This window comes from Carettochelys insculpta, chromosome 22 (assembly GCF_033958435.1).
Source record: "Carettochelys insculpta isolate YL-2023 chromosome 22, ASM3395843v1, whole genome shotgun sequence".
NCBI lineage: Eukaryota > Metazoa > Chordata > Testudines > Carettochelyidae > Carettochelys > Carettochelys insculpta.
Genome location: NC_134158.1, coordinates 10,619,038 through 10,878,805, shown reverse-complemented (window position 1 = coordinate 10,878,805; position 259,768 = coordinate 10,619,038). Strand labels below are relative to the sequence as shown.

General features: G+C 69.8%; 19 protein-coding genes and 1 long non-coding RNA gene across 45 annotated transcripts in view; 7 read left to right on the top strand and 13 right to left on the bottom strand.

Moving 5' to 3' along the window:
• Positions 1-4,266: 4,266 nt before the first annotated feature.
• On the bottom strand, positions 4,267-15,640 carry LOC142025119 (class I histocompatibility antigen, F10 alpha chain-like). 3 transcript variants are annotated; one of them, XM_075017638.1, is made up of 8 exons: positions 14,676-15,432; positions 8,645-8,914; positions 6,796-7,071; positions 5,654-5,932; positions 5,259-5,372; positions 4,985-5,026; positions 4,848-4,886; positions 4,267-4,536 (listed from the first exon to the last, which is right to left on the bottom strand). In XM_075017638.1, exons 1-7 carry the CDS (start codon positions 15,415-15,417, stop codon positions 4,861-4,863), a joined length of 1,749 nt encoding a protein of 582 aa, XP_074873739.1. In that variant the 5' UTR covers positions 15,418-15,432; the 3' UTR covers positions 4,267-4,536; positions 4,848-4,860. The 3 variants fall into 3 exon arrangements, with proteins under 3 accessions (XP_074873739.1, XP_074873741.1, XP_074873740.1); XM_075017640.1 differs by lacking the exon at positions 14,676-15,432 and adding an exon at positions 9,216-9,603; XM_075017639.1 differs by lacking the exon at positions 5,654-5,932 and having other exon boundaries at positions 14,676-15,640.
• A 10,572-nt stretch (positions 15,641-26,212) lies between these two features.
• TNXB (tenascin XB) lies at positions 26,213-80,406 on the top strand. Of its 11 annotated transcripts, none has more exons than XM_075017609.1 (45): positions 26,213-26,651; positions 29,958-30,401; positions 30,747-31,130; positions 33,427-33,539; positions 33,791-33,944; positions 35,239-35,514; positions 36,969-37,655; positions 38,433-38,765; positions 39,356-39,646; positions 40,019-40,300; positions 41,101-41,394; positions 43,039-43,332; positions 43,882-44,169; positions 45,173-45,466; positions 46,342-46,635; positions 47,656-47,949; positions 49,054-49,347; positions 50,452-50,745; positions 51,980-52,273; positions 53,099-53,392; positions 54,426-54,719; positions 56,095-56,388; positions 58,333-58,623; positions 59,817-60,122; positions 60,667-60,960; positions 61,905-62,198; positions 63,131-63,421; positions 64,460-64,753; positions 66,105-66,398; positions 67,351-67,644; positions 71,185-71,478; positions 71,796-72,089; positions 72,481-72,780; positions 73,390-73,686; positions 74,373-74,495; positions 74,871-75,014; positions 75,476-75,595; positions 76,673-76,816; positions 76,926-77,056; positions 77,153-77,285; positions 77,460-77,611; positions 77,682-77,778; positions 79,050-79,211; positions 79,543-79,706; positions 79,909-80,406. In XM_075017609.1, exons 2-45 carry the CDS (start codon positions 29,969-29,971, stop codon positions 79,987-79,989), a joined length of 11,469 nt encoding a protein of 3,822 aa, XP_074873710.1. In that variant the 5' UTR covers positions 26,213-26,651; positions 29,958-29,968; the 3' UTR covers positions 79,990-80,406. The 11 variants fall into 11 exon arrangements, with proteins under 11 accessions (XP_074873710.1, XP_074873700.1, XP_074873701.1 ...); XM_075017599.1 differs by having other exon boundaries at positions 79,050-79,267; positions 79,326-79,706; XM_075017600.1 differs by having other exon boundaries at positions 58,330-58,623.
• Positions 78,271-79,039, bottom strand: LOC142025174 (uncharacterized). Of its 2 annotated transcripts, XR_012648598.1 has the most exons (3): positions 78,906-79,039; positions 78,785-78,874; positions 78,271-78,753 (listed from the first exon to the last, which is right to left on the bottom strand). It is a non-coding gene; the product is annotated as an uncharacterized LOC142025174 (long non-coding RNA). The 2 variants fall into 2 exon arrangements; XR_012648597.1 differs by having other exon boundaries at positions 78,785-78,913.
• Positions 80,407-80,552: 146 nt separating the features above from the next.
• CYP21A2 (cytochrome P450 family 21 subfamily A member 2) lies at positions 80,553-94,501 on the bottom strand. Of its 2 annotated transcripts, XM_075017644.1 has the most exons (10): positions 94,196-94,501; positions 93,327-93,416; positions 87,973-88,127; positions 87,361-87,456; positions 87,043-87,150; positions 82,881-82,967; positions 82,294-82,479; positions 81,894-82,063; positions 81,070-81,173; positions 80,553-80,985 (listed from the first exon to the last, which is right to left on the bottom strand). In XM_075017644.1, exons 1-10 carry the CDS (start codon positions 94,428-94,430, stop codon positions 80,732-80,734), a joined length of 1,485 nt encoding a protein of 494 aa, XP_074873745.1. In that variant the 5' UTR covers positions 94,431-94,501; the 3' UTR covers positions 80,553-80,731. The 2 variants fall into 2 exon arrangements, with proteins under 2 accessions (XP_074873745.1, XP_074873746.1); XM_075017645.1 differs by lacking the exon at positions 87,361-87,456.
• Positions 94,502-98,044: 3,543 nt separating this feature from the next.
• On the bottom strand, positions 98,045-100,230 carry CENPA (centromere protein A). 2 transcript variants are annotated; one of them, XM_075017715.1, is made up of 5 exons: positions 99,960-100,230; positions 99,758-99,872; positions 99,115-99,218; positions 98,808-98,885; positions 98,045-98,465 (listed from the first exon to the last, which is right to left on the bottom strand). In XM_075017715.1, the coding sequence occupies exons 2-5, from the start codon at positions 99,858-99,860 to the stop codon at positions 98,331-98,333; spliced, it is 420 nt and encodes a 139-aa protein (XP_074873816.1). In that variant the 5' UTR covers positions 99,861-99,872; positions 99,960-100,230; the 3' UTR covers positions 98,045-98,330. The 2 variants fall into 2 exon arrangements, with proteins under 2 accessions (XP_074873816.1, XP_074873817.1); XM_075017716.1 differs by having other exon boundaries at positions 100,072-100,230.
• Positions 100,231-101,217: 987 nt separating this feature from the next.
• On the bottom strand, positions 101,218-103,643 carry LOC142025143 (proteasome subunit beta type-10-like). Its single transcript, XM_075017686.1, has 8 exons — positions 103,483-103,643; positions 103,029-103,122; positions 102,818-102,915; positions 102,241-102,381; positions 101,988-102,103; positions 101,848-101,906; positions 101,564-101,715; positions 101,218-101,422 (listed from the first exon to the last, which is right to left on the bottom strand). The coding sequence occupies exons 1-8, from the start codon at positions 103,542-103,544 to the stop codon at positions 101,311-101,313; spliced, it is 834 nt and encodes a 277-aa protein (XP_074873787.1). The 5' UTR covers positions 103,545-103,643; the 3' UTR covers positions 101,218-101,310.
• Positions 103,644-104,630: 987 nt separating this feature from the next.
• LOC142025109 (complement C4-like) lies at positions 104,631-134,518 on the bottom strand. The gene is made up of 41 exons (XM_075017612.1): positions 134,374-134,518; positions 133,032-133,218; positions 132,325-132,511; positions 130,784-130,854; positions 130,249-130,337; positions 129,431-129,513; positions 129,158-129,254; positions 128,871-128,976; positions 128,060-128,183; positions 127,739-127,854; positions 127,174-127,341; positions 126,840-127,037; positions 125,738-125,920; positions 125,498-125,653; positions 125,038-125,164; positions 124,564-124,635; positions 124,062-124,271; positions 123,313-123,424; positions 123,089-123,159; positions 121,233-121,372; positions 120,370-120,582; positions 120,232-120,283; positions 119,990-120,079; positions 118,072-118,275; positions 116,025-116,100; positions 115,588-115,744; positions 114,840-114,962; positions 114,529-114,700; positions 111,621-111,835; positions 110,500-110,658; positions 110,303-110,362; positions 109,613-109,706; positions 109,199-109,358; positions 107,011-107,101; positions 106,666-106,740; positions 106,471-106,573; positions 106,311-106,400; positions 106,120-106,212; positions 105,369-105,452; positions 105,150-105,285; positions 104,631-104,988 (listed from the first exon to the last, which is right to left on the bottom strand). Exons 1-41 carry the CDS (start codon positions 134,436-134,438, stop codon positions 104,847-104,849), a joined length of 5,151 nt encoding a protein of 1,716 aa, XP_074873713.1. The 5' UTR covers positions 134,439-134,518; the 3' UTR covers positions 104,631-104,846.
• Positions 134,519-139,824: 5,306 nt separating this feature from the next.
• Positions 139,825-143,404, top strand: EGFL8 (EGF like domain multiple 8). The gene is made up of 8 exons (XM_075017684.1): positions 139,825-139,913; positions 140,174-140,296; positions 140,612-140,734; positions 141,296-141,408; positions 141,487-141,582; positions 142,242-142,483; positions 142,794-142,956; positions 143,275-143,404. Exons 2-8 carry the CDS (start codon positions 140,214-140,216, stop codon positions 143,322-143,324), a joined length of 870 nt encoding a protein of 289 aa, XP_074873785.1. The 5' UTR covers positions 139,825-139,913; positions 140,174-140,213; the 3' UTR covers positions 143,325-143,404.
• Positions 143,405-144,880: 1,476 nt separating this feature from the next.
• Positions 144,881-152,794, bottom strand: AGPAT1 (1-acylglycerol-3-phosphate O-acyltransferase 1). The gene is made up of 7 exons (XM_075017678.1): positions 152,694-152,794; positions 149,971-150,159; positions 149,732-149,865; positions 147,335-147,510; positions 146,997-147,092; positions 146,464-146,536; positions 144,881-146,274 (listed from the first exon to the last, which is right to left on the bottom strand). Exons 2-7 carry the CDS (start codon positions 150,153-150,155, stop codon positions 146,033-146,035), a joined length of 906 nt encoding a protein of 301 aa, XP_074873779.1. The 5' UTR covers positions 150,156-150,159; positions 152,694-152,794; the 3' UTR covers positions 144,881-146,032.
• A 3,049-nt stretch (positions 152,795-155,843) lies between these two features.
• On the top strand, positions 155,844-158,101 carry RNF5 (ring finger protein 5). 2 transcript variants are annotated; one of them, XM_075017709.1, is made up of 6 exons: positions 155,874-156,056; positions 156,496-156,514; positions 156,663-156,775; positions 156,960-157,014; positions 157,313-157,421; positions 157,812-158,101. In XM_075017709.1, exons 1-6 carry the CDS (start codon positions 155,920-155,922, stop codon positions 157,901-157,903), a joined length of 525 nt encoding a protein of 174 aa, XP_074873810.1. In that variant the 5' UTR covers positions 155,874-155,919; the 3' UTR covers positions 157,904-158,101. The 2 variants fall into 2 exon arrangements, with proteins under 2 accessions (XP_074873809.1, XP_074873810.1); XM_075017708.1 differs by lacking the exon at positions 157,313-157,421 and having other exon boundaries at positions 155,844-156,056.
• A 3,593-nt stretch (positions 158,102-161,694) lies between these two features.
• GPSM3 (G protein signaling modulator 3) lies at positions 161,695-163,820 on the top strand. The gene is made up of 5 exons (XM_075017695.1): positions 161,695-161,806; positions 161,980-162,174; positions 162,767-162,944; positions 163,164-163,351; positions 163,433-163,820. The coding sequence occupies exons 2-5, from the start codon at positions 161,983-161,985 to the stop codon at positions 163,622-163,624; spliced, it is 750 nt and encodes a 249-aa protein (XP_074873796.1). The 5' UTR covers positions 161,695-161,806; positions 161,980-161,982; the 3' UTR covers positions 163,625-163,820.
• A 951-nt stretch (positions 163,821-164,771) lies between these two features.
• On the bottom strand, positions 164,772-173,817 carry ATF6B (activating transcription factor 6 beta). The gene is made up of 16 exons (XM_075017633.1): positions 173,699-173,817; positions 172,818-172,894; positions 172,621-172,702; positions 172,338-172,420; positions 172,122-172,263; positions 171,710-171,886; positions 171,378-171,565; positions 170,063-170,248; positions 168,865-168,956; positions 168,060-168,221; positions 167,872-167,979; positions 167,542-167,629; positions 167,349-167,419; positions 167,143-167,245; positions 166,932-167,016; positions 164,772-166,060 (listed from the first exon to the last, which is right to left on the bottom strand). Exons 1-16 carry the CDS (start codon positions 173,781-173,783, stop codon positions 165,807-165,809), a joined length of 1,983 nt encoding a protein of 660 aa, XP_074873734.1. The 5' UTR covers positions 173,784-173,817; the 3' UTR covers positions 164,772-165,806.
• A 2,718-nt stretch (positions 173,818-176,535) lies between these two features.
• On the top strand, positions 176,536-178,058 carry FKBPL (FKBP prolyl isomerase like). The gene has a single exon (XM_075017675.1). It carries the CDS (start codon positions 176,557-176,559, stop codon positions 177,532-177,534), a length of 978 nt encoding a protein of 325 aa, XP_074873776.1. The 5' UTR covers positions 176,536-176,556; the 3' UTR covers positions 177,535-178,058.
• A 1,587-nt stretch (positions 178,059-179,645) lies between these two features.
• Positions 179,646-186,972, bottom strand: PRRT1 (proline rich transmembrane protein 1). Of its 2 annotated transcripts, none has more exons than XM_075017680.1 (4): positions 186,954-186,972; positions 180,769-181,193; positions 180,430-180,612; positions 179,646-179,953 (listed from the first exon to the last, which is right to left on the bottom strand). In XM_075017680.1, exons 1-4 carry the CDS (start codon positions 186,970-186,972, stop codon positions 179,777-179,779), a joined length of 804 nt encoding a protein of 267 aa, XP_074873781.1. In that variant the 3' UTR covers positions 179,646-179,776. The 2 variants fall into 2 exon arrangements, with proteins under 2 accessions (XP_074873781.1, XP_074873780.1); XM_075017679.1 differs by lacking the exon at positions 186,954-186,972 and adding an exon at positions 185,219-185,351.
• Positions 186,973-188,006: 1,034 nt separating this feature from the next.
• LOC142025118 (carnitine O-acetyltransferase-like) lies at positions 188,007-199,634 on the bottom strand. 3 transcript variants are annotated; one of them, XM_075017635.1, is made up of 14 exons: positions 199,563-199,634; positions 195,265-195,489; positions 194,903-195,021; positions 194,457-194,510; positions 194,165-194,330; positions 193,804-193,978; positions 192,814-192,992; positions 192,161-192,261; positions 191,524-191,643; positions 191,121-191,243; positions 190,916-191,051; positions 190,475-190,537; positions 190,133-190,270; positions 188,007-188,971 (listed from the first exon to the last, which is right to left on the bottom strand). In XM_075017635.1, exons 1-14 carry the CDS (start codon positions 199,626-199,628, stop codon positions 188,735-188,737), a joined length of 1,902 nt encoding a protein of 633 aa, XP_074873736.1. In that variant the 5' UTR covers positions 199,629-199,634; the 3' UTR covers positions 188,007-188,734. The 3 variants fall into 3 exon arrangements, with proteins under 3 accessions (XP_074873736.1, XP_074873738.1, XP_074873737.1); XM_075017637.1 differs by lacking the exon at positions 199,563-199,634 and adding an exon at positions 197,741-198,523; XM_075017636.1 differs by lacking the exon at positions 199,563-199,634 and adding an exon at positions 195,811-196,193.
• Positions 199,635-201,202: 1,568 nt separating this feature from the next.
• On the top strand, positions 201,203-208,837 carry PPT2 (palmitoyl-protein thioesterase 2). Of its 3 annotated transcripts, none has more exons than XM_075017683.1 (9): positions 201,203-201,413; positions 204,858-205,047; positions 205,796-205,949; positions 206,166-206,261; positions 206,722-206,829; positions 206,910-206,993; positions 207,170-207,254; positions 207,441-207,495; positions 208,324-208,837. In XM_075017683.1, the coding sequence occupies exons 2-9, from the start codon at positions 204,883-204,885 to the stop codon at positions 208,465-208,467; spliced, it is 891 nt and encodes a 296-aa protein (XP_074873784.1). In that variant the 5' UTR covers positions 201,203-201,413; positions 204,858-204,882; the 3' UTR covers positions 208,468-208,837. The 3 variants fall into 3 exon arrangements, with proteins under 3 accessions (XP_074873784.1, XP_074873783.1, XP_074873782.1); XM_075017682.1 differs by lacking the exon at positions 201,203-201,413 and adding an exon at positions 203,196-203,272; XM_075017681.1 differs by lacking the exon at positions 201,203-201,413 and adding an exon at positions 204,367-204,416.
• A 936-nt stretch (positions 208,838-209,773) lies between these two features.
• Positions 209,774-221,794, bottom strand: SLC44A4 (solute carrier family 44 member 4). Of its 2 annotated transcripts, XR_012648595.1 has the most exons (21): positions 221,539-221,794; positions 221,372-221,445; positions 221,024-221,103; positions 220,824-220,939; positions 219,718-219,846; positions 219,564-219,624; positions 218,801-218,906; positions 217,858-217,941; positions 217,635-217,747; positions 217,256-217,378; positions 216,883-216,982; positions 216,542-216,634; positions 214,829-214,931; positions 214,403-214,662; positions 213,796-213,890; positions 212,736-212,839; positions 212,499-212,572; positions 212,001-212,166; positions 211,833-211,917; positions 210,743-211,395; positions 209,774-210,662 (listed from the first exon to the last, which is right to left on the bottom strand). XR_012648595.1 is itself a non-coding variant. In XM_075017634.1 (20 exons), exons 3-20 carry the CDS (start codon positions 221,025-221,027, stop codon positions 211,286-211,288), a joined length of 1,926 nt encoding a protein of 641 aa, XP_074873735.1. In that variant the 5' UTR covers positions 221,028-221,103; positions 221,372-221,445; positions 221,539-221,794; the 3' UTR covers positions 209,774-211,285. The 2 variants fall into 2 exon arrangements, 1 of the variants encoding a protein (XP_074873735.1); XM_075017634.1 differs by having other exon boundaries at positions 209,774-211,395.
• A 2,374-nt stretch (positions 221,795-224,168) lies between these two features.
• EHMT2 (euchromatic histone lysine methyltransferase 2) lies at positions 224,169-238,118 on the bottom strand. Of its 4 annotated transcripts, XM_075017621.1 has the most exons (27): positions 238,095-238,118; positions 237,803-237,845; positions 237,077-237,147; positions 235,929-236,001; positions 235,539-235,636; positions 235,251-235,418; positions 234,769-234,906; positions 234,561-234,672; positions 234,378-234,476; positions 234,006-234,151; positions 233,422-233,565; positions 232,569-232,792; positions 232,290-232,475; positions 231,216-231,298; positions 231,016-231,122; positions 230,807-230,929; positions 230,613-230,714; positions 230,022-230,126; positions 229,416-229,570; positions 228,431-228,598; positions 227,810-227,954; positions 227,293-227,370; positions 226,881-226,996; positions 226,054-226,140; positions 225,886-225,964; positions 224,801-224,976; positions 224,169-224,646 (listed from the first exon to the last, which is right to left on the bottom strand). In XM_075017621.1, the coding sequence occupies exons 1-27, from the start codon at positions 238,101-238,103 to the stop codon at positions 224,466-224,468; spliced, it is 3,216 nt and encodes a 1,071-aa protein (XP_074873722.1). In that variant the 5' UTR covers positions 238,104-238,118; the 3' UTR covers positions 224,169-224,465. The 4 variants fall into 4 exon arrangements, with proteins under 4 accessions (XP_074873722.1, XP_074873720.1, XP_074873721.1 ...); XM_075017619.1 differs by lacking the exons at positions 237,077-237,147; positions 237,803-237,845; positions 238,095-238,118 and adding exons at positions 236,431-236,660; positions 236,887-237,015 and having other exon boundaries at positions 235,929-236,079; XM_075017620.1 differs by lacking the exons at positions 237,077-237,147; positions 237,803-237,845; positions 238,095-238,118 and adding exons at positions 236,431-236,660; positions 236,887-237,015.
• A 1,477-nt stretch (positions 238,119-239,595) lies between these two features.
• LOC142025124 (zinc finger and BTB domain-containing protein 12-like) lies at positions 239,596-242,215 on the bottom strand. The gene is given in 4 exon segments (XM_075017650.1): positions 239,596-240,915; positions 240,917-240,985; positions 240,988-241,672; positions 242,103-242,215. Coding segments are annotated over 3 exon segments (1,275 nt in total). The 5' UTR covers positions 241,621-241,672; positions 242,103-242,215; the 3' UTR covers positions 239,596-240,342.
• A 756-nt stretch (positions 242,216-242,971) lies between these two features.
• LOC142024699 (transmembrane protease serine 9-like) overlaps positions 242,972-259,768 on the top strand; it is a 28,083-nt gene continuing 11,286 nt past the window's right edge. The window contains 19 exon segments of the mRNA XM_075016852.1: positions 242,972-243,087; positions 243,245-243,484; positions 244,353-244,538; positions 244,711-244,884; positions 245,388-245,486; positions 245,642-245,775; positions 246,364-246,505; positions 247,037-247,183; positions 247,275-247,364; positions 248,644-248,784; positions 248,938-249,029; positions 249,132-249,243; positions 250,157-250,304; positions 250,387-250,460; positions 251,123-251,214; positions 251,952-252,090; positions 253,085-253,134; positions 253,386-253,564; positions 253,611-253,759. Of these exon segments, the coding sequence (XP_074872953.1) occupies positions 243,048-243,087; positions 243,245-243,484; positions 244,353-244,538; positions 244,711-244,884; positions 245,388-245,486; positions 245,642-245,775; positions 246,364-246,505; positions 247,037-247,183; positions 247,275-247,364; positions 248,644-248,784; positions 248,938-249,029; positions 249,132-249,243; positions 250,157-250,304; positions 250,387-250,460; positions 251,123-251,214; positions 251,952-252,090; positions 253,085-253,134; positions 253,386-253,564; positions 253,611-253,759 (2,428 nt within the window). The 5' untranslated portion in view covers positions 242,972-243,047.

The following is a 259,768-nucleotide window of genomic DNA, read 5'->3' as shown; positions in this document are numbered from 1 at the left end:
GCAGGTGGTGCAGCCGCTGGCGGGCGTCTGCCATCCCCAGCCGGCCCCCCCGCCGCCAGCGCCGCCCGGCTGTTCCCACGGAACTGGGGCTCGCCAGCGCCCCTGGGAAAACCTCTGCGGCCGGCGGTGGCGTCTGCGCTGGAGCCCCGGCGGGACGGCTGTAGCACCACATGCGCCGAGTGCAGCCCGGCTGAGCCCCCCGGCGTGGGAACGCGGCTCCCTTCAACCACAGGCCCTCGCCGCACTGGCTGCAGCTGCACGAGCACCCACGCAGCTGGGCTGGGCTCTCTCGGGCTCCTTCCCCTCTCCCGGCGCGGCCCCCGTGGGGCCAGGAGCAGAAGAGGCCCAGGCTGGGGGCAGCACCCCCATAGCTCGCGGACAGGCCTGGCCTTCCAGGGCCGCCCCTCCCTCCCTTCGCGGCTGGCGGGCCCAGCCCCACGCCAGGCAGGCACCAGCCGCCACCGCCCTGGAAGGATGGCCTGCCAGCCACTGCCCGCGGCACAGCCCCCGTGCCGGCCCCTCGCAGAGCCATGCGTCCGGCCCGGGTGGCACAGGGGTTCCCGCCGCGCGCCCAGCCTGGGCCTGGCTGGAGAGGGAGCCCGGCTCTGCCCCACCCCACTCAGAAGCAGTGGGTCCGGCCCAGCAAAGCACATCACCCCCTAATGGAAGTGTCAGGGTTTAAGGTGGGCCAGGCTGGGCTGGTGGGGGAGGGGTTGTGATGCTACAGGTGCACCAACCCGCCCCCCCCCAGCCCCCCGCCCCCAGCCAGGCTGTGCTGTGGCCCTGCTGCTACACAACCCCGTTCTCTCTGGTGGCTGGGAGGTGCGTCGGGTGGGGGGCAGGGCCTGGGGTCCCCCCACACTGTAACAACGTGGGCGTGTGCACGTGTTGATGTGGTATGTGTGGGTGTGTTCACACGTGTGTGGATGTGAAGAGCGTGGGGGGTGTGCACACAAGTGCATGTGCACGTGTTGGTGTGGTATTTGTGGGTGTGTTCACACGTGTGTGGATGTGAAGAGCATGGGGTGTGTGCGCACAAGTGCATGTGCACGTGTTGATGTGGTATGTGTGGGTGTGTTCACACGTGTGTGGATGTGAAGAGCGTGGGGGGGTGCGCACAAGTGCATGTGCACGTGTTGGTGTGGTATGTGTGGGTGTGTTCACACGTGTGTGGATGTGAAGAGCATGGGGGGTGCGCACAAGTGCATGTGCACGTGTTGGTGTGGGTGTGTTCACACGTGTGTGGATGTGAAGAGCATGGGGGGGTGTGCACAAGTGCATGTCCACGTGTTGATGTGGTATGTGTGGGTGTGTTCACACGTGTGTGGATGTGAAGAGCATGGGGGGGTGTGCGCACAAGTGCATGTGCATGTGTTGATGTGGGTGTGTTCACACGTGTGAATGTGAAGAGCGTGTGTGTGCATGTGCGCACAAGTGCATGTGCACGTGTTGATGTCGTATGTGTGGGTGTGTTCACACGTGTGTGGACGTGAAGAGTGGGGGGTGCACACAAGTGTATGTGTGCATGTGTCATGCAGGGCAGTGTGTGCACAGGTGTGTGTGGACGTGAAGAGCGTGCACGTGTGCGTGTGCACAAGTGCGTTTGCGCACAAGTGTGTGTGCAGAGTTGTGCGTGCACACGGGTTTGCATTCCCTCTGTCTTCCCAGGGCTGTGTGACACCCGCGTTGTGCAGCCGGGGCAGAGCTGGGCTTACCCCCCTCCCCCCGCTGCACTTCCCCTGCTCAGGATTGGGCTCAGAATCGGGGCCAGCAGGGGAGGGCCTGGGGGGTGGGATGGGGTTGGCCCTCCTGGGTCAGCTCCAACCTGCTCACCCACAGGCACCTACACACGGGCCAGCGGCCCTACCCCTGCGCCAAGTGCGAGCACCGCTTCCCCACAGCTCCCACCTGGCACTGGGAGGGCAATGGGGGCTGGTGGTTAGAGCAGGGGCTGAGAGCCAGGACTCCTGGGTTCTCCCTGGCGCTGGGAGGGCAGTGGGGGCTGGTGGTCAGAGCAGGGCTGGGAGCCAGGACTCCTGGGTTCTCCCTGGCGCTGGGAGGGCAGTGGGGGCTGGTGGTTAGAGCAGGGGCTGGGAGCCAGGACTCCTGGGTTCTCCCCGGAGCTGGGAGGGCAGTGGGGGCTGGTGGTTAGAGCAGGGGCTGGGAGCCAGGACTCCTGGGTTCTCCCTGGTGCTGGGAGGGCAGTGGGGGCTGGTGGTTAGAGCAGGGGCTGGGAGCCAGGACTCCTGGGTTCTCCCTGGTGCTGGGAGGGCAGTGGGGGCTGGTGGTCAGAGCAGGGGCTGGGAGCCAGGACTCCTGGGTTCTCCCCGGAGCTGGGAGGGCAGTGGGGGCTGGTGGTCAGAGCAGGGGCTGGGAGCCAGGACTCCTGGGTTCTCCCTGGCTCGGAGAGGGGCTCTCATAGGCAGAACATGGTCCAGGTGGCAGGTGCCTTCTCCACTGGGGTGTCTTGGCCTCTCTCGGCCCATAGAGGGCGCCCCGGGCCTTGGAACGGCGCTGGGGCCTGGGAACCCCCAGCCAGGCCTGGGAAGGCAGGACCAGCTCCCGGTGCCCCTAAAAATGCCTGACCCCCCCTCAAGCCCTGCCGGTGCCCCCCTGCCCCCCCCAGTCCTGCCGGTGCCCCTTGCTCCTGTCCCCCAGCCCTGCCAGTCCCCCCCACTCCCACCCGCAGCCCCTACCCCCCCAGCCCTGCCGGTGCCCCCCTGCCCCCCCCAGCCCTGCCAGTGCCCCTTGCTCCTGTCCCCCAGCCCTGCCGGTGCCCACCTACCACCCTGCAGCCCCTGCCCCCCCCCAGCCCTGCCGGTGCCCCCCTGCCCCCCCCAGTCCTGCCGGTGCCCCTTGCTCCTGTCCCCCAGCCCTGCCAGTCCCCCCAACTCCCACCTGCAGCCCCTGCCCCCCAGCCCTGCCGGTGCCCACCTACCACCCTGCAGCCCCTGCCCCCCCAGCCCTGCCGGTGCCCCTAATAATTCCTGCCTCCCCCCAGCCCTTGTTAAGAACGGGGCAGGGCCAGGCTGGCTCAGGGGTGGGGTGTTAAGAACGGGGCAGGGCCAGGCTGGCTCAGGGGGTGGGGTGTTAAGAACGGGGCAGGGCCAGGCTGGCTCAGGGGTGGGGTGTTAAGAACGGGGCAGGGCCAGGCTGGCTCAGGGGGTGGGGTGTTAAGAACGGGGCAGGGCCAGGCTGGCTCAGGGGTGGGGTGTTAAGAATGGGGCAGGGCCAGGCTGGCTCAGGGGGTGGGGTGTTAAGAACGGGGCAGGGCCAGGCTGGCTCAGGGGGGCAGCAGAGACTGGGGCAGGGCCAGGCTGGCTCAGGGGTGGGGTGTTAAGAACGAGGCAGGGCCAGGCTGGCTCAGGGGGTGGGGTGTTAAGAACGGGGCAGCGCCAGGCTGGCTCAGGGGGTGGGGTGTTAAGAACGGGGCAGGGCCAGGCTGGCTCAGGGGGTGGGGTGTTAAGAACGGGGCAGCGCCAGGCTGGCTCAGGGGGTGGGGTGTTAAGAACGGGGCAGGGCCAGGCTGGCTCAGGGGGGCAGCAGAGACTGGGGCAGGGCCAGGCTGGCTCAGGGGGTGGGGTGTTAAGAACGGGGCAGCGCCAGGCTGGCTCAGGGGGTGGGGTGTTAAGAACGGGGCAGCGCCAGGCTGGCTCAGGGGTGGGGTGTTAAGAACGGGGCAGGGCCAGGCTGGCTCAGGGGTGGGGTGTTAAGAACGGGGCAGGGCCAGGCTGGCTCAGGGGTGGGGTGTTAAGAACGGGGCAGCGCCAGGCTGGCTCAGGGGGTGGGGTGTTAAGAACGGGGCAGCGCCAGGCTGGCTCAGGGGGTGGGGTGTTAAGAACGGGGCAGCGCCAGGCTGGCTCAGGGGTGGGGTGTTAAGAACGAGGCAGGGCCAGGCTGGCTCAGGGGTGGGGTGTTAAGAACGGGGCAGGGCCAGGCTGGCTCAGGGGGTGGGGTGTTAAGAACGGGGCAGGGCCAGGCTGGCTCAGGGGGTGGGGTGTTAAGAACGGGGCAGCGCCAGGCTGGCTCAGGGGTGGGGTGTTAAGAACGGGGCAGGGCCAGGCTGGCTCAGGGGGTGGGGTGTTAAGAACGGGGCAGCGCCAGGCTGGCTCAAGGGGGTGGGGTGTTAAGAACGGGGCAGCGCCAGGCTGGCTCAGGGGTGGGGTGTTAAGAACGGGGCAGGGCCAGGCTGGCTCAGGGGGTGGGGTGTTAAGAACGGGGCAGGGCCAGGCTGGCTCAAGGGGGCAGCAGGGCACAGGACAGGGAGACAATGAGAAACGATTCTTTATTGTCCATATTGCAGGTCTGCCCCGGGCGCTCGGTGCTGTACATCCAGTGGGGCCAGGGCAGCGCCCTCCGACCTCACCTCCTCCACCGCTTCCCTTCCTGCCCCGTCCGGAGTGGGGCGCAGGAGCAGAACTGGGCAGCAATCAGAGCCCCAGCTCCCTGTCCGGGTCCCTCCTAGTGCCACCTCCAGCCCCGGGCATGACCTGCTCTGGCTGCTCGGAACCCAGGCGTCCGGGTGGGAAATCTGGCCTGTGGGGGGAGAGAAGAGCTGGGGGGGACGTGGAAATGTTGGCAAAGGGCTTGGCTGGGTATGGCGGGTCCCCAAGACAGAGCCCACGGCGGGGCAGGTGTGCGGTGCACGGGGTGGCTGATGGCGGGGAGGGCCTGATGTGACCATGCAGGGGGATCTCTGCCTTGATCAGAAACCCGCTGGTGTGGAGCTGGCTGTGGTGAGCGGTTGGGGGCTGGGGGAGCCGAGGGGCTGTGATGGGGACAGGGGGTGGGGGGGCAGAGGTGGCAGTGGGGGGTAAGGTGGGGGGACTGTGAGGGGGGGCACTTACCTGACCCACTGGATCAGCTGCCTTCAGGCTCCTCATTCTCTGGCAGAGAGGGCAGAAGTTAGCCAGTGCCCCGGCAAGGGGGCAGGGAGGGGGGCAGGCCAGCAGAGCCCGGGGTGGGGGGCACACGGGTCTCTCACCTGTGATCAGGTCCAGCCTGGAGCACCTGAGTGGGCGGCGAGCTGCAGGACACAAGGAGCGTGGGGTGTGATGAGCTGTGTCCGTTCTCAGGGAATCAGACCATGCCAGCTCGGACCGTGTCCAGCCAGGACCCACCACCCCCAGAGATGGGGGTCCCAGCCTCCACCTCCCCATAATGCGAGGCCACCGTCCCTAAGAGCAGCCGCCCCCAGGCCCTGCTGGAGGCTGAAGTCAGATCCCCCCTTCTCTGCCGCCCACTCAATAACCTCTTACCTCGCCTCCCCCACAGCAGCAGCGCCCCGGCACCGGCCAGGCCTCCCAGCGCCCCCAGAGTTGCCCCGGCCACAACCCCGGGGGAGACGCCCTCGGCACTCGGGGTCTCGGGGGCTGGGAGAGAGCCAAGGGGAGAACGGTTAGTGGGGGGGGGCATGGGCACGGGGGGGCAGCCTGGTGGGGGAGGAGTGGAGGGGGGATGGGGTGGCCTGGTGGAGGAGGGGTGGAATGGGGGGCAGCCTGGTGGAGGAGGGGTGGAATCGGGGGAGGACGGCTTGGTGGGGGAGGGGTGGAGTGGGGGCTGGGGGAACTTGGGGGCGGGCTTAGCCAGGCACCATGGGGAGGGGAGGGGAGGGGAGGGGGTACTTTTAGTGGGGGACACGGGGGGCTCTTACCCCACAGGGCCTCCAGCGGCGCGTCCAGGTCCCCGTGGGTGGCCCGGCAGCGCACCCCCCCGGCCTGGCCCTCAGGCAGCAGCAGGCGGCTGCGGCGCTGGTAGGTCCCAGCCCCGCTGGGCAGCGCCGGCCCCACCTCTGCCTCCACCAGCACCGCCGCCCCCCGCAGCCAGGTCACCGCCACATCCGCCGTGGGGAAGCCCCCGGCCTGGCACCACAGCGCCAGCCAGCCCTGGCGCCCGGGCATTGGCCGCGACCACACCTGCACCTGGGGGGGGGCTGCGGGGCGGCAGGGTGATCAGACACGGCCTGACGTCGGGTCACCAGCCCTGCCCGGGGGTCCCCCCCTCACCTGGGATCTCCCAGACCCACAGCGGGGGTCGCCCAGCCCTGCCCGGGGTCCCCACCTCTCCTGGGATCTCCCAGCCCCACATCGGGGGTCGCCCAGCCCTGCCCGGGGTCCCCACCTCTCCTGGGATCTCCCAGCCCCACATCGGGGGTCGCCCAGCCCTGCCCGGGGGTCCCCCCCCACCTGGGATCTCCCAGCCCCACAGCGGGGATCGCCAGCCCTGCCCGGGGGTCCCCACCTCTCCTGGGATCTCCCAGCCCCACAGCGGGGGTCGCCCAGCCCTGCCCGGGGTCCTCACCTCTCCTGGGATCTCCCAGACCCACATCGGCGGTCGCCCAGCCCTGCCCAGGGGTCCCCCCCCACCTGGGATCTCCCAGACCCACATCGGGGGTCGCCAGCCCTGCCCAGGGGTCCCCCCCCACCTGGGATCTCCCAGCCCCACAGCGGGGGTCGCCCAGCCCTGCCTGGAGGTCACCCCCCACCTGGGATCTCCCAGCCCCACAGCGGGAGTCGCCCAGCCCTGCCTGGAGGTCACCCTGCCCCACATCTGGCAGTCACCCCAATCCCTCTCTGGGGGTCATCCCTTGCCCCTTCCTTGGGGGTCATCCAGCCCCAATCTGTGAGGTGACCGGACCCCCGGGCCCCCCCCCCCATACTTGCGCTGCAGACCCCTGGGCGCTCCCCCCCGTACCTGCGCTGCGGACCCCCGGGCGCCCCCCTGTACCTGCGCTGCGGACCCCCAGGTACCCCCGTACCTGAGCTGCGGACCCCCGGGCACCCCCCCTCCCCGTACCTGCGCTGCGGACCCAGGCGCGCCGGCTGCGGAGGAAACGGCCCAGCCACTCCACGCAGGTGTCCCCCAGGTAGCTGTGCAGCTGCCGGGCGAACTCGGGCTGGGCATCCCAGCGGCGCCCGGTGGCCTCGGCCCAGGGCGCAGCCGCCAGCCAGCGCCGGTTCCCGCCGTCGAACACCACGAAGTCCTCCCCGTCGTAGCCCAGCTGGTACCAGCCGCGCACCAGCCCCCCGGGCTCCAGCTCGCAGCCCAGCGACCACTGCAGCGTGTGCCGGCCTGGGACGGAGCCGGGGGTCAGCGTGGGTGGCTGGCGGCCCCAGGGGGCTGGGAGCGTGGGGCTCCGGGGACAGGGGGCCGTCATGGGAGAGGGGGAGATGGGGGTGGGGAGGAGTGGGGTGAGGCGCTCAAGGGGCACAGGTGGCTCGGGGCGGGGGGGGCTGGGCACTGGAATCCTGGGGTCCCCCGGCATGAGGGGGCAGGAGGGTGTCGTCCCCCCAGCACGCGTGAACCCTTGGAACTCCTCGCTGCAGGAGGTGGGGCCCCGGACTCCGATCAGACCCATTCATGGCGCTTGGTTGGTCGGGGGCTGCTGGCTGGGCAGGTGGACGGCAGTGAGGGGCTCCGAGTTGGGGGGCAGTGGGACACTGGGCGGGGGGCTCCAGGCCGGGGGGCAGAGTGCTGGGGGCACTGGGGAAGCTCCGGGCAGGGCACTGGTGGGGCTCCAGGCTGGGAGACAGGGCACTGGGGGAGCTCTGGGCAGAGCGTTGGGGGTCAGGTGCTGGGGGGGCTCCGGGCAGGGCGCTGGGGGTCGGGTGCTGGGGGTCTCCAGGCAGAGCGTTGGGGGTCGGGTGCTGAGGGGGCTCCGGGCAGGGCGCTGGGGGCTCCAGGGCGCGGGGGGTCGGGTGCTGGGGGCCTGCAGGCAGGGTGCAGGGGGGGCTCTGGGCAGGGCGTTGGGGGCTCCAGGGTGCTGGGGGGGCTCCGGGCAGGGCACTGGGGGTCGGGTGCTGGGGGGGCTCTGGGTAGGGCGCTGGGGGTCGGGTGCTGGGGGGGGTTCTGGGCAGGGCGCTGGGGGGGCTCCGGGCAGGGCGCTGGGGGTCGGGTGCTGGGGGGGGGGTTCTGGGCAAGGCACTGGGGGTCGGGCGCTGGGGGACTGCAGGCAGGGTGCAGGGGGGGCTCCGGGCAGGGCGCTGGGGGTCGGGTGCTGGGGGCGCTCTGGGTAGGGCGCTGGGGGTCGGGTGCTGGGGGGCTCCAGGCAGGGCGCTGGGGGTCGGGTGCTGGGGGGGGGTTCTGGGCAGGGCGCTGAGGGTCGGGCGCTGGGGGGCTCCAGGCAGGGCGCTGGGGGGGCTCCGGGCAGGGCGCTGGGGGTCGGCTGCTGGGGGGGGGTTCTGGGCAGGGCACTGAGGGTCGGGCGCTGGGGGGCTCCAGGCAGGGCGCTGGGGGGGCTCCGGGCAGGGCGCTGGGGGTCGGGCGCTGGGGGGCTCCAGGCAGGGCGCTGGGGGTCGGCTGCTGGGGGAGGGGTTCTGGGCAGGGCACTGAGGGTCGGGCGCTGGGGGGCTCCACGCAGGGCGCTGGGGGTCGGGTGCTGGGGGCGCTCCGGGCAGGGCGCTGGGGGTCGGGTGCTGGGGGCGCTCTGGGTAGGGCGCTGGGGGTCGGGTGCTGGGGGGCTCCAGGCAGGGCGCTGGGGGTCGGGTGCTGGGGGGGCTCCGGGCAGGGCGCTGGGGGTCGGGTGCTGGGGGGGCTCCGGGCAGGGCGCTGGGGGTCGGCTGCTGGGGGGGGGTTCTGGGCAGGGCACTGAGGGTCGGGCGCTGGGGGCTCCAGGGCGCCGGGGGTCGGGCACCGGGGGTCTCACCCTGGGTCTGGTTGGTTCTCTGTTTGAGGGTCTCCACGTTGCGGCGGAACCAGTCCTCCTTGGCGGCGCGTGAGGCCCCCCCCCGGCGCCAGTACTCGGGGTCCAGCCCCGCCCCCACCCAGGGCTGGGCCGGCACCTTGGCGCGGGTGGTGCGGTTGTAGCCGTCGAGGGGGGCCCCGTCCAGCAGCCCGGCCGCCCCGAACTCCAGCAGCCCCCCGGCGTCGTAGGTGCCCACGTAGTGGTAGGCCAGGCGGTGGGGCACAGCGGGGCCTGCGGCAGGAGGGGCTGAGCTCAGAGGGTCCCCACCACGCTGTGACCCCCACTGCCCCCCTGGCACTGCCCCATACAGCCCCCCAGCCTCCCACCTCCTCTGGCCCCGCCCTCACCCCCCCAGTCCAGCCCCCCACCCCCCACCTCCTCTGGCCCCGCCCCCACCGCCCCATACAGCCCCCGCCCCACCCCCTTCCTGTGTCCCCCGCCACCCGGGGTCCCCCTTGGCACAGCCCCCGGCTCCAGCCCTGGAGGGGGGTCCGGTCCGGTCCGGTCCGGTCCTTCCCCCACCCCGACCCACCTGGCTCGGCCACACCGGGGAGCGGCCCCAGCGCCAGCCACAGCAGCAGCAGGTGTTCGCGGGGTCCCATCCCCCTGCAGCGCCCAGGGACCCAGGCGTCCGGGAGCCCGGCCGGGGGGGGGTCCGGAGCGGGGTTCCGCCCAGCGGCGCCCGGAAAGTGAAAATGAAAGTGCGAGAGGCGGGGGAGGGACTTGGCGGCTGCCCGGGGCCGGGCCGGCCCTGCCCGTCTGTCTGTCTGTGTGTCCGTCCGTCCGTCCGTCCCCCGGCCCTGCCCGTCTGTCTGTCTGTCTGTATGTCCGTCCGTCCCCCGCGGCCCTGCCCGTCTGTCTGTCTGTCCGTCCGTCCCCCGGCCCTGCCCGTCTGTCTGTCTGTCTGTCTGTCCGTCCGTCCCCCGCGGCACTGCCCGTCTGTCTGTCTGTGTGTCCGTCCGTCCGTCCCCCGCGGCACTGCCCGTCTGTCTGTCTGTGTGTCCGTCCGTCCGTCCCCCGGCCCTGCCCCTCTGTCTGTCTGTCTGTCTGTCCGTCCGTCCGTCCCCCGCGGCACTGCCCGTCTGTCTGTCTGTCCGTCCGTCCCCCGCGGCACTGCCCGTCTGTCTGTCTGTGTGTCCGTCCGTCCGTCCCCCGCGGCACTGCCCGTCTGTCTGTCTGTGTGTCCGTCCGTCCGTCCCCCGGCCCTGCCCCTCTGTCTGTCTGTCTGTCTGTCCGTCCGTCCGTCCGTCCCCCGGCCCTGCCCATCTGTCTGTCCGTCCGTCCGTCCGTCCCCCGGCCCTGCCCATCTGTCTGTCTGTCTGTCTGTCCGTCCGTCCGTCCCCCGGCCCTGCCGTCTGTCTGTCTGTCTGTCTGTCCGTCCGTCCCCCGGCCCTGCCCGTCTGTCTGTCTGTCTGTCCGTCCGTCCCCCGGCCCTGCCCATCTGTCTGTCTGTCTGTCTGTCCGTCCGTCCCCCGCGGCACTGCCCATCTGTCTGTCTGTCTGTCCGTCCGTCCGTCCCCCGGCCCTGCCCATCTGTCTGTCTGTCTGTCTGTCCGCCACCGCCCGCGGCACTGCCCGTCTGTCTCTGTGTCTATCTGTCCGTCCGTCCCCCGGCCCTGCCCATCTGTCTGTCTGTCTGTCCGTCCCCCGGCCCTGCCCATCTGTCTGTCTGTCTGTCTGTCTGTCCGCCACCGCCCGCGGCACTGCCCGTCTGTCTGTCTGTTCACCCCCCCCCCCCCCCCGGCACTGCCCGTCTGTCTGTCTGTTCACGCCCCTCCCCCCCGGCACTGGCCGTCTGTCTGTCTGTCTGTCCGCCCCGCCCCCCCGGCCCTGCCCATCTGTCTGTCTGTCTGTCTGTCCGTCCGTCCCCCGGCCCTGCCCGTCTGTCTGTCTGTCTGTCCGTCCGTCCCCCGGCCCTGCCCATCTGTCTGTCTGTCTGTCTGTCCGTCCGTCCCCCGCGGCACTGCCCATCTGTCTGTCTGTCTGTCCGTCCGTCCGTCCCCCGGCCCTGCCCATCTGTCTGTCTGTCTGTCTGTCCGCCACCGCCCGCGGCACTGCCCGTCTGTCTCTGTGTCTGTCTGTCCGTCCGTCCCCCGGCCCTGCCCATCTGTCTGTCTGTCTGTCCGTCCCCCGGCCCTGCCCATCTGTCTGTCTGTCTGTCCGCCACCGCCCGCGGCACTGCCCGTCTGTCTGTCTGTTCACCCCCCCCCCCCCGGCACTGCCCGTCTGTCTGTCTGTTCACGCCCCTCCCCCCCGGCACTGGCCGTCTGTCTGTCTGTCTGTCCGCCCCGCCCCCCCGGCCCTGCCCATCTGTCTGTCTGTCTGTCTGTCCGTCCGTCCCCCGGCCCTGCCCGTCTGTCTGTCTGTCCGCCACCCCCCACGACACTGCCCGTCTGTCTGTGTGTCTGTCTGTCCGTCCATCCCCCGGCCCTGCCCATCTGTCTGTCTGTCTGTCCATCCCCCGGCCCTGCCCATCTGTCTGTCTGTCTGTCTGTCCGCCACCGCCCGCGGCACTGCCCGTCTGTCTCTGTGTCTGTCTGTCTGTCCGTCCCCCGGCCCTGCCCATCTGTCTGTCTGTCTGTCTGTCCGCCACCGCCCGCGGCACTGCCCGTCTGTCTGTGTGTCTGTCTGTCCGTCCGTCCCCCGGCCCTGCACGTCTGTCTATCTGTCCGCCCCCCGCCCCGGCACTGGCCGTCTGTCTGTCTGTCTGTCTGTCCGCCCCGCCCCCCTGGCCCTGCCCATCTGTCTGTCTGTCTGTCTGTCCGTCCGTCCCCCGGCCCTGCCCATCTGTCTGTCTGTCTGTCTGTCCGTCCGTCCCCCGCGGCACTGCCCGTCTGTCTGCCCCCCCAGCCCTGCCCGTCTGTCTGTCCGTCCGTCCCCCGGCACTGCCCGTCTGTCTATCTGTCCGCCCCCCGCCCCGGCACTGCCCGTCTGTCTGTCTGTCTGTCTGTCCGTCCCCCCCCCGGCACTGCCCGTCTGTCTGTCTGTCTGTCTGTTGGCCCCCCGCCCCGGCACTGGCCGTCTGTCTGTCTCTCTGTCCGTCCGTCCGTCCGTCCCCCCCGGCCCTGCCCGTCTCTCTGTCTGTCTGTCCGTCCGCCCCCCCGCCCCCGGCCCTGCCTGTCTGTCTGTCTGTCCGTCCCCCCGGCCCTGCGCATCTGTCTGTCTGTCCGTCCGTCCGTCCCCGGCCCTGCACGTCTGTCTGTCTGTCTGTCCGCCCCCTCCGGCCCTGCCCGTCTGTCTGCCCCCCCCCCGGCCCCGCCCATCTGTCTGTCTGTCCGTCCATCCGTCTGCCCACCCCTGCTTGTCAGTCCGTCTGTCTGTCCGCCTCCATGCGCTGTCTGTCCGCCCCGTAGTCCGGCCCCCCCCAGGCCTGCCCGGCCCTGTCTGTCCTCCCCGACAGCCTGCTCAGTGCCCCCCGCCTGCTTAGGGCTCTGCTGTGGGGAGGGGCAGCGGGGAGTGCGCCCCTAGCAGGAGGGCTGCCCCCAGGAGGTGCTGTGGGGCAGTGTGTGGGGCAGGGCTGGCCCCAGGAGGCGATGTGGGGCAGTGCGTGGGGCGGGGCTGCCCCCAGGAGGTGCTGTGGGGCAGTGCGTGGGGTGGGGGCTGCCCCCAGGAGGCGATGTGGGGCAGTGCGTGGGGCGGGGCTGGCCCCAGGAGGTGCTGTGGGGCAGTGCCGTGGGGCGGGGCTGGCCCCAGGCAGTGCTGTGGGGCAGTGCATGGGGCAGGGCTGGCCCCAGGAGGTGCCGTGGGGCAGTGTGTGGGGCAGGGCTGGCCCCAGGAGGTGCTGTGGGGCAGTGCCGTAGGGCGGGGCTGGCCCCAGGCAGTGCTGTGGGGCAGTGCATGGGGCAGGGCTGGCCCCAGGAGGTGCCGTGGGGCAGTGTGTGGGGCAGGGCTGGCCCCAGGAGGCGATGTGGGGCAGTGCGTGGGGCGGGGCTGCCCCCAGGAGGTGCTGTGGGGCAGTGTGTGGGGTGGGGGCTGCCCCCAGGAGGCGCTGTGGGGCAGTGCGTGGGGCGGGGCTGGCCCCAGGAGGCGCTGGGGGGCAGGGCTGCCCCCAGGAGGCACTGGGGGGCAGTGCGTGGGGCGGGGCTGCCCCCAGGAGGCACTGGGGGGCAGTACATGGGGCGGGGCTGCCCCCAGGCAGTGCTGTGGGGCAATGTGTGGGGCGGGGGCTGCCCCCCAGGAGGCGCTGTGGGGCAGTGCGTGGGGTGGGGTGACTCAGCAGCCGGCGGGAGCTGAGGATGAGCTCAGGGCTGGAGGCGTCAGCGGGCTGTGAACTTTTGCAGCTGGAGGAGGATGGATCCCAGATGTGGGCCGGGCCGGGCCGGGCTTGGGGGCGGGACCAGCCAGTACCCTGGCTCTCCCCCGGCTGCTCCTGCGACCCACCAGCAAGCCCCCAGACCAGACTCCTGGGTTCTCCCCGGTGCTGGGAGGGCAGTGGGGGCTGGTGGTTAGAGCAGGGGCTGGGAGCCAGGACTCCTGGGTTCTCCCTGGCACTGGGAGGGCAGTGGGGGCTGATGGTTAGTGCCTGGCAGGTGGGGGGAGTGAAGCCAGGACTCCTGGGTTCTCCCTGGTGCTGGGAGGGCAGTGGGGGCTGGTGGTTAGAGCAGGGGTGGGAGCCAGGACTCCTGGGTTCTCCCCGGCACTGGGGGGCCAGTGGGGGCTGGTGGTTAGAGCAGGAGCTGGGTGCCAGGACTCCTGGGTTCTCCCTGGCGCTGGGAGGGCAGTGGGGGCTGATGGTTAGTGCCTGGCAGGTGTGGGGAGTGGAGCCAGGACTCCTGGGCTCTCCCCGGCTCTAGGAGGGCAGTGGGGGCTGGTGGTTAGAGCAGGGGCTGGGAGCCAGGGTTCCTGGGTTCTCCCTGGCGCTAGGAGGGCAGTGGGGGCTGGTGGTTAGTGCCTGGCAGGTGGGGGGAGCAGAGCCAGGACTCCTGGGTTCTCGTGGGGTGTTAGTGCCCCTGCGCCGCCCCGCCGTCGGCTCTGGGTACGCAGGCATTGGAGGGAGCTCACGTCCGCTCCACGCCCCACATTCTTTAGCTGGGGAGGGAGAAAGAGCCAGACAGGGGGGAACCTCCGGGGCCCTTCCAGCTGCCCTGCCCTACCCATCAGCTCAGCACCTGCCAGGCCTGGCCAGACGCCCCCACCCGGGTCAGGTCCGGCACTGAGTCACGGCCCACTCAGCCGTCACCCAGCAACCGCCGCCCCACCCAGCTCCCCACAGCCCCCAAGCTAACCCGCCGGAGCCCCTCTCTCTGCCAGCCGTGGGGGACCCAGGAGTCCTGCCCCTCCCCCACCACTGCCCTGCCTGAGCTCGGGAGGAAACCCAGGAGTCCTGGCTCCCAATCCCCCCACGTCCCAGCCTTGCTGGCCAGGGAAGAACCCAGGCGTCCTAGCGGCAGAGCCCAGGCTGGGGCTTGATTCAGAGCCAGCGAGATTCTTCTGTGTCGTTAGAGGAACAACATGAAGGGAGGGAGGGAGGGAGGCCGTGGGCTGTGAGCCAAGCGTGAGTCACCCCCCCATGTCCGTCCGTCCGTCGTCCAGCGCCTGTCCGGCAGCCAGGCCTCCCGCAGGCCCCCGGCGCAGGACAGCCTGTGCTTGCAGCCTGCCCCACGGCAGCTCAGGACAGGCCCTGGTGGGAGTCAACTTCGCCCCCAGTGAGCCCTGCCCCAGGGTCTGTCGCCTCTAGGGAGCACCGCTGACCCCCCAGGGCAGGGCCTGGCTGGTCAGGGGGCAGGGAGTGGGGCAGGGCCTGGCTGTGTGGGGATCCAGGCCGGTCCCCTGACCACAGCAGCTCTGCCCCCCGTGTGCCGACGGAGGGATGGACAGACCCCCACTGACGGGGTGGGGCTCCAGCATTGCCGGGCGAGGGAGCGGTGAGCCCCAGACCCGCTCTCCTGGCCACTCCCCACAGACGGGGACGGGGGTGTCTGTGAGCCCCATGGGCCCCTCAGGCCGGAGCTCCCCCCCAAACCATGGGGGGCTGGCTGGGCCCAGACCCCACCGTTGGCCTCCACCTTCCCACAGTGCCACCACCGGGTCAGGTCCAGGCCGCCCATCACCCGGCTGCCACGTCCCCTCTGAGCCTCAGGGCTGGCCTCTGGCCTGGCTGGGCTGGTGTCCGTCTGTCCGTCCTCCGGGCTGGCCTCTGGCCTGGCTGCCCGTCCATCTGGCCCTCCGTCCACCAAGCTGCTGGGCTGGTGTCTGTCTGTCCGTCCTCCGGGCTGGCCTCTGGCCTGGCTGCCCGTCCATCTGGCCCTCCGTCCACCAAGCTGCTGGGCTGGTGTCCGTCTGTCCGTCCTCCGGGCTGGCCTCTGGCCTGGCTGCCCGTCCATCTGGCCCTCCGTCCACCAAGCTGCTGGGCTGGTGTCCGTCTGTCCGTCCTCCGGGCTGGCCTCCGGCCTGGCTGCCCGTCCATCCAGCCCTCCGTCCTCCAAGCTGCTGGACTGGTGTCCGTCTGTCCGTCCTCCGGGCTGGCCTCCGGCCTGGCTGCCCGTCCATCCGGCCCTCTGTCCTCCAAGCTGCTGGGCTGGTGTCCGTCTGTCCGTCCTCCGGGCTGGCCTCTGGCCTGTCCGTTTTTCTGTCCACCTCTCCCCTCTCCAGCTCACCTGGGCTGGCTTCTTTCCACCAGTCTTTCCGTCTGTGCTCCAACCCACCTGGGCTGGCCTCTGTCTCCCTGTCTGTCCTTCCGTCCGTCCATCCCGCTCGGGCTTCCTTCCTTCCTTCCCTTCCCCCCGTCTGTCCATTCCGCACTCCCTGGCCGGGTGTCCCACTTCCTTCCTGCCTTGGCGGCTCGGCCTGGCTTGCTGCTTGTTTTCTCCCAGTCCCGTCCCCTGGGGGTGAGCTCACCTTCTCGGCGATGACTAACCCAGGCGCCCGGCACGGCACCCCCACCCCCCGGGAGCCGCCAGTGGAAACTCTGAGCCCCCGGCCCCCGAGCCAGGAGCCGGCTACCGTCGCTCCCGCTGCCAGGGCCCCGCGCCACCCGGGTCAGCCAGCGCCTGGGTGGGACGGCCTGTTCCCAGCCTGTTTGTGCGCGCTCCCCGGCAGCGGGGACAGGGGCTGCGGGCTGGCAGGGAGGGGCACCGGCGGGGCCGGAAGGGACTGCAGGTCTGAAAGGAGGGACACCGGCAGAGGGGGGGCTGTGTGCTGGCTCGGGGGTGCCCCAGCCCCTCACGCCCCGGCCGCTCCCTCCACCCCCCGCCGGCCCGCTTGCCTCATCACTTTGCTATGGCATCTGGATGCTCCAACATCTGGAGCCGCAATGCAGATGTTTGGTTGCTCCAGCGACCGCCGTCCGAGGGGTAAACAAGTGCGGAAACTTTCCTTCCGTCCCGAGCCCCTTCCGGGCCCCGCCAGGAGCCGGACGCCTGGGTTCCCCTGCTCAGGGAGGGGAGCGGGCTCTAGTGGGTAGAGCAGGGTGCTGGGCTGTCTTGGCCCTGGGGCCGGCTGTGGCCTCAGCTGCGTTGCCCAGGCTGGCATCCCATCGCTGAGGACCCGGCAGGCAGCGCATGGGCATGCGGCTCCCTGGCCTGTGCCAACGCTCCCGGGGCAGCTGGAGGCAGAAGGCGTTTTCCAAACCAAGACCCTGGGAGGTGACTCAGGCACTGGCCATGCCACACCGTGCAGCCGGGCCTGGCAGAGCGGCCAGCCCTGCCTCGGTTTCCCCAGCCGCAGCCAGGGAGCACAGCAGCTCTAGTGAGACGTGGGGCTTCTCCCCTGATCCCCGCTCCAAACTGGCCCGTCCAGGGGCCTAGCTGAGCCCTGAACCACCAGGGCTGGTTAGGTCCTGGGGTCAGAGTCGTCTGGGTCGTCTTCTGCTTTCATTGCCTGAGCACTAGACTGTTGGGGCCCAAAAGCCCCATGTCTGGGAGGGGAGGGCAGTGGGTGCTGGTGGTTAGAGCAGGGGCTGAGAGCCAGGACTCCTGGGTTCTCCCTGGTGCTGGGAGGGCAGTGGGGGCTGGTGGTCAGAGCAGGGGCTGGGAGCCAGGACTCCTGGGTTCTCCCTGGTGCTGGGAGGGCAGTGGGGGCTGGTGGTCAGAGCAGGGGCTGGGAGCCAGGACTCCTGGGTTCTCCCTGGCGCTGGGAGGGCAGTGGGGGCTGGTGGTCAGAGCAGTGCTGGGAGCCAGGACTCCTGGGTTCTCCCTGGTGCTGGGAGGGCAGTGGGGGCTGGTGGTTAGAGCAGGGGCTGGGAGCCAGGACTCCTGGGTTCTCCCCGGAGCTGGGAGGGCAGCGGGGGCTGGTGGTTAGAGCAGGGGCTGAGAGCCAGGACTCCTGGGTTCTCCCCGGAGCTGGGAGGGCAGCGGGGGCTGGTGGTTAGAGCAGGGGCTGGGAGCCAGGACTCCTGGGTTCTCCCTGATGCTGGGAGGGCAGTGGGGGCTGGTGGTCAGAGCAGGGGCTGGGAGCCAGGACTCCTGGGTTCTCCCTGGTGCTGGGAGGGCAGTGGGGGCTGGTGGTCAGAGCAGGGGCTGGGAGCCAGGACTCCTGGGTTCTCCCTGGTGCTGGGAGGGCAGTGGGGGCTGGTGGTCAGAGCAGGGGCTGGGAGCCAGGACTCCTGGGTTCTCCCTGGCTCGGAGAGGGGCTCTCATAGGCAGAACATGGTCCAGGTGGCAGGTGCCTTCTCCACTGGGGTGTCTTGGCCTCTCTCGGCCCATAGAGGGCGCCCCGGGCCTTGGAACGGCGCTGGGGCCTGGGAACCCCCAGCCAGGCCTGGGAAGGCAGGACCAGCTCCCGGTGCCCCTAAAAATGCCTGACCCCCCCTCAAGCCCTGCCGGTGCCCCCCTGCCCCCCCCCAGTCCTGCCAGTGCCCCTTGCTCCTGTCCCCCAGCCCTGCCAGTCCCCCCAACTCCCACCTGCAGCCCCTGCCCCCCCCAGCCCTGCCGGTGCCCCCCTGCCCCCCCCAGTCCTGCCGGTGCCCCTTGCTCCTGTCCCCCAGCCCTGCCAGTCCCCCCAACTCCCACCTGCAGCCCCTGCCCCCCCCCAGCCCTGCCGGTGCCCCCCTGCCCCCCCCAGTCCTGCCGGTGCCCCTTGCTCCTGTCCCCCAGCCCTGCCAGTCCCCCCAACTCCCACCCGCAGCCCCTGCCCCCTAGTCCTGCTGGTTCCCCCCACTCCCACCCGCAGCCCTGCCCCCTAGTCCTGCTGGTTCCCCCCACTCCCACCACAGCCCCTGCCCCCCAGCCCTGCCGGTCCCCCCCCACTCCCACCACAGCCCTGCCCCCCAGCCCTGCCGGTCCCCCCCACTCCCACCCGCAGCCCTGCCCCCTAGTCCTGCTGGTTCCCCCCACTCCCACCACAGCCCCTGCCCCCCAGCCCTGCCGGTCCCCCCCCACTCCCACCACAGCCCTGCCCCCCAGCCCTGCCGGTCCCCCCCACTCCCACCCGCAGCCCTGCCCCCTAGTCCTGCTGGTTCCCCCCACTCCCACCACAGCCCCTGCCCCCCAGCCCTGCCGGTCCCCCCCACTCCCACCCGCAGCCCTGCCCCCTAGTCCTGCTGGTTCCCCCCACTCCCACCACAGCCCCTGCCCCCCAGCCCTGCCGGTCCCCCCCCACTCCCACCACAGCCCTGCCCCCTAGTCCTGCTGGTTCCCCCCACTCTCATCCCCAGCCCTGCCGGTGCCCCTAATTCCTGCCCCCCAGCCCTGCCGGTCCCCCCCACTCCCACCCGCAGCCCTGCCCCCTAGTCCTGCTGGTTCCCCCCACTCCCACCACAGCCCCTGCCCCCCAGCCCTGCCGGTCCCCCCCACTCCCACCCGCAGCCCTGCCCCCTAGTCCTGCTGGTTCCCCCCACTCCCACCACAGCCCCTGCCCCCCAGCCCTGCCGGTCCCCCCCCACTCCCACCACAGCCCTGCCCCCTAGTCCTGCTGGTTCCCCCCACTCTCATCCCCAGCCCTGCCGGTGCCCCTAATTCCTGCCTCCCAGGCCTGCTGGTGCCCCCCGGTGTCCCCCTCTCCTGCCCTGCAGCCCCGGCCCCCCACGCTGCCGATGCAGTGACCGAGCCTCGCGATTCTCACACTCTCCTGCCCCCGGGGGCTCCTTGGCCCGTTTCTAGCCATGAGCTCAGCCCAGCTGGACCTGAAGTGGGGGGGGCTGTGACTTTCCTTCCCTGCCCCCCACTGCTGCGATGAAGCTGCAGCTCTTCCCCCTCAGAGCTGCCATGTCGAGTCACTCCCTTATCTTCGACCCCACCCCGGCCCTGGGGCTGCCGCTGCCTGGGGGGCTCATGGCCCAGGACCGGCTGGGGGGGTGACCAAGTGGCCTGCAAACAGGGGCCCAGCGACAGCCTCCCCATTGGGGAGCACATAGGGCTGAGGAGGGCCCCAGGGAGCTGTTATGGGAGGGGCTGGAGGCTGCCCCTGGGGCAGGCGAGACCTCAGGTGCGGCTGGAACGGGGGCTGCAGAGGGGGCAGCCGGCACCCCTGGGACCCACGGGGGCTGAGGTCAGCAGTGCGGCTGGGCTGGCTGGAGATTGGGGCAGGGGGGCAGCCCCCCAGGGAGCAGGATGCTGGGGGCAGAGTGCGGGACTCCCCGAGAGCCCGGGGGCTGGGGGGTGCTGCCGGGTGGGGGAGGGCCTGCCCTGTGAAGGGGCCCCCCCAGAAGGGCTGGTACCCAAGGGAGCCCGGGGGCTGGGGGGTGCTGCCGGGTGGGGGAGGGCCTGCCCTGTGAAGGGGCCCCCCCAGAAGGGCTGGTACCCAAGGGAGCCCGGGGGCTGGGGGGTGCTGCCGGGTGGGGGAGCGCCTGCCCTGTGAAGGGGCCCCCCCAGAAGGGCTGGCACCCAAGGGAGCCCGGGGGCTGGGGGGTGCTGCCGGGTGGGGGAGGGCCTGCCCTGTGAAGGGGCCCCCCCAGAAGGGCTGGCACCCAAGGGAGCCCGGGGGCTGGGGGGTGCTGCCGGGTGGGGGAGGGCCTGCCCTGTGAAGGGGCCCCCCCAGAAGGGCTGGTACCCAAGGGAGCCCGGGGGCTGGGGGGTGCTGCCGGGTGGGGGAGCGCCTGCCCTGTGAAGGGGCCCCCCCAGAAGGGCTGGCACCCAAGGGAGCCCGGGGGCTGGGGGGTGCTGCCGGGTGGGGGAGGGCCTGCCCTGTGAAGGGGCCCCCCCAGAAGGGCTGGCACCCAAGGGAGCCCGGGGGCTGGGGGGTGCTGCCGGGTGGGGGAGGGCCTGCCCTGTGAAGGGGCCCCCCCAGAAGGGCTGGCACCCAAGGGAGTCCTGGGGGCTGGGGAGGGGGACACAAGGGTCTCACACTCCTTCAGTGCCCCCCGCCCAGCCCAGCCCTGCTGTGCCTGGCCCCACGCCAGCCCAGCGCACAGAGCACCTTGTGTCTGCCGGCCCAGCCCCGCCTGGCCAAAGCAAACGCCATGGTGGGAGCCCTGGCACTGCCGCTGCCACAGCCTCACTGGAGCCTTTCAGCCCCAGCGGGGAGGGGAGTCGGTCCCCACCCCACCCCAACCCTGGCGCCGCATTGCGGCTGCCTCTGGGGTGGGGCAGGGCAGAGCAGCCCCTCAGCCTCCTGCGGGAGCTCTGCTCCCTGCAGACCAGCCCTGGGCTCCCCCTGCCCTGCCGGTGCCCCTCCAGCCTGACACAGCCCCTGCCCAGCCCAGCCCTGCCGGTGCCCCTCCAGCCTGACACAGCCCCTGCCCAGCCCTGCCGGTGCCCCTCCAGCCTAACACACAGCCCCTGCCCTGCCCAGCCCTGCCGGTGCCCCTCCAGCCTGACACAGCCCCTGCCCTGCCCAGCCCTGCCGGTGCCCCTCCAGCCTGACACAGCCCCTGCCCAGCCCAGCCTTGCCGGTGCCCCTCCAGCCTGACACACAGCCCCTGCCCTGCCCAGCCCTGCCGGTGCCCCTCCAGCCTGACACAGCCCCTGCCCTGCCCAGCCCTGCCGGTGCCCCTCCAGCCTGACACAGCCCCTGCCCTGCCCAGCCCTGCCGGTGCCCCTCCAGCCTAACACAGCCCCTGCCCTGCCCAGCCCTGCCGGTGCCCCTCCAGCCTAACACACAGCCCCTGCCCTGCCCAGCCCGGCCGGTGCCCCTCCAGCCTGACACAGCCCCTGCCCAGCCCTGCCGGTGCCCCTCCAGCCTGACACAGCCCCTGCCCTGCCCAGCCCTGCCGGTGCCCCTCCAGCCTGACACACAGCCCCTGCCCTGCCCTGCCGGTGCCCCTCCAGCCTAACACACAGCCCCTGCCCAGCCCTGCCGGTGCCCCTCCAGCCTGACACACAGCCCCTGCCCTGCCCAGCCCTGCCGGTGCCCCTCCAGCCTAACACACAGCCCCTGCCCTGCCCAGCCCTGCCGGTGCCCCTCCAGCCTGACACAGCCCCTGCCCTGCCCAGCCCTGCCGGTGCCCCTCCAGCCTGACACAGCCCCTGCCCTGCCCAGCCCTGCCGGTGCCCCTCCAGCCTGACACAGCCCCTGCCCTGCCCAGCCCTGCCGGTGCCCCTCCAGCCTGACACACAGCCCCTGCCCTGCCCAGCCCTGCCGGTGCCCCTCCAGCCTGACACAGCCCCTGCCCTGCCCAGCCCTGCCGGTGCCCCTCCAGCCTGACACAGCCCCTGCCCTGCCCAGCCCTGCCGGTGCCCCTCCAGCCTAACACAGCCCCTGCCCTGCCCAGCCCTGCCGGTGCCCCTCCAGCCTGACACAGCCCCTGCCCTGCCCAGCCCTGCCGGTGCCCCTCCAGCCTAACACAGCCCCTGCCCTGCCCAGCCCTGCCGGTGCCCCTCCAGCCTGACACACAGCCCCTGCCCTGCCCAGCCCTGCCGGTGCCCCTCCAGCCTGACACAGCCCCTGCCCAGCCCAGCCCTGCCGGTGCCCCTCCAGCCTGACACACAGCCCCTGCCCTGCCCAGCCCTGCCGGTGCCCCTCCAGCCTGACACAGCCCCTGCCCTGCCCAGCCCTGCCGGTGCCCCTCCAGCCTAACACAGCCCCTGCCCTGCCCAGCCCTGCCGGTGCCCCTCCAGCCTGACACAGCCCCTGCCCAGCCCTGCCGGTGCCCCTCCAGCCTGACACAGCCCCTGCCCTGCCCAGCCCTGCCGGTGCCCCTCCAGCCTGACACAGCCCCTGCCCTGCCCAGCCCTGCCGGTGCCCCTCCAGCCTGACACACAGCCCCTGCCCAGCCCTGCCGGTGCCCCTCCAGCCTGACACAGCCCCTGCCCTGCCCTGCCCAGCCCTGCCGGTGCCCCTCCAGCCTGACACAGCCCCTGCCCTGCCCAGCCCTGCCGGTGCCCCTCCAGCCTGACACACAGCCCCTGCCCTGCCCAGCCCTGCCGGTGCCCCTCCAGCCTAACACAGCCCCTGCCCAGCCCAGCCCTGCCGGTGCCCCTCCAGCCTAACACACAGCCCCTGCCCTGCCCAGCCCTGCCGGTGCCCCTCCAGCCTGACACAGCCCCTGCCCTGCCCAGCCCTGCCGGTGCCCCTCCAGCCTGACACAGCCCCTGCCCTGCCCAGCCCTGCCGGTGCCCCTCCAGCCTGACACACAGCCCCTGCCCTGCCCAGCCCTGCCGGTGCCCCTCCAGCCTAACACACAGCCCCTGCCCTGCCCAGCCCTGCCGGTGCCCCTCCAGCCTGACACAGCCCCTGCCCTGCCCAGCCCTGCCGGTGCCCCTCCAGCCTGACACAGCCCCTGCCCTGCCCAGCCCTGCCGGTGCCCCTCCAGCCTGACACACAGCCCCTGCCCAGCCCAGCCCTGCCGGTGCCCCTCCAGCCTGACACACAGCCCCTGCCCTGCCCAGCCCTGCCGGTGCCCCTCCAGCCTGACACAGCCCCTGCCCTGCCCAGCCCTGCCGGTGCCCCTCCAGCCTGACACAGCCCCTGCCCTGCCCAGCCCTGCCGGTGCCCCTCCAGCCTAACACAGCCCCTGCCCTGCCCAGCCCTGCCGGTGCCCCTCCAGCCTGACACAGCCCCTGCCCTGCCCAGCCCTGCCGGTGCCCCTCCAGCCTAACACAGCCCCTGCCCTGCCCAGCCCTGCCGGTGCCCCTCCAGCCTGACACACAGCCCCTGCCCTGCCCAGCCCTGCCGGTGCCCCTCCAGCCTGACACAGCCCCTGCCCAGCCCAGCCCTGCCGGTGCCCCTCCAGCCTGACACACAGCCCCTGCCCTGCCCAGCCCTGCCGGTGCCCCTCCAGCCTGACACAGCCCCTGCCCTGCCCAGCCCTGCCGGTGCCCCTCCAGCCTAACACAGCCCCTGCCCTGCCCAGCCCTGCCGGTGCCCCTCCAGCCTGACACAGCCCCTGCCCAGCCCTGCCGGTGCCCCTCCAGCCTGACACAGCCCCTGCCCTGCCCAGCCCTGCCGGTGCCCCTCCAGCCTGACACAGCCCCTGCCCTGCCCAGCCCTGCCGGTGCCCCTCCAGCCTGACACACAGCCCCTGCCCAGCCCTGCCGGTGCCCCTCCAGCCTGACACAGCCCCTGCCCTGCCCTGCCCAGCCCTGCCGGTGCCCCTCCAGCCTGACACAGCCCCTGCCCTGCCCAGCCCTGCCGGTGCCCCTCCAGCCTGACACACAGCCCCTGCCCTGCCCAGCCCTGCCGGTGCCCCTCCAGCCTAACACAGCCCCTGCCCAGCCCAGCCCTGCCGGTGCCCCTCCAGCCTAACACACAGCCCCTGCCCTGCCCAGCCCTGCCGGTGCCCCTCCAGCCTGACACAGCCCCTGCCCTGCCCAGCCCTGCCGGTGCCCCTCCAGCCTGACACAGCCCCTGCCCTGCCCAGCCCTGCCGGTGCCCCTCCAGCCTGACACACAGCCCCTGCCCTGCCCAGCCCTGCCGGTGCCCCTCCAGCCTGACACACAGCCCCTGCCCTGCCCAGCCCTGCCGGTGCCCCTCCAGCCTGACACAGCCCCTGCCCTGCCCAGCCCTGCCGGTGCCCCTCCAGCCTGACACAGCCCCTGCCCTGCCCAGCCCTGCCGGTGCCCCTCCAGCCTAACACACAGCCCCTGCCCTGCCCAGCCCTGCCGGTGCCCCTCCAGCCTGACACAGCCCCTGCCCTGCCCAGCCCTGCCGGTGCCCCTCCAGCCTGACACACAGCCCCTGCCCAGCCCAGCCCTGCCGGTGCCCCTCCAGCCTGACACAGCCCCTGCCCTGCCCAGCCCTGCCCAGCCCTGCCGGTGCCCCTCCAGCCTGACACAGCCCCTGCCCTGCCCAGCCCTGCCGGTGCCCCTCCAGCCTAACACAGCCCCTGCCCTGCCCAGCCCTGCCGGTGCCCCTCCAGCCTGACACACAGCCCCTGCCCTGCCCAGCCCTGCCGGTGCCCCTCCAGCCTGACACAGCCCCTGCCCAGCCCAGCCCTGCCGGTGCCCCTCCAGCCTGACACACAGCCCCTGCCCTGCCCAGCCCTGCCGGTGCCCCTCCAGCCTGACACACAGCCCCTGCCCTGCCCAGCCCTGCCGGTGCCCCTCCAGCCTAACACACAGCCCCTGCCCTGCCCAGCCCTGCCGGTGCCCCTCCAGCCTGACACACAGCCCCTGCCCAGCCCTGCCGGTGCCCCTCCAGCCTGACACACAGCCCCTGCCCAGCCCTGCCGGTGCCCCTCCAGCCTGACACAGCCCCTGCCCTGCCCAGCCCTGCCGGTGCCCCTCCAGCCTAACACACAGCCCTGCCCTGCCCAGCCCTGCCGGTGCCCCTCCAGCCTGACACACAGCCCCTGCCCTGCCCAGCCTTGCCGGTGCCCCTCCAGCCTGACACACAGCCCCTGCCCTGCCCAGCCCTGCCGGTGCCCCTCCAGCCTGACACAGCCCCTGCCCTGCCCAGCCCTGCCGGTGCCCCTCCAGCCTGACACAGCCCCTGCCCTGCCCAGCCCTGCCGGTGCCCCTCCAGCCTAACACACAGCCCCTGCCCTGCCCAGCCCTGCCGGTGCCCCTCACTCCTGAGCCGCAGCCCCCGCCAGCCCTGCTGTGATGCAGTGAGGTGTGTGTGTGATGGGGTTCGGGGTCCCCAGGCTCTGCCCCTGTCCGCAGGCAGGAGTGACTCTCACTGGCAGGAGAGCAGCGGGTTTATGAGCCGACAGGACGCAGCGTCGTACAGAGGGGTCAGTGCAGCCGGCAGAGACAGCCAGTCCCATCCATGCTGGGGAGAGGAGGCCCCGAGGGGCCCCAGAGCCGGGGCCTGGCCCCCTCCTTTGTCTCTCTCTCTCCCAGCCCAGACTCACTGCTCCCAACTCCCAGTTCCAATTCAAACCCCTCAGGCTCCACCTCCCCCTTTGTCTGCAGCCCAGAGGTGTCACCTGGGCACCAGGTTACCCCCAGCAGGAGCCCCACATCTTCTGTGAGCCCAGCCCCCACATGCGTCTCCCCTACATCACAGAATGACTCCCCTGCTTCGGTGGCTAAGCAGCCCCAGGCGGGTGCCTCAGTTTCCCCAGGCGCAGTGCCAGTGCATGGCGGCGAGGCGGACGTTGCTGTGATGACGTCTCACCCGTAGGCAATGGCCCTTTGAGGTCTTTGTAACCTGGGCAGCCAGGTGACCCCTTCCTTCCCCGGCACAGAGCAGAGGCGGCCAGGACCTGGAGCTGGGCTGGGGGTGGGGCAGGCTGAGCTGGCTGGGGAGGGCGGAAGTGGACCAGGGACTCACTCCGGGACCCCTCTGGGCCCCTCTCCCCCAGCTGGGCTGTGCTGAACAGTCTGTTCTGTGAGATGTCCCTGGCGCTCCATAACCACCCCCATTCTCCCTGGTGGCTGGGAGTTGCATCCAACTCCAGATGGGGGGCAGGGCCAGGGGACCCTCCACCCCCTGGCACCAGCCCTGCCCCCCACCCTGCCAGTGCCCTCTGACTGCTGCACTGTGGTGGGCCACAGAGGGTCTGTATTAATGAGGCTGGGGGGGGTCCTGGCCTGGTCTGTTTTCTAGTGGCCACAACTCCCAGGACCCTCTGCGGGAGGGAATAGGACAGAACTGCCTGGCTCGGGGGGCAGGGCCCAGCTGGCTTGTGGGGGGCAGGGAATGGGGCAGGACTGCCTGGCTCAGGGTAGGCAGGACTGGCTGGCGCAGGGGGCAGGGAATGGGGCGGGACTAGCTGGCTCGGGGGGCAGGGAATGGGGCAGAACTGGCTGGCGCGGGGGGCAGGGAATGGGGCAGGGCTCAGCTGGCTTATGGGGGGCAGGGCCTGGTTGGCTGGGGGGACAGGGCCTGGCTGGCTCAGGGGGCAGGGAATGGGGCAGGACTGGCTGGCTCCGGGGGCAGGGAATGGGGCAGGACTGGCTGGCTCGGGGGGCAGGGAATGGGGCAGGACTGGCTGGCTTGTGGGGGGCAGGGCCTGGCCCCTCCCGGGGGTGCCGGCTCCTGCCAGTGGAGGACGTTTGCTGGGTCTCAGGGCAGCTGGTAGGACCCGACCCCGCTCCCCATGGTGGCCCGGTGCAGAGAAGCAGGGGGCGCGGGGCGGGGCTGTAGCCCCCCAGGTGCGCTGGTGCCTTGCGGAGGGGGGGGCTCTGGGCAGGGTCCCTCTCTGGGGGGGCTCCCGGGGGGCGGGGCAGGCTCGGGCGGACGGACCGGCCCGGCCATGACATCACCCCCCGGGCCCCCCCGCGCTGGGCCGAGGGACGAACCGTGTGTATGAAAGTGGGAGCGGGACAGTCCGGCCGCACCCGCCGCCCCGTCCGCCCCCGGGGCGCCGCAGAGCCTGGAGCTCAGCGCAGAGTCCCCGCAGAGGAGAGCCCAGATCCGACAGCCCCGAGCACAGCGCAGATTCCGCGCAGCCCAGAGCCCGGAGCGCCGCGCAGATTCCGCTTATCCCCAGCCCTGAGCGCAGCGCAGAGCCCGGATCCTACAGCCCGGAGCGCCGCGCAAATTCCGCTCATCCGCAGTCCGGAGGTCCGCGCAGAGTCCGGAGCGCAGATTCGGCGCATCCCCAGTCCGGAGCGCAGCGCAGAGTCCGGAGCGCAAATTCCGCGCATCCCCAGTCCGGAGTCCCGCGCAGAGTCCCGAGCGCAGATTCCGCGCAGGGCAGAGCTTGGAGCGCGCAGCCCCCGGCCCAGAGCAGCCACCGCCCCCTGCAGCCGCTCCCGGCTCCCAGGTAGGGCCCGCGCCCCAGGGGCCGGCAGCGAGGGGGCAGCAGGCTGGGCTGGGCGGGGCGCGTGGGGGGCAGGTGGCTGCCCCGGGACTGACCCTAGCTGCCCCTCCCCCACTCCTGGCGCTGCCCCTGCCCGCCCCCAGTCCAGCGCCCCCGGCTCCCCACAGCCCCCGAGGACCCTCCCCCTGCGGCCGGGTGACCCCTGCCCAGCCCAGCCCGGCCCGGCCCATGTGCGGGCTGGGAACACTGGGCTGCGGGGGTCAGGAGGGAGCCCAAGAGGGCGGGTTCGTGGGTCCCACAGATGGGCAGAAACCTGGAAGGATGCGGGAGGCCAAAGCCATGGGGGTCTGGTGGGCAGAGGCCAGGCGCCCCTGGAGGGGACAGGCCCTGCCCCATTCCCTGCCCCACAGCCAGCCAGGTCCTGCCCCATTCCCCACCCCGCAGCCAGCCAGGCCCTGCCCCATTCCCTGCCCCACAGCCAGCCAGGTCCTGCCGCGGGCTGGGGGAAGCCAGTACCCTAGACGGGCTAGGACCTGCCCCATTCCCTGCCCCACAGCCAGCCAGGCCCTGCCCCATTCCCTGCCCCACAGCCAGCCAGGTCCTGCCCCATTCCCCGCCCCGCAGCCAGCCAGGTTCTGCCCCATTCCCTGCCCCACAGCCAGCCAGCTCCTGCCCCATTCCCTGCCCCACAGCCAGCCAGGTTCTGCCCCATTCCTTGCCCCACAGCCAGCCAGGTCCTGCCCCATTCCTCACCCCACAGCCAGCCAGGTCCTGCTCCAGGCTGGGGGAAGCCAGTACCCTAGACGGGCTAGGACCTGCCCCATTCCCTGCCCCACAGCCAGCCAGGTCCTGCCCCATTCCCCACCCCGCAGCCAGCCAGGCCCTGCCCCATTCCCTGCCCCACAGCCAGCCAGGCCCTGCTCCAGGCTGGGGGAAGCCAGCACCCTAGACGGGCTAGGACCTGCCCCATTCCCCGCCCCGCAGCCAGCCAGGCCCTGCCCCATTCCCTGCCCCACAGCCAGCCAGGTCCTGCCCCGGCCAGGGGGAGCCAGCACCCTGGAGGGGACCGGCCCTGGAGCAGGTCACCCTCAGCTGCCTCTGGCTCCAGCGTTGGGTGGGACCCTTATCGCCTTGCACAAGAATTTGAGCAGCTGTCAGCAGCCTGCGGGGATGGAGCCAGGACGGGCTCGGCCCTCGCTGCGATCTTCTGGGGGAGCGGCCTGGCCCGCACCCCCGCTCGGCTCCCCGTGGCCTCGGGGGTTGGGGGGGTGGGAGTGAGGAACCGCTGTGGGCAGGGGTCAGGCACCGACAGTGCAGGGCCCCCCGCCCCAGGTTGGGAGAGGGGCAGGGCTGGTATTCCCAGCACAGCAGCCCCCTAGAGTCCCCCGGGGCAGTGGAAGCTAGTGGTTAGAGTGGGAGGGGGTCTGGGAGCCCGGACTCCTGGGTTCTGTTCCAGGTCCTGGCAGGGAAGTGGGGTCTAGTGGTTGCGGGGTGAGGAGAGCTGGGAGCCCAGATGCCTGGGTTTTACTCCTGGTCCTGGCAGGGAAGTGGGGTCTAGTGGTTTAGCTGGGAGCCTGGACTCCTGGGTTCTGTTCCAGCCCCTAGCAGGGAAGTGTGGTCTAGTGGTTGAGGTGGGAGCCTGGACGCCTGGGTTCTATTCCTAACAGGGAAGTGGAGTCCAGTGGTTACAGCAGGGGTCTGGGAGCCTGGACAGCTGGGTTTTACTCCTGGTCCTGGCAGGGAAGTGGGGTCCAGTGGTTGAGCTGGGAGCCTGGACACCTGGGTTTTACTCCTGGTCCTGGCAGGGAAGTGGGGTCCAGTGGTTTAGCTGGGGAGCTGGGAGCCCGGATGCCTGGGTTCTATTCCTGGCCCTAGCAGGGAAGTGGGGTCCAGTGGTTTAGCCGGGGAGCTGGGACCCCGGACGCCTGGGTTTTACTCCTGGTCCTGGCAGGGAAGTGGGGTCCAGTGGTTTAGCTGGGGAGATGGGAGCCCGGACGCCTGGGTTCTCCCTATGCCGGGCGGCCACAGGAAGACCATGTGTGGCGCGAGGCCCGGGGGCTCCGTGGGAGGCCATGTAGCAGGGAAACCGCAGCTGTGCAAACGCGAAGCCACGGGGGTTTGGCCTGGGCTCAGGAACACCTCTGCCACGCCGAGCCCTGGCCCGGACACAAGGGTCCCACTGAGGGAGGGAAACTGAGGCATGGGACAGCGGCAGAAAAGAGGAGTGCGGGCTCCCACTGCCCCAGGGTGATGGCCCCTCTCCTGGGGGTCGCTGGGGGGCTGGCCATATGGGGGCAGACAAGAAGGTGGGGCCATTTCTCCATGTGGGGGTCCCTGGGCTGGGGTGAGGGGAGGGGGAGATGCTGCTCCTGGGCCTGTCACTCCACTGCCTCCCAAACTCCCCCCACCTGCCCCCAGCGCTGCCCACCACCCCCCCAGAAAGGCATCACCTGGTTGCCTAGGTTACAGAGCGCCCCGTGGTGTAGGCCCGGTGCTGGGGTGAGTCAGGCTGGGTGTGTGTGAGGGGCAGAGCAGCTCCCAGGGCTAAGGACGACCCCTGGGCTGGCAGGTAACACCTCTGCCCCGAGCACAGAGCAGGGAGGAGCCGAGCTGGGTTGGAATCGGGGGCGGCAGTTAGAAGCTGGGGGAGAGGGAGCTGGAAGGCGCCAGCCTGGCGAGGGGGAAGCTGCACCCCAGAGGGGCCCCCCTCGGGCTCCTCTCCCCAGGACGGGTTGCAATGACTGTCTCTGCCAGCTGCACTGACCCCTCTGTGCTGAGCTGGGCTCTGTCGCCTCATCAACCTCTTGTGCTACCTGCTGGGTGAGAGTCACTCCTGCCTGTGGCCGGGGGCAGAGCTTGAGGACCCCTGAACTCCATCACAGGCCCCTCCCTACAGAACACTGAGGTGGGGCCTGGGGAAACTGAGGCACCCCGGGGTTCCTGCAGCACAGGCGGAGACAGATGACTAAAGCGGGGGTCTCCCCCACTCCCAGCTGCGCTCGGCTCCAGCTGCGTTTGTGTAGCAGGAGGCCAGAGCAGTTGCTCTGGCGGGAGCAGCCCTGGCCATGGCCTCCCCACCCCCACCCCCGGGGCACTGGGGGCCCTGCTTCCCCCAAGCCTGGGTCAGGGGCTGGGATATGGGGGTCAGAGCCAGGGGCTGGCACATAGCAGCAGAGGGGTTACTGGGGTCTGTGGGGTGATCTCTGGGGGGCAGTGGGCTGCAGGGGGGGTCTCTGGAAGTCCAGGGAGGGATTTGGGGTCCTTGGGGGTCTCCGTGGCCTCCATCTCTAACTTCCTGACCCCCCACAGGTCCCTGCCCCATGGGGCCCTGGCTGCTGCTGTCGCTGCTGCTGCTGCTGGTGCAGGGGGCACCTCCTTCCCCCAGCATGGGGCTCCCGCCCCCCCACTCCCGCCGGGCTGCGGCCCCCGCCAACACCACCGTCTTCTCGCACATCTACAGCATCCGCCGGGCGCCCCAGGGCGCAAGGCCCCCCCAGGAAGCGCTGGCCCCCCGCGGCCAGCAGCAGCCCCACCTCTATGAGCACACACTGGCAGGCGAGGACCAGGTCGTCTTCACCCACCGCATCAACCTGCCGGCCCCAGCCTGCGACTGCGAGGGGGGGGGCGATGGTGCTGCCCTGCGGGAGGCCCTGAGCCGGCTGCGGGCGCTGGAGGCCCAGGTCCAGGTGCTGCGGGAGCAGTGTGGGGCCAAGGGCTGCTGCCCCCTCGCCGCCTCCACCCAGGCCAGCACAGGTCAGACGGGGACAGCGGCGGGGGCGGAGGCACTGGGGGGGAGATGGGGAGGGCAGAGCAGGAAGGGGATTGGGCCCAGCGGAGGGAGGGAGCCAGGGTGTGAAAAGGGGGTGGAGCCAGTAGGGGGGCGGGGCCATACGAAGGGTAGAGGTGGAGCCCATGGGGGGGGACAACAGAGAGGCGGGGCGTGAGAAAAGGGTGGAGCCAGGAAGATGTGGGGCGGGGGAGGCGTGGTCTTGGCAGAAGGCGGGGCCAGGGCCCGCTGGCGGCACCCGAGGGGGGGCGGGGGCTGCTGCTGCCGCCGCCGCCGCCGCCGGGGCTCAGCCCCTCCCCCTCCCGCCGCAGGCCCGACGGACACCCCGCGCCTCTGCAGCCGCCGCGGCACCTTCCACGCGTCCAACTGCAGCTGCGTGTGCGAGCCGGGCTGGGGCGGCCCCACGTGCGCCGAGCCGCGGTGCCCGGGCGGCTGCGGGGGCCGCGGCCAGTGCGAGGGCGGCCGCTGCGTCTGCCCCCCCGGCTGGGCCGGCGCCCGCTGCCAGACGCCCGTCTGCCCGGACGACTGCAACGACCAGGGCCGCTGCGTGGCGGGGCGCTGCGCCTGCTTCCCCGGCTACGCGGGGCCGGCCTGCGAGCGGCCCCTCTGCCCCGGCGACTGCGGCGGGCGCGGGGAGTGCCGGGACGGCCGGTGCCACTGCCGGCCGGGCTACGCCGGCCCCGCCTGCACCGTAGGTACGGCCGCCCGCCCCGCCCCGCCCCGCCCCTCCTGCCCGGTCCGGTCCCGCCCCCTCCTGCCCCGTCCCGGTCCTGCCCCGCCTGCACCGTAGGTACGGCCCCCGCCCCGCCCCGCCCCGCCCCCCCCCCCCCCTCCTGCCCGGTCCCGTCCCGTCCGGTCCTGCCCCCTCCTGCCCCGCCCCGCCTGCACCGTAGGTACGGCCCCCGCCCCGCCCCGCCCCGCCCCGCCCCCTCCTGCCCGGTCCTGTCCCGTCCGGTCCTGCCCCCTCCTGCCCCGTAGGTACGGCCCCCGCCCCGCCCCGCCCCGCCCCCTCCTGCCCGGTCCCGCCCCGTCCGGTCCGGTCCTGCCCCCTCCTGCCCCGCCCCGCCCCGCGGTGCCCGGTCAACTACCTACAATGCCCTGGGCTGCCCTGCCCAGTCCCACCCCCCAACCACAGCCCCCCGTGGTGCCCGTCCCTGCGGCTGGCCCCCGGCTGGGCCCCCCGGCTGGGCTCCCCGGCTGGGGCGGCTGCGGGCAGGGAGCTGAAGGGCCTGTGTGCTGCCCCGCCTGCTCCTGCCCCACCGCCCGGGGGCTGCCCCGAGGCTCCCCTGGCCGGGACCTCCCGTCCCCGGGCACGGAGCCCCCGGTCCCCGGCCGCCAAGTCAGCCCTGGCAGCGCCTCCGGGGCGGCTTCCGCTGTGGAATCGGCTCCATTCATGCGGCCGGGGCCGGGATCTGAGCCGCCTTGTTCCCCGTGTTTGCTCTGCGCACCGCGCCGCCCAGACGCGCATCGAGGCCCTACCTGCCCGCGTGGCCGGGAGCCGGACGGGGGGGGCCTCTCCCTCCATGGGCGGCTGGGGGGAGCAGGGCTTGGAACATGGGGCCTTGTGCAGGGAGCGTCCCCCAGGCGGGGCTCTGGGACACGGGGGGCGGCTAGGAACGTTCCCTGCTGGGGGCGCTTTTCCTGGGGTGGGGGTGGGACTCTTCCCTACCACAGGTGCTGTCCCTGGGGGGGCCTGGGACTCGGGGGTGCAGTTCCCAGGGTGGGGGCTGGCTGGGACATGGAACCTTTCCCTGCTGGGGGCGCTGTCCTGGGGAGGGGGCGGCTGGGACTGGGGGGTGCAGTTCCCAGGGCGGGGGCGCTGTCCTGGGGAGGGGGCGGCTGGGACTAGGGGGTGCAGTTCCCAGGGCGGGGGCGCTGTCCTGGGGAGGGGGCAGCTGGGACTGGGGGGTGCAGTTCCCGGGGCGGGGGCGCTGTCCTGGGGAGGGGGCGGCTGGGACTGGGGGGTGCAGTTCCCGGGGCGGGGGCGCTGTCCTGGGGAGGGGGCGGCTGGGACTGGGGGGTGCAGTTCCCGGGGCGGGGGCGCTGTCCTGGGGAGGGGGCGGCTGGGACTGGGGGGTGCAGTTCCCGGGGCGGGGGCGCTGCCCTGGGGAGGGGGCGGCTGGGACTGGGGGGTGCAGTTCCCGGGGCGGGGGCGCTGTCCTGGGGAGGGGGCGGCTGGGACTGGGGGGTGCAGTTCCCGGGGCGGGGGCGCTGTCCTGGGGAGGGGGCGGCTGGGACTGGGGGGTGCAGTTCCCGGGGCGGGGGCGCTGTCCTGGGGAGGGGGCGGCTGGGACTGGGGGGTGCAGTTCCCGGGGCGGGGGCGCTGTCCTGGGGAGGGGGCGGCTGGGACTGGGGGGTGCAGTTCCCGGGGCGGGGGCGCTGTCCTGGGGAGGGGGCGGCTGGGACTGGGGGGTGCAGTTCCCGGGGCGGGGGCGCTGCCCTGGGGAGGGGGCGGCTGGGACTGGGGGGTGCCGTTCCCAGGGCAGGGGCGCTGTCCTGGGGAGGGGGTGGCTGGGACTGGGGTTGCCGTTCCCAGGGCAGGGGCGCTGTCCTGGGGAGGGGGCGGCTGGGACTGGGGGGTGCAGTTCCCAGGGCGGGGGCGCTGCCCTGGGGAGGGGGCGGCTGGGACTGGGGGGTGCCATTCCCAGGGCAGGGGCGCTGTCCTGGGGAGGGGGCGGCTGGGACTGGGGGGTGCAGTTCCCGGGGCGGGGGCGCTGCCCTGGGGAGGGGGCGGCTGGGACTGGGGGGTGCAGTTCCCGGGGCGGGGGCGCTGTCCTGGGGAGGGGGCGGCTGGGACTGGGGGGTGCAGTTCCCGGGGTGGGGGCGCTGTCCTGGGGAGGGGGCGGCTGGGGCTGGGGGGTACAGTTCCCAGGGTGGGGGCGCTGCCCTGGGGAGGGGGCGGCTGGGACTGGGGGGTGCCATTCCCATGGCAGGGGCGCTGTCCTGGGGGGTTGGCTGGGGCTTGGAGAACTCACCCCCCACCCCCCGCAGAGATCCCGGCCATGGTGCTGCGTGTGGGCCACCGGGACGAAAGCTCCTTCCGCCTGCAGTGGAACCCACCCAAGAGCCGCGTGGACGGATACGAAATTCGCCTGGTTCCCACGGTAAAGCGGGATCGGGGGGTGCCGGGCGTCCGCGTCCCTGTCGCAGGGGTCAGAGCTGTGCCTGGGGGCAGGGGCGCTCAGCGGGGCAGGACAGCGCGTTGCCCTGCGCCCCAGCCCGGCTCACCGCAGTTAGGCAGGGGCACTGCAGGGACGTGTATGGGTGGGGTGCAGGGTCCCTCTCACCCATCTGAGCCCAGCGCTGCCAGGGCTGGGGCCCGGCCCCCACCTTGACCCACTTTCCCTCTCCCCAGGATGACCCCCAGGGCACCGTGACCCTGCAGCTCCCCAGCTCAGCCACATCCTTCGAGCGCTCGGGGCTGGGCCCAGGCCAGCAGTTCAGTGTCACCGTGCGGGCCCAGCGAGACCAGCACCTGGGGCCCCCTGCCACCCAGAGCGTCCGCACCAGTATGTGGGGCTGGGAGGGGTGGCCATGAGGGGCGGGGGCTGGGGGGCTGTGAGGGGCGCCGGGGGAGGTGGCGGAAGGTGGGCATGTGGGGTGGGGGCTAGGGAGCTGTGAGGGGTGCCGGGGGAGGTGGCGGAGGGCAGCCGTGTGGGGTGGGGGCTAGGGAGCTGTGAGGGGTGCCGGGGGAGGTGGCGGAGGGCAGCCGTGTGGGGTGGGGGCTAGGGAGCTGTGAGGGGTGCCGGGGGAGGTGGCAGAGGGCAGCCGTGTGGGGCGGGGGCTAAGGGGCCATGAGGGGCGCTGGGGGAGGTGGCGGAGGGCAGCTGTGTGGGGCACCAGGGGAGGTGGTGGAGGGCAGCCGTGTGGGGCGGGGGCTAAGGGGCCATGAGGGGCGCTGGGGGAGGTGGCGGAGGGCAGCTGTGTGGGGCACCAGGGGAGGTGGTGGAGGGCAGCCGTGTGGGGCGGGGGCTAAGGGGCCATGAGGGGCGCTGGGGGAGGTGGCGGAGGGCAGCTGTGTGGGGCGGGGGCTAAGGGGTTGTGTGGGGCACCAGGGGAGGTGGCGCAGGGCGGCTGTGTGGGGCACCAGGGGAGGTGGCAGAGGGCAGCCGTGTGGGGCGGGGGCTAAGGGGCCGTGTGGGGCACCAGGGGAGGTGGCGGAGGGCAGCCGTGTGGGGCGGGGGCTAAGGGGCTGTGTGGGGCGCCGGGGGAGGTGGCAGAGGGCAGCCGTGTGGGGCGGGGGCTAAGGGGCTGTGTGGGGCGCCGGGGGAGGTGGCGGAGGGCAGCCGTGTGGGGCGGGGGCTAAGGGGCCGTGTGGGGCACCAGGGGAGGTGGCGGAGGGCAGCCGTGTGGGGCGGGGGCTAAGGGGCTGTGTGGGGCGCCGGGGATGGTGGCGCAGGGCGGCTGTGTGGGGCACCAGGGGAGGTGGCGCAGGGCGGCTGTGTGGGGCACCAGGGGAGGTGGCAGAGGGCAGCCGTGTGGGGCGGGGGCTAAGGGGCTGTGTGGGGCGCCGGGGGAGGTGGCGGAGGGCAGCCGTGTGGGGCGGGGGCTAAGGGGCTGTGTGGGGCGCCAGGGGAGGTGGCAGAGGGCAGCCGTGTGGGGCGGGGGCTAAGGGGCTGTGTGGGGCGCCGGGGGAGGTGGCGGAGGGCAGCCGTGTGGGGCGGGGGCTAAGGGGCCGTGTGGGGTACCAGGGGAGGTGGCGGAGGGCAGCCGTGTGGGGCGGGGGCTAAGGGGCTGTGTGGGGCGCCGGGGAGGTGGCGCAGGACGGCCACAGGGGCTCTGATTCCTCTCCCCCCACCCCAGGGATGGACGCGCCCCGCAGCCTGCGCCCCACGGGGGCCACAGCCACCTCGCTGAGCCTGCGCTGGGAGCCCCCAGCCGCCCGGCCCGACGGCTACACCCTGCGCTACGGCCCGGCAGGGCAGGACAGCGCCAAGGCCCCCACCCAGCTGGCCCTGCCCCCTGACAGCTCCACCGTCACCCTGAGCGGCCTGCGCAGCGCCACCCGCTACACCCTCACCCTGACCGCCCACTGGGGCACCGAGCAGAGCCCCCCCGCCAGCGCCAGCGCCAGCACCGGTGGGTACCACGGGGGAGGGGTGTGGGAAGGACGGGGGAGGGGAGGACATTGCATGAAGCAGGAAAATCAGCGCAGACCGGAGGGGGCAGCGGTACCGAGGGGTGAGAGTGTCGGTCCGTCCAACCGCCCGTCTGTCCGTCCGTCCCGCCATCCACCTACACGTCTGTCTGTCCGTCCAACTGCCCATCTGTCTGTTCTTCCATCCATTCATCCCTCCCTCCGTCCGTTCCCTCTGTCCATCCCTCCATCCATCCAGACATCCACCCACCTGTCTGTCCATCCATCCATCCATCCATCCATCCACCCACCCGTCTGTCTGTCCTTCTATCCATCTGTCCCTTCCTCCGTCTGTCCATTCCCTCTGTCCATCTCTCCCTCCGTCCATCCATCCATCCATCCCTCCATATGTCCAGCCATCCACCTATCCATCTGTCTGTCCTTCCATCCATCCGTCCCTTCCTCCGTCCGTCTGTCCATTCCCTCCATCCATACCCCCATCTGTCCAGCCATCCACCCACCTGTCTGTCCATCCAACCGTCCACTCACCCGTCTGTCCATCCATCCATCCAACCCACCTGTCTTGTCTGTCCATTCATTCCTCCAGCCAGCCACCCACCCACCTGCCTGTCTGTCCATCCATCCACCCATACACTCACTCGTCCGTCTGTCTGTCTGTCCATCCAACCACCCAGCCATCCATCCATCCATTCTTCTACCCGTTGGTCTGTCCATCTGTCTGACCGACCATTCAGCCATTCACGCATCCATCTGTCCATCCATCCATGCACCTACTGATCCAGCCAGCCAACCACCCACCCATCTGTCCGTCCCTCCATCGTACCACCCACCTGTCCATCCCTCTGTCTGGGTCGGGTGTCCGTGGTCCAGCCCTCCGTCCGTGTGTCTGGAAGGGAGGTGGGCGTTTCTCTCCTCTCCCCTGCAGTGCTGCCCAGAGGCAGGGCTCCCCGGAGCTCCCCCCGCTCACTACCGTCTGTCTGTCCATTTAGGTTCCACAGGTCATGGTGCTGGGCGGCCACGAGCCCATCGGAATAACCCTGTTCTCTCCCTTCTCTTCTCCGCAGCCAGCTCGTGGGCCCCAGCTGGGGAACACAGGGACCAGCTTCCCCTGGCCCAGGGCAGGGCCTGGATGGCCCATGGGGCAGGGAATGGGGCAGGGCCTGTCCTCTCCAGGGGCACCAGCTTCCCCCTGGCCCAGGGCAGGGTCTGGCTGGCACAGGGGGCGGGGAATGGGGCAGGGCCTGTCCCTGCTGTGGGGGCGCTGGTCCTGCTCCAGCCCAGGGCAGGGCCTGGCTGGCACAGGGGGCGGGGAATGGGGCAGGCCTGTCCCTTCTGGGGGGGCGCCGGTCCTGCAGCCCAGGGCAGGGCCTGGCTGGCTGGAGGTGGGGGGCAGGGAATAGGTTCCCGTAATCACCCCCATCTTTGCTCCTGGCAGCACCGATGCCCACCCTGCCCCCGCCCAGACAGCCACTCCCGGCACCCGCGCGGCCCCCTGCGCCCCATCTCCGTCCGCCCGGCCCCGTGGGGCAGCCGGCTCCCTGGCCCGCCGCAGCCAACGCCTCCTCGCTGCCCAGCCAGCGCTTCCTGCAGACCCTGCCGGCCCAGCTGTCCCAGTACAACGGGACCCTGCTGCAGCGGCTGGAGAGCTACCTGCGGGCCACCGGCTACCCGCTGCGCGGCAACCAGACCGTCCCCGGCGTGGCCTGGGCCATCTTCCTCTACCTCACGCGCCGCAAGTCCCTGGAGGAGCAGCAGACGGTCTACCAGCGGCTGGGCGAGGTCGGGCCCACGGGCCCCCCCGGCCGGCTCATCGGGGCTGCCAGCGGTGCCTTCGCGGAGGGCTCAGGCGCCCGGCCCCAGGGCCACGCCAAGCCGGAGCTGGCAGCGCGCTCGCCCGACGCTCTGCTGCTCTCGCTGGCCGGCGTGCGCGGCCTCTCGGAGCGCGTGGTGGTGCGCTACTGGCGGGCGGGCGACGGCGGTGGCGCGGGGGAGCTGGTGCTGCCCGGGGATGCGGCCACGGTCCGGCTGCAGGGCCTGGCCCCCGGCACGGCCTACCGGGTGGAGATCCACGGGCTGCTGCAGGGGCGGCTCTCCAAGTCCTACTCCCTTCTCTTCTCTACAGGTAGCGCTGGGGCGGGGGCTCTGCTGGGGGGTCCCGGCTCGCTAACCCCACCGGCACCCGCCACGCGCCCTGGCTGCTCACCGACGCCACCCGCTGGTGCTAACCCCTCTTCTCACCCGCCCGCCCCTCGTTAACCCACCTTTCGTCTGCAGCTCTCGGCTTCCTCCTCCACAGGTCTCCCCCCACCAACGCCGCGGGGCACGGCCCAGGGCCCGTCCGCTCCGAGGGGCGCTGGCTCCCACCCCACCCCGCCCAGGGCAGGGCCAGGCTGGCTCCTGGGGCAGGAAATGGGGCAGGGCCAGGCTGGCATGGGGCTGGGCTGGCTCAGGGGGTCAGGAAATGGGGCAGGGCCTGGCTGGCTCATGAGGGCGGGGCCTGGCTGGCATGGGGCTGGGCTGGCTCAGGGGGTCAGGTAATGGGGCAGGGCCTGGCTGGCTCATGAGGGCGGGGCCTGGCTGGCATGGGGCTGGGCTGGCTCAGGGGGTCAGGAAATGGGGCAGGGCCTGGCTGGCTCATGAGGGCGGGGCCTGGCTGGCATGGGGCTGGGCTGGCTCAGGGGGTCAGGTAATGGGGCAGGGCCTGGCTGGCTCAGGGGGGCGGGGCCTGGCTGGCATAGGGCTGGGCTGGCTCAGGGGGTCAGGAAATGGGGCAGGGCCTGGCTGGCTCAGGGGGGCGGGGCCTGGCTGGCATAGGGCTGGGCTGGCTCAGGGAGTAAGGAAATGGGGCAGGGACCTCTCCCCTCCAGTGGCACCCTGTGACCTTCTTCTGCTTCCCCAGCTCCGGAGGCATCCAGCAGCGAGCAGCCCCCGGCGCCTCCCCAGCCCAGCCCCTCCGCCCCCACCTCACCCCTGGGGGACCTGGCCGTGTCCGACGTCTCCCCCAGCAGGTTCCTGGTCAGCTGGATGGCCACACCCGGCACCTTCCAGCACTTCCTGCTGCAGTACCGTAAACCTGGCTCCCCAGCGCCCCCCCAGCAGACCCAGGTGCCCGGGGGGCAGAGAAGCGTGGCCATCACGCAGCTGAGCCCTGGCACCGAGTACGAGGTGGAGCTGCGAGGGGTGGCTCCCGACGGGACCGTCTCGGGGCCGCTCACCACCAGCGTGTCAACAGGTAACACCCTAGCCTCATGCCTCCATCCTGGCTCTCGGCCTCCTGCTCTAACCACCAGCCCCCACTGCCCTCCCAGAGCCAGGAGAACCCAGGAGTCCTGGCTCTCGGCCCCCTGCTCTAACCACCAGCCCCCACTGCCCTCCCAGCGCCGGGGAGAACCCAGGAGTCCTGGCTCCCAGCCCCTGCTCTAACCACCAGCCCCCACTGCCCTCCCAGCGCCGGGGAGAACCCAGGAGTCCTGGCTCCCAGCCCCTGCTCTAACCACCAGCCCCCACTGCCCTCCCAGCGCCGGGGAGAGCCCAGGAGTCCTGGCTCTCGGCCCCCTGCTCTAACCACCAGCCCCCACTGCCCTCCCAGCGCCGGGGAGAACCCAGGAGTCCTGGCTCCCAGCCCCTGCTCTAACCACCAGCCCCCACTGCCTTCCCAGCCCCCAGAGAACCCAGGAGTCCTGGCTCCCAGTCCCTGCTCTGACCACCAGCCCCCACTGCCCTCCCAGCGCCAGGGAGAACCCAGGAGTCCTGGCTCCCAGCCTCCTGCTCCCTTTCCTTCCCGGCGAGCCCCTGGCCACCGTCTCTCTCTCTCTCTGGCAGTGCCCCTGGCCGAGGGCCCGGCCGCAGTCGAGCTGGGGGGCCTGGGGGTCCGGAACGTGACCAGCGAGGGCTTTGGGCTGCAGTGGAGGGCGCGGAAGGGCCTGTTTCAGTCCTTCCTGCTGCGCTACGAGGAGGCGGCCGGGCGCGCGGGGCCCCAGGAGGTGGAGATGCCGGCGGAGCAGCGGGCGGCCCACGTCCAGGGGCTGCAACCAGCCACCGAGTACAACGTCACGCTCTACGGGGTGCACCGCGGCCAGCTGTCCCCCCCGCTCAGGGCCTCCGTCCGCACAGGTACCTGCCCGCCGAGCCCTGCCCGTGTCCGTCACTGAAAGGGTCTGAGCGAAGCTGCGCCCCACTTCCTCGCTTTCCGCACGGCGCTGCCGCCTCTCGCCGGAGCCCAGCTCCCTCCAGGGGGAGCCGGGTCCCCGTCACCGGCTGCTTCTAACTCTGCAGCCGGCCAGGCACGTTAGCCAACCGGACGCAGGCATTTTGTATCAGCTGCAAATGCCGCCCCTCGCTGCTTCCCCGTCCGCCAAGCAACGTGCAATGTGGGGCATCACCAGGGGCTTCCCACCCCCCGGCAAGGCATCTCCAGGGCCCCCAGCCCAACCTCCAGGCCCCTCCCTGAGCCAGAACTGATGGGGCTGTTCCGGCCTCTTCCAGCCCCAGCAGAACCCACCGCCCAGCCCAGCCTGGGGGAGCTCTCGGCCTCCGACGTCACTGACTCCTCCATCCGGCTCTCCTGGTCCGTCCCGGCCGGGGACTTCGACTCCTTCCTCCTGCAGTACAAGGACACGGAGGGCAAACCCCACGCGCTGCCCGTGGCCGGGGGATCCCGCACAGTGACCGTCACCAGCCTGGCGCCTTCCCGCAGATACAAGTTCAACCTGTACGGCGTGTCCGGCCGCAAGCGCCTGGGGCCCGTCTCCGCCGACGCCGTCACAGGTGCACACCAAGACCTGTGGGAGCAACAAGGCTTTGCATGTTCACAGCAGACCAGCCGTGGCCGGGCGGCCCAGGACCCCTCCTGTCAGGGGTTCTGGGGTCCCCAGGCAGTGCACCCTGTCTGCAGGCAGGAGTGACTCGCGCACACACACCCCGCACTCCGTCACACCGCCCGTTGCGCGAGTCCAGTCTCTGCCAAGCCATGTGCTCGTTGGGCCGCTCACGGGAAAGGCCGTTCCGTGCAGTCAGGAGTCTCCTTCGTCTCTTGTCAGTTGAGGTTTCCCTGGTGAGCCCTCGCTAGCCCCTGCGAGGTGCGCCAGCCACACCCTTTGTGGGCATTATCCCACGCTCAGGCCTAGTGCCAAGCCCCCCGACTGCATCCATAACAGTACCCCGCTGGCCAGTGACACCTCGCTAGCCCCTGCGAGGTGCCCCAGCCACACCCTTTGTGGGCATTATCCCAGGCTCAGGCCTAGCGCCAAGCCCCCCGACTGCATCCATAACAGTACCCCGCTGGCCAGTGACACCTCGCTAGCCCCTGCGAGGTGCGCCAGCCACACCCTTTGTGGGCATTATCCCAGGCTCAGGCTCAGGGCCAGCGCCAAGCCCCCCGACTGCACCCATAACAGTACCCCGCTGGCCAGTGACGCCTCGCTAGCCATGCTGGGTGCGAGAGTAGCTGGAAACGTAGAGCAATGGTTGCAATGGTGATTGAGCTGATTGCATTCTGATGAAGTAACGTCACGTCTCCTGAGCTGCCCCCACCCCAGCCGCGCTCTTCACCCCACTCTCTGTTCCAGCCGCAGCCCCACCTAAGGAGGGACCCACCGCCCAGCCCAGCCTGGGGGAGCTCTCGGCCTCTGATGTCACCGACTCCTCCATCCAGCTCTCCTGGACTGTCCCGGCCGGGGACTTCGACTCCTTCCTCCTGCAGTACAAGGACGCGGAGGGCAAACCCCAGGCGCTGCCCGTGGCCGGGGGATCCCGCACGGTGACCGTCACCAGCCTGGCGCCTTCCCGCAGATACAAGTTCAACCTGTACGGCGTGTCCGGCCGCAAGCGCCTGGGGCCCGTCTCCGCCGACACTGTTACAGGTCAGTGGCTGCTCCTGGGCGCCGGCCCCTTCCCCTCCTGCCCCCTTTGCTCCGCAGTGTCAAAGCTCCAGAAAAATCCCGGGAAGATACTTTCACACATCCAGCATCTCCAGCCAGTCTGCCAGCCCTTGGGTGGCTAGAGGGAGCTGTGTGTGTGGGGAGGGAGGGAGGGACGGATGGACAGGTCGGTGAATGGCTGCCTGTGGGGTGGCGAGGCAGGGACAGATGGTTGGGATGGTAATGCATGGACAGTTGAATGGGTAGCTGTAGGGCTGGACAGGTGGGTGGGGAGATGTGTAGGGGATGGATGGACAGACAGGTGGGTGTGCGTGGAGATGGATGGAAGGACAGACGGGGGAGGGAAAATGTACGTGGTCGTGGATGAGTGCATAGAAGTGTTAGTGGATGCACTGGGGATGCGGGTGTGGTGGGTCTGTGTGTCACAGAGGGTGGGGGGCTCCTGCTGGGGTAACCTGGTGCCCAGGTGACACCTCTGGGCTGCAGACAAAGGAGGAGGTGGAGCCTGAGGGGTTTGAATTGGAATTGGGAGGTGGGAGCAGTGAGTCTGGGCTGTGAGAGAGAGAGACAAAGGAGGGGGCCAGGCCCCGGCTCCGGGGGCCCCTCGGGGCCTCCTTTCCCCAGCATGGAGGGAACTGGCTGTCTCTGCCGGCTGCGCTGACCCCTCTGTACGACGCTGTGTCCTGTCGGCTAATAAACCCGCTGTTCTCCTGCCAGTGAGAGTCACTCCTGCCTGGGAACGGTGCAGAGCCTGGGGACCCCGAGCCCCGTCCCAGGGGGGTGGATGGATCGAGGGGTGTGTGTGGAGAAAGATGAGGGACAGGTGTTTATGGGGGAGGATGGAAGGAGTGAGGGAACTGTGGGTGCATCGGGGATGGAGCAATAGACAGACTGTTGGTCAGGGATGTGCGGTGATGGCCGGACTGACAGCTGCACGTGGGACGGATGGACGGAGGGACGGACGGACGGAGGGAGGGATGGACGGACGGCTATCTGTGCGCATGCATAAATGGGCACAGTGGTGCCTGTGTACGACGTTGGATGGAGGGAGGGGCAGGTGGGACTCGCTGGTGCCAATGGAAATCTTCCCATTAACGTTGGGGGGCTTTGACCCTCCCTTTCTACCCCTTCCCGCCCCCCCGCAGCCCAGCTCAGCTCTCACCTGGGGTCGTGCCGGGTGGGATGGGCTGGGCTGGGCTGGGCTGCGCCCGCATGGGGGCGATGGCCGTGGGGAGCCCAGCTCAGCTCTCACCCAGGGTCATGCCGGGCGGGCTGGGCTGGGCTGGGCTGAGCCCGCATGGGGGCGATGGCCATGGGGAGCCCAGCTCAGCTCTCACCCAGGGTCATGCCGGGCAGGCCGGGCGGGCTGGGCTGACCCCGCACGGGGGCGATGGCCGTGGGGAGCCCAGGAACGTGGGATCTTTTTGCAGACCCCATGCGTCTGTCCGCAGCTCTCCTTCCCAGCATCTGGATCTGGCTGTGTCCGGGGCTACTCCTTGGGGCTCCCTGTACTCTCCCCCGCTGCTCCCCTTGGCAGGTCCCCTCTGGCTGGGAATAACCCAGCCCCACAAACACCCCAGAGAGTCGCCCCTCACCCCAGCTGCACCCTTCCCCCACCCGTTCTAGCCTCTGCATCGCGGCAGCAGGAACCCACCACCCAGCCCAGCCTGGGGGAGCTCTCGGCCTCCGACGTCACCGACTCCTCCGTCCGCCTCTCCTGGACCGTCCCGGCCGGGGACTTCGACTCCTTCCTCCTGCAGTACAAGGACGCAGAGGGCAAACCCCAGGCGCTGCCCGTGGCCGGGGGATCCCGCACGGTGACCGTCACCAGCCTGGCGCCTTCCCGCAGATACAAGTTCAACCTGTACGGCGTGTCCGGCCGCAAGCGCCTGGGGCCCGTCTCCGCTGACGCCGTCACAGGTCAGCGGCTGCTCCCGGGCACCGGCCCCTTCCCCTCCCGCCCCCTTTGCTTTGCAGTGTGGCCAAGACACCAGCCCCCAGGCTGGGACCCCTCCTGGAAGGCACTTCCCAGGCTCCAGGGCCGGGGCGGGGGGTGTGTTCTTTGAGGCCTGGATAGAGGAGTGTGGGTGGGGGCTGGTTTTGTGATGGGGCTGAGCGGCTGGTTGGGGGAGCAAGTGGCAGGAGAGGGGTTCGGGGGGACTTCTGGCCTGGGGTGGTGGGTGTGTGTTGGGGGCGCCCAGGGCGGCAGGCGCCGCTGGCTCGGCAGTGGCAGAAGGAAGGGGGTGGAGAGCGCTTGTCTGGCAAAGGGTGTCGGGGGGCGTGTGCGGCTACGCGAGTCCATGGTCACGGGCATGGAAGGATGCACCAGCGATGGGCCAGAGAACACGTGGGTGGATGAGAATCGACAGCTGCCGGCTTCTTCCATGCGTTGGTGGGTGCTCAGCCCCTGCTCACCTCAGGCACCCCAGCCAGCTGCACCCCCAGCCCCTCCCTCCATTGCAACCGCAGCCCCACGGCAGCAGGAACCCACCGCCCAGCCCAGCCTGGGGGAGCTCTCGGCCTCCGACGTCACCGACTCCTCCGTCCGCCTCTCCTGGACCGTCCCGGCCGGGGACTTCGACTCCTTCCTCCTGCAGTACAAGGACGCGGAGGGCAAACCCCAGGCGCTGCCCGTGGCCGGGGGATCCCGCACGGTGACCGTCACCAGCCTGGCGCCTTCCCGCAGATACAAGTTCAACCTGTACGGCGTGTCCGGCCGCAAGCGCCTGGGGCCCGTCTCCGCCGACGCCGTCACAGGTCAGCGGCAGCTCCCAGGGCTCTGGTCCCTTTTCTTTCATTGCCCCTTGTCCTGAGCAGGGTGGTGGGGATAGTGGCCACTGGGCTGGGAACCACCCAAAAAAAAAGACTTCAAAGCCACCAGCCTGCGTAAAATTATGTGTTAATCTAGGTCTAGGGGGAAGAGAGGGGACGGACGGCTGGAGGGAAGGGCGGGAATGTGGGTGGGTTCATATATGGATGGATGTGTGATGGAAAGACAGATGGATGAGTGGGTGTCTATAGAGGTGGACAGATGGATGGACGGTGAGTGGGCTGGTGAGCAGGTGCATACGGGGATGACGGATGGCTGGGAGGATGGACAGATGGATGGACGGTGAGTGGGCTGGGGAGCAGGTGCATACGGGGATGACGGATGGCTGGGAGGATGGACAGATGGACGAACGGTGAGTGGGCTGGGGAGCAGGTGCATACGGGGATGACAGATGGCTGGGAGGATGGACAGATGGACGGATGGTGACAGGGCTGGTGAGCGGGGCCGTACAGGGACGGCTGTTGGGAGTACGTTGGCCGGGACACCTGGCGCAGTGTTGGGGATGGAGGGATGGCTGTAGTGACGGACAGGTGGCAGTGGGGACCTCTCCATGCATGTTGGTGTCTTGGGTTCGCCCCCTTTGCTCTCTCACATGTTCTCCCGTCCCAGCTCAGCTCTTACCCAGTTTGTGCCGGGTGCTCTGAGCCGACCCCTCCATGGAGGCGGGATGGGCACAGGGAACCCAGGAATGCAGGAGTCCATTTGCAGAAATGCCCCATCCGTCTGTCTGTCCCCAGCTCTCCTTCCTTCCAGCAGGATCTTGCTGTGTCCTGGGGCTGAGCTCTGGGGCTCTCTGCCGGGGCCCCCCTCGGGCGCCCTCAACTAAGTTTCTCTGCGGGTCACCACTGACTGGGAATAACTCAGTCCCCCCAAGCACTCGGTGACCTTCCCCTCATCCACCCCATCTGCACCCCTCTCTCCCTCTTCCAGCTGCGGAGCCAGGGAAGGAGGAACCCACCACCCAGCCCAGCGTGGGGGAGCTCTCGGCCTCCGACATCACCCACGACTCCGCCCGGCTCTCCTGGACCGTGGAGGAGGGGACCTTCAACTCCTTCCTCCTGCAGTACAAGGACGCAGAAGGAAAACCCCAGGAGCTGCCTATGGATGGGGGATCCCGCACGGTGACCGTCACCAGCCTGGCGCCTTCCCGCAGATACAAGTTCAACCTGTACGGCGTGTCCGGCCGCAAGCGCCTGGGGCCCGTCTCCACCGACGCCGTCACAGGTCAGCGGCTGCTCCCAGGGCACCGGCCCCTTTCCTGTCATTGTCCCTTGTGCTGTGCAGGGTGGTGGGGATAGTGGCCACAGGGCTGGGAACCACCCGAAAAAAGACTTTCAAGCCACCAGCCTCCATTAGACAATGAGTCGTTTCAGGTCTATAGAGAAGAGAGTGGATGGACAGATGGATGGATGGAAGGAAGGGTGGGAAGGTGTGGAGTGCATGTACGTATGGATGGGTGGTGGAAAGCCAGATGGATGAGCGGGTGCTTACAGAGATGGACAGATGGACGAACGGTGAGTGGGCTGGTGAGCAGGTGCATCCGGGGATGACGGATGGCTGGGAGGATGGACAGATGGATGGACGGTGAGTGGGCTGGTGAGCGGGGCCGTACAGGGACGGCTGTTGGGAGTACGTTGGCTGGGACACCTGGCGCAGTGTTTGGGGATGGAGGGATGGCTGTAGTGACGGACGGGTGGCAGTGGGGACCTCGCCAAGCATGTTGGTGTCTTGGGTTCGCCCACTTTGCTCTCTCGCATGTTCTCCCGTCCCAGCTCAGCTCTCACCCAGTTTGTGCCGGGTGCTCTGAGCCGACCCCTCCACAGAGGCGAGATGGCCATAGGGTACCCAGAAATGCAGGAATCCATTAGCAGACATGCCCCGTCCATCTGTCTGTCCCCAGCTCTCCTTCCTACCAGCAGGATCTGGCTGTGTCCTGGGGCTGATCTCTGGGGCTCTCTGCCCCCCACCCCCCGGCCTCTGCAACTAAGTTTCTCTGCAGATCCCCAGTGGCTGTGAATAACTCAGCCCCTGCAAAGCACCCGGTGAGCTCCTCACCCCACACCTCGTCTGCACCCCTCACCCCTCTCTCCCTGTTCTAGCTGCGGAGCCAAGGAAAGAGGAACCCACCACCCAGCCCAGCCTGGGGGAGCTCTCGGCCTCCGACATCACCCATGACTACGCCCGGCTCTCCTGGACCGTGGAGGAGGGGACCTTCGACTCCTTCCTCCTGCAGTACAAGGACGCGGAGGGCAAACCCCAGGCGCTGCCCGTGGACGGGGGATCCCGCACGGTGACCGTCACCAGCCTGGCGCCTTCCCGCAGATACAAGTTCAACCTGTACGGCATGTCCGGCCGCAAGCGCCTGGGGCCCGTCTCTGCCGACGCCGTCACAGGTCAGCGGCTGTTCCCGGGTACCGGCCCCTTTCCTGTCATTGCCCCTTGTGCTGAGCAGGGTGGTGGGGATAGTGGCCTCTGGGCTAGAAACCACCCTAAAGAAAGACTTAAAAGCCACCAGCCTACGTAAAATTATGTTTCAATCCAGGTCTGGGGGAAGAGAAGGGATGGATGGGTGGAAGGAAGGGCGGGAAGGTGGGTGGTTCATATATGGATGGATGAGTGATGGAAAGCCAGATGGATGAGCGGGAGCTTACGGAGATGGATGGATGGCTGGGAGAAAGGAGATATGGACAGATGGTGGGTGGACTGGTGAGCAGGTGCATACAGGGATGAACAGATGGCTGGGAGGATGGACAGATGGATGGACGGTGATTGGGCTGGTGAGCAGGTGCATCCGGGGATGACGGATGGCTGGGAGGATGGACAGATGGACGGACGGTGAGTGGGCTGGGGAGCAGGTGCATCCAGGGATGACGGATGGCTGGGAGGATGGACAGATGGATGGACGGTGAGTGGGCTGGTGACCGGGGCTGTACAGGGACGGCTGCTGGGAGTACGTTGGCTGGGACACCTGGCGCAGTGTTGGGGATGGAGGGATGGCTGCAGTGATGGACGGGTGGCAGTGGGGACCTCTCCATGCATGTTGGTGTCTTGGGTTCGCCCCCTTTACTCTCTCGCGTGTTCTCAGGTCCCAGCTCAGCTCTCACCCAGTTTGTGCCAGGTGCTCTGAGCCGACCCCTCCACGGAGGCGGGATGGGCACAGGGAACCCAGGAATGCAGGAGTCCATTAGCAGACATGCCCCGTCCATCTGTCTGTCCCCAGCTCTTCTTCCTAGCAGCAGGATCTGGCTGTGTCCTGGGGCTGAACTCTGGGGCTCTCTGCACCCCCTGGCCCTCGCAACTAACTTTCTCTGCAGGTGACCACTGACTGGGAATAACTCATTCCCCCCAAGCATCCGGTGACCTTCCCCTCATCCACCCCGTCTGCACCCCTCACCCCTCTCTCCCTCTTCCAGCTGTGGAGCCAAGGAAAGAGGAACCCACCACCCAGCCCAGCCTGGGGGAGCTCTCGGCCTCCAACATCACACATGACTCCGCCCGGCTCTCCTGGACCGTGGAGGAGGGGACCTTCGACTCCTTCCTCCTGCAGTACAAGGACGCGGAGGGCAAACCCCAGGCGCTGCCCGTGGACGGGGGATCCCACACGGTGACCATCACCAACCTGGCGCCTTCCCGCAGATACAAGTTCAACCTGTACGGCGTGTCCGGCCGCAAGCGCCTGGGGCCCGTCTCCACCGACGCCGTCACAGGTCAGCGGCTGCTCCCAGGGCACCGGCCCCTTTCCTGTCATTGTCCCTTGTGCTGTGCAGGGTGGTGGGGATAATGGCCATTTGGGCTGAGACCCACTCAAAAAAAGACTTCAAAGCCACCAGCCTCTGTAAAATTTTACATCAGTCCAAGTCGAGAGAAAGGAGGGGATGGACGGAGGGACGGACAGCTGGAAGGAAGGGCAGGAAGGTGGGTGGGTTCATATATGGGTGGATGTGTGATGGAAAAACAGATGGATAAGTGGGTGCTTACAGAGATGGATGGATGGCTGGGAGGATGGGGAGATGGACGGACGGTGGGTGGACTGGTCAGTGGGTGCATACAGGTATCAACGGATGGCTGGGAGGATGGAAAGATGGATGGACAGCAGATGGCTGGGTGAGCAGGGGCCTAGAGATATGGCAGATAGCTGGGAGGATGGACAGATGGATGGATGGTGAGTGGGCTGGTGAGCAGGTGCATACGGGGATGACAGATGGCTGGGAGGATGGACAGATGGACGGACGGTGACTGGGCTGGGGAGCAGGTGCATACGGGGATGACGGATGGCTGGGAGGATGGACAGATGGACGGACGGTGACTGGGCTGGTGACCGGGGCTGTACAGGGACGGCTGCTGGGCGTACGTTGGCCGGGACACCTGGCGCAGTGTTTGGGGATGGAGGGATGGATGTAGTGACGGACAGGTGGCAGTGGGGACCTCCCCATACATGTTGGTGTCTTGGGTTCGCCCCCTTTACTCTCTCGCGTGTTCTCAGGTCCCAGCTCAGCTCTCACCCAGTTTGTGCCAGGTGCTCTGAGCCGACCCCTCCACGGAGGCGGGATGGGCACAGGGAACCCAGGAATGCAGGAGTCCATTAGCAGACATGCCCCGTCCATCTGTCTGTCCCCAGCTCTTCTTCCTAGCAGCAGGATCTGGCTGTGTCCTGGGGCTGAACTCTGGGGCTCTCTGCACCCCCTGGCCCTCGCAACTAACTTTCTCTGCAGGTGACCACTGACTGGGAATAACTCATTCCCCCCAAGCATCCGGTGACCTTCCCCTCATCCACCCCGTCTGCACCCCTCACCCCTCTCTCCCTCTTCCAGCTGTGGAGCCAAGGAAAGAGGAACCCACCACCCAGCCCAGCCTGGGGGAGCTCTCGGCCTCCAACATCACACATGACTCCGCCCGGCTCTCCTGGACCGTGGAGGAGGGGACCTTCGACTCCTTCCTCCTGCAGTACAAGGACGCGGAGGGCAAACCCCAGGCGCTGCCCGTGGACGGGGGATCCCACACGGTGACCATCACCAACCTGGCGCCTTCCCGCAGATACAAGTTCAACCTGTACGGCGTGTCCGGCCGCAAGCGCCTGGGGCCCGTCTCCACCGACGCCGTCACAGGTCAGCGGCTGCTCCCAGGGCACCGGCCCCTTTCCTGTCATTGTCCCTTGTGCTGTGCAGGGTGGTGGGGATAATGGCCATTTGGGCTGAGACCCACTCAAAAAAAGACTTCAAAGCCACCAGCCTCTGTAAAATTATACATCAGTCCAAGTCGAGAGAAAGGAGGGGATGGACGGAGGGACGGACAGCTGGAAGGAAGGGCAGGAAGGTGGGTGGGTTCATATATGGGTGGATGTGTGATGGAAAAACAGATGGATAAGTGGGTGCTTACAGAGATGGATGGATGGCTGGGAGGATGGGGAGATGGACGGACGGTGGGTGGACTGGTCAGTGGGTGCATACAGGTATCAACGGATGGCTGGGAGGATGGAAAGATGGATGGACAGCAGATGGCTGGGTGAGCAGGGGCCTAGAGATATGGCAGATAGCTGGGAGGATGGACAGATGGATGGATGGTGAGTGGGCTGGTGAGCAGGTGCATACGGGGATGACAGATGGCTGGGAGGATGGACAGATGGACGGACGGTGACTGGGCTGGGGAGCAGGTGCATACGGGGATGACGGATGGCTGGGAGGATGGACAGATGGACGGACGGTGACTGGGCTGGTGACCGGGGCTGTACAGGGACGGCTGCTGGGCGTACGTTGGCCGGGACACCTGGCGCAGTGTTTGGGGATGGAGGGATGGATGTAGTGACGGACAGGTGGCAGTGGGGACCTCCCCATACATGTTGGTGTCTTGGGTTCGCCCCCTTTGCTCTCTCGCGTGTTCTCAGGTCCCAGCTCAGCTCTTACCCAGTTTGTGCTGGGTGCTCTGAGCCGACCCCTCCACGGAGGCGGGGTGGGCACAGGGAACCCAGGAATGCAGGAGTCCATTAGCAGACATGCCCCGTCCATCTGTCTCTCCCCAGCTCTTCTTCCTTCCAGCAGGATCTGGCTGTGTCCTGGGGCTGAACTCTGGGGCTCTCTGCACCCCCTGGCCCTCGCAACTAACTTTCTCTGCAGGTGACCACTGACTGGGAATAACTCATTCCCCCCAAGCATCCGGTGACCTTCCCCTCATCCACCCCGTCTGCACCCCTCACCCCTCTCTCCCTCTTCCAGCTGTGGAGCCAAGGAAAGAGGAACCCACCACCCAGCCCAGCCTGGGGGAGCTCTCGGTCTCCAACATCACCCACGACTCCGCCCGGCTCTCCTGGACCGTGGAGGAGGGGACCTTCGACTCCTTCCTCCTGCAGTACAAGGACGCAGAAGGCAAACCCCAGGCGCTGCCCGTGGATGGGGGATCCCGCACGGGGACCGTCACCAGCCTGGCGCCTTCCCGCAGATACAAGTTCAACCTGTACGGCGTGTCCGGCCGCAAGCGCCTGGGGCCCGTCTCCACCGACGCCGTCACAGGTCAGCGGCTGCTCCCAGGGCACCGGCCCCTTTCCTGTCATTGCCCCTTGTGCTGTGCAGGGTGGTGGGGATAGTGGCCACTGGGCTAGAAACCACCCGAAAGAAAGACTTAAAAGCCACCAGCCTGCGTAAAATTATGTTTCAATCCAGGTCTGGGGGAAGAGAAGGGATGGACGGGTGGAAGGAAGGGCGGGAAGGTGGGTGGTTCATATATGGATGGATGGGTGATGGAAAGCCAGATGGATGAGCGGGAGCTTACAGAGATGGATGGATGGCTGGGAGAAAGGAGATATGGACAGATGGTGGGTGGACTGGTGAGCAGGTGCATACAGGGATGAACAGATGGCTGGGAGGATGGGGAGATGGACGGACGGTGGGTGGACTGGTCAGTGGGTGCATACAGGTATCAACGGATGGCTGGGAGGATGGAAAGATGGATGGACAGCAGATGGCTGGGTGAGCAGGGGCCTAGAGATATGGCAGATAGCTGGGAGGATGGACAGATGGATGGACGGTGAGTGGGCTGGTGAGCAGGTGCATACGGGGATGACAGATGGCTGGGAGGATGGACAGATGGATGGACGGTGAGTGGGCTGGTGAGCAGGTGCATACAGGGATGACGGATGGCTGGGAGGATGGACAGATGGACGGACGGTGAGTGGGCTGGTGAGCAGGTGCATACGGGGATGAACAGATGGCTGGGAGGATGGACAGATGGACGGACGGTGAGTGGGCTGCTGAACGGGGCTGTACAGGGATGGCTGCTGGGAGTACGTTGGCCGGGACACCTGGCGCAGTGTTTGGGGATGGAGGGATGGATGTAGTGACGCACAGGTGGCAGTGGGGACCTCTCCATTCATGTTGGTGTCTTCGGTTCGCCCCCTTTGCGCTCTCACATGTTCTCCTGTCCTAGCTCAGCTCTCACCCAGTTTGTGCTGGGTGGTCTGAGCCGACCCCTCCTCGGAAGCGGGATGGGCACAGGGAACCCAGGAATGCAGGAGTCTATTAGCAGACATGGCCCATCCGTCTGTCTGTCCCCAGCTCTCCTTCCTACCAGCAGGATCTGGCTGTGTCCTGGGGCTGAGCTCTGGGGCTCTCTGCACCCCCCGGCCTCTACAACTAAGTTTTCTACAGATCCCCACAGGCTGTGAATAACTCAGCCCCCCTCAAAGCACCCGTTGAGCCGTCCCCCCACACCCCGTCTGCACCCCTCACCCCTCTCTCCCTGTTCCAGCTTCGGAGCCAAGGAAGGAGGAACCCACCACCCAGCCCAGCCTGGGGGAGCTCTCGGCCTCCGACGTCACCCACGACTCCACTCGGCTCTCCTGGACCGTGGAGGAGGGGACCTTCGACTCCTTCCTCCTGCAGTACAAGGACGCGGAGGGCAAACCCCAGGCGCTGCCCGTGGCCGGGGGATCCCGCACGGTGACTGTCACCAGCCTGGCGCCTTCCCGCAGATACAAGTTCAACCTGTACGGTGTGTCCGGCCGCAAGCGCCTGGGGCCCGTCTCCACCGACGCTGTTACAGGTCAGCGGCTGCTTCCTGGGCACCGGCCCCTTTCCTGTCATTGTCCCTTGTGCTGTGCAGGGTGGTGGGGATAGTGGCCACTGGGCTGGGAACCAACCGAAAAAAGACTTTCAAGCCACCAGCCTCCATTAGACTATGAGTCGTTTCAGGTCTATAGAGAAGAGAGTGGATGGACAGATGGATGGATGGAAGGAAGGGTGGGAAGGTGTGGAGTGCATGTACGTATGGATGGGTGGTGGAAAGCCAGATGGATGAGCGGGTGCTTACAGAGATGGAAGGATGGCTGGGAGGATGGACAGATGGACGGACGGTGAGTGGGCTGGTGAGCGGGGCCGTACAGGGACGGCTGTTGGGCGTACGTTGGCCGGGACACCTGGCGCAGTGTTTGGGGATGGAGGGATGGCTGTAGTGACAGACGGGTGGCAGTGGGGACCTCGCCAAGCATGTTGGTGTCTTGGGTTCACCCACTTTGCTCTCTCGCATGTTCTCCCGTCCCAGCTCAGCTCTTACCCAGTTTGTGCCGGGTGCTCTGAGCCGACCCCTCCACAGAGGCGAGATGGCCATAGGGTACCCAGAAATGCAGGAATCCATTAACAGACATGCCCCGTCCACCTGTCTGTCCCCAGCTCTCCTTCGTACCAGCAGGATCTGGCTGTGTCCTGGGGCTGATCTCTGGGGCTCTCTGCCCCCCACCCCCCGGCCTCTGCAACTAAGTTTCTCAGCAGATCCCCAGTGGCTGTGAATAACTCAGCCCCTGCAAAGCACCCGGTGAGCTCCTCACCCCACACCTCGTCTGCACCCCTCACCCCTCTCTCCCTGTTCCAGCTGCGGAGCCAAGGAAGGAGGAACCCACCACGCAGCCCAGCCTGGGGGGGCTCTCTGCCTCCAACATCACCCACGACTCTGCCCGGCTCTCCTGGACCGTGGAGGAAGGGACCTTCGACTCCTTCCTCCTGCAGTACAAGGACGCAGAGGGCAAACCCCAGGCGCTGCCTGTTGACGGGGGATCCCGCACGGTGACCGTCACCAGCCTGGCGCCTTCCCGCAGATACAAATTCAACCTGTACAGTGTGTCCGGCCGCAAGCGCCTGGGGCCCGTCTCCACCGACGCCGTCACAGGTCAGCGGCTGCTTCCTGGGCACCGGCCCCTTTCCTGTCATTGTCCCTTGTGCTGTGCAGGGTGGTGGGGATAATGGCCATTTGGGCTGAGACCCACTCAAAAAAAGACTTCAAAGCTGTTCGCCTCTGTAAAATTATACATCAGTCCAAGTCTAGAGAAAGGAGGGGATGGACGGAGGGACGGACGGCTGGAAGGAAGGGCAGGAAGGTGGGTGGGTTCATATATGGGTGGATGTGTGATGGAAAAACAGATGGATAAGTGGGTGCTTACAGAGATGGATGGATGGCTGGGAGGATGGGGAGATGGACGGACGGTGGGTGGACTGGTCAGCGGGTGCATACAGGTATCAACGGATGGCTGGGAGGATGGAAAGATGGACGGACAGCAGATGGCTGGGTGAGCAGGTGCCTAGAGATATGGCAGATAGCTGGGAGGATAGACAGATGGACGAACGGTGAGTGGGCTGGTGAGCAGGTGCATACGGGGATGACGGATGGCTGGGAGGATGGACAGATGGACGGACGGTGACTGGGCTGGTGACCGGGGCTGTACAGGGACGGCTGCTGGGTGTACGTTGGCTGGGACACCTGGCGCAGTGTTGGGGATGGAGGGATGGCTGTAGTGACGGACGGGTGGCAGTGGGGACCTCGCCAAGCATGTTGGTGTCTTGGGTTCGCCCCCTTTGGTCTCTCACATGTTCTCAGGTCCCAGCTCAGCTCTCACCCACTTTGTGCCGGGTGCTCTGAGCCGACCCCTCCTCGGAAGCGGGATGGGCACAGGGAACCCAGGAATGCAGAAGTCTATTAGCAGACATGCCCCGTCCTTCTGTCTGTCCCCAGCTCTCCTTCCTACCAGCAGGATCTGGCTGTGTCCTGGGGCTGATCTCTGGGGCTCTCTGCACCCCCTGGCCTCTACAACGAAGTTTTCTGCAGATCCCCACAGGCTGTGAATAACTCAGCCCCCCGCAGAGCAGCCGTTGAGCCGTCCCCCCACACCCCGTCTGCACCCCTCACCCCTCTCTCCCTGTTCCAGCTGCGGAGCCAAGGAAAGAGGAACCCACCACCCAGCCCAGCCTGGGGGAGCTCTCGGCCTCCGACATCACCCACGACTCCGCCCGGCTCTCCTGGACCGTGGAGGAGGGGACCTTCGACTCCTTCCTCCTGCAGTACAAGGACGCGGAGGGCAAACCCCAGGCGCTGCCCGTTGACGGGGGATCCCGCACGGTGACCGTCACCAGCCTGGCGCCTTCCCGCAGATACAAGTTCAACCTGTACGGCGTGTCCGGCCGCAAGCGCCTGGGGCCCGTCTCCGCCGACACCGTCACAGGTCAGCGCCAACTCCCAGGGTGCTGGTCCCTTTCCTGTCATTGCCCCTTGTGCTGTGCAGGGTGGTGGGGATAGTGGCCACAGGGCTGGGAACCACCCAAAAGAAAGACTTCAAAGCCACCAGCCTCCATTAGACTATGAGTCATTCCAGGTCTTGAGAGAAGAGAGGGAGGGGATGGACAGATAGAGGGAGGGAAGGAAGGGCGGGAAGGTGGGTGGTTCATATATGGATGGATGGGTGATGGAAAGCCAGATGGATGAGCGGGTGCCTACAGAGATGGAAGGATGGCTGGGAGGATGGACAGATGGCAAATGGATGGTGAGCGGATGCCTAGAGAGATGGCAGATGGCTGGGAGGATAGAAAGATGGGTGGTGTGATGGGGTTCAGGGGCCCCATGCGCTGCACCCTGGCCGCAGGCAGGAGTGACTCTCACCCAGCAGGTAGAACAGGAGGTTTATGAGGCGGCAGAGCCCAGCTCAGCACAGAGGGGTCAGTGCAGCCGGCAGAGACAGTCATTGCAACCCGTCCTGGGGAGAGGAGCCCGAGGGGGGCCCCTCTGGGGTGTAGCTTCCCCCCGTGCCAGGCTGGCGCCTTCCAGCTCCCTCTTCCCCAGCTTCTAACTGCTGCCCCCGACTCTAACCCAGCTCGGCTCCTCCCTCCTCTTTGTTCAGGGCTGAGGTGTTACCTGCCAGCCCAGGGGTCATCCTTAGCGGCTGGGAGCTGCTGCTTGTGTCTCACATCCAGCCTGAGTCTCACACATGCAACCCCCCCACACTCCATCACAGATGGATGGTGGGTGGGCTGGTGAGCAGGTGTATATAGGGGTGGACGGATGGTTGGGAGGATGGACAGCTGGACGGACGGTGACTGGGCTGGTGAGCGGGACCGTACGGGGACAGCTGCTGGGCATACATTGGCTGGGACACCTGGCGCAGTGTTTGGGGATGGAGGGATGGCTGTAGTGACGGACGGGTGGCAGTGGGGACCTCGCCAAGCATGTTGGTGTCTTGGGTTCGCCCCCTTTGCTCTCTCGCGTGTTCTACCGTCCCAGCTCAGCTCTCACCCAGTTTGTGCCAGGTGCTCTGAGCCGACCCCTCCATGGAGGCAGGATGGCCATAGGGTACCCAGAAATGCAGGAGTCCATTAGCAGACATGCCCTGTCCGTCTGTCTGTCCCCAGCTCTCCTTCCTACCAGCAGGATCTGGCTGTGTCCTGGGGCTGAACTCTGGGGCTCTCTGCACCCCCCGTCTACTGCAACTAAGTTTCTGGGCAGGTCACCACTGGCTAGAAATAACTCAACCCCGCCCCAAGCACCCCATGAGCTGCCCTTCACCCACCCCATCTGCACCCCTCACCCCTCTCTCCCTCTTCCAGCTGCGGAGCCAAGGAAGGAGGAACCCACCACCCAGCCCAGCCTGGGGGAGCTCTCAGCCTCCGACATCACCCACGACTCCGCCCGGCTGTCCTGGACCGTGGAGGAGGGGACCTTCGACTCCTTCCTCCTGCAGTACAAGGACGCGGAGGGCAAACCCCAGGCGCTGCCCGTGGCCGGGGGATCCCGCACGGTGACCGTCACCAGCCTGGCGCCTTCCCGCAGATACAAGTTCAACCTGTACGGCGTGTCCGGCCGCAAGCGCCTGGGGCCCGTCTCCGCCGACGCCGTCACAGGTCAGCGGCTGCTCCCTGGGCACCGGCCCCTTCCCCTCCTGCCCCCTTTGCTTTGCAGCGCTATGGGGACAGGTGCCGCTAGCTGGGACCTGCATGGGAAAATACATCCTAAATGCCAACCTCCCCCAGCCTCCTACTGGGCACTGAGCAGAGAGAGGAGTGAATGGAGGTGGAAGGGGGGCTCAACAGAGAGGCAGACGTGTCCGTGTGCGCGAAGCAAACGGCCTGGAAAGAGAGAGGGCGGGGAGAATGGATGAATGCACCGATGGGTGAATGGCTGGCCATGGCCATGGCCATCGGCTGGGATGGACGGAGGGATGTGTAGGGATGGCTGGAGAAGCAGATGTGTGAATGTCTGTGGGGATTGATGCCTGGTCGGACGGAGGGACGCACAGAGGGGTGTCTGTGGGGATTGATGCCTGGTCGGACGGAGGGACACACAGAGGGGTGTCTGTGGGGATTGATGCCTGGTCGGACGGAGGGACGCGCAGAGGGGTGTCTGTGGGGATTGATGCCTGGTCGGCCGGAGGGACGCGCAGAGGGGTGTCTGTGGGGATTGATGCCTGGTCGGACGGAGGGACGCGCAGAGGGGTGTCTGTGGGGATTGATGCCTGGTCGGACGGAGGGGCGCGCAGAGGGGTGTCTGTGGGGATTGATGCCTGGTCGGACGGAGGGGCGCGCAGAGGGGTGTCTGTGGGGATTGATGCCTGGTCGGACGGAGGGACGCGCAGAGGGGTGTCTGTGGGGATTGATGCCTGGTCGGACGGAGGGGCGCGCAGAGGGGTGTCTGTGGGGATTGATGCCTGGTCGGACGGAGGGGCGCGCAGAGGGGTGTCTGTGGGGATTGATGCCTGGTCGGACGGAGGGGCGCGCAGAGGGGTGTCTGTGGGGATTGATGCCTGGTCGGACGGAGGGGCGCGCAGAGGGGTGTCTGTGGGGATTGATGCCTGGTCGGACGGAGGGGCGCGCAGAGGGGTGTCTGTGGGGATTGATGCCTGGTCGGACGGAGGGGCGCGCAGAGGGGTGTCTGTGGGGATTGATGCCTGGTCGGACGGAGGGGCGCGCAGAGGGGTGTCTGTGGGGATTGATGCCTGGTCGGACGGAGGGGCACGCAGAGGGGTGTCTGTTGGGATTGATGCCTGGTCGGACGGAGGGACGCACAGAGGGGTGTCTGTGGGGATTGATGCCTGGTCGGACGGAGGGGCGCACAGAGGGGTGTCTGTGGGGGTGGCTGGCAGAGCGGGTGGCTGGAGGACTGGCCGTGCGCCCCTCAGCAGGGGGTGGGTTTTCGTTGGTGAATGGAGCAGTAGCTGTCTGTCCGTGGCTCTGGCTGGCTCGACAGCTGAATGAGTGCATATGGGGCGGGCGGGCGGGCGGGCAGGGCAGATGAATGGATGCGTCTAGGGACGGCTCGGGATTGTGAAGCTGGTGGCAGGATTGGACAGAGCGAGCTGTGAGCTCTGGGCGACGCTGCGGCCAGCCAGCTGCGACGGGGACCGGAGGCCAGAGACCGGGACTGGCTGGGCGGGCAGCTGCGTATGAGCTGGTGGTACAGGCCTGTCTGGGGCTGTCCGGGTGCCAGTGGGGATCTTTCTGTGGATGTCTGTGGCTTTGATTCACCCGCTTCTCTCTCCTTTTCTTCTCCCTCCCTCCACCTCCTCCACCCCAGGGAGGTGGGGTGGCCGTGGGGAACCCCAGGATCTGGGATCTTCTATGTAGACATTTCCATCTGTCTGTCAGTCTGTCCCCACCCCCCCACCTTCTCAGTAGCACAGTCCAGCTGTGTCCTGGGGCTGCTCCCAGGGGCTTCCTGCACCCCCTGTGCCCCACTAACCCTCTCTGCAGGTCCCCTCTGGCTGGGCATCACCCGGTCCCCCCATGGACCCGGAGAGCCGCCCCCCCATCCCGACTGTGGCTCTCACCCTCCTCTCTCTGTTCCAGCAGCGGTGCGGCGAGAGCAGGAACCCACCGCCCAGCCCAGCCTGGGGGAGCTCTCGGCCTCCAACGTCACCGACTCCTCCATCCGCCTCTCCTGGACCGTCCCGGCCGGGGACTTCGACTCCTTTCTCCTGCAGTACAAGGACGCAGAGGGCAAACCCCAGGCGCTGCCCGTGGCCGGGGGATCCCGCACGGTGACCGTCACCAGCCTGGTGCCTTCCCGCAGATACAAGTTCAACCTGTACGGCGTGTACGGCCGCAAGCGCCTGGGGCCCGTCTCCGCCGACGCCGTCACAGGTCAGCGGCTGCTCCCGGGCGCCGGCCCCTTCCCATCTCTCTCTTGTCCCTGAAGCTCAGTAGTGGTGCTGGCCATGGGGAAGACGCCTCGTTCTGCTGTTCCAGCTGCTGCTCGTTGTCTCACTTCATCACTTGGGAGTTTGGGGGCCCCAGAGCCTGTTTCCAGCCCGATTCCTTTGTCCCTCTTGTCTGAGTCTCCCCCGTCCCTTGCTTGGCCTGCTCATGGCCCGGCGTAGGCTGCTGCTACATGACTGTGTGTTCCTTGGTGCATCTCCCACCCGGAGCCACGCCTCCATTTGTCCGTCTGTCCGTCTGGCTGTCCAGCCATCCATTCCCCTCACGTAGCCACACCTTCATTGGTCCACACATCCATCCCCTGCATGGAACCACACCCCTATTGGCCCGTCCGTCTGTCCCTCCATCCATCCATCCACCCGTCCGTCCATCCATCCCCCACATGGAGCCACACCCCTATTGGCCCGTCCATCTGTCTCTCCATCCATCCACCCGTCTGTCCATCCATCCCCCACATGGAACCACACCCCTATTGGCCTGTCCGTCTATCCCTCCATCCATCCATCCACCCGTCCGTCCATCCATCCCCCGCATGGAGCCACACCCCCATTGGCCTGTCCGTCTGTCCCTCCATCCACCCGTCCGTCCATCCATCCCCGCATGGAGCCACACCCCCATTGGCCTGTCCGTCTGTCCCTCCATCCACCCGTCCATCCGTCCGTCCATCCCCCGCATGGAGCCACACCCCCATTGGCCTGTCCGTCTGTCCCTCCATCCATCCACCCGTCCATCCATCCCCCGCGTGGAGCCACACCCCCATTGGCCTGTCCGTCTGTCCCTCCATCCATCCACCCATCCATCCATCCCTCGCGTGGAGCCACACCTCTGTCGGTTGATCCCTGGGTCTATCTCTCCGTCCAACCATTCACGCCCTGCTTGTAGCCACCCCAGTGTTAGTCCAGCCTTTCAGCCCCCTACCCACGATACCCTGTGGGTTGCCAGCCCCATCTCTGCTGTGTGCTCCCTTGTGGCCCCTCCCAGCCTGCAGTTAACCCTTCGCTCCTGAGGGGTCACTGGGTACAGGGGGGTTGGGGGCTCACGTGGCTCCCCCGGCTCTCTCTGGGTTTGTTCCTGGAGGGACTCAGCAAGTGGCCGCCCTCCCTGCATCTCCGTTCCAGCCGCGGCGCCGCAGGAGGAGGGGACGGGGACGGGGACGGGGACGCGGCTGCGCCTGGGGCAGCTCTCAGCCGACAAGATTGCCCACGACTCCCTTGACCTCTCCTGGGGCGTGGAGGAGGGGACCTTCGACTCCTTCATCCTCCAGTACCGGGACGCGGACGGCACCGCCCAGGCGCTGCCCGTGGCCGGCGTCCTGCGCTCCCTCCACCTCCACGACCTGGCGCCCACCCGCCGGTACAAGTTCAACCTCTACGGCGTGTCCGGCCGCAAGCGCCTCGGGCCCGTTTCTGCCGAGGCCGTCACAGGTCAGCGCTGGCCCCTAGGCGCCTCGCTCCCCCTGGCTGCTCTGATTGCCGCTCGCCGCGCCAGCCTGGCCTCCTCCTTCCCGGCCTCCAGCGCCTAGTTCTCTCCCTCCTCCCGGTGCCCGTCTCTGCCGCCAGCCCTCCACCACGCCGGGCTGGGCCCCTGCTGCTGTCCGTGTCCTCCTCAGCCCGGCCTCTGCTTCCGGCTGGCTGGTTCCTCTCTTCTGGCCGCCCCGTTTCGTCCTCTCTGGGCCTGGCCTGTGGGACTCGGTGCATTTGCCCCTTCCCAGGGCCTGTCTGCTCCTCCATCCTCCTCCTCTGCTGCCTCTGGCCACTCACGCCAGCTTCCCCCGTCCTTCCCTCCCCGCTGCTACTTCAGCGGCTACCCGCCCTTCGTCCCATCCCGTCCCACAGTCCTCCTTGTCCCCCCACCTCAGCTGACCTCCCTCACCCCACTGCCAGGAGTCTCTCTGCTCCTTTCCCTGCTGCTGTTTACTGGTATTCCAGACAGAGACCCACCTGCCATCACCCCCTCTCTCTGTTCCAGCCGCAGCACCCCAGGAGGAGGAACCCACCGCCCAGCCCAGCGTGGGGGAGCTCTCGGCCTCCGACATCACCCACGACTCCGCCCGGCTCTCCTGGACCGTGGAGGAGGGGACCTTCGACTCCTTCCTCCTGCAGTACAAGGACGCGGAAGGAAAACCCCAGGAGCTGCCTATGGATGGGGGATCCCGCACGGTGACCGTCACCAGCCTGGCGCCTTCCTGCAGATACAAGTTCAACCTGTACGGCGTGTCTGGCCGCAAGCGCCTGGGGCCCGTCTCCACCGACGCCGTCACAGGTCAGCGGCTGCTCCCTGGGCACTGGCCCCTTTCCTGTCATTGTCCTTGTTCTGTGCAGGGTGGTGGGGATAGTGGCCACTGGGCTAGAAACCACCCGAAAAAAGACTTTCAAGCCACCAGCCTCCATTAGACTATGAGTCATTTCAGGTCTATAGAGAAGAGAGTGGATGGACAGATGGATGGATGGAAGGAAGGGTGGGAAGGTGTGGAGTGCATGTACGTATGGATGGGTGGTGGAAAGCCAGATGGATGAGCGGGTGCTTACAGAGATGGACAGATGGACGGACGGTGAGTGGGCTGGTGAGCAGGTGCATACAGGGATGACGGATGGCTGGGAGGATGGACAGATGGACGAACGGTGAGTGGGCTGGTGAGCAGGTGCATACGGGGATGACGGATGGCTGGGAGGATGGACAGATGGACGGACGGTGAGTGGGCTGGTGAGCGGGGCCGTACAGGGACGGCTGCTGGGCGTACGTTGGCTGGGACACCTGGCGCAGTGTTTGGGGATGGAGGGATGGCTGTAGTGACGGACGGGTGGCAGTGGGGACCTCGCCAAGCATGTTGGTGTCTTGGGTTCGCCCCCTTTGCTCTCTCGCTTGTTCTCCCGTCCCAGCTCAGCTCTCACCCAGTTTGTGCCGGGTGCTCTGAGCCGACCCCTCCACAGAGGCGAGATGGCCATAGGGTACCCAGAAATGCAGGAATCCATTAGCAGACGGGCCCCGTCCATCTGTCTGTCCCCAGCTCTCCTTCCTACCAGCAGGATCTGGCTGTGTCCTGGGGCTGAGCTCTGGGGCTCTGTGCCCCCCACCCCCCGGCCTCTGCAACTAAGTTTCTCTGCAGATCCCCAGTGGCTGTGAATAACTCAGCCCCTGCAAAGCACCCGGTGAGCTCCTCACCCCACACCCCGTCTGCACCCCTCACCCCTCTCTCCCTGTTCTAGCTGCGGAGCCAAGGAAGGAGGAAACCACCACCCAGCCCAGACTAGGGGAGCTCTCGGCCTCCGACACCACCCACGACTCCGCCCGGCTCTCCTGGACCGTGGAGGAGGGGACCTTCGACTCCTTCCTCCTGCAGTACAAGGACGCGGAGGGCAAACCCCAGGCGCTGCCCGTGGACGGGGGATCCCGCACGGTGACCGTCACCAGCCTGGCGCCTTCCCGCAGATACAAGTTCAACCTGTACGGCGTGTCCGGCCGCAAGCGCCTGGGGCCCGTCTCCACCGACGCCGTCACAGGTCAGCGGCTGCTCCCGGGTACTGGCCCCTTCCCCTCCTGCCCCCTTTGCTCCGCAGTGTGACAGGGACAGCAGCCAATGGGCAAGATTCATCCCAGGAAGATGCATCTGAGCCTCAGGCATCCCTGGGCCTGACAACTGCTTATTCACAAGAGGGAGTACGGGGTGGCGGTGTCTGGTGGGCATGTGTGGATGACAGGATGGAGTCGAGTGGATGGAGGGTGCATGAGGGGGTGGATGGATGGATGGATGGGGTGTGTGGATGGATGGACAGAGGGACGGCAGGGGCGTGAGGGCGGACGGCTGGCTGGCATATGTGGACTGATGGACGGTGGACGCATGAGGACAGACAGACATCCACGTTGGGAATGGGACGGGAGCTCAGATGGCTGGAGGGAAGGACGGATGGGCCCAGAAGGTGGGGGCCGCGTGCAGGAGGAAGGGACGGACGGAGGGTGCGCAGACGGCGACGGATGGACATTGAACGTGCTGGCAGGCTGTTGGATATGAAGAACACATAATGGGCCTGCCTGGGAGTCATTCCGTGGAAGCTGGGGGCTTTGGTTCACCCCCTTCTCTAGCTCTCGTTTGTTCTTCCTTCTCAGTCTCTCCTCCTGTCCCAGCTCAGCTCTCACCCAGGTTTGTGCCAGTCCCGAGGGGCCGACCCCGCCACAGAGCTGGCATTGCCCAAGGGGAGCAGGCAACGCAGGAGCCTCTTTCAAAAGTGCCTCGTCTGTCTCTCTGTCCCACACTGTCCTTCCCGGCAGCAGGCTCCAGCTGTGTCCTGGGGCTGGTCCCTGGGGCTCCCTGCACTGTCTGCTGCACATCCCCTCTGCAGATCCCCTCTGGCTGGGAACAACCTGGCCCCACAAGGACCCAGCGAGCCACCCATCAGCCCAGCTGCACCCCCTCACCCCTCTCTCTCTGTTCCAGCTGGGGAGCCAAAGGAGGAACCCACCGCCCAGCCCAGACTAGGGGAGCTCTCGGCCTCCAACACCACCCATGACTCTGCCCGGCTCTCCTGGACCGTGGAGGAGGGGACCTTCGACTCCTTCCTCCTGCAGTACAAGGACGCGGAGGGCAAACCCCAGGCGCTGCCCGTGGCCGGGGGATCCCGCACGGTGACCGTCACCAGCCTGGCGCCTTCCCGCAGATACAAGTTCAACCTGTACGGCGTGTCCGGCCGCAAGCGCCTCGGGCCCGTCTCTGCCGACACCGTCACAGGTCAGCGGCTGTTCCTGGGCACCGGCCCCTTCCCCTCCTGCCCCCTTTGCTCTGCAGTGAAGTGGGAAAAACTGTCTGCTAGACATAATCCTCCTGGGAGGGCAGTTCCCAGATCCAGTCACTACGAGTCATCTGCCAACCACTCAACCCACAGAGGCCCATGGATGGGTCAGTGGATGTGGCGCGGACTGCAGGAATGAGTGGATGTGTGTGGAATCAATGAGTGAATGAAATTTTTTCAATGAATGAATGAATTTTTTTGCAATGACAATTCTTTTAATGAATGGATTTTGCGATGAATGAATGAGTGACTTTTTTCAATGAATTCTTATAGTGAATGATTTTTTAATGAATGAATGAATTTCCAAATAAGTCAATGAATGAAATTTTTTCAATGGTTGAGTTTTCCAATGAATGAATGAATGGAGATGCGGTTGATAGAGCTCCATGAATGGGTGAGGATTGGGGGGATGGGTAGAGAGCAATGGGAAAGGACAAGGGTCTGGACAATTAATGGAGGGTGACGGTCGTGGATGGACAGAGATGAAATGGGTGTGTAGGAGGATGTGTAGATAGCTGGAAGGAAGGCTGCTTATGAGGTGGGCTGGAGAAATGGTTGGGGGTGTCTGGGTGCCACTGGGGATCCTTCCATTGATGGTGAGCTTCGTTCACTTCTTCTCTTTCTCCCTCAGTTGTTCTCACTTCTCTCTCTCCTCCTACCCCAGCTCAGCTCGCATGTTTGTCCCGGTCGTGCTGGAACAATCCCCCCAAGAGTGGGGCTGGCCTGGGGGAACGTGCGAATGTGAGGTCCTTCTAAAGACATGCCCAGTCCATCTGTCTGTCCCCACGTCGTCTTCCCAGCTCAAGGATACAGTTGTGTCCTGGGGCCGGTCCCTGGGGCTCCCTGAACGCTCCACCCCCGCCCCCACGGCCAGTGCTCTCTGCAGGTCCCCTCTGCCGAGGGACAGCCCGGCCCACCAAGGAACCAGTGAGCTGCCTCCCACCCCGGCTGCGCGCTTCACCCCCTCTCTGTTCCAGCCGCAGCCCCACGGGAGCAGGAACCCACCGCCCAGCCCAGCCTGGGGGAGCTCTCGGCCTCCGACGTCACCCACGACTCCATCCGGCTCTCCTGGACCGTGGAGGAGGGGACCTTCGACTCCTTCCTCCTGCAGTACAAGGACGCGGAGGGCAAACCCCAGGCGCTGCCCGTTGACGGGGGATCCCGCACGGTGACCGTCACCAGCCTGGCGCCTTCCCGCAGATACAAGTTCAACCTGTACGGCGTGTCCGGCCGCAAGCGCCTGGGGCCCGTCTCCACCGACGCCGTCACAGGTCAGCGGCTGCTCCCGGGTACCGGCCCCTTCCCCTCCTGCCCCCTTTGCTTCGCAGCGCTATGGGGACAGGCGCCGCTAGCTGGGACCTGCATGGGAAGACACTTCTGTAAAATGACGGGGTTTCTGTGTACAGCTGAGGGAACCAACAAAGGGAATATTTGCTTAGATCCAGGCCACTTACAGCCCAGGCTGGGATTTCCTTCTCACTAAGGCAAATCCAACCAGCCACAAAAGCATCTCTGCCAGCCCAGCCAGCCAGAAGCCACACAAGCAAACCCACAGACTTTCCAGCTGTCTCCAAAGGCCACACCAACAGCCCCCTACTCCGGTGAGGGCTCTTCAAACCTATTTCACCAACTCCCCGCAGATTCCTCTGGGTCCCAAAGGGTCCCGACCAATCCCAGGTCGATATATACTTGGACGTGACCCAAAGCCCCACCCCAGGCCAATCCTTCAGAATCTAAAAGCTAAAGTTTTATAAACAAGGAAAATAGGGGGTAAGAGGGAAAACTTGTTAAAGCGACACTCTACCTACATCAGTCACAGCTGCCGGTGCAGCCCGCGGTGGTCTGTGCTGATTCTTGAAAGTCTTTCAAAGTCCAGCCCTTAAGGGGTGTGATTCCGTAGGTGCTGGAGCCTTGAACTCTGGAACCAAGAGGGGCTTTGCCAGGGTCATCTCATGGTTTTCCGTGAGGAGGGGAAAATCCCTTTCTTCTTCCCCTAGGCCCTCGAGGCCCCGGCTCATCTGAGCCAGGCAAGCCAGGGTGGCCACGGGCCATTGGTCGCTGGTTTTGCCAGGCCGGCCCCGTCCATTTACATGGCTGCTGGAGTGGGCGCCTGGGCGTCGAATCGTCTCCTCAGCCCAGGTCTCCTGGCCAGCGGGCTGCCTTCCGTGGACACGTCCCACGTTCCTGAGACGTGGGTTCGGCGTCTGAGCCTTTGTTTTCAGTCCGTCGCCCGGCTGGGACGGGGATCCCACCTCCCGTTGTGCCAGGCCCAACCAGCCAACGTTTCTAACACAGCGTCAGAGCCAATCTCTGGAGCCGCCCGCTCACACGGCCCAGACACCTGCGTACCCTAGACAGACTCAGGGCATCCCCAGCTTTCCGTAGCCCCCCGGGACCCCCGTCCCCCAGCACAGGACTTGCTGCCCCTGTGTACAAAGGTGACAGATACTTTCCACATTCCATTTAAAAATTCCTGGGCCGGTCCCTGGGGCTCCCTGAACGCACCACCCCGGCCCCCAGTGCTCTCTGCAGGTCCCCTCTGCCTAGGCACAGCCCGGCCCACCAAGGAACCAGTGAGCTGCCTCCCACCCCGGCCGCGCGCTTCACCCCCCTCTGTTCCAGCCGCAGCCCCACGGCAGCAGGAACCCACCGCCCAGCCCAGCTTGGGGGAGCTCTCGGCCTCCGACGTCACCGACTCCTCCATCCGGCTCTCCTGGTCCGTCCTGGCCGGGGACTTCGACTCCTTCCTCCTGCAGTACAAGGACGCGGAGGGCAAACCCCAGGCGCTGCCCGTGGCCGGGGGATCCCGCACGGTGACCGTCACCAGCCTGGCGCCTTCCCGCAGATACAAGTTCAACCTGTACGGCGTGTCCGGCCACAAGCGCCTGGGGCCCGTCTCCGCCGACGCCGTCACAGGTCAGCGGCTGCTCCCGGGTACCGGCCCCTTCCCCTCCTGCCCCCTTTGCTCCGCAGTGGGAGGAAGCAGCAGCCATTAAGCTGGACCTTCCTAGGATACAACCCCGCCAGCTCATGTGCCGGCCGTTCAGCAGAAGCCGAGTCTGGCAGGCGGCCAGGTGCGTGGGTCCAGCAGATGGAAAACACAGGCTGCAGCTGTGTGCGGGGTTGGGACGGACGGACAGGCAGGGCTCAGGTGGACACACGGACGGCTGGACAGGGATTGGGCTGGGTGACGGGCAGGCGGACGGGGAGGCAGCCGGCTGGAGCGGTGACTGGTGGCAGGTGGGGATGGCTGGGTTTTATATCCTGGGCTGGGTGGTTTGGGGTTTGTGTCCTTGGGGGAGCCGGTGGCCAGGCGGCAGTGCCGGGGCTGCAGCTGGCAGCACGGAGGGAGGGGGCCAGGTGTGTGTGTGTGTGGACGCTGCTGGTGGGCCGGCTGTGCTGGGCGCTGGCTGGGGGCCAGTGGGGATCATTCCCCTCACATTGGTGTATCCCAGGTTTGTTTTCCCTCCGGCCCAGCCCAGCCTCTTACCTACATTCCTATAGGGCAACCCCCCCTGGCCAAGGAGATTAACCCTTTTACTCCCAGGCTGCTGGCGAACCCTCACGATCATGACACCAGCGCGGCCCAGCACTCACCGGGCTGGGCTTGTGCCGGGCACTCTGGGCTGACCTTCCCTACGGAGGTGGCTGGCTGCAGGGAGCCCAGGATGTGGGCTTCTCTTTGCAGACGTTTCCTGTCCCTCTGTCTGTCCGCAGCTGTGTCCTGGGGCCGGTCCCTGGGGCTCCCTGCACCCCCCTCAGCTAATCCTCTCTGCGGGGCCCCTCTGGCTGGGAATAATTTGCTCCCCCCAGCACTCAGTGAGCTGCCCCCACCCCAGCCACACCCCACACCCCCTCTCTGTTCCAGCCACGGCACTGCGGAAGGAGGAACCCACCGCCCAGCCCAGCCTTGGGGAGCTCTCGGCCTCCGACGTCACCGACTCCTCCGTCCGGCTCTCCTGGACCGTGGAGGAGGGGACCTTCGACTCCTTTCTCCTGCAGTACAAGGACGCGGAGGGCAAACCCCAGGCGCTGCCCGTGGCCGGGGGATCCCGCACGGTGACCGTCACCAGCCTGGCGCCTTCCCGCAGATACAAGTTCAACCTGTACGGCGTGTCCGGCCGCAAGCGCCTCGGGCCCGTCTCCGCCGACGCCGTCACAGGTCAGTGGCTGCTCCCGGGTACCGGCTCCTTCCCCTCCCGCCCCCTTTACTTCGCAGTGGGTGGGAACAGCAGCCGCCAGCTGGCGCCTTCCTGGTAAGATGGGTCCCAGACTCTGACCTCCCCGACCGCTCTGCAGCCCATTCAGCAGCCACAGCGCTGGGATGGGCCGGGTGGGTAGGTGTGGCTGGAGCCGGCTGGAGGAATAGCAGGATGGCTGGCAGTGCGGATGGGAAGGGATGGACCGAGGCTGGGTAGCCGGTCGCCAGCTAGCTGTCAATGGCGATGGATTTTGTTGGCTCGTGATGAGGATGGTCACGGCCAGACGGCTGAATGGACGCGGATGAGGCTAGGTGGGTAAATGGGTGTGACGGACGGACAGACGGACAGATGGCTGAATGGACGCAGATGAGGCCAGGTGAATACCTGGGTGTGACGGCCGGACAGATGGACAGACAGCTGAATGTACGCGGATGAGGCCAGGTGGATACCTGGGTGTGACGGCTGGACAGATGGACAGACGGCCGGACAGATGGCTGAATGGACGCGGATGAGGCCAGGTGCATACCTGGGTGTGACAGACAGACAGACGGCCGGACAGACAGCTGAATGGATGTGGATGAGGCCAGGTGGATACCTGGGTGTGACGGCTGGACAGATGGACAGACAGTCGGACAGATGGCTGAATGGACGCGGATGAGGCCAGGTGGATACCTGGGTGTGACGGCTGGACAGATGGACAGACGGCCGGACAGATGGCTGAATGGACGCGGATGAGGCCAGGTGAATACCTGGGTGTGACGGCCGGACAGACGGCTGAATGGACGCGGATGAGGCCAGGTGAATACCTGGGTGTGACGGCCGGACAGACGGCTGAATGGACGCGGATGAGGCCAGGTGAATACCTGGGTGTGACGGCCGGACAGACGGCTGAATGGACGCGGATGAGGCCAGGTGGATACCTGGGTGTGACGGCCGGACAGACGGCTGAATGGACGCGGATGAGGCCAGGTGGATACCTGGGTGTGACGGCCGGACAGACGGCTGAATGGACGTGGATGAGGCCAGGTGAATACCTGGGTGTGACGGCCGGACAGACGGCTGAATGGACGCGGATGAGGCCAGGTGGATACCTGGGTGTGACGGCTGGACAGATGGACAGACGGCCGGACAGATGGCTGAATGGACGCGGATGAGGCCAGGTGAATACCTGGGTGTGACGGCCGGACAGACGGCTGAATGGACGCGGATGAGGCCAGGTGGATACCTGGGTGTGACGGCTGGACAGACAGCTGAATGGACGCGGATGAGGCCAGGTGGATACCTGGGTGTGACGGCTGGACAGATGGACAGACGGCCGGACAGATGGCTGAATGGACGCGGATGAGGCCAGGTGAATACCTGGGTGTGACGGCCGGACAGACGGCTGAATGGACGTGGATGAGGCCAGGTGGATACCTGGGTGTGACGGCCGGACAGACGGCTGAATGGACGTGGATGAGGCCAGGTGGATACCTGGGTGTGACGGCCGGACAGACGGCTGAATGGACGCGGATGAGGCCAGGTGGATACCTGGGTGTGACGGCCGGACAGACGGCTGAATGGACGCGGATGAGGCCAGGTGGATACCTGGGTGTGACGGCCGGACAGACGGCTGAATGGACGCGGATGAGGCCAGGTGGATACCTGGGTGTGACGGCCGGACAGACGGCTGAATGGACGCGGATGAGGCCAGGTGGATACCTGGGTGTGACGGTCGGGTGGGTGGGTAACCAGCAGCCTGGCCGAGGATGGCCGGGGTGGATGGTCCCGTGTTCCTAGCAGGGTTTCCAGCCGGCGTCCAGGAGCCATGGGGACGTCGCGCAGAGTCCAGGGGCCCTTGGACACCAGCCCCTCGTGGTGGCAGAAAGAGCGCGTGCCCCACACCCGAGCAACGCTCATGGGCGCCCCTGGAGCTGCAGTCTCGTCCCGCAGCCGGGGCGCCGCCGTGCGCTGGGCCTGACCTCCCGTCGGCGGAGCTCTCACCCGCGTTTGACTCTTGCCCACCCGAGAACGGGCAGGCGGCGGCACACGGGAAGGGCGAGAAAATGATCGACACCGGCTGGTGCTTCCCCAGGCCGGTGGGGGGGCGAGGGGGCCGCTCAGTCACAGGCTCACGCGGGACCTGGCCACGGCCTTGCACGCTGGCGCCCGGGGTGACATCTGTGCAGCTCCATCAACACGTCTCCGCTTGGCCGGGGCTCCCCACAAGCGCGGCCCCAGGTCCAGCCAGCCAGGCCCCTCCCGCCTCTGGCCAGCTCCCGGGCAAGAAGAGGCCTCGCCTGGCTGCCCGGGTTAGGGGCCAGGGAGGCCCATTGCGTACGTGTGAGGTCGTCCCAGGGAAGCCCCCCGGCCGCTGCGCACTGAGGCACCCGCCTGGTGTCACTACAGGCCACCAGGGAACACACGTGACCCAACCGGGGCAGTGGACCCCCCCCGCCACGTTCTCGACGCAGGCACAGAGCGCTGGGGACCAGGACAAGGGGCCCGAGACCTCCCGTCATGATCTGCTTGGGCGGCACTTCGGACCCCGCGCCCCCGGCTGGCGGGAGAGGCCACTGCCGCTCGGGAGCCGTTTCACACGCGTCCTCCCCTGCACCCCTGAGCACCAGCCCCGCGGCCGAGGCGCTGCCGGGCCCCAGTGCGTGTGGGCGCAAAGGGGAGCTCCTGGCCGTGGTCCCCCAAAACATCATTCGCACGGCGCCCGCTGGAAAAGCAGCAGCGGGGCCGTGCGGTCTCCGGAGCTCTGACCTGGAGACTCTGGCTCTTGGCCACAAGAGGCGAGTACGAAACCCGCCCGACGGGCCAGCGAGGGCGCTGGGCGGGAGCCTCCGCCCCAGTTCCCAAAGCCGGGTCCCCGGCAGGCAGTAGCGGGGCGCTGGCCCCACAGCCACCTCTGCTTGCTGGCGTGCTGTGGCGGACGGTGCAGCAGCTCGGTCTGGCCCCCCGAGGAGGCTGCTCGCGTGCCCTGGGAAGGGGCTGGGCACAGCCGGCTCTTCAAACCACTGCAGTGCGGGTTCGCCACCAGGCCACGCTCACAGACTGCACAGTTGCCGCTCGCGGGTGGGAAAACCTCTGAGCCAGGTTTTGCCAGCACCAAACTGCTGAGCCCGACGGCTGAGTGGGGCTGGGAGCAGCTCTCCCGTCACAAGGGGCTGGCTAGGTGCTCTCACCGCCTCAGCCAGGGCCGTGGGGCTCACAGGAGGGGAGGTGCAGCTCACCAAAGTTTACGCCCAAATCCAGTCGACGGCCTCGGGGTTGATTTGGCTGACAGAGGCCAACAGGCTGCTCCGGGGACCCTGCGGACTAACACGCTGACTAGGTCAGGAGCTTCAGTGGGGACGAGCTGGGGAAGTGGGGTGCAGAGCTGGTCCCTGGGGCTCCCTGCACCCGCCCCCAATCCCCTCTACAGAGCCCCTCTGGCTGGGAGTAGCCAGCCCCACAAGGACCTGATGAGTCGCCCCCCAGCCCAGCTGCACCCCTCACCCCCATCTCTGTTCCAGCCACAGCCCCACGGCAGCAGGAACCCACCGCCCAGCCCAGCCTGGGGGAGCTCTCGGCCTCCGACGTCACTGACTCCTCCATCCGGCTCTCCTGGTCCGTCCCGGCCGGGGACTTCGACTCCTTCCTCCTGCAGTACAAGGACGCGGAGGGCAAACCCCAGGCGCTGCCCGTGGCCGGGGGATCCCGCACGGTGACCGTCACCAGCCTGGCGCCTTCCCGCAGATACAAGTTCAACCTGTACGGCGTGTCCGGCCGCAAGCGCCTGGGGCCCGTCTCCGCCGACGCCGTCACAGGTCAGCGGGTGCCTGGGGAGGGTCCCAGCCAGCTCCGTCTCTTCCACCCACTCCAGCCTTCCCCAGGCCCCGCGGGGCTGTGCTGTCGCCCGACGCAGGCGGCCGCGTCTCTGCCCCGGCCCCGGGGAACTCAGGGCTAAAGGGTCTTGCCTCTGCCGGTCTCTGGTTCCCTCTTCCCGCCCTGCCCCGGGGCCGCCGGCCACACGACTCAGAGGTGACACTGCCCGAGCCTGCGCCCGGCGCTGGGAGATGGGGAGCTGCCTCCCGGTCCCCCGCAGGCACTTACCAGCCCTTTGCCCTCCCCGTCTCGCTTCCAGCCGCAGCGCCCCGGGAGGAGCCGACAGGGACGCAGCTGCGCCTGGGGGGGCTCTCGGCCTCCGACGCCACCCACGACTCCGTCGACCTCTCCTGGACCGTGGAGGAGGGGACCTTCGACTCCTTCCTCCTGCAGTACAAGGACGCGGACGGCAACGCCCAGGTGCTGCCCGTGGACGGGGGATCCCGCACGGTGACCGTCACCAGCCTGGCGCCTTCCCGCAGATACAAGTTCAGCCTGTACGGCGTGTCCGGCCGCAAGCGCCTGGGGCCCGTCTCCGCCGACGCCGTCACAGGTCAGCGCCGGGGACCCTCCCCCCACCTGGGAGGTGCAGGACGGGCTGGAAAAGCCCCTCTCATGTCCCCGGGGCCGGGCCAGGTGTCGGGAAATGCCGAGTGACCTGCCGGAACAGCCGGGAAACGAGCCCCTCTGTCGTGCCCCTCCAGTTCCCGCAGCCTCCCCGTGCCCCGGCTCCCTCCTGCTGCTGCCCCCAGCACGCTGTGCTCCCCGTCTCCCGGGCACGGCTCGCCAGGGGAGCTGGGCCACCGCCCGCCTGGGCACAGCGCACCAGGGACGCCGCGTCCAGCGCTGCGGCTCTGCTCTGCCGGCCGGACGCTGCCCTGCTCCGGCCAGTGTTCTGCGCCTCCCGTCCCACGGCCGGGGCTGAGCCGCTCGCGTCTCCCCAGGCCCGACGCAGGAGCCGGAGGCGGAGGGAGGGGCCACGCAGCCCTGGCTGGGGGAGCTCAGCGTCTCCGAGGTCACCAAGGACTCCGTCCGGCTCTCCTGGACCGTCCCGGCCGGGGACTTCGAGTCCTTCCTCCTGCAGTACCGGGACGCGGAGGGCAAACCCCAGGCGCTGCCCGTGGCCGGGGGGTCCCGCTCCCTCGTCGTCTCTGACCTGCTCCCCTCCCACAAGTACAACTTCAACCTGTACGGCCTGTCCGGCCGCCGGCGCCTCGGGCCCGTCTCCACCGACGCCGTCACAGGTCAACGCCAGGCCCGTCCCTGTCCCCGTCCTGCCAGGGCCCAGCTGGGAGCCCGGACGCCTGGGTTCTCTCCCAGCTCGTGGCAGCTGGGGGGTTATGGGCGGGCTGGGAGCCCGGACGCCTGGGTTCTCTCCCACTTCTTGAGGGCTGGGGGGTTATGGGGGGGCTGGGCACCCGGACTCCTGAGTTCTCTCCCACCTCGTGGGGGCTGGGGAATTATGGGGGCTGGGCACCCGGACTCCTGGGTTCTCTCCCAGCTCGTGGCAGCTGGGGAGTTATGGAGTGGGCTGGGAGCCCGGATGCCTGGGTTCTCTCCCACTTCGTGAGGGCTGGGGGGTTATGGGGGGGCTGGGCACCCGGACTCCTGAGTTCTCTCCCACCTCATGGGGGCTGGGAGGATATGGGGGGGGCTGGGACTCCTGGGTGCCCCCCTGGTCCTGCCCCCCTCCATTTCTTCACTCCCCTATGGCCCCACTGCTCCATGCCAAACCCCGCGGGGTCCGCCCGGCTCTTGGCCAGGTGCATGATGGGACAGACTTAGCCCCCTGCCCCCAGGGACAATTAACCCCGTCCTGGCCTGGCCGGCGCTCACACCCCTCTCCCCTGCAGCCTTCCCCGAAGCCTCCAGCCTGCGGCTGGTGCGCCTCGGCCCGCTGCTGGTCTCCGAGGTGACGCCGACCTCGCTGCGGCTGAGCTGGGACGTGTCCCCGGGCGACTTCGACGCCTTCCTCCTGCGGTACCAGGTGGGGGCGGCGCCGGCCCAGGAGCTGCAGGTGCCGGGGGCCCAGCACTCGGCTGTGCTGCGGGGGCTGCAGCCAGGCACCGAGTACGGCCTGGCACTGGCGGGTCTGCGGCAGGGCCAGGAGGTGGCCGACGTCCGCGGGGTGGCGCAGACCAGCAGCCTCGGTAGGGACCCCCGGTGTCCGGACCTGGGACCCCCTGAGTGTGGGCCCTGGGCGTGGTGACCCTGGCACGGCGCCCCCCTGCTTGCCCCCCGCACCCCTCCTCCTTGCATGGCACCCTGGCACGGCGCCCCCCTGCTTGCCCCCCGCACCCCTCCTCCTTGCGTGGCACCCTGGCACGGCGCCCCCCTGCTTGCCCCCCGCACCCCTTCTCCTTGCGTGGCACCCCGGCACGGCGCCCCCCTGCTTGCCCCCCCGCACCCCTCCTCCTTGCATGGCACCCTGGCACGGCACCCCCCTGCTTGCCCCCCGCACCCCTCCTCCTTGTGTGGCACCCCGGCACGGCGCCCCCCTGCTTGCCCCCCGCACCCCTCCTCCTTGTGTGGCGCCCCCTGCTGTCCCTTCCCTGGCACGGCGCTTCCCTCCATCCTTGATGCGAGGGGAGGTTTCAGGGCTGGGGCTGGGTGGGTCGAATCCAGCCCCTCTCAGGCCAGGGCCAAGCTCCCTGGGAAGCATGAGCCGGCTGTGGGGGTGGGAGGGAGAGGCCAGCTGGCCAGGGCAGTGCCTGTGGCTGGCTGACCCCCAGAGCGGTGGTGGGTCGCTGTTGGGGGGGGACAGAGTCGGTGGTGCCCCTGGGAAGAGGCTCTGCTGGAGTGGGTGTGGGATCCCCTGACCCCCCCATCTCCCCAGAGCTCGAGAGCCCCCAAGACCTGCGCTTCAGCGACGTGCGCCAGACCTCAGTGGGGGTCACCTGGGGGCCCCCCCCCACCCGCGTCGACCGCTACAAGGTGTCCTTTCAGCTGACCGACGGGGGTGAGTGGCCCACGGTGCCCCACGGTGCCTGCCCCCCGCCCCATGGAACACCACACAGACCCCCAGAGCCCCCGCTGCCCCATCGCCCCACGGCCCCCCACACTGAGCTCCCAGTGACCCCCTTGTATACTGCTGCCCCCCAGCACCCCCTCAGAGAGCCCAAGCTGCTCCCCCAGAGCCCTGTGGCACCCCAGGGCTCCCCCTGCTGACCTCCAGTGCTCACAGGACCCCCCAACACCTCACAGCATCTGGGAATGCCCCCTGCGGAACCCCCCAAGCAGCCTATAGCCCAGGCCCCTGCCCCACACCCACTGCACAGGAGCCCCAGCTCCGCTCCACCCCCTGCCACTCACTGGCTGACCCACATGTCCCCAGGGGAGCCACAGAGCCAACTGGTGAGGGGCGCCCAGCTGCAGACGACACTGGAGGGGCTGAGCCCCGGGGCCAGCTACGAGGTCAGCGTCATGGCCGTGCGCGGCTTCGAGGAAAGCGAGCCCCTGGTGGGCTACGTCACCACAGGTAAGGCTGGACACTGGGGTCCCCCCACCCCGCCCCAGGACCAGCACCCGACGCCGGGGTCCCCCCACCCCGCTCCAGGGCCAGCACCGGATGCCGGGGTCCCGCCACCCCGCCCTAGGGCCTGCACCCGATGCCGGGGTCCCCTCCCCCGCCCCAGGGCCAGCACCGGACGCCGGGGTCCCCCCACCCCACCCCAGGACCAGCACCCGACGCCGGGGTCCCCCCACCCCACCCCAGGGCCAGCAGTGGATGCCGGGGTCCCCTCCCCCGCCCCAGGGCCAGCACTGGATATCGGGGTCCCCCTCCCCTGCCCCACGGCCAGCACCTTTGTCCCTTCTCCTGAAATCCAAGGTTCCCTCCACTGCCCTGGACGCCGGGGTCCCCTCCCTTCCCTACACCCAGGGCAAGTGCCCCCCGCCGCTGGCTGGCTGCCCCCCTCACGCGCTGTGCTCTCTCCACAGTCCCCAACGGCCCCTCGGACCTGCGCGCCGTGGACATCACCGACACCTCGGCCCTGCTACGCTGGCGCCCACCCCGCGGCCCTGCACACAGCTACGAGCTGAGCTACCGGCCCCCCCAAGGCGAGCACCACCCCTGGTCCTCCCGCTGGCTGGGCCGGGGCACCGGCGCTGGGGCTCTGTTCTGGCCTGGTCCAGGCACCGGCCAACCCCCGCCCCTGTCATGCTGGGAACCTGGGACACTGAGTGCCCCCCCTGCAACCCTCCGTCACACTGGGAACCCCTGGGACACTGAGTGCCCCCCCTGCAACCCTCCGTCACACTGGGAACCCCTGGGACACTGAGTGCCCCCCCTGCAACCCTCCGTCACACTGGGAACCCCTGGGACACTGAGTGCTCCCCCTGCAACCCTCCTGCGACCCCCCATCACACTGGGAACCCCTGGGACACTGAGTGCCCCCCCCCGCAACCCTGCGACCCCCCGTCACACTGGGAACCCCTGGGACACTGAGTGCCCCCCCCGCAACCCTCTGTCACACTGGGAACCCCTGGGACACTGAGTGCCCCCCTGCGACCCCCCATCACACTGGGAAACCCTGGGACACTGAGTGCCCCCCCGCAACCCTGCGAACCCCTGGGACACTGAGTGCCCCCCTGCAACCCCCCGTCACACTGGGAACCCCTGGGACACTGAGTGACCCCCCTGCAACCCTCCTGCGACCCCCCATCACACTGGGAAACCCTGGGACACTGAGTGCCCCCCTGCAACCCCCCTGCGACCCCCCGTCACACTGGGAACCCCTGGGACACTGAGTGCCCCCCCCCCCGCAACCCTGCAACCCCCCGTCACACTGGGAACCCCTGGGACACTGAGTGCCCCCCCTGCAACCCTCCGTCACACTGGGAACCCCTGGGACACTGAGTGCCCCCCCTGCAACCCTCCTGCGACCCCCCATCACACTGGGAACCCCGGGACACTGACTGCCCCCCCCCGCGACCCCCCGTCACACTGGGAACCCGAGTGCCCCCCCCCCTGCAACCCCCCGTCACACTGGGAACCCCTGGGACACTGAGCACCCCCCCCCCCCCCGCACGCAAACCCGTTTCTCAAGCACGGCCATGTGACAAGGGCTGGAAACACCCCCATGGGGTGACTGGGGGCCCCCATCCCCCACCCTGAGCCCACACCTCTGCTCCCAGGCCCGGCAGTGACACTGCAGCTCCCAGGGGACCGGGCCGAGCACCCCCTGTCCGGGCTGCAGCGGGACACCGAGTACCTGGTCAGCCTCCGCGCAGTGCGGGCCGGGGATCACAGCTCCCCAGCCAGCGCCACCTTCAGCACCGGTACGGCTGCGGGGGGTGTTACAGGGCGTGCGTGGGGGGGCAGTGGATGCGGGGCGGGGGGGGGGGCTGTCAGGGGCGGTGTCACCACTTCAGTCTCCCCCGCCCCCAGGACTGGACGCCCCCCGGGACCTGCGAGCCAGCGAAGTCGCCCCCCGCAGCGCCCGGCTCTCCTGGACCCCCCCGCGCGCCCCCCCGGCTGGCTACCTGCTGAGCTACGAGACCCCCTCCGGCCACGCGCAGGTACCAGGGACCCTCAGCCCCTTCCCCTCCCCCCAGCTCTGCCCCCGTAGCCCCTCCCCCAGCTCTGCCCCCCCCCTCACTCCCTGTCCCCCCCAGGCGATCCACCTGGGCTCTGACGCCGCCTCCTACCTGCTCAGCAACCTGACCCCCTCCAGCCGCTACCAGGTCCGGCTACAGGCCATGCGGGGGGGCCAGCCGAGCACCCCCCTCGCCACCTCCTTCAACACTGGTGAGCCGCCCACGCCGGGGGTGGGGCTGGAAGCCCGGACGCCTGGGTTCTCTCCCCAGCTCTTGCGGGGGGCGGGATGGGAACCCGGACGCCTGGGTTCTCTCCCCAGCTCTTGGGGGGGGGGGCGGGTTGGGAACCCGGACGCCTGGGTTCCACTGGCTTCTCTCCCCACAGTGTGGCTGCGCTATCCTTTCCCCCGGGACTGCACGGAGGAGCAGCTGAACGGGCCGGGCCCCTCCGGGGAGGTGACCATCTACCTGGGGGGTGACCGGCAGCGCCCCCTGCGCGTGTACTGCGACATGGAGACGGACGGGGGCGGCTGGCTGGTGAGTGGGGGGCACTGGGGGGGGGGCGGCTCTGTGCATCTGTCTCTGACCCCCGCTGCCCCCCCGCCAGGTCTTCCAGCGCCGCATGGACGGCGAGACGGATTTCTGGCGCGACTGGCAGGACTACGCCCGCGGCTTCGGCAACCTGTCCCGGGAGTTCTGGCTGGGTGAGTGACAGAGAACCCCGGCGTCCGGGGCTGTCCGGGGTCCCCCAGGCGCTGCCCCTGTCCCCAGGCAGGAGTGACGCTCACTGGCAGGAGAACAGCGGGTTTATGAGCCGACAGGACACAGCGTCGTACAGAGGGGTCAGTGCAGCCGGCAGAGACAGCCAGTCCCATCCACGCTGGGGAGAGGAGGCCCCGAGGGGTCCCCAGAGCCGGGGCCTGGCCCCCTCCTTTGTCTCTCTCTCTCCCAGCCCAGACTCACTGCTCCCAACTCCCAGTTCCAATTCAAACCCCTCAGGCTCCACCTCCCCCTTTGTCTGCAGCCCAGAGGTGTCACCTGGGCACCAGGTTACCCCAGCAGGAACCCCACACCCTCTGTGTGTGACACACACACACACGTACCCTGCACTACAGCACACGCAGCCAGGGAGGGGACCCCGGCGTCCAGGGTCCTCCAAGCTCTGCCCCCCGGCCGCAGGCAGGAGTGACTCTCACTGGCAGGAGAACAGCGGCGGGTTTATTAGCCGACAGGACGCAGCATCATACAGAGAAGTCAGTGCAGCCGGCAGAGACAGCCAGTCCCATCCATGTTGGAGGGGACCCCGGCGCCCGGGGCTGTCCGGGAACACCCCGCTGGGGAGGGGACCCCGGCGCTGTCCGGGAACACCCAGCTGGGGAGGGGACCCCGGCGCCCGGGGCTGTCCGGGAACACCCAGCTGGGGAGGGGACCCCGGCGCTGTCCGGGAACACCCAGCTGGGGAGGGGACCCCGGCGCCCGGGGCTGTCCGGGAACACCCAGCTGGGGAGGGGACCCCGGCGCTGTCCGGGAACACCCCGCTGGGGAGGGGACCCCGGCGCCCGGGGCTGTCCGGGAACACCCAGCTGGGGAGGGGACCCCGGCGCTGTCCGGGAACACCCAGCTGGGGAGGGGACCCCGGCGCTGTCCGGGAACACCCCGCTGGGGAGGGGACCCCGGCGCTGTCCGGGAACACCCAGCTGGGGAGGGGACCCCAGCGCTGTCCGGGAACACCCAGCTGGGGAGGGGACCCCGGCGCCCGGGGCTGTCCGGGAACACCCCGCTGGGGAGGGGACCCCGGCGCTGTCCGGGAACACCCAGCTGGGGAGGGGACCCCAGCGCTGTCCGGGAACACCCCGCTGGGGAGGGGACCCCGGCGCCCGGGGCTGTCCGGGAACACCCCGCTGGGGAGGGGACCCCGGCGCCCGGGGCTGTCTGGGTACCCAGCTGGGGAGAGAACCCGGCGTCCTGCCCCCAGGGAATGACGCGCTGCACCAGCTGACGGCGGCGGAGGAGCAGGAGCTGAGGGTGGACTTGCGGGCGGGTGCTGAGGCTGTGTACGCCCAGTACCAGCGGTTCCGGGTGGACTCCCCCACTGAGTACTACCGCCTGCACCTGGAGGGCTACCGCGGCACGGCCGGTGAGGGGCGCCGTGCAGCGCGAGGGGCCGGGCCGGGATACGTGGGGAGGAGCCAGGTCGGGTGCAGTGGGTGGGAGGGGCTGGGCCGGGCTGGGATACAGGGGGAGGAGCCAGGTCGGGTGCAGTGGGAGGGGCCGGGCCAGGATACAGTGGGAGGAGCCAGGTTGGGTGCAGTGGGAGGGGCCAGGCTGGGATACAGGGGGAGGAGCCAGGTCAGGTACAGGGGGAGGGGCTGGGCTGGGCTGGGATACAGTGGGAGGGGCCGGGCCGGGATACAGAGGGGGGGGGGGGGTCAGGCAGGGGCCGCCGCCCCTCACTCGCTGCCCCGCAGGAGACGCTCTGAGCTACCACTCGGGCAGCGCCTTCTCCACGCGGGACCGGGACCCGAACCGGCGGCTGACGCCCTGTGCCGTGTCCTACCACGGGGCCTGGTGGTACCACAACTGCCACTACGCCAACCTCAACGGGCTCTACGGCAGCCGCCGCGACCACCAGGTACGGCCGGATGCCTGGGTCCTCTCGGGGCGGTGAGGGAGGGGCCGGGAGCCGGACGCCGGGGTTGTCCCACCCCCAGGGCGGAAATTAACACCCCCCCCCCCCAGGGCGTGGCAAGTCCCCGCCGAGCCGGGCGCTGCCATAGACTCACGGGGGTCGGGGGGCCCCACCACACACTCTCACCCCGGCTCTGGCCCCCCAGGGCGTGAACTGGTTTAACTGGAAAGGCTTCGAGTTCTCCATCCCCTTCACGGAGATGAAGCTGCGGCCGCGGCAGCGCTGAGCCGGACGGACAGACGGACGAGGGAGGGCGAGCGAGCCAGGCCGCAGCACCGCCGGGTGCCACCAGAGGGAGCCAGGGCCTCACAAGGGGCCCCCACGCACCCCCACCCCGCAGAGGGCCTTCCACTGCTAAATCACCTCCCCCCAGCTCATCCCCCACCCGGGGGGGGTGTCGAGACACCAGGATGCCCCCCCCATGCAGCTGGTGGCAGGGACAGGTGGAACCCAGGAGTCCGGACCCCCAGCTACTCCCCTCTGGGGCAGGCGGGGACCCTGGCTGAGCGCCAGCCCCAGCCGGACCCAAAGCACCTTTAGCCACTGAGCAGCAGCACCGGAGCCGGAGGCCGCGGGGGGGCAGAGTTAAGGGGCGCTCGGGCGAGCAGCGTAGTTTGTACATTAATAAAACAGCTGAAAAGGTTACTGAAATCCCAGCCCCTGAGCCCGTTCGGGGGGCAGGGGGGGCGATTGGGGGTGGCCTTCCCTGGCCGCCAGGATAGATTCCGCCCCAGCTGAGGGGCAGCGCGTCCCTGCTGGCAACGCCCGTTGCTCTGGGGGGTGCACAGCCTTTTCGACCCCGCTGGGGAGCAGGGCGGGATGGGCCGAGGCTGCTCCCAGGGCCTGCGCCACCCGGACCCCGAACCGCGCCAGGGGGGTGCAGCCCCCCCAAGTCACCGGCGCTCTGCCGAGCGGGCGGGGGCCCCAATCTCCGCCGGGCCCAGGCTGGTTCTGTGCCCGGGGGGGAGTCACAGCGGGGGCGCCCGGGGCAGCAGGCGGACGCGGAAGGGCCGGCAGCGCATCACCACGCCATAGAGGCCTTGCAGGGGCGGGAGGGCGCCGGGCGTGGGCGGCTCCATGCGGAACTCACGCAGCAGGTGCCCCAGGAAGACGAAGAGCTCGGCACGGGCCAGGGTCTCCCCCAGGCAGGCCCGGGCCCCACAGCTGAAGGGCAGCAGCTGGCGCTGGGCCAGCCAGGGTTTCTCCGCCTCCAGGAACCGCTCTGCGGGAAAGAGCTCAGTGGGACCCAGGCGTCCGGGCCCCCCCAACATGCCAGCTGGGGACCCAGGCGTCCGGGCAGCCGTACCTGGGCGGAACTCCAGCGGGTGGCTCCAGACGGCTTCGTCATGGTGGGCGGCGAAGAGATTGGGGATCAAGATGGTGCCCTTGGGGATGGCCATGCCCAGGAGGCTGTGGAGATGGGGAGGGGTAAGACAGAGATGCGGGGTGGCGCCAGGGGGCAGGGCAGGACCATACCTGGTGTCCTGCCTGGCACCGTGGGCAGGGCAGGGGGCGCCATAGGGCAGGGCGATCCCATGGGGCGCCATCGGGTGCAGGCACAGGGTGATACCTGATGTCCTGCATGGTGCCGTGGGGCAGGGCGAGGGGTGCTGTGGGGCAGGGCAGGACCATACCTGGTGTCCCACGTGGTGCTGTGGGGCAGGGCGAGGGGCATCGTGGGGTGAGGGGTGCTGTGGGGCAGGGCAGGACCATACCTGGTGTCCTGCCTGGCACCGTGGGCAGGGGGCGCATGGCGAGGGGCTGCCATAGGGCAGGGCAGGGGCATATCTCGTGTCCCATGTGGCGCTGTGGGACGCCATCGGGCACCGGGCGATACCTAGTGTCCCGCGTGGCGCTGTGGGGCAGGGCAAGGGCAATACCTGGTGTCCCGCGTGGCGCTGTGGGGCAGGGCGAGGGCGATACCTGGTGTTCCGCGTGGCGCTGTGGGGCAGGGCGATACCTAGTGTCCCGGGTGGCACTGTGGGGCAGGGCGAGGGGCGCGTGGGGCAGGGCAGGGCGATACCTAGTGTCCCGGGTGGCGCTGTGGGGCAGGGCGAGGGGCGCGTGGGGCAGGGCGAGGGCGATACCTAGTGTCCCGCGTGGCGCTGTGGGGCAGGGCGAGGGCGATACCTGGTGTCCCGCGTGGCGCTGTGGGGCAGGGCGAGGGGCGCCGTGGGGCGCAGACGCAGGGTCTCGTTGATGGTGGCACTCAGCAGGGGCAATCGATCCCGGTCCCCATAGGTGGGGGGCTGCTGGGGACCCAGCACCCGCTGCAGCTCCTCGTAGATCCTGTCCTGCACCTGTGGGGCACCCCAGGCACTGACCCACAGAGCCCCTGTGCTCCATGGGGAGGGACCAGCCTCCCTGCTGCCCAGCTGGAGAAACTGAGGCACACGGTGATTGGGCTCAGGTCACCCACAGAGACCCCTCAAACTCTCCCCATGACACCAGCCGCCCCACGCCCTGGGGGCCAGAGAAGCAGGGCAGGCGGGGGGTGAGGAGCGCTGAGGTGTTGGGGTTCGGGGCTCACCTCGGGGTAGTGCAGGAGGAAGGCCACGGCCCAGGTGAGCAGGGCAGCGGTGGTCTCGGTGCCCCCTACGAAGAGGTCGACTATCGCCATGTGAACCTGCTCTGGGGCGAGGTCCCCCCTGGCCTCCTGCTGCTTCCCCAGCAGGTGAGCCACAATGTCCGGGGCCCCCTCGGGGTGCAGCAACTCCTGGGAGTGGAGAGAAAGGAGGATGGGGGCCCCACGACCCCCTCCAGTGCTCAGCACCCCCCGCCCAACCCGCTGACCCCGGTGAGCCTCTCCCCCGCCACACCCTGCGCCCCACGGTACCCGGTGACCCCCAACTCCCCACCCCGCCTGCCCCGCACCCCACGGTACCCAGTGACCCCCAACTCCCCACCCCGGCTGCCCCGTGCCCCACAACACCCAGTGACCCCCAACTCCCTACCCCCGCTGCCCCGCACCCCAACACCCAGTGACCCCCCACCTCACCCCCCCATATTCCACAATCTCTGCCCTGTATCTTGCCCCTGCACTCTGACCATGCCCCAAATCCCCACACTCGCACCCCTCCCCCCGAGCCCCCCAACACCCCACAGTGGGGCTCCCACCTGGTGCTTCTGGATCTGAGCCCGGACAAAGTCGTCTCGAAACCGCACGTGCTGGAGCAGCCGCCTGAGGGCCCTGTTGGGGAACAGCTGTGGGGGGGCGAGAGTCGGGGGGAGAGCCCAGCCCTCCTGCCCCCCCAGCCCTCCCCCCTCCATAGCCCCTGCCGCCCCCCCCACTCCCGCAGCCCTACCCCCTCCTGCCCCCCCAGCCCTCCCCCCTCCATAGCCCCTGCCGCCCCCCCCCCCGCAGCCCTACCCCCTCCTGCCCCCCCAGCCCTCCCCCTCCATAGCCCCTGCCGCCCCCCCCCCCGCAGCCCTACCCCCTCCTGCCCCCCCAGCCCTCCCCCTCCATAGCCCCTGCCGCCCCCCCCACTCCCGCAGCCCTACCCCCTGCTGGCCCCCCCCAGCCCTCCCCCTCCATAGCCCCTGCCGCCCCCCCCCCCGCAGCCCTACCCCCTCCTGCCCCCCCAGCCCTCCCCCTCCATAGCCCCTGCCGCCCCCCCCACTCCCGCAGCCCTACCCCCTGCTGGCCCCCCCCAGCCCTCCCCCTCCATAGCCCCTGCCGCCCCCCCCACTCCCGCAGCCCTACCCCCTGCTGCCCCCCCCAGCCCTCCTCCCTCCATAGCCCCTGCCGCCCCCCCCACTCCCGCAGCCCTACCCCCTCCTGCCCCCCCAGCCCTCCCCCTCCATAGCCCCTGCCGCCCCCCCACTCCCGCAGCCCTACCCCCTGCTGGCCCCCCCAGCCCTCCTCCCTGCGATAGCCCCTGCCGCCCCCCCCCACTCCCGCAGCCCTACCCCCTGCTGGCCCCCCCAGCCCTCCCCCTCCATAGCCCCTGCCGCCCCCCCCACTCCCGCAACCCTACCCCCTCCTGCCCCCCCAGCCCTCCCCCTCCATAGCCCCTGCCGCCCCCCCCACTCCCGCAGCCCTACCCCCTGCTGGCCCCCCCAGCCCTCCTCCCTCCATAGCCCCTGCCGCCCCCCCCACTCCCGCAGCCCTACCCCCTGCTGGCCCCCCCAGCCCTCCTCCTCCATAGCCCCTGCCGCCCCCCCCACTCCCGCAGCCCTACCCCCTCCTGCCCCCCCAGCCCTCCTCCCTGCGATAGCCCCTGCCGCCCCCCCCACTCCCGCAGCCCTACCCCCTCCTGCCCCCCCAGCCCTCCCCCTCCATAGCCCCTGCCGCCCCCCCCACTCCCGCAGCCCTACCCCCTCCTGCCCCCCCAAGCCCTCCTCCCTGCGATAGCCCCTGCCGCCCCCCCCACTCCCGCAGCCCTACCCCCTCCTGCCCCCCCAGCCCTCCCCCCTCCATAGCCCCTGCCGCCCCCCCCACTCCCGCAGCCCTACCCCCTCCTGCCCCCCCAAGCCCTCCTCCCTGCGATAGCCCCTGCCGCCCCCCCCACTCCCGCAGCCCTACCCCCTCCTGCCCCCCCAGCCCTCCCCCCTCCATAGCCCCTGCCGCCCCCCCCACTCCCGCAGCCCTACCCCCTCCTGCCCCCCCAGCCCTCCCCCCTCCATAGCCCCTGCCGCCCCCCCCACTCCCGCAGCCCTACCCCCTCCTGCCCCCCCAGCCCTCCTCCCTGCGATAGCCCCTGCCGCCCCCCCCACTCCCGCAGCCCTACCCCCTCCTGCCCCCCCAGCCCTCCTCCCTCCATAGCCCCTGCCGCCCCCCCCTCCCGCAGCCCTACCCCCTGCTGGCCCCCCAGCCCTCCTCCCTCCATAGCCCCTGCCGCCCCCCCCACTCCCGCAGCCCTACCCCCTCCTGCCCCCCCAGCCCTCCTCCCTCCATAGCCCCTGCCGCCCCCCCCACTCCCGCAGCCCTACCCCCTCCTGCCCCCCCAGCCCTCCCCCTCCATAGCCCCTGCCGCCCCCCCCCACTCCCGCAGCCCTACCCCCTCCTGCCCCCCCAGCCCTCCCCCCTGTGATAGCCCCTGCCGCCCCCCCCACTCCCGCAGCCCTACCCCCTCCTGCCCCCCCAGCCCTCCCCCTCCATAGCCCCTGCCGCCCCCCCCCCACTCCCGCAGCCCTACCCCCTGCTGGCCCCCCCAGCCCTCCTCCCTGCGATAGCCCCTGCCGCCCCCCCCCCCCACTCCCGCAGCCCTACCCCCTGCTGGCCCCCCCAGCCCTCCTCCCTGCGATAGCCCCTGTCGCCCCCCCCCCACTCCCGCAGCCCTACCCCCTGCTGGCCCCCCCAGCCCTCCTCCCTGCGATAGCCCCTGTCACCCCCCCCCACTCCCGCAGCCCTACCCCCTGCTGGCCCCCGCAGCCCTCCTCCCTGCGATAACCCCTGCCGCCCCCCCCCACTCCCGCAGCCCTACCCCCTGCTGGCCCCCCCAGCCCTCCTCCCTGCGATAACCCCTGTCGCCCCACCCCCCGCTCCCGCAGCCCTACCCCCTGCTGGCCCCCCCAGCCCTCCTCCCTGCGATAACCCCTGTCGCCCCCCCCCACTCCCGCAGCCCTACCCCCTGCTGGCCCCCCCAGCCCTCCTCCCTGCGATAGCCCCTGCCGCGCCCCCCACTCCCGCAGCCCTACCCCCTGCTGGCCCCCCCAGCCCTCCTCCCTGCGATAGCCCCTGCCGCCCCCCCCCACTCCCGCAGCCCTACCCCCTGCTGGCCCCCCCAGCCCTCCTCCCTGCGATAGCCCCTGCCGCGCCCCCCACTCCCGCAGCCCTACCCCCTGCTGGCCCCCCCAGCCCTCCTCCCTGCGATAGCCCCTGCCGCGCCCCCCACTCCCCCAGCCCTACCCCCTGCTGGCCCCCCCCAGCCCTCCTCCCTGCGATAGCCCCTGCCGCCCCCCCCCGGCAGCCCTACCCCCTGCTGGCCCCCCCCCAGCCCTCCTCCCTGCGATAGCCCCTGTCGCCCCCCCCCGGCAGCCCTACCCCCTGCTGGCCCCCCCCCAGCCCTCCTCCCTGCGATAGCCCCTGCCGCCCCCCCCCGGCAGCCCTACCCCCTGCTGGCCCCCCCCCAGCCCTCCTCCCTGCGATAACCCCTGTTGCCCCACCCCCCGCAGCCCTACCCCCTGCTGGCCCCCCTTCTGCCTGCGATAGCCCCTGCCGCCCCCCCCACTCCCCCAGCCCTACCCCCTGCTGGCCCCCCCCAGCCCTCCTCCCTGCGATAGCCCCTGCCGCCCCCCCCGGCAGCCCTACCCCCTGCTGGCCCCCCCCCAGCCCTCCTCCCTGCGATAGCCCCTGCCGCCCCTCCCCCCTGCTGGCACCCCCAGCCCTCCTCCCTGCGATAACCCGTCGCCCCTCCCACTCCCGCAGCCCTACCCCCTGCTGGCCCCCCCCAACCCTTCTGCCTGCGCTACCCCCTTGCTGCCCCCCCCTGCAGCTCTACCCCTTGCTGCCCCCCCCCCAGCCCTTCTGCCTGCGATACCCCCCTGCAGCCCTACCCCTTGCTGGCCCCCCCTGCCGCCCCCCCCCACTCCCGCAGCCCTACCCCCTGCTGGCCCCCCCAGCCCTTCTGCCTGCGATGCCCCCCCCCTGCAGCCCTACCCCCTGCTGGCCCCCTCAGCCCTCCTCCCTGCGATAGCCCCAGCTGGCCCCCCCCAGCCCTTCTCCCTGTGGTACCCCCTGCCGCCCCCCCCCACTCCCGCAGCCCTACCCCCTGCTGGCCCCCCCCAGCCCTTCTCTCTGTGGTACCCCCTGCCGCCCCCCCCCCACTCCCGCAGCCCTACCCCCTGCTGGCCCCCCCCCAGCCCTTCTCTCTGTGGTACCCCCTGCCGCCCCCCCCCACTCCCGCAGCCCTACCCCCTGCTGGCCCCCCCAGCCCTTCTGCCTGCGATGCCCCCCCCCTGCAGCCCTACCCCCTGCTGGCCCCCCCCAGCCCTTCTGCCTGCGATGCCCCCCCCCGCAGCCCTACCCCTTGCTGGCCCCCCCCAGCCCTCCTCCCTGCGATAGCCCCTGCCGCCCCCCCCACTTCCGCAGCCCTACCCCCTGCTGGCCCCCCCCAACCCTTCTGCCTGCGATACCCCCCTGCTGCCTCCCCCCTGCAGCCCTACCCCTTGCTGGCCCCCCCAGCCCTCCTCCCTGCGATAGCCCCAGCTGCCCCCCCGCAGCCCTACCCCCTGCTGGCCCCCCCCCAGCCCTTCTCCCTGTGGTACCCCCTGCCGCCCCCCCCCCACACCCACAGCCCTACCCCCGCCGGTCCCCCAGCCCCACCCCACCCCTCACCTGCAGCAGGGGCACCACGTCCAGCGCCCGCAAAGCATTCTGGCCCCACAGCTCCACCAGCTCCTGGATGCAGCTGTGAATGTCGTGGATGGCAGCTTCGTCCGGCATCTGTAGGGAGGAACATGGAGCCCCCAGATCAGCCCCAGCCCCGCCCTCCCAGATGCCAGGGTCCCTTAGGGGTGCGTACCCAGCCCCGCCCTCCCGACGCCTGGGTCCCTTGGGGTGTCAGCCCGGCCCCGCCCTCCCGGACGCCTGGGTCCCTTGGGGTGTCAGCCCGGTCCCGCCCTCCCGGACACCTGGGTCCCTTCTCTGGCTCACCATGAGGCCAAAGGCCAGTGTGCTGATGATATGACAGCTCCTCAGCGAGAAGTCTCGGGCCACGTCCACCGCAGCCCCCCCATAGCTATGGAAAAGCTGGGGGGCAAAAACAGGTCGGGGGGGGCCCAGAACTGCCCTCCCCACCACGCTGGCTGTGGGGCCAAGGCCAGCACCCCCCCCCCCAGCCAGGCGGGGCCCCGCTGGGCCGTGTGGGCGGCTGGGGGAAATCTCCCAGCATGGTCTGCGGGCTGATGGTAGCTGAGGGGGAGCAATGCGGGTCCCCGGGGTAAGCGGGGGGGAGGTCCCTGGGGCAAGCGCAGAGGAGTCCCTTGGGGTGAGTCCCTGGGGGTGAGTGACGGGGTCCCCAGGGTGAGTGCGGGGGGGACCCTGGGGAAGATGGGGGTCCTTGGGGGTGACTGACGGGGTCCTTGGGGCAAGGGGGCACCCCGGGGGTGAGTGGGGGGGGCTGCTGGGGGTGAGGGGGGTCCCTGAGGATGAGTGTGGGGGGTCCCTGGGGGTGAGTGACAGGGTCCCTGGGGCAGGGGGCTACCCAGGGCGAGGGGGGACCCCAGAGGTGAGTGGGGGGGGGTGTCCCTGGGGCGAGGGTCTCACCTGACAGAGTGCAGCCGCCTGAGCCCCCAGCACCGCGTCCATGTGCAGCCGCTGGACGCAGATCAGGGCCGAATGTGCCGCCTTGCGCTGCTGCCGCCAGCTGGGGGTGAAGTCGCCCAGGGACAGGTCGTGGCCCCCCAAGGAGATGAGATCCCCTGGGGGGAGGGCCGGGTTAGGGACCGGGGAGACGCCCCCGATATCCTGGACCCCAGTGATGGTGGTACTGGGGAGCTGGAGCTCGGGGGGGGGGGCTGACACCCCACTTATCTGCATGACCCCCACCAACGGCCCCACTGGAGTGACAAAGGGGGCCCGGGGGGTCGCAGGGTTCGCAGCCAGGGGGTACTCAGTGTCGCAGGGGTTCCTGGTGTGACGGGCGGTCGCAGGGGGATCACAGAGTTCGTATCTGGGGGGCACTCAGTGTCCCAGGGGTACCCCGTGTGGGGGGGGGGGTCGCAGGGTTCGCAGGCGGGGGGCACTCAGTGTCCCGAGGGGGGGGTGCAGGTTTGCAGGTGGGGTGGGGGGTGGAAGTCAGTGTCCCAGGGGTGCCCCGTGTGGGGGGGGTGTCGCAGGGTGTGATGAAGTGGGGGATACCTGTGTGTATGTGAGTGGCTCACAGAGGGTGTGGGGCTCCTGCTGAGGGGAACCCTGACGACCAGGTAACACCTTTGTACTGCAGACAAAGGAGGAGGTGGAGCCTAAGGGGTTTAAATTAAAACTGGAAGTTGAAAGCAGTTAGTCTGGGGTGAGGGAGAGAGAGACAAAGGAGGGGGCCAGGCCCCAGCTCTGGGGGCCCCTTGGGGCCTCCTCTCCCCAACATGGATGGGACTGGCTGTGTCTGCCTGCTGTACTGACTCCTCTGTACGATGCTGTGTCCTGTCGGCTAATAAACCCGCTGTTCTCCTGCTGAGTAAAAGACTCTCCTGCCTGCAGACAGGGTGCAGAGCTTTGGGGACCCCAGAACCCCATCACACTGGTGTCAGGAGTGGGATGTTCTGTACCCTGAGGATGGAGCATCCAGCAGTAAGTGACCGGGGCCCCGGAAGAAGTGGGGCCTGCGAGACCCAGGTGTGCTGACGGGCAGTGAGGTGCAGTTTCCCAAGGTGGAGGGGCCTGCGGCCGAACCCAAGCAACTGCGGTCGTGGTCCTCGAGAGGGGGTGTCACACCCGAGGAGGGGTTACTCCTGGGAATCTGTTGGAGTCGGTCCCAGAAGGTGGAGGGGCCGAGAGCTCAAACCCCAGCAACAAGTGACCCCTGAGGAGGCTGACACGCTGAATGAGTTTGTCCCGAGACAGTGTGCTCATGGTCCCTGAGAGCGGGTGTCACACTGAAGAAGGGGGTTCCTCTGAGCGTCTGTTGGAGTCGGTCCCAGAGGGCAGAGGGGCCTACGGCCTAACCCTGGGCAGCTTGTGACCCGCAAGGAGCCTGGCACACTGAAGGGATTCTTCCAGGAATCGTGGGGTGCAGAGGGCATCAGCCTGAGAGCCTGCAACCACGCTGAGCAACTCCGCTGTGAAGTGGCAGCACCTGGAAACCGAATTGAGATTAAAGAAGCTGGACAAGGCAGCGTGGATGTGCAGTGGCAGAGCTGAGGGTTAAGGAGAATCCTGCAGAGGTGAGCCCGGATCGGGGCAGGGAACCCTGGACTGCCTGGAGCTCCGAACCGAGTGGCCTGCCACAGCTCAAGGAGGGAAGGAGCGATTCCAACCCATCATCTACTAGTGGCCAAGACAGACCTGCGAAGAGTTTTCCAGGCCTGGGCCGAGGAAGGTGCCTGCGTGTCTGTGCAGGAAAGCAGCTTGTCCACTGGGAATGGCAAGTTGTCTGTGAGAGAAGCTGCTCCACCTTCTGTGCGTGTGTGGAGACCAGCCGGGGGGCTGGGACAAAGGAGAGAGTGTCTCCCATTGTCTGTCTGTGTTGAACAGCAGCAGCAGCAGCCTGGGGAGAGAGCAGAGCCTGCGTTTGGAAAAGGTGCCAATGAGGAAACTAGCCCATTGTCTGAGGAAGATTCCCCAGCCTGGGGTGGCTGGAGAAGGATCCACCAGAAAAGAGCATTCCAGGTGTGTCTCTGAATCCAGCCATGGGGGCTGGAGCAGAGGGAATGGCTCTGGGATGGGCAGTGGTGTCCCTGCTAAGGACACTGGTCCTTGGTGCAAGAAAAGTGCTTCTGCTTCTGGGGAAGTGAATCCTTTGCCTGAGCCTGTGGGGGCTCGAGATGGAGCCAAGATCCCAGAGCTGGATCTGAGGGCAGCTGAAGCCCAGATGGGAAGTGGGCCTACCTCTGTGTCTCTCAGTGGGGATGATGCTTTAACTTGGTCTGATCCAGTTAGGATCATCAGGGAATCCCAGAGACCAGACGATTCTGGTGCTTGTTCTTTGCCTGATGCTGAGGTGTTACTGGGAGGGGGTGAGAGGACTCTGTCCTACCAGAGTCATCCTCTCGCCAGGACACAAGAACAGACGGGCAATGGAGTTACGCTGACTGATGAAGATAAAGGAGCTGGTAGCAGAAGGGAGGAAAGGGACCCTGACCTTCTGTCCGGTGGTACTGGCTGTCTGCCTGGAGGGGGATTACGTGGGAATCTGCCTAATGGGCCAGAAGTGATCCTGGGTGTAGGTGAACCCCAGGAGCTGGTTGTGGCTCAAGGGAGCAGTGCCCCTGGGGAGCCAGACAGGGGTGAGTTGTGGTTTGGGGGAGCTCTTGAGGAAAAGAATTTCCCTGAAACTTTTCCTGACCCGTCTGTGGGGACTGCAGAAAATGGGAGTGAGGTGGAGGAGAGTGAACAGGAAAGGTGCTTGTCTGTAAGCACCAGAGCAGCCCTTTGCCTGGGGAGAAGTTTGTTTCAGCTCCTGATGGCCAGGACCTGCCTGAGTATGAAACCACTGGCTGTGCTCTGCAAGGGTCCAAAGCAGGCAGGGTAAAAGTTTCTCAGGAATTGGAAGCTGGTGCAAGTAAAGTAAAAACTATCAGGGAATGTGAGCAGCCCTGTGAGAACCAAGTAAAACAGCTGCACAGTCAGTCTCTGTAGGATGCAGAAAAGCGCCAGCAATTCCCCATCTCCAGATGGTGAAAACACTTATATTCTTATACTGGATTCGACTTCTGATTCCACGGGGAGGCAGAAGTTGGAGGTGGAAGGACAAAGAAGCTTTGGGCCTGGTGGGCCAGTAAGGAATAAACAGGGATTCCTCCATGTGGATTCTGCGTCTGGGACTCACAAAACAACTCTCAAAAAGCAGTTTGGTTTGCAAATTTCCAGGCTGGCTGGGAGGGGGCCGTCTCCCTGAGACCATCAATGGCCCAGCTCTTGTTAGAAGGGAGGGCACAGCCAGAGAGATCAGATTTCCACCCCAGGGGGCAAGGAAGAAGATTAAAACTTGATGGTGCTAAGAAAGGCCTCAGCCATTTATCCCCAAAATACCAGATTCTCAAGTATGTTGCACAAAGGTTGTGGTCTCCCAAAGAGCAACGTAAATGTACAGTTGCAATGGGTTTGTTCTGTTACTCGCGCTGACTGCTGTAACCAAGGGGTGCTGCTACCAAAAGCTGTAGAATTGTACCATGCACTGAAGGTTTGGAAAGAGCCATGTGACATGATGACATTGATGTAGACGCATGAGTTGTATGTTGAAGGAGTCTGTAACTCTAAAATGTCACCGTTGTTCCCTGTAACTAGTCTTGCAACCTCTAACATGAGGAGGAACATTCCAAACCTATTGTGTGGCATGAAAGGGGAAACTGAGGCACACAACCATTTTGGTGGTCTGGCTAAATGCCAAGGGTGGAAGCATTTGTACCTTCTTTTACTGGACTGTAACTAAATTCCAAACATTGGCCGGAGCAGCTGTATGGACTGGTGGTCAGACAGGGCAGGGCCCAGACCAGAAAAAAACTATTTAATCTGTTGGTGCTGCAGCATCTGTATGGGCTCTGCCTGCCCGACTTGAGAACGTGGCTAACAGACCGGGGCTGAAGCAGGGAGACCAACCAGCCTGAGGGAACTAAAGGAACTTGTCCGGCTGCATCACATGAAAAGGGCCAGTACCAAGCTCCTGAGTTGGAGCCTCCCCCAGCAGGATTATGACATGGAGGTGGTGCACATCAAGGGAAGCACCAAGGGTACAGCTGATGCCCGATCACGAGGGAAGGGCCCCGAACTTCCCCAGGTCACCGGCTGAGTGACCCCGCTCAGTTCGGTCTGGAAGCGGGGAGAGATGTGATGGAGTGGGGGATACCTGTGTGTATGTGAGTGGCTCACAGAGGGTGTGGGGCTCCTGCTGAGGGGAACCCTGACGACCAGGTAACACCTTTGTACTGGAGACAAAGGAGGAGGTGGAGCCTAAGGGGTTTAAATTAAAACTGGAAGTTGAAAGCAGTTAGTCTGGGCTGGGAGAAAGAGACAAAGGAGGGGGCCAGGCCCCAGCTCTGGGGGCCCCTTGGGGCCTCCTCTCCCCAACGTGGATGGGACTGGCTGTGTCTGCCGGCTGCACTGACTCCTCTGTACGATGCTGTGTCCTGTCGGCTAATAAACCCGCTGTTCTCCTGCTGAGTAAAAGACTCTCCTGCCTGCGGACAGGGTGCAGAGCTTTGGGGACCCCAGAACCCCATCACACAGGGTTCGCAGGCGGGGGGCACTCAGTGTCCCGAGGGGGGGCGCAGGTTTGCAGGCGGGGTGGGCGGTGGAAGTCAGCGTCCCAGGGGTGCCCCGTGTGGGGGGGGCGCAGGTTCGCAGGCGGGGTGGGGGGTGGAAGTCAGTGTCCCAGGGGTTCCCAGCATGATGGGGGGCGGCCGGTGCAGGGACCAGCCCAGAGCAGAGCCCCAGCGCTGGTGCCGGCACACCCAGGTGGACGACTCCGCCGGGCCCAGCCAGCGGGAGGACGGGGGTGGCGCAGAGAGGCCCCGGTACCTGCCTGGGGGGTTGCAGTCGGGGGGAGGAGGGCGGAGAAGGCGGCCCAGGCCCTGGTTACCTGGTGGAGGACAGAGCAGCTGGGGGTGTTGGCTGGAGGCAGGGGGCTGCCGGGGGGGGGGGGGCAGGGAGCAGGCAGACCCCCCAGCCGCAGGGCAGACTGGGCCGTGGGGCACTGGGGGGCCAGGCCCATGGGCCGGCTGCAGTGCTCAGTACCGGCCTGTGTGACGCCGGCTGAGCCGCTCCAGGTTGGGCTGTGCTGGTTCCCAGCGAGGGGGTTCTGGGGGGCACCAGGTGGGTGGGGCTGAGGGTGGCCCCAGGCACTGGAAGGGCTGATGCACCCAAGGGGGCCCCTGGGAACCAGACAGACGCAGCCTGGGCCCGACCCAGGCATGTGACCCCTGCGCAGACCCCCCCCCCCACATGCCCCGGCCCGGCCCCCTTACCGACAAAGCTGGGGGGCCGCCCGGCGAAATCGGACCACTTCTGGCTGAGCGCCTGGCGGATGCCGTCCACCGTGTTCAGCACCACCATGTCTGCGGGAACAGGGGAGCGAGGGGGTCAGCCGCTGAGCAGGCCCCTTGTGATGGAGTCGGGGGCTGAGACCGAGCTGGGTTGGAATCGGGGGCGGCAGTTGGAAGCTGGGGGAGAGGGAGCTGGAAGGCGCCAGCCTGGAGAGGGGGGAAGCTGCACCCCAGAGGGGCCCCCCTCGGGCTCCTCTCCCCAGGACGGGTTGCAATGACTGTCTCTGCCGGCTGCACTGACCCCTCTGTGCTGAGCTGGGCTCTGTCGCCTCATCAACCTCCTGTGCTACCTGCTGGGTGAGAGTCACTCCTGCCTGTGGGGGGGGGCGGAGCTTGGGGACCCCTGAACCCCATCACACATCCCTCCTGCCCCACTCCCCACCACCGCGTTCCCATGACCCAGGTGGCCACCGGGGAGGGAGCCAGCAGGCAGCCTGTGCGCCCAGGTTGGGGCACGGCCACGGTGAGCGAAGCCGTGTTTATCCTGCACGCCGGGGCGGGAAATGAGGGGGCGCAGGGCAGGGCAAAGACAGGCCAGGGCAGGGCGGGGGGGGCAGGAGAGGGGCGGGGCAGGGCAGGGCAGAGCCACGGCAGACAAGCTGGGGGTACACGGGGTCAAGTGGGTGGTGTGGGAAGAAGGAATGAGGAGGGGGCTTGGCCCCATGGGGAAAGGGGGCCCAGAGCCTGGGCACAGGAGGGGCACACGGGGGGGGGACGACAGTGGGGGGGGGGCCCAGAGCCTGGGCACAGGGAGGGGCACACGGGTGGGGAAGGGGCCCAGCCCCACTCACCTTTGGACCCGAGGCGGAGCCGGTACATGGGCCCATAGCGCCGGGCGAGCTCCAGCATGTGGAGGGGCAGCTCGGGGTGCAGGATGTGGGGCAGCCCCCCGACCAGGGGCAGGGCCCAGGGGCCAGGCAGGGCAGCCAGGCCAGGCTTTCTGTAAGCTTCCCGCCTGCCCCACAGCAGGGCCCAGGCCAGCACCAGCAGCGCCAGCAGCGCCAGCAGCAGGCCGGGCGCAGGCATGGCTGGGGCATCCTGCTGCAGCCGGGATATATAGACCCAGAGACATCCATCACGGGGGCCTTGGAGAGACAGGTGTGACGCAGCCCCTGTCCTGCAGCCCCCCCGCCCGCCTGCCCGGTGCCCCCAGCCCCCACCCGCCCGGTGTCCTCCGCCCCGCAGCCCCCACCCGCCCGGTGCCCCTCACCACACAGCCCCCACCTGCCCAGTGTCCCCCGCGCCACAGCCCCCCCACCTACACGGTGCCCCCTCACCGCACAGCGCCCACCCCACTGCCCCCACCTGCCTGGTGCCCCTTGTCGCACAGCCCCCACCCATGTGGTGCCCCCCTTCCCCACAGCCCCCCACCCGCCCGGTGCCCCCAGCCCCGACCTGCCCGGTGTCCTCCGCCCCGCAGCCCCCACCCGCCCGGTGCCCCTCGCCACACAGCCCCCACCCCACTGCCCCCACCTGCCTGGTGCCCCTTGTCGCACAGCCCCCACCCACGTGGTGCCCCCCCTTTCCCACAGCCCCCCACCCGCGCGGTGGCCTCTGCCCCACAGGCCCCACCCACCCGGTGCCCCTCACCCCACAGCCCCCACCTGTGCAGAGCCCCTCACCCCACAGCCCCCACCTGCCCGGTGTCCCCCGAGCCACAGCCCCCCCACCTACATGGTGCCCCCTCACCGCACAGCCCCCACCCACCCGCTGCCCCTGCCACACAGCCCCCACCCCACTGCCCCCACCCGCCTGGTGCCCCACAGCCCCCCACCCATGCAGTGCCCTCTGCCCCACAGGCCCCACCCACGTGGTGCGCCCCACCCCACAGGCCCCACCTGCCCGGTGGCCCCCGCCCCACAGCTCCCAGCCAAGCGGTGCCCCCCCCGCTGCACAGCCCCCTGCCCACAGCCCTCACCCACATAATGCCCCCCATCCTGCAGCCCCCAATGCAGGGACGCCACCCCACAGCCCCCACCCGCCTGGTGTCCTCTGCCCCGCAGCCCCCACCCTCCCGGTGCCCCCAGCCACCCAGCCCCCAGCCACCCGGTGCCCCTCGCCCCACAGCCCCCCACCCGCCCGGTGCCCCGCTCCCCACAGGCCCCATCTGCCTGGTGGCCCCCGCCCCACGGCGCCTCCCTTGCTGCACAGCCCCCTGCCCACAGCCCTCACCCACACGGTGCCCCTGCCTCACAGCCCTCACCCACGTAATGCTCCCCATCCTGCAGCCCCCAATGCAGTGACCCCACCCCACAGCCCCCACCCACCCGCTGCCCCCACCCCAGGCTGGGAAATGCCTCCTGCGCAATCACACTGCTTTCCTGGCAGCCAAGGCCAGAGCCCGGCAGCGGGTGCCAGGGAACACTGCGAACCCCCCCAGCCAGACATGGCTCATGGCTCTGCCCCTGGTAACACAGGGGCAGGGGCAGGCCAGGAGCCCCAGCCAGGCCGTTCTCCCTGCAGCGGAAGCAGGGCTGGAACCGCTCCTGGGCGGTGGTTCCCTGGGGCAGGAGGAAGCAGCCAGCCCCCAGCACCCTCAGTGCCGCTGCTCCACCCCAGAGCCAGCTGCACCGAGGGAAGCGGAGCCAGGGCAGCCCAGCCCCGGCCTTGAGTCGCTGTCAGCACAAATCACCGCAGGGCCTTGCGCAGCACCCTTGAGCCTGGGGAGCGCCCGGTCCCCATGGGAACAGACCTCCAGCGGCACATGCCAGCGAGTCAGGGCCGAGATGGGGAGATAAGAGGCCGTGGCGGAGGGGGGCTCCGCTCCCCCACTCCCTGAGCCAGCCCCTCAGCCAGCTGAGAGAGCCCCTGGATGTCTCCCGCTGTGCCCACAGCTGGGTACCCAGCAGGCGCTGGGCCGGCTCAGCACCGGGCCCCGGAGGGCCGACCCCCAAGCCCATCACCAGGCCTGGACGCAGGCCTGGCCGGGAACACGCAGCCAGGCAAGGGGCTGTGCACCCGCAGACCCGAGCCCCTGCCGCAGTTAACCACTGGGCAAGCGCCAGCTGCCGGGGCAGGATCCTCCCCTCCTGGGGCAGCCTGAGAGAGCCACTGGGCTGGAGTAACCCCCGGGGGGGGGGACCTGCCTCAACTTCCCCACCAGGCTGCAGTAACCCCCGGGGGGACCTGCCTCAACTTCCCCACCAGGCTGCAGTAACCCCCAGGGGACCTGCCTCAACTTCCCCACCAGGCTGCAGTAACCCCCGGGGGGGGGGGGGGGGACCTGCCTCAGCTTCCCCACCAGGCTGGAGTAACCCCCGGGGGGGGGGGGGAACCTGCCTCAGCTTCCCCACCAGGCTGCAGTAACCCCCAGGGGACCTGCCTCAGCTTCCCCAGGGGCTGCAGTAACCCCCGGGGGGGGCGGAACCTGCCTCAGCTTCCCCAGGGGCTGCAGTAACCCCCGGGGGGACCTGCCTCAGCTTCCCCAGGGGCTGCAGTAACCCCCGGGGGGACCTGCCTCAGCTTCCCCAGGGGCTGCAGCAGGACCTCGCTGGGGCGGGAGTTTCGGCAGGCACACAGCAGCCCCAGCTGGGAGGCTGAGCCAGGGAGGGGGTCAGCTTTTACCAGGGAAGCAGGACACAGGCTGGAGGAGGGGCCTGGCTGGGGGGCTGGGTCACTGGCCAGGCCCAGCTCAGGGACCCCTCTGGGCCGCTCCCCCCAAGCTGGGTTGCACTGCTGGTTCCTGGTCCCTGTGCTGAGCCTGTTGTGCGCGGTGTCGCTCCTGTTCCCCCTGCTGGCCGGGGTGCGTGGGGGGAGGGCACTCAGCGCCCCACTGTTACTAGAACAAGCTGGGGGGCTCGGCCGGCGCAGGAACCAGCCCAGCGGACCGCGCGTGGGCGGCACAGCCGGGCCGGCCAGCGGGAGGAGAAGGGGCGCAGAGAGGCCCCGGGGACCTGCCCGGCGGCTCCAGCCGAGGGGACCAAAGGCCGCAGGCGAGGAGCAGAGAAGAGCCAGGACCGCACGTGACTCCCCCGGGGGAGAGAATCCCCCAGCCCGGTCGCATCTCTGCCCCTTCCAGCCCAAGCTGAGCTGGGGCTCCCCGGCGTGGGGCTGCAGCCGGGTCGGGGGAGCGAGCGGTGCCCTGGGGGACGTGCTGCCCCCGAGCCCACCGCACGGCCAGGCCTTCCCTCCCTGTGCTGCCGGGGCAGCAGCCTCTAGCTCGGGTACGCAAGCGTGGCTGGCCTGAGCCAGGGCCAAGCGCAGAACCAGACCTCGCCGAGCCTGGCGGGCTGCTGGCTCCGGGGGCACTCGCCAGGACCCCCTGCTGAGCTCGGGGGGCGGGGGGAGCTTGCCCGGGGGGGCATCAGGCCTGGGCAGGGGTAGGCACATGACTCGGTGATGGCCTTGAACTCACGCTAGTCCCTCTTGGGCCAGCCCAGACCGCCCCTCCTCCCACCGGCTGCCTGGGCTAGGGGCCAGGGAGGCCCACTGCGTACGTGTGAGGTTGTCCCAGGGAAGCCCCCCGGCCGCTGCGCACTGAGGCACCCGCCTGGTGTCACTACAGGCCGGCAGGAAAGGCAGGTACCGACCCAGAGGGCTCAGCCCCTACCCGCGCCACAGGGCCGACTCGCCGAGCAGCTCAGGGCCGGCCCGCGGGGGCAGGGAGCCGAGCGCGCAGCGGAGCTGGGGCGGGACAATTTCAGACCAACTTTATTGAGGCCCCCGCAGGGACCTTGTACGAGACACAAGACGGTGCCCGGCCCGGCCCGGCCCACCCAGGCCCCTCCCCCACGGGGGGCGGATGGCTGCTGGCAAGGGGGCAGCAGAGACATTAAAACCCAGGGGCTGGGGAAGCCTGGGGCCCAGCCGGGGGAGGGGCTGCAGATAAAACACCCCGGGGGGGCGGGATAACGGCTGCAGGGGACCTCGCCTGGCCCCCTTGGGGCAGCCGCTCAAGGACGGGCTGTGAGAGGCAGGGGGGCCAGCTCAGCCCAGCCCCTCGTGGATGCCGCGGATGCGCCGGGCCAGCTGGATGTCCTTGGGGAACAGGGTGACGCGCTTGGCGTGGATGGAGCAGAGATACGAGTCCTCCAGCAGCCGCACCAGGAAGGCCTCCGCTGCCTGTGGGGGGGCGGGGCTGAGAGGGGAGGCCTCTGACCCCACCCCCGCAGCCCCTAATGCTGCTTCCGCCTGGGGGGAGCCCCAGAGCGCCCCAAGACCCCTCCCTCCCCCCCACCCCCAAATGCTGCTTCCGCCTGGGGGGAGCCCCAGAGCACCCCAAGACCCCTCCCTCCCCCAGCCCCAACCCCCCAGCAGCCCCCGAATGCTGCTTCCGCCTGGGGGGAGCCCCAGAGCACCCCAAGACCCCTCCCTCCCCCAGCCCCCGAATGCTGCTTCTGCCTGGGGGGAGCCCCAAGAGCCTCTTGACACCCCTCCCCCTCAGCCCATCCCCCAGCCCCTCACCTCCTGCAGGGCCAGCAAGGCCATGGACTGCCAGAGATAATCCACGCCGCGGGTGTACATCAGGCAGATCTCACGGACCTGGGGAGAGGCAGCAGGGGAGACCGCTGGGGGGTTGAGAGTCCGCAGGGTCACTCTGGGGGCGAAGGCTGGAGGAAGGTGGGCAGGGCAGACCCGGGGACAGGGCGTGGGGCAGACCGCGGCGGGGGGGCTGGGGGCAGACCGCGGCGGGGGGGCTGGGGGCAGACCGCCGCGGGGGGAGGCGGGGGCAGGCCGCGGGGGGGAGGCGGGGGCAGGCCGGGGCGCTCACCACGCGGGAGAAAGGCAGCTTGCGGATCAGCAGGTCTGTGCTCTTCTGGAACTGGCGAATCTCCTTCAGCGCCCGCTGGCCGGGCCGGTAGCGGCGCCGCGGCCCTGGGGAGGGAGCGTTAGGGGCTGGGGCTGGGAGGGTGCAGGGGGCACAGAGGTTCCCGGGGGGGGGGGGCGGGTAGAGACTCTGGTGGGGGTGGGGCCTGGGCCAGTAACGTGGCGTATACCAGCGGGGGGGGGGGGGACACAAGAGAACCTGGGGGGGGACTGGGGGTGGGGGGACCCAGAGGCCGGAGCGCAGCCGCACTGCGGGGAGCCCAGCAGAGGGAGGGGGAGAACCCGGAGAACGGGGCGAGGGGAAGAATCTGGGGGGACGGGGGCACTCACCGGGCGGGGCAGGGGATCCCGAGGGGCGGGGCGGGGACGGAGGCACTCACCGGGCGGGGCAGGGGATCCCGGGGGGCGGGGCGGGGCGATGGGGGAGAACCCGGGAGGGGCGGGGACGGGGGATCCCGGGGGGCGGGGCGGGGCGATGGGGGAGAACCCGGGGGGGGCGGGGCGGGGCGGGGACGGGGGATCCCGGGGGGCGGGGCGGGGCGATGGGGGAGAACCCGGGGGGGAGGGGCGGGGACGGGGGCACTCACCGGGCGGGCGGCGGCGGCGGCGCGGGGAGCGGCGCGGGGAGACGGCGGCGGCGGCGGGGGGCTCGCGGCGGGGTCGGGGCCCCCGGGGGGAGCCGCGGCGCATGACGGGACCGGCCTGCGGGGGGGGCGGGGGGTGGGACACGACACAGGTGAGCCGGGAACCCAGGCGTCCGGGAGCCCCGTGCCTGTGATGACGCCACACCTCGCTGTATGACGTCACGGGGCCCAATGACGTCGCGGTTCGACACGCCCCTCCAGTTACGTCACACCGCCGCGGACGCCCGGCCCGTGACGTAGCGACGCCCCAATCTCACCGGCCGGTCCGGCGCTGGGTCCCTGCGATTCAAACCTCCCGCGAACTCCCGTCCCGCGCGTCACTTCCTGCCGGCCCGCTTCCGGCTTCCGGCGCGAGCCAGGCCCCGCCCCGCGCGGCGGGACGTCAGCGTCCTTCGGCGTCCGCCGCTCCCATTGGCTGAGCGCGGCGGGGGCGGGACCGGAGCGTGAACGCGGAGTCTGTGCCCCCCCCCCCCCCCCGGAGCCCCCCGCAGCTCGTACCGCCCCCTCCCCTCCCCCCCCCTCAGCCCCGCCCCGCAGCTCGTACCGCCCCCCCTCCCCCCCCTCAGCCCCCCCCCGCAGCTCGTACCGCCCCCTCAGCCCCTCCCGCAGCACGTACCGCCCCCTCCCCTCTCCCCCAGGTCACCGCCCCCTCAGCCCCTCCCGCAGCACGTACCGCCCCCTCCCCTCTCCCCCAGGTCACCGCCCCCTCAGCCCCTCCCGCAGCACGTACCGCCCCCCTCAGCCCCCCCCCCGCAGCTCGTACCGCCCCCTCCCTCCCCCCCCAGGTCACCGCCCCCTCAGCCCCTCCCGCAGCACGTACCGCCCCCTCCCCTCCCCCCCAGGTCACCGCCCCCCTCAGCCCCCCTGCAGCACGTACCGCCCCCTCCCCTCCCCCCCCTCAGCCCCCCCCCGCAGCTCGTGCCGCCCCCTCCCTCCCCCCCCAGGTCACCGCCCCCTTCAGCCCCCCCCTGCAGCTCGTGCCACCCCCTCCCCTCCCCTCAGGTCACTGCCCCCCACCGCCCCCCCCTGCAGCTCGTGCCGCCCCCTCCCCTCCCCTCCCCTCAGGTCACCGCCCCCCCTGCAGCTCCTGCCGCCCCCTCCCCTCCCCCCTAGGTCACCGCCCCCCTCAGCCCCCCCCCGCAGCTCATGCCGCCCCCTCCCCTCCCCCCTAGGTCACCGCCCCCCTCAGCCCCCCCCTGCAGCAAGTACCGCCCCCTCAAAGTCTCCCGGGTCAGGGGTCACTGCCCTCCCCTCCCCCTGGGTCAAGGGGTCACCGCCCCCTCCCCCCAGGTCACTGGCCCCTCAGCCCCCCCCCAGCTCAGGGGTCATTGCCCTGTCCGTCCCCTCCCCCTGGGTCAAGGGGTCACCACCCACCAATCACAACTCCGCAGCAGGGCTAGGCAGAGCCAGTTTATTGATTCTCAGAGTCAGGGGGGTGGGCTCAGGGGGGTCGGTGGCTCCGGGGGGAGCGGGGTCGGTAACCCCAGGGGCTGCCCTCAGTCCAGCTCCATGCAGGTCACCACCTCGTCCAGCAGCTCCAGGCGCAGGGGGGTGATGGCTTCGCTCAGCACCGCGGTGGTGCCGGTCGGGTACCGGTACCGGCCCTGCCTGTGGGGGGGGACAATGAGCGGTTGCCCCTGCTCCACCCCCCCCCACCCGCCCCACCCTGTCCCCCACACCGCAACAGGGCCCCACCCTGGACTCCTGCGTCCCCGCCCCATGCAACCCCTGCCCCCCCCCGGCACTTACTGCTTGCCGGGGGCCGGAGCGGCGCGGAAGGGACGCAGGATCTCTGCCCCCGCCCGGGTGAGCACACACAGATCCACGTTGCTGCCCGAGCCCAAGTCGCTCAGGATCCCGGCTGTGATGGCGTCAGCCAGCAGCTCCTGGGCCTGCACCAGCTGTGGGAGGAAGGGTGAGACGCCAGCCCCCAGCCCCCCCCATCCCGATACCCCTCCCTGGGGACTGGATCCCCAGCTGCCCTCACCCCACCCCCCTTGCTGGGTCCTGGCCCTGGCCCCGAGCCCCCTCACCTCCATGTTGGGCTTGAATCGGTCCTCCAGAACGGCAATGGCAGCGTGAGCCCCGGACCCTAGGGGGGAGAGGGGTCAGAGCTGGCCCTGCAGGTGCCCCACCCCCCCAGGACAGCTCTGGGCCTTCCTCCCACGCTCACCCATGGAGGTGAAGGGCAACTTGCTGGTGGAGCCATGCGGGTGGACACAGTACAGGTGGGGCCCAGTGGGGTCAACGCCCCCCAGGATCAGAGATGCGCCGATGTGACCCTGGTACCTGGTGGGGGAGAGCGCCAGGCAGGGACTGTGACATCACACCCAGCTCTGACATCACACCAAGCCCGTGAGGTCACACCCCGTCTGCCCCACCCTGTGTTGTCATGTCACCCGGCGGGGGCCCCCCCCGCCCCTTACCGGAACAGCATCTGCTTGAGGAAGCGGCAGGCGGTGGCGACGCGGGGCAGGCGGCCGGTGGACAGCGAATGGAGCTCCATATTGGAGGACAGGAGCTGGGTGGTCATCTCGGCGTCAGCGGCCACCCCTGCTCCACAGCAGCTGGGGGAGAGATGGGGCTGTGGTGCTGGGCTAGGGGCTATAGGGCACTGGCAGGGCAGGGGGTCAGGGCTGGGTTCGGGGGGTTGGAGGGTGCCAGGGGCTCAGGGCTGTGGGTCTGGTCGGGGGATGCCGGGGGTTGGGGCTGGGGGCCAGGTTGCGGGGGGGGGGCGGGAGTCAGGGCTGGGGTTCGGGGGCACCGGAGGCGCCAGGGGTTGGGGCTGTGGGTCGGGGGGCAGCAGGGGGCAGGGCTGAGGGTCGAGGAGGGGCCAGGGGTTCAGGCTGAGGGCCAGGGGTCAGGTCGGGGGCGCCGGGGGGCAGGGGCTGAGGGCCGGGGATCAGGTCGGGGGCGCCGGGGGGGCAGGGGCTGAGGGCCGGGGGGCAGGTCGGGGGCGCCGGGGGGCTGAGGGTCGGGGACTGGGGGCCGGGGGTCACTCACTAGATGTTGGGTGCGACGTAGTGGATTTTCTCGCAGTTTTTGTCAGCTACGACCATGTCGTCGGTGGCGCGAGTGTCGGCCCCCAGGATCACCCCCTCCTGCGGGGCGAGGGCAGCTCAGCTCCCCACAGCCAGAGCCACGGCCGCCCTCAGCCCCCCCAACCCCCGGTGGCCCCCAGCCTCCCCCTGCCCCCCCGCCGCCCCACACACACCTTGTAGATGAGGCCGGCGATAGTCGTTCCGGTCTTCCGGGCCTTGGGGGGCAGGAAGCCCTGGGGGCCCCCAGCCTTCCCCAGAGCTGCATTCCTGGGGACAGAGCACCACACGGGGGTGGGACGCCAGCCATGTCCCCCCCCCCACCCCCCGTGAGAGGCGCCCTGGGCCTCCGCCAGGGGAATCCCCACGCCCATGGGGCCTGCCCCAGCGGCTGCGGGGCGGGAGTGGGGGGGCAGAGATGTTTCACTTTCACTCTGCTGGTTCAGGGTGTTGTGGTGGCAGTTGAAGTCCTGGGCACAGGGGGCGTCTGGAATCTGGGCGCAGGGTGGGGGAGACAGAGGGTCCGGGCCCTGAGGGGGGGGCGGGGGGGCAGACAGGGGGTCTGGGCTGTGGGTGCAGGGGGGGCAGATGGGGCAGGACCCAGGCGTCCGAGGGAGGGAGGCATCTCACCTGAGGCAATTGTCAAAGGCGAAGCCCCCTCGAGGCTGCGGGGGGTCCCTGGCCCTGTCCATGCGGGGGGCCGAGTCGCGGGCCTGGGTCAGGCTGGGGGTCACTGGAGGGCCAGGCTGCTCGTCTGTCCCCCTGCTCCTCTGCCTCGCTTCTTCCTTTCACTTTCCCTTTCCCTTTGGGTCACATGCTGCCGGGCAGGGCCCTGCCCCACGGCCTGGAGCCGCCCCCGCCCCCCCACACTGCAGTCAGTGTAGCCAGCGTCCCCAGCTCTCTCCCCACCAGCAGAGACCCCTTGGTCTCAGCCCCCCACAGCCCAGCACCCCCCCCCCCGCCAGTCACCCCCCCCCCCAGCCACAGCCCAGCCCCCGGTGTAGCCCTGCAGCCAGTCACCCCCAGCCCACCCCCACCCAGCATCCCGCGAGCCACACAGGTGCCCTGAGAAGGGGGGGTGCAGAGCCCGCGGCCTGATGACAGCACAAAGCACCCTGCAGTCACCGCCCCGCAGGGTGCCATGGGCTGGGCTGGCTGGGTCCTGGTTTTCCTCCTCACGTCTCCGGCCCAGGGTGAGCGAACCCAGGCATCCGGGCCCGGGCCGGGCGCGAGCTCCTCTGGCGCGCAGGTGGGGGGGTCCCCGCCCCCCACGTGGCTGACTCCGCTCCTGCCCCCAGGTCGCTGCTCCTGCACCCCGAACGCCATGGCCACCCCCAGCGGCTGGGTCCCGGCTCTCTGCTTCTGGCTGGTCCTGAACCTCTCGCTGCTTGGAGCCCTGGGGGTCGGGGTGGGGCTCGCCCACCGCAGCAAGGAGCCAGGTATCTGGGGAGGGGAGCCGGGGGGCCAGACAGCCCTTCCGGGGAGCAGCTTTAGTGAACCCAGGCGTCTGGGTGCTTGACGCCCCCTCCCCCGCTCTTTTGCAGGTCCACCCCCCTGGGAGGCTCACGGAGCAGGCAGGGGGTGCCTACCCTGACCCCCTCGGGCCCCCACCAGCTCTGCAGCCCAGCACCCCCGGAATACATGGGAGCCAGGCGCCAAACGGGGCTCCATGGAAGCGGAGTGGGGAACCGGGGCGCTGGGGCACCCGGGGGTGGGAGCAGGAGTTTACCAGGTGTCTGTCCCCCACCCCCACAATGAATTCAACACACCAGTGGGGGAGCAATGTGTTTTATTCCCAGCAAATCCTGTAGCGGTTCCGGCCCGGCTGAGCCATGGGGCGGGTCCAGGCAGGTGGGGGGCAGATCCAGGCAGGTCGGGGGACGGTGCCCAGGCAGGCGGGGGGCAGATCCAGGCAGGTCGGGGGACGGTGCCCAGGCAGGTGGGGGGCAGGTGGCGGGCAGCGCCCAGGCGGGGAGCAGGTCCAGGCGGGGGGCTCACACCTGGCAGCCGTGCTGCTTGTAGGCCTCGGCGAAGGCGCGGAGGTGGGCGCAGCGGTTCCTGTGGGCCGTGGCCTGGCACTGGCGTGGGTCCGGCAGCTCCTCGATCCAGGTGGCTGCGTCCAGCAGGTAGCGGGGCCTGGGGGGCGGCGGGGCTCAGGGGGGCTGGCAGAGCCCTACCCCACTGCCCCCCCTTCCTCCCCACCCCGCCGTTCCCCACCGCCCCCCTTGGTCCCCGCCCCGCCCTGCCGTTCCCCACCGCCCCCCCTGCTGCCCCCCATTTGTGCCCTCTGCACTCACTGGCCCTGGGGGTCCCGGGTCTCCCCGTCTTGCCCCATCAGCAGATAGCGCTTGCCAGGCACCAGCTGGAGGCGGCAGGAGCCCCGGATCATGAACCAGCGGCTCTGCCCCGCCTTCAGCAGCCCCATGTCCTCCGCTGGGGAGAGAGCGGGGGTCAGACCAGTGGGGGTGGGGGAGAGTGGGGCTCGGCTGGCTCCCCCCACCTAGGCCCCCACTCACTCCACTGCAGCGGGTCCACGATCTCTGCCTCATAGGCCCGGAAGCCGCCCTGTTCCTCCAGCCGCAGGATTCGAACCTCATACCCTGGGGGCAAGGGGGGGGTCAGTGCGGGGGGGCCACAGCCCTGGGGAGGGGCTGGGAGCGAGTGAGAATTTTTCACACAGTGGTCGGGATGGCCACGGGGTGCCTCAGTTTACCCACGTGCTGCCTGCGGGGTGAGGCCCCCCAGGCAGTGGTTTAGCCCAAGGTGGCAGAAGGGGGAGTTGGCCCTGAGGGGTGAGCCAGGCCTATGCAGCGGACCCCCAGCACTGTCCCTGCACTGAGCTCCACAGCCGATGAAATGGGGGGTCCCCGCGGGCCAGGCTGCCCTGCTGGCTGTGGGGGGGCAGGACCTTGTGTGATGAAATGGGGGGGGGGGTTGAGTCCCCTGCTTAGGTACATGTCTTTCCTGCGGTCCTGTTGCAACCCGAGGGGGTGCCTCAGTTTCCCCAGGCCCAGCACCAGTGTATGGCGGTGAGGGGAGTCTGAGGGGTGGGCAGTGGGGCTCCAGGCCCTTCATAACCCAGGCAGCCAGGTGAGCCCTTCCTTCCCCGGGACGGGACGGGACAGGACAGAGGCGGGCGGGACCCAGAGCTGGGCTGGGAGTGAGGAAGGGGAACCGGGACCCCTCTGGGCCCCTCTCCCCAAGCCGGGCTGTGCCGACGGCTGCTGGTCCCTGGCAGCTGGGAGTCGGGGGGCAGGAGCTCCGTACCGTACTGCACGCGGGGGCTGTAGCAGGCGAAGTCGGTGCGTTCGGTCTGGGTCACCTGGACCTCCAAGGGCCGCCTGAGCCGCGGGCAGGCGCCTGCGGGGGAGACGGGTCAGGACGCCTGGTTCCCGCCCCTTGGGGCCCAAGGGTTGGGGGCGGGAGCCCGGACGCCTGGGTCCCCTGCGGGGTCTCACCTTCCGCGCACTGGCAGACGTCCTGGGAGCACAGGGCGGAGACGAACCTGCTGCGGGCGGGAGCCGTGTAGAAAACGCTGCAGCGCTGGGCTGGGGGGCAGTGACAAGGCGTGAGCTCGGGCCCCTCCCCCGGCCCCCCCGGCCCCCCCGCAAGCCCCACCTGGCTCGTAGAAGTCGTAGAGGGTGGCGCTGGCCGGCTGGACCAGCCCCACGGACACCGTCTGGGCAGCCCGGAAGCCCACGCAGTCCCGCTCCTGGGGCACCTGGGGGCAGGAGGCGGGGGTCAGAGCCAGAGTCCCTCCTCCCCACACCCTGTCCCCTCCCGCACTGCAATCGCCGGGCCCCGGCCCCTCACCGTCTCGAAGTACAGCAGCAGGCTCTGGCCCTGCACCTCGTAATGGCTGATGTACCGATCGCTCAGGTCCTTCAGCTGGGGGGAAGTGGGGGTTACGCACGCCGGACAGCCCCCCCCACCCACAGTCAGCCCCTCCCCCACACAGGTCCTTCAGCTGGGGGGCAGTGGGGGTTATGTATGCCAGACAGCCCCCCCCCAACAGGTATCCCAAAGTCAGCCCCTCCCCCTATACGGGGCACCCCCCCGGGGCAGCGAGCGCCAGGATGCAAGGCAGCCCCCCCCCACTCCCCCCGGAGAGCAGAGGTGGGGCTGGGCGGGCAACTGGGGGGATCGGGGCCCTGCCACCTTGTCGAGGTCATCCAGGTGGGGCTGGAAGCCGCTCAGCAGGGTGATATCAGCGATGGCCATGCCGGAGAGATGGGAGCCCGGCTGCCTCCTGTGGGGGAGGGAGCAGAGTGAGGGCAAACCAGGAAGTCCCGCCCTTGTAACCCATGGGCATGCCGGAAGTTCTGCCATACAGGGAAGCGAGGCTAAGGCAGGAAGACCCACCCCCAATCCCATCCTCCCCATAGAAGCTGAGACATGACAGGAAGCCCCCCCCCCCAGCGATTGGACACAGGGAGGCCTGCTCCTACTGGAACAGCGCTGAGTAGAGCCAACCCAGCCCCACAGTACAGGGACGTCCCCCCATCGGAAGAGGGATCAATCAGGAAGTCGCAGGTCCTTGGAACAGGGATAACACAGGAGGTTGCACCCCACCAGCAGAGGGATAAGACAGGAAGTCCCAAGCCCATTGAAATGGAGCTAACACAGGAAGTCCCGGCCCCTTGAAATAGAGCTAACGCAGGAAGTCCCGCCTCTCACGTAACAAGCCTGCAGGCCACAAAGAGCAGGAGTGGGACCTTCCATTGCTGTGGCACAACCGAGCTCCCGTCCCTGTGTTGCAGCCTTGGTCCCCGCGCCCGACAGAGCCGCGCTGGCCGTGTTAGGCATGACCCCCACGCTCAGCCGTGGGCCAGGGCAGCTGCAGCGCAGCCCCGGAGACCGTTACAAGTGGCGCTGAGCCAGTGCGCGTACAGCCAGCAAACACTGAGGTCGCGCTCAGCCTCGGGCCTCGCCCAGCTGGAGCCACAGCCACTGTGGCCCCTGTGGGCAGCTGCTCTCGGACCAGGACGGCCCCTGGCAGAAGGGATGTAAGCGTGTCAGAGCGCCCTGTGTCCAGACGCAGGTAGCGTGGCCTGGGGACGCCTGCCGTGGCTTGGGGCGTGTCAGAGCGCCCTGTGTCCGGACGCAGGTAGCGTGGCCTGGGGACGCCTGCCGTGGCTTGGGGCGTGTCAGAGCGCCCTGTGTCCGGACGCAGGTAGCGTGGCCTGGGGACGCCTGCCGTGGCTTGGGGCGTGTCAGAGCGCCCTGTGTCCGGGACGCAGGTAGCGTGGCCTGGGGACGCCTGCCGTGGCTTGGGGCGTGTCAGAGCGCCCTGTGTCCGGACGCAGGTAGCGTGGCCTGGGGACGCCTGCCGTGGCTTGGGGCGTGTCAGAGCGCCCTGTGTCCAGACGCAGGTAGCGTGGCCTGGGGACGCCTGCCGTGGCTTGGGGCGTGTCAGAGCGCCCTGTGTCCGGACGCAGGTAGCGTGGCCTGGGGACGCCTGCCGTGGCTTGGGGCGTGTGAGAGCGCCCTGTGTCCGGACGCAGGTAGCGTGGCCTGGGGATGCCTGCCGTGGCTTGGGGCGTGTCAGAGCGCCCTGTGTCCGGACGCAGGTAACGTGGCCTGGAGACGCCTGCCGTGGCTTGGGTCGTGTCAGAGCGCCCTGTGTCCAGACGCAGGTAGGGTGGCCTGGGGACGCCTGCCGTGGCTTGGGGCGTGTCAGAGCGCCCTGTGTCCGGACGCAGGTAGCGTGGCCTGGGGACGCCTGCCGTGGCTTGGGACGTGTCAGAGCGCCCTGTGTCCGGACACAGGTAACGTGGCCTGGGGACGCCTGCCGTGGCTTGGGGCGTGTCAGAGCGCCCTGTGTCCGGACGCAGGTAGCGTGGCCTGGGGACGCCTGCCGTGGCTTGGGACGTGTCAGAGCGCCCTGTGTCCGGACACAGGTAACGTGGCCTGGGGACGCCTGCCGTGGCTTGGGGCGTGTCAGAGCGCCCTGTGTCCAGACGCAGGTAATGTGGCCTGGGGACGCCTGCCGTGGCTTGGGGCGTGTCAGAGCGCCCTGTGTCCGGACACAGGTAACGTGGCCTGGGGACGCCTGCCGTGGCTTGGAGCTTGTCAGAGCGCCCTGTGTCCAGACGCAGGTAGCATGGCCTGGGGACGCCTGCCGTGGCTTGGGGCGGGGCAGAGCCTTGTGTCCCCACACAGACCCCGCTGCCCTGCGCTGGTAACGTGGCCTGGGGACGCCTGCCGTGGCAGCTTGAGAAGTACCTTGCCCTGCCCGGCGCTGTGTGAAGCGAAGCCCAGGACCCTGGCTGGCCTTGGCCCGTGAGTCGAGGCCTCCCTTCCCCCCAGTAGCAGCGGCCCAGCCACACTCGGTGGCCCGGCTCACCAGATGCACACGGAATAGGCCACGTCCTTATCGCGCTGGCCAGGATCGGCTGCCTCCCTGCGGCGCCGGCGGCGGGCGTCGAACCAGTGGATGGGGTGGAGCGGGGCCTCGGGCGCAGGGGCCTCACCCCCATAGTCCTCATCATAGTCTTCCTCGTCATCTGGGGGGCACCAACAGATCGGTCAGAGCCCCGTCCCACGAAATGGGGGCTGGCCCTTTAAAAATCGTGGCCCGAACCCTATGACATCACTGAGGAGGCGTGGCCCTGCTGCTGCACAGGGAACTCCTCCCTCCCCTCCCTGTCACTCAGGAACAGGGGTACTGTGCCTTTAAAAGGCGTGGCCTGGTCAGTAGCTGTGGCTCAAGGGGCGGAGCCCCGGGACCCCCCCCCCACATGCTGGCGCAGGGCCTCACCCTCGAAGCGCACGTCCCCGCTGACCGTCACCTCCAGCCCCAGCCTCTGGCAGGAGGCGTTGCGCAGCTCCACCACGTTGTACAGCTTCAGCACCTGGGCAAGGCAGGGCACGGGAGAACCCAGGCGTCCGGGCTCCCAGTCCTCCCGCTCCCCACACTGAGCACCAGCCCCCACTGCCCCCCACACAGCCAGCGAGAACCCAGGCGTCCGGGCTCCCAGCCCTCCCGCTCCCCACACTGAGCACCAGCCCCCACTGCCCCCCACACAGCCAGCGAGAACCCAGGCGTCCGGGCTCCCAGTCCTCCCGCTCCCCACACTGAGCACCAGCCCCCACTGCCCCCCACACAGCCAGCGAGAACCCAGGCGTCCGGGCTCCCAGTCCTCCCGCTCCCCACACTGAGCACCAGCCCCCACTGCCCCCCACACAGCCAGCGAGAACCCAGGCGTCCGGGCTCCCAGCCCTCCCGCTCCCCACACTGAGCACCAGCCCCCACTGCCCCCCACAGCCAGAGAGAACCCAGGCGTCCGGTCTCCCAGCCCTCCCACTCCCCACACTCAGCACCAGCCCCCACAGTCAGAGAGAACCCAGGCGTCCTGCTGCCAGCTCCCACCCCCTCTGACCACAAGCCCCAACTCCCCTCCCAAAGCGAGGGAGAGAACCCAGGCGTCCTGCCCCCCACGGTACTCACAGTCAGGGTCCCCTGTCCCTGCCCTTCCACCTTCACGTGGAGGTTGTCGCCCAAGGAGAACTGGGGAGAAGAAATGAGGGACGTCAGGAGAGCCAGGGGGGAGTCGTGGCCCCAGTTCTCTGGGGGACACAGACAGGGAACGGTCTGGCCCCTCCGGGGGGCGCGGCCCCAGGGCAGGACTGCCTGGAGTCCCTCACCTGCAGCTCTTCCTGGATGTGGTTCTGGGACTTGTCAAGGATGATTCTCTTAGTGCTGGATTTCCCGGGGCTGGAGAACGTTAAATCCAGTCGGCTCACGTCAGAGGAGAAACTCCTGATCCAGTACTGGGACAGGGCCTCCAAGGCCACCACTGTGTCCTAAAGACAGCACACTATGGAACCCAGGCGTCCGGGCTCCCAGCCCCTGCTCTCACCACCAGCCCCCACTGCCCTCCCAGCGCCGGGAGAACCCAGGAGTCCGGGCTCCCAGCCCCTGCTCTCACCACCAGCCCCCACTGCCCTCCCAGCGCCGGGAGAACCCAGGCGTCCGGGCTCCCAGCCCCTGCTCTCACCACCAGCCCCCACTGCCCTCCCAGCGCCGGGAGAACCCAGGAGTCCTGGCTCCCAGCCCCTGCTCTAACCACCAGCCCCCACTGCCCTCCCAGCGCCGGGAGAACCCAGGCGTCCGGGCTCCCAGCCCCTGCTCTCACCACCAGCCCCCACTGCCCTCCCAGCGCCGGGAGAACCCAGGAGTCCGGGCTCCCAGCCTCTGCTCTCACCACCAGCCCCCACTGCCCTCCCCAGCGCCGGAGAACCCAGGAGTCCTGGCTCTCAGCCCCTGCTCTCACCACCAGCCCCCACTGCCCTCCCAGAGCCAGGGAGAGAACCCAGGAGTCCTGGCTCCCAGCCCCTGCTCTAACCACCAGCTCCCACTGCCCTCCCAGAGCCAGGGAGAGAACCCAGGAGTCCTGGCTCCCAGCCCCTGCTCTCACCACCAGCCCCCACTGCCCTCCCAGAGCCAGGGAGAGAACCCAGGAGTCCTGGCTCCCAGCCCCTGCTCTCACCACCAGCTCCCACTGCCCTCCCAGTGCCAGGGAGAGAACCCAGGAGTCCTGGCTCTCAGCCTCTACTCTCACCATCAGCCCCCACTGCCCTCCCAGTGCCAGGGAGAGAACCCAGGAGTCCTGGCTCCCAGCCCCTGCTCTCACCACCAGCCCCCCACTGCCCTCCCAGAGCCAGGGAGAGAACCCAGGAGTCCTGGCTCCCATCCTCTGCTCTAACCACCAGCTCCCACTGCCCTCCCAGCACAGGGGAGAGAACCCAAGCGTCCTGGCCAGTACCTGTGTGGATTTGAAGCCACCGCCATAGTTCCTCTGCTCGGTCAGCCAGCGGGCAACCTTCTTGGCAGCGGAGAGATTGTTGCGGAGCAGGAAGTGGAGAAGCCCGTAGGCGGTGGCCTCAACCGAGATGGCCGAGGCAGAGGGGACCTGCCTGGCCTGAGCCTCCGCCAGCAGCCGCTTCTGGTCGTCCACCACCCAGTACATCACCGTGTTCTCTGCAGGAAAGAGGCCCAGGTCCAGCCGGGGTGCAGTACCGCCCGCCGCCACCGGGGGGGGGGGGGAGAGAGAGCGGCAGTACCGCCCGCCGCCACCGGGGGGCGGAGAGAGCGGCAGTACCGCCCGCCGCCACCGGGGGGGGGGGGGAGAGAGCGGCAGTACCGCCCGCCGCCACCGGGGGGGGGGGGGGAGAGAGCGGCAGTACCGCCCGCCGCCACCGGGGGGGGGGGGGGGAGAGAGCGGCAGTACCGCCCGCCGCCACCGGGGGGGGGGAGAGAGCGGCAGTACCGCCCGCCGCCACCGGGGGGGGGGGAGAGAGCGGCAGTACCGCCCGCCGCCACCGGGGGGGGGAGAGAGCGGCAGTACCGCCCGCCGCCACCGGGGGGGGGGGGGAGAGAGCGGCAGTACCGCCCGCCGCCACCGGGGGGGGGGGGGAGAGAGCGGCAGTACCGCCCGCTGCCACCGGGGGGGGGGGGGGAGAGAGCGGCAGTACCGCCCCGCCGCCACCGGGGGGGGGGAGAGAGCGGCAGTACCGCCCGCCGCCACCGGGGGGGGGGGGGGGGAGAGAGCGGCAGTACCGCCCGCCGCCACCGGGGGGGGGGGGGGAGAGAGCGGCAGTACCGCCCGCCGCCACCGGGGGGGGGGGGAGGGAGCGGCAGTACCGCCCGCCGCCACCGGGGGGGGGGGGGGAGGGAGCGGCAGTACCGCCTGCCGCCACCGGGGGGGGGGGGGGAGAGGGAGGGGGGAGAGAGCGGCAGTACCGCCCGCCGCCACCGGGGGGGGGAGAGAGCGGCAGTACCGCCCGCCGCCACCGGGGGGGGGAGAGAGCGGCAGTACCGCCCGCCGCCACCGGGGGGGGGGGGAGAGAGCGGCAGTACCGCCCGCCGCCACCGGGGGGGGGGGGGGGGAGGAGAGAGCGGCAGTACCGCCCGCTGCCACCGGGGGGGGGGGGGGGGAGAGAGCGGCAGTACCGCCCGCCCGCCACCGGGGGGGGGGGGGAGAGAGCGGCAGTACCGCCCGCCGCCACCGGGGGGGGGGGGGGAGAGAGCAGTACCGCCCGCCGCCACCGGGGGGGGGGGGAGGGAGCGGCAGTACCGCCCGCCGCCACCGGGGGGGGGGGGAGGGAGCGGCAGTACCGCCTGCCGCCACCGGGGGGGGGGGGGGGGAGGGAGCGGCAGTACCGCCTGCCGCCACCGGGGGGGGGGGGGAGAGAGGCGGCAGTACCGCCCGCCGCCAGCAGGGGTTTCGGGGAGGTAGAGGCAGTGGTGGGGGGGAGCAGGCGGCTGTGGGGGGATGGGGCAGGCAGCAGCAGACGATGGTGGCGGGGAGCAGGCAGAGGCAGGCGGCAGCGGGGGGTGGCGGCAGCAGGAGCAGACGATGGTGGCGGGAGCAGGCAGAGGCAGGCGGCAGCGGGGGGGTGGCGGCAGCAGGAGCAGACGACGGTGGCGGGAGCAGGCGGCGGCAGGTGGCAGCGGGGGCGGCGGCGGCAGGAGCAGACGACGGTGGCGGGAGCAGGTGGCGGCACGCGGCAGCGGGGGTGGGCGGGAGCAGGAGCAGAGGACGGTGGCGGGAGCAGGCGGCGGCAGGCGGCAGCGGGGGCGGCGGCGGCAGGAGCAGACAACGGTGGCGGGAGCAGGCGGCAGCGGGGGTGGCGGCAGCAGGAGCAGAGGACGGTGGCGGGAGCAGGCGGCGGCAGGCGGCAGCGGGGGCGGCGGCGGCAGGGAGCAGACAACGGTGGCGGGAGCAGGTGGCGGCAGGCGGCAGCGGGGGGTGGCGGGAGCAGGCGGCGGCAGGCGGCAGCGGGGGCGGCGGCGGCAGGAGCAGACAACGGTGGCGGGAGCAGGTGGCGGCAGGCGGCAGCGGGGGTGGCGGGAGCAGGCGGCGGCAGGCGGCAGCGGGGGTGGCGGGAGCAGGCGGCGGCAGGCGGCAGCGGGGGTGGTGGGAGCAGGCGGGCAGCGGGGGCGGCGGCAGCAGGAGCAGAGGACGGTGGCGGGAGCAGGCGGCGGCAGGCGGCAGCGGGAGCAGGCCGGCGGCAGCGGGGGCGGGCGGTGGCAGGAGCAGACGACGGTGGCGGGAGCAGGCGGCAGGGCGGCAGCGGGGGTGGCGGGAGCAGGCAGAGGCAGGCTGGCAGCGGGGGTGGTGGGAGCAGGCGGCAGCGGGGGCGGCGGCAGCAGGAGCAGAGGACGGTGGCGGGAGCAGGCGGCGGCAGGCGGCAGCGGGGGGCGGCGGCGGCAGGAGCAGACGATGGTGGCGGGCGCAGGCAGAGGCAGGCGGCGGCAGCAGGCGGCAGTGGGGGGTGGCGGGAGCAGGCAGAGGCAGGCGGGCAGTGGGGGCGGCGGCAGCAGGAGCAGACAACGGTGGCGGGGAGCAGGTGGCGGCAGGCGGCAGCGGGGGTGGCGGGAGCAGGCGGCAGCGGGGGTGGCGGCAGCAGGAGCAGAGGACGGTGGCGGGAGCAGGCGGCGGCAGGCGGCAGCGGGGGGCGGCGGCGGCAGGAGCAGACAACGGTGGCGGGAGCAGGTGGCGGCAGGCGGCAGCGGGGGTGGCGGGAGCAGGCGGCGGCAGACGGCAGCGGGGGGTGGCGGGAGCAGGTGGCGGCAGGCGGCAGCGGGGGTGGCGGGAGCAGGCGGCGGCAGGCGGCAGCGGGGGTGGCGGGAGCAGGCGGCGGCAGGCGGCAGCGGCAGGCCACGCGCACCCTTGTCCTGCGAGGCGAGGGCCCGGAGCCGGGAGTCGGCGGCCGCGATGGCCGTCTCGTTGTCGGAGGCCAGGGACAGGGCATAGGCCGCGATGGCCAGTGGGTAGCGGTCCAGGTCCTGGTGCTCCACCGCTGCTGCCAGGTACCGCGTGGCACGGGCCAGGCTGCTCCTCTGGAGGGGGAAATCGAGTCAGGGCCCCCAATCCCATCGCCCTCACAGCGCCTGCCCGACAGCACAGGCCTGTCCCACCCTCCCCCCGTCTCCCGCCCATCCCAACCGCCAGCACCGGCCTGTCCCCCCCAGCCCGTACCAGGCGTCCCAGCTGCTCCTGTTCAGGTGACTCCGGCCCCCCGTACAGCGCCTGCGCCTGCTTCAGGGCCGCCACCACGAAGGCCGTGAGCGAGACAGCGCCCTGCTGGCCCCCGACGCCGCCCTGCAGGGAGGGGGGTTGAGCGTGCGCCAGGACGGTGCACCTGAGCGTGCGCATCGGCGTGCCCCGGCTGCGTGTGTCAGGCGCAAGGCGTGGCGCAGCTCCAGGAGGGTCGCTTGGACGAGCGTCGGACGGGAGCGCATCACTACGGGGCAGCAGCGTATGCAAATCCCCCGTGCGCAGCGTGAGCCGGTCCTCAGCGTGCACGGCACGCCCAAGCGGGGGTAAGCACGCCTGCCGCGTGGAGCTCACGGCTGGGCGAGCCGAGGGCAGTGGAACTCATGGCGTGCAGCCATGCTGGTGTGACCCCCACCTGCAAATGAGAGCTCTGGACCTTGCACACCAGGGCAGCGAGCGTGCGGGGGCACTGCACTGGCTCTTGTGCACATGTGGGTGTGTGACACGGCAGGGAGTGGCAAGTAGCACGGGCGAAAGTGCTACATCCCAGTGAGTGGGTGGAGGCTCGTGACAGGTGTGAGGGATGCAGCGTGAATGTACAAGTTGTGCAAGTCACTATAAAGCGTTTAAGAACAGCACGAAAAGCAGCCCCGTGCAAGGGGAGTGAACCCGTGCGAGGTGCAGCGCACGAGGGAGCGTACAAAGCAGTGATGCGCGTGCGCGAGGTCACCTGCATCTCCCGGTGGATGACGGGCTGTGGGTCGTGGAAGGAGCCGTTGGGCTTTTGGTTCCCCAGCAGCCATGTCACCGATTCTCGGATCCCGGCCTCGTCCACAGCCTGGTACTCACGCGCCAGCGCCAGCACCTTCACCACGAACGCCGTCAGCCTGTGGGAGGGGGAGGGGGCCCGGCCCGGGGTCACAGAGCAGCTGCCGCCACCGCCCAGCCTCATGGATGGGAGCCCCCCTCCGATCCCCCGGCCCTTCCCCAGGGACAGAAACCCCCTTCAGAGGCCCCCCGCCACCACTCAGGATGGGAACCCCCCTCAGGCCCCCCCAGCCATTGTCTGGCCCTTCCTCCTTGATGGGCACCCCCCCAGCAGCCCCCCCAGCCCAGATCCAGCCCTGGGATTCCCCGGCAGGCAGCCCCCCAGCCTGGGCGGCTCACCAGGTGCTGCTGGGCCTGTGCAGCCAGGCGCCGTAGGAGCCGTCCGCCTTGCGGAACGTCAGGATCCGCTCGTAGCCTGGGGGGCGGGAGGGCGGTTAGGGGGGGGCTCAGCTCCCCTCCTCCGTGCCCTGCTGTGCTCCCGCCTGGGCCTGCCTGTGCAACAGGCAGCCGTGCAATGGGGGTGCACCGGTGTGCAAGGGCTGGCCAGAAGGTGTGTAAACTGAGGGGAGGTGAGTACGCAACCTAGAGCTCAGCCCATGGCTTCAGCCAGCGTGTGCAGCCTCTTCGGCCTCCCCTCGCACGGACCCTCGCCCCAACCTGTGCCACCCCCTCGCACGGACCCTCCCACCCCTAACCTGTGCCCGCCCCCTCGCACGGACCCTCACATCTACCTGTGCCGCCCCCTCGCACGGACCCTCGCTCCTAACCTGTGCCGCCCCCTCGCACGGACCCTCCCACCCCTAACCTGTGCCCGCCCCCTCGCACGGACCCTCCCACCCCTAACCTGTGCCCGCCCTCTCGCACGGACCCTCACATCTACCTGTGCCGCCCCTTCACACGGACCCTCCCACCCCTAACCTGTGCCTGCCCCCTCGCACGGACCCTCGCCCCTAACCTGTGCCACCCCTTCGCATGGACCCTCCCGCCCCTAACCTGTGCCCGCCCCCTCGCACGGACCCTCACATCTATTTGTGCTGCCCCTTCGCACGGACCCTCGCTCCTAACCTGTGCCCGCCCCCTCGCACCCCTAACCTGTGCCCGCCCCCTCGCACGGACCCTCACATCTATTTGTGCTGCCCCTTCTCACGGACCCTCGCTCCTAACCTGTGCCCGCCCCCTCGCACGAACCCTCGCCCCTACCTCTGGCCTCCCACAGACTTTCTTGCCTACCTGTGCCCGCCCCCTCGCACGGACCCTCCCACCCCCTACCTGTGCCCACCCCCTTGCACAGACCGTTGCACCGACCTCTGCCCCCCTCTTGCCAGGACCCATGCACAGAAGTGCCACTGGCGCCCAGGCCTCTCATGCCCACCTGTCCCCACCCCGACCCGCGCCCTCACATGCCCCACCCACCAGCCTCCTCGCCCACTGGTCTCTGGGGTTGGCACCAAACCCTATGCACCATGGTGGGGGTGGGGGCTGTGGCCGGCTGGTGACACATGAGTGTCGTGTTTGGGTTTGCTGGTGTGCGCGTCGGATGTTGGCTCCTGGGACCTTGGGGGGCGTCAGCACCGCCTGGGGGGGCTCGTCAGGTGCTGAGCCACATCCGAGAGACGGTGCTGGGCACGGTCAGACCAGCCAGGCTGCGGTGATGAGGCCATGGACAGGGACCTGCTTGTGAGACAGGCTCTGTTTTGGGAGGGACCTTCCCACAGCGAGTGAGATGAATGGGTCCCCCCTCCCCACGGGCACAGGGACAAAGGGGCCCTGAGCTCCCTCCGTGATGCTCGGCGCTGCTGCGAGCCGGCCGGAGGCCGAGGACCCGGCCTCGCACAGGAGGGTTCGGCTGGTTGAGGCCGGCGGCGTGCTCGGTCTGTGCGGGAGCCGCCAGGGAGCTCTACACTGGTTAACCCTTCGGACAGGAGATGCCAAAGGCCAGGCCCGGCGCTCTGGGGGCCAGAGCTGAGGTATCGCTGCCCTGGGGCTGGGGGAACCGGTGCGGATTTGGGGCGATGGGTTTTCACAACCACTCGCCCGTGCGGCGGGGCCGGCGTGCGCAGGAAGGGCCGGGCGGGCGCCGTGTAACGCACGTGGAGTCTGGCAGCGTAGGACGCTCCTCCCGGGGCTAGACGGGACCTCGGCAGCTCAGTGAATCCAGACCCGGCCCTCGTGGCAGGACCGGGCGCCCTCCCTTTGCTGGGTTTTCCAATCGCGGCCCCCGAGGGCTGAGCTCCACAGCCCGGGCTCAGCAGGCCAGCGCGAAGCACCGAGCTCTCCCGCCCCCAGCCCGGGCAGTCGGGAGCCCTGTGCTAAGCACTTGGTCCCGCTCAAACCTTCTCGCTGGTGCCCCGGGAGACGCCACACCCGCCCCGCCCCTGCCGCTCACCCTGGCGCAGGATCTGCAGCCCCTCCTCCTTGCGCTCGGCCTTCAGCTGGGCCCACTGCTCCGTCTCGTCCAGGTAGCGCATGGCGTACAGCCCAGGAGCCATGTAGACCATCGTCTGCTCCGCACAGCCCCGCGGCACCCGCAGCAGCTCCGCCACCCCGGCAGCCGAGAGCGAGTTCTCCAGCGTGTCCACCGCCTCGTCCACTGCGGCCGGCCGGGGAAGAGAGAGAGCGAGTCACCGCGCCTCCCGCACAGCGTCACCGCGTCTCCCCCGCACAGCGCACCGGGGCAGAGAGACAGCGTCACCGCGCCTCCCGCACAGCGTCACTGCGTCTCCCCCGCACAGCGCACCGGGGCAGAGAGACAGCGTCACCGTGTCTCCCCCGCACAGCGCACCGGGGCAGAGAGACAGCGTCACCGCGCCTCCCGCACAGCGCACCGGGGCAGAGACACAGCGTCACCGTGCCTCCCGCACAGCGTCACCGCGCCTCCCGCACAGCGTCACCGTGTCTCCCCCGCACAGCGCGCCGGGGCAAAGAGACAGCATCAACGCGCCTCCCGCACAGCGTCACCGCGCCTCCCCCGCACAGCGCGCCGGGGCAAAGAGACAGCATCAACGCGCCTCCCGCACAGCGTCACCGCGTCTCCCCCGCACAGCGTCACCGCGCCTCCCCCGCACAGCGCGCCGGGGCAAAGAGACAGTGTCACCGCACCTCCCCCGCACAGCATCACCGTGCCTCCCCCGCACAGCGCGCCGGGGCAAAGAGACAGCATCAACGCGCCTCCCGCACAGCGTCACCGCGCCTCCCCCGCACAGCGCGCCGGGGCAAAGAGACAGCGTCACCGCACCTCCCCTGCACAGCGTCACCGCGCCTCCCCTGCACAGCGTCACCGCGCCTCCCCTGCACAGCGCGCCGGGGCAAAGAGACAGCGTCACCGCGTCTCCCCCGCACAGCGTCACCGCGCCTCCCCCGCACAGCGCGCCGGGGCGAAGAGACCGTCACTGCGCCTCCCCCGCACAGCGTCACCGCGCCTCCCCCGCACAGCGCGCCGGGGCAAAGAGACAGCGTCACCGCGTCTCCCCCGCACAGCGTCACCGCGCCTCCCCCGCACAGCGCGCCGGGGCGAAGAGACCGTCACTGCGCCTCCCCCGCACAGCGTCACCGCGCCTCCCCCGCACAGCGCGCCGGGGCAAAGAGACAGCGTCACCGCACCTCCCCTGCACAGCGCGCCGGGGCAAAGAGACAGCGTCACCGCGCCTCCCCCGCACAGCGCGCCGGGGCAAAGAGACCGTCACTGCGCCTCCCCCGCACAGCGTCACCGCGCCTCCCCCGCACAGCGTCACCGTGTCTCCCCCGCACAGCGCGCCGGGGCAAAGAGACAGCGTCACCGCGCCTCCCGTACAGCGCGCCGGGGCAAAGAGACAGCGTCACCGCGCCTCCCGCGCACAGCGTCACCGCGCCTCCCGCACAGCGTCACCGTGTCTCCCCCGCACAGCGCGCCGGGGCAAAGAGACAGCGTCACCGCGCCTCCCGTACAGCGCGCCGGGGCAGAGACACAGCCTCACTGCACCTCCCCCACACAGTGTCACCGCGCCTCGGCAGAGAGACAGCGTCACTGCGCCTTCCCCACACAACATCACCGGGGCAGAGAGACAGCGTCACCGCGCCTCCCCCGCACAGCGTCACCGCGCCTCCCGCACAGCGCGCCGGGGTAGAGACACAGTGTCACCGGGGGGGAGAGACAGCGTCACCGCCACCACACTGATGCTGCCCCTGACCCAGAGGAACCAGCCTGCCCGAGGGGCGGCCTGGGCAACGGGTCAGCAAGAGGGCCAGTCTCTGCTTGGAGGTGTCACTGGCCCATCTCACCGGCCTGTCTCACCGCCTGTCGCCCTTGGGACGGGGGCGGCTCTCACCTGTGGCACGGACACTCATCTTGAAGTCCCCTTGGGGCACGGAGTTGGGGGGCAGCTGCGCCGGGATCTCCAGAATGCGGCTGGGCCTCTCTGTGGGGCACAGGAGTCAGGATATGGGCAGCCCCCAGCCACCCCCCTCCAGCCCCCTGGACCTCCACCCACCTCTGACCCCGGCGGCGCCCACACCCCCTCCTGGCCCTGGGACTCCCCTAGCTCCTGTCACGCCCCTGGGGGTCACTCACTTTTCAAGTCCAGCGAGTAGCTCCGCTCCTCCAGGTGGGCAGCGCCTTCCCTCTGGGGGAGAGATGGGGGTCAGCTCAGTTCCAATGGAGTGGGGTGGGGGAGGGCACAGGGGCTCCGTGGGGCTCAGCCCCCCTCACCTCCACCCGCAGGTTCTGGCGGATGCTGTCCCCGAAGCCCTGGACCATCACCACGGCTGTTACCGTGATGGGGATTTCAGCAGCACCCATGGGCACCACGGTGAAGGGCACAGCCAGTGCCCCCTGGGCTGGCACCTGCACAACCTGTCGGCGCCCCGGGCTCCCCGTCGCCGGAGCACAGATCCCCTCCACACGCTCCAGGTGCACCGACACCTGCCAGAGAGCGGAGCTGAGACCCCCACGGGCTGCGGGGTGGGAGGGAGGGACACCGGGGGGGGGCAAGAGCTGTGGGGGGCAGGACTGGGCTGGCAGGGGCCGTGGGGCGGGAGGAAGGGTGCCAGGGGGGTGCAGGGGCCATGGGGTGGAAAGGGGTGCCGGGCCCACAGGTGGGGCAGGGGGCCATGGGGCGGGAGGGGGGGTCCCAAGGGGGGGACAGGCGCCGTGGGGGGTGGGGAAGGGGTCCTGGGTGGGGTGCAGGGGCTGCAGGCAGGAGGGACGGTCCCAATGGGGTGCAGGCACCGTGGGGTGGAAAGGGGTCCTTGGGGGGTGTAGGGGCTGCAGGCAGGAGGGACGGTCCCAAGGGGGGGACAGGCGCCGTGGGGGGTGGGGAAGGGGTCCTGGGTGGGGTGCAGGGGCTGCAGGCAGGAGGGACGGTCCCAATGGGGTGCAGGCACCGTGGGGTGGAAAGGGGTCCTGGGGGGGTGTAGGGGCTGCAGGCAGGGCAGGGGGGGTGCAGGCACCGTGGGGTGGGAGGGGGCGCTGGGGGGGGGCAGGGGCCATGGGCAGGTGGGTGGGGCAGGGGCCGCGGGTGGGGTGGGGTGGGGTGGGGGGTGCCGGGGGCAGGCCCGGCCGAGGCCCCTCACATCGACAGGCTGCTGCCAGTAGTTGTACAGGACGGGGCGCAGCTCCAGCTGCTCGAAGCGCTTCACGGCGTAGGGCAGCCGCAGCGAGACGTGGAACTCCTGGAAGACGCGGACGCTGATCGGGTCAGAGACGCAGAGGCCTGGGGGCGGAGGGAGGGATGGACGGACGGAGCAGGGAGCACGGAGGGAGGGAAGGGGGGACGGACGAGGGGGGGACAGACTCCCAGGGCTGGAAGGGACCTCAGGAGGTCACTGAGTCCAGCCCCCTGCCTAAAGCAGGATCAACCCCCACTAAGTCATCCCAGCCAGGACCTTGTCTAGCCGGGACTTAGAAACCTCTAGGGATGGAGAATCCACCACCTCTCTAGGCAACACATCCCAGTGCTTCACCACCCGCCTGGGGAAGGAGTTTTTCCTAATATCCAACCTGCACCTCTCCCCCTTCAGCGTCAGACCATTGCTCCTTGTTCTGCCGTCTGACACCACTGAGAGCAGTTTCTCACCCTCCTCTTTAGAGCTCCCCTTCAGGAAGTTGAAGGCTGCTCTTAAATCACCTCTAAGTCTTCTCTTCTGTGAACTAAACAAGCCCAAATCCCCCAGCCTCTCCTCATAGGCCTTGTGCTCCAGCCCCTGAATCATGTTTGTTGCCCTCCGCTGAACCTGCTCCAGCAAATCCACCTCCTTTTTATACTGGGGGGCCCAAAACTGGGCACAATATTCCAGCTGTGGCCTCACCAGTGCGAATAGAGGGGAACAACCACTTCTCTAGCTCTGCTCGAAATGCTCCTCCTAATGCACCCCAGTATGTGCCGTTAGCCGCCTTGGCTACGAGGGCCCCACTGGTTACTCACATCCAGCCTTTCATGCACCGTAACCCCTAGGTCCCTTTCCATCGTACTGCTGCTGAGCCAGTCGGTCCCCAGCCTGTAACAATGTTTGGGATTCTTCCGCCCCAGGTGCAGGACTCAACACTTCTCCTTATTGAACCGCAGCAGATTTCTTTTGGCCCAGTCCTGCAATTTATCCAGGTCCCTCTGGATTCTCTCTCTACCCTCCAGCATATCTACCTCTCCCCCTAGTTTTGTGTCATCCGCAAACTTGCTGAGGGTGCAACCCAGTCCCTCATCCAGGTCGTTAATAAAGATGTTGACTAACACCAGGCCCAGAACCGAGCCTTGCGGCACTCCGCTTGAAACCGACCGCCATCCAGATACTGAGCCACTGACCACTACCCGTTGGGCCCGACCATCAAGCCAGCTTTCTATCCATCTTATAGTCCATGGATCCAACCCATATCTCCTCAACTTATGGACAAGCACGTTGTGGGAGACAGTATCAAAAACAGACGAACAGATTAAAGGACAGACGAGGGGCAGGCAGGCAGACGGGGGGCAGACAGGAGCACAGAAGGATGGACGGACGGACGGACAGACAAGGGGATGGACGGGGGGACGGACAAAGGGCTGACTGAGACAGACAGACAGGGGGACGGAGAGGAGCACAGAAGGAGGGATGGACGGACGGACGGACAGGCAAGGGGATGGACGGGGGGACAGACAAGGGGCTGACAGACAGACGGGGATGGAGAGGGGCACAGAAGGGGGGATGGGAGGCAGACGGACGGACAGACAAGGGGCTGACTGAGACGGACAGACAAGGGGACAGACAAGAGGCTGACTGACAGACGGACAGGGGGACGGACGGGCACAGAAGTGGGGACGGGAGGCAGACGGACGGACAGACAAGGGGCTGACTGAGACGGACAGACAAGGGGACAGACAAGAGGCTGACTGACAGACGGACAGGGGGACGGACGGGCACAGAAGTGGGGACGGGAGGCAGACGGACGGACAAACCGGTGCTGGGTGACATGCTGACAGCCTGGATCTCCCACGTGGTGATGGAGTCCGGCACCAGATGGCTCTGCCTGCAGGAGAGAGACCAGGGGGTGGTCAGTGGCGGGGCCCCACGAGAGATGCCTGGAGCCACCTGGGGGATACCTGGGAAGGGGGACCCTGGGGGGAGGTTTCCCCATGTGGTGGGAGGGCTGTGCACTGGGGGGAGGGCCGGGGTCCCTGACCGGCTGCTGCGATCCACAGTGAAGGTTTTCCACAGCCAGCTCTCAGGGAAGACGCTCCGGGTCACCACAAAATCCTCGTCGAAGAAATTCTCCTCGTCCTCCTCGACGTTCACTGGGGGTGGGGGGGGAGGGGAATCAGCAGCCAGCTGGGAACAGCCCCCCATCCCAGCAGCCTAGGCTCCGCCCACAGCATAGAGAGAACCCAGGAGTCCTGGCTCCCTGCTCTAACCACCGGCCCCCACTGCCCTCCCAGCGCCGGGGGGGAGAACCCAGGAGTCCTGGCTCCCGGCTCCCTGCTCTAACCACCAGCCCCCACTGCCCTCCCAGCGCCGGGGGGGAGAACCCAGGAGTCCTGGCTCCCGGCCCCCTGCTCTAACCACCAGCCCCCACTGCCCTCCCAGCACCAGGGGGGAGAACCCAGGAGTCCTGGCTCCCGGCCCCCTGCTCTAACCACCAGCCCCCACTGCCCTCCCAGCGCCAGGGAGAACCCAGGAGTCCTGGCTGCCAGCCCCCTGCTCTAACCACCAGCCCCCACTGCCCTCCCAGCGCCGGGGGGGAGAACCCAGGAGTCCTGGCTGCCAGCCCCCTGCTCTGACCACCAGCCCCCACTGCCCTCCCAGCGCCAGGGAGAACCCAGGAGTCCTGGCTCCCAGCACCTGCTCTAACCACCGGCCCCCACTGCCCTCCCAGCGCCGGGGGGAGAACCCAGGAGTCCTGGCTCCTGACCCATCCCCCAGTCTGGGGCTCACCCCGGGCCAGCCCCCCGGAGCCCCATGCCCGGGCCTGGCGGCGCAGGTGGCTGGCGAAGTTGCAGCAGTCGAGGAAGGCCGGCCTGCAGCGGGCGGCGTCCGGGCCCTGGATCCGCTTCGTTCGCTCCTGGCACGTCCGGCGCATCGGCACCCGCGTCATCCCGTCCTGGCAGCAGCGCAAGGCCACGGCATCGGCCTGGTACCGCGCGGCTGCGGAGGTGGGAGGGGCGGGGCGTCAGGAGGGGGCGGGGCCAGAGCTCTGTCGGGGGTGGGGGGGTTCAGCCCTGGGAAAGGCACCAAGAGGGGTGGTGAAAATTGGCCCAGGCTGACAGGCTGGTGCTGGGTCCTGGGTGTGGAGCCCCCAGCAGTGGGGTGGGCGGGACGGCCACGAGGGGAGCCGAGGGACCTGTCACAGCCCCACATCGGGGGGTCTGGCACCCGAGGGGGCAGAGAGATGGGGGGGCAGCCGGGTGCCAGGGCCCCAGACACCCTCCCGACTCACCCCTCTCCTGGGCCTGCCTCTTGAAGTCCACCGAGCGCTTCCTGCGTTGGGGGTCCTGCCTGCAGCCTGGCCCTGGGGTCAGACACCAGGGGGTCAGACTGGGGCACCCCCCCGCCCGCCCAGCCCTGCCCCTCCCCTCACTCATCCCCCGCTGCACCACCCCTGCCCCAGCCCACCCCTCACTCACACCCCCACCCCGCCACTGCGCCCGGCCCACCCCTCACTCACACCCCTGGCCCACCCCTCACTCACCCCCGCTGCACCACCCCTGCCCCAGCCCACCCCTCACTCACCCCCACTGCACCACCCCACCCCTCACTCACACCCCCAGCCCACCCCTCACTCACCCCCCGCTGCACCACCCCACCCCTCACTCACACCCCCAGCCCACCCCTCACTCACCCCCCGCTACACCACCCCCGCCCCAGCCCACCCCTCGCTCACACCCCCACCCCGCCACTGCGCCCGGCTCACCTTCCCACAGTGGGCTCTGCAGCTCCCCCACACGCAGGGCCAGGCCGGCGTCTCCGAACACCCCCAGCGGGTCTGCCCCCCCACCCGCCGAGCAGCCCAGGTCGTAGCTGTCCATGGCCGCGAACACCTGTCATGGGGGAGAAGGTGGGGGTGTGACAAGGGGTGGGGCAGAGGCAGGAGCTGGAGGCATGGGGTCGGGCAGGGGGCGGGCAGAGGGCGGGGCGGGGCGGGGCGGGGCGTGGGGGTAGAAGGCGGAGCCAGGGGCAGAGGAGCAGGACAGGGCAGGGGCGGGGCAGGGCGTGGGGGTAGAAGGCGGAGCCAAGGCTGGGGGGGCAGACTCCTTGTCCCGGCAGAGGTCAGCAGAGGGGTCGTGGGTCGAACCCGAACCCCGGGGCTGAGCCGGGCAGCACGGAGGCTATGATTGGTCGGTGACGGGTGCAGCTGGGGGGCGCGGCCCTACCTTGGCGGGCGTGAGGCGGTGCCGGCGGTTCACCGCGTAGACAGCCGAGTCGACGGCCACCAGGGAAACTGAGGCGCGGGAGTCGGTGGTCACCGTGAACTCGAGCCTGTCCTGGGGGCGCAGCTCTGCGCTGCCCTTGTCCAGCTGCAGCTCCAGCTGGGGGGGTGCCACAGGGGTGAGGGCGAGCCCCACGGCCTGCCCCGCCCCCTCCTGCCCCCCACGCCCCAGCCCCGGCGTTACCTTCCCCTGGCAGGCGTCCTCCACGTCCACCCACAGCGAGTTGGCCACCACCTCGGCGCCGGCGCGGAAGAAGGCCACGACGCGGAAGGCCGGCGCCAGCGCGGCGCTCACGGAGAGGGGGGCCACCGTGGCGGAGCTCCGGGGCACGGCCCGAGCCTCCACGATGGAGCCCCTGTGCAGCACCTGCCGGGACGCACACAGCTGCCCCCGGCCCCACGGCACCGTCCACCCCCCGGGCTCTCCCCTGCCCCCAGGGGCCCTGCTGCAGGGATGGGGGGGGCTGGCCCCGTTGCCCCCAGGGGCCCTGCTGCAGGGATGGGGGGGCTGGCCCCGTTGCCCCGGGGGCCCTGCTGCAGGGATGGGGGGGCTGGCCCCGTTGCCCCCAGGGGCCCTGCTGCAGGGATGGGGGGGCTGGCCCCGTTGCCCCCAGGGGCCCTGCTGCAGGGATGGGGGGGGCTGGCCCCGTTGCCCCCAGGGGCCCTGCTGCAGGGATGGGGGGGGCTGGCCCCGTTGCCCCCAGGGGCCCTGCTGCAGGGATGGGGGGGCTGGCCCCGTTGCCCCCAGGGGCCCTGCTGCAGGGATGGGGGGGCTGGCCCCGTTGCCCCCAGGGGCCCTGCTGCAGGGATGGGGGGGGCTGGCCCCGTTGCCCCCAGGGGCCCTGCTGCAGGGATGGGGGGGGCTGGCCCCGTTGCCCCCGGGGTCCCTGCTGCAGGGGGTGTGGGGGGCTGGCCCCATTGTCCCTGGGCCACGCTAGGGCCCTGCTGCAGGGATGTGGGGGCTGGCCCCATTGCCCCCAGGGGCCCTGCTGCAGGGGGTGTGGGGGCTGGCCCCATTGTCCCTGGGCCACGCTAGGGCCCTGCTGCAGGGATGGGGGGGCTGGCCCCGTTTCCCCTGGGGGCCCTGCTGCAGGGGGTGTGGGGGGCTGGCCCCGTTGCCCCCGGGGGCCCTGCTGCAGGGGGTGTGGGGGGCTGGCCCCATTGTCCCTGGGCCACGCTAGGGCCCTGCTGCAGGGATGGGGGGGGCTGGCCCCATTGCCCCCGGGGCCCTGCTGCAGGCACAAGGCGGCACAAGGGGGGCGCTGGGGGGCAGTCGGGCCACTCACCGTGTAGTAGAAGTGGGAGAAGTCGCCGCCGCCGCCGCCGCCGCCGGGCCCCAGGTCCTTGAGCGTCAGGACGAGCAGGTGGCCGGGCCGCACAGGGCCGGGCCGCTGGGTCTCCAGCAGAAGGTAGCGCCCGCTGGGGGAGCGCGTCGCCGTGGCCCGCAGCCGCCCCTCACCCGGCGCCCCCTCCCCCGCCACCACCTGCAAGGGGCGGGGCAGGGCACGCCTCAGGGGCGGGGCCAGCCGGGCTGTGCCCCGCCCCCCCCTCAACACCCCTCAGCACCCACCCAAGCCCCCGCCCCTCAACACTCCCCCAAGCCCCTGCCCCCCCCGGTACCTTCACGCTCAGGGCGCTGGCGCTGGGGCCCAGGTTGATGGGGACCATCACCGCTCCCCTGTGGTCCGTCACCACCCGGCTCTCAAGGGGCGCGTCCCCCTGCACCTGGGCGGAGACCCGCACCGGGATACGGGCGGCCGGGGAGCCGTCGGCCAAGGTCACGCGGGCCTGGGGGGTAATGGGGGGGTCTCAGCCGTGTCCTCCCCCGCATCAGACCCCCCCCCACCCTGCCCCGCCCAGACCCCTGCACAGCCCCCCCACCCTGATCTCTGCCCCCCGCCCCGCCCCAAGCCCCTGCACGGCCCCCCCGCCCTGATCTCTGCCCCCACCCCACCCAGACCCCTCGCCTGCCCCCCCACCCTGATCTCGGCCCCCCGCCCCGCCCCGAGTCCCTGCACAGCCCCCACACCCTGCCCCGAGCCCCTGCACGGCCCCCCTGCCCTGATCTCTGCCCCCACACCACCCAGACCCCCCGCCTGCCCCCCCCACCCTGATCTCGGCCCCCAGCCCCACATCTCCAACCCACCACCCCTGGCCCCCCGCCCCGCGAGGAGGTGGCGCCCACCAGCACGAGGAAGGGCGCCCCCGGGACGAAGTGCCGCTTGGTCTGCGCCAGGTCCACGCTGTACGGGGATGTCACGAACTTGACGGTGCTCAGCTCCTGCTCCTCCAGCTCCCCGCCTGCCGCCGGGGCCGGGGTCAGTGGGGGGTCAGCCTGCCCCACACCTGCCCCCTCCAGCCAGGCCCTGCTTCACCCCCTGCCCGCCCCCAGCTAGACCCTGCCCCACACCCTGCCCCCTCCCACCCCTCAGCCAGGCCCTGCCCCACTCCCTGTCCTGCCCCCCAGCCAGCCCCCGCCGTGGGGCCGGAGCGGGTGCCCCCTCACTGGCGGTCTCTACGCAGGTAACGGCGATGTAGAGGCTGGTCCCGGCCAGGTCCTGCAGGGGGCGCCCCAGCTTCTGCGCCAGGAGGCTGCGCTTGAGGGTCACGCTGGCCTTCCCCTCCGTCACCTGCCGGGGGGCCTGGGGGTCAGACGTCACCAGCCCCCCCAGATACCCAGAGCCCCCAGGAGCCGGGGGGGGGTCAGACACCACCAGCCCCCCCAGATACCCAGAGCCCCCAGGAGTGGGGGGGGTCAGACACCACCAGCCCCCCCAGATACCCAGAGCCCCCAGGAGCCGGGGGGGGGTCAGACACCACCAGCCCCCCCAGATACCCAGAGCCCCCAGGAGCCGGGGCGGGGTCAGACACCACCAGCCCCCCCCCAGACACCCAGAGCCCCCAGGAGTAGGGGAGGGGAATCAGATGCCACCAGCCCCCCCAGATACCCAGAGCCCCCAGGAGTGGGGGGGGGCCAGACGCCACCAGCCCCCCCCCACAGACACCCAGAGCCCCTGAGGACTTGAGAGGCCATGTGGAAGTGGGAGATTTTTTCCAGGGATCCTGGGTGCGCCTGTTTCCCTGTGGGTCACACACACTTCGGCACCAGGAGCCGGGTGCGAATTTGCCAGGCTCTGGGGCGCTGGAGGGGGCCCTGGCCGGACACCCGCAGCGGCAGGTGGCCCCGGGGAGCTGTCCCCACGAGCTGCCAAGGAGGGGGCCTGGCTGGCAGGGGAGGGGCAGGTGGCTGGAGGTGACTCGGTCTCTGGCTTTGGAATTCGGGGGGTTGAGGGGGGCCCGGGGGGCCGGGGTCTCACCGTGACCTGCTGCTCCAAGCCCCGGAGGAAAGTTTTCTCCCCGTCCTCATCGGTCACCCCAAACCTCAGGTAGGCGACGCCGGTCACCCCCTTCCCATAGACAAACCTGGGGAGAGTGCAGGGGTCACCCGGCTCACTCCGCAATCGGGGGACAGGGGGGTCCACTGGGGAAAAGGGGTCACTGGGGCTGCCAGGGTCTGGATTCCGTGGGGCGCTGAACCCCCAGCGCCAGGGGGACCCAGCCCAGGCTCCGCTCCAAGTGTGGGGACTGGGGGAGCTGCCCCTACCTGACCTGCAGGTCAATCCGCAAGTCGGGGTTCCCGTCCCCAGTCACCAGCATGTAGGTCCGTTCGGGGACAATCTTCACCTCGAAACTGGGGAGCACTAGGGGAGAAAACACACGTGGGACCGAGGTGTCCTGGCCCCCAGCCCCTCTCTCAGCCGGGAGAGGACCCAGGTGTCCTGGCCCCCAGCCCCTCCCCCAGCCGGGAGAGGACCCAGGCGTCCTGGCCCCCAGCCCCTCCCTCAGCCGGGAGAGGACCCAGGCGTCCGGGACTCACCGTATTTCTTCACCTCGAACTCGGCGCTGGCGTTGGACTCGAGGGCGTTGGAGAATCGCGCTGTGATGCGCCAGGTCCCAGGCCTTGGGGTGGGGGGGATGGGGTGAGAGGAGACTGGCGCTCCAGACCCTCCCCTGGGGGGCCCGCTCCTGGCCCCCTGGCTCCCCCATTGTGGCCCTTGGCTGGACACACCACAGCACCCGCTGGGCTGTTTCTCACGGTGCTCCAGAGGTTAATGTCCCTGTCCACCGTGGCCCCCCGGAGCCCCCTCATCACCCAGCCTGTGATGGAGCGGGGGCGGGGGAGTGCGTGTGAGAGTCAGGCTGGATGTGGGAGACAAGCAGAGCAGCTCCCAGTGGCTAAGGGTGACCCTGGGGCTACACCTGGCAGGTAACACCTCTGCCCTGAGCAGGGAGGAGGGAGGAGCCGAGCTGGGTTTGAATCGGGGGCGGCAGTTAGAGGCTGGGGGAAGAGGGAGCTGGAAGGAGCCAGCCGGAGGAGGGGGAAGCTGCACCCCAGAGGGGCCCCCCTCGGGCTCCTCTCCCCAGGACGGGTTGGAAGGACTGTCTCTGGCTGCTGCGCTGTCGCTTCTGTGAGAAACTGGGCATCTGTTGCCTAATAAACCTCCTGTTGTACCTGCTGAGTGAGAGTCACTCCTGCCAGCGGCCGGGGTGCAGTGCAGGGGGACCCCTGAACCCCATCACACAGCCACCCCCAGCAGCAGGGCCCCCCAGGCAGCAGGGAGTCCCAGCCCCCCCAGCAGCAGGGCCCCCAGGCAGCGGGGAGTCCCAGCCCCCCCAGGCAGCAGCCCCCCTCACTCGGAGACGTCGGGGATGGACAGCTGATCCGTGATGACCCAGTTCTGCGGGACCCGCTCCACCTTCCTCACCTGCAGCCCCTGGCTGTTCTGGGGGCACACAGCAGGGGGAGGGGGGTTAGGGGGCCTGATCCTGACCCCCAGCTCCTCCAGGGGCCCCTTTTCCAGCTACCCTATCTCCTCTGCCCCTGCCCCCAGCTGCACTGCCCACCCCTGCTCCAACCCCCCAGCCCTCTCCACGGGCCCGATCCTCCCACCACAGCACGACAGCTCCACGGGCCCGATCCTCCCCCTCAGCCTCCCACAGGCCCGATCCTCCCCCCAACCCCCACTACAGCTCCACAGGCCCAATCCTCCCCCTCAGCCTCCCACAGGCCCAATCGTCCCCCCAACCCCCCCCACACCCCATGGGCCCAATCCTCCCCCTACCCTCAGCACAGCGCTACAGCCCCATGGGCCCGATCTTTGCCCCCAACACAGGGTTTTAGTCCTCTGGGGCCTGATCCTGCCCCTCCCGCCCCTGGCCTGGCTCTCACCAGCACGGTGATGGTGATGGCCTCGGCCGTGGGGCGCAGGTCGTGGTTCAGGGCAAAGACACGGAAGTGCACTGCAGGGGAGCAAGGAAGCGTGTGAAGAGGGGCTGGGGGGTCGGAGGCTGCAATGGGTGGGGTGGTGGGGTTTGGAGGGCTGCAGGGGGTGGGGCTGGGGGGTCAGAGGGCGGGGGGCTGCAGTGGGAAGGGCTTGGGGGGTCAGAGGGCAGGGGCTACAGGGGCTGGGGGGGTCAGAGGGTGGGGGGCTGCAGTGGGTGGGGCTGGGGGGCTCAGAGGTAGGGGGGCTGCAGTGGGCGGGGCTGGGGGCTCAGAGGGCGGGGGGCTGCAGTGGGCGGGGCTGGGGGGCTCAGAGGGCGGGGGGCTGCAGTGGGCGGGGCTGGGGGCTCAGAGGGCGGGGGGCTGCAGTGGGAGGGGCTGGGGGCTGCACACACGGGGTCGGGGCCCGCAGGGGGACTCGGAGGAGGATGCAGGGGTGGAAGCTGGGGGGGAGCCATAGCCGGAGGGGGCAGCGGGCTGTGACCAGGGTCCCCTGCACACCAAGCGGGCCTCCCAGGGGAGATTCAGCCCCCCGGCAGGTCAGCAGAGCGTCCGCAGCCTGGGGCCCTATGGGGGGAGCTTGCTCCTCCCGCAGACGGAAAATGAGAGGCCCCAGCTGTGGCACACGGGGCCAGGGGGCCCATGTGGTGTAAGGAGCACAGGGAGCAGGGGGCACAGGGCCATGGGGGGTGCAGGGAGCAGGGGAGGCAAGCAGAGTCGGGGGGCACAGGCTGTGATGGAGCGGGGGGGGTGCATGTGAGAGTCAGGCTGGATGTGGGAGACAAGCAGAGCAGCTCACAGTGGCTAAGGATGACCCTGGGGCTACACCTGGCAGGTAACACCTCTGCCCTGAGCAGGGAGGAGGGAGGAGCCGAGCTGGGTTTGAATCGGGGGCGGCAGTGAGGAAGCGGGGGAAAGAGGAGCTGGAAGGAGCCAGCCTGAGGAGGGGGAAGCTGCACCCCAGAGGGGCCCCCCTCGGGCTCCTCTCCCCAGGACGGGTTGGAAGGACTGTCTCTGGCTGCTGCACTGTCGCTTCTGTGAGAAACTGGGCATCTGTTGCCTAATAAACCTCCTGTTGTACCTGCTGAGTGAGAGTCTCTCCTGCCAGTGGACGGGGTGCAGTGCAGGGGGACCCCTGAATCCCATCACACAGGCCATAGGGCACACGGGGCTGTGGGGCACAGGGGGGCGCAGGCCATAGGGCACACAGGGCTGTGGGGCGCAGGGGAGCACATGGGGCTCTAGGGCGCGGGGGGGCACACGGGGCTGTGGGGCGTGGGGGGGGCACACGGGGGCACAGGCCATAGGGCACATGGGGCTGTGGGGCACACAGGGCGCAGGCCATAGGGCACACGGGGCTGTGGGGCACACGGGGCTGTGGGGCATGGGGGTCACATGGGGCTGTGGGGCGCAGGCCATAGGGCACACGGGGCTGTGGGGCACGGGGGGTCACACGGGGCTGTGGGGGGACTCGGGACCGCGGCTCTCACCCTTCTGCTGGGGCGTGTAGACGGGCTTGTCGGTCTGGATGAAGAGCTGCCCACGCCGGGTGCTCCAGCGCAGCCTCAGGGCCTGGGTGCCCGGGGGGGGCAGCTGGGGGCTGCGGGCGACCAGCTGGACGTAGGGGGTCCGGCGCAGCGCCGTCAGGCCGCACTGCTCGGCCCGCTCCGGGCTCACCTGCGGGCGGGGCCGTCACCTGCGAGTCCCGCGCTCACCCCAGCCTGCCTCAGTTTCCCCGGAGCTGCCCAAGCCCGGCTGCACGGGGCGGGGGGGGGCGGGGCCGGGCTGCCGGAGGTGAGTCGGGCTCTGGGGCCGGGGCTCCGGGCCCCCCTTGTCCCCCATTCCGCGGTTTGGGGGTCCCCTGGGGGCGGGGCTGTGATGTCACGGGGGTCCCCTGGGCTGAACGGCCCCGCACGCTGCTGCAGCTCCCTCCCCGGGCGGGACTGACGCTGGGTGGGCGGGGCTTTCCCCAGGGGCGGAGCTCTCCCGAAGGACTGGGAAGGGGCGGGGCTTGACCGGGGGCGGGGCCTGCCTGGAACAGGGAAGGGGCGGGGTCCCCCAGCGGATGCAGAGGAGGCGGGGCTTGGCGGGGGGCGGGGTCCCCGGGGCAGCGGAGGGGCGGAGCTTGGCGGGGGGCGGGGTCCCCGGGGCTGTGGAGGGGCGGAGCTTGGCGGGGCGGAGCTTGGGCGCCCCCTACCTGCAGGCTGAGGAGCTGCAGGTAGCTGTTGTGGGGGCCCAGGCTGAAGGGCTCCTGGCGGGAGCAGGGCCGGGCCGGGCCCCTCTCGCTCTGGAACTGGAGGGTCCCCTCGAGGCGCCCCTCGGCCTGCAGCAGCACCCGCACGTCCACGCCCAGCGGCACCAGCCGGGGCGCCGCCAGCAGCAGCCTGGGGGCACGCAGAGGTCGGCCGGCGCCCCGGTCTGCACCCCCAGGCCCCCCGTGCGACCCACGGCCCCCCCCAGTGCCCCTGTCTGCACCCCCACGCCCCCTGTGCGACCCACGGCCCCCCAGCGCCCCAATCTGCATCCCAGGCCCCCAGTGCAACCCACGGCCCCCCAGCGCCCCGGTCTGCCCCCCCAGGCCCCCCGTGCGACCCACGGCCCCCCAGCGCCCCGGTCTGCCCCCCCAGGCCCCCCGTGCGACCCACGGCCCCCCAGCGCCCCAATCTGCATCCCAGGCCCCCCGTGCGACCCACGGCCCCCCAGCGCCCCAATCTGCATCCCAGGCCCCCAGTGCAACCCACGGCCCCCCCCCAGTGCCCCTGTCTGCACCCCCACGCCCCCTGTGCAACCCACGGCCCCCCCCAGTGCCCCTGTCTGCACCCCCACGCCCCCTGTGCAACCCACGGCCCCCCCCAGTGCCCCTGTCTGCACCCCCACGCCCCCTGTGCAACCCACGGACACCCAGCTCCCTCCCTGCGCACCCCAGCCAGACTCTACCCCCTCCCTGCCCCTCCAGCCAGACCTTAACCCCTCCCTGCCCCCCCAGCCAGGTCCCCCCCCACCCCTCCAGCCAGACCCTGCCCCACCCCTGCCCCCCAGCCATGCCCTGACCCACACCCTTCCCCCAGCCAGGTCGTGCCCCGCCACCCTAGCCAGACCCTGCTCCCTCCCTATTCCCCCAGCCAGACCCTGCCCCACACCCTGCACCCCAGGCCCCCCGTGCAACCCACAGCCCCCCAGCGCCCTGATCTGCACCCCCCGGGCCCCCAGTGCCCCTCGCCCCGACCCACAACCCCCCAGCGCCCCAATCTGCACCCCCCAGGCTGCCCATGACCCTTGCTCTCAACCCACAACCCCCCAACGCCCCAGGCCCCCCATGACCCTCACTCCCGACCCACAGCCCCCCAGTGCCCCAGGCCCCCAACCCCCACGTTTGACTCCACGCCTGCAGCCCCTGCAGCCCTGCCGGTGCCCCTCACTCCCCACCTGCAGCACCCCCAGTGCCCCCCATGACCCTCACTCCCGACCCACAGCCCCACCAGCCGACCCAGCCCCCCAGCCCTGCTGGTGTGACCTGCAGCCCCTGCTCTGGGCCGTACCGGGGGGCTTGCTGGCTGGCATGGATGAGGGCCCCAAGCCAGGTCAGCCAGAGCAGCAGCTGCATGTTGCTGGGGTGCGTCTGGGCCCTGCTCTGGCCGGGGGTCCGGGCGGGCGCTGGGTAGAGCTGGGCGGGGGAGGGGGCCTGGCTGGGATAACAATTAACCCGGCCCTCCTCACGCTGGGCAGGGGGCCAGGCCCCGCGGGGGGGAGGGCAGCTGGTGCCAGGCGCAGTGGCTGGGTGGGTGCCCAGTGACCCCCTGCCCTTCGCGCTGGGCAGGGCCCATGCTCAGAGCTGGGGGGAGGCAGCCCCTCCCCAGGTTCAGGGGTCCCCAGTGGGGTGGCTGGAGAACTGGGGGAGCAACTGGGCCCCTTTGCTGGCAGCGGGAGGGAGAGAAATGGCCCCAGCACTGCCCTGGAATGAGCCCCCCCCCACTGCCCCAGCCAGTCACTGACCCAGAGTACATGGCTGCCCCCCCCAGGTGCCAGGAAGGGAAACCACCTGACTGCTGGGAAATCAGCCACCCCCCCATGCCTTGGCCCTGCCCAGGGCAGCCCTAGGGGCCGTGCTGCAGGGAGCTGGGGGCGGGGCTGGCCCCATGGCGGAGCTAGGGGCTGTGCTGTGGGGTGCTGGGAGGCAGGCTGGGGGGTCTCCCCGGCAGGTGGGGCTGGCCCCATGGCAGCACTAGGAGCTGTGCTGTGGGTGCTGGGGGGTCTCCTTGGTGGGCGGGGCTGTGAGGGAGTAGGTGGGGGCCAGTGAGACTCAGGCTAAGGATGACCCCTGGGCTGTACCTGGGCTGGCAGGTAACACCTCTGCCCTGAGCACAGAGCAGGGAGGAGCCGAGCTGGGTTGGAATCGGGGGCGGCAGTTAGAAGCTGGGGGAGAGGGAGCTGGAAGGCGCCAGCCTGGCGAGGGGGAAGCTGCACCCCAGAGGGGCCCCCCTCGGGCTCCTCTCCCCAGGACGGGTTGCAATGACTGTCTCTGCCGGCTGCACTGACCCCTCTGTGCTGAGCTGGGCTCCGTCGCCTCATCAACCTCCTGTGCTACCTGCTGGGTGAGAGTCACTCCTGCCTGCGGGGGGGCAGCACTTGGGGACCGCTGAGCCCCAGCACAGGGGCTGTGTTATACAGATACAACGCAGAGGAGCTTTTCCGGGGACAGGGCAGTGTGCCACGGGCGGCTGACCGCCCAGAGAGCCGGGCAGGGGGAGGCGCTGGGTCTCTGGCGGGTGCACCGCTGCTCTTTGGTGTTACAAGCAGAACCTTCCCCAGAGGTCTCCCCGGCTCACCCCGTCTTTGAGAGGCTTCACGTTAGCGGTCAGCCTGGGGGCTGCTGTGCCAGGCTGCCCCCGTGTTCAGACACGATTTTCCCCTCCTCCTCGGGGGCGGGGGGGTCTTTTTCCCACCGTCAGGGAGCTGTCTGCACTCGTCAGCCCCTGGGGTCTGATCCTCAGGACGGGCTCAGTCACACTCTCCCATTCACACCCCTAACACAAGTCACACCCTAGGCGCACAGCTCAGGTAGAGTTTTGGTTTCAACAGAGCTTTACCAAATGGAGTGTGGGATCAAAATGGATCCTTGGTCAGAGTACGGACGCTGCTTTTGTCCTTAATGGTCCATATTACACCACAACTGGAATCATAAACATCACTTGAGAACATCAGGCTAATTACAAACACTTTCATTTTTCATTATTCCAGTTTCCTGTGAACCTTTTTCTACTAATTAACCCTACAGCTGGTCCCATGGCAGCATTAGGGGCCTTGCCGTGGGGCAGGGGCAGTGGGGGGCTCTCCCGGGCAGGTGGTGCTGACAGCGTGTCCTCAGCTTGGGCCGAGCCGGCCCCACAGACCAGCTCCTCAGCGGGACCAAATGCTCAGAGGTCAGTTTACAGAGTGGGGGCGGCAATGCCTCTGTGGAGCAAGTGTCTCAAACACCTCGAGGTAGACGGGAAAAAGGTCACGGGGTTCTGGGACACAGGCGCTGACGTGACGCTGGCCCGACCCGGGGTGGTGGCACCGGGCTGCATGATACCCGATTCCCACCTGACGATAACAGGAATTGATGGGACCCCTTTCAAGGTGCCCATGGCGAGGGTGCACCTGAAATGGGGGAAGAAGGAAGGCCCCAAGGAGGTGGGCGTGCACAGCCATTTGCCGGCGGATGTACTGATGGGGGCTGACCTGGAGAACTGGCAAGGTGAACGCCCTCGTGCCCTGGTCCTGACCTGTAGCCAAAGAAAACGAGGGGTGCGCTCCCCAGATTCAGGGGTACAGGCCCAGCCAAAGTCACAGGAGCCACAGGGGCCAACCCTGAGAGAAAGGGGCCCCCCAAAAACCAGATCTCACAGGCCAGGGGTGCTGGAGCCAGGCAGGGATGGGGAAGTAGCATCCGCCCCTGCCCGAGCGGAAGAATTCCAGGCAGAGCAGCAGAGAGACCCCTCCTTGCAGAAGCTGAGGGAACTGGCCAGTCTCAGCCCAGCTCCACAGCTGGGGGAGGGCTGCAGGGAGAGATTCCTGTGGGAAAAGGGATTCCTGTACCGGGAATGGGCTCCCAGATGCAAAGCGGAGCCATGGAAGGTCCAGAGGCAACTGGTGGTGCCCAAAAGTACCGGCGCAGGCTGCTGTACCTAGCCCATGATGTCCCGCTCGCAGGACACCGGGGGATCCACCGCACCAGGAGAAGGTTGTTACAGAACTTTTTCTGGCCTGGGATCTTTGCAGCTGTCCGTCTGTATTGCCTGTCCTGCGATCCCTGCCAGAGGGTGGGGAAGACCCGGGACAAGGGGAAAGCTCCCCTGAGGCCACTGCCCATCATAGAGGAGCCTTTCCAGAAAGTGGCTATAGACATAGTGGGCCCCTTCAGCAAGGCAACGCGTTCGGGGAAGAAATATATTTTGGTGGTGGTAGATTTTGCCACTTGCTTCCTGGTCCTGCCCTTTGGCCTCAAGGGGGCACCCGCTACCTTCCAGCGTCTGGTGGACCAGCTACTGAAAGGGATGGAGAGCTTTGCCCTGGCTTCCATGGACGACATTTGCATCTTCAGCCAGACGTGGGAGGACCATGTGTCCCAAGTCCAGCAGGTGCTGGACCGACTCCAGAAGGCCGGTCTGACTATCAAGGCAGGGAAGTGCAAGGTGGGGATGGCTGAGGTGACCTACCTGGGCCACAAGGTGGGCAGCGGCTGCTTAAAGCCAGAGCCAGCTAAAGTGGAGGCTGTCAGAGATTGGCCAACACCCCAGACTAAGAAACAGGTCCAGGCCTTCATTGGGATGGCGGGGTACTACCGGAGGTTTGTTCCCCACTTTAGCTCTGTGATGGGGTTCAGGGGTCCCCCTGCACTGCACCCCATCCGCTGGCAGGAGTGACACTCACTCAGCAGGTACAACAGGAGGTTCATTAGGCAACAGATGCCCAGTTTCTCACAGAAGCGACAGTACAGCAGCCAGAGACAGTCCTTCCAACCCGTCCTGGGGAGAGGAGCCCGAGGGGGGCCCCTCTGGGGTGTAGCTTTCCCCCTCCTCAGGCTGGCTCCTTCCAGCTCCTCTTTCCCCAGCCTCTAACTGCCGCCCCCGATTCAAACCCAGCTCGGCTCCTCCCTCCTTTGTTCAGGCAGAGGTGTTACCTGCCAGGTGTAGCCCCAGGGTCATCCTTAGCCACTGGGAGCTGCTCTGCTTGTCTCCCACATCCAGCCTGACTCACACATGCCCTCCCCCGACTCCATCACAAGCTCCATCGCAGCCCCCCTCACGGAGCTGTGTAAAAAGGGAAAGCCTGACAAGGTGGTCTGGACCGAGCAGTGCCAAGAGGCCCTCTGCGCGCTGAAGGAGGCTCTGGTCAGGGCCCCAGTGCTGGCAAATCCAGACTTCAACAAGCCCTTCCTGGTGTTCACCGATGCCTCGGACGTGGGGCTGGGGGCGGTGCTAATGCAGGTGACTGACAAAGGGGAGAAACACCCCGTCGTGTACCTGAGTAAGAAGCTGCTGCCAGGGGCACAGCGCCGCAGCCACAGGGAGGGAAGGCCTGGCCGTGGGGTGGGCTCGGGGGCAGCTGCGGCCGTACCTGATGCCCCCCCGGGCAAGCTCCCCCCGCCCCCGAGCTCAGCGGGGGGTCCTGGCGAGTGCCCCCGGAGCCAGCAGCCCGCCAGGCTCGGCGAGGTCTGGTTCTGCGCTTGGCCCTGGCTCAGGCCAGCCACGCTTGCGTACCCGAGCTAGAGGCTGCTGCCCCGGCAGCACAGGGAGGGAAGGCCTGGCCGTGCGGTGGGCTCGGGGGCAGCACGTCCCCCAGGGCACCGCTCGCTCCCCCGACCTGGCTGCAGCCCCACGCCGGGGAGCCCCAGCTCAGCTTGGGCTGGAAGGGGCAGAGATGCGACCGGGCTGGGGGATTCTCTCCCCCGGGGGAGTCACGTGCGGTCCTGGCTCTTCTCTGCTCCTCGCCTGCGGCCTTTGGTCCCCTCGGCTGGAGCCGCCGGGCAGGTCCCCGGGGCCTCTCTGCGCCCCTTCTCCTCCCGCTGGCCGGCCCGGCTGTGCCGCCCACGCGCAGTCGGCCAGGCTGCTGGGCTGGTTCCTGCGCCGGCCGAGCCCCCCAGTGCACCCCTCCTGCAGGGAACCCTGTGACCCCCAGGGCCCCATTTCCTCCAGGGGGCCGGAGAGGGGAACTCAAACGCCTGCGTGGGGAGACACGGGGTGAGGGCCGAGGGCCCTGTGCCACCACTGAAAGGGCTGGGGCAGGGTAACGGCAAGGGCTGAACGGGGGGCACCACGCGGGTGGGGGGTGCGGGGCAGGAGGGAGGAGACACCACGGGGGGGTGCAGGGCAGGAGAAGGGGGTATCCCCGGGGGGTGCCAGTGAGCATCGGGGGGTGCAGGGCAGGAGAAGGGGGTATCCCCGGGGGGTGCTGGTTAGGATCAGTGGGTGCAGTGCAGGAGAAGGGGGTATCCCCGGGGGGTGCTGGTTAGGATCGGGGGTGCAGGGCAGGAGAAGGGGGTATCCCCGGGGGGTGCTGGTTAGGATCGGGGGGTGCAGGGCAGGAGAAGGGGGTATCCCCGGGGGGTGCTGGTTAGGATCGGGGGTGCAGGGCAGGAGAAGGGGGTATCCCCGGGGGGTGCCAGTGAGCATCGGGGGGCGCTGGGCCGGCCCGGCCCAGCCGGCACCGCAGGACAAAGGCCGGAATCGCGTGCCGCAGACAGAAAATCTCGCCCCCGAGTCAGCGCTGAAGAAGGCCATTGTGTGTCTCTGGCCAGCGGGGGGAGGGGAACTGTCTGGGCCCCCCCAGCTTGGCCAACCGACCCCCCGTGGGCACAGGCGGCAGGGCGGGGGCGGGGGGCACAATGGGCCCTTTCTCATTGGCCGCCGGGGGGGGTGACTCAGACGTGGGGGCCCAAATGCCATGGAGCGCTGGGGGGGGGGTGCAGGCTCCAGGGGGGGCGGGTCTGTGACAAGGGGGGGCTACCTCAGCTGGGGGGATTCCCTGGGCCGCCTGCAGGAGGGGGGATTCCAGCCCACCAGGCCATCCCGTGGCCAGGCCAGGAGCAGTACAGCAGGTGGGGCTGTGGCTGGGGCTGAATCTATGGGGCACGGGGTCTATGAGGTGGGGGCTCTGTGCCCTGATACACAGCTGATGGCTGGGATGATTTGGGGGGGTTGTGCCATGTGTTGTGGGGTGCCCCTGCCTCCAATGTGTGCTAGGACTCCTGGGTTCTCTCCCCAGCTGTTGGGGGGGGGTCCCCACATCCAGGGTCCCAGGGCTGCCCTGCCTGGAGAGGACTGAGCACCGTGCTCCTGACCCCCCTCTCTCCCACAGGGCCCCCCCACCCCGTCGGAGCAGCGTCGGAGCCCCCAGCATGGCAGGGGGGCTGCCCACCCTAGTGGTCCTGCTCTGTGGGGGACTCCTGGGGGCAGGAGGGCAGGGAGCCAAGCCCGAGAGGTGAGAGGGCGGGGAAGGGCTCCTACAGCCATGGGGCACCACAGGGAGGCGCTGGGGGGCTGCAAGGCTCCAGGGGGTCCCTGGAGGGCTGATGGGAGGCTCTGGGGAGTCCCTGGGGGGGCTGATGAGAGGCTCTGGGGGTCCTTGCAGGGGGCTGATGGGAGGCTCTGGGTGCCTGCAGGGAGCTTGCTGGGGGGGCTGATGGGAGGCTCTGGGGGTCCCTGGGGGGGCTGATGGGAGGCTATGGGGGGTCTCTGGGGGGCTCCGAGACGTCCCTGGGGGGCACTCGGGGGGCTCTCACCCTCTCTCCTGCAGCCGGGGCGTCTGTGCCCGCCACACCGTGCGGGTCCCCCTAGTTCACAACGAGACCTTCGCCCGGGCGCTGCACCAGCCCTACCTGACCCTGTGCCCCGGTGGGCGGGTCTGCAGCACCTACAGGTAACCCCCGGATGCCTGGGTTTTCCCCCGCTCTGGGAGGGCAGTGGGGCCATGGTCGGGGGGGGGGGCGGGGATGGGTTCCCGGCCTCCTGGGTTCTCTGCAGTGGCGGGAGGGCAGTGGGGCCGTGGTCGGGGGGGGGGGATGGGTGCCCGGCCTCCTGGGTTCTCTGCAGTGGCGGGAGGGCAGTGGGGCTGTGGTCGGGGGAGGGGCGGGTGCCCGGATTCCTGGGTTCTCTGCAGTGGCGGGAGGGCAGTGGGGCTGTGGTCGGGGGGGGGATGGGTGCCCGGATTCCTGGGTTCTCTGCAGTGGCGGGAGGGCAGTGGGGCCGTGGTCGGGGGGGGGGATGGGTTCCCGGACTCCTGGGTTCTCTGCAGTGGCGGGAGGGCAGTGGGGCTGTGGTCGGGAGAGGGGTGGGTGCCCGGATTCCTGGGTTCTCTGCAGTGGCAGGAGGGCAGTGGGGCTGTGGTCGGGGGAGGGGCGGGTGCCCGGATTCCTGGGTTCTCTGCAGTGGCGGGAGGGCCGTGTGGGGCGCCTGGACTCCCGGCTCCGTCCCGCCCCAGGACCACGTACCAGGTGGCCGTGCGCCAGGTGAGCCGGGAGGTGCTGCAGAGCGACACAATCTGCTGCCGGGGCTGGAGGAAGAGGCGCGCTGGGGCGAGCACCTGCGAGGAGGGTGAGTCCGGGGCCCTGGGGGGTCCCAGCCCAGCCCGGCCCAGCCAACCCCGCTAACCCGCTGCCCCTCTGCCCACAGCCGTGTGCCACCCGCCCTGTCGGAACGGGGGCATCTGCGCCAGCCCCGGCCGCTGCCGCTGCCCGCCCGGCTGGGGGGGGCGCTACTGCCACCTGGGTGAGTGGAACCCCGGGCCCCGGTGTCTGCCCCCCACCCCTCCCCACCCCGAGAACCCAGCAGTCCTGGCTCCCGGCCCCTGCTCTGACCACCAGCCCCCACTGCCCTCCCAGTGCCAGGAGAACCCAGGAGTCCTGGCTCCCAGCCCCTGCTCTGCCCACCCGCCCCCACTGCCCTCCCAGTGCCAGGAGAACCCAGGAGTCCTGGCTCCCAGCCCCTGCTCTGACCACCAGCCCCCACTGCCCTCCCAGCACTGGGGAGAACCCAGGAGTCCTGGCTCCCGGCCCCTGCTCTGACCACCAGCCCCCACTGCCCTCCCAGCACCGGGGAGAACCCAGGAGTCCTGGCTCCCACCCCTGCTCTGACCACCAGCCCCCACTGCCCTCCCAGCACCGGGGAGAACCCAGGAGTCCTGGCTCCCACCCCTGCTCTGACCACCAGCCCCCACTGCCCTCCCAGCACCGGGGAGAACCCAGGAGTCCTGGCTCCCGGACCCTGCTCTGACCACCAGCCCCCACTGCCCTCCCAGCACTGGGGAGAACCCAGGAGTCCTGGCTCCCGGCCCCTGCTCTGACCACCAGCCCCGGCTGCCCTCCCAGCGCCAGGAGAACCCAGGAGTCCCGGCTCCCAGCCCCGCCCCAAGGCCTCTCTCCCCCCAGATGCAGACGTGCACCGCTCTCCCGCCCCGCTCTGCCCCCAGCGCTGCCCCCACCCGCCAGGCAGTTACCGCTGCGAGCCCGCCGGGCCCCCGCCGCCCAGCCCCGCCCCCAGCCCAGGTACGCGGGGCAGCCGGACGCCGGGGTTCGCTGGGAGGGGGCGGGGGGGGCTGCGGGACCCCCCCGAGGAGCGGCTGAGCCGACAGGTGCGGGAGCTGCAGCAGCACGTGGAGAAGCTGGAGGAGGTGAGCGAGGTCGGGGCGCGGCGGGGTTAGGGGTGAGTTGGGGGGTGCAAGGGGGACCCGTGGTTTGGGACGGGACCCGGGGCTGGGGGTTGCAGTGGGCGGGGCGCTGCGGGGTAAGGGGGGTGAAGGGGGGACCCGGGGCTGGGGGGGTGCCGGGGGCGGGGGGCATCTGGGGCTGCGGGGCGCGGGGGACCCGGGGTTTGGGGGCGGGGGACTGCGGGATAAGGGGGGTGGGGACCCGGGTTTGGGGGGTGCAGGGGGCGGGGGGCTCTGGCCGGAGGGGCTCGCGGCTCATCCGCCCCCCCCCCAGCGCATGGAGGACGCCCTGGGGACCCTGCGCCGCCTGCTGCCGCCCGCCCTGGCCGAGCTGGGCCCCGCCGAGGCCGCCGAGCTCTGGAGCCGCCTCCGGTACCTGGACCGGGTGGACGCGCTGGGGGACCAGGTGCTGCTGCTGGAGGAGCGACTGGGGGCCTGTGAGTGACCCGGAACCCGCCCCGCCCCCTGCGGCCCCGCCCCGCCCCGCCCCCCAACCCCCCCCACTCCAACCCCCCCAGATCCATCCGCCCCGACACCTGCGGCCCCGCCCCGCCCCCCAACCCCCCCCCACTCCAACCTCCCCAGTTCCCCCGCCCCGACACCTGCGGCCCCGCCCCGCCCCCCAACCCCCCCCACTCCAACCTCCCCAGTTCCCCCGCCCCGACCCCCCAGATCCCTCCGGCCCCCCACCCCCGCATCCCTCTAGATCCCCCGCTGTCCGGGCCCCCCCGCCATTTCACCCCCTCTCCCCGCAGGCGCCTGCCGCGACGGGACAAACGGCTTCGGCTACGAGGTGACCCGGTGACCCCCGCACAGGGCCTGGGGGGGGGCCCCCTGTAACCAGGGCAACGCCGCGGCTGGGCGCCGAATAAAGAGTTAATGGGATTCCTCCGTCCGCTGGGCTGCTGCTTGGGGGCGGGGGGGGGGGGGGAGAGCCCGGACTCCTGGGTTCCCTGGGGGGGGAGGGAGGGGAAGAGAAGAGCCCGGACTCCTGGGTTCCCTGGGGGGGGAGGGAGGGGAAGAGAAGAGCCCGGACTCCTGGGTTCTCAGAGGGGGAGAGAGCCCAGACTCCTGGGTTCCCTGGGGGCGGGGGGAGGGGAAGAGAAGAGCCCGGACTCCTGGGTTCCCTGGGGGCAGGGGGAGAGCCCAGACTCCTGGGTTCTCAGAGGTGGGGGAGAGCCCGGACTCCTGGGTTCTCTGGGGGGTGGGGGGGAAGAGCCCAGACTCCTGGGTTCCCTGGGGGCAGGGGGAGAGCCCAGACTCCTGGGTTCTCAGAGGTGGGGGAGAGCCCGGACTCCTGGGTTCTCTGGCGGGGGGAGTGGGAAGAAGGAGAATCCAGATTCCTGGGTTCTCGGGGGGGAGAGCCCGAACTCCTGGGTTCTCTCACAGATGGGCTGCTTTCCAGCCTGGGCTGGGTGTTTCCCTGGGGCAGTCTCCCCTCTTCCTGCCACCCAGAGCGGGGGTGGTGGTGGTGGTGGTGGTGGTGGTGCAGGAATTAGCCTGCTCCCACACCCCCTGCCCCTGCCCATACCCTTCACCAGGGCCATGGGGCTCTGTCTGGGAGGCAGATGTTGGCATACGGGCAGTTAGCCCCACCCCTTCCACAAGGTACAGGGGAACCTTAACTCGAGCTATGACATCACCCATTCTGAGTGATGTCACACCTCTCAGTGCAGGCTCCTCCCCCCAACTGTGACCTTAGCTACCTTTTCCCAGGCGGGTCCAACCGCAGCATGACATCACTACCTCCCTCTGACATCATCTCTATGATGTCACAACTGCCCTGTCACAAGTGGCCATGCCCCTGGCAGGAGGCGTGTGCCCCACAGGGAGGAACTCCCAGCCCAGGCCCCTGTGATGGAGTGGGGGGGGTGCATGTGTGAGTCAGGCTGCGTGTCTGAGGCAAGCAGCAGCTCCCAGTGGCTAAGGATGACCCTGGGGCTACAACTGGCAGGTAACACCTCTGCCTGAACAAAGAGGAGGGAGGAGCCAAGCTGGGTTTGAATCGGGGGCGGCAGTTAGAGGCTGGGGAAAGAGAGAGCTGGAGGGAGCCAGCCGGAGGAGGGGGAAAGCTGCACCCCAGAGGGGCCCCCCTCGGGCTCCTCTCCCCAGGACGGGTTGGAAGGACTGTCTCTGGCTGCTGTACTGACGCTTCTGTGAGAAACTGGGCATCTGTTGCCTAATAAACCTCCTGTTGTACCTGCTGAGTGAGAGTCACTCCTGCCAGCGGACAGGGTGCAGTGCAGGGGGACCCCTGAACGCCATCACAGCCCCACCCCCTGTATCCAAGGGAGGAGCTACTGGCCCAGGCCCTGCTGCTGTGTTGCCTGCAGACACTGGCAGGGAGGCGTGTGGGGCGGCCACGGTCCATGGTGTTTATTAAAAGCGGAACAATGGCGGCACATGATCCCCACCCCAGGGAGGGTAAAACTTGGGGGGAGGGCCCTGGGGGGACACTCCCCTCCCCCCAGGTCCCACCCTGGGGCAGGGGATGCGAGAGGAGTAACTGGCAAACCCACCCGTTACAGGTACAGAAACAGTTAATAAATACACATCATGGGCCCCCTCGGCCTAGGGGTGTGGCCTCTGCTAACAGCCAGTTAGTAGCCAGGCACCTTCCCATGTGAAAACCCCATAAGCCCTCCCCCAAAGACCCCTCACCCCTGGAGAAAGTCACTCCCCCGACCCATCCCATGGCTCTCTGCCTCTGGGGCAGGGGCACGTGGCCAGGGTCCATCCAGAGCCGGGGCCCCTTCCCAGTAAGAGCCTTCCAGTGGGGCATGAATGAAGGGGGGATTTGTCTCTCCCGTTTCCACTTCCCCCGCAACGTGGCGCCCTCCATGTCCCGGGCGTGGCCTCTTTTTCACTGTGCCTGGGAGAGCAAGGAGCCTCCTCCCCAGCTGCCCTCCTCCCCAGCAGGTGGCAGGAGTGGAACGGTCCGTGGCGCCCTTCTCCCCCAGCAGGTGCCATGAGTGGAACATTCCGTGGCTCCTCTCCCCCTCCAAGTGTCAGGAGTAGAATGGTCCGTGGCGCGCTTTCTCCGCTCCCCTCGAGGTTGAAGTGGAACGGCCCTCAGTGTACTTTCTTCCTGGGGGAGTCTGAAGTGGAAGACTCCATGAGATCTTTTCTCTCCCCCCATGGGAGGAATGGGTTAGTCCACAGTTTCTGTTCCTCCTCTCAGCAACATACTGGCGTGGTTCAGTCCATTGCTTAACCTTCCCCCTCCCGGAAAAGCTAGGTGGATCATTCCATGTCAGACTGGAGTGGATCGGTCCATTGTTTGATCTTCTGCCCCCTCAGGAAATCGGAGTGGATGAGTCCTTGTTCAGGCGGGAATGGATCAGTCCATTATTTAATCCTCCCCCACTCAGGTCACTGAAGTGGATCAGTCCAAGGTTTAATTTCCTCATCCCCCCACATGGCAGGTCAGGTCACAGTGGATCAGTCCATGTTGGGGGGTGGGAATGGGAGGTACCAAGTGGCTAAGCTGGGAGGGGAGTGTCGAATGCTGGGTTAGTTGGTCTGCTCCATCCACGGCTGCCCTCCTGTGGGCGTGACCGATGCAGGCTCCGCCCCCTCCATGCCAGCTCCGCCCCAGTGGCGGGCGAGGGGGTCCCGGCCGGGGCTCAGCTCCGCCGAGAGGCTGTCGAAGGCCTCGAGCATGATGTGGCGCACGCGCTCCGTCAGCGCCGGCACCGCCTCCGGGCCCAGCCCCCGCGTGGGCACAGGCGGCAGCACCTGCACCAGGCAGCGCCCTGTGGGGGGGGGGGGGCATGAGGGGGGGCAGGGAACACCCCCCCCAGTCCCCCCGCCCCTCCCCTCTCCTACAGCCCCCCGCCTATGTCCCACCCAGAGCGCCCGTGCGCCCCCAGGGAGGCGGGTGTCGCACGTGGGCTCCCTCGCCCCTTGCACCCACGCACACAGGGTGAGGGAGCTCTGCTCACCCGTGGTGAACCGCCTCTCCTTCTTGCTGTAGAAGTCCCGGTACGAGGACATCACGATGGGGATCACGGGCACCTGGGGGGCGGGAGGGGGTGAGAGATGGGGCTGAACCCAATGCCCCCGACACCGCCTCAGTCTAGTGCCCCGAGACTCCCTGCTCAGCATTCGCACGTGGCCCCGACGTCGCACGCAAAGCTGGCCGTGCGAGGCATCGTGCAACGGGCCGGGAGCCAGGGAAACCCGTCGCACACTGGCCAGCTCTGCAGGGAATTCACTACCCAGGGCGTTTGCTGCACAGGGGGGTTACCTGCACCTGCATGGCCGGGGGCAGCTGGACAACCTGGGCCTGCACAGCCGGTGGGAGGGGGCGGATGAGGGTACCGGGGGGGACCACAGGTACCTGGGCCTGCACGGCCAGCAGGAGCGGGGCAGCTGGAGATGGGGGTGCCAGGGGGGGACACACGTACCTGGGCCTGCACAACTGGTGGGAGGGGGGAAGCTGGGGGAGGGGGTGCCGGGGGGGGGACACACGTACCTGGGCCTGCACAGCCAAGTGGAAGGCACCCCGCTTGAAGGGCAGCATGGAGCCGTTGTGATTCCTGGTTCCTTCAGGAAACACCCAGACCCGGACCTGCCGGAGAGCAGAAGGTGAGAGTGGGGCCACACAGCCCTGGGGAGACCCCGAACCTACCCCACAGCCCTGTCCATGGATCCCCCAGGGACCCCTCCCCATCCCAGGCCTTTCACTGCCCCCCAGGAACTTCCAATCCCAGGCCCCCCACATCCCCACCCACAACACACGGGTCCCTCCCTCACACCCCGCCCAGCCACGGACACTCCCAGGGAGCCCCCCCGGCCTGCCCCCCGCCCCACGTTGTCGCGCAGCATGGTCTGGGCCGTCTCCGCCATGACGCCGATGGCGTCGTCCGTCTTCTTCCGGTTGATGAAAATGATGCCGCCGAGCCAGCAGGCCAGGCCCACCGTGCCCATGTACATCAGCTCCTTCTTGGCAATGGGCACACAGCGGTCGGGCAGAACCTCCATCATCCCTGTGGGGAGCCTGGGTTAATGCAGGGCACCTGCCCACCAGTCAGGCCCACAGGCCTCACCCTAATCCCCCCGACCACCAGTCAGCTCCACCCACAGCCCCCACCCTAATCCCCCACCAGCCCTGCCCACCAGTCAGCTCCACCCACTGGCCCACTGCCCCCACCCTAATCCCCCCGCCCACCAGTCAGCTCCACCCACAGCCCCCACCCTAATCCCCTGCCAGCCCCGCCCACCAGTCAGCTCCACCCACAGCCCCCACACTAATCCACCACCAGCCCCGGCCCACCAGTCAGCTCCACCCACTGGCCACAGCCCCCACCCTAATCCCCTGCCAGCCCTGCCCACCAGTCAGCTCCACCCACAGCCCCCACACTAATCCACCACCAGCCCCGCCCACCAGTCAGCTCCACCCACAGCCCCCACCCTAATCCACCAGCCTCGCCCACCAGTCAGCTCCACCCACAGCCCCCACCCTAATCCCCTGCCAGCCCCGCCCACCAGTCAGCTCCACCCACAGCCCCCACCCTAATCCCCCGCCAGCCCTGCCCACCAGTCAGCTCCACCCACTGGCCCACTGCCCCCACCCTAATCCCCCCACCCACCAGTCAGCTCCACCCACAGCCCCCACCCTAATCCACCAGCCCCGCCCACCAGTCAGCTCCACCCACAGCCCCCACCCTAATCCCCCTGCCCACCAGTCAGCTCCACCCACAGCCCCCACCCTAATCCCCTGCCAGCCCCGCCCACCAGTCAGATCCACCCACTAGCCCCAGCCTAATCCCCTTCCAGATCCAGCCACTGGCCCACAGGCCCCGCCCTAATCCCCTGTCAGCCCTGTCCATTGGCCCCACCCTGTCCATTAGCTCCACCCACCCACTGACTCTACCCCACTCCCTCTGCCAGATCACCAGCTCTGCCCCCAGCCTGCTCTTCTCACCCGCTCACCCATCCTGCCCCCACCCACTGCCCTGCGGGGAGCATGGGGTTAACAACCGGGGAGCCCCACTCCCCAGGGCCACCTGCTGGGCTCAGCGGGCACCACAGTAGCCAGGCATGCCCTGTCCCGCTGGTCCAGAGCCCCGCCCCGCTGGTCCAGAGCCCCGCCCCTGCCCGAGGCCCCGCCCCCACAAGCCCAGAGCCCTGCCCCTGCCCCGAGGCCCCGCCCCACAAGCCCAGAGCCCCGCCCCTGCCCCGAGGCCCCGCCCCACAAGCCCAGAGCCCCGCCCCTGCCCCGAGGCCCCACCCCACAAGTCCAGAGCCCCACCCCCACAAGCCCAGAGCCCCGTCCCTGTCCCAACGCCCTGCCCCCGCAAGCCCAGAGCCCTGCCCCCGCCCCGAGGCCCTGCCCCCACAAGCCCAGAGCCCTTCCCCCGCCCCGAGGCCCCACCCCACAAGCCCAGAGCCCCGCCCCTGCCCCGAGGCCCCACCCCCACAAGCCCAGAGCCCCACCCCCACAAGCCCAGAGCCCCGTCCCTGTCCCAACGCCCTGCCCCCGCAAGCCCAGAGCCCTGCCCCCGCCCCGAGGCCCTGCCCCCACAAGCCCAGAGCCCTGCCCCCGCCCCGAGGCCCTGCCCCCACAAGCCCAGAGCCCCGTCCCCGCCCCGAGGCCCTGCCCCCACAAGCCCAGAGCCCTGCCCCCGCCCCGAGGCCCTGCCCCCACAAGCCCAGAGCCCTGCCCCCGCCCCGAGGCCCCGCCCCCACAAGCCCAGAGCCCTTCCCCCGCCCCGAGGCCCCGCCCCCACAAGCCCAGAGCCCCGCCCCTGCCCCGAGGCCCCACCCCACAAGCCCAGAGCCCCACCCCCACAAGCCCAGAGCCCCGTCCCTGTCCCAACGCCCTGCCCCCGCAAGCCCAGAGCCCTGCCCCCGCCCCGAGGCCCTGCCCCCACAAGCCCAGAGCCCTGCCCCCGCCCCGAGGCCCCACCCCCACAAGCCCAGAGCCCTGCCCCCGCCCCGAGGCCCTGCCCCCGCAAGCCCAGAGCCCTGTCCCCGCCCCGAGGCCCTGCCCCCACAAGCCCAGAGCCCTTCCCCCGCCCCGAGGCCCCACCCCACAAGCCCAGAGCCCCGCCCCTGCCCCGAGGCCCCACCCCCACAAGCCCAGAGCCCCACCCCCACAAGCCCAGAGCCCCGTCCCCGCCCCGAGGCCCCACCCCCACAAGCCCAGAGCCCCACCCCCACAAGCCCAGAGCCCTGCCCCCGCCCTGAGGCCCCGCCCCGGCGCACCCAGCAGGTCGAGGGAGCTCTGGTGGTTGGAGACGACCACGTAGGGCTCGGCCAGGTGAAAGTTCTCCAGCCCGCGCGTCTCGATGCGGATGCCGTAGAGGTACTTCACGTGGTGCAGCATGAAGCGGAGGATCCTGGGGGGGGGGGACACAGTCCCAATGGGCAGAGCCGAGGGGCAGCAGCCCCGGGGCCCTGCGCCAGCCCCACCCTTCCCTCCCCGGCCCCCAGGCCTGGCTCACCTCATGTTCTCGACGTTGCGGCCCCGCAGGGCGCACAGCGGGATGGCCAGCACGGCCAGCGCCAGGATCCAGCCGTTGTAGAAGGCCATCTTGCAGAAGTACTTGAAGGTGGCGCTGCACTCGTAGAGCAGGGCCACAGCCACCAGCAGCAGGGCCAGCGCCCACTGGGCCAGCGACAGCTCCATGGCCCTGCGGGAAGACCCCGTCACTGGCTGCCTCCCAGCACGGGCAGGGGCTGTGGGGCGGGAGTGGGGGGAACCGGCAGGGCTGTGGGGGCTGCGGGGCGGGAGTGGGGGGAACCGGCAGGGCTGGGGGGGCTGCGGGGCGGGAGTGGCGGCACCGGCAGGGCTGGGGGGGCTGCGGGGCGGGAGTGGGGGCACCGGCAGGGCTGGGGGCAGGAGTCCTGCTGGCGAGATCCGTCCCCAGCCCCTCCCCCAATTCCCCAGGCCAGTTTGGCCAGCACAAGGCCGGCCCGAGCCCCCCGCGGGATGGCCCGGCCCCTCCAAGGCGCTCAGGCACCGCCGGAGGCCCTCCACCACGGAAGCGGGCGCTGTGCCAGGGCTGGCCGGGACAGGAGAGGGCTGAGCCAGCGAGGCTGTTACAATCCCATCAACAGCGACAGGCACGGCCACGCACCCCCCAGCGCGGCCACGCCTGTGCCACGGCGGGCCAGGCAGCCTGCCCGGGACGGGAGTGAGCAGCACCGTGGCGCCCGGCTCTCTGCAGGGGCAGTGACTCAGTTTCCCCAACACCAGAGCCCCAGCTCAGGCCGACCCTGAGAAAAAGGGGCTGGAGAGATGGTGCCAAGCTCCAGGGTCACGCCAGGGCCTGGCGAGCGTGTTCCCGGAGCACCTGCCAAGCACGTATCCACGAGAGTGAAAATTCCATTTACACACACAGGGCCTGCGACGACCCCACACACGTGCGCAACCGCACGCTCCGAGCTCCTCTTGTGCAGCCGCATGCACCGCTCCTCCCCAGCACTCACGGTGCGAGTGAGCCTGGACACACCTGCCCTGCAGACGTGCAGGGTGCACTCGCCCCACCAGGCACGTTGCACGCCCAGGGACCGCCACCCACAGCACAGCCCCTTTGCAGCACGACGCACGCACTGGCTGGGTGTTCACAAGTGTCTCACACGCGCGGCGCATTTCCAACACGGCGCCTCGGTGCAGCTCGGCACCCAGGGCCTCTGTCTGTGTGTAGAACTCACCCAAGAGGCGTGTAGCACGCTCATCGCACTGACACACCGTGGGTTGCAGACAGCAAGGGTCACACCCCACTGCCCCCCGCAGGGTGTGTAAGACACAGCATGTCCACACAGAGCATGTCGCTGCATCTGTGCCCACCCCAAGGACATCACAAGCGGCTGTCACGCCAGCACCCCACAGGCCCTGTGCTCACACCCTCAAGCACAGGGCACCTACACGGCTGCCCCCACGGCACACAAGGTGCACCCCGCGTGCACGGCCGCACGCAGCAGGCAGGGTACACAAGACCCATCTCTGTGCATGCAGGACAGGTGTACCACCTACCGCCCCTGCGTGAAAAGTCTGCGACACCCCCGACACACACAGCGTGCAAGCGTAACGGCAACACGCTCGGCCGACAGTAGGGTGTGCCCAGCTCCCGGGGCACAGACTTGCCCTGCCCCGCCACACCCATCCCTCTCAGCGGCTGGCAGAGAACTGCCTGGGGTGGCTGGGAGCAGCTGTTCTAATCCCAGTGGGGTGACATGTGGATGTAGACACGCACATGCAACGTGCTGTGCACGAGGATACACGGCAGTACCGGCACACCCAGCCTGGCTGCGGCACACATGGCGCGCTGGGTGTAAGCACGGCCAGCCCGTACAGTGCAATACACAGGACGTGCATCGCACGACTGCCCCACGCACACCAAGCCCACGGTGCAGAGGGAGCGCCGGCAGGCAGGGGGCAGCGCAGCTGTCGCATGCACAGTCTCAGCTTGTGCCCCCCAATTCCCGGGGTACAGGCACGGCTGGGCCTGAGTTCCCACGCACTGCCCAAGCTGGGCCCCACAACCCTGCACCCCAGCAGACAAGGAGCAGGAGGGGATGTGGGGCAGGGGAAGGGGCCAGACCCAGGTGAGTAGGAAAGGGAAGTGATCAAAGGAGGACAGTGGGGTAACAGTGACCCCCACCCATCCCTGCCCAGCACCTCCATCCATCCCTCCCTCCCTCTCTCTCTCTCTCCAGGGACCTGTCCCGCAGGGACCCCCTAATTCTCTCCCCGAGCCTCAGAGCCCCCACGTCCCCGCCCAGCCCCCACACTCTGCCCCACAGCCCTCATGTCCCCGCCCAGCCCCCACACTCTGCCCCACAACACCTACGTCCCCGCCCAGCCCCTCTGCCCCACAGCCCCCACGTCCCCGCCCAGCCCCCACACTCCCACGTCCCCGCCCAGCCCCTCTGCCCCACAGCCCCCACGTCCCCGCCCAGCCCCCACACTCTGCCCCACAGCCCCCACGTCCCCGCCCAGCCCCCACACTCTGCCCCACAGCCCCCACGTCCCCGCCCAGCCCCCACACTCTGCCCCACAGCCCCCACGTCCCCGCCCAGCCCCCACACTCTGCCCCACAGCCCCCACGTCCCCGCCCAGCCCCCACACTCTGCCCCACAACCCCCACGTCCCTTCCCCCCGCCCCACAGCGCCCCATATCCCAGCCCCGCCCCGGAGCCCGCCCCGCCGGGCCCCCCGCACCTGGGGCCGGCGCTACCCCCCCCGCCGCCGGGGCCGGGCCATGGCGCGCCTGGTGCTGATGCTGCGGCCGGGATGCTGCGGCCACCCCGGCCGGAAGTGGGGGGGCGTGTGACGGGCAGCCCGGGCAGCCAATCAGCGCCGCGCCCGCTCCTCCCTCCCCGCTCTTCCCGCGCTCTCTGTCCCTCCCCTCCCCCAGCCTCCGGCCCCCTCCCAGCCCCTCCCCCACGTGCCCTCCGCACCCCTCCCCCACCCTGTGCTGAGCTGCGGGGTCTGGGGGGGGGGTTAGGACAGCCCGCCCCAAATGCTCCCCCCCGCCTGCACCCCATCTGCTCCCCCCGCCCGAACCCCATCTGCCCCCTGCACCCCATCTGCTCCCCGCCCCATCTGCCCCCGCCCGAACCGCATCTGCTCCCCCCGCCCGAACCCCATCTGCCCCCTGCACCCCATCTGCTCCCCGCCCCATCTGCCCCCGCCCCCTGCACCCTATCTGCTCCCCCCGCCTGAACCCCATCTGCCCCCGCCCCATCTGTTCCCCCCGCCCGAACCCCATCTGCCCCCTGCACCCCATCTGCTCCCCCCGCCCCATCTGCCCCCCCCGCCCGAACCCCATCTGCTCCCCCTGCCCGAACCCCATCTGCCCCCCGCCCCATCTGCCCCACCCCGCCCGAACCCCATCTGCCCCCTGCACCCCATCTGCCTTCCGCCCCATCTGCTCCCCCCGCCCCATCTGCCCCCGTCCCCTGCCCCATCTGCTCCCGCCCCCTGCACCATCTGCTCCCCCCGCCCGAACCCCATCTGCCCCCCTGCACCCCATCTGCCCCCCCGCCTCCCTGCCCCCTGCCTGCCCCCATCTGCCCCCCACCTGCCCCATCTGCTCCCCCTGCCTGAACCCCATCTGCTCCCCCCGCCCCCTGCACCCCATCTGCCCCCGCCCCCTGCACCCCATCTGCCCCCCCACCCCATCTGCTGACATTGGAGTTGCCAGGGGGTTGGCGACAGACGGGGGCTGGAGTTGCTGGGGGGCTGGGGACAGGCGAAGCCAGTGGAGGGGGCGCAGGGCATGTAGATCCCCCAGGAGAACAATCCCCTCCCCTCCAGGGTGTCCAGCCCAGGGCAGAGCGTCTCCCTCACGTCCGCCTCAGCGTCTGCTGTTGGCCCAAGTTGCCCGTCGGGTTTTGGCTTCCAGCGGAGAGTCGCTCGCCGGCCACTCGGGCTTCGGAGAGGCTCTCGGCTGGTTCCTTCCTGCTGGCAAACCCTCCTCCTTGGATTCTCTCCCCCGGGGTCCCCGTGTGGGAGAAGCTGCATCGCTGCCCTGGCTGGGGCGCCCAGGCATCCACCCGGGCGGTGATCTGGCTGGGGCAGTGGGGGGCGATGCTGCTGGGCCCTCCCCAGTCGCTCCCTGTCTGTGGTCCAGACCCGCTGAAGGCGGCTGGGTGGTGTCAGGGGCCTTTCCCACACCGGCCTGGGCTGCAGTGGGGGAGCCTGGAACCGGAGCGACTGAGGCACACAAACCCGCCCCCCCTTGCTCCCGGGCACTCCGATCCACAGCCCCCAGCGCTGTGGTGACCTGTCCGGGCAGCACGGGGGCGGGGGGGCGCCAGGGGATCCTGATCCTGATGGGGTTCCCGGGGCAGCTGCTGTGACAATGTCCCTGGGAGGGCGGTTGCCATGGCAGGATGGGCGGGTGCCGTGGCAGGGGAGGGCAGTTGCCGTGGCAGGATGGACGGTTGCCGTGGCAGGGGAGGGCGGTTGCCGTGGCAGGGAAGGCGGTAGCCTTGGCAGGATGGGCGGTTGCCGAGGCAGGGGAGGGCGGTTGCCGTGGCAGGGGAGGGCGGTTGCCGCGGCAGGATGGGCGGTTGCCGTGGCAGGATGGGCGGTTGCCGAGGCAGGGGAGGGCGGTTGCCGTGGCAGGGGAGGGCGGTTGCCGCGGCAGGATGGGCGGTTGCTGAGGCAGGGGAGGGCGGTTGCCGTGGCAGGATGGGCGGTTGCCGTGGCAGGGGAAGGCGGTTGCCGAGGCAGGGGAGGGCGGTTGCCGCGGCAGGATGGGCGGTTGCCGTGGCAGGGGAGGGCCGTTGCCGAGGCAGAATGGGCGGTTGCCGAGGCAGGGGAGGGCGGTTGCCGCGGCAGGATGGGCGGTTGCTGTGGCAGGATGGGCGGTTGCTGAGGCAGGGGAGGGTGGTTGCCGTGGCAGGATGGGCGGTTGCCGTGGCAGGGGAAGGCGGTTGCCGTGGCAGGGGAGGGCGGTTGCCGTGGCAGGGGAGGGCGGTTGCCGCGGCAGGATGGGCGGTTGCCGTGGCAGGATGGGCGGTTGCTGAGGCAGGGGAGGGCGGTTGCCGTGGCAGGATGGGCGGTTGCCGTGGCAGGGGAAGGCGGTTGCCGTGGCAGGGGAGGGCGGTTGCCACGGCAGGATGGGCGGTTGCCGTGGTGACACACAGGGTGGCAGTGGCCACACTGGAATGGGAGGTTGCCCTGGGGAGGTGGCTGGGTGGGGTACTGGCGGTGGCCATGGTTGCGTGACAGGTGGGGCGGTTGCCATGGTTGCGTGACAGGTGGGGCGGTTGCCATGGTTGCACAGCGGGCATCGACCAGGCTCTGCCCCGGGCGCTAGGCCGCAAACCGGAAGTGCCCCGCCGCCGCCGGGGCCCCGCTCTCCAGGCCCGTCCTCCTGTCACGTCTGGGCCCCTGAGCTAAGGGGACGCTGATTGGATTCTTGGGATGTCGATCCACCTGTGCCCGGCCAGTGCCCTTCCACAGCCAATTAGCGCGCCTGACCTTAGAGTGACAGTCAAAGGGGCCAATAAGAATACATCGTGTTCAACGAGCGCCCGCCCCACTCCGGTGATCGGTTCGAGCTGTGCTGTCAATCAAGATGTTTTTTTTCCTCAGCTCCTGTGACCGCCTCTTTTCCCAGTCAGCCAATCACATAATGGATTCCATCTGATTGACAGTGGAAGAAGCCAATAGAAACCGGCGATGTCGGACCGCCTGGAGGAGCTCTCCGAACAGGATTGGCCAATAGGCGGAGCACGCACGCTGATTGACAGCCAGCAGAACCGTGAGAGGCGCTTGAGGGACGAGCTGAGCGACAGCCTATTGGAGCCCCTCGGCTGCTCTGATTGAGAGCACGTGCGCCCAGTGAGCGAGCGGGAGCGGTGATTGGCCGCCGCGACGACCAATCGGCTTACGAAAGAGTAGGCGGAGGCGTGCCCCGTTCCGCGAGCGGAAGATGGCGGCGGGGACGGGCCCGGGGATCCCGGACGGGGGCCCCGAAGGGCCACACCGCGACCGCGGAGCCTTCGAATGTAACATCTGCCTGGAGCCCGCCCGAGAGGCGGTGATCGGCCTTTGCGGGCACCTGTACTGGTGCGGGGCGGGGTCAGGAGGGGGCGGGGCCGGGCCAAGCGCAGGGGCGGGGCCAGGTTAAAGTGTAGGGGAGGGGCCAGATAAAGGGGCGGGGTCAGGTTGAAGGGGTGGGGAAAGGGCGGTGCCAGGGGAGGGGCCAGATGAAGGGCGGGGGAGGGGCCGGTTGGAGGGATGGGGGCAGGGCTGGGGGGAGGGGGCAGAGCCCGGTGGAGGGAAGGGGAGGGGCAGATTGGAGGGGTGGGGGCGGAGTTGGGGGGCAGGGCCCGGTAGAGGGGGAGGGGCAGGTTGGAGGGTGTGGGCAGGGCTGGGGGAGGGGTGGGGAAGGTTGTAGGGGTGGGGGGCAGGGCAGGGCAGGGCTGGGTGGTGGGTGCGGGGAGGCAGGGGAGGGGACGGATGTTGGGGGCAGGACCTATGTAATTCTCCCCCCTCTCTCTCTCAGCTGGCCCTGCCTGCACCAGGTGAGTCAGGGTGGGGGGGAGGCTCCTCCTTTCCCTTGATCCTTCAGTGACCCCCACTTGCCCACTTCCCATGATGCTCCGGGGCCTTAGTGTGCCCCGAGCCCCATGGGAGTGGGGGCTGTGTGCTCACCTGCCCCATCCCCCCCAGTGGCTGGAGACCCGCCCTGAGCGCCAGGAGTGCCCAGTCTGCAAAGCCGGCATCAGCCGGGACAAGGTCGTCCCCCTCTACGGCCGGGGCAGCGCCAGCCAGCAGGACCCCAGGTGTGGGCCGGGGCTGAATGGGACCCTGGGCTGGGGAGGGGCAGGGCCTGTGGGACCCTGGGTCGGGGGTCCCCTGGGGAGGGGGCAGGACCTGTGTACGGCGGGGAGGGGCCAGGGTAGAACTGAGCGGAGGGGTGGAGGGGGCACGTCCTGGTCCATCCCCCACACTCTCTGTCCTCCCCAGGCTGAAGACCCCTCCTCGGCCCCGAGGGCAGCGACCAGAGCCTGAGACCCGTGGGGTGAGTAGGAGCTCACCCCCCATGGGCTAACCACCCCGGCCCTGCCCGCAGTGTACCCCCCAAGAGGCTGTGCCACCAGCTGCCCACAGGCCCCCCGCGCAGGGGCAGGGGCCACGCCCCCAGGGTGATAACCCCCCCCCGCGCAGGGCCACGCCCCCAGGGTGATAACCCCCCCCCGCGCAGGGCCACGCCCCCAGGTGATAACCCCCCCCCCCCGCGCAGGGCCACGCCCCCAGGTGATAACCCCCCCCCCCGCACAGGGCCACGCCCCCAGGGTGATAACCCCGCTTCTGTGCAGGGCCCACCTCCCATGTACCCCGACACCGGCTTCCACATGGCCTTTGGGATCGGGGCTTTCCCCTTCGGGGTCTTCACCACGGTGCTGCGGGGACCTGAAGCCAGACCAGGTATGGCCCCCTGGCCTGCCCCCTCCACCGCCCCCCAGTCTCCCAGACCCACCCCTGCTGCTACCTCCCCTTGAGCCCCCCGGATTCCCCCACTGCCCCCCCACCTCCTGCCGTGTCCGCCCCTCCAGCCGCAGCCAGGCCGGTGCTTGGCCCCGGCTGGGTTCCCGGCCCCCCCATTATCTCCCAGACGATGCCAGTGCCCCCACTCCGGGTTCCCAGCCCCCCCAGACGACACCAGCACCTCCCCCCCAGGTTCCCAACCCCCCCAGCAGATGACACCAGCGCCTCCCACTCCCCTCCAGGTTCCCAACCTCCCCCCCACAATGACACCAGCACCCCCACCCTCCCCTCCAGGTTCCTAGCCCCGCTCACTCCCCTCTCTCCCCCCAGATGACGCGGGGGCCCCCCGCCCCTCCAGCTGGCAGGACTCACTCTTCCTCTTCATCGCCATCTTCTTCTTCTTCTGGCTCCTCAGCGTCTGACCCCCGGCCGGGGCCGGCTCGCTGCACCACGGGGCACCTCTGGACTTGGGGGGCTGCCCCCTTACACGCCGTGCTGCAGCACCCCCTGCTGGCAGGCCCAGGAAGCAGGGGCACCCTGGGAACAGCCCCACAGGGGTGACTGGGGGCGCAGGGTTCCCACTGTACGCGCCCAGCTGTAATTAAAGATGGGTGACTGCAGCCCTCGGTGAAGTGTGTGGAGGGGCCGAGCCCCAGGAAACCGGAGCCCCAAAGGGGCAGTCACCCCAGCTCCTCGCAGGCTGCGCCCAGTGCCAGCGGCTGGGAGGTCCCCGACAGGGGCCAGCTGACACCCCAGGCGCCGGGTGGGCAAACAGCCTGGGGCCAAGGGCGCTCCAGGGGCCTGGGGGGCTGCTGGGTGTGGGGGGCAGGGCAGCCGTGGGGCAGGCAGCCAGTTTGGATGTCACGTGTCCCACCCCTGGGTCCCCTGCGGCATGGCACAGCCCCCTACTGCTCTTGGGAAGGCGGGCAGACAGCTGGGAGCTGCAGGCTGCTCCCTGCCCAAGGGACCCCCGGGCGCCTCCCGCCAGCAGCACCGCCCACGGGGGGGACCCCCAGGTGCTTCCCCACCCAGCAGCACTGCCCACAGGGGGACCCCCAGCCGCTCCCGCCAGCAGCACCGCCCACACGGGGACCCCCAGCACTCCCCCCCCAGCAGCACTGCCCACAGGGGGACCCCCAGGCGCTCCCGCCAGCAGCACCGCCCACAGGGGGACCCCCAGCACTCCCCCCCCAGCAGCACTGCCCACGGGGGGACCCCCAGCTGCTCCCGCCAGCAGCACTGCCCACGGGGGGACCCCCAGGCGCTCCCTGCCCACAAGAGGGGCTGGGCCAGACCAGCAGCGACGTGGCTGTATGGCGTCTGGGGGGTCGGAGCTCCGTGGGGACACCCCCTGCAGGCTTGGGGGCAGGGCCCCTCCCTTGCAGGGGGTAGAAATAACCGCCAGCTGGAAAAACAGATTTTATTATTAAGCAAAGTCCGTACAAGGTGGGGGGCCCCCGACCCCCATGGGGCCTCCCCAGGCCGCACTGCACACCCCCGTCTGTGCTTGAACAGGTCACCCCAGCTCACTCTGGGGGGGTACTGCCAGCCCAAGGCCTCTATCTTCCTGGGGTGCCCCCCTAGGCTGTGGGGGCCCTGGGAGAGCTAATGGTCACCCCGGCAAGGGGCCCCCTCAACAGGAGCAGGGGTTAGAGAGAGAGAGAGAGCACCCCAGGGTGCCATTCCAACCGTCCCCCCCAACAAACAGCCCACCTCCAGCTCACGTGCAACGGTGGTGAGCAAACACCTCCATGGCTGCACGCCTGACTCGTGCGACAGCCACGTGTGTGCAACCCCATTTCCCGGGCACCGTTCTGGCATGTTGCACACTCACGACCACCCTTGTTTCCCACACCCTGACTGATGTGCGACGCACAGGAGCCACCTCACATAACTTGTGCTCTACGAGAGGGTGAGCACCCCGCTGCCAGGGCACGCGCATGTGCCTGTCACTATTAGTGCCACTTGCCAGACGTGCAAAGACCCAGACGCCCACTCTGCCCTGTGTGTGACCTTCCCCTGGGCCCATCTTGGTGGGTGGCGGGCGGCAGCCGTGGGTCAGGGCCCCACTCGCGACAGGGGCGGGAGCCGGGACCAGGCCCTGCCCCAACCGTACCCAGGTGTCTTCTCCACTCACTCACCCCCAGCAGCCCCCTCCCCAACAACCCACGTGCAGGGCTCTGACTGGTCGGGCCAACACCGCAGGCCTGGCCCTTTAGCCGCTCTACACTTGTGTGCACTCACACGTCTCTCCCCTGCACACTCGTGCACTCACCCCACACCCCTCCCACCTCACACTCATGTGCACTCACACCCACACCTGTCCCACCTCACATTTGTGTGCACTCACACACATCCTTCCCACCTCACATGCACGTGCACTCACACCCCTCCCACCTCACACTCGTGTGCACTCACACATCCTTCCCACTTCACACTCATGCACTCACACCCACACCTGTCCCACCTCACTCGTGTGCAGTCACACTCATGTCCTTCCCACCTCACATGCATGTGCACTCACACATGTCCCTCCCTGCACTCGTACCCACACCCGTCCCACCTCACACTTGTGTGCACTCACACGCACATCCTTCCCACCTCACACTCGTGCACTCACACATGTCCCTCGCTCGCACACTCATCTCACCTCACATTTGTGTGCACTCACACCCATCCCACCTCACACTTGTGTGCACTCACTCACACGTCTCCCACCTCACACTCGTGTGCACTCACACATGTCCCTCCCCCACACACTTGTGCGCTCACACCCACACCCATCCCACCTCACACTCATATGCACTCACTCACATCCTTCCCACCTCACTCGTGTGCACTCACACTGACATCCCCATCTCACACTCATGTGCACTAACACTCACACCACACATTCATGTGCACTTGCATATTCACCCCCCTTCCCACCACACATGCACACAGTTTGTGTGGGGTGCATGGGGCCCACTGCACCCCCCAGACAGCCCCAGCTGTCCCAGCCCCCCATGGCTGAGGCTGTCAAGGCCTGAGGGCAGCCAGGAGCCAGCACACCCAAACAGGGGCTGGGCTGGGGGGGTCTAGCGGGGGGGGCAGCTACTCCCACCCCCCCCAGGGTCCCCCAGGAACTCCCCACTAATCCCCTCCGCCCCAGGGGCAGGACTCCTGGGTTCTCCCCGGCGTTGGGAGGGCAGTGGGGGCTGGTGGTTAGAGCAGGGGCTGGGAGCCAGGACTCCTGGGTTCTCCCCGGAGTTGGGAGGGCAGTGGGGGCTGGTGGTTAGAGCAGGGGCTGGGAGCCAGGACTCCTGGGTTCTCCGGTGTGGGAGGGGCCCGGACACTGGAGTTCAGCAACGGGCTGGGGGGATTGGGAGTCCAAACGCCTGGGTTCCCGAGGGGAGGGGAGGGGAGGGGTTGGGGTCCGGACGCCTGGGTTCCCGGGGGCGGGGGGGCACGTGGCCTGCGCCTCGTCCAGGCTGCGCGGTGATGGCCATGAGCTGCTGCAGGACGGGGCCGGTGGGACCGGAACTGCCATGCCAGGATCGGGATCGTGGCGCAGGATGGAGCCGCCCGGCGCGGGGGCGGGGGCCTAGTGGATGGGGGCGGGGCTAGGAGCCGGACTCCTGGGTTCCCTGCGTGGGAGTGGGGGAGGGGTTGGGAGCCGGACTCCTGGGTTCCCTGCGTGGGAGTGGGGGAGGGGTTGGGAACCGGACTCCTGGGTTCCCGGGGTGTGAGTGGGGGAGGGGTTGGGAACCGGACTCCTGGGTTCTCTGGGGGCGGGGCACGCTGCAGGAAAGTCTCTTTCATTTCCTTCAGGCAAGGCGGGGGACTGGGGGCGCAGCGGGGACCCGCCACCCACGTGCGAAGCCCCACGGAACCCCCCAGTCCCGGCAGAGGGGCGCGGGGGGGCCTGGTCTCGGGACCCCTCCCTGGCTGGGGGTTCCCGGCACGGGGGGATGCGGAGTCCCCCGCCCCCGATTCCCTGGGGCTGGGGGTCCCAGCCTCCCCCCAGCCACCGGGCCCTGCTCCCCTCGGAGGGCCGGTGCCCCCCTCCCGCCGGGAGAAGCTGCTGGGGGGGGGGTTGTGCAAACCGCATCTTCTCGGGCTCCACATCCTGTGCGGGGGGGGGCAGCCAATGGGGCGCGGGCAGGAAGCGCGGGGGGGCGGGCCCGACGGGTGCGGCCGTGGGGCACAGCCCAGCAGGGAGCCGCGGTGAGGGGCCGGTGCTGAACCCCCTTTGCTCTCCCTCAGGCCCGGGACGCCCCTCCCCCCGCGCGGGTCCGTACGGGGGGCCGGCAGTGGAGGAGGGGGGGCGGCCCCCCCCCGCGGGGGTGAGAGCAGCCGGAGAGACACGGGGCCGGCGCCAATGCCCCCCCCCCCGCATCTCCGCCTCCCATGGCCCCGATCCCCCCGCCCTGCCCCCCACATCTCCGCCTCCCAGGGGGCCCCGATCTCCCCGCCCTGCCCCCCACATCTCCGCCTCCCATGGCCCCTTCTCTTCCAGGCCATGGCAAGTGCGGAGAGCCAGGGGGTGGCTGAGGACGCCGGGCCAGGCCCCCCCAACCCAGCGGCCTTGGGGGGCTCGGCCCCCGCGAGCGACCCCCTGGGGCTCCCCACCCAGGCAGCTGGACGGAGCGACCCCACGCAGGCCCCAGCACCGAGGGAACCGGCCGGCAGCGACCCCCCCACACCCCCCGAGGTGAGCAGCCGAACCCCGCCCCCCACCCGGCGTCCACTCCGCCGCTCTGACCCCTCCCCAGCCGGCCAGGAACCCAGGCGTCCTGACCCCCTCACCCACCGGGCAGGAACCCAGGCGTCCTGACCCCTCCCCCCGCTCTGACCCCTCCCACCAGCCGGGGAACCCAGGCGGTCTGACCCCTCCCCCACCGGGCGGGAACCCAGGAGTCCTGACCCCCTCCCCCGCTTTGACCCCTCCCCCGCCGGCCGGGGAACCCAGGCGTCCGGACCCCCTCACCCACCGGGCGGGAACCCAGGAGTCCTGACCCCCTCCCCCCGCTCTGACCCCTCCCACCGGCCAGGGAACCCAGGCGTCCTGACCCCTCCCCCACCGGGCGGGAACCCAGGCGGTCTGACCCCTCCCCCACCGGGCGGGAACCCAGGAGTCCTGACCCCCTCCCCCGCTTTGACCCCTCCCCCGCCGGCCGGGGAACCCAGGCGTCCGGACCCCCTCACCCACCGGGCGGGAACCCAGGAGTCCTGACCCCCTCCCCCCACTCTGACCCCTCCCACCGGCCGGGGAACCCAGGCGTCCTGACCCGCCTCTCCCGCAGGCCGACCCCCTGGACCCCTTCGACCGGGAGCGTCTCTTCGACCTGCTCTTCCGCTCCCAGAGCCGGCGGCTCAACGAGCAGCGCTGCCCCCTCCCCCGCCGGTCCCCCGCCCCCGCCAGGCCCTGGCACTCGCTGCCCGCCACCCCCACCCCCACCCTGAGCTCGCTGGGGGGCGCAGGTAAGAGAGCCCCGCCCTCCGCCAGGCCTGGGGGTCGGAGGTGATCCCGGGGGGGCCTCTCCAAGGGGATGGGGGGGGTCTGTGCTCTGGGCGGCGCCAGGGAGGGATCCCCACTGGGGGGGAGGCAGGGGGGTTCCTGCTCCGGGGGGCTCGGTGGGAGGGGCGTGGGGGGACGCCGGGGGGCGGTGCGCACCCTCCAGCCGCGCCTGCCCCCCGCAGGGTTTTTCTGCTCGCTCACCTCGCTGACGGACGAGCAGTTCTTCGAGCTGGTGGCCACGGCCCAGGCCCGGCGGATGGACGACCAACGGGCCGAGTTCGCGGGGCCCGGGGCCGAGCAGGGCCCCCAGCACCCCCCGGAGCCCCCCGACCACGGCGAGGAGCTTTACAGCACCATCCTGTCCCTCCAGGTGAGGACCACCCAACCCCCCACCTCCCTTCCTTCCCCCACAGCCCTGCCACCCCCCGTCTCACTTCCCCTTGCCCCCCAGAGCCAGCGGCTGGAGGAGCAGCGCAGCGAGCCCCCCATCCCGCTGGGGGCCCAGGAGTTGTTCGACCTGCTGCTGCGGGTGCAGGGGGGGCGCATGGAGGAGCAGCGCTCAGAGCCCCCCCCGCCCTGCTGCCCCACCCCTGCTGAGACCAGGGCCTGCTCAGTGCAGGAATGGGGGGGCCTGCAGAGCTGAGCTGAGGACTGGGGACCCGGTGCACAGATGGGGGAACCCCAGCGGTCCCCATGCTCGGAGCCAGCCTCAGGGGCTGAGACCAGCTGGCTGCAAGCAGGGAAGAGACTGGGGGGGACCTAGCACTGGCCCCCCACGGAGCCAGCCGTGGGCTTTGCCAAGGTACTGCCACGTGTTCGAGTAAAAAAGCTGCTGTGCAAAGGGGGCCGGCCTGTGATTGGGAGCGGGGAACTCACAGCAGGACGCCCGGGCCTCAGTTTCCCTCCACAGTTCATCCCAGCCAGAGACAGACGCAGAGGGAGGGGGCACCAGGAGCGCCAAGGCACCTGCTCTTCCTGCTCCATGACATCACAGCTGGCACTGTCCCCGCCCGTCTGACATCACCCAGCCAGTGACATCACTGCTACCCCCACTCCCAGCAGCCCCTGCCCACAGCAAGCTGATCGGCTGGCAGGTGGCGAGCCGCTCTGGCTGCTTGAGGGGTGGCGCCTGGCAGGCTGGGACAGGGGTCTACCCCTGTAGACAGGGTGGGGGGGAGCCAGAACTCCTGCTGTACTGGGGGCACCCAGCTGCCCGCGTCCTACCCCACTGCCAGCACCAGACAGGTGCCCGCAGCCGGGGGGGGGGGCGGGGCGTCCGAAAGCCATCAACCAGGAGGGACCCACCTCCTCCGCGAGAGAACGCAGGAGTCCTGGCTCCCAGCCCCTGCTCTGACCAGCAGCCCCCACTGCCCTCCCAGCACTGGGGAGAACCCAGGAGTCCTGGCTCCCAACCCCTGCTCTAACCACCAGCCCCCACTGTCCCCCCAGCACTGGGGAGAACCCAGGAGTCCTGGGTCCCAGCCCCTGCTCTAACCACCAGCCCCCACTGTCCTCCCAGCGCCAGGAGAGAACGCAGGAGTCCGGCCACCCATCTGCCCCGCTCCACAGCCAGGCCCCAGCACCAGGCGCTGGCTGGGAGAGGGGGAAAGGATGGCAGAGTGCCCCAATGAGGGGACAGGCTGGCACCATTACCCACCCCAACCGCAGCCGCAGCCTCAGCCCAGGTATCTCCCCCGCCCTCCATCCCCCCCAACACCTTGGGTGCCCCCCCCCCCGCTTGCGGCCCCAGGCGCAGGGACCCCCAGGGGACTGGAGCAACCCTTCACCGACACCTCGCGCTTTTATTCGTCGTCGTACAAAAGGGGCCGGGCTGGGCCGGGGCCGGGGCTCTCCCCACAGGCAGAGGAGAGCCCCCAATAAATATCCACAGGGCGGTTAGTGGGGCAGGGGCAGGATTCTCCCAAAGGGGGCCGATCAGGGGGTGGGGCTAAGTGCTGCCTGTCTGCAGGGGGCGGGGTTAGTGCTCCCCAGGTGGGAGGAGCTTCCCCTGGGGCAGTGCTGTTCCCAGGAGGGGCAGATCTCTGTCAGGGGAGGGGTGGGGGCTGGTATCTGGGTGTCCAACAGCTGGGGGGGGCCAGCCCCAGGGGGCGGGGCTGTGAGCTCCAGCTGCCCAGAGGGGCGGGGCCAGCTCCAGGGGGCGGGGCTAGGTGCTCCAGCTTGCAGGTGCGGGGGGATACCCATGGGGCGGGGCCAGCCCCAGGAGGCAGGGCTGTGTGCTCGAGCTGCCCAGAGGGGCAGGGCCCTCCCAGGGGGCAGGGCTGTGTGGTCCAGCTGTGGGGGGAGAGAAATACCTTTGGGGTGGGGCTCTCCCAGAGGGGCGGGGCCAGCCCCAGGGGGCGGGGCTGTGAGCTCCAGCTGCCCAGAGGGGCGGGGCCAGCTCCAGGGGGTGGGGCTAGGTGCTCCAGCTTGCAGGTGGGGGGGGATACCCATGGGGCGCTGCCAGCCCCAGGAGGCAGGGCTGTGTGCTCGAGCTGCCCAGAGGGGCAGGGCCCTCCCAGGGGGCAGGGCTGCGTGGTCCAGCTGTGGGGGGAGAGAAATACCCTTGGGGTGGGGCTCTTCCAGGTGGGCAGGGCCAGCCCCAGGGGGCGGGGCTGGGTGCTCCAGCTGCCCAGGTGGTGGGGCCAGCCCCAGGGGGCTGGGCTGGGTGCTCCAGATGCCCAGAGGGGCGGGGCCAGCCCCAGGGGGCGGGGCTGGGTGCTCCAGATGCCCAGAGGGGCAGGGCTGGGTGCTCCAGATGCCCAGAGGGGCGGGGCTGGGTGCTCCAGGGGGCGGGGCTGGGTGCTCCAGCTGCCCAGGGGGCGGGGCTAGCCCTGACCACGCTCCCCCAGGTAGAAGGTGCGGGGGCGCCGGGCGGAGGGCAGGGAGCGCAGGGGACCCCGGGGGCCCCGGGCCGAGCGCTCCTGCGTGGAGGGCGCCTGAGTCCGGTTGTGGGGCGCCTGGGGGCTGCGCAGGGAGGGCGGCACCGTAGAGCTCTTGATGTGGATCACACGGGTGTCCATCACCTCACAGTCGATCTGCATCATCACCTCCACGCCCCGCGAGGCGTTGTACAGGCTCTCTGGGGGGAGAGCGGTCAGGCAGCGCCACTCGCAGCTGGCTGTAGGAGAACCCCTCGCCCAGCGCAGGAGGCGGCTGGCTCTGGGGTGGGGCTGGCTGTGTAGTGACCCCGCACCCAGCGCAGGAGGCGGCTGGCTCTGGGGTGGGGCTGGCTGTATGCGGACCCCGCGCCCAGCGCAGGAGGCGGCTGGCTCTGGGGTGGGGCTGGCTGTGTGGTTACCCCTTCCCCAGTGCAGGACGCGGCTGGCTCTGGGATGGGGCTGGCTGTGTAGTGACCCCTTGCCCAGCGCAGGAGGCGGCTGGCTCTGGGGTGGGGCTGGCTGTACGTGGACCCCTTGCCCAGTGCAGGATGCGGGTGGCTCTGGGGTGGGGCTGGCTGTGTAGTGACCCCTCGCCCAGGGCCGGGAGGCAGCTGGCTCTGGGGTGGGGCTGGCTGTACGCGGACCCCTTGCCCAGTGCAGGATGCGGGTGGCTCTGAGGTGGGGCTGGCTGTGTAGTGACCCCTTGCCCAGTGCAGGATGCGGGTGGCTCTGAGGTGGAGCTGGCTGTGTAGTGACTTCTCACCCAGGGCCGGGAGGCAGCTGGCTCTGGGGTGGGGCTGGCTGTGTGGTGACCCCTTCCCCAGTGCAGGACGCGGCTGGCTCTGGGGTGGGGCTGGCTGTGTAGTGACCCCGCGCCCAGCGCAGGAGGCGGCTGGCTCTGGGGTGGGGCTGGCTGTGTAGTGACCCCGCGCCCAGCGCAGGATGCGGCTGGCTCTGGGGTGGGGCTGGCTGTGTAGTGACCCCACGCCCAGCGTGTGACACGGCTGGCTCTGGGGTGGAGCACAGGGCCAGCTGCACAGATCCCAAAGCCCAGAAAAGTCAGGACTGTACCATTCAGCGCCATGGCCGGCATCACCAGTGACATCTTCGGCCGCGTGGTCTTGTTGTGGCTGATGGCTGGGAGCAGGAGGTGGTCCTGGGGCCAGGAGACAGCCCAGCATGAGACAGAGGCAAGCATGGACGCCCCCCACTGGGCCCCTTCTCTCCTCCACAGCCCCTAGTGCTGCCTTGGGACGATGGGGCAGCCCCCCACCACACTCACCCTGCGGAAAGAGACCACGTAGAAGGTGTCCTCCCGCCGGTCGATGGCGTCCATGAAGTCGTGCTCTGTGCGCTGATACACCTGCAGCTGACCCAGCGCAGCCCTGCGAGCAGACACAAGCCCCAGGGAACAGACCCAGCTGGCTGGGGGCTGACGGGGGGCGCAGGGGCAGCCCCGCAGGCTCTCAGGGGAGGGGGGCCCTTTACCTGTCCGGGCGCTGGGGGGGGCTGGCTGGGACGTATCGCGCTGGGCTGGGCGCCTTCCTCTGGGGCGTGCCCTGGAAGGGAGATGTGCAGAAGGTCAGGGCAGGGGACCCCGCAGGAGCCTGGCCCCAGCTGCCACGCTCCTCCCCAGGCCGGGCTCCCAGTGGGTGGAGCCACCCAGCCTCTGCAGCCTCACCTGATTGGCCCCTGGCTTGCGGGCGGGCAGGGGCTTCCTGCGGTTGATCTGGTGCCGGCGCACCCAGCCACTCAGCTCGTCTGCCAGCCTGGGGTAGAGCAGAGGGTCACGGTGGTGTCCAGGGGGATTGCGGGATAGGTCACCCGCAATGCCTCACTGCAGCCTTGGGCACATGGCCCCGGGCACTGTATAAGAAGTTACCCTCAATGCCGGGGCCTGGCCGCCGGCAGCCCTGGGGGTTGCGGGGGACGTTACCCCCAATCTCTCAGGCCGGGGCCTGGCACCGGCAGCCCTGGGGGTTGTGGGCTGGGGGCCCCGCCGGGAACCCACCGGAGCGACTCGGTGCGGTTGAAGTGGCGGCAGTCGGACGCCAGGAACAGCTTGTCCAGGTCCCGTAGCATCAGGTCCTTCATGCCGGAGAGAGCGGCCGTGAGGTTCCTGGGGGCGGAGAGCAGTGTCACTGGGGGTTGTGGGGGGGGGAGGGGGCGGGACCCCTCAAGGGCCCCTCGTGTCCTTACCTGAACCTGGCCTTGCCCACGCTGGATGGGGCCGGCTCCTGCGGCTGCTCCTCCGGCGCCTTCTCTACACCCAACAGGTGCCGGCGGCTCTGCCCAGCCCTGGCCCCAGCCTCAGCCCCCTGGCTGGGCGGCTCCGTCTCCACCGCCTGCTGCTCAATGATACTGCGGGGATATGGGTCAGATAGGCCAAGGCACTGCAGGGGCATGCTGGGACACAGTACCCACAATGCCTCGGGGCAGGGAGTGTGACTGGGGGGGCTGCAGAGCCACTCTTAAGGCATGCTGGGATACGGTACCCACAATGCCTCGGGGCAGGGAGTGTGACTGGGAGGCTGGGGGAGCCACTCCCAAGGCATGCTGGGACACAGTACCCACAGTGCCCCGGGGCAGGGAGTGTGACTGGGGAGCCGCTCTTAAGGCATGCTGGGACACAGTACCCACAATGCCTTGGGGCACGGAGTGTGACTGGGGAGCCGCTCTTAAGGCATGCTGGGACACAGTACCCACAATGCCTTGGGGCACGGAGTGTGACTGGGGAGCCGCTCCCAAGGCATGCTGGGACACGGTACCCACAATGCCTTGGGGCACGGAGTGTGACTGGGGAGCCGCTCCCAAGGCATGCTGGGACACGGTACCCACAATGCCCTGGGGCAGGGAGTGTGACTGGGGGGCTGGGGAGCCGCTCTTAAGGCATGCTGGGACACAGTACCCACAATGCCCTGGGGCAGGGAGTGTGACTGGGGGGCTGGGGAGCCGCTCCCAAGGCATGCTGGGACACAGTACCCACAATGCCTCGGGGCCTAACCTGACGGGCCCAAAGTTGAAGGCGATGAAGAGCAGCACGACCATGACACAAACGACCTTCCGGTTCCCAGGGCCGAACTTCAGCTCCTTATTCTGGAGGGAAAGGAGGGGGGGGGGGGTTTGTCAAAATGGTACAATCCTTACTAGGGTGTCCTCCCCAGGGCTGCCCCATGGAGGATAATGGTACATCCCAGCCAAAGGCAGAGATCCCCCTCCAAAGGGAAATAGCCATGATGGCAGGTTTCACCAACTTCCCTCCCCCCATTTCATTGGTATCTCCGAGCTACAACTCCCCTCCTCAGATGGTACATCCCACTGACCTGCTGCTCCTACTTCAATCTCCCCCCGCCCATCCACGTAATGGCACCTCCTACCTGAAACGAAATTGCCACCCCCCCCATCGCCCTCATCATGGAACACCCCATCAGCCCTTCAGTGCCCCCTACCTCAGGAAACGCTCTTGGACCAGCCCAACTGGAGGCGCAAACCCCTTTTACACAGAAGACAATGGCACTTCCCAAACTGTTCCAGTCCCTTCTCCCCACAAATCATAGTGGACTCTTCCAAGAAACACAAACCACCTCCCACCCCGCAGACAAAGCCTAATGGAACGTCCCGAGAGACTTCCCTATCCCTTGCCCTCAGGGACAATAGCCCTGCCCCCCGGAAGAAACGACTGACCCCACATGGGAGGGTGCGTTTCCCTCTCTCCCTCCACATGGAACATCCCAACAATATCCCCCCCCCCCCAAGGGATCACCATGGAACATCCCAAAAGACAGCCCCTACCATTATCCCCCTGGGGCAGGGGATCTAGGATGAACCACTGGGGACTTCCATGGGGAAAAAGGAACACCACCATGCTGGGCTGTACCATTATCAGCCCTACCTAGGGGGAGTACTGTTTGTTATTAAGATATACCATTATGACCCCCATGGAGAGCGACCTTCATGGTACATGGTACATGGGATGTACCATCATGATGACTAAAAGGAGGGGGCACCTTGAGGCTGAGAAGTGCCTTTCCCAGGGCAGGAGGGAAACACCCTGACTGGAAATCTGTGCTGTTACAATATGGGGGATGCCTGGGTACTGGGATGCACCATGAATATTCATGGGGGGCTATTTCCTACGGAGCTATACCAATAGGCGACCTGGGGGGAGTGGTACCATAGGCCCCGGCCCGCGGGCGACTCACCTTGCCCAGCACACAGTCCAGCCGGCGCCGCAGCAGGGCGTTCTCCCGCCGCAGCCGCTCGTTGTCGGCCAGCGCCTCGCGCAGGCGGCTCTCCAGCCCCTGCAGGTACTCCTTCTTCTTCCGGCGCGACTGGCAGGCCGACTCCCGGTTCTTGATCATCCGCTGCTGCCGCTTCAGCACCTTCACCTGCGCCAGGCGGGCACACAACCGGAGCGCTGGGCTGGGAGAAGGGGCACCGGCCGGGCAGGGGGGCAGGACTGAGGGGCACTGGCCGGGTGGGGAGGCTGGCGGGGGGGTGAGGGGCACCGGCCGGGTCAGGGGGCTGGGGAGTGAGGGGCACCGGCCGGGCGGTGGGGCAGGAGTGAGGGGCACCGGCCGGGTCAGGGGGCTGGGGAGTGAGGGGCACCGGCCGGGCGGTGGGGCAGGAGTGAGGGGCACCGGCCGGGTCAGGGGGCTGGGGAGTGAGGCGCACCGGCCGGGCAGTGGGGCAGGAGTGAGGGGCACCGACCGGGTCAGGGGGCTGGGCAGTGAGGCGCACCGGCCGGGCGGTGGGGCAGGAATGAGGCGCACCGGCCGGGTCAGGGGGCTGTGGGGCGGGAGTGAGGAGCACCGGCTGGGCGGTGGGACAGGAGTGAGGGGCACCATCCAGGCAGTGGGGCAGGAGTGTGGGCCACTGGCTCGGTCAGGGGGGCGGGAGGTGCACCATCCAGGCAATGGGGCGGGAGTGAGGGGCACCAGCCGGGTGGTGGGGCGGGAGTGAGGGGCACTGGCCGGGTCAGAGGGCTTGGAGAGCGGGAGTGAGGGGCACCATCCAGGCAGTGGGGCAGGAGTGTGGGCCACTGGCTCGGTCAGGGGGGCGGGAGGTGCACCATCCACGCAGGGGGGCGGGAGTGAGGGGCACCGGCCGGGTCAGAGGGCTTGGGGGGCGGGAGTGAGGGGCACCGGCCGGGCGGTGGGACAGGAGTGAGGGGCACCGGCCGGGTCAGAGGGCTTGGGGGGCGGGAGTGAGGGGCACCGGCCGGGCGGTGGGACAGGAGTGAGGGGCACCAGCCGGGTCGGGGGGCTGTGGGGCGGGAGTGAGGGGCACCATCCAGGCAGTGGGGCAGGAGTGTGGGGCACCAGCCGGGTTGGGGGGGCGGGAGGGAGGGGCACTGGCCGGGTCACAGGGCTTGGGGGGCGGGAGTGAGGGGCACCGGCCGGGCGATGGGGCAGGAGTGAGGGGCACCGGCCGGGTCAGGGGGCTTGGTGTGGGGGAGTGAGGCGCACCGGCTGGGTGGGGGGAAGTGAGGGGCACCGGCCATGCCCTATTACTCACGTCAATCTCTGGGTTGCAGGGTCGGAGCTGGCATGGAGCTGGGACTATGGTTTTGGCCTCGGGTTTGGGGGCGGCAGGCTGGGGCCTGGCTGGGGGCCCCTCTTTCCTTGGGGGCTGCAGCTTGAGGAGCCCCGAGAGCGGGAGGTGCACCAGGTCGCTCGGGGAGATGAGGACAGACTGTGCTGGGACTGTGGGGGAGGGCTGGTCAGTCAGGAGCCAACAGGTGAATGGATCCCTTTGCCCACCCACTGCCCCCGAGCCAGCCAGGCCCTGCCCTGGGCCAGGGGACCCGGCGCCCCGAGAGGGGCCAGGCCCAGCCCTGTTCCCGGTACCTGCAATGGCTGGTTTGAGCGGCTGGGGCTGGGCCGCCGGCACCGACTGCAGTAGGATGGTGGGGCTGGGGGTGGCTGTGGGCTGCACTGGGACAGTGGCCATCACCACTGGTTTCGGCTGGATGGGCGGCTTCCGGCTCCGGCTCGCCTCCACCTTAATGGGCGTCACCGACGTTCCTGTCACGGAGTGAGGTGATATGCTGGGCCCCCCCACGGCCCCTGCTGGCCAGACCTTGACCCCCCCCCCCAAGCCCCTGCTGGCCAGACTCCGCCCTGTTGTCCCCCACCACCCAGCTGGCCTGGAGGTGACAGAGCCCCCAGCCCTGCGTCCAGCTTCCCACCCTGCTCCCCCTGCTTCAGAGGCCTGGAATTGCAGGGCACCCCCATAGCCAGCTCCCCACCCTGCAGTTACCTGGGACTGCCTGTGGTTCTGGCGGGGGCAGCAGGCTGATCTGGATGGTGGTGACTGGGGGGGCCAGGACATCCCCAAACATGCAGGGCGGGGTCGGGGGGTGCTCGGCCTTCACACCCATCGCGGCGTCCGGGCTCATGGCCTGCAGAGGGGCACAGAGCTCAGAGGGCAGTGCAGGGGCCGCGGGGCAGCTCCCAGGGCCTTGGGGGCACGTACCTGACGTGGGGGCTCGGGGCTCAGGGAGGCGTCCGAGCTGTGGAGGGAAGCGGGGGACACAGGCTCAGACTTCACCTGGAGGTCTGCACGAGGAAGGGAAGGGGTTAGAAAATAGTCCCTCGCAGATTCTCTGAACTCTCCTCGTCCGCCCCCAGGCAGCCCCACTGGGAAAAAATATCGCTCTGCCCCCTCCGCCTGCCCCCAGGCAGCCCCACTGCAGGCAGATATCCCTCCGCCCCCTAAGTCCAATCCCCAGGCAGCAGCACTGGCAGGGTGGGCTCACCCGGGAAGAGGCTGGTTGGTATCTGGTCCCAGGGCGGCTCAAGGGGGCTGGTGTCCATGCCCAGGTCGAAGCTGTCATCAAACTGCAGGAGCACAGAGGGGTCACTCAGGCAGCCCAGCCCCCGGGGTACATAGGGCACAGCCCCAGGAGGATGGGCAGTGGGAGGGCTATGGAGCAGGTGGGGTGGGGGAGCTCACCATGGCACTGGGCTCCAGGGAGGGGAAGAGGGCAGCGGGTTCGTCCCCATCCTCCAGGCTGCTGTAGAGAGCTGCATCTGGGGGTGGGAGGTGAAGGGAGGCAGTCAGCCCTGCCCCTCAAGCACCCAGCCCCTCCACCCCAGACCCCACCCCCTGGGGCACAATCCCTGCCCCACTCCCGGGCCCACCCACCTCAGCACCCAGCCCCACACTGCCCCCAGACCCCACCCCCTGGGGCACCAGCCCTGTCCCACTCCCGGGCCCACCCACCTCAGCACCCAGCCCCACACTGCCCCCAGACCCCACCCCCTGGGGCACCAGCCCTGCCCCACTCCCAGGCCCACCCACCTCAGCACCCAGCCCCACACTGCCCCCAGACCCCACCCCCTGGGGCACCAGCCCTGCCCCACTCCCGGGCCCACCCACCTCAGCACCCAGCCCCACACTGCCCCCAGATCCCACTCCCTGGGGCACCAGCCCTGCCCCACTCCCGGGCCCACCCACCTCAGCACCCAGCCCCACACTGCCCCCAGACCCCACCCCCTGGGGCACCAGCCCTGCCCCACTCCCGGGCCCACCCACCTCAGCACCCAGCCCCACACTGCCCCCAGACCCCACCCCCTGGGGCACAATCCCTGCCCCACTCCCGGGCCCACCCACCTCAGCACCCAGCCCCACACTGCCCCCAGACCCCACCCCCTGGGGCACCAGCCCTGCCCCACTCCCGGGCCCACCCACCTCAGCACCCAGCCCCTCCACCCCAGACCCCACCCCCTGGGGCACCAGCCCTGCCCCACTCCCGGGCCCACCCACCTCAGCACCCAGCCCCTCCCCTTTCCCCAGGCCCCTCCTCCTCCTCCTCAGCGCCCCGCTCCGCCCACCCCAGTCCTCGCTGCCCAGCAGGTTGTCCGCCAGGAAGCGGCCCGAGTCGCAGGGCAGCAGCAGCTCCGGAGCCAGCGCCGCCATTTTCCCCGGCCCTGCCCCCTCCAGCTGCCATGGCAACCTCCCGGCCCAATGGCGGCGCTCGGCTCGCCGCCTCAGCCAATCACAGCGTGGGAGAGGCGGGGTTCGAGTGACATCTGTCGCTGGGTCTCGGCAATGGGCGTGGCCCAGGCAGCATGGCGAGAGGGCGCAGGCGCACAACGGGAAAACCGGCAGCGGCCGGACTGCAGCGCATGCGCATAAACGGGCGCCTCTCACTGCGCATGGGCGATTAGTGCAGCTGTTGCGATGCGCATGCGTGGGCATGGAAAGGCGCCGGAAAGGCTACACATGTTGCAGGTGCACAGTGATTGTGACACCACGCATGCGCTGCCTGAGAGCAGCCCCCCCCACCCCATACCCGGCTGTCTTCGCACTGCGCCTGCGCCGAATGCGCAGTGCTTCCTGGGACTTGTAGTTCCAGCCCCACAAAGCCAGCCGGGGCATTGCCCACCTCGTTCCTGCCGCCAGCGATTGGTCGCTGCTTCTGGGTGACGTCACGCACCGCTGGGATGTCTCCCTAGTCCATAGCTCGGAGAGTGACGTCATAGTTGTGCCGGTGTCCAGGGGCCGCTGCACCGAGCGGTAATGGGGCAATCTCCTGCACCCCCAAATCCAGGCGATCTGACTTGTGCAAAGGGGAGGAGAGATCTCGGGGTGCAGAATGGGGAGCCCCCCAGATTAGGAGGTGTTTGGGGTGCAGAATGTCCCAGAGTCGGGCTCCAGCAGACTGGGGAGTCTCCACAATGGTCTGGGTTGGGTATGGCACTGAGAGGGCTCCCCCTGTCATGGAACGGGGGGGTTCCCCAGGCCCTGCCCCCCCCTCAAGCCAGAGGCGACTCCCAGCAGCAGGGAGAACAGGGGGTTACAGTGCAACAGGGACACCGTGCAGAACAGACTTGTCAGCACAGAAATCGGAAGCCATCAGCACAACTCAGCTCTGGGACAGGGCCCAGAGGAGTCCCCAAGCCAGGCCCTGGCCCCCCTTCTCTCCTCAGCCAGCCCAGCCAGCCCCACCCGCATCCCAGCTCCCATTCCCATGTGCCAGGCCCCTCCTCCCACCTCTGCCCCGCTCCCCAGGGAAGAAGGGGCTCACCTGGCTGCCCAGGTTACAAAGGCCGCAGAGGGTCACAGAGAATCTGTACAAAGAGAGAAGAATTTGGGCCCCGAGCTGGTGGCATCTGGGGGACAGCATCAGGCCGGCCCTGTAGGAATCTGGAGCGTTTTGGCAGCTCAGAAACAGCTGTTTGGGGAGCTGAATGCCAACGCCAGGGAAGGTGCACACAGGGGCTCCCCACAAACTCGGGCAGGTGGGGGACAAAGTGGTGAAGTTTGGGGTGCAGGATAAGGAGAGGCCACGTTCGGAGCACCACACGGTACATTTGGGGTACTGAGCATGTGGTGAAGATACCCAAAGCCCAAGGAGGACGGGGACACAGGGCAGATCTGGGGTACACAGCGGAGCCACACCTAGGAACAGGGGGACCTGCATGCCCAGAGGAGCAGCTGCAGAGGAACTGGGGGGATGGCTGCAAACCCCCATCCCTAGTACCCCCAAATGTTTCCATCCCACCATGCACCCTGTCTTGGCTCAGGGGAGCTTCAGAGGCAGGTCGAGGAGCATGGGGAGGGACCCATAGGAACAGGGAGAGGGGGAATCCCCAGAGTTGGGGAGCAGAGATAAAGGGATAGGGGAGTTTGGGGGTACAGGAGTGGAGAGGCTGCTTCGGGGGGAGGGGAATTAAGGGGTGCAGGAGTGGGGTTCCTTTGAGGGCAGCTGGAGAAGCTTTGCGGTACAATTCACGTGGTAAGCCGCACTCTGTCCGCGCACACCCCCAGCTCCCCACTGCTCCGGGTCCCCCCTCCTCAGCTCCCCTCCGCACTTTGAGCTAGAACCACGCGCCCCGCCCCCACGCCCGCCAGCGCCCAATCACAGCCCGCGGAGCAGCACCCAGCTGGGCGGTGACGTAAGCGACATTTAAATCAACGGGGAGGGGAGAGGGTGGACCGCGGGGTCTTCTGGGAAATGTAGTCTGCAGCCCTCTCCACTGCGCACCACCCCGGACTCCTGGGTTCCGCGCTCTGCAGGAGGGGTAAGGTCTGCCCTGCTCTGCCCTGCCCCGCCCCCCGCCGCCTCCCCGTTCCCCCCAAATCGGGGCGCCCCAAGAACTGCTCGCTGCGCCCCCGCACCTTTTTCTCAATCTCTGCCCCCTCCCTGTCCTCCCCCGCTCCTGAACCCCGCCCCCCAGCCCCCCCACGCGGGGCTCACGGACATCCTATTTAGCCATCCGCTGCTCCGGGGTGGGGGGAGCAGCGCCCCCATGTGCTGCTTGTTCTTGGGGTGTCAGAGCCGGGGCCCCAGACCGCCTCGGGGGGCGGGGGGGCCTGCAGTGTAGCGGGTCCAGGACCCAGAAACTGACGCCAACATTCGGGGAGCAGTGGGGGGCGGGGCCCAGAGTCCGGCTGGATCCCGGTCTGAGCCCCCAGGAGGGGTGAGGGGGCTTGGGGGAGGAAGAAACAGACAGAGAGCGCAGGTGGGGGAGGAGGCCAGGACGCCTGGGTTCTCTGCGCAGGGGCACAGCTAGGAGCCAGGGCACAGGGGTGTCTGGGGGTAGAGGCTGGCAGCACAGACTCCTGGGTTCTTTCAGACCTGATCCCTCTGCTCTCTGCTTTAGGACCCCTGTCTCCCAGCTGCCCCCCATCCACCAGGCCGCACTGCTGGGGGACCACCCCCGAAATCCCCCCCCCCCCAGAGCCCATGGCAGCTGCCAGTGGGACTGCAGAGGCCGGCGGAGCGGCCAATGGGGTGACCACAGCTGATGAAGCAACCAATGGGACAGCAGAGGCCAGAGGAGCAGCCAATGAGACGCCGGAGGCCAACACTGCACCCTGGGGCCTGGGGCTGGAGGAGGAGCAGCAGCCGGGGAGCCCCGGGGTGCCGGATGAGCGGGACCCTGGGGGGCCGCTCTGGGTATCGCCGGATGGCGCCTTCACCAAGCGGGTGCTGCGGGCAGGCGTGGGGCTGGACAAGCCAGTGCCGGGCTCGCTGTGCCGTGTGTACCTGGCGGCGCCGGCGGAGGCACCCCTGGGGTACCCGGCCAACCGCTGGGCCACGCTGGAGCTGGGCGAGGGCGACGGCGCCCTGGACGGGCTGGTGGACGCCTGCCTGGAGTCCATGGCGCCAGGGGAGCGGGCGGAGCTGCGGGCGGGGGACGGTGTCATGCTGGGCGTGCACCTGGCCTCCTTTGTCCCGGTGCCAGAGCCCTGGCAGCTGGGCGTGGCTGAGAAGTGGGCGCTGGCGCTTCAGCACAAGGAGCGCGGCTCCGAGCGCTACCGGGCTGGGGAGGTGGGGGTGGCCGCCCGGTGCTACAGCCGGGCCCTGCGGCTGGTGATCGCCGCCAGCCCGGCCCCCCTCGATCCCGAGCACGCCCGCCTGCGGGCTGACCTGCATGCCAACCTGGCTGCCTGCCAGCTGCGCCTCGGCCAGCCGGCCCACGCCGCCCGCAACTGCACCAAGGCCCTAGCGCTGCAGCCCGGCCACACCAAGGCCCGCTACCGCCGTGGCCTGGCCCGCGCTGCCACCGGTGACCTGGAGGGCGCGGCCGAGGACCTCCGCCAGCTGCTGACAGCCGAGCCGGGCAACACTGCCGCCCGCAGGGAACTGCAGCGTGTGGGGCAGCGGGCGCGGGAGCGGGATGTCCGCCTGGCCCGGGCCATGAGCAAGCTCTTCTCCTGAGCCCGGAGCCGCGTGTGGGTCAGGGAAGGCCTAGGGTAGGGGGCAAGGAATGGGGCAGGGCCTGTCCCCTCTAGGGGCGCAGCTCCCCCTAGCCCAGGGCAGGGAATGGGGCAGTGCCTGCCCCCTCTAGGGATGCCGGCTCCCTCTGGCCCAGGGCAGGGACTGGGACGGCCTGTCCCCTCTGGAGGTACTGGCTCCCCTCAGCCCAGGGCAGGAGTGGCTGGCTCAGCGGGGGCAGGCAGTGGGGCATGGCCTAGCCTCTCTAAGGGGTGCTTGTTCCCACGTGGCCCAGGGCAGGGCCTGACTAGCTGAGGGGGCAAGGAATGGGGCAGGGCCTGTCCCCTCTAGGGGTGCCGGCTCCCCCTGGCCCAGGGCAGGACTGGCTGACTCAGGGGCCAGGGAATGGGGCAGGGCCTGGCTGAAAGTGGGGCAGGGAGTGGGGCAGGGCCTGTCCCCTCTAGGGGTGCGGCTCCCAACCAGCCCCAGTAATTTCTCACCTTCGTTAGTAAAGTTAATTGTTCAGACTCCGACTCGGCCGGTTGGTGTTGTCTGTGGCAGGTCCCCCCCAGCGGTTCCCCTCAACATCCCTGGCCTTACATGCCCCAAGCCACCACATGGTCCCTCCATCCTTCTGTAGCCAGGCAACCGTCACCATGGACACATGAAAGAGCCAGGATGGTGAGAGGGAGGTGGGGAGCAGGGGCAGAGGGTGCCCGCAGGCAGCTGGGGGGTGAGTGGGCAGGGGAGGGAACGGGAGGAGGAGGGGGAGCAGCTCAGGGCCCGGCCCAGACCCCAGCCCAGGAAGGAGGCCGGCGTGGGTCTCTGTAGAGGTTTATTGTGGTCACACACACAGAACTGGGGTGGTGTCTGGCAGGGGCTGGGGGTCACTCAGGGATCAGGGCCCATGGGGGGGGTACAAAAGACCATATGACTTTGCTCCCCACCCTGCCAGCCCCTTGCCGCAACAGTGCCCACAGGGGGTCACTGCAGGAGAGCCCTGGCTGGCCACATTTTGGGGTTAGCTCTGCTGGCAGTGTTTCTGGTTGGGGGTGATGGGGGCCCCCACTTGAGAGCCCCCACCACCTCAGTGATTCTGCTCCCTGGTCTCTGAGCCCCAAAATGCAGCATCAGTCCCTCAGCCCTCCCCCCCCCCAACCCCCATCCTGACCCTCACTGCCCCAAAAGCCAGGCACCCTGCCGTGGGGCTCTCTCCGGCTGGTGGGGCATGGGAGAAATGGGGTACCCAGGTTCAGGGGGCTCATGCTGGGGCTATCCCTTTGAATGGGGGCTCCGTGGTGTAGCTTGGGGTTTGTGCCCCCCATCCCCAGTTATGGGGCAGAGGCCCAAAGGGGAGGGGCTGGAAGCCAGGGGGTGGAGCTTGTTCTTGGGCGGGGCCAGGCCTTGCAAAGGCTTCTGGGACTGTCTCAGCTCAGGGGAGTGTGGGTGATGTTGACAACAGCGTGCAGAGGATTCTGGGTAAGAGGTCAGGAGGGGATTGGCTGGCAGGGGCCCTCAACAGGCAGTGGGCGGGGCCGCAGGCTGTGGCCAGGGCGGTGGGTGTGGCCGGCAGGGGGCGGGGTGGTGGGTGTGGCACTGGGCAGTGGTGGGGGCAGGGGGCGTGGCTGGAGGGAGCGGGTGAGGCGGCAGGCAATGGGGTGGATGCTGCAGGCGGTGGGTGTGGCCGACGGGCAGGGGGCGGGGCTGTGGAGGGGCAGTTGGTGTTGCTGCAGGCGGTGGGTGTGGCCGGCCGGCAGGGGGCGGGACCGCAGGCGGTGGGTGTGGCCGGCGGGCAGGGAGCGGGGCCGCAGGCGGTGGGTGTGGCCGGCGGGCAGGGGGCGGGGCTGTGGAGGGGCAGTAGGTGTTGTTGCAGGCGGTGGGTGTGGCCGGCGGGCGGGGGCGGGGCCGCAGGCGGTGGGCGTGGCCGGCGGGCAGGGGGCGGGGCTGTGGAGGGGCAGTAGGTGTTGTTGCAGGCGGTGGGTGTGGCCGGCGGGCGGGGGCGGGGCCGCAGGCGGTGGGTGTGGCCGGCGGGCAGGGGGCGGGGCTGTGGAGGGGCAGTAGGTGTTGTTGCAGGCGGTGGGTGTGGCCGGCGGGCAGGGGGCGGGGCCGCAGGCGGTGGGCGTGGCCGGCGGGCAGGGGGCGGGGCTGTGGAGGGGCAGTAGGTGTTGTTGCAGGCGGTGGGTGTGGCCGGCGGGCGGGGGCGGGGCCGCAGGCGGTGGGCGTGGCCGGCGGGCAGGGGGCGGCGCTAGGGCTCCCAGTCGCTGTCGTGGTGCTGGGCGGCGATGATGATGACGACGGTGAGGATGGTGCACAGCACCATGGCGGCGATGCCCACGGCCAGGCTGATGAAGGAGAAGTTCCGGGCCTCCCGCGAGGCGATCTCGGCCGACACGATGTCCCCCCGCGCCACGGCCGTCCGCACCTGCGCACGGACACGGGTGGGCGGGTGGGGGGCCCCGCCCTGCGCCCCAGGGCTGTCCCGAGCCCCCCCGCCCCGCCCTACCCCACCCCCCAGTGCTGTCCCGAACCCCCCCCGCCCCGCCCTACACCGCCCCCCCAGTGCTGTCCCGACCCCGCCCGACCTGCCCTGCCCCGCCCCCCCAGCGCTGTCCCGACCCCGCCCGACCTGCCCTGCCCCGCCCCCCAGTGCTGTCCCGACCCCCCCCGCCCCGCCCTACACCGCCCCCCCAGTGCTGTCCCGACCCCCCCCGACCTGCCCCGCCCCGCCCCCCAGTGCTGTCCCGAACCCCCCCCGCCCCGCCCCGCCCCCCGCTTGCACAGGGACACCCCGTGGGAAGGGTCACGAGACCCGCGTGCTGCCCCCCCAACCCACACCCCCCTGCACCTGGCAGGAACCCCGCTGCGGCCCCCTCCCAATGCCCCGCCCCCTCCGCAGACCTGCACGGCCTTGATGATGGCGATGATGCCCGTGGGCCAGAAGCAGCAGATGGTGGTGAGCACGGCGATGGGCAGGTAGTCGTGGGGCGGCCGGCGCGGCTCCAGGATGGCGATGCCGGGGGGCATCTGGGGGGGCGGCACGCCCGGCGGCGGCGGCGGCGGGGGGTTGGCGGGGGGGTAGGCCTGGGGGAGAGAGTGAGAGGTGGAAGCCACACCCACTCGAGCGAAGCCCCGCCCCCATCCCCCAGGGATGCCCCGCCCCCAGCCTCTGGGGATGCCCCGCCCCCGGGCAAGCCCCGCCCCCGGCCCCAGGGACGCTCCGCCCTCGCCCCCACTCACCGTGCCTACAGGGTAGACGGGCACGTAGGCGGTGCAGGGTTGTAGCTGCACGGGGTAGGCGGGGTGCATGTAGCCCCCGATGGGCAGGGTGCCCATGGGCGGGTGCGTCTGGACCATGTAGCCCTGGGGGGCGCTGCTGAATTGGGTCTCTTGCATGTAGGGGTCGGGGGGCAGGCGGGGCAGGGTGGCCGAGTGGTGGTGGGGGGGCCGGGGCAGGGTGGCTGAGGTGGGGGGTGGGCGGGGCAGGGTGGCGGCCCCCCCAAGGCGGGGCAGGGTGGCCGTGCCGGAGTGGGGAGGCAAGTGCGGGGGGTCGCTGTAGCCAGGTATGAGGGGGGCATTGTTGGGGGCCTCAGGTGCGGGAGGGGGAGGCTGCAGGGGGGCATTGTAGGGTGGGGGCGAGGTGTGGGGGCCGGAGTCTGGTAAGCCTGGAAGAGAAAAGGGGTGTTAGAGACACCGTGAAATACAGACAGCAACCCTGTATTAACAGCAGCTTCCATGCACACAGGAGGTGCCCCCCTGCTATGGCGCGACCCCTCTGGAAAGGGGGAGATAGACACTCAAATACAGACAGCACCCCTGTATTCACAGCACCCCACCATGCACTCAGCGGGTGCCCCCTCAGCCTGCAGACACCTCCTGGAAAGGGGGATAGCAACACCCCATAATACAGACAGCACCCCTGTATTCACAGCACCCCCCCATGCACCCAGCGGGTGCCCCCTCAGCCCGTGGACACCTCCTGGAAAGGGGGATAGCAACACCCCATAATACAGACAGCACCCCTGTATTCACAACACCCCACCATGCACCCAGCGGGTGCCCCCTCACCCTGGGGACACCCCCTGGAAAGGGGGATAGCAACACCCCATAATACAGACAGCACCCCTGTATTCACAGCACCCTGCCATGCACCCAGCGGGTGCCCCCTCAGCCTGCGGACACCTCCTGGAAAGGGGGGATAGCAACACCCCAAAATACAGACAGCACCCCTGTATTCACAGCACCCCGCATGCACCCAGTGGGTGCCCCCTCACCCTGGGGACACCCCCTGGAAGGGGGATAGCAACACCCCATAATACAGACAGCACCCCTGTATTCACAGCACCCCCATGCACCCAGCATGTGCCCCCTCACCCTGGGGACACCCGCTGGAAGGGGGGAGAGACACCCCAAAATACAGGCAGCACCCCTGTATTCACAACACCCCACCATGCACCCAGCGGGTGTCCCCTCAGCCTGCGGACACCTCCTGGAAGGGGGATAGCAACACCCCAAAATACAGACAGCACCCCTGTATTCACAACACCCCACCATGCACCCAGCGGGTGCCCCCTCAGCCTGCGGACACCCCCTGGAAGGGGGATAGCAACACCCCATAATACAGACAGCACCCCTGTATTCACAGCACCCCACCATGCACCCAGCAGGTGCCCCCTCAGCCTGCAGACACCTCCTGGAAAGGGGGGATAGCAACACCCCAAAATACAGACAGCACCCCTGTATTCACAGCACCCCGCATGCACCCAGTGGGTGCCCCCTCACCCTGGGGACACCCCCGGAAGGGGGATAGCAACACCCCATAATACAGACAGCACCCCTGTATTCACAGCACCCCCATGCACCCAGCAGGTGCCCCCTCACCCTGGGGACACCCGCTGGAAGGGGGGAGAGACACCCCAAAATACAGGCAGCACCCCTGTATTCACAGCACCCCCATGCACCCAGCAGGTGCCCCCTCAGCCTGCGGACACCTCCTGGAAAGGGGGGATAGCAACACCCCAAAATACAGACAGCACCCCTGTATTCACAGCACCCCACCATGCACCCAGCGGGTGCCCCCTCAGCCTGCGGACACCTCCTGGAAAGGGGGGATAGCAACACCCCAAAATACAGACAGCACCCCTGTATTCACAACACCCCACTATGCACCCAGCAGGTGCCCCCTCACCCTGGGGACACCCGCTGGAACGGGGGATAGCAACACCCCAAAATACAGACAGCACCCCTGTATTCACAGCACCCCCCCCATGCACCCAGCGGGTGCCCCCTCAACCTGGGGACACATCTCTGAAAAGGGGGTGGCCAGGTCCCTGGGAGTTTTCTCTCCTCAGGACTGAGCCAGCTCTGCTGCCGTTTTTTAGGTCACCTTCCTGGTTTGCCGGGTCTATTAATAGAGGGAGACAGGAGCCGGCCCGGAGGCGGGTTGGGGGTGGGGGCAGAGACAGATGGAAAGGGACAAGAGCAGGGCAGACGGACGGACGGATGTTTACACACACACACACACGCACAGAGCTCTGCTGGTGCCCCTCATTCCTGCCCCATAGCCCCCCCACCCCACTCTCCCAGCCCCGGGCTCCTCACCGTCCCTCCCCGAGCCCTGGTTAATAGCACATGGCTCAGTGCGAGGACACAGCTGACCCGATTCCCAAGCCTGACGTGCACAGATGGCCATAAAGGTTTCTGGGCTGGGGGGCCCCCCACACCTGTCCAAGCCGGAGCCTAAACATCTTCACCCCACCTGAGTGGCTTCCTGGCTGAAAACGTGCAAGACGGGGGGCTAGGCTGGGCCTGCTACAGGTGCCGATTCCCTGCTAGGGACCGCACACAGCTGAGGTTGAGAGTAAAGGCTATAAATCACCAGCCAGGAACTGGAGGAAATGGATAAGGGAAGCCAAAGGACACGAGGCAAAACTCCATGGCCGCAGCGTTAAGGCCAAGATGGAGTGTTCTCAATATATTCACAGTGCAAAAAACAAAGCCCCCCACGATGCTCTTTGTCCACCTCTCCGTGGGAACGGTAGAATTGTCAGTAGCACCGCAGCTTAGGCAGAATATTCACCACATATTTCTACCACCTTGGGAAAGAAGCCAGCGCAGGCAGTTGTGTTAGATGACTGTGAGGACACCGATGACAAAGAAGCACTTTCTACTCTATTAGTTCTCTGGATGACATTAAACAGCAGCTACCAAAGCTAACTATTTTAAAAGCAGTAGGTCTAGAGAACTTTCTTCCAAGAAGTTTAAAAGAGCTGGCCGAGGTGATTGCTGGCCCAGTAATGTTGTCTTGGAACACTCAAGAACATCCGAAGAAGGCTAATGTTGCACCATTTCACAAAGGGAAATGAGATGACCTGAATAATTTTTAGATTGTTTCAGCTGGGGACACTGATCCCAGGTAAGGTAACAAAGTGCCACGTAGGGCCTTGATTAATAAACAACAGACAAAGCAAGAAAACCCACCTCCTGAGAACTTTAACTGAAGTCTGAGTTAAGCTTATTGACTTTTTATGGTCCGGCCCCATGCTGACAATTTGCGTGGTTCATGGTGACAAGTCAGAGACTCAGAGCACTAGAACCGGATGGGACCTCGAGAGGGATTTCCCGCCCTCCCTGGGCAACTTATCCCCATGTTAAACCACCCTGAGTGCTGGGGAGCTTTTCCCAATGTCCAACCGCCACCCCCTCCCTGCAGTTTACGCCCCTTGGTCCCTCTGTGGCAGCTAAGGAGAATTATGTCCCTCCCTCCGCCTTGTGACCCAGCTTTCCCTTTTTGAATCTCACTCGCTCCTCCCGGCCTGCACAGGGCGAAACACGCCAGCAAGCCACCACCTGCCCCTTTGCCCCAGTGCTTTCACGTTGCTCTGAGTCGTTTTCGAACTTAGAAGGGACCCTCGCGAGCTGCCAAAGGGGCACTCGTGCTGCAAGGCTGGGCAGCCTGCCCTGGGCCTGCCATGCAGGCCAGCTGGGGCCACGTGCCGTCTTACGGAACGGGAACACCTCCAGCACCCACAGGGGCCCCCGCAGCCCAGGGCGCACACAGGGAGGCGCTGCACGCGTCCGCCAGATCCAGCACCCCGGGGCAGGGCCGAGGCCTGGCCTGGCCTGGCCTGGCGGGCCGAGGATGGTGCTCGAAAGAAGGAACCTGGGTGTGAGCCACCGGCATCGGCTACCAGCAGCCACTCTGCCGACACAGCAGCACCACGTCCTCCTGGAGGCGGGGTTGTCATGGCAGCTGAGCCCACAGCAGGTGGTTGTGGGCCAGCGACAAAGCCCCAGCGGTGCCAGGACAGCAGCTCCTCCCAAGGCTCTAGCGGCACCAGAAATGTGTCCCTCAAACCTGGCCAGACACCTCCCCGCATGGCTGGCGCACGCTGACGGTGCCCGCTCGGCCCCTGGAGCCCCGACTGGCAGCACTGGAGGAGTCGCTGGGACCGTGGCAGGGAAAGAGGGACATGTCTGGTTCCTGCCATGCCATGCTGGGAGCTGGACCCTGCCAGGGACCAAATCCAGACAGCCAAGGGCTTGTCCCGCGTTGTGGGGCTGCTCCTACCCCAGAGCCCAGCTCTGAGCATAATGCCACAGCGCACATCTATGGGGCAGGCGGACGCCAACACAGTGCTGCTGGGGGACAGGCCGGGTGGGGTCCCCGGCTGCTCCGAAAAGTACTCACCGCAGCCAGGACAATAGTGTTCACAGGGCCACAGCCAACTATGCCCACCAGCGGTGTAGCCAACCCTGGATTCAGGGTCCGTGGGGTCATGGTCACTGGGCAGGAGCAACTGCTCCATGTTCCTTACACCCCCAGCAGGTGAGCTGCAGGGTGGCTGTGGGCCCAGGCTGGGGACATCATCCTGGGGTGCAGGGGCCCCCAACCACCCTGGGGGTGACAGAGGAGCTAACAGGTGGCCTGGGGAGATGCAGGGCCCAGGGCTGCAGCTGCATGGATGCACCCCAAACAGCAGGGGTGGGGGCTGGGTGTCCCACTGGCTCTGGCATGAGGGCGGTTGGGCAGGGGGAGCTCTGGGCAGCCCTGCGAGGACATGGGTCTGTTGGGGAGGAGCCCCGAGGGGGGTAACGGGTTCGAAACCAGCCCCAGAGCTCAGCTGGTTTCCCTGAGTGCCGGGAGGGGCTGGGCCAGGCTCCAGGCTCCAACCGGGGACCGGACACCCCCCCGGCTCCTGGGGTGGCAGAGGAGTAACCCCGGCCTGGCTGGGCCAGGCAGACGGCAAACCCAGCCGGAACCAGGCGTCCGTGTGTCCAGGAGGGGAATTACCTGGGGGGGTTAGATCCAGCTGGGCTGGGGATTGCGGGGGGGGGACACTGGGATTGCTGCACCTCCATATGTGCTGCCCCCCCAACCCCCTATGTTTGCTCAGCTCCCCCAGCACTGGGCCCCCCGTGTCTGCTCAGCCCCTACCCCCATGAACACAAACCCGCCCATGCCCCTGCTTGCCCCCCACCGGCTCCTCATTTCTCGCTATTTGGCACCCCCACAACCCCATCTGCTGCTGCCTGGCCCCTCAGGCCAACCAGCGTTCACAGTGCTGTGCTTGGCCACCCCCCACACCCTGCGCCCCCCCGCCTCCGTTACTACCCCCCCACCCCCTACAAACACCCTGCGCCCCCCCGCCTCTGTTACCACCCCCACCCCATCCCCTGCTTCCCCCACCCCCTACAAACACCCTGCGCCCCCCCACCTCCGTTACCACCCCCACCCCATCCCCTGCTTCCCCCACCCCCTACAAACACCCTGCGCCCCATCCTCTCACCCCTCCAACCCCAGACCCACGCATGCTCCCCAACCCCCCCCACCATGCCTGGCCCCACTCCTGTGCCCTATCTCACCCCCCCACACACACACCATGGCTGGCCCCACATCTGCCCCCTTTGGCCCCCCCACACCCTGCCCCCCAATGCCCCTACCACGCTGCCCCATTTTTCCCCTCCACCCCCAATCCCCTGCCCCCAACCCCCACCAGATACCCTGAATCCCATCCACTTATGCCCGAATCCCAGCTCCACTCTTGTGTCCCATGCGCCACCCGATGCCCCACTTCGCAGATATCCCACACCCTCTTGCCTCAGCCCCACAGCCACTCAGCCCTCATGCTGCATCCACCGCCCCATACCTGAACCACGACACAGGCCCCCACCGCATCTCCTGGCCCCACATCGCATTCTCATCCCTGCCCTACAACCCGGCCCCCGCCCCACACGTCCGCTGCCCGCGCCCCCTCGCCCCCCCCCCGCACGGCCCCGCATCTCCCCCCGCGCTGCCCCCTCCCCCGCCCGGATCCGGTATGCCCCCCCGCGCTGCCCCCACCCGCTCCGTGTATCCCCCCCGCACTGCCCCTCCCCCGCCCGGATCCCGTACGCCCCCCCGCGCTGCACCCCCACCCCCGCACCTGTTTTCTCGCTGCTCATGGTGCGGGGCTGCGGGGACGGAGCCGCTCGTGTTTCTGCTGCTGCGAAGCAGCCGAGCGGGTGGGGGGGGGGGAACCGGCAGCGTCACCAGCCCCCCCCCCGACACCCGGATTCCCACCCCCCCGACACCCGGATCTCCCCTCGCCCCGAAACCCACTCCCACCCCGATACCCGGATCCCACCCTCACCCAGGTCCCCACCCCCGCCCCTATACCCGGCCCCCTGCCGCCGCTGGGACCTGGACCCCATTCCCCCCATACCCGGTTCCCCCGCCCCGATACCCGGACCCCCCCGGAGGTGCGCAGCGGGAACAACCGAGGAAGGAGACCTCAGCCCGGACCCCCGCTCCCCCGGGCTCTCCTTGGGGGGGGGACGCGGGAGGGTGCCGCAGAGACCCGCACAGCTCATGACACGGGTGGCCGCTGCTCTCAGCGCCGGGCGGACCCGGGGCGCTGGGCCGGGGAGCGCGACCCTATGTGGTGGGGGGAAGGCTGGCCCCGAGCTGTTCAGGTAGACCCTACAAAAACAGACACCCCTCCCCCTCGCCGGCCCCGCCCTTAACATAATAGCCCCACCCCCCTCCGCAGGCCTCTGGCCCCCTCCCCCGGCGCTCTCCGGGCAAGTGGGGTCCGAGGCCCCGCCCCCACCTGCTCACCCGCCCCAGCACGGCCGCTGAGTCTGCCCGGTAACTAGTGACGCTACGCCTTTTAATTGGCTCGTCTCCACCCCAGCCAAGGGGGCGGGGCCAGAAAAGGGGCGTGGCTACTAGAGGGGCGGAGCTATTGCGTGCGGAAGGGGGTGTGGGGGAGGTACACTGCAAACTCTCAGTCCCACCCCCAGGCTGTGACCCCTTCCTGCCCCCTGGCGCGGGGGCGGGGGCTGCGGCAGCAGCGAGGCACTTGAGGGTCCCAGGACCACAGCAGAATTGGGGTCCCTGAACCCTGCAGCTGGAGGGTCAGTGGGGCCATGGGGCTGAGGGGCCCCTGGGGCAGAGCCCCCCCACACACACACTTAGAGCCGACAGGGGCCAGCTACAAAGCTCAGAGCCAAACTTTATTGACTCCCCCTCCCTTCAAAAATAAGTTAGATTCCCCCCGACCCCCGGAGCGTGTGGGGCCCAGCAGAGCCATTGTGGGTAGGAGGGCAGGAGGGGGACGGGGGAGATGCTGGGGCAGTGCATTGTGGGTAGGAGGGCAGGCGGGGCGGGGGGGGGGATGCTGGGGCAGTGCATTGTGGGTAGGAGGGCAGGCAGGGCGGGGGGGGTGCTGGGGCAGTGCATTGTGGGTAAAAGAGCAGGTTGAGGGGGGATGCTGGTGGAGTGTGATGGGGTAGGGGGCCGGGGAGGCCATCAGTGCCCCCCGGCCCCCAGCAGGCAGGTGAGCCAGTCTAGCACCTCCTGCGGGGCGTGGGGGCCCATTGGGGGGTTTCAGGGACTCTGGGGCACAGGAGGCAATCGCCCCCCCCAGCAGGCGGGCGAGCTGGTCCAGCACCCCTTGCAAGTCATGGGCCAGGCACTGGGCGTGGGGGCCCATCGGGGGATTTGGGGCACAAGGTGCGGGGGGCCCCCCCAGCAGGTGGGCGAGCCAGTCCAGCACCCCCTGCAAGGTACAGGCCAGGCGCTGGGCGTAGGGGCCCATCGGGGGGTTCAGGGGCTCTGGGGTGCAGGGGGCCGTCGGGGGCCCCCCAGCAGGCAGGTGAGCCGGTCCAGCACCCCCTGCAAGGTACAGGCCAGGCGCTGGGCGTAGGGGCCCATCGGGGGGGTTCAGGGGCTCTGGGGCACAGGGTGCAGGGGGCCGTCGGGGGCCCCCCCCAGCAGGCGGGCGAGCCGGTCCAGCACCCCCTGCAGGGCGTGGGCCAGGCGCTGGGCGTGGGTCTCGTGGCAGCAGTTGAAGGCGGTGATGGCAAAGTTGACGTGGGAGTCCAGGGGGTTGTAACACACCCCGTAGCCGTCCGGAACCTGCGGCCCGTACACCATCAGGCAGTCGGCACGCGAGGCCACCTGAGGGGAGAGGGGTGATGGGGGAGCAGTCCTGAGGTCCCCCCATGCCTCAGAGCCCCCCTGCCCTGCTCCCACCCAGCCTCCCTGTCCCAGCCTGAAGGGAGGGAGCAGAGAACAGCCCACTGCCGCCACCCCCACATCTACGCCGCAACAAGAGGTGCAGGAAGGTGCTGCTACCTGGGGGCTGGGACCCCTAAGTGCCAGGCGAGCAGCTGTGAGGGCAGGGTAACGGCACAGGGGTCGCTGGGGGCAGGGCTGTGGGGCAGAGGGTAAACCTGGTGAGCAGCTAAGTGCGTGGCAATGGCGGGGGGGTGCCATGGAGCAGGCTGTGGGGGGTACCTGGCTAGTGAGCAGCCAGCAGTTCCTGGCGATGGTGGGGCACCAAGGGGCAGGCAAGGGGCGTACCTGGCCGGTGAGCAACTGGCAGTGCGTGGCGAGGGGGGGGCGCCATGGGGCACGCGGGGGGCGTACCTGGCCGGTGAGCAGCCGGCAGTGTGTGGCGATGGGGGGCGCCGTGGGGCAGGCCGTGGGGCAGGCGGGGGCGTACCTGGCCGGTGAGCAGCCAGCAGTGTGTGGCGATGGGGGGCGCCGTGGGGCAGGCCGTGGGGCAGGCGGGGGCGTACCTGGCCGGTGAGCAGCCGGCAGTGTGTGGCGATGGGGGGCGCCGTGGGGCAGGCCGTGGGGCAGGCGGGGGCGTACCTGGCCGGTGAGCAGCCGGCAGTGCGTGGCGATGGGGGGGGCGCCGTGGGGCAGGCCGTGGGGCAGGCGGGGGCGTACCTGGCCAGTGAGCAGCCGGCAGTGTGTGGCAATGGGGGGCGCCGTGGGGCAGGCCGTGGGGCAGGCGGGGGCGTACCTGGCCGGTGAGCAGCTGGCAGTGCGTGGCGATGGGGGGGGCGCCGTGGGGCAGGCCGTGGGGCAGGCGGGGGCGTACCTGGCCGGTGAGCAGCCGGCAGTGTGTGGCGATGGGGGGCGCCGTGGGGCAGGCCGTGGGGCAGGCGGGGGCGTACCTGGCCGGTGAGCAGCCGGCAGTGCGTGGCGATGGGGGGGGCGCCGTGGGGCAGGCCGTGGGACAGGCGGGGGCGTACCTGGCCGGTGAGCAGCCGGCAGTGTGTGGCGATGGGGGGCGCCGTGGGGCAGGCCGTGGGGCAGGCGGGGGCGTACCTGGCCGGTGAGCAGCCGGCAGTGCGTGGCGATGGCGTAGGACGTGTCCATGAAGATGTCGGGCACCCGCTGCCCGTCGCCGATGGCCTCCAGCTTCAGCCCTAAGAGGTGTCGGTCGATGCCCTGCCCGGCCAGCACCTGTCGGGGGAAGGGTCAGCCCGGACGCCTGGGTCCCCGCTCCTCCCCCTCCCCCTCCGGGCAGCGTCCCCGCCCGGACGCCTGGGTCCCCGCTCCTCCCCCTCCCCCTCCGGGCAGCGTCCCCGCCCGGACGCCTGGGTCCCCGCTCCTCCCCCCACCCTCTGGGCAGCGTCCCCGCCCGGACGCCTGGGTCCCTGGGCTCACCTGTTCGGTCCGGGCACTCTGCGAGTCCACAGCTGCCTGCAGCAGGGCCAGCATCTCCTCGTCCTGTGGGGAGGGTGGGTCAGGGTGGGGGGAGGGCACCCGCTGTAGGGCGGGGGGCGGCTGCTGGGGATTGTGTACCTGCCCAAGAGGCGCAGGGCAGGGGCCAGGAAGGGCTGCAACCTGACCGTGGGGCGCAAGGGGGCTGTGCGGCTCATCCATGGTGCGGCCAGGCACGCAAGGCGGGGCTGTGGGGCGCGGGGGGTCAGGGGTACCTGGCTTTGGGGCTCATCCATGGCGCAGGCCAGGCGCAGAACGGGGGGGGGGCTGCGGGGCGCAGGGGGTCGGGGGTACCTGGCTTTGGGGCTCGTCCATGGCGCGGGCCAGGCGCAGAACGGGGGGGCTGCGGGGCACAGGGGGGCTGTGGGGCGCTGCGGGGGGTACCTGGCTTTGGGGCTCGTCCATGGCGCGGGCCAGGCGCAGAACGGGGGGGGCTGCGGGGCGCACCACGTCGGTCCGGCCCAGGTGGAAGCGACGGAGCGAGGCCACCTCGTAGGTAGCACAGAGTGAGCCGTGGGTCCTGGGGGGAGGGGAGAGTCAGCCCCACATGGCCCCCTCTGCCGCCCGTCCCCACCCCACTGCCCCCTACCTGTAATAGGCCAGCTGCAGCGCCACCTGGAAGACGGAGTCGGGGCGCAGCCCCCAGCGCTTGGGGAGCCCCCGGCCGAAGCCGCGGAAGGTGAAGCAGCTGATGTCCAAGTCCGTGATCAGGCTGGGGTGGGGGGGGGAGAGATGTTGGGGGGGGCTGGGACCCCCGGTCCCCATAACCCATTCTTCTGCCTGCGCTTGCTGCCCTCCCCGACCCCCCCATAGCTCCTCAGCCCCACTGCCCCCCCAGCAGCCCCCCCACAGCTCCTCAGCACCCCCTAACCCCACCTTACCCCTGCACCCCATAGACCCCCCACCCCACAGCTCCCCAGTACCCTCTAGCCCCCCTTGCCCCACATCCTCTAACTCCCACATCCCATGGCCCCCCAGCCCCTGCCTCTCACATGTCCAGGTTCTGCTTGGCTCTCTCGATGTCCCACTTGATCTCGGGGGTGATGTAGAAGTAGAGCTTGGGGGGCAGGGGCAGGGGCGTCATGGGGGCACGCGCTGTGTCAGGGTCCTTGCTGCAGAGACCCTGGGGGTTAGAGGGGAGGCTCACCGCACCCCACCCCCACTCACCATGGGGGGCCAGGTCCTGTGCACCCCCAAGGCCCCCATGTACCATGCGCTCCCCTCTTCCCTTCCCAGAGCAGAAGGTCCCACCCCTGCCCACATCGCCTGCCTGAGGCAGGAAGTCCCGCCCCTTTCCCCATTCCCAAACCAGGAAGTTCCACCCCAATCCCCCTCCAGCCTGTTAGCCCTGCCCCCCCCGCCCACTTCCCATCCTGGGCTCTCCCCAGCACAGGGCAGAAACGGGGTGTCAGGTGTCACTTCCCTGAGAACGGCCCCCCCATCCACCCAGAGGTGTAATCCAGGGGGCAGGCAATGCCATCCCATAGGGCAGGGCCACTCCATCCGGGGAGGCCCAAGGGGTCAATGAGGCGCTCTGCCTCGTGGGCACATGAGCCCCCAAGTCGCCCCCTTCTCTCCCTCTCCCAGGGGACACTGGGGCTGCCCGGTCAGGAGACGCGTCGGGGTTACCAGTATTCCAGGACGTGGTCGATGATGGTAGCGATGGGGGAGCCGTCGGCCACAGCCTGTTCGTACAGCACCCCACAAACCCCATCCTCTCCCACGATGAACTGGGGCAGGGGCAGAGCACAGCGAGGAGGGCTCAGGCCAGGGACCAGGTGTGCAAGACAGGAAATCCCGCCCCTGCCCTTCCACACTCACCCCAGACCTGCCACACACATGCTCATCCCCAAACAGGAAGTCCCACCCCCTGCAGTCCAAACTAGGAAATCCCACCTATCCCCTTCCACCTTAACTCCAGAATCCAATGCCTCACCACATACACAGTTATCCCAAAAAAGGAAGTCCCACCCCTTTTCTCGCCACAAGACAGGAAGTCCTACCTTCCTATAGACACTACGTCCCCTGCAGTCCAAACTAGGAAATCCCACCTATCCCCTTCCACCTTAACTCCAGAATCCAATGCCTCACCACATACACAGTTATCCCAAAAAAGGAAGTCCCGCCCCTTCCCCCCACAAGACAGGAAGTCCTGCCTCTGCTGTCCAAACTAGCAAATCCCACCATCCTCCCTACACTTTTTCCCTTCCTAGAAATTAGCAGTTCCGGCCTCCCCCAAGACTGCAAGCCAGGAAGTCCCGCCCCGCCCCGCCCCGCCTCACCTGCAGGGACTTGTCGAACCAGCGGTTGCCGCTGTTGGAGTAGCTGCCGCCCCCGTGCAGCATCTGGGCGGCCAGGCGGCTCTGGTAGTGCTCGTCCGACACCTTCAGCACCGGCGCGTCCAGGCAGACGGTGAAGAGGCTGCGCTGGATGCAACGGGCCGACTCCCGGTTCAGCCGGTCTGGGGGCGGGGCACCGCCGGGCCCGTGAGTCCCGCCCCAAGCAGGAAGTCCCACCTCCTTTCCCCCGCCCGTTACATCTGGAGTTCCACATGGACCCCAGCCAGCTCCTCAAAGCCGGGGGGCCCCATCTCTCTCACGAGGACGCCGCAGGCCTGGCCCAGGTTTCGGGGGGCCCTGGACCTCTCACCGGGGTGCCGCAGGCCTGGCCCAGGTTTCGGGGGGCCCGGACCTCTCACCGGGGTAGCACAGGCCTGGCCCAGGTTTCAGGGGGCCCGGACCTCTCACCGGGGTACCACAGGCCTGGCCCAGGTTTCAGGGGGGGCCGTACCTCTCATGAGGATGCCACAGGCCTGGCCCAGGTTTCGGGGGCCCCCACCTCTCATGAGGGTGCCGCAGGCCTGCCCCAGGTTTCGGGGGCCCCCACCTCTCATGAGGATGCCGCAGGCCTGCCCCAGGTTTCGGGGGGCCCCACCTCTCATGAGGGTGCTGCAGGCCTGCCCCAGGTTTCGGGGGGCCCCACCTCTCATGAGGGTGCTGCAGGCCTGGCCCAGGTTTTGGGGGCCCCCACCTCTCATGAGGGTGCCGCAGGCCTGCCCCAGGTTTCGGGGGGCCCCACCTCTCATGAGGGTGCTGCAGGCCTGCCCCAGGTTTCGGGGGGCCCCACCTCTCATGAGGGTGCTGCAGGCCTGGCCCAGGTTTTGGGGGCCCCCACCTCTCATGAGGATGCCGCAGGCCTGGCCCAGGTTTCGGGGGGCCCTGGACCTCTCACAGGGGTGCCGCAGGCCTGGCCCAGGTTTCGGGGGCCCCTACCTCTCATGAGGGTGCTGTAGGCCCGGCCCCAGGTGTGGCGGTGGTCGCTCGTCAGGACCCCCAGTGGCTCCTTGTCCGTCTTCCAGGACTGCCCCCGGATGCGCAGCAGCTGCTGGTGCAGCTGGTCGACGGTGAGCGGCGTCCCGTCGCTGTTGTACACCTCCAGCCGGAAAAACTGGGGGGTCCCCCGAGTCACCCCAGGGGCCCTGAGCACCCCCAGACATGGCACCTCCCCTGGGGACCTCTGAACCCCACCGGCCCCCACCAACCCCCCACCCTGGAGCACTGCACACCCGGGGGGCTGGGGTGGGGGGCAGCCAGGGCCGGGCCAGGGAGCGGGACCCACAGGAGGGGCGGGTACCTGGAAGTTGCGGACGACGGTGACGAAGGTGGGGGCCCGGCGCCCCACGGGGGGCAGCAGGAGGGCGTCGTGCTTGGGGCCGGGCAGGCGGCAGGAGGCGAAGAGGCGGCCGTACTGCGCCATGCACTGGGGGTGCCCCCCCTGGTACTCCACCAGCAGCGCCTGCCTGGGGGGGGGGGGAGGTGTGAGAGGGGGCGGAGCCGACCCGTCCTGCCCCTCCCCCATCCCAGCACAGCCCCTCCCCCCCCAGCAGAGCCCAGCACCAGGGGTGGGGGCAGGTCCGGGCACTTACTGGTCAATCTTAGCCTTGAAATCCAGCACCCCCGCAATGAGCTTCGCCGCGAACCTGGGGGCGGGGGAGGAGATGTCACAGCCCTGCCGGTGGCCCCCCCGCCCCACAGCCCTGTGAATGCCTCTCCCCCCGCCCCACAGCCCCTGCCCCACCCCACAGCCCTGTGAATGCCTCTCCCCCCGCCCCACAGCCCCTGCCCCGCCCCACAGCCCTGTGAATGCCTCTCCCCCCGCCCCACAGCCCCTGCCCCGCCCCACAGCCCTGTGAATGCCTCTCCCCCCGCCCCACAGCCCCTGCCCCGCCCCACAGCCCTGTGAATGCCTCTCCCCCCGCCCCACAGCCCCTGCCCCACCCCACAGCCCTGTGAATGCCTCTCCCCCCGCCCCACAGCCTCCACCCCACCCCACAGCCTTGTGAATGCCTCTCCCCCCGCCCCAGGCGCCCACCTGAGCTGGCCCCTCCAGTCGCTGTAGTCCTGTTTGGGGAGCACGACGGCCGGGCTGGAGTGGACGGCGAGGGGCAAGCGGCTCTCCAGATACGCACTCTGCACCCACCAGTCGGAGATCTGGGGCCGGGGGAACACAGTGGGGTTAGAATCCCCTAGGCTGAGACCCGGCACCAGCTCACTGCACTGATGGAGGAGCCGTGTCCCCGCAGGGCGCGTCGTCCCAGAGCAGCTCACCATGGCTCCCGCCAGCGCCCGTCCTCCCCCACAGCTCCAGAGACCCTCACGGACTCCCCCTTTCCCCTCCGCCCCCAGGACACTTGGCCCCCCCCAACCCCGGCGCCTGCGTCCCCCCGGCCGTACCCAGTTCTCCATGCGGGCCGCTCGGCGCTGCAGCTGCTCCTGCAGCTGCTCCCCCTCCCCGCCGGGCGCCCCGAACTCCTGCACCAGCTGCCGCGTCTCCTCCAGCTCCTCGGGGGTCACCAGCACCTCCAGAGAGCGCAGGTAGCGCTCCAGCGTCTGGGCCAGCGGGGGCACGGGCTGGCGCGGCAGCACGAAGGACGAGGATGCGCATCTCGACGGGGGCCGCTGCCGGGACAGGAGAGACTCCCATGAGCCGCAGCTCGGGGCCAAATACAAGCGCTGCTGCAAACGCCGCCCACGCCCCCGGGACCAGCAGCGCGACGCCTCCGGGCTGCCCTCCGGCCTGCGGCGCCCCCGGGAGACGCCCACACACACCGGCCCGGCCCGGCGGCTGCTCATCCAGCCAGCGCCGGCGCCGCCTGCTTGCAAGGGGGCGTCGGCAGCCCCTGCGGCCGGCGGCCCCCCCCCCCCGCCGGCTTCCGGGCCCCAGCCGCTGCCGGCACAGCTCTGCGTGAGCCGTGTCCGTATGCGAGAGCCCCTCCGTACCGCTCTCGGCTGCGCCTCCCTGTGCCAGGGCGCCCTTCCAGACGGGAACACGTCCAGACGGGCCCTTTGGACCCCACGAGCGCGCCCGTGGCGGTCGCTGGCCCTGCTGCGTCACTGCGGCGCGCCTGGACACGGCGTGCGACGCCAGCACCTCCGGCCAGAGGAGTAACGGCTGGAGGGGAATGGGAGCCGGAGCCCAGGACGATCCGGCCCGTGCAGCGCGCTCGGTAAAAGCAGCTTGGACACGGCCCTGCCCCTGGGAATCCGCAGCCGGTGCCCGTCTCGGAAGCGGGGCAGCATTACGACAACCCCCGGCCGAAGGCGCCGCAGATTCTGCCTACGCAGGAGTAATGGCGCCAGCCCTCCAACACCTAACCCGCCTGGCCGGTGCAGTCCGGGGCGGCACCGAGAGCGGCGTGCTTGTGTGAGCGCGTGGCTGATCACACGCGTGCGACACAGCAGGGATTGGCGGACGTATTACCAACAAACGCAGCGTTTTGCCTAACCCCCACAGAAAGACGCTGCCGGTTTCTCTTCGGGGCGACCTATTGGTGGAGAACGCGGGCAAAGGGGACCGGTCCCACCAGCCTCTACTGGGGAACGAAGCAAACAGAAGGGCGGGAAAGTGATTGGAGACTGTGACAAGTATTCTGGAAAGCGAAGCAGTCAGAGGAGCAGAGCCCCAGGAGAGAAGGGATTAGAGCCCTGGCTTCCTCCTCACCAGCTGCGGGTGCAGAGGGAAACTGGGAAAGCAGCTGTTCACGGGTATCTACCCTCGGCCCTAGAGTCCTGAGAACGGGGGAGGGTTTAGGGTCCCTGCCCTGGCCCACGAGTGGGTCCAAGACGCCCTCGGCCCTGGAGCCCCGGGACAAGGACGGCGCTCAGGGCTGCCAGCCATGCTGTGGATTTACAGCGCTGTGTGCCGGGGTGTTTCTAACACCGAGGGAGGCCGGTGCCCTGCCGGCTGCTTTCCAATGCGGCAGACTGGGAATCGTTGGGTCATGTTTGGAACAGGGAGTCTGGGGAGGAGGCTGCAGCCCCTGAAAGCGGAGCAACAGGAAACACTTCTCTGCCAGTCAGAGACCCCTTCTGAGCGGCTTTGGCCTCGAGGTGGTTCTGCCCTGCGGGCAGGCCAGGCGCTTGCCGACTCCCACACTACTGCAGATCTGGCAGGCAAATTGGCCAATTGGTAAGAGGCAGGCGGCTGCAAGGTGCCGGTGGAAACGGGCCGCTCAGCAAGGGAAGCAGGGCCAGAGAGGGAAGCAAAAAGCCGGGCAGGAAAGGAAAGCCGGGTATCCGGGTGCTGGAAATGCCGGAATGGTCAGGGCTGAGCTAAGGAAGGGGGTACGAAGCGAGTCATTAACTCTGCACAGCCTGGGGAGCCAGGAGCCCACAGGAAGGACGAGGCTCCTAGGAAAACAAGTCTCAGTGTCTGCAGCCGTTTGGAAGGGGAAAGGACCTTTCCCGAGGCGGGGCTGTAAATAAGCCCAGCAAGTGGACCCCCTGCCTGAAATCATCTTAACTGGGGCACCCCAGCTAAAGGAAAGGGGGTTTTCTACTGGAGATGTAGCACCCCAGAGAGAGGAAGGGGGGAAAAAGTCAAATCCAAGGACAAGGCAGGTGAGTTTCCCCGAAGGTGAACACAACCAGCGAGCACGCTCGGTGCTAAATCTGACAGCAGCCACGAGAGCCTTGAAATTCCCCCACATCCCAACGAGATAGTTTTAACGGGAGCCGAGGCAGAACTTGCAAGGAGGCCGGACGCACACTGGCCGAGAAGCAAGTCAGCCACCAGAAAGCATGGTCGCACCACAGCTGGTACCTGAAAACGCAGTGAGAAGGATGAAGCTCACCGAGCCGACCTGCTGTGTCAGAGAGATGGAGGAATGCCCCCTCCGGTGTGCGGGACCTCACCGGTGAAACAACTCACCCCAATCCCGAGAGGGTCGGCGCCATTCCTGCCCAGCCTGCCTCTCACCAAAGCCCCGGGAAGGCACAGAAAGCAGCAGGAGGTCCCTGCCCAGCCCACGAATGGGTCGAAGACACCTCAGCAGCAGGAGCTTTTGCGAAAGGCAGACATATTTTCAGCAATGGTTGTGGATCCCACGGGGCAGAGAAATGCTCCTCCCAGGGGTCGGAAGCACAGAAACAGCTGGTGCTTGCCGAAGAACTTCAAACGCCACGGCTCCGCTGCTGCGAGGAGATGGTTTTGTTTTCTGTCTCCAAAGAGGCACCGGCGTTGTAAGAGCGACCACTCCGGAGCGGCGCTTGGGGGCCAAAAGCGGGAGAACGGCAACATTTCGGAATCGCTTCCTCACAGCCTGGTGTTAAGTCACTTGACTAATTAAGTCTTTTCACAGGGAAGCCTGGTCCTTTCCATACCAGTTTCTTAGCACCTTCGTACACGTGTGCGCAGACAGAGAGAAGCTTGGTGTCAAGGCTGGTCTCAGACCTTGGCAGAAGAGCCCGGAAGAGTAATGAGGGTAACGAGCGCATCCTTGCAGCCAAACAGCTGCGCCTGTTGGGGGACTGAGGCGCAAACGAGCAGCACCCACCGACAGACGCAGGGAGGAAAAGGTCGCGACGCCAGACTAAACCACCGCCACGACCGGACCCAGCGAGGCTCCAGCCGCCCACCACTAGCTCCAGGCTGGAGACGTGGAGCAGGCCACCTCCTTGGGCCGTGTTATGGGCAGAGAGGGAGGAACAGACGAGGCTCTCGGTGCCAGGAGAGGGAAAGCAACAGCTGCATTCAAGGCTCTCCAGAGGTCAGCGCTGCCACGTTGCATGAGGCTAGGTGGGGGTAACCGCTGCGCCCGACCCGCTGTCGCCACGAGTCCCTGCTCCGGTCACCGTGCACACAGCTCTGCTGCTGCAAACCCGGCCCACTTGCAACTGGGCCCCGTCCCCCTCCGGCCTGGGGCGAGTGCCAGCTCTGTGGCGTGCGAGCCCCGGCCCGGCGCCGTGCGAGCTAGCCAAGGGGCGTGCGAGCCCTGGCTATGCTTTGAGACACACACTGCCAAGCTCACCCCCCGCCCCCACCCCTGGCTGTGGGGCAAATACACCAGCGCCCACCCGGCTGCAGCAGCACAGCCACGCGCTCTGTTCCCACCCAGGACAGCACAGCCCCGGGGCCCAGCACTGCCGCCAGCCCCGCCCCACCAGACCCAGCCACCTCCCCAGGGGCCGGCACGTGAGGGTGGGCGTCCGGGGCACCCCCAACCCCACAGCCCCCCCGCCGCACATCCCCCCCCCTGCCGGGGAGCTGCAGGCTGGGAGGGGCGGGTAGAGCCCGGGGCAGGAACACCACAGGGGGGCACCCAGAGGCCGAAACGGGAGTGTGGGTAGCCGGGTACCCCAACTGCCCCCCGCTCCCGTGCAACCCCCTCCGCCCCATGCGCAAACCGCCCGCCCAGCGTGCAACCCCCGCCCCCGTGCAACCCGCCCGCCCAGCGTGCAACCGTGCAAATCCCCCCGCCCCCGTGCAACCCCCTCCGCGCCATGTGCAAACCGCCCGTCCAGCGTGCAACCCCCGCCCCCGTGCAACCCGCCCGCCCAGCGTGCAACCGTGCAAATCCCCCCGCCCCCGTGCAACCCCCTCCGCGCCATGTGCAACCCGCCCGCCCAGCGTGCAACCGTGCAAATCCCCCCGCCCCCGTGCAACCCCCTCCGCCCCATGAGTAAACCGCCCCGCCCCCGTGCAGCCCCCCCGCGTGCAAACTCCTCGGCCCCGTGCAACCCCAGGCACTGACCGGGGGCCGCGGGCCGGGCGGCGGGCGGAGGCCCCGGGGCCGGAGCAGGACCCACCAGCGCCCCATGCTGCGGGGGGCGGGGCGGGGGTGACCCGGCTGCGATCGCCCTGCGCAGGAAGCGGCCGCGCCGGGGGCGGGGGCAGAGGTAGGGCCCGGCGAGGGGCGGGGCGGGGCCGGACGCCTGGGTCCCGGGCCGGGCCGGCAGCGGAGGGGAGGGGAGGGGAGGGGAGGGCCCGGACGCCGGGGTTCCCTGCCCCGTTCAGCCGCAGGCTCCCTTTGTGACCGGAGCCAATCACGGACCCTCCGTGCCTCAGTTTCCCCGCATGGGGCTAGTGACCCTTCCTGCCCCCCGAGGGGCCCGATCCTGCCCTGTGCTCCCGTAAGTCCCCTAAGGGCGGCGCAGCCGGAATTTCTGTTCCCCCTATTCAGCCCATGAGCGTCCGGAGCCGCCCAGGCAGCGGCTGGGAAGTCCCGGCTGCGGGGCCCTGCGGGGAGGGGTCCCCGGGGCTCTCCCCTCCGTGCCCCTGCCCCTCCCGCCCCGGTGTGACGGGCCACGGACAGCGCCCGGCCGGCCCGGCGTCCCCAGAGCCTCCCCACAGCTGCGGCAGCCTGTTAAAGCTCGGGGGGACATCAGGAAACCCCACTGCCCTCCCAGCGCCAGGGAGAACCCAGGAGTCCTGGTTCCCAGCCCCTGCTCCAACCACCAGCCCTCACTGCCCTCCCAGCGCCAGGGAGAACCCAGGAGTCCTGGCTCCCGCCCCCACCACCAGCCCCACTGCCCTCCCAGCGCCAGGAGAACCCAGGAGTGCTGGTTCCCAGCCCCTGCTCCAACCACCAGCCCTCACTGCCCTCCCAGCGCCGGTGAGAACCCAGGAGTCCTGGTTCCCAGCCCCTGCTCCAACCACCAGCCCTCACTGCCCTCCCAGTGCCGGTGAGAACCCAGGAGTCCTGGTTCCCGCCCCCTGCTCTAACCACCAGCCCCCACTGCCCTCCCAGTGCCGGTGAGAACCCAGGAGTCCTGGTTCCCGCCCCCTGCTCTAACCACCAGCCCCCACTGCCCTCCCAGCACCGGGGAGAACCCAGGAGTCCTGGTTCCCGCCCCCACCACCAGCCCCACTGCCCTCCCAGCGCCAGGGAGAACCCAGGAGTCCTGGCTCCCAGCCCCCGCTCTAACCACCAGCCCCCACTGCCCTCCCAGCGCCGGGGAGAACCTAGGAGTCCTGGCTCCCGCCCCCACCACCAGCCCCACTGCCCTCCCAGCGCCAGGGAGAACCCAGGAGTCCTGGCTCCCAGCCCCCGCTCTAACCACCAGCCCCCACTGCCCTCCCAGCGCCGGTGAGAACCCAGGAGTCCTGGCTCCCAGCCCCTGCTCCAACCACCAGCCCCCACTGCCCTCCCAGCGCCAGGGAGAACCCAGGAGTCCTGGCTCCCAGCCCTTGCTTTAACCACCAGGCCCCACTGCCCTCCCAGCCCTGCTCCAACCGCCAGCCCCCACTTTCCTCCCAGCGACAGAGAGAACCCAGGAGTCCTGGTGCCCAGCCCCTGCTCTAAGCACCAGCCCCCACTGCCCTCCCAGCACCAGGGAGAACCCAGGAGTCCTGCAGACCAGCCCTGCTCTAACCCCTAGGCCTCGCTCCCAGAGCACTTTGCTCCCTGGAGTGGGAGCAATGTGGGGAAGTCTGTTGACTGGGCGGCTCCACTTCCCCGTGCAGGCTGGGCCGGGCCGAGGGCAGTGAAAGCCGGCGGTGAGATCACAGTGCCGCCGGGGCAGAACCAAAGCCGCCTGTGGCTGGGAGCGGAGGCGGCGGGGGCCAGTGCGGCAGGGCACGGCCCCGGGTTAGCTGCCAGCAGGTGAGCAGGCACTGCCCTGTGCTGGGATTTGGCGGCCCGGCTGGTAGCGATCGGCGCCCCCAGTTACCGAGTCGCTGGGGGGGGTCACAGCCGTGTCTGCCACCCGCCTCTCATGGCCGGCCCGGAGCTGGGAGCTCCCTCCCTCCCCGCAGGCAGAGCAGCACCCGGCAGTCAGCCATGAGACCGCTCCGCCTGGCTGGGCCCAGGGTCCCTGCTTCTGGGCCCAGGCCCAGGCCCGGCTCTCCGCCGTCGGGGCTGTCGCTCAGCTGCCAGTCACCCCGACGTGTCTCTGCCCGCGGTGGGCGAGGGGTGATGGGCTGGACAACGCTGACCCCGTGGGCACCGGCCAGGCTGCAGGGCACCGGACCAGAGGGGTAGGACTGTGCAGGCCCCGACCCGGCACCAGGACACTGGCCAGTCCCAGGGCCCCGACCCGGCACCGGGACACCGGCCAGTCCCAGGGCCCCGACCCGGCACCGGGACACCGGCCAGTCCCAGGGCGCCGGACCAGCACCGGGACACCAGCCAGTCCCAGGGCCCCGACCCGGCACCGGGACACCGGCCAGTCCCAGGGCGCCGGACCAGCACCGGGACACCGGCCAGTCCCAGGGCCCCGACCCGGCACCGGGACACCGGCCAGTCCCAGGGCCCCGACCCGGCACCGGGACACAGGCCAGTCCCAGGGCCCCGACCCGGCACCGGGACACCGGCCAGTCCCAGGGCCCCGACCCAGCACTGGGACACCGGCCAGTCCCAGGGCCCCGACCCGGCACCGGGACACCGGCCAGTCCCAAGGCGCCGGACCAGCACCGGGACACAGGCCAGTCCCAGGGCGCCGGACCAGCACCGGGACACAGGCCAGTCCCAGGGCCCCGACCCGGCACCGGGACACCGGCCAGTCCCAAGGCACCGGACCAGCACCGGGACACAGGCCAGTCCCAGGGCGCCGGACCAGCACCGGGACACAGGCCAGTCCCAGGGCCCCGACCCGGCACCGGGACACAGGCCAGTCCCAGGCGCCGGATCAGAGTGGTTCTGCCTGTAGCCATGTGCAGGCCCCGACCCGGCATTCAGAGCGATGTGCTCAGAGCCTCTGGAAGGCGACCCGGGAGGCGGTGGGGACCGGGCTGAAAGGGTAGCAGCCCGGCCCAGCCCAGCCTGGCCGTTGGCTCTGCCAGGGTGCGTGGTCCCAGGTGCCGGTGGGTGCCCGTGTTCCCACCTGCCAGGGAACTCGCCAGCCCTGGGGTTCAGCGCCGGGGGGCTGCCAGCGGGGCTGTGGGATCGTGGCCTCGCTGAGGGCTCTCCCCTGGCCCGGCGTCGCTCCGCCTGTCGGGGGACCCTGGGGCGTGGGGCTGGCACCTGCGGCGTGAGGCAATGGGCCTGGCAGAACCAGTCGCGCTGGCCTGGCCGCTGGCTTCCTGTCCCGGCCTCGCGCCAGGAGCTGTACACAGGGACGCGCCACGCCCGGCCCAGGTGCTGCGTCAGGGGACAGGACGTGCTGGTCGGGGCTGGGTCTCCCCAGCTCTGGGCCGTCCGACAGAGCCGGGAGAGGCGGGTGCGGGCTGGGCCGTCCGACGCAGCCAGGAGAGGCGGGTGCGGGCTGGGCCGTCCGACAGAGCCGGGAGAGGCGGGTGCGGGCTGGGCCGTCCGACGCAGCCAGGAGAGGCGGGTGCGGGCTGGGCCGTCCGACAGAGCCGGGAGAGGCGGGTGCGGGCTGGGCCGTCCGACGCAGCCGGGAGAGGCGGGTGCGGGCTGGGCCGTCCGACGCAGCCAGGAGAGGCGGGTGCGGGCTGGGCCGTCCGACAGAGCCAGGAGAGGCGGGTGCGGGCTGGGCCGTCCGACGCAGCCGGGAGAGGCAGGTGCGGGTTGGGCCGTCGGACACAGTGGGGGGGGCGGGGGCGGGCTGGGCCATCCGACGCAGCCGGGGGGGGGGCGGGGGAGGCGGGTGCAGGGCCCCCCCGTGCAGGCTGGCCAGCCGCCCAGTGTCCTCAGCGCCTCTTAACAGGCCCTTACCCAGCCCAGTGTTTGCCCTGCAATCCGCTCGCGTGCGGGCCTGGGGGGACACGCCTGGGCTCTCTCCCGCCTGGTGGGGGGACACGCCTGGGCTCTCTCCCGCCTGGGCTCTCTCCCGCCTGGGGGGGGACACGCCTGGGCTCTCTCCCGCCTGGGGGGGGACACACGCCTGGGCTCTCTCCCGCCTGGGGGGGGGACACGCCTGGGCTCTCTCCCGCCTGGGGGGGGGACACGCCTGGGCTCTCTCCCGCCTGGGGGGGGACACACGCCTGGGCTCTCTCCCGCCTGGGGGGGGACACACGCCTGGGCTCTCTCCCGCCTGGGGGGGGACACGCCTGGGCTCTCTCCCGCCTGGGGGGGGACACACGCCTGGGCTCTCTCCCGCCTGGGGGGGGGACACGCCTGGGCTCTCTCCCGCCTGGGGGGGACACGCCTGGGCTCTCTCCCGCCTGGGGGGGGACACGCCTGGGCTCTCTCCCGCCTGGGGGGGACACACGCCTGGGCTCTCTCCTGCCTGGGGGGGGGACACGCCTGGGCTCTCTCCCGCCTGGGGGGGACACACGCCTGGGCTCTCTCCCGCCTGGGGGGGACACACGCCTGGGCTCTCTCCCGCCTGGGGGGGACACGCCTGGGCTCTCTCCCGCCTGGGGGGGACACACGCCTGGGCTCTCTCCCGCCTGGGGGACACACGCCTGGGCTCTCTCCTGCCTGGGGGGGGACACACACGCCTGGGCTCTCTCCCGCCTGGGGGACACACGCCTGGGCTCTCTCCCGCCTGGGGGGGGGACACGCCTGGGCTCTCTCCCGCCTGGGGGGGGGACACACACGCCTGGGCTCTCTCCCGCCTGGGGGGGGGGGGACACACGCCTGGGGGGGGGCCGTAGAACGCTCATCCGTTGCTAGGCAACCCGGGGCGGTTCCCAGGGGCCGGCCCCGGCCCCGGAAGTGACGTGGAGGGGGAGGGGGGGAGGTAAACAAGGCCTCACTCGGGTGAGTTCCCCCCGCCGCGGACGCCTGGGTTCCCGAGGGGGGGAGGGGGAGCCGGACGCCTGGGGTCCTGGGCGGGGGGGAGCCGGACGCCTGGGTTCCTGGGCGGGGAGGGGGAGGGGGAGCCGGACGCCTGGGTTCCTGGGCGGGGGGAGCGGGAGCCGGACACCTGGGTTCCTGGGCGGGGAGGGGGAGCCGGACGCCTGGGTTCCTGGGCGGGGGGAGGGGGAGCCGGACGCCTGGGTTCCTGGGCGGCGGGGGGGGGAGCCGGACGCCTGGGTTCCTGGGCGGCGGGGGGGGGAGCCGGACGCCTGGGTTCCTGGGCGGGGGGAGGGGGAGCCGGACGCCTGGGTTCCCGGGGCGGGGGGAGGGGGAGGGGGAGCCGGACGCCTGGGTTCCCGGGGGCAGCGGCTCCGGGCCCCGCTCACGCTCTCTCTTGCGCAGACCCCGGTGGCGGCGGCCCCGCAGGATGCCGGGGCGACCCCTGAGGAGTTGGGGGGCCCTGGCCCCCCTCCTCCTGCTGCCGCTCGGCCTCCTGCTCTCGCTGGGCGCCTCCTACAAGCCCGTCGTGGTGGTGCACGGCCTCTTCGACAGCCCCGCCGAGTTCACCCCCCTGCGCCGCTTCATCAGCCAGGTGCGCCGGACGCCTGGGTCCCCGGCCGGCTCGGGGCGGGCAGGGGGCTGGTGGTCAGAGCGGGGGGCTGGGAGCCAGGACTCCTGGGTTCTCCCCAACTCTGGGGGCAGTGGGGGCTGGTGGTCAGAGCAGGGGCTGGGATCCAGGACTCCTGGGTTCTCCCCAACTCTGGGGGCAGTGGGGCCTGGTGGTCAGAGCAGGGGCTGGGATCCAGGACTCCTGGGTTCTGACCCCACACTTGCCTGGCACCTGCACGTGGGGCTCTGGAGTTGCCTCACTCACTCCTCACACCCGAATCGGTCACGGCTGCGCGGCGAGCGCAGGGGGTGGTGGCGCTGCCTGCTCCTGCTGCTGTTACCACTCGCCGCTCCGGTGCGTCGCGTGGGGACCAGGCGCCTTCCCCCGGGGCCAAGCCCCATGGAGGTGGGCGCTGAGCCGCCCCAGCCGGGAGCCGCTGGCCTGGCTGAGAGCGGTGGGTTCCCAGCCCTCGGGCAGCGTGTCTGTTGGCTCAGCCACCAGGGTCGACCGGCGCCTTGTACCCGTGGATCCCTGCCGGGTTCCTGCGCCGGTCCCCTCCTCGCAGCTGCAGGTGCATGGCCTCCGGAGCAGCGCCAAGCCCGTCTGGGAAGGCTCTCGCCAGCTCCCCACGTAACGAACCCCCCGTGTGCAGCGGGGCTGGGCCGGGGACTGTGGACTGGGCCGGGCCGGGCCAGCCAGCCGGGCTCTGACGCGCCTCTCCCCGGCACAGAGCCACCCTGGCACCAATGTGACGGTGGTGGATCTCTTCGATCGCAGCCAGAGCCTGAAGCCGCTCTGGGTGCAGGTGGAGGGGTTCCGCACAGCCGTTTCCCCCATCATGCAGAACGCAGCTGACGGCCTCCATCTCATCTGCTACTCCCAGGGTACGGCTGGGCCCCTGCCATGGCTGGGGGGGCAGGGGCTGCGGGGTGGGAGTGAGGGGCACCGACAGGGCTGGGGGCAGGACTGAGGGGGCAGGGGAGGGGGACAGGCTTTGGGGCCCTGCTGCCCCCCGGGAAGTGCATCGGCCCTGGAGGCCAGCCTGGGCCAGGGGAGCCCAGTGGCTTTGCTCCCCCCCACCATGTGCTGTGTCCCCCCAGGGGGGCTCATCTGCCGGGCGCTGATCTCCACCATGGCTGACCACAATGTGGACACCTTCATCTCCCTGTCTGCCCCCCAGATGGGGCAGTATGGTGGTGAGTGGCTGGGGGGGCATGGGGGGGTCACCCCAGACGGGGCCGTATGGCGGTGGGTGGCCGGGGGGCACTGGGGTTCACCCCCGATGGGGCCATATGGTGGTGGGTGGCCGGGGGGACACTGGGGGTTCACCCCCGACAGGGCCGTACGGCGGTGGGTGGCCGGGGGGACACTGGGGGTCACCCCCGACGGGGCCATACGGCGGTGGGTGGCCGGGGGGCACTGGGGGTCACCCCCGACGGGGCCGTACGGCGGTGGGTGGCCAGGAGGACACTGGGGGGTCACCCCAGATGGGGCCGTACGGCGGTGGGTGGCCGGGGGGCACTGGGGTTCACCCCCGACGGGGCCGTACGACGGTGGGTGGCCGGGGGGCACTGGGGGTCACCCCAGATGGGGCCGTATGGCGGTGGGTGGCCGGGGGGCACTGAGCGAGCCTGGCCGGACGCCCTCACCCCGCAGACACCCAGTACCTGCGCTGGCTCTTTCCCCGGTACATGAAGTCCAACCTGTACCGGTTCTGCTACACCCGCCTGGGCCAGGACGTCTCCATCTGCAACTACTGGAACGGTGAGATGGGGGCCGGGGCGGGGCGGGGCGGGGGGCTCGGCGGCTCCTGCAGGCCCTGACCCCAGCCCTCTGCCTTCCAGACCCACATCACCGAGACCTTTACCTCAACTCCAGCAACTTCCTGGCCCTGCTCAATGGGGAGAGAGCCCATCCCAACGCCACAGGTAAGGCTGCCCCCAGCTCGGCCCCCTGACGGCCCCTCAGCCTGCCAGCCACAGCCCCAACCCCCACTGGTGCCCTCCCCACAACCCTGGGCCTGGTTTGCCTGGGCTGGTCAGCACAGGTGGGGTGTGGAGGTGGGGTCCCCAAACCCCCGTAACTGCCTCCCCTCTGTCCCCAGCATGGCGGAAGAACCTCCTGCGGATCCGGCAGCTGGTGCTGGTCGGGGGCCCAGATGACGGGGTGATCACCCCCTGGCAGTCCAGGTCAGGCGCGGGGAGGGCAGTGGGGAGGAGCCAAGGGTGGGGGCAGGGGAGAACACAAATTGGGCTGGGGAGGTGGTGATGGGGTGGGGGTTGGGGGCCAGGAGGTGCCAGGCGAGCAGGTCACACACTGGGGCCACCTCAGGGCTGGGTCTCGGCTCACTGTGACCCTCCCTCCCCCGCCAACAGCCTCTTCGCCTTCTACGACCTCAATGAGACGGTGACAGACATGGAACAGCAGCTGGTGAGTGGAACGGGGAGGGGCAGGGAGCCCGGACGCCTGGGTTCTTTCCCCGGTGCTGGGAGGGCAGTGGGGCTGGGGGTTAGAGCAGGGGCCGGGAGCCAGGACTCCTGGGTTCTCCCTGGTGCTGGGAGGGCAGTGGGGGCTGGGGGTTAGAGCAGGGGCCGGGACGCCTGGGTTCTCTCCCTGGCGCTCGGAGGGCAGTGGGGGCTGGGGATTAGAGCAGGGGCTGGGAGCCCGGACGCCTGGGTTCTCTCCCCGGTGCTGGGAGGGCAGGGGGGGCTGGTGGTTAGAGCAGGGGCTGGGAGCCTGGACTCCTGGGTTCTCTCCCCGGTGCTGGGAGGGCAGTGGGGGCTGGGGGTTAGAGCGGGGGCTGGGAGCCAGGACTCCTGGGTTCTCCCTGGCGCTGGGAGGGCAGTGGGGCCTGGGGGTTAGAGCAGGGGCCGGGAGCCAGGACTCCTGGGTTCTCCCTGGCGCTGGGAGGGCAGTGGGGGCTGGTGGTTGGAGCAGGGGCCGGGAGCCAGGACTCCTGGGTTCTCCCCCCGGTGCTGGGAGGGCAGTGGGGGCTGGTGGTTGGAGCAGGGGCCGGGAGCCAGGACTCCTGGGTTCTCCCCCCGGTGCTGGGAGGGCAGTGGGGGCTGGGGGTTAGAGCAGGGGCTGGGAGCCAGGACTCCTGGGTTCTCTCCCCGGTGCTGGGAGGGCAGTGGGGGCCGGGGGTTAGAGCAGGGGCTGGGAGCCAGGACTCCTGGGTTCTCCCGGGTTCTCGCAGGGCCGGGGGGACAGAGGGACAGGGAAGGGCTTTGTGAACCTATAGCCCCTGCCCCCCACCAGGTTTACCTGCATGACACCTTCGGGCTGAAGACGCTGGATGCCCGCGGGGCCATCGCCCGGTGCCTGGTGCCCGGCGTTCAGCACACGGCCTGGCACTCCAACCACAGTGTCTACCAGGCCTGCCTGGCCCCCTGGCTCTCCTAGCGCCCTCGCCTCCGGGCCGGGGGTCCTGGTGCTGCGTGAGGGCCCAGCCCCCTTCCAGGGCCTGGCTGCCAGCTGCCGGTGTTAACCCTTTCCTGCCTGGCTGGCGGGGGCCCAAGGGGCTGCCCCTTTGCTTTGGACTCAGGGATTATGGGGTGTCCTCGTGCCCCATTTATACCCCCCAGGCAGGCCTGAACCCTTGGCGGCAGTGGACCCTGCAGGAAATTGCGGGTACCTCAGGGTGAAAGGGGGGGCCAGGAGTTTTTAGTTACCTTGGCAGGAGAGGCTTTTGGGGTGTGGGCCTGGAGAAGCTGCAGGCAGCCCAGGTGGGGTTCACACAGGGGCCATGGGGGTGAGACTGGGGAGCACAAGGCAGGAGTTGGGGGTGGCCATGGGGGGAGGGAGTGTTTTGCACATGGGGGGGGAAAGGCAGGGGTCCTTGGGCAGGACTTGCACATTATGGGGGGGGCAGTTTGCAGGGCTGAGGGAGGGGTGCTGTCCTATGGGGGTTAGGCCTGGCCCAGTCCGGCTGTGGATGTTGGGGTTCAGCCTGAGTGCTGGGGGCTTGGGTCTGAGGGTCCCCAGCAGGTGTTTCCAGCAGCACATCCAGCTGGGGGTGGAGTGCTGTGGGGAGGGGGGGGGCGGCGTCACAGCTGTGCTGACTGCAGGGTGCAGTGTGGGGGGGGGCGGTCTGTGGGCTGGTGTGCTTTGACTAGGGCCAGTGCTAGGCTCAGGGTGTGGGGGGGCAGGGCTGGGGCTGAGGCACTATTGCTACAGGAAACACACTGTGGGGGGCAGGAGCACAGGCCCTGAGCTCTGCTCCACCCGGCCAGGGGGCTCCTGCTGGGGTAACCTGGCGCCCAGGTGACACCTCTGGGCTACAGACAAAGGAGGAGGTGGAGCCTGAGGGGCTTGAAGTGGAAGCAGTGAGTCTGGGCTGGGATGAGAGAGACAAAGGCCCCGGCTCCGGGGACCCCTCGGGGCCTCCTCTCCCCAGCGTGGCTGGGACCGGCTGTCTCTGCCGGCTGCGCTGACCCCTCCGTACGACGCTGCGTCCTGTCGGCTAATAAACCCGCTGTTCTCCTGCCAGTGAGCGTCACTCCTGCCTGGGGTTTTGAGGGGCGGGGGGGGGGGGGGAGAAATGCAGAGCTTGGGGCCCCCAACCCCATCACAACAGGGCCAGGAGGTCCCCCCCCAGCTGCTGGTTCCTGTGCTCACAAGTCGGTTCTACGCTGCAGGCCAAGCGCCCCATAACCCCCGCCTGCCCCCCACCCCAGCTGCGTGTGAAGGGATGAGCGGAGCCCCGTCCTCTCCAAAGTGTCTTTAATAAAATCTCAGCTGCGGCCGGTGGCGGCGGTTTAGGGCCAGTCCCACGGGCCGTGTGGCACCTGGCCAGAGGGAGTCACAGTTACAGCCGCAACGTGGCACCTGGCCAGAGGAAGGCAGTTACAGACAGGAAGTGGCCTGTGTCGGACAGGAAATGACACGTCAGGGACAGGAAGTGGCACCTGGCCAGAGGAAGGCAGTTACAGACAGGAAGTGGCCTGTGTCAGACAGGAAATGACACGTCAGGGAGAGGAAGAGGCACTTGGCCAGAGGAAGTCAGTTACTGTGTCGGACAGGAAATGACACGTCAGGGACAGGAAGCAGCACCTGGCCAGAGGAAGTCAGTTACAGACAGGACATGGCCTGTGTCAGACAGGAAATGACACGTCAGGGACAGGAAGCGGCACCTGGCCAGAGGAAGTCAGTTACAGACAGGAGGTGGCCTGTGTCGGACAGGAAATGACACGTCAGGGACAGGAAGCGGCACCTGGCCAGAGGAAGTCAGTTACAGACAGGAGGTGGCCTGTGTCGGACAGGAAATGACATGTCAGGGACAGGAAGCAGCACCTGGCCAGAGGAAGTCAGTTACAGACAGGACGTGGCCTGTGTCGGACAGGAAATGACACGTCAGGGACAGGAAGCAGCACCTGGCCAGAGGAAGTCAGTTACAGACAGGACGTGGCCTGTGTCAGACAGGAAATGACACGTCAGGGACAGGAAGCGGCACCTGGCCAGAGGAAGTCAGTTACAGACAGGAGGTGGCCTGTGTCGGACAGGAAATGACACGTCAGGGAGAGGAAGAGGCACCTGGCCAGAGGAAGTCAGTTACTGTGTCGGACAGGAAATGACACGTCAGGGACAGGAAGTGGCACCTGGCCAGAGGAAGTCAGTTACAGACAGGAGGTGGCCTGTGTCGGACAGGAAATGACACGTCAGGGAGAGGAAGAGGCACCTGGCCAGAGGAAGTCAGTTACTGTGTCAGACAGGAAATGACACGTCAGGGACAGGAAGAGGCACCTGGCCAGAGGAAGTCAGTTACAGACAGGACGTGGCCTGTGTCAGACAGGAAATGACACGTCAGGGACAGGAAGTGGCACCTGGCCAGAGGAAGTCAGTTACTGTGTCAGACAGGAAATGACATGTCAGGGACAGGAAGAGGCACCTGGCCAGAGGAAGTCAGTTAGGGACAGGACGTGGCCTGTGTCGGATAGGAAATGACACGTCAGGGACAGGAAGTGGCACCTGGCCAGAGAAAGAGTTACTGTGTCAGACAGGAAATGACACGTCAGGGACAGGAAGCGGCACCCGGCCAGAGGAAGTCAGTTAGGGACAGGAAGTGGCACCTGGCCAGAGGAAGTCAGTTAGGGACAGGACGTGGTCCCTGGGCACAGACGTGAGACAGTTCCCGACAGGAAGTGACACAGGCAGGGCCGGCGGGAGGCCAGGAGATGAAGGGGGCGGCTGGGTCAGGGGAGGAGCGGCCAGCGGGGAGGGACTATTTCTTCTTCTCCACCTGCTGGTTCTTCTTGTGGAGGATGCGCATGAGCGAGGCCGGCATGTAGTACGGCCGCTCCTGCGAGCCGTCGTTCCGCTCCAGGTCCTCCACTGCGGGGAGACAGTGGTGAGCCCCGCCCGGCCGGGGGCAGCCGGGGTCGTTCCCGCCCACGCCGGGCCGGGACAGGGAGGGGTCAGCCGGGGTCGTTCCCGCCCACGTCGGGGCGGGACAGGGAGGGGTCAGCTGGGGTCGTTCCCGCCCATGCCAGGCCGGGACGGGGGGGGTCAGCCGGGGTCGTTCCCGCCCACACCAGGCCGGGACAGGGAGGAGTCAGCCGGGGTCGTTCCCGCCCACGTCGGGGCGGGACAGGGGGTCAGCCGGGGTCGTTCCCGCCCACGCCAGGCCGGGACAGGGAGGGGTCAGCCGGGGTCGTTCCCGCCCACGTCGGGGCGGGACAGGGGGTCAGCCGGGGTTGTTCCCGCCCACACCAGGCCGGGATGGGGGTCAGCCGGGGTCGTTCCCGCCCACGCCAGGCCGGGGCACTCACAGAAGCAGAGGAAGAGGGTGTCCACACACATGCTGTAGACACTGAAGAAGCCCTGGGCGATCAGGTAGGCGCCCACCACCACCGTCTGCCGGGAGAAATGGGGGTCAGGGAGAGGGGGCAGCCCCAGCCCATCCCCACCCCCAGGGAGCCCTGCCCCAGGGGCCGTACCAGGATGGGCAGCCAGTAGTAGTTGAGGGTGGGCGAGCGGAACCGGGGGTCGTCGATGGGGATGCGGCCCGAGAAGAAGAAGAAGCTGAGCACCCCGACGCCCCCCACCACCAGCAGCTTCCCAAAGAGCAGCAGCAGGTCCGTCACCTTGTCCAGCACCACCACCCTGCGGGCAGAGCCCCATGGGTCAGCGCCCGGCCCCCCGGGCGCCCCACACCTCCGCTCCCCTCCCAAAGCCCTACGGGTCAGCGCCCGGGTGCCCCACACCTCCTCTGCCTGCTCACACAGCCCCACGGGTCAGCGCCCGGCCCCCCGGGTGCCCCACACCTCCCCTGCCTGCTCACACAGCCCCACGGGTCAGCGCCCGGCCCCCCTCCCAACCCCCCTCTCCCACCGGCCCCCAAACTCTCGTGCCAGACCCAGATCCACCCCCCAAACCAGTCTCAGCCCAGCCCAGCCCAGCCCAGCCCCCCCCCGAGGACCCAGGCGTCCGGCTACCTGACGATGTTGCGCATGAGCAGTTTGAAGGCGTTTTTGGCCGAGGTGCAGAAGTTTTTCCCGTAGATGGCGATCTGGGGGGACAGCCCAGTAAGGGGGGGGTCATTCCAGCTATGCCCCCCACACCCGCTGCCCGAGAGCTCCCCCTCACACCCACAGGACACCCCCAACGCCCCTGGGCTCCTCCACCAGCTGAACGGGCACCACGGGACCCCCCAGGGTCACCCCCGGCCTCACCATGATGTAGGCGTTGCGGTTCAGGAACTTGATGAATTTCTCCAGGCACCAGAAGCAGCATTTCAGGCAGCAGAGGAGGCAGCGCGTGAAGGGGTTCTGGGCTCCTGGGGGGAGGGGAGGGGAGCCCGTCAGCCACGTCCGGGTTCCCACGGCCCCGTGGGGGGTCTCTGCACCCCGGCCCCTGAGACGGGGGGGTGCTGAGCCTCAGGAGGGGCCCAGGACTGGGGTACGGCGCTGAACCCCCCAATGTTTCAGGGTCCCCTGAGCCCCGGGATGGGCCCAGGACTGGGGTATGGTGCTGAACCCCACAGTGTTTCAGGGTCTCCTGAGGCCCGAGATGGGGCCAGGATGGGGTACGGTGCTGAACCCCACAGTGTTTCAGGGTCCCCTGAGCCCCGGGATGGGCCCAGGATGGGGTACGGTGCTGAACCCCACAGTGTTTCAGGGTCTCCTGAGGCCCGAGATGGGCCCAGGACTGGGGTATGGTGCTGAACCCGACAGTGTTTCAGGGTCTCCTGAGGCCCGAGATGGGGCCAGGATGGGGTACGGTGCTGAGCCCCATAATGTTTTGGGGTCCCCAGAACGGGCCCAGGACTGGGGTATGGCACTGAACCCCACAATGTTTTGGGGTCCCCAGAACGGGCCCAGGACTGGGGTATGGCACTGAACCCCACAATATTTTGGGGTCCTCAGAACCCCAGGATGGGCCTAGGACTGGGGTACGGCACTGAACCCCACAATGTTTCAGGGTCCCCAGAACCCCAGGATGGGACCAGGACTGGGGCAGGGTGAGGTTCGGGGTACAAGGTCAAGCAGCTCAGTGCCTGCGGGACTGGCCCAGCTGGAGGCACCCAGGAGCTGGGGGGCAGGGCTGTGAGGGGCAGACGTTCGGGGCCATGTGCATGTGCTGGCAGAGGGAGCTGGGGAGCCCGGGGGGCGGGGCGCCCAGGGCGGGAGCACCCCAACGGGCTCAGACTTCCATGGGCTGCTCTCTTGGAGAAAGCAGGAACGGGGGCACTAGGGGAGGCTGGGGGGCCACTCTGCCCCCCAGGGGCCCCACCTTTGAGTTTATGGTCCAGATACTCCAGGATGATGCGGATCAGCTGGACGATGGTCAGGATGAGCGCCCCAAAAGCCAGCGAGCCCGTGTGGTACCTGCAGGGAGAGAACCCAGCAGGAACTCCCAAGGCGCAGGTGGGTGCATCTTGGGGGGCACCCATGGGGAGCAGGGCTGGGGAGAGGCAGTGGGGGCCAGGGTGACCCCTGGGGGGCTCACCACAGCGCCCGCAGGTACAAGCTCCCCAGAGCACAGGCGGGCACGGCCCAGGGCAGGGGGATCAGCGAGGCGCAGGGCGGGGGGACCCCAGGGGAGACCAGCGCAGGGCAGAGTACCCCGGGGGCTCACCGCAGCGCCCGCAGGTACGAGCCGCCCACGGTGCAGGCGGGCACGGCCCAGGGCAGGGGGATCAGTGAGGCGGACCCCAGGGGAGACCAGCGCAGGGCAGGGGACTGGGGGTGGGGGACCAGCGAGGGGCAGGGGACCCCGGGGACTCACCACAGCGCCCGCAGGTACGAGCCGCCCACGGCGCAGGCGGGCACGGCCCAGGGACCCCAGGGGAGACCAGCGCAGGGCAGGGGATTGGGGGTGGGGGACCCCGGGGGCTCACCGCAGCGCCCGCAGGTACGAGCCGCCCACGGCGCAGGCGGGCACGTCCCGGGCCTTGTCGCGCGCCCAGTAGTAGGAGGCGAAGGCGCCGGCCAGGGCGCACTGCCCCAGCGCCAGCACGAAGTTGGCAGCCCACAGCAGCCCCAGCACGTTGTAGAGCTGCAGGTTGAAGAGGTTGCGCTGGTAGAGCCCGTCCACGTTGTACTTGTAGAAGCTGCAGCTCACGGCCGTGCAGGGCCTGTAGTGCGAGGCGTTGAACGTCTGTGGGGAGAGTCACAGCTGGGCACGTGGACCCCGGCGGCCGGCTCAGCCCCCAGCCCCTAGCAGGATGAGGGGGCTGGAGCCTGGGCTCCAGGAGAGGGGAGCAGTGCTTAGAGCGGGGGTGGGGAGCAGCCCGGACTCCAGGGTCCCCGCCCGGCTCACTCACCCTGGGGTCGCAGGTCTCGTTGCCCGAGATGGCGGAGCAGCCGGGGAGGCTGGAGTTGCTGGTGGTGACGCGATACAGGGGAGACCCTGACGTGGCCAAATAACTGGGGGAGCGTCAAGGGGTGACAACAGGAGCACATGGGGCCTGGCCCAGGGCAGGGCAGGGCCGGGCTGGCTCAGAGGGCGAGGGGGAGGAGTGGGGCAGGGCCTGTTCCGGGGGTGGGGGCAGGTGTGGTGTAGTGAGGGATAGGTGTGTGTCTCACACAGGGTGGGGGGCTCCTGCTGGGGGTAACCTGGCGCCCAGGTGACACCTCTGGGCTGCAGACAAAGGGGGAGGTGGAGCCTGAGGGGTTTGAATTGGAACTGGGAGGTGGGAGCAGTGAGTCTGGGCTGCGGGGGGGGGGGGGGGGGAGACGAAGGAGGGGGCCAGGACCCGGCTCTGGGGGCCCCTCGGGGCCTCCTCTCCCCAGCGTGGATGGGACTGGCTGTCTCTGCCGGCTGCACTGACTCCTCTGTACGATGCTGTGTCCTGTCGGCTAATAAACCCGCTGTTCTCCTGCCAGTGAGAGTCACTCCTGCCTGCGGCCGGGGGCAGTGCCTGGGGGACCCCTGAACCCCATCACACTCCTGCCTGCAGCCAGGGGCAGCGCCTGGGGGACCCCTGAACCCCATCACACTCCTGCCTGCGGCCGGGGGCAGTGCCTGGGGACCCCTGAACCCCATCACACTACTGCCTGCAGCTGGGGGCAGCGCCTGGGGGACCCCTGAACCCCATCACACTCCTGCCTGCGGCTGGGGGCAGTGCCTGGGGACCCCTGAACCCCATCACACTCCTGCCTGCAGCCGGGGGCAGCGCCTGGGGGACCCCTGAACCCCATCACACTCCTGCCTGTGGCCGGGGGCAGCGCCTGGGGGACCCCGAGCCCCATCACACTCCTGCCTGCGGCCGGGGGCAGCGCCTGGGGGACCCCGAGCCCCATCACACTCCTGCCTGCGGCCGGGGGCAGCGCCTGGGGGACCCCTGAACCCCATCACACTCCTGCCCGTGGCCGGGGGTAGCGCCTGGGGGACCTCGAGCCCCATCACACTCCTGCCTGTGGCCGGGGGCAGCGCCTGGGGGACCCCGAGCCCCATCACACTCCTGCCTGCGGCCAGGGGCAGCGCCTGGGGGACCCCGAGCCCCATCACACTCCTGCCTGCGGCCGGGGGCAGCGCCTGGGGGACCCCGAGCCCCATCACACTCCTGCCTGCGGCCGGGGGCAGCGCCTGGGGGACCCCGAACCCCATCACACTCCTGCCTGCGGCCGGGGGCAGCGCCTGGGGGACCCCGAGCCCCATCACACTCCTGCCTGCGGCCGGGGGCAGCGCCTGGGGGACCCCGAGCCCCATCACACTCCTGCCTGCGGCCGGAGGTAGCGCCTGGGGGACCCCTGAACCCCATCACACTCCTGCCTGCGGCCGGGGGCAGCGCCTGGGGGACCCCTGAACCCCATCACACTCCTGCCTGCGGCCGGGGGCAGCGCCTGGGGGACCCCGAGCCCCATCACACTCCTGCCCGTGGCCGGGGGTAGCGCCTGGGGGACCCCTGAACCCCATCACACTCCTGCCTGCGGCCGGGGGCAGCGCCTGGGGGACCCCGAGCCCCATCACACTCCTGCCTGCGGCCGGGGGCAGCGCCTGGGGGGACCCCGAGCCCCATGCCAGCAGAGGATACAGCGCGGTCATGGCCCAGTAGGCCACGCAGATGAGCAGCAGCAGGAAGGTAACCAGGGGGTGGAAGAGGGTGGAAATCATGTGCCCCACGGCCCTGCGGGCAGACAGTCGGGGGCCTCGTTAGTGCCTCTTCAGGCCTCCCCAGGCCCTGCCCCCCGAGAGCCCCACAGCGCTCACCTGCCAGCCAGCACCTCGACGGGCCCATCTACCCTGGCGTCCCGGCTGTGGCCCATCGGGCCCAGCTTGCCCAGCCTCCCCCTGCCCCGGAGAGCCCCACTGCTGCCCCACCCCCGAGCCCTGCGCCGGCAGGTCCCCGGTGAATGCGGCGGCCAGGGCACGCACCGGCTGGCCTCCTGGATGAGGGCAATGGCAATGAGGATGCGCTTGCGGAGGAAGACGAGGACGAGCAGCAGGACCCCTTCGACCACGGCCAGGACGATCACTGCAGGCGGGCGGGAGGGCGGTGAGGCTGCAGCAGAGACGCCCCCCGGCGGGAAGGATTTGGGGCCCCCCCAGGGGGAGACTCCAGCCCGGCCCAGCCGAACCCGCAATCCTGGGGGGCTCCCCAGGGACAAGGCCCCCAGTTTCAGGGCTGAAGGGCTCCCCCACGCGAGGGCCTCCCCAGGGTGGGGCGCCCCAGTGCCCGTGGGGCTGGCAGAGCCCCCAGAGCCCCCGGCGGGCAGGGGAGGGGAGGGGAGGGGAGGGGCCAACTCACGGGCCGCCAGCCATGTCTCCTGCACGTGGGAGTAGACGCTGAAGTCGGTGGTGAAGCCGACGTTGGTGATGGTGGCGCCGGCCGCGCGCAGGGTGCTGTACTCCTGCCAGCAGTGGTAGATCCCTGGGGGGTGGTGGTGGGGGTCACCAGAGGGCAAGGATCCCCAGCCCCCCACCATGCAGCCTCCGGACCCCCAGTACGGGCCCCAGCCCATCGCCTGGGGACCCCAAAGCAACCACCCCACAGCCCCTCCCTATCTAGCCCCGCCCCAGACAGCTCCTCCCCATCTAGCTCCACTAGCCCCACCCCCAGACAGCCCCTCCCCATCTAGCCCCACCCCCAGACAGCTCCTCCCCCTCCCCTAGCTCCGCCCACCTACCGTAGGCGCCGAGGACAAGCACCCCGAGGATCAGGACCCAGACGAGGACCCCGGCCACCAGCCGCAGCAGCAGCAGGAACAGGAAGCTCAGCAGCATGGCGATCAGCAGCCCGCTGGGGGGGAAAGGGGGTGAGAACCGAGCCAGGACGCCTGGGTCCCACTGCCCCTCCCCCCAGCCCTGTCGGGTGGGGGAGCTAGCGGACCCCGGGGCTGCCTCACTCACATGAGGATCCAGTACCAGCTGCTGGCGAAATCCTCAAAGATCTTCACACCGATGTCCTTTGCATCCAGCGCCTTCATGATCTGCCTGTGGGGAGGCGGCGCTGTGGGGCTGGAGTGAGGGGTGCCGGCAGGGCTGGGGGGCAGGGGCTGGGGGGTGCCAGCAGGGACTGTGGGGCAGGAGTGGGGGGGCACTGGCGAGGCGGGGCTGCGGGACAGGGGAGGGGGGCACCGGCAAGGCGGGGCTGTGGGGCAGAGGCTGGGGGGAGTGCTGGCGAGGCGGGGCTGCAGGACAGGGGAGGGGGGCACCGGCAGGGCGGGGCTGTGGGGCAGAGGCTGGGGAGAGTGCTGGCCAAGCGGGGCTGTGGGGCAGAGGCTAGGGGGCACTGGCAGGGACTGTAGGGCAGGAGTGGGGGGCGCCGGTGAGGCGGGGCTGTGGGGCACCGGCAGGGCTGTGGGGCAGAGGCTAGGGGGCACCGGCAGGGACTGTAGGGCAGGAGTGGGGGGCGCCGGTGAGGCGGGGCTGTGGGGCACCGGCAGGGCTGTGGGGCAGAGGCTAGGGGGCACCGGCAGGGACTGTAGGGCAGGAGTGGGGGGCGCCGGTGAGGCGGGGCTGTGGGGCACCGGCAGGGCTGTGGGGCAGAGGCTAGGGGGCACCGGCAGGGACTGTAGGGCAGGAGTGGGGGGCGCCGGTGAGGCGGGGCTGTGGGGCAGGAGCGGGGGGCACTGGCGAGGCCAGCCTGTGGGGCACCCGCAGGGCTGTGGGGCAGGAGCAGGGGGCACTGGCGAGGCCAGCCTGTGGGGCACCCGCAGGGCTGTGGGGCAGGAGCGGGGGGCACTGGCGAGGCCAGGCTGTGGGGCACCCGCAGGGCTGTGGGGCAGGAGTGGGGGGGGTGCCGGCGAGGCAGCGCCGGTGGGGCGGGGCCGTGGGGCGGGGCGACACTCACTGGGCTCCGGAGGTGACGAGCTGGCGGCTGGCGTTGGCCGTCAGGTCGGGGAGGACGAAGTTGTCCATCGAGGCCGCGCTCAGGTTGGGGAAGCAGCGGCCGAAGCCTGCGGGGGGAGCAGCCGCGTGGGGGGCGGGGGCGGGGGCGGGGCCGGGGGGCTCCGTGCGACACGCCGGGCGTGTTCACGTTTCACCAGCCCCGTGCGGGAGGGAGGAAGGACGACTCGGCAGCGCGGCCGGCGAGACACCTCCACACGCACAGCGCCCTGCACAGGGCCCAGGCTCGCCTCCGGGCCGGTGAAAGCCGCCAGAGCCGGGCGGGGGCGGGGACTCCCCTCCCCCCAGGGCTGGGCTGGGCTGGGCTGGGCTGGGCCTCCCCCCAGATGCAGGACCGTGGGGGATGGGCTGGGCCGGGCCAGGACTCCCCTCCCCGCCCCCCCATGTGCAGGACAGTCAGGGCTGCGCAGGGTCAGACTGGGCTGGGACTCCCCCCGCACCCCCAGGTGTGGGCTGGGCCGGGCCAAGCCAAGACTCCCCTCCCCAGGTGCAGGACAGTGGGAGGTGGGTGGGGCTGGGACTCCCCCTCCCCCCAGGTGTGGGCTGGGCTGGACGGGACTCCCCTCCCCCTCCGGGTGCAGGACAGTAGGGGCTGGCGGGGGCGTCTGTTCCCTTTGAAGGCTCCAGACACCACGTCACCCCCCCCCCAGCGCCCCACACCCCCCGACCCCCCAGCTGCCGGAGGGAACCCCGGCGCCCGGGCTCACTAGGCGTGGAGGCGAGGGTGTACGGCGGGCAGAGCTCCCGGCTCACGATCTCCGACACCGTCTGCGGGCGACATGGAAGGTGGGTCACATCCGGCACCGGCCAGGAGGAGCCGGGGGCTGGGGGGGGCTGGGGGGGGCTGGGGGGGGCACGCACCAAGCTGGTGTCGGAGAGGTTCAGGCTGGGCACGCACCACGTCTGGGTCAGCACCTCGGCGGGTCTCTTGTTCTGAGACATCACCACCGGCACCACCGTGAAGGAGTCTGGGCAGGCGGCGACGCACACCTGGGGCCGGGACATCACCGCAGACGGCCTCAGGCCCAGGACAACAGCACCCAGAGAACCCAGGAGTCCTGGCTCCAACCACCAGCCCCCACTGCCCTCCCAGTGCCAGAGAGAACCCAGGAGTCCTGGCTCCCGCCCCTGCTCTAACCACCAGCCCCCACTGCCCTCCCGGCGCCAGGGAGAACCCAGGAGTCCTGGCTCCCAGCCCCTGCTCTAACCACCAGCCCCCACTGCCCCCCAGCACTGGGGAGAGAACCCAGGAGTCCTGGCTCCCAGCCCCTGCTCTAACAACCAGCCCCCACTGCCCCCCAGCACCAGGAGAACCCAGGAGTCCTGGCTCCCAGCCCCTGCTCTAACCACCAGCCCCCACTGCCCTCACCGGCGCCGGGGAGAACCCAGGAGTCCTGGCTCCCAGCCCCTGCTCTAACCACCAGCCCCCACTGCCCCCCAGCACTGGGGAGAGAACCCAGGAGTCCTGGCTCCCAGCCCCTGCTCTAACCACCAGCCCCCACTGCCCCCCAGCACCAGGAGAACCCAGGAGTCCTGGCTCCCAGCCCCTGCTCTAACCACCAGCCCCCACTGCCCTCCCGGCGCCGGGGAGAACCCAGGAGTCCTGGCTCCCAGCCCCTGCTCTAACCACCAGCCCCCACTGCCCCCCAGCACTGGGGAGAGAACCCAGGAGTCCTGGCTCCCAGCCCCTGCTCTAACCACCAGCCCCACTGCCCCCCAGCACTGGGGAGAGAACCCAGGAGTCCTGGCTCCCAGCCCCTGCTCTAACCACCAGCCCCCACTGCCCTCCCAGCACCAGGAGAACCCAGGAGTCCTGGCTCCCAGCCCCTGCTCTAACCACCAGCCCCCACTGCCCCCCCAGCACCAGGAGAACCCAGGAGTCCTGGCTCCCAGCCCCTGCTCTACCCACCAGCCCCTGCCGCAGCGCGGGGAGAACCCAGGCACCCCGAGGGGCCCGGCAGCGGTACCTGGGTGGTGGGGCACTGCAGCCCGTTCATGGCGGCGGCCAGCACGTTGAGGGAGGTGACGCACTGGAGCAGGTTGAAGTAGAGCAGGTAGGTTTGCCCCTGGGGGGAGAGGGGGTCAGGGGGGATGTGAGACGCCCAGAGCCAAGCCAGGCATGGGGGGCTGGCCCAGCGGGGGGGACCGGGGGATGGGGGTTACTCACTCATTGCCCCCGATGCCGCAGTAGGGCGCCGGTGGAGTTGCGGGGATACACGACCTGGCGGGGGTCCCCGTACAGCCAGGCTGGCGGGAAGAGCACATGGGGGCGCTGAGGGATGGGGACTGGCTCCCAGGGCCCCACCCCATACTACCCAGCCCCACCACACCCTGCACCCCCAGGCCCCCACTCCCGCACAGCACCTGGCCCCCAGACACCCCCACCCCCTGAGCACCCATTCCCCAGCGCGCCCTGTTCCCTGTAGGGCCCGGCCCCCCACCCCAATTCCCCAGAGCATCCGCCCCCCCGACCCTGCACTGCCCCCTAGCCGGGGCAGCTCTGGGGGCGACTCACCCAGGATCCCCACCACGATGTACCCCGCGAGGAAGACCATGAAGAGGACGCAGCAGAGGATGTCAGTGCAGCTCCTGGGGAGGGGAGGGGGAGCGGTGAGGTCGGGGGCAGGGGACCCCCACAGAGTGAGGGGGATGGGGAGCCCTGCTGGGGGGGGGGTCACTCACCTCTTCTGGATCGGGCCCCGAAAGGAAGGGTCATATTTGCACTGCTCCCCTGTGTGGAGACAAGGAGGTTGGAGCCGGGGCCAGTGGAGCCAGGACGCCTGGGTCGTCCCTGGCGCTGGGAGGGCAGTGGGGGCTGGTGGTTAGAGCAGGGCCTGGAGCCAGGACTCCTGGGTTCTCCCCGGCACTGGGAGGGCAGTGGTGGCTGGTGGTTAGAGCAGGGCTGGGAGCCAGGACTCCTGGGTTCTCCCCAGCGCTGGGAGGGCAGTGGGGGGCTGGTGGGTAGAGCAGGGGGGGGCTGGGAGCCAGGACTCCTGGGTTCTCCCCAGCGCTGGGAGGGCAGTGGGGGCTGGTGGGTAGAGCAGGGGGGGCTGGGAGCCAGGACTCCTGGGTTCTCCCAGCGCTGGGAGGGCAGTGGGGGCTGGTGGTTAGAGCAGGGGTGGGAGCCAGGACTCCTGGGTTCTCCCCAGCGCTGGGAGGGCAGTGGGGGCTGGTGGTTAGAGCAGGGGTGGGAGCCAGGACTCCTGGGTTCTCCCCAGCGCTGGGAGGGCAGTGGGGGCTGGTGGTCAGAGTAGGGGGCTGGCAGCCAGGCTGCGATGCGATGGGTTGGGGGAAGGGGACCCAGCGTCCGGCTCCCACTTGCAGGAGGCGCCCAGGGGGCGGGGGTTAAGGTCAGGACTGATAAGCGCTCACCCATAAAGGGCAATTAAACGGTGATAAGCTGGGCGCGGGCCCCTCCCCCCGCTTCCTTATTGCCCCATAGAAACCAGAGTCCAGCCCCGCCGGGGGGTTCGCGGGGCCCGCCCCCCCCCGGTGCCCCTCCCGCCACACAGGTCCCATCAGACGGGGGGCGGTAAAACCTCGGGGGAGCGGACGGAGCCGCTGCCCCACCCCGGGAGTCCGACTCCCCGGAGCTTCTGTTTCCTCGTTTCCTTGTTACGGCAAACAAACCCTCCCCGCCCCGGGGGCAGGTGTGGTGGGGGGGGGGGGGGAGAAGGAGGGCCCGGAGACGAGGGGCCCCGGGGGGGGCAGGGGGCGGAGGATGGGGTTGGGGGGAAGAGGGACCCCGGAGGGCAGAGGTCGGAGGGCGGGACTTGGGGGGGTAGAGGTGGCCCAGGGGGCGGAGGGAAAGGGGGTTGGGGGGGAGAGGTGTCCCGGGGGCCGGGGGGCGGAGGGAAAGGCGGTTGGGGGGGGAGAGGTGTCCCGGGGGGGCAGAGATCGGAGGGCGGGACTTGGGGGGGGAGAGGTGTCCCGGGGGCCCGGGGGAAAGGGGGTTGGGGGGGGGAGAGGTGTCCCGGGGGCCGGGGGGCGGAGGGAAAGGCGGTTGGGGGGGGAGAGGTGTCCCGGGGGGGCAGAGATCGGAGGGCGGGACTTGGGGGGGGAGAGGTGTCCCGGGGGCCGGGGGGCGGAGGGAAAGGGGGTTGGGGGGGAGAGGTGTCCGGGGGCCGGGGCTTACGGGGGAACAGGGCCGGGGGAACAACCCCTCACAGAGCACAGCTGGGGGGTGTCCCTGCAGGGGGGTCCCCCCGCCCATGGGGTGCGGGGCCCCGATCCGGGCTGGGGACCCCGGGGCGGTCCCCAGCCCCCCTCACCGTAGGACTCCGGCTGCGCTGGCTCCTTGCGCCCCATGGCCGGACCTCGGGCTCTTACCTGCCCCCGGCTTCCTGCTCTGACGTCACAGACACCTGCCCGCAAGCCCCGCCCCCGCACCTGCCCAGCCCCGCCCCCCGCACCTGGTGCCAGGTGCCGGGTCCAGCCCCTCCCCCCGCAACGCAACGCAACGCAACAGCGGGCGGGGCAGCCCTGTGTGACCCCAGCGACAACAGATCCCCACACACCGCGGCCCAGGACCTACCCACAAGCACCAATCCCCCAGGGACCCACACACACACCCCACTACACAGCACCAATCCCCCAGCGACCCCCCCCCACACACGGCACCAATCCCACAGGGACCCCCACCACTACACAGCACCAATCCCACAGGGACCCACACACACACCCCCCCCACACACAGCACCAATCCCCCAGCGACCCCCCCCCACTACACAGCACCAATCCCCCAGGGACACCCCCCACACGCACCCCCCCCCCCACACAGCACCAATCCCCCAGGGACACCCCCCACACACACACACCCCACTACACAGCACCAATCTCCCAGGGACCCCCCGCCACTACACAGCACCAATCCCACAGGGACCCACACACACACACACACCCCTACACAGCACCAATCCCCCAGCGACCCCCCACACACATCCCACTACACAACACCAATCCCACAGGGACCCCCCACACACATCCCCAATCCCACAGGGACCCCCCCCACACACACCCCTACACAGCACCAGTCCCCCAGGGACCACAGACACACAGAGCACTAATTGCACAGGGACGACCCCCCCACCCCACACACACAGAGACCACAGACCCCCACCAGCCCAGGCCCTCGGTACACACACAGCCTCCAGCCCAGACGCTGTACACAAACACACACGAGCAACAATCGCACAGACACCCACACGCCTACGTACGCACAGACACGTGCACTCGCCCCCAGCACAACGGCACAGAGACCCACACGCCCTGGGCAGCCGGGCCCAGACAGATGGACGGACGGACGCGGCCAGCCCCGGACAGCGTTTATTGGGTTGGGGCATTACAGTTAAAAAGGGGCCGAGCCCCAGTGTGGGGTGAACACGGCACCCGCCCACCCGGGCCCAGCGCCTGGGGGTCAGATGGGAGCAGCCGGCCCCCACCTGCTGCCAGGGAGGGACCCCGGGGAGCCCTGAGGCACCACAGAGCTGAAGAGTGGGGCGGGGGGGCTGCGGCTGGGGAGCTCAAAACCCAGAAGGAGCAGGAGGACGTCTCCCCAGGGGGCTCAGGGGCCTGGCTGGGGCAGGTCGGGGCTGTCCCTGGGGGGGGGCTCAGGGGCCCAGCAGGGGCAGGGGCCCGGCCTCGGGCAGCAGCTCGGGGTGGGCCTCCAGCCGGGCCAGGCGGCTGTGCTCCAGGGCGATGGCCTCGGCCGAGTGTTTGCACTTCTCCGCCCCACACTGGCAGGTGAAGTATTTGCTCTTGATGTCCCAGAACCGGTCGCCGTAGTCGAACCTGGGGGCGGGGGGGGAGGGGGTCAGCGCTGGCCCCGAACCCCAGCGCAACACCTTAGCCCCTCCAAAACATAGAACAAATAACAGTCCAGGCCCCGCCCCCGCCCAGCCCCGCCCCCGGCCCCGCCCCCGGCCCCGCCCCCGGCCCCGCGCACCCCAGCTCCTCGCCGGCGCGGATGTGGCGGCTGCTGAAGAAGGCGATGCGCGGGAACCGCAGGTCCTGGTGCAGCATGAACACCCGCACCGGGATGATGTTGGGCTCGCACAGGTGGTTGATGAACCGGCTCACGTTGCCGTAGTAACGGGCGTCGATGCAGTACACCTCGCCGTCCTGGGGGGAGGGGGGACCCAGGAGTCCAGGCGCCCCAGGGAGGCCCCCTCCCTTCCCCAAGCCGGGGAAACCCGGCGTCCGCCCCCCCCCACCCTGCCGACCCCTCGACCCCACTCCCCTCCCACAGCCGGGGGAACCAGGCGTCCGCCCCCCCCCTCCGCCAACCCCTCGACCCCCCTCCCCTCCCACAGCCGGGGGGAACCCAGGCGTCCGCCCCCCCCACCCCACCGACCCCTCTCCCCTCCCACAGCCGGGGGAACCAGGCGTCCGCCCCCCCCCCTCCGCCAACCCCTCGACCCCACTCCCCTCCCACAGCCGGGGGGAACCAGGCGTCCGCCCTCCCCCGCCAACCCCTCGACCCCCCTCCCCTCCCACAGCCGGGGGGAACCCAGGCGTCCGCTCCCCCCCCGCCGACCCCTCGACCCCCCTCCCCTCCCACAGCCGGGGGGAACCCAGGCGTCCGCCCCCCCCCGCCGACCCCTCGACCCCCCTCCCCTCCCACAGCCGGGGGGAACCCAGGCGTCCGCTCCCCCCCCGCCGACCCCTCGACCCCCCTCCCCTCCCACAGCCGGGGGGAACCCAGGCGTCCGCCCCCCCCCGCCGACCCCTCGACCCCCCTCCCCTCCCAGAGCCGGGAGGAACCAGGCGTCCGCCCTCCCCCGCCGACCCCTCGACCGCCCTCCCCTCCCACAGCCGGGGGGAACCCAGGCGTCCGCCTCCCCCCGCCGACCCCTCGACCCCCCTCCCCTCCCACAGCCGGGGGGAACCAGGCGTCCGCCCCCCCCTGCCGACCCCTCGACCCCCCTCCCCTCCCACAGCCGGGGGGAACCCAGGCATCCGCCCCCCCCAACCCCTCGACCCCCCTCCCCTCCCACAGCCAGAGGGAACCAGGCGTCCGCCCCCGCTTACCTTGTTGTCCAGGTCAAAGAGATACGAGTCATCTTCCCGCACGTCGGCCTCTGCGTCCGAAATCAGCTCCCCCACGTACCTGGGGCAAGGAGGGCAGGGCTGGGTGAAGGCCCCTCCCCTCTCGAGGGGCCCCCCCTGTCCCCCCTGGGCCAGGCCCTGCTCACTCACTCGCAGATGAAGGTGCCCTGGGCAATGGCCTGCAGCGCACGCACCCCCCAGCCCATCTTGGCCGTGCGGTAGAGCTGCAGCCGGACCCTGCGAGGGAGAAACCGTCAGCAGAGCCTCGGTCCCCCCGCCGCGGGCTCCCTCCCCCCCCCCAGAGCCCCCCTCGGTCCCCCGCCGCGGGCTCCCTCCCCCCGCCCCAGAGCCCCCCTCGGTCCCCCGGGGATCCCCCGCCGCAGCATCCCTCCCCCCCCCCAGAGCCCCCCTCGGTCCCCGGGGGCATCCCCCGCCGCGGCATCCCTCCCTCCCACCAGAGCCCCCCTCGGTCCCCCGGGGCATCCCCCGCCGTGGGCTCCCTCCCTCCCACCAGAGCCCCCCTCGGTCCCCCGCCGCGGGCTCCCTCCCCCCGCCCCAGAGCCCCCCTCGGTCCCCCGGGGATCCCCCGCCGCAGCATCCCTCCCCCCCCCCAGAGCCCCCCTCGGTCCCCGGGGGCATCCCCCGCCGCGGCATCCCTCCCTCCCACCAGAGCCCCCCTCGGTCCCCCGGGGCATCTCCCGCCACAGCATCCCTCCCTCCCACCAGAGCCCCCCTCGGTCCCCCGGGGCATCCCCCGCCGTGGGCTCCCTCCCCCCCACCAGAGCCCCCCTCGGTCCCCCGGGGCATCCCCCGCCACGGCTCCATCCCCCCCCCCGAGCCCCCTCATTACCCCAGGCATCCCCCACTGCGGGCTCCCTCTCCCCCAGAGCCCCCTCGGTCCCCCGGGGATCCCCCACTTGGGGTCCCTCCCCCCCAGAGCCCCCTCGGTCCCCGGGGGCGCTGGGCTGGGGACTCACTTGATCCCACTCTGCACCACACGGTTCTTGCAGGTGCGCCAGCAGGTGCAGGCCTGGTTACACTCAAAGATCAGCGGCGGCTCGATCTTGTTGAATTCCTGGAGGAGGCGCCCGTCCTGGGGGTGGGGGGAGGTATGAGTCACCTCCTAATGGTCCCCACACTCTACCCCCCATCCCAGCCCCTGGGTTGCGGGGGGACAGAAAGCTGTCTCTCTCATTTGTCAGTTTCCAGCCCCCCACCATGTCGGTTTCTAGGCCACGTGGGTCTGTCCGATAGCTCTAGGTTCATGTCCTCCCTCTAGCCACGTGTCGGTTTCTAGTTCCCCCTCTGGCTCTATTATGGGGTTTCAAAGACTACCCCTGGATCCAAGTGGCGGTTTCTGGGCCCCCCCACCGTGCGCGCGTTGCTCACCTTGTCATACCAGCAGCGGATGCTGAGCTGGCCGCACAAGCAGTTGCTGGAGGAGCAGTCGTCTTGGCAGGTGCAGTGCTGGGGGATGAGAAGGGACAAGTAAGAGGGACTCCGCCCTCCCCGACCCCTGCCCTTCCTTTCCCCACACAAAGGCCACAGTCTGACTGGGCTCCCACTGCCGCCGCTCCTGCCCCCCAACTCTTCCATATGCCCCCCCTCGCTCAGGGCAGCCCCCACAGGTCTCAGCTCCCCCCAGGGGGCGTCCTTGACCCCATGGTTGTTGGCTTCTAGACACGCTGGGCACCCAGCCTTCACCTCTTTCTTCCCCAAGGCCTCACAAGACCCCCATGCTTTCTGCATTCGTCAGTTTCTAACCTCCCCAGTCCTGAGCATGTCAGTTTCTAGGCTCCCCCAACCGTCCACGTTGGTTTCTAGGTTCCCTTGCCAATATTCTGCCTACGCTGGTTTCTAGGCTCCCCCAGTTCTGCCCGCGTCACTGTCTAGCCCCGGCCCGCACCTGCAGGTGGGTGATGTTGCGGTCGATGTTCATCGTGGAGGTCTCGCAGTTCTCCGAGATGTACTTGTAGTCGCCAGGACAGGGCTCGTCATCCACCGAGTTGACGCAGGGGATGGGCACGTTCTCGTAGCCACGGGCCACGTCCCTGGGGGGCAGGGGGGTTGTGATGGAGTGGGGGATACCTGTGTGTGTGTGTGTGTGGCTCACAGAGGGTGGGGGGCTCCTGCTGAGGGTAACCCTGACGACCAGGTAACACCTTTGTACTGCAGACAAAGGAGGAGGTGGAGCCTGAGGGGTTTGAATTGGAACTGGGAGTTGGAAGCAGTGAGTCTGGGCTGGGAGAGAGAGAGACAAAGGAGGGGGCCAGGCCCCGGCTCTGGGGGCCCCTCGGGGCCTCCTCTCCCCAACATGGATGGGACTGGCTGTCTCTGCCGGCTGTACTGACTCCTCTGTACGACGCTGTGTCCTGTCGGCTAATAAACCCGCTGTTCTCCTGCTGAGTGAGAGACTCTCCTGCCTGCGGATGGGGTGCAGAGCTTGGGGGACCCCAGAACCCCATCACAGGGGTGAGCGTGGAGCGGCCAGCAGGGGGCAGCCCCCCGGCCCCCCGCCCCTCCTCACCTGCTGATGATGCGCTCGGTGCGCAGCGCCCGGTTGAGAGCACCCTGGCGGATCTTGCGGTTCAGCTGCAGCGCGAACCAGACCTCTGAGTTCTCCAGCGTCAGGTCCATGGGGCAGTCGCCCTCCTTGTTCCGCACCTCAGGGTCGGCCCCGCGTGACAAGAACAGCCTGGGGGGGGGGGGGGGGGGGGCCTTCAGCCCAGAGCGAACCCAGGTGTCCGGCCCCACCCCGCGAGGAAAGAACCCAGGCGTCCAGCCCCCAGCCCCCAGCCCCCTGCCCCAGAGGAACCCAGGCGTCTGGCCCCACCCCGCGAGGAAAGAACCCAGGCGTCCGGCCCCCAGCCCCCTGCCCCAGAGCGAACCCAGGCGTCCGGCCCCACCCCACGAGGAAAGAACCCAGGCGTCCGGCCCCCAGCCCCCTGCCCCAGAGAAACCCAGGTGTCCGGCCTGACTGCTGTGAATGAACCCAGATGTCCGGCCCCCCGGCACGGAGGAGGCCGGGCCCGGAGGAGGCTGGGCCAGGCCAGGCGCAGCGCGGAGGAGGCCGGGCCAGGCCCCGGTGCGGAGGAGGCCGGGCCCAGAGGAGGCCGGGCCGGGCCGGGCCAGGCGCAGCGCGGAGGAGGCCGGGCCCAGAGGAGGCCGGGCCGGGCCGGGCCAGGCGCAGCGCGGAGGAGGCCGGGCCCAGAAGAGGCCGGGCCGGGCCAGGCGCAGCGCGGAGTAGGCCGGGCCCAGAGGAGGCCGGGCCGGGCCGGGCCAGGTGCAGCGCGGAGGAGGCCGGGCCCAGAAGAGGCCGGGCCGGGCCGGGCCAGGCGCAGCGCGGAGGAGGCCGGGCCCAGAGGAGGCCGGGCCGGGCCAGGCGCAGCGCGGAGGAGGCCGGGCCCAGAGGAGGCCGGGCCGGGCCAGGCGCAGCGCGGAGGAGGCCGGGCCCAGAGGAGGCCGGGCCGGGCCAGGCGCAGCGCGGAGGAGGCCGGGCCCCGGCGGCTCACGTGACGCAGTCGCGGTAGCTCTCGCGGGCGGCGATGTGCAGGGGCGTGTCGCCGTGGCAGTTCACGGCCTGCAGGTCGCACTGGGCGTTCAGCAGCACCTCCGCGATCTCCGCGCTGCCCGTGAAGGAGGCCCAGTGCAGGCAGATGTTCTCCTCCTGCAGGGGGAGAGGTGACGGGGAGCCTCGAAACCGGCCCGGCCCGGCCCGGAGATGGAGAAGGGGGAGCCCTAAAACCGGCAATTCTGAGCCTGGATGCTGGAAGGGGAGAGCCGCAAAAGCAGCACAACCCAGCCCGGAGCTGTGGAGGGGCAGCCTTGAAACTGGCAAAGTGCAGCTGCGGGGTGGAGCTGGCTAGAAACAGACACCTGTGCTGACAGGAGCTGGCGACCAGAGCCAGCTGCTGGAGCTGGGCCCTGAGTAACACGCGACCTGGGAGGGGACCCTGGAAACCGACAAAGAGAGGGAGGGACTTGGGGGAGCCTGGAAACTGATAGATGCAGACACAGCAACAGCTGCCAATTTGGGGGGCACGAGAATCCAGGCCACGATTCAGAGGCGAGCGGAGACCCCGGGAGCCGGGGGGGGGGGGGGAGGGGCCGCGACTTACGTTGTCGGTCAGCGTCACGTCCGCACCCCGGGTCAGCAGCATGCGGATCACCTCGATGTGCTTGTGCTCTGCGGCCCAAATGATGGGGGTCCAGCCGCCGTTATCCTGCCAGGTGCAGCACAGTGCAGGGGTCAGCCAGGCCCCCCCCGCAGTGCAGTGCGCGCCCCACAGCCGGGCCCTCCTCCCCCCGGCAGTGCAGTGCGCGCACCACAGCCGGGCCCTCCTCCCCCCGGCAGTGCAGTGCGCGCCCCACAGCCGGGCCCCCCTCCCCCCGGCAGTGCAGTGCGCGCCCCACAGCCGGGCCCCCCTCCCCCCGGCAGTGCAGTGCGCGCCCCACAGCCGGGCCCCCCTCCCCCCGGCAGTGCAGTGCACGCCCCACAGCCGGGCCCCCCTCCCCCTGGCAGTGCAGTGCACGCCCCACAGCCGGGCCCCCCTCCGCCTGGCAGTGCAGTGCGCGCCCCACAGCCGGGCCCCCCTCCCCCGGCAGTGCAGTGTGCGCCCCACAGCCGGGCCCCCCTGGCCCCCGCAGCCCGAACGCCAGCTGGGGAACTAGGGTGAGCCCTGAACATGACCCCCCGGCTCCTGGCTCACCTGTGCGTTGACGTCCACCTGGCCCGTGGCCAGCAGCAGGGAGACCATGGCCAGGTTCCCACTCTTGGCTGCGTGGTGAAGGCAGGTGGAGCCGTCCTCCTCCTGGGGGGCGAGAAGAAGGGGGTGGGTCGCCCCGGTCACCCCCGGCCCCTCCCCCCCGCCCGTCCCGTCCCGGCCCCGCCCGTCCCGCTGACCTTGCTGTAGACGCAGCCGCCCCGCCGCACCAGGTACCGCGCTATCTCCAGCTGGTTGCTGACCACCGCCTCCATCAGCGGCGTCCGGCGTGTCTTGTCCACCGCGTTGATGTTGGCACCAGCCTGGGGTGGGGGACGGGACCGGGGGTTTAATAGCCAGTGCTGAGGCCCCTCCCCCACCCCGGTGGCCCCTGCCCCTCCCCTCCCACCTGCAGCAGCACGTGGCAGATCTCCAGGTAGCCCTTCTGGGCGGCGGCGTGCAGTGGGCTGCGCTTGCTCTGCTGATCGCTCTGGAAATTGGGATCCAGGTTGTCCACTGGGGGGGAGGAGGGAGAAATGGGGAGAAGGTCAGAGCTGGGGGGGCGGCCACACGCCCGTCTCCCCCAGCTTCCCCTCAGCCCCCACTCACGCAGCATCAGCAGCACCTTCTGCAGCTCGCCCTGCTTGACGGAGAGGTAGAGCTGGCGCGGGTGGAACCGCAACTTCTTCCTCCTGCGGGGCCAGCCCCAGAGACACAGGGTCAGCAGGGAGGGAGGGCGAGGAACAGAGCACTGGTGGGTGCCGTGGGATCACAGGGGTTTGGGGGAATCAGGACAACAGAGCACTGGTGGGTGCGGTGGGATCACAGGGGTTTGGGGGAGGGAAAGGTACAGGGAGACCGGGGAGAGCGGCGTAAGAACCTGGGGATTCAGAGAGGCAGACTGGGTGTCCTTAGAATCACAGGGACGTGTGGGGAGAGAGAGGGTGCGGAGAAGGATAAGTGAGTGCCATGGATGACTAGGACGTACCAAAGGGCAGAAAAAGGCAGATGAGGAGGAAGATGGATGTGGGCGGGGGTGGTTGTGGAGCACCTATAGGGCATGGATTCCAGGGAGAGAATGGTGGATTGGTGGCGGCCGTGGGATCGCGATGGGCAGAGGGAGACGGATTGGTGGGCGAAATGGGATCGCGATAGGCACAGGGAAGTAGATTGGTAGGTGCAGGGGGATCGCGGTGGGCAGAGGGAGACAGATTGGTGGCTGCCGTGGGATCGTCATGGGCAGAAGGAGACAGATTAGTGGCTGCCGTGGGATCGCAATGGGTGGAAGGAGACAGATTGGGGTCCACCATGGGATCGCGGTGGGAGGAGGCAGATTGGTGTGTGAAGTGGGATCGCAGTGGACGGAGGGAGACAGATTGGTGGCAGCCGTGGGATCGCGGTGGGCGGAGGGACACGGATTGGTGGCCACCGTGGGATCGCGGTGGGAGACGGATTGGTGGCCACCGTGGGATCGCGGTGGGCGGAGGGAGACGGATTGGTGGCCGCCGTGGGATCGCGGTGGGAGGAGGCAGATTGGTGTGTGAAGTGGGATCGCAGTGGACGGAGGGAGACAGATTGGTGGCCGCTGTGGGATCGCGGTGGGCAGAGGGAGACGGATTGGTGGCCGCCGTGGGATCTCCGATAGACGAACGCTCTCAGGAAGGAGGGCTCTGGGGGTCCCACCTCTCAGCCTCCTGGACGATCAGCGCCTTCTCCAGCACCTCCCGGCTCGGCCCCGGGCCCAGCCCCAGCGGCGAGATGGTGGCGCCCGAGGGTAGCGTCAGCATGGGGCCCCCGGAGCTGTCGATCCCGTCGGCCAGGGGGTCGGGGCCGAGCAGGCGCCCCTCACCCTTCCCCCGCATGCGGGCGCTGAAGGGGAAAGGAGGGGCAGCGGGTGGGGGTCAGAGCCTGCGACTCCCCCTCCCCCCCCGCGGCTGCCCAGCCCCCGCCCCGCCGGCTGACCTGGGCTGGGTGGTGTCGGCGCGGCCGGGGGCGTCGGGGGGCGCCAGGCCGGGGGGCAGGGGGGCGGGCGTGGAGGTGTCGGGGCGGGCGATGCTGATCTCCTGGGCCTCCGAGGCGTCCTCGCCGCAGTGCGGGCAGAAGATGAGGCCGTTGAGCTGCGAGACGCAGCCCTTGTGGAACCGGTGGCTCACCCGGAAGTCGGGGTGGCACTCCAGGAAGGTGCCCTGCGGGGAGCCCGTCTCAGTCCCGCCCCCCGGCCTCTGCCCCCGCCCCGCCCGTGCCCCCGGCGCCTGCCCTCTGCCCCCCGCCCCGCCCGTGCCCCCCGGCGCCTGCCTCCCAGCCTCTGCTCTCTGCCCCCCGCCTCGCCCCGCCCGTGCCCCCGGCGCCTGCTCTCTGCCCCCCGCCCCGCCCGTGCCCCCCAGCGCCTGCCCCCTGCCCCCGCCCCGCCCGTGCCCCCCAGCGCCTGCCCCCCAGCCTCTGCTTTCTGCCCCCCGCCCCACCAGTGCCCCCCAGCGCCTGCCCCCCAGCGCCTGCTCTCTGCCCCCCACCCCGCCCGTGCCCCCCAGCGCCTGCCCCCCAGCCTCTGCTCTCTGCCCCCCGCCCCACCCGTGCCTCCCAGCTTCTGCTCTCTGCTCCTCACTCCCACACCCCAGCGCCTGCCCCCCGCCCCGCCCCCCACCCGTGCCCACCTCACTCCCGCCCCCCAGCGCCTGCCCCACAACCTCTGCCCCCCACCCCATCCCGTGCCCCTCACTCCCACCTCCCAGCGCCTGCCCCTTGCCCCCCCAGCACTGCCCATGCCCCTTGCTCCTGCTCCCCAGCCTCTGCCCGCCCAGCCCCCCGCCCCACTCACGGCAGTGCAGAAGTGCCCGCAGCCGGGGCAGCAGTGGTGTTTGACCATGTGGGCGCGATGGGCTTCGCACAGCACCATGAGGGGCACGCGGCTGGAGGGGCGCATGGTCTCCCGCTTCAGCACGCAGCTGCTGCAGCCGCTCAGCTGGGGGGTAGGGAGGGGTCGGCCCGGACGCCTGGGTTCCCCCGCCGCCTGGAGCCTCAGCCCTGCCCGGCTGCAGCCCCGCCCCCGGCCCCCATCCAGGTGGGGTCCCTGCCCCCCACCTCCCCCCTCGCCCCCGGGCCTGACCCCACCGCTCCCGGGGGCCCCCCACCTCCCCCCTCGCCCCCGGGCCTGACCCCACCGCTCCCTGGGGCCCCCCACCTCCCCCCTCGCCCCCGGGCCTGACCCCACCGCTCCCGGGGGCCCCCCACCTCCCCCCTCGCCCCCGGGCCTGACCCCACCGCTCCCGGGGGCCCCCCACCTCCCCCCTCGCCCCCGGGCCTGACCCCACCGCTCCCTGGGGCCCCCCACCTCCCCCCTCGCCCCCTCGCCTGACCCCACTGCTCCCTGGGGCCCCCCACCTCCCCCCGGCCCGGCCCCACCTCGCCGTCGGCGCTCTCGGTGGCCATGCAGTGGCTGCGTGCCGCCTCGCTGAGCCGCTCGATCTTGGGGGCCTCCATGCGGCAGGAGCAGAGGGGCAGCTCCTCGAAACGCTCCGTCTCCAGCGAGCTCGTCTCGTTCGACACCCCTGAGCCGGCAGGCGCGTCAGGGGGACCCAGCGGGGGCAGGGCCACGGGGGGGGGGGGGGGGGGATCACAGGGCAGAACAGGGACCCCCCAGGTCAGACGCTTGTGGGGGAAGCCGGGGAGGCGGACGGGAACGGGGCCGCACCTGCCTGGGAGACGACCACCGGGGGCAGAGAAGCGGGACGGGGGCGGCTGAGGAGGGCCAGAGGGACCCCCCGGGGGGCTCACCTGCGTGGGCGGGCGACAGCGCCCCCTCGCCGGGCAGCTCCAGGCACCCCAGCGGCACCTCGGTGTACTCGCTCGGCCCGGCCCCTGCCCCGTTGACGCCTGGCAGAGAGGGGCGGAGCCGGGTCAGAGCCAGGGAGGGAGTCCCGCCCCCGGCCCCGCCCCTCGCCCCGACTCGCCCCTCACCTCGCCCGTCCTCGGGCCGAGTCTCCTTCCGCTTGCGCTTGCGCGACGGCTTCACCCAGGGGCTGTCGCTCCGCCAGTGCTTCTTGGCCTTGCGCTTGGTGCTGGAGGCGCTCTGGGGGCGGGGGCGGGGCAAACGAGACATCATGCGGGTGAGTTCTCCTGCCCCCGGCACACGCCCCAGCCCCCCACAGCCCTCACCCTGGCTCACCCTGTCTGACATGGTCCCCGATTCTTCCTCCTCCTCCTCCTCCTCTTCCTCCTCCTCGTCCTCCTCTTCCTCATCCTCCTCCTCGTCCTCCTCCTCCTCCTCCTCGGTAACCGGCTCCCCAGCCCCGTCCACCTCCGACTGCGCATGAGATGGGAAAAGCTCAGCGGGCGGGCAGCGAACCCAGGCGTCCAGGCGAGGGAGTCCCCATGTGACAGCCACCGCCCCGCCCCGCCCCACAGCCAGCCCCCCGTCAGCGCCAGGTGAGGGGTCCCCGTGTGACGGCCCCCGTCCCGCCCCAGAGCCAGCCCCCGTCAGCGCTGGGCGAGGGGTCCCCATGTGACAGCCGCCGCCCCGCCCCGCCCCAGAGCCACCCCCCATCAGCGCTGGGCGAGGGGTCCCCGTGTGACAGCTCCTGCCCTGCCCCAGAGCCAGCCGCAGCTCAGTGTTGGGTGGGGGATCCCCGGCTCCCCACCCTGCCACACCTTGCTGTCCGAGTCACCAGGCTCGCCCACAGAGTAGCTGTCGTAAAACAGACTGAAGTCGTCACCCACTTCGGTCTCCCACTCCTCCAGGGGTCCCCGGCCCCCCGAGGGGCCCCCCAAGGGGCGGGACTCGCTGGGTGGTGCGGCCATCTCCTCCGTCACCGTGATCTGCGGGGACACAATGGGTCAGCACCGCCCAGTGCTCCAGGAAGGAGGGACGGACCCAGGGGCCAGGACAGCCGCGGTCTCAGCCCCGGGGGGGACCCAGGCATCCGGGTGCAGCCCTACCTCGGTGCTGGCTCGGGGGCTGGTCCCCTGCAGGGACGATGGGATCTGCTTGTGCATCGAATCCACCACGTAGTCCAGCTTCCGCCGCTTGGCCGGCTCTGGGGGGTGGGAGTCAACTGGGGGACAGGAGAGACACCCCCAGCCCTGCCACTGCCCCTCAGGCCCGCCCCACAGCCGCTGCCCCCCAACCCTGCCACTGCCCCTTAGTCCCACCCCACAGCCGCTGCCCCCCCAGCCCTGCCACTGCCCCTCAGTCCTGCCCCACAGCCGCTGCCCCACCAGCCCTGCCACTGCCCCTTAGTTCCACCGCACAGCCGCTGCCCCCCCCAGCCCTGCCACTGCCCCTCAGTCCCGCCCCACAGCCGCTGCCCCCCCCAGCCCTGCCTGTACCCGGCTCCTCCATGCTTCGCAGCTCGTCAGAAACCCGGAAGTGCAGCATTTCGGAGACTCGCTTTTCAGGGACCTGGGCACAGTTTTTGTGGGTCAGACGTGGGGCGCGGAATCCAGATGTCTGGGCAACACCCAGGTGGCGGGGGATTCCCTAGGAAGGGGGGCCCCAGGCACGCAGGTGAATTCCCTTGGGAAGGAGGCACCGGGGCCCCAGGCTTGTGGGCGACACCTGGGTGGGGGAGGATTCCCCTGGGAAGGGGGTGCCAGGGACCCAGGCATCCGGGCAACAGCTGGGTGGGGGAGGATTCCCCTGGGAAGGGGGTGCCAGGGACCGAGGTATCCGGGCGACACCTGGGTGGGGGTGGATTCCCCTGGGAAGGGGGTGCCAGGGACCCAGGTGTCTGGGCTGAGCCCCATCCCAGCGGCGCTGCGAGCAGAGCGCCCGCGGCCGGCAGCTCCGGGGCGGTACGTGACAGCCCAACCCCGGCACACCCGGACCCACCTGCCCATTGCTGGCTTTGGCCATGGTCTTGCGGGCCCGGTGCACCTTGGGGGGGGGCTCCGGGGCGGGGGGCTCTGCGGCAGGGGGGGCCCCGGGCAGGCTGAGCAGCCGCATGGCCAAGCTCTGCACCGAGGGGGGCGACTTGCCGGTGCCCGTCAGCGACATCTTTGCTCGGCTCGGCCCCGTGCCCCCCTTGCTGGGCGAGGCCGGCAGCGTCTTGCTGGCGTGGCCTGCGGGCGACACCACTCCTCAGTGCCCCCCCCGACCTGCGCCCCTCCGCCTCCCTGCCCCCCCACCCGTGGCCCCTCCCCGCTTCGCAGCCCCCCGGCCCCCTCCAGCCTTCCCCCAACTCACAACCCCCAACCCACAGCCCCCTCCAGCCTCCCTCACTCCCCACCCACAGGCCCCCCAACATCCCCCCGATCCACAGCCCCCCAGTGCCCCTACGCCCCTCACCTGGCAGCCCCTTGGTCCCCAGGCCGGGTGAGGCTGTGAAGGCAGCCGGGGTCCCCTCCTCCTCTGGGGCTGCTCCAGTTGCCTCCCTAGGGTCTCCGGATGCCTGGGTCCGCACCACCTCGGCACCGCTGCTCCCCTCCGGGGGGGGACTCTCCCCACTCCCTCCCCCGCCGCGCTCCCCATCCCGAACCAGCTTCCACTTCTCCTCCGGCCCCAGGGCCCCAGTGGAGGGTCCTGCGGGGTCCCGGGGGTGCACCTGGCCTGGGGACAAGACAGGGCGTTACTGCGACCCAGGCTGCAAAGATCAGTCCCAGCAGGTGACGGAGACGGGGCAGTGGGGGATGAGGGGCTGGAGATGGGGGCAGGACGGGGGCAGTGGGGGTTGGGGGGCTGGAGAGGGGGGCAGGACGGGGGCAGTGGCGGTTGGGGGGCTGGAGAGGGGGGCAGGACGGGGGCAGTGGGGGTTGGGGGGCAGGACGGGGGCAGTGTGGGATGAGGGGCTGGAGAGGGGGCAGGACGGGGGCAGTGCAGGTTGGGGGGCAGGACGGGGGCAGTGTGGGATGAGGGGCTGGAAAGGGAGCAGGACGGGGGCAGTGTGGGATGAGGAGCTGGAGAGGGGGGCAGGACGGGGGCAGTGGCGGTTGTGGGGCTGGAGAGGGGGGCAGGATGGGGCAGTGGGGGTTGGGGGGCTGGAGAGGGGGCAGGACGGGGGCAGTGGCGGTTGGGGGGCTGGAGAGGGGGGCAGGACGGGGGCAGTGTGGGATGAGGGGCTGGAGAGGGGGGCAGGACGGGGGCAGTGGCGGTTGGGGGGCTGGAGAGGGGGGCAGGACGGGGGCAGTGGGGGTTGGGGGCCCCGCCGCAGTTGGTGGGTGGTGATGGGGGTCTGGGGGGCACTGGCGGCCCCGCCCCCTCTCACCTGTCTCCCCCGGATCCGCCTCCATCCCCCGCAACGCAGCCCGCTGGGGAGAGAGACACGGGTCAGCCCGCAGCGCCCCGGACGCCGGGGTCCCCCCACTCCCCCCCCGGCCCGCACCGCGGGGTCCCCCCACTCCCCCCCCGGCCCGCCCCGCGGGGTCCCCGCTCCTCCCCCCCCTCCGCCCGCACCGCGGGGTCCCCCCGCCCCGCCCCCGCCCGCCCGCACCCCGGATCCCCGCCCCTCCCCCGCCCGCACCGCCGGGTCCCCCCGCTCCTCCCGCCACCTCGCCTGCCTCCTCCATGGCTCAGTCCCGGCGGCGCCGGCAGTGACGTCAGCGGAGGGGCGGGGAGCGCGGACGCCCCGCCCCTCGTCACCCCATTGGCCGTATCCTGGGGAACCTCCGCCGTCGCCCCGCCCCCCCCCCGGGGGACCCAGGCGTCCGGCCGGGCGCAGGGGAGAAGCGGGAGGGGCCGGTGTCCCCCGGCTCACAACCCCCCGCCCCGCCCCGCGTGTCCCCGGGACCCAGGAGTCCGAGCGCGGCTCAGCCCCCTCCCCCTCGGGACCCAGGCGTCCGGCCCCTCCCCCCAGTAGGACAATGCGGACGCTAATTTTCCTTTTGTTCTTTATTTAAAAAAAAAAAAAAGTTTGAAACAACCTAAAACCGGGGTGTGAGGGGGCCGGAGGGGAACCCCCGAGCCACAGCCCCCCACGTCACCCCCCGAGGGGCCAGGGCCAGGCCCTGCCCCATTCCCTGCCCCAGCCAGTGGCTGTCCGCCCTTGCCGAGTGCAGGCTGCTACCCCCCCGGAAGAGATGGATAAAAGCCTACTACTGCTACCAGCTACTAGAGTGCCCCCCGCCCGACCCCCCAGGTCTCCTGGCCCAGCACCCCGCTCTGCGCACTCCCTCGGGGGGCCAGCCAGCTGGGCAGCTCCCACCACCTTCCCTGTCTTTGGTTGGGGGGCAAACACACCCCCCATGAGCCCCCGGAACATCTGGGACAACCCCCGAGCCAGGCCCTGGCTCCTCCCGCCGGCCCCGCTCCCCAGCAGTGTCCCGAGAGCAGAGCTGTCCGCGTGTGCTGCCCTGGGGGTGCGCAGCCCCCCGGCCTCGCTCAACGGCGTTTGTTCTGCTCATGGACGAAAAATTGTAGTATCACCACTCCCCATCCCTCCAGACCTGGGCATCCTGGGCCCCAGCCCCCTGCTCTCACCACCAGCCCCCACTGCCCCCCCAGCGCCAGGGAGAACCCAGGAGTCCTGGCTCCCAGACCTGCTCTCACCACCAGCCCCCACTGCCCTCCCAGTGCCGGGAGAACCCAGGAGTCCTGGCTCCCAGACCTGCTCTCACCACCAGCCCCCACTGCCCTCCCAGCGCCAGGGAGAACCCAGGAGTCCTGGCTCCCAGCCCCTGCTCTCACCACCAGCCCCCACTGCCCTCCCAGTGCCAGAGAGAACCCAGGAGTCCTGGCGCCCGGCCCCCTGCTCTCACCACCAGCCCCCACTGCCCTCCCAGTGCCAGAGAGAACCCAGGAGTGCTGGCTCCCGGCCCCTGCTCTCACCACCAGCCCCCACTGCCCTCCCAGCGCCGGGAGAACCCAGGAGTCCTGGCTCCCGGCCCCCTGCTCTCACCACCAGCCCCCACTGCCCTCCCAGCGCCGGGAGAACCCAGGAGTGCTGGCTCCCAGCCCCTGCTCTCACCACCAGCCCCCACTGCCCCCCCAGCGCCAGGGAGAACCCAGGAGTCCTGGCTCCCAGCCCCCTGCTCTAGCCACCAGCCCCCACTGCCCTCCCAGCGCCAGGGAGAACCCAGGAGTCCTGACACCCAGCCCTGCTCTAACCACCAGCCCCCACTGCCCTCCCAGAGCCAGGACAAGAACCCAGGCACCCAGCTCTGACTCTCCCAGTGTCAGGGAGACAACTCAGGAGTCTTGGCTCCTAGCACCCCCTCCCCACTCTAGCCACTAGACACACCACTGCCCCTCTAGAACCAGGCACAAACCCAGGAGTCCTGGCTCCCAGCACCTGCTCTAACCACCAGCCCTCACTGCTCTCCCAGCTCTGGAAAGAGAACCCAGGAGCCCTGGCTGCCAGCCCCCTCCATTCTAACCACTAGACCCCCACTGTCCTTTCAGAGCCAGGAGAAGAACCCAGGCACCCAGCTTTGACTCCCCCAGTGTCAGGGAGAGAACCCAGGAGTCCTGGCTCCCAGCCCTGCTCCAACCACCAGCCCCCACTGCCCTCCCAGCACCGGGGAGAACCCAGGAGTCCTGGCTCCCAGCCCTGCTCCAACCACCAGCCCCCACTGCCCTCCCAGCGCTGGGAGAACCCAGGAGTCCTGGCTCCCGCCCCCCTGCTCTAACCACCAGCCCCCACTGCCCTCCCAGCGCTGGGAGAACCCAGGAGTCCTGGCTCTTGGCCCCCTGCTCTAACCACCAGCCCCCACTGCCCTCCCAGTGCTGGGAGAACCCAGGAGTCCTGGCTCCCAGCCCCCGCTCCACCCAGCAGCCCCCCTCCCCCCAGCGCGGGGGAGCGCCGGCCGGCTAGGGCAGCAGCAGGTTGAGCTCGGCGCCGCCGGCCTCCAGCACGTTCTCGGCGGTGGTCTTGCCGTGCTGCTCCTTGAGGTGGCGGCGGATGGCGGGCTTGTGGGCGAAGCGCACGTCGCAGTAGGAGCAGCGGTAGGGGCGCTGCCCGCTGTGCAGGTTGAGGTGGTCGTGCAGCGTGGACTTCTGGGTGAAGCTCTTGCCGCACACGGCGCAGGAGTGGGACTTGACGCCGCGGTGCACGTTCATGTGCCGGTTGAGGTTGCTGCTGTGGTTGAACTGCTTGCCGCAGCGGGGGCACATGAAGACGAAGTGCTGCGCCCGCATGTGGAAGACCAGCTTCTCCACCCCCTGGAAGGCCTCCTCGCACTTGGCGCAGCGCAGGCCGCGCAGGGGGGGCGGGGGCGGGGGCGCCGCTGCCGCCGCCGCCGCCACCTGGGGGCGCTCATCCCCGGAGCCCCCGCCCGGGAAGAGGAGCAGCCCCTCGCCCTCGGCGTCCTCCGCCAGGCTGTAGCAGGCCTGGACCACGCCCTGGGGGGCCGCCTCGGGCGCCGCCGGCCCCTCGGCCACCGTGGAGTTCACCTGGGCCTCCTCCGCCTGTGCCCCCTCCGTGCCCCACGCCGCCGCCGCCGCCGCCTGCTGCTTCTTGTGCCGCTGCGCCACCTCCAGCGCCGACTCCACCTTGACGATGCAGATGTCGGCCGCGCCCTCCTCCTCCTCTTCCTCCTCCTCCTCGTCCTTCAGCTCCAGCTCCTCCAGCTCCAGCTTGAGCTGCCGGGCCGGCAGGCGGGGGCGGCCCCAGGGGGCCGGGGCGCGGGCCAGCAGCGGGGGGCCCCGGGCGGGCGGGGCGGGGCCGCCCTTGGCCGGGGGGTCCTCCTTGAGGCCGATCTGGGGCTCGATGAACTGGGAGAGGGCGTTGCGGCACTTCTCCACCACGTGCTCCATCTGCAGGTAGCTGGCGGCCGTCAGGTAGTTGACGATGTCGCGGACGGCGAACTCCAGGGCGCCGGTGTAGCAGGAGAGCAGCAGGTCGGCCACGATGGAGGCGCTGTGCATGAGGGAGACCTGCAGCTCGGAGGAGGGGTTCAGCAGGAACTGGTCGCGCAGGAAGGGGGAGCAGGCCGCCAGGATCACCTTGTGGCCCCGGAACTTGAGGCTCTCGGCCACGATGGTGACGTCGCAGAAGCGCTCCTCCGAGCGCAGCTGGTTCATGTTGCGCAGCGTGGCCGCCTCGTGGCCCGGCAGCTGGAAGCGCAGCAGCTCCACGCCCGAGGCCATGGCGGGGGCCGGGCCGACCCGAGCCGGGGCAGCGAGCGCAGCTGGGGCCGGGCTGGGGGCAGAGAGGACGGGGTCAGTGCAGGCCGGACGCTCCCTCCCGCCCCAGCCGCCCCCATCTGCTGCCTGCCCGCACCCCTCCGGCGCCCGAACTGCAGCGACGCCCCATTGCACCCTGCCCCCCATCGTGCCCAGCCCCCCACTGCACCCCAACAACCCATAGCGCCCAGCCCCCCACTGCACCCCGTAGGGCCCGCACCCCTCCTGCGCCCAAGCTGCAGCGATGCCCCACGGCACCCTGCCCCATAGGGCCCAGCCCCCCATTGCACCCCAGCACCCCATAGCGCCCAGCCCCCCATTGCACCCCAGCACCCCATAGCGCCCCCGCCACTACGCTCTGCCCCCCGCTGCTTCCTGCCCTGCAGCGCCGGCCTGGCCCCCCCCAGCCCCCCGACTCCCCCGCCTGCCCCTCCCCCTCCGCGCACCCCGGGTCTCGCGCGCACGGGCCGGGGCGGCCGTTAAAGGCGCGGGGCCGGGCGGGTTTTTGTCCGCCGGACGGAAAGTGACCGGCGGGGGCAGGACAATGGGGGGCGGGGCCGGCGAGGCCGCGGGGCATTATGGGACGAGGACGGGGCGGGGGTGGCGGCCCCGGTGCATTCTGGGATGCGGGCTTCGGGACCCCTTTTACGACTCGCGCCCTCCCCTTTAAGGGCACTAACGTCATCACCCGGCGTCCGCGCGAGACGGGCGGGGTTTTGCCTCGTGAAATCACCATGGAAACCACCGCGCCCCTTCCCGCAGAGGGGGCGGGGCTCGGGCGCCTGGGTCCCGGGAGGGGGCGGGGCTAGGGGCGGGGCTCGGGTCTCTGGGTCCCTGGAGGGGGCGGGGCTCGGCTCTCTGGGTCCCTAGAGGGGGCGGGGCTGGGGGCGGGGCGCGGGTCTCTGGATTCTGAGAGGGGGCGGGGCTAGGGGCGGGGCTCGGGTCTCTGGGTCCTGGGAGGGGGCGGGGCTAGGGGCGGGGCTCGGGGCTCTGGGTCCCGGGAGGGGGCGGGTCTGGGGGCGGGGCTCGGGGCTCTGGGTCCCGGGAGGGGGCGGGGCTCGGGGCTCTGGGTCCCGGGAGGGGGCGGGTCTGGGGGCGGGGCTCGGGGCTCTGGGTCCCGGGAGGGGGCGGGTCTGGGGGCGGGGCTCGGGGCTCTGGGTCCCGGGAGGGGGCGGGGCTCGGGTCTCTGGGTTCCGGGAGGGGGCGGGGCTCGGGGCGGGGCTCGGGGCTCTGGGTCCCGGGAGGGGGCGGGTCTGGGGGCGGGGCTCGGGGCTCTGGGTCCCGGGAGGGGGCGGGGCTAGGGGCGGGGCTCGGGGCTCTGGGTCCCGGGAGGGGGCTGGTGCAGCACAGAGCGAAGCGGCGGCGCTGGCAGCAGGTGCCCGTGTCCCGCCATGGCCCTGCGCCTCCTCCTGCTGCTCGTCCTCTGCCCGGGTAGGGGCCGGGGAGCCCCCCGCCCCCCGCACTGCTCCCCCTCCTCCCCCGCCCCCCGCTGCCCCCTCCCTCTCCTTCCCCTCCCCCTCTGCCCCCCCGGTCCCTGCTCCCCCCACTGTCCCCCCACCCCGCCGCGTCTGACTCCTGCCCCCCGCAGGTGCCCGGGTCCAGCCCCCCGAGGCGGCGGTGCGCTCCTGCAGCCGGGACGTGGCCATCCGCAACGGCACCTTCGCCCTGTCGGACGGGTACCGCCCGGGCAGCCTCCTGACCTACTCCTGCCCCCCGGGCCGCTACCCGCACCCCGCCCGCACCCGCCTCTGCCGCACCAGCGGCCACTGGGCCTGGCTCCCTGCGCCCCCCGGCCCCGGCACGGCCCACAGCCAGCCCCGCTGCCGAGGTACGGCCGGGGGCTGCGAGCCGGACGCCTGGGTTCTCTGGGCGCTGGGGGCCAGTGGAGGCTGGTGGTTAGAGCAGGGCTGGGAGCCAGGACTCCTGGGTTCTCTGGGCGCTGGGAGGGCAGTGGGGGCTGGTGGTTAGAGCAGGGGTGGGAGCCAGGACTCCTGGGTTCTCTGGGCGCTGGGGGCCAGTGGAGGCTGGTGGTTAGAGCAGGGGCTGGGAGCCAGGACTCCTGGGTTCTCCCGGCGCTGGGAGGGCAGTGGGGGCTGGTGGTGTGATGGGGTTTTGGGGTCCCCCAAGCTCTGCACCCTGTCCGCAGGCAGGAGAGTCTCTCACTCAGCAGGAGAACAGCGGGTTTATTAGGCGACAGGACACAGCGTCGTACAGAGGAGTCAGTGCAGCCGGCAGAGACAGCCAGTCCCATCCATGCTGGGGAGAGGAGGCCCCGAGGGGTCCCCAGAGCCGGGGCCTGGCCCCCTCCTTTGTCTCTCTCTCTCTCCCAGCCCAGACTAACTGCTTCCAACTCCCAGTTCCAATTCAAACTCCTCAGGCTCCACCTCCCCCTTTGTCTGCAGTACAAAGGTGTTACCTGGTCGTCAGGGTTACCCTCAGCAGGAGCCCCCCACCCTCTGTGAGCCCCTCACACACACAGGTAGCCCCCACTCCAGCACACAGGGGCTGGGAGCCAGGACTCCTGGGTTCTCTGGGCGCTGGGGGGCAGTGGGGGCTGGTGGTTAGAGCAGGGGCTGGGAGCCAGGACTCCTGGGTTCTCCCCGGTGCTGGGAGGGCAGTGGGGGCTGGTGGTTAGAGCAGGGAAGGGGCTGGGAGCCAGGACTCCTGGGTTCTCCCCACTTGCGTTCTGCTTCCAGTGATCCGCTGCCCAGCCCAACTGGCCTTTGAGAACGGCTCGTTCCAGCCGCGCCAGCGGGAGTACCCCGTGGGCAGCGAGCTCCGCTTTGAGTGCCTGGATGGGTACGTGCTGCGCGGGCCAGCCCGGCGCGTCTGCCAGGGCAGCGGGCACTGGGACGGGGACACCCCTACCTGCGATGATGGAGGTAAGCCCCCAAGAGCTCCCCCGTCCCTGCACCCCATGGCCATCCACAGCCCCTGGGCGAGTCGGGGGGGGGGCTGGAGGCTTGGGGGCCGGGGGACTCGGGGTGCAGGTGAACCAGGGGGTTGGAGGCTGGGGACCCCGGGGGCCATTCTCAGCTCTCACTCTCCCCCCAGCGGCGCACTGCCCCAACCCTGGGGTGCCGCCGGGGGCGGTGAAGACGGGCAGCCGGTACCGGCTGGGCGACCAGGTCTCCTACCGCTGCCAGCAGGGGCTGGCGTTGGTGGGCTCTGCCCGGCGGGAGTGCACCGAGGCCGGGGAGTGGTCGGGGGCCGAGCCCAGCTGCAGAGGTGAGTCCCCCGCACATTCCTCCTGCCCCGGGCCCCTCCCTCTGTCTCTGAACCTCCCCCGCCATGGGGTTCGGGGTCCCCAGGCTCTTCCCCGCTCCCCGGCAGGCAGGAGTGACTCTCACCCAGCAGGTAGCACAGGAGGTTGATGAGGCGACAGAGCCCAGCTCAGCACAGAGGGGTCAGTGCAGCCGGCAGAGACAGTCACTGCAACCCGTCCTGGGGAGAGGAGCCCGAGGGGGGCCCCTCTGGGGTGCAGCTTCCCCCCTCGCCAGGCTGGCGCCTTCCAGCTCCCTCTCCCCCAGCTCCTAACTGCCGCCCCCGATTCCAACCCAGCTCGGCTCCTCCCTGCTCTGTGCTCAGGGCAGAGGTGTTACCTGCCAGCCCAGGGGTCATCCTTAGCCCTGGGAGCTGCTCTGCCCCTCACACACCCACCCAGCCTGAGCCTCACCCCCCCACACCCACCCCCAGGCTGCCCGGCTAATGGCCCCTTCCGGCCCACGCAGCCCCTTTCTCCTTCGACCTGCCGGAGGACGTCCGTGCTGCCTTCGGAGCCTCTTTCTCCAACATCCTGGGGCTGGTGGCCGCCACGGACGCACAACCGCGTGAGTGCGCGGGGCAGGGCCCGAGGGGAGGGGGACTCCGGGGGTGGCCAGAGGCCGTGGGGAGAAGAGGGACCCAGAGGGGGATGGCCCTGTGGGGGGTTCCAGAGGGGCTCGCCCTCCCTGAGCGCTCTCCTGACTCGTGCTCCTCCCGGCAGAGGGCCTGGGCCGCAGGCTCATTATGAGCCAGGACAGCGTCCTCAACGTCTACCTCCTGGTGGACTCCTCCAAGAGCGTGGACAGGGAGAGCTTCCAGACCTTCAAGGAGTGGGTGCTGCACATCGTGGACCGGGTGAGCCCGGGTGGGGGCGGGGGCTCCGCCTTCGGCAGCCGGGTCCCAGAGGCCTGAACGCTGCCCCTGGCGGTGGCTACGGGCCTGCACAGGGCCCCCAACACTGCGAGTCCCAGCGGGCTGGGGGCCCAGCGAGCTGCAGCCTGGCTAGGCACATGTTCTGGTTCTAGGTCTGTCAATAGCAGCCCCAAGGCAGCACGTTCTAGGTGCCACATCCCGCAGGCAGGGCGGGGCAGGCCAGCCATGAACGTTTCAGGTCCCAGCCGTGTCCGCGGCAGCCGGGGGCCCTGGCCGTTGTCCTGTCCACGTGCTACATGGAGGCACTTCAGGGCCACCGAGGACTGGCAAGCCCTGGGTGCCCAGTTGTGGAAGGCCCAGCTGGCTGGAGGCTGGTTCTCCGCACGCAAGCCCACGGGGCCATTGCGCATGCTAGGTGCTGCTGTCGCTGTTCTAGATGCAGCTGCCGTTCTCGGGGCGGGGGGCCAGGCGGGGTTCCGTGCCTGGCTGCCTGCTCCGGGTCTCGGTATCGCTCTTTTTGCCGAGCCTCCTCCCGTTCTACCCTCCTCTTCACACCTTCGTCTGTCCCAGATCGGCAGCTTCGGCGTGGAGTCCCGCTTCGCCGTCGTCTCCTACGCCTCCCGGCCTAAGAAGATCGTTGCCATTTACGACAACGAGGCCAGCGACGCGGATGCGGTGATGAAGAAGACTGAGCTGGAGATGAACTTCCAAGGTCCTGAGGCTCCCCAGCGCGTGGGGGGAGGGCCTGGGTCTCCGGGCCCTGGCTATGGGGCTTCCAGGCGCCTCAGGCCGTCCCTGCGCTGGGGAGATGGCCGCGCCGTCGTTGGGTGGTGAGAGCGGCAGGCTGGGACGTGGTCCCTTCTGGGACCCTCCGGGAAGTGGCTCTCTCTGGGCCAGATGGAGAGGAGCTGATGGTTCAGAGCGGACGTGCGTTTGGTGCCAGCAGCTGGCCACGTTCCCCAAGCTAAGGCCGGTGGGAAGGTGGGCAGGCGGGCCGGGGCTCAGGTCGGGTGCTGACAGGTCGGGCGCTACCGGTGGACGGGCCTCGGTGTGCAGCCCAGCTCTGCTTGGTTCTAGGCGCGTCTCCCAGCTCCCCAGTCCTGCCGGGTCCCTGAGCCTGCAGCCAGCGGCCGTGGGGACCCGTCGTTCACTGCCCTGAACCCCGGCGCTTGACCCTGCCCGGTTCTAGCCCCCGACATGGGCTGTGGGGCGTAGCCGTGTGGACCTCTGTGCCCTCTTGCAGACCATGGCAATGGGAGCGGGACCAACATCTACGCGGCCCTGGAGGAGGTGTACAACATGATTCTCTTCCAGAGGGAGGCCCTCCGCCCACAGCAGCCGCCGGAGGCGTGGCAGAAGGCCCGGCACGCCATCATCGTGCTGACGGACGGTGAGGGACGCGGGGGCCGGGGAATGGTGAGGGGCCCGCCCCGGGCCTGGGGACGGGCCGTCGGGACTAACCCCCGGGGCTGTCGTTTAAGGCAAGCACAACGTGGGAGCGCACCCGCGGAGCATGGTGAGGAAGATCGAGGACGTGCTGGACATCACGCCGGCCAGGAAAGACTTTCTGGGTGAGTCGGGCCACGTGCCAGCCTTGGGCAGGTCCCCCCCGACGCCATCCGCCTGGGTGCACTGGTGGGAGGCTGACGCCGGAGTTCCCGGATCAGGGTACGTCCCTTTCTGTGCGTGTGTGATGGGGCTCGGGGTCCCCCAGGCTCTGCCCCTGTCCCCAGGCAGGAGTGACTCTCACTGGCAGGAGAACAGCGGGTTTATGAGCCGACAGGACACAGCGTCGTACAGAGGAGTCAGTGCAGCCGGCAGAGACAGCCAGTCTCATCCATGCTGGGGAGAGGAGGCCCCGAGGGGCCCCCAGAGCCGGGGCCTGGCCCCCTCCTTTGTCTCTCTCTCCCTCAGCCCAGACTCACTGCTTCCAACTCCCAGTTCCAATTCAAACCCCTCAGGCTCCACCTCCCCCTTTGTCTGCAGCCCAGAGGTGTCGGCGCCAGGTTACGCTCAGCAGGAGCCCCCCACTCTCTGTGTGTCACACACACACACACACACACACACACAGAGAGAGAGAGAGAGAGAGAGAGAGAGAGAGAGAGGTATCCCCCACTCCAGCACAGCTTGGCACACAGAGAGAGAGAGAGAGAGGTATCCCCCACTCCAGCACAGCTTGGCAATACCTGCCAGGTTCTGCGCGTTCTCCTGCTTCCAGCTGCCCCCCGACCGCTCCCTTGGCAGCCGCTTGTGCTCTTGGCTGAGGGAGCCCCCATCTGGCCAGCCCCGTGCCCCCTCGTGCTACCGTGCCCCTGCACTGGTGACTGTCTGTGTCAGCGGCAGCACCGGTGCTAGTGTGGCTAAGTACGCCCCGAACGCCCGTCTCACCGGGGCCGGGGACACCAGCAGTGCTCTGCTGGGCAGCTGTCGCTGCGGCTGGTTCTAGGTACTTTACTGCCTCCCAAGCGCTCGGCACCCTCGGCCGGTTCTAGGTCCCAACCCCCATACGCGCTGCCGGTATCCAGCCCTGGCTACGCACTCCAGGGCTAACCCCTGGGTTCTCGGTGTTGCGATGCTGGTTCTAGATACCGTGACCTAAAAGCCCCAGGTCAGTCCACGGGGCCAGTCTGAGCACAAATGGCTCAGCAGCAAAGGCACTTGTTCTAGGTGCCCCAACGCAGGTTCTAGGCGCCCCAACACCATTTCTGCACGTGGCTGATTCCAAATCACTTAAGGAAGGGCTCTGGGCGGCAGCTCGTGCTGGACTCCACACAGCCAGGGCTCTGCCAGGACCCTCCAGCCCTTACCGGCAGGCAGACCCCTAGCGCAGTCCCTGGCCTTGCCCCCTAGACATCTACGCCTTCGGGGTGGGGACGCAGGATGTGGCCTGGGAGGGGCTGGACAGCATCGCGTCCAAGAAGGAGGGGGAGCGGCACGTCTTCAAGCTGAACTCCGCAGAGGACCTCAAGGCCACCTTCGACGATATCCTGGGTGCGTGGGGCCCACGAGGAGGGGCTGGACCGCGGGGGGTCTCAGCCCACAGACCACCGGCCTGGGAGGAGGGGGGCTCTGGTGGGAGAGGGGACAGGCCAAGGGGTGCAGGCAGTGAGCCCAAGATTAATGCTGCCCCTACCCCCGGCACAGACCCAAGGAACCTCGGCGACACCTGCGGGCTGGGGAACAACTCAAAGAGCGCCTCGCCTGAGCAGCAAAACCCCTGGCACGTGCTCATCAAGGTGGGTCCTGCAGCTGGGCTGCCGGGAGGAGCCCGGGGGCGTGGGCCTGGCTGAGCCGCCTGGTGCCCCCGCCCTGCTGCATTGCCCCGCTTCCTCCCGCAGCCAAAGAGAGGGGAGACGTGCCGGGGGTCCCTGATTGCTGACCGGTGGGTCCTGACAGCCGCACACTGCTTCAACCAGGTGCTGGACACCTCACTCTGGAGAGTCCATGTGGGTAAGGGACCCTGCAGGGCAGCTGGGCCTCGGAACCCAGGAGTCCTGGCTCCCAGCTACCCACCAGCCCCCCTGCCCTCCCAGCGCCAGAGAGAGAACCCAGGAGTCCTGCCTCCCAGCTACCCACCAGCCCCCCTGCCCTCCCAGCGCCAGGGAGAGAACCCAGGAGTCCTGCCTCCCAGCTACCCACCAGCCCCCCTGCCCTCCCAGCGCCAGGGAGAGAACCCAGGAGTCCTGCCTCCCAGCTACCCACCAGCCCCCCTGCCCTCCCAGCGCCAGAGAGAACGCAGGAATCCTGCCTCCCAGCTACCCACCAGCCCCCCTGCCCTCCCAGCGCCAGGGAGAGAACCCAGGAGTCCTGCCTCCCAGCTACCCACCAGCCCCCCTGCCCTCCCAGCGCCAGGGAGAGAACCCAGGAGTCCTGGCTCCGAGCTACCCACCAGCCCCCCTGCCCTCCCAGCGCCAGGGAGAGAACCCAGGAGTCCTGGCTCCGAGCTACCCACCAGCCCCCCTGCCCTCCCAGCGCCAGGGAGAGAACCCAGGAGTCCTGGCTCCCAGCCCCCATCTGTGACTCATCAGCCTCTTTCCTGGCTGGTACTTGCTGGACGAGCCGTCTGCAAGCTGGGCCCCCTCTCGCCCCGCAGTGCCAGCCCAGCCCCTGGTGGGGCCCCTTCCTGGCTCCTCGGCTGGCCTGGGCCCCGCTGCCAGGCTGGCCTGGGCTTGCCAAGTGCCCTGTCCCCCTGGCCAGCCAGAGCAGGGGCTGGGACCCGGCCAGCCCCCCACTGCCCCAGTGGGATCCCAGGCACCCACAGCCCGGCCGCCGTGCCCCGGCCGTGCTGAGGCGAGTCCAAGTCCAAGTCCAAGTCCGAGGCTGGGGCTGGGGCTGGGGCTGAGGCTGAGGCTGTCTGGGGCAGGCTCACAGGACTTGCCCATCCGACGCACCATCCTGCACCCCGCCTACGCCGTGACGGCCAAGGCCGCGCAGGGCATCCGGGAGTACTACGACTACGACGTGGCGCTCCTGGAGCTGCTGGAGGCCGTGCGCTTCTCGGGGCAGGCCAGGTGAGAGGGCCCAGCCCGTGGGGACACCGGCTCTGCCGCCAGCGCCGGGCGTGGGCCTGACACCGCTCTCTCCTCCCGCCAGGCCCATCTGCCTGCCCTGCACGGCCGGCGCCAGCCGCGCCCTCAAGAAGTCCGGGAGCACGTGCCAGGACCACGGTGTGTGGGGCGCCGGGGCCTCGTCCGGCCGGGGGGCTGGGCTGGGCCGGCGCGCCAGGGAGCTCCCCTGGCCTGCGGGCAGGCGGCCAGCGCGCAGAGCCGGGGCCGGGCGGGTCCCCTGCGCTCTGTCGGCGCCTGGCGCAGCACATTGCAAAACCTGGGGGAGCCCACGGGCCTGGAACAGCCAGTAATCCCCTGCTAACCGCTAGCCCCCGCTGCCCCCCGGGGAACCCAGGCGTCCCGCTCCCAGCCCCGCTAACCGCTAGCCCCCGCTGCCCCCCGGGGAACCCAGGCGTCCCGCTCCCAGCCCCGCTAACCGCTAGCCCCCGCTGCCCCCCGGGGAACCCAGGCGTCCCGCTCCCAGCCCCGCTAACCGCTAGCCCCCGCTGCCCCCCGGGGAACCCAGGCGTCCCGCTCCCAGCCCCGCTAACCGCTAGCCCCCGCTGCCCCCCGGGGAACCCAGGCGTCCCGCTCCCAGCCCCGCTAACTGCTAGCCCCCACTGCCCCCCGGGGAACCCAGGCGTCCCGCTCCCAGCCCCGCTAACCGCTAGCCCCCGCTGCCCCCCGGGGAACCCAGGCGTCCTGCTCCCAGCCCCCTGTGCTACGCCCCCTAGTCCACGCTGCCAGCCACGCCTGTGCTGACGGTGGCTGTCGCCCTGCAGAGCGGGAGCTGCTGGGCCTGGGCCAGGTCCCCGCCCACTTCATCTCCCTGAGCAGCCAGAGGCTGAGCGTGCACATCAAGACCCACGAGGAGGTAGGAGGGCCGGGCCGGTGGTGCACAGCCGCACGCACCTCGGTGCACAACCACTGCCCTCCGCCTGCCGCTGGGCTCGCCACTGGCCCCTGGCACCTGGCCAGCTGGGGCCCTGGGCAGCCGGGCCCCCCTCGCACGCCCCGGGCGGGTGCACAGCCGGGCCCCCTCGCACGCCCCGGGCGGGTGCACAGCCGGGCCCCCCTCGCACGCCCCGGGCGGGTGCACAGCCGGGCCCCCTCGCACAGCCCTGGGCGGGTGCACAGCCGGGCCCCGTCGCACGCCCCGGGCGGGTGCACAGCCGGGCCCCCCTCGCACAGCCCCGGGCGGGTGCACAGCCGGGCCCCCCTCGCACAGCCCCGGGCGGGTGCACAGCCGGGCCCCCCTCGCACGCCCCGGGCGGGTGCACAGCCGGGCCCCCTCGCACGCCCCGGGCGGGTGCACAGCCGGGCCCCCTCGCACGCCCCGGGCGGGTGCACAGCCAGGCCCCCCTCGCACAGCCCCGGGCGGGTGCACAGCCGGGCCCCCTCGCACAGCCCTGGGCGGGTGCACAGCCGAGCCCCCCTCGCACAGCCCTGGGCGGGTGCACAGCCAGGCCCCCCTCGCACGCCCCGGGCGGGTGCACAGCCGGGCCCCGTCGCACAGCCCTGTGGCCCCGTGCCAGCTGCGGGCCACAGCTGCAGCCCCTGGGGGTGGACCCCAGAGTCCCAGCCCCGGCTCAGCCCAGCTCTCGCCCCCAGCGCCCGTCGTGCATCGCAGGGGCCGTCCAGCCTGGCATGATCTACGAGAACGTCTCGCACGTGTCGCACGTGGTGACCGACCGCTTCCTCTGCTCCGGCCAGACCAGCGGCGGCTCCCAGGAGGCCTCCACCTGCAAAGGTGGCCCCCCACGGGGAGGAGGAAGTGGGGCAGGGAGTGGGGCGGGGCCTGGTGGCTGGCTGTGAACTTCCCCCAGCAGTGCCCCAGCCGGGCCCCCACCCCCCCGCTGCAAACTTCCCCCAGCAGTGCCCCTGCCGGGCCCCCACCCCCCCGCTGCGAACTTCCCCCAGCAGTGCCCCAGCCGCGCCCCCACCCCCCCGCTGCGAACTTCCCCCAGCAGTGCCCCCGCCGGGCCCCCACCCCCCCGGTGCGAACTTCCCCCAGCAGTGCCCCAGCCGGGCCCCCACCCCCCCGCTGCGAACTTCCCCCAGCAGTGCCCCAGCCGGGCCCCCACCCCCCCGCTGCGAACTTCCCCCAGCAGTGCCCCCGCCGGGCCCCCACCCCCCCGGTGCGAACTTCCCCCAGCAGTGCCCCAGCCGAGCCCCCACCCCCCCCGGTGCGAACTTCCCCCAGCAGTGCCCCCGCCGGGCCCCCACCCCCCCGCTGCGAACTTCCCCCAGCAGTGCCCCAGCCGGGCCCCCACCCCCCCGGTGCGAACTTCCCCCAGCAGTGCCCCAGCCGGGCCCCCACCCCCCCGCTGCGAACTTCCCCCAGCAGTGCCCCAGCCGGGCCCCCACCCCCCCCGGTGCGAACTTCCCCCAGCAGTGCCCCAGCCCGGCCCCCACCCCCCCGCTGCGAACTTCCCCCAGCAGTGCCCCAGCCGGGCCCCCACCCCCCCTGCTGCGAACTTCCCCCAGCAGTGCCCCAGCCGGGCCCCCATCACACTGCTGCGAACTTCCCCCAGCAGTGCCCCAGCCGGGCCCCCACCCCCCTGGTGCGAACTTCCCCCAGCAGTGCCCCAGCCGGGCCCCCACCCCCCCGCTGCGAACTTCCCCCAGCAGTGCCCCAGCCGGGCCCCCATCACACTGCTGTCTCTGGAGTGAGGGAAGGGCAGGGCCTGGCGGGCTGTGGGTCGGGAGAGGGGTGAGGGGTCTCAGTTCTGGTTTCCCCACAGGTGAATCAGGGGGGGCTCTCTCTGTGGAGAAGAGGAGACGATATTTCCAGGTTGGTGACTGCCCCCACCCCCCTTCTGTTCCCGGACACCTGGGTCCCAGCCTCTCTGCCAAGGAGGCGGAGCTGGGGGGAGGGGAGCTGGCCCGGACGCCTGGGTCCCAGCCTCTCTGCCAAGGAGGCGGAGCTGGGGGGAGGGGAGCTGGCCCGGACGCCTGGGTCCCAGCCTCTCTGCCAAGGAGGCGGAGCTGGGGGGAGGGGAGCTGGCCCGGATGCCTGGGTCTCACCTGTGTCTCTCCCCACAGGTGGGCGTGGTGAGCTGGGGGACCTACAACCCGTGTGGGGTGACGGGGAAGGACGGCGCGGAGAGGAGGGTCCCCCCGCCCCCAGGCCACGTCCCCCGCGACTTCTACGTCAGCCTCTTCGCCCTGCAGGACTGGCTGCGCCGCGAGCTGGGGGACAGCGTGGCCTTCGTCCCCCTGCAGTGACCCCCCCCAGCGACCCCCTGCCGGCCACGTGTCCCCCCCCAGCGACCCCCTGCCGGCCACGTGTCCCCTCAGTGAGCCCCCAGCGACCCCCCCCGCCGGCCACGTGTCCCCCCCCAGCGACCCCCCCAGCCGGCCACGTGTCCCCTCAGTGAGCCCCCAGCGACCCCCCCAGCCGGCCACGTGTCCCCTCAGTGAGCCCCCAGCGACCCCCCCTGCCGGCCACGTGTCCCCCCCCAGCGACCCCCCCAGCCGGCCACGTGTCCCCTCAGTGAGCCCCCAGCGACCCCCCCAGCCGGCCATGTGTCCCCCCAGCGACCCCCCTGCCGGCCACGTGTCCCCTCAGTGAGCCCCCAGCGACCCCCCCAGCCGGCCATGTGTCCCCCCAGCGACCCCCCTGCCGGCCGCGTGTCCCCTCAGTGAGCCCCCAGCGACCCCCTGCCGGCCACGTGTCCCCTCAGTGAGCCCCCAGCGACCCCCCCAGCCAGCCACGTGTCCCCCCAGCGACCCCCCAGCCGGGCATGTGTCCCCTCAGTGACCCCCAGCAACCCCCAGCCGGCCATGTGTCCCCCCAGTGACCCCCAGCGACCCCCTGCTGGCCACATGCCCCCCCAGTGGCCCCCCCAGCGGACCCCCACCAGCCACGTGTCCCCCCAGTGACCGCCAGTGACGCCCCCCCATCTACCACGTGTTCCCCCAGCAACCCCCTGCTGGCCATATGTCCCCCCAAATGACCCCCCCTGCCAGCCACATGCCCCCAGTGACCCACAGCAGACCCCCTGCCAGCCACCTGCCCCCCCAGTAGACCGCCCCCGCCGCCACATCCCCCCAGTGACCCCCAGCAACCACCCCCCCGCTGGCCACATCCCCCCCCGTGACCCCAGCAACTCCCCCCCATTGGCTCCATGTCCCCTCAGCAACCACCCCCCACTGGCCACTTGTCCCCCACCTGTGACTCCCTGACCCACTGGAGCAACGACCATCCCCCTGCCAGCCACGTGTCCCCCCGTGACCCCCAGCACATGAAGACAGCGACTGCCCCCCTGCCGGCCATATGTCCCCCCAGCCCCCTCTGCACTCGCCCCCCAATAGAGGTGTTTGTAACTTAGAAGGTGTTGGTGTGGTTTGTATGGCCTTTGCCAGTGTCTCCAGCGCTGCGAGCTTCCCCCCCAGCAGTGCCCCAGCTCCCCACGCTGCGAGCTCCCCCCCAGCAGTGCCCCAGCTCCCCAGGCTGCGAGCTTCCCCCCCAGCAGTGCCCCAGCTCCCCACGCTGCGAGCTTCCCCCCCAGCAGTGCCCCAGCTCCCCACGCTGCGAGCTTCCCCCCCAGCAGTGCCCCAGTCCCCTACACTGCGAGCTCCCCCCCAGCAGTGCCCCAGCTCCCCACGCTGCGAGCTTCCCCCCCAGCAGTGCCCCAGCTCCCCACGCTGCGAGCTTCCCCCCCAGCAGTGCCCCAGCCCCCCACGCTGCGAGCTTCCCCCCCAGCAGTGCCCCAGCTCCCCACGCTGCGAGCTTCCCCCCAGCAGTGCCCCAGTCCCCTACACTGCGAGCTTCCCCCCCAGCAGTGCCCCAGCTCCCCACGCTGCGAGCTTCCCCCCCAGCAGTGCCCCAGCTCCCCACGCTGCGAGCTTCCCCCCCAGCAGTGCCCCAGCCCCCCACGCTGCGAGCTTCCCCCCAGCAGTGCCCCAGTCCCCTACACTGCGAGCTTCCCCCCCAGCAGTGCCCCAGCTCCCCACGCTGCGAGCTTCCCCCCCAGCAGTGCCCCAGCTCCCCACGCTGCGAGCTTCCCCCCAGCAGTGCCCCAGTCCCCTACACTGCGAGCTTCCCCCCCAGCAGTGCCCCAGCTCCCCACGCTGCGAGCTTCCCCCCAGCAGTGCCCCAGCTCCCCTACACTGCGAGCTCCCCCCCAGCAGTGCCCCAGCCCCCCATGCTGCGAGCTCCCCCCCAGCAGTGCCCCAGCTCCCCAGGCTGCGAGCTTCCCCCCCAGCAGTGCCCCAGTCCCCTACACTGCGAGCTTCCCCCCCAGCAGTGCCCCAGCTCCCCACGCTGCGAGCTTCCCCCCCAGCAGTGCCCCAGCTCCCCACGCTGCGAGCTTCCCCCCCAGCAGTGCCCCAGCTCCCCACGCTGCGAGCTTCCCCCCAGCAGTGCCCCAGTCCCCTACACTGCGAGCTCCCCCCCAGCAGTGCCCCAGTCCCCTACACTGCGAGCTTCCCCCCCAGCAGTGCCCCAGCCCCCCACGCTGCGAGCTTCCCCCCCAGCAGTGCCCCAGTCCCCTACACTGCGAGCTTCCCCCCAGCAGTGCCCCAGCCCCCCATGCTGCGAGCTCCCCCCCAGCAGTGCCCCAGTCCCCTACGATGCGAGCTTCCCCCCCAGCAGTGCCCCAGCTCCCCACGCTGCGAGCTTCCCCCCCAGCAGTGCCCCAGCTCCCCACGCTGCGAGCTTCCCCCCCAGCAGTGCCCCAGCTCCCCACGCTGCGAGCTTCCCCCCCAGCAGTGCCCCAGCTCCCCTACACTGCGAGCTTCCCCCCAGCAGTGCCCCAGCCCCCTACTCTGCGAGCTTCCCCCCCAGCAGTGCCCCAGCCCCCTACTCTGCGAGCTTCCCCCCCAGCAGTGCCCCAGCTCCCCACACTGCGAGCTTCCCCCCAGCAGTGCCCCAGCCCCCCATGCTGCGAGCTCCCCCCCAGCAGTGCCCCAGCCCCCTACTCTGCGAGCTTCCCCCCCAGCAGTGCCCCAGCTCCCCACACTGCGAGCTTCCCCCCCAGCAGTGCCCCAGCTCCCCACGCTGCGAGCTCCCCCCCAGCAGTGCCCCAGCCCCCCACGCTGCGAGCTCCCCCCCAGCAGTGCCCCAGCTCCCCACGCTGTGAGCTTCCCCCCCAGCAGTGCCCCAGCTCCCCACGCTGCGAGCTTCCCCCCAGCAGTGCCCCAGTCCCCTACACTGCGAGCTTCCCCCCCAGCAGTGCCCCAGTTCCCTACACTGCGAGCTCCCCCCCAGCAGTGCCCCAGCCCCCTACCCTGCGAGCTTCCCCCCCCCAACGGTGCCCCAGTCCCCTACACTGCGAGCTTCCCCCCCAGCAGTGCCCCAGCTCCCCATGCTGCGAGCTCCCCCCCAGCAGTGCCCCAGTTCCCTACACTGCGAGCTTCCCCCCCCCAGCAGTGCCCCAGTTCCCTACACTGCGAGCTTCCCCCCCAGCAGTGCCCCAGCTCCCTACACTGCGAGCTTCCCCCCCAGCAGTGCCCCAGCCCCCTACACTGCGAGCTTCCCCCCCAGCAGTGCCCCAGCTCCCTACACTGCGAGCTTCCCCCCCAGCAGTGCCCCAGCCCCCCACGCTGCAACCTCCCCCCCAGCAGTGCCCCAGTCCCCCTACACTGCGAGCTTCCCCCCCAGCAGTGCCCCAGCTCCCCACACTGCGAGCTTCCCCCCCAGCAGTGCCCCAGCCCCCTACACTGCGAGCTTCCCCGCCCAGCGGTGCCCCAGCCCCCTACTTTGCGAGCTTCCCCCCCCCAGCAGTGCCCCAGTCCCCTACACTGCGAGCTTCCCCCCCAGCAGTGCCCCAGCTCCCCATGCTGCGAGCTTCCCCCCCAGCAGTGCCCCAGCCCCCCACACTGCGAGCTTCCCCCCCAGCAGTGCCCCAGCCCCCCACGCTGCGAGCTTCCCCCCCAGCAGTGCCCCAGTTCCCCAGGCTGTGAGCTTCCCCCCCAGCAGTGCCCCAGCTCCCCACGCTGCAACCTCCCCCCCAGCAGTGCCCCAGTTCCCTACACTGCGAGCTTCCCCCCCCAGCAGTGCCCCAGCCCCCCACGCTGCGAGCTTCCCCCCCAGCAGTGCCCCAGCTCCCCATGCTGCGAGCTTCCCCCCCAGCAGTGCCCCAGCTCCCCACGCTGCGAGCTTCCCCCCCCAGCAGTGCCCCAGCTCCCCACGCTGCAACCTCCCCCCCAGCAATGCCCCAGTCCCACACGCTGCGAGCTTCCCCCCAGCAGTGCCCCAGTCCCCCACGCTGCGAGCTTCCCCCCAGCAGTGCCCCAGCCCCCCACGCTGCGAGCTTCCCCCCCAGCAGTGCCCCAGTCCCCTACACTGCGAGCTTCCCCCCAGCAGTGCCCCAGCCCCCCATGCTGCGAGCTCCCCCCCAGCAGTGCCCCAGTCCCCTACACTGCGAGCTTCCCCCCCAGCAGTGCCCCAGCTCCCCACGCTGCGAGCTTCCCCCCCAGCAGTGCCCCAGCTCCCCACGCTGCGAGCTTCCCCCCCAGCAGTGCCCCAGCTCCCCTACACTGCGAGCTTCCCCCCAGCAGTGCCCCAGCCCCCTACTCTGCGAGCTTCCCCCCCAGCAGTGCCCCAGCTCCCCACACTGCGAGCTTCCCCCCCAGCAGTGCCCCAGCTCCCCACACTGCGAGCTTCCCCCCCAGCAGTGCCCCAGTTCCCTACACTGCGAGCTCCCCCCCAGCAGTGCCCCAGCCCCCTACCCTGCGAGCTTCCCCCCCCCAACGGTGCCCCAGTCCCCTACACTGCGAGCTTCCCCCCCAGCAGTGCCCCAGCTCCCCATGCTGCGAGCTCCCCCCCAGCAGTGCCCCAGTTCCCTACACTGCGAGCTTCCCCCCCCCAGCAGTGCCCCAGTTCCCTACACTGCGAGCTTCCCCCCCAGCAGTGCCCCAGCTCCCTACACTGCGAGCTTCCCCCCCAGCAGTGCCCCAGCCCCCTACACTGCGAGCTTCCCCCCCAGCAGTGCCCCAGCTCCCTACACTGCGAGCTTCCCCCCCAGCAGTGCCCCAGCCCCCTACACTGCGAGCTTCCCCCCCAGCAGTGCCCCAGTTCCCTACACTGCGAGCTTCCCCCCCAGCAGTGCCCCAGCTCCCCTACACTGCGAGCTTCCCCCCCAGCAGTGCCCCAGCCCCCCACGCTGCAACCTCCCCCCCAGCAGTGCCCCAGTCCCCCTACACTGCGAGCTTCCCCCCCAGCAGTGCCCCAGCTCCCCACACTGCGAGCTTCCCCCCCAGCAGTGCCCCAGCCCCCTACACTGCGAGCTTCCCCGCCCAGCGGTGCCCCAGCCCCCTACTCTGCGAGCTTCCCCCCCCCAGCAGTGCCCCAGTCCCCTACACTGCGAGCTTCCCCCCCAGCAGTGCCCCAGCTCCCCATGCTGCGAGCTTCCCCCCCAGCAGTGCCCCAGCCCCCCACACTGCGAGCTTCCCCCCCAGCAGTGCCCCAGCCCCCCACGCTGCGAGCTTCCCCCCCAGCAGTGCCCCAGTTCCCCAGGCTGTGAGCTTCCCCCCCAGCAGTGCCCCAGCTCCCCACGCTGCAACCTCCCTCCCAGCAGTGCCCCAGCCCCCCACGCTGCGAGCTTCCCCCCCAGCAGTGCCCCAGCTCCCCACGCTGCGAGCTTCCCCCCCAGCAGTGCCCCAGCTCCCCACGCTGCGAGCTTCCCCCCCCAGCAGTGCCCCAGCTCCCTACGCTGCAACCTCCCCCCCAGCAGTGCCCCAGTCCCCCACGCTGCGAGCTTCCCCCCAGCAGTGCCCCAGTCCCCCACGCTGCGAGCTTCCCCCCAGCAGTGCCCCAGCCCCCCACGCTGCGAGCTTCCCCCCCAGCAGTGCCCCAGCCCCCCATGCTGCGAGCTCCCCCCCAGCAGTGCCCCAGCCCCCCACGCTGCGAGCTTCCCCCCCAGCAGTGCCCCAGCCCCCCATGCTGCGAGCTTCCCCCCAGCAGTGCCCCAGTCCCCCACGCTGCGAGCTTCCCCCCAGCAGTGCCCCAGCCCCCCACACTGCGAGCTTCCCCCCCAGCAGTGCCCCAGCCCCCCACGCTGCGAGCTTCCCCCCCAGCAGTGCCCCAGTTCCCCAGGCTGTGAGCTTCCCCCCCAGCAGTGCCCCAGCTCCCCACGCTGCAACCTCCCCCCCAGCAGTGCCCCAGCCCCCCACGCTGCGAGCTTCCCCCCCAGCAGTGCCCCAGCTCCCCACGCTGCGAGCTTCCCCCCCAGCAGTGCCCCAGCTCCCCACGCTGCGAGCTTCCCCCCCCAGCAGTGCCCCAGCTCCCTACGCTGCAACCTCCCCCCCAGCAGTGCCCCAGTCCCCCACGCTGCGAGCTTCCCCCCAGCAGTGCCCCAGTCCCCCACGCTGCGAGCTTCCCCCCAGCAGTGCCCCAGCCCCCCACGCTGCGAGCTTCCCCCCCAGCAGTGCCCCAGCCCCCCATGCTGCGAGCTCCCCCCCAGCAGTGCCCCAGCCCCCCA

What these genes read in the sequence shown, in the direction of transcription:
- RNF5 (XM_075017708.1), top strand. Translation starts at nt 155,920, where the DNA reads ATGGCGGCGGGGACGGGCCCGGGGATCCCGGACGGGGGCCCCGAAGGG. An exon ending in GCCAGCCAGCAGGACCCCAG is followed by an intron (nt 156,776 to 156,959) that starts GTGTGGGCCGGG and finishes TGTCCTCCCCAG; the next exon opens with GCTGAAGACCCCTCCTCGGC. An exon ending in CAGAGCCTGAGACCCGTGGG is followed by an intron (nt 157,015 to 157,811) that starts GTGAGTAGGAGC and finishes CTCTCCCCCCAG; the next exon opens with ATGACGCGGGGGCCCCCCGC.
- PPT2 (XM_075017683.1), top strand. Translation starts at nt 204,883, where the DNA reads ATGCCGGGGCGACCCCTGAGGAGTTGGGGGGCCCTGGCCCCCCTCCTC. An exon ending in TCTCATCTGCTACTCCCAGG is followed by an intron (nt 205,950 to 206,165) that starts GTACGGCTGGGC and finishes GTGTCCCCCCAG; the next exon opens with GGGGGCTCATCTGCCGGGCG. An exon ending in ATCACCCCCTGGCAGTCCAG is followed by an intron (nt 207,255 to 207,440) that starts GTCAGGCGCGGG and finishes CCCCGCCAACAG; the next exon opens with CCTCTTCGCCTTCTACGACC.
- GPSM3 (XM_075017695.1), top strand. Translation starts at nt 161,983, where the DNA reads ATGGCAAGTGCGGAGAGCCAGGGGGTGGCTGAGGACGCCGGGCCAGGC. An exon ending in GAGCTCGCTGGGGGGCGCAG is followed by an intron (nt 162,945 to 163,163) that starts GTAAGAGAGCCC and finishes TGCCCCCCGCAG; the next exon opens with GGTTTTTCTGCTCGCTCACC. An exon ending in GCACCATCCTGTCCCTCCAG is followed by an intron (nt 163,352 to 163,432) that starts GTGAGGACCACC and finishes CTTGCCCCCCAG; the next exon opens with AGCCAGCGGCTGGAGGAGCA.
- LOC142025119 (XM_075017638.1), bottom strand. Translation starts at nt 15,417, where the DNA reads ATGGACAGACGGGGGGAAGGGAAGGAAGGAAGGAAGCCCGAGCGGGAT. An exon ending in TGGGAAGGTGGAGGCCAACG is followed by an intron (nt 8,915 to 14,675) that starts GTGGGGTCTGGG and finishes CTCCTGCCGCAG; the next exon opens with GCCCCGCTGTGCCCCACCGC. An exon ending in GCTGCTGTGGGGGAGGCGAG is followed by an intron (nt 5,027 to 5,258) that starts GTAAGAGGTTAT and finishes TGTGTCCTGCAG; the next exon opens with CTCGCCGCCCACTCAGGTGC.
- LOC142025118 (XM_075017635.1), bottom strand. Translation starts at nt 199,628, where the DNA reads ATGGGGCGCTGGTGGGTCCTGCTCCGGCCCCGGGGCCTCCGCCCGCCG. An exon ending in CGCCCGGCCCGCGGCCCCCG is followed by an intron (nt 195,490 to 199,562) that starts GTCAGTGCCTGG and finishes CTGTCCCGGCAG; the next exon opens with CGGCCCCCGTCGAGATGCGC. An exon ending in GCCAAGCAGAACCTGGACAT is followed by an intron (nt 191,244 to 191,523) that starts GTGAGAGGCAGG and finishes CCCCCACCCCAG; the next exon opens with CCTGATCACGGACTTGGACA.
- ATF6B (XM_075017633.1), bottom strand. Translation starts at nt 173,783, where the DNA reads ATGGCGGCGCTGGCTCCGGAGCTGCTGCTGCCCTGCGACTCGGGCCGC. An exon ending in TGGACTGTGTGCTGGGCAAG is followed by an intron (nt 168,957 to 170,062) that starts GTGAGTCGCCCG and finishes CTTTCCCTCCAG; the next exon opens with AATAAGGAGCTGAAGTTCGG. An exon ending in AACCGCACCGAGTCGCTCCG is followed by an intron (nt 167,630 to 167,871) that starts GTGGGTTCCCGG and finishes GCTCTACCCCAG; the next exon opens with GCTGGCAGACGAGCTGAGTG.
- PRRT1 (XM_075017679.1), bottom strand. Translation starts at nt 185,336, where the DNA reads ATGGAGCAGTTGCTCCTGCCCAGTGACCATGACCCCACGGACCCTGAA. An exon ending in ACACTATTGTCCTGGCTGCG is followed by an intron (nt 181,194 to 185,218) that starts GTGAGTACTTTT and finishes TTTCTCTTCCAG; the next exon opens with GCTTACCAGACTCCGGCCCC. An exon ending in CCATCATCAAGGCCGTGCAG is followed by an intron (nt 179,954 to 180,429) that starts GTCTGCGGAGGG and finishes GTCCGTGCGCAG; the next exon opens with GTGCGGACGGCCGTGGCGCG.
- EHMT2 (XM_075017619.1), bottom strand. Translation starts at nt 236,595, where the DNA reads ATGTCGCTGACGGGCACCGGCAAGTCGCCCCCCTCGGTGCAGAGCTTG. An exon ending in AGGTGGACGTCAACGCACAG is followed by an intron (nt 230,127 to 230,612) that starts GTGAGCCAGGAG and finishes TGCACCTGGCAG; the next exon opens with GATAACGGCGGCTGGACCCC. An exon ending in CAGGGCACCTTCATCTGCGA is followed by an intron (nt 225,965 to 226,053) that starts GTGAGTGAGCAG and finishes TCCTTGCCCCAG; the next exon opens with GTACGTGGGGGAGCTGATTT.
- CYP21A2 (XM_075017644.1), bottom strand. Translation starts at nt 94,430, where the DNA reads ATGCCTGCGCCCGGCCTGCTGCTGGCGCTGCTGGCGCTGCTGGTGCTG. An exon ending in AGGCGGCTGCACTCTGTCAG is followed by an intron (nt 87,457 to 87,972) that starts GTGAGACCCTCG and finishes TTTGCCCCCCAG; the next exon opens with CTTTTCCATAGCTATGGGGG. An exon ending in CCCGCTGGAGTTCCGCCCAG is followed by an intron (nt 80,986 to 81,069) that starts GTACGGCTGCCC and finishes TCTTTCCCGCAG; the next exon opens with AGCGGTTCCTGGAGGCGGAG.
- TNXB (XM_075017598.1), top strand. Translation starts at nt 29,969, where the DNA reads ATGGGGCCCTGGCTGCTGCTGTCGCTGCTGCTGCTGCTGGTGCAGGGG. An exon ending in CAGGGCCTCCGTCCGCACAG is followed by an intron (nt 39,647 to 40,018) that starts GTACCTGCCCGC and finishes GGCCTCTTCCAG; the next exon opens with CCCCAGCAGAACCCACCGCC. An exon ending in CTCTGCCGACGCCGTCACAG is followed by an intron (nt 46,636 to 47,655) that starts GTCAGCGGCTGT and finishes TCCCTCTTCCAG; the next exon opens with CTGTGGAGCCAAGGAAAGAG.
- LOC142025109 (XM_075017612.1), bottom strand. Translation starts at nt 134,438, where the DNA reads ATGCAGCTGCTGCTCTGGCTGACCTGGCTTGGGGCCCTCATCCATGCC. An exon ending in GTTCGAGGTGAAGAAATACG is followed by an intron (nt 129,255 to 129,430) that starts GTGAGTCCCGGA and finishes TTTCTCCCCTAG; the next exon opens with TGCTCCCCAGTTTCGAGGTG. An exon ending in ACTGGCAGCAGCCTGTCGAT is followed by an intron (nt 120,583 to 121,232) that starts GTGAGGGGCCTC and finishes GCTCTCTGGCAG; the next exon opens with GTGTCGGTGCACCTGGAGCG.
- EGFL8 (XM_075017684.1), top strand. Translation starts at nt 140,214, where the DNA reads ATGGCAGGGGGGCTGCCCACCCTAGTGGTCCTGCTCTGTGGGGGACTC. An exon ending in GGCGAGCACCTGCGAGGAGG is followed by an intron (nt 141,409 to 141,486) that starts GTGAGTCCGGGG and finishes CTCTGCCCACAG; the next exon opens with CCGTGTGCCACCCGCCCTGT. An exon ending in ACGTGGAGAAGCTGGAGGAG is followed by an intron (nt 142,484 to 142,793) that starts GTGAGCGAGGTC and finishes CCCCCCCCCCAG; the next exon opens with CGCATGGAGGACGCCCTGGG.
- CENPA (XM_075017715.1), bottom strand. Translation starts at nt 99,860, where the DNA reads ATGCGCCGCGGCTCCCCCCGGGGGCCCCGACCCCGCCGCGAGCCCCCC. An exon ending in CCGCCGCCGCCGCCCGCCCG is followed by an intron (nt 99,219 to 99,757) that starts GTGAGTGCCCCC and finishes CTCCCTCCCCAG; the next exon opens with GGCCGCGGCGCCGCTACCGG. An exon ending in AGCTGCCTTTCTCCCGCGTG is followed by an intron (nt 98,886 to 99,114) that starts GTGAGCGCCCCG and finishes GCCTCTCCCCAG; the next exon opens with GTCCGTGAGATCTGCCTGAT.
- SLC44A4 (XM_075017634.1), bottom strand. An exon ending in ACCGCAACGCCTACATCATG is followed by an intron (nt 212,573 to 212,735) that starts GTGAGGCCGGGG and finishes CTGTCCCCCCAG; the next exon opens with ATCGCCATCTACGGGAAAAA. An exon ending in CACCCTCTTCCTCTGCTTCT is followed by an intron (nt 211,396 to 211,832) that starts GTGAGTGCCCCG and finishes GTCTCCCCGCAG; the next exon opens with TGGAGGACCTGGAGCGGAAC.
- FKBPL (XM_075017675.1), top strand. Translation starts at nt 176,557, where the DNA reads ATGGCAGCTGCCAGTGGGACTGCAGAGGCCGGCGGAGCGGCCAATGGG.
- AGPAT1 (XM_075017678.1), bottom strand. Translation starts at nt 150,155, where the DNA reads ATGGAGCTGTCGCTGGCCCAGTGGGCGCTGGCCCTGCTGCTGGTGGCT. An exon ending in ACTTGGCTGTGCAGGCCCAG is followed by an intron (nt 146,537 to 146,996) that starts GTACGTGTGTCC and finishes CCCGCCCCCCAG; the next exon opens with GTGCCCGTGATCCCCATCGT. An exon ending in GGAGAGGCGGTTCACCACGG is followed by an intron (nt 146,275 to 146,463) that starts GTGAGCAGAGCT and finishes CCCCCCCCACAG; the next exon opens with GGCGCTGCCTGGTGCAGGTG.
- LOC142025143 (XM_075017686.1), bottom strand. Translation starts at nt 103,544, where the DNA reads ATGGACAGGGCCAGGGACCCCCCGCAGCCTCGAGGGGGCTTCGCCTTT. An exon ending in TCGCCGGCCTCATCTACAAG is followed by an intron (nt 102,916 to 103,028) that starts GTGTGTGTGGGG and finishes CTCGCCCCGCAG; the next exon opens with GAGGGGGTGATCCTGGGGGC. An exon ending in GTTGCCCTTCACCTCCATGG is followed by an intron (nt 101,907 to 101,987) that starts GTGAGCGTGGGA and finishes TCTCCCCCCTAG; the next exon opens with GGTCCGGGGCTCACGCTGCC.